This window comes from Moschus berezovskii, chromosome 25 (genome assembly GCF_049115385.1).
Source record: "Moschus berezovskii isolate FMDL1 chromosome 25, NW_MosBer_1.0, whole genome shotgun sequence".
Lineage (NCBI taxonomy): Eukaryota > Metazoa > Chordata > Mammalia > Artiodactyla > Moschidae > Moschus > Moschus berezovskii.
The window spans coordinates 26,741,987-27,030,344 of record NC_142484.1 but is presented as its reverse complement, the minus strand read 5'-3'; the positions used below and the strand labels follow the sequence as shown (position 1 = coordinate 27,030,344).

At 38.6% G+C, this 288,358-nt stretch overlaps 4 protein-coding genes and 1 pseudogene across 6 annotated transcripts in view; 3 read left to right on the top strand and 2 right to left on the bottom strand.

Annotated features, from left to right (window-relative positions):
• The first annotated feature begins 83,656 nt into the window (after positions 1–83,656).
• On the top strand, positions 83,657–92,179 carry CCDC179 (coiled-coil domain containing 179). The gene is made up of 4 exons (XM_088832434.1): positions 83,657–83,701; positions 84,303–84,347; positions 88,041–88,145; positions 92,078–92,179. The coding sequence occupies exons 1-4, from the start codon at positions 83,657–83,659 to the stop codon at positions 92,177–92,179; spliced, it is 297 nt and encodes a 98-aa protein (XP_088688560.1).
• An 11,983-nt stretch (positions 92,180–104,162) lies between these two features.
• Positions 104,163–111,152, top strand: SVIP (small VCP interacting protein). Its single transcript, XM_055416049.2, has 4 exons — positions 104,163–104,338; positions 106,383–106,433; positions 107,106–107,219; positions 111,028–111,152. Exons 1-4 carry the CDS (start codon positions 104,285–104,287, stop codon positions 111,040–111,042), a joined length of 234 nt encoding a protein of 77 aa, XP_055272024.1. The 5' UTR covers positions 104,163–104,284; the 3' UTR covers positions 111,043–111,152.
• Positions 111,153–116,529: 5,377 nt separating this feature from the next.
• Positions 116,530–254,634, bottom strand: GAS2 (growth arrest specific 2). Of its 3 annotated transcripts, none has more exons than XM_055416046.2 (8): positions 254,517–254,634; positions 245,914–246,078; positions 234,660–234,781; positions 211,101–211,242; positions 197,955–198,018; positions 182,889–183,030; positions 174,610–174,717; positions 116,530–117,667 (listed from the first exon to the last, which is right to left on the bottom strand). In XM_055416046.2, the coding sequence occupies exons 2-8, from the start codon at positions 246,056–246,058 to the stop codon at positions 117,449–117,451; spliced, it is 942 nt and encodes a 313-aa protein (XP_055272021.1). In that variant the 5' UTR covers positions 246,059–246,078; positions 254,517–254,634; the 3' UTR covers positions 116,530–117,448. The 3 variants fall into 3 exon arrangements, with proteins under 3 accessions (XP_055272021.1, XP_055272022.1, XP_088688204.1); XM_055416047.2 differs by lacking the exon at positions 254,517–254,634 and adding an exon at positions 254,222–254,386; XM_088832078.1 differs by lacking the exon at positions 116,530–117,667 and having other exon boundaries at positions 174,438–174,717.
• Positions 185,647–186,693, bottom strand: LOC148773885 (protein lifeguard 4 pseudogene; annotated as a pseudogene).
• Positions 254,635–283,545: 28,911 nt separating the features above from the next.
• FANCF (FA complementation group F) overlaps positions 283,546–288,358 on the top strand; it is a 5,501-nt gene continuing 688 nt past the window's right edge. Inside the window, exon 1 of the mRNA XM_055415070.2 lies at positions 283,546–288,358. This exon is cut by the window's right edge and continues 688 nt beyond it. Within this exon, the coding sequence (XP_055271045.2) occupies positions 284,233–285,312 (1,080 nt within the window). The 5' untranslated portion in view covers positions 283,546–284,232 and the 3' untranslated portion in view covers positions 285,313–288,358.

The following is a 288,358-nucleotide window of genomic DNA, read 5'->3' as shown; positions in this document are numbered from 1 at the left end:
CAGTGTCAGACTTTTTTTGGGAGGGGGGCTCCAAAATCACTGCAGATACTGATTGCAGCCATGAAATTAAAAGACGCTTACTCCTTGGAAGGAAAGTTATGACCAGCCTAGATAGCATATTAAAATGCAGAGACATTACTTTGCCAACCAAGGTCCGTCTAGTCAAGGCTATGGTTTTTCCCGTGGTCATGTATGGATGTGAGAGTTGGACTGTGAAGAAAGTTGAGCACCAAAGTATTGATGCTTTTGAACTGTGGTGCTGGAGAAGACTCTTGAGAGCCCCTTGGACTGCAAGGAGATCCAACCAGTCCATTCTAAAGGAGATCAATCCTGGGTGTTCATTGGAAGGACTTATGCTAAAGCTGAAATTCCAATATTTTGGCCACATCATGTAATGAGTTGACTCACTGGAAAAGACTCTGATGCTGGGAGGGATTGAGGGTAGGAGGAGATGGGGACGACAGAGAATGAGATGACTGGATGGCATTACCGACTCGATGGACATGAGTTTGAGTGAACTCCGGGAGTTGGTGATGGACAGGGAGGCCTGGCGTGCTGTGGTTCATGGGGTCACAAAGAGTCGGACACGACTAAGCGACTGAACTGAATTGAACTGAGAGATTAACACTTTCACAATTTTCAAGGTTTTATTGAGTTTTTTAATGAAACCTCCATACTGTTCTCCATAGTAGCTGTACCAATTTATATTCCCACCTACCAAGTGGAGGGAGGGTTCCCTTTTCTCCACACCCTATCCAGCATTTATTGTTTGTAGATTTTTTTATCATGGCCATTCTAACCATGTGAGGTGAAACCTGATTTTATTTTTGATGTGTTTCTTTACTAATTAGCAACGAAGAACATCTTTTCATCTGCCTCTTGGCCATCTCTATGTCTTTAGAGCAATGTCTATTTAGATCTTCCACCCATTTTTTTAATATTGAGCTGCATGAGCTTTTTGTGTATATTTAGGCTTAATCCATTATCAGTTCCTTCATTTGCAAATATTTTCTCCCATTCTGTGGTGGTTTAGTTGCTAATTCATGCTCAACTCTTACGACCTTATGGACTGTCTGACTCTTATGACCCCATGGACTGAGGTCCAACAGGCTCCTCTGTCCATGGGATTTCACAGGCAAGACTACTGGAGTGGGTTGGTGTTTCTTCTCCAAGGGAACTTCCCATCCCAGGAATCGAACCCAGGTCTCCTACACTGCAGGCGGATTCTTTACTGACTGAGCTATGAAGAAAACCCACTCTGAGGATTGTCTTTTTATTTTGTTTATGGCTTTATTTGCTGTGCAAAAGATTTTAAGTTTATTTAGATACCCTTTATTTATTTTTTTTTTTTTATTACTCTAGGAAAAACAGTGGAAACAGTGTCAGACTTTATTTTTTTGGGCTCCAAAATCACTGCAGATGCTGATTGCAGCCATGAAATTAAAAGACATTTACTCCTTGGAAGGAAAGTTATGACCAACCTTGATAATATATTAAAAAGCAGAGACATTACTTTGCCAACAAAGGTCCGTCTAGTCAAGGCTATGGTTTTTCCCGTGGTCATGTATGGATGTGAGAGTTGGACTGTGAAGAAAGCTGATCGCCGAAGAATTGATGCTTTTGAACTGTGGTGTTGGAGAAGACTCTTGAGAGTCCCTTGAACCGCAAGGAGATCCAACCAGTCCATTCTAAGGGAGATCGATCCTGGGTGTTCATTGGAAGGACTGATGCTAATGCTGAAACTGCAGTACTTTGGCCACCTCATGCGACGAGTTGACTCACTGGAAAAGACTCTGATGCTGGGAAAGGTTGGGGGCGGGAGGAGAAGGGGACGACGGAGAATGAGATGGCTGGATGGCATCACCGACTCTGTGGACATGAGTTTGAGTGAACTCCGGGAGTTGGTGATGGACAGGGAGGCCTGGCGTGCTGTGATTCATGGGGTCGCGGAGAGTCAGACACGAGTGAGCGACTGAACTGATTGAGGAGGTAGATCAAAAAAGATCTTGCTGCAAGTTGTTGCAAAGTGTTATGGCTATATTTTCCTCTAAGACTTTGATAGTATCCGGACTTACATTTAGGTCTTAATATTGATTCTTACAATCCAAGAACATGGTATATCTCTCCATCTGTTTGTGTCATCTTTTATTTCTTTCATCAGTATTTTATAGTTTTCTGAGTACAGGTCTTTTGCCTCCTCTAGGTAGGTTTATTTCTATGTATTTTATTCTTTCTGATGGATGGTAAGTGAGATCTGATATTAATCTTAATAATAAAACATTCTCTAGTTAGATATTACTAAAAGTGGCCTTGTTTTCTAGATTTTTTAAAACAGTAATATGCATTTTTTTTGTACTTCTTATCTTAAAGAGTGGAAAATCATCTGATTTAGGTGTCTGCCAATGTTATCTATAAACCAGATTCACTGGAATCACCTGGAGTGATTTTTAATGATCTTAACCTTGGATCCTATTCGTATGTATTCAGATTCATTAGACTGTAATTGCTGGCAAGTGGTCTGTACTCTTAAATGTTCACTGAGAATTTCTGATGTGCATCTTTTAGCCCAACCTCCCCTCCTATTCATCACTGTCTTGGAGAGGTCATTTGCTTTATTTGCTTGATTTTTATGACAGGAGACTCACTGCTTTTCAAACTAATGTATTTTTTAATTGAAATAATTATTTTACTAGTTCAGATTTTATGCATGCTGATAGAAAGCAAAAATATCTGAGTGCTAAATTATTCCAAACATAATATAAAATATTACAATGTCTGAAGCCTCACCTTCAGAAGAATCAAGGAGAATATAGACCCAATCAGGCAACAAGAATTTCTGTCCATTTTTTTGAGCACTCGTATCCAACACAGGACTGGAATCTTTACATTCATTCTCTTATTGAATTTTGCAGAACCAAAGGAAGACCACACAAATGAGAACAAATGGCTGATTTATGCAGAGTTTACTATTTACCAAGCTACTGCTGCTTGCATCTGCAGAGACCCAGAGGTAGGCAGAATAATGGAACACTTTATAGTGAAAAAAATAATAATAATAAAAAGGAATTTTCTGGTTTCCAGTATCTTCCAATTAGAAGTCATTGGCCAGAGAGGAGGGCTGGGGGAACTGAAGTGGGATAGCCAGAAGCAATGACTGCTTTAGGGAGCATATTTGGCTTTGTATGATTAAGCTTGCATTGGAAATAAAGGCAAAAGGTAGGGAAACTGTAAGTTACGGACCAAGTTGGTCATCCTGGGTTGATTGCTATAGAAGTTGTGGTTTGGCATCCAGGACTGATTGTTACTGAGGTTGTTGGTCCGAGTCCTGTTATCATATATGGTCTGTTCAGTGTTTATTTGTATATATAGTCTCTCAGTCTTTACAATTACCTGTGAGGTCGGTTTTATTATCACCACTTTAAGTTGCAAAGAAACAGAGGTATAAATACATTAAATAACCTCCCCAAGATCTTAAGCTTAGGAAATGGAGGAACTGTGATTTGAAATGTTAGGTAGTTAGAATAGGAAAAAGGAGTCCAAAATAGTGGTGGCTAAAAGAGGAGGAAGGGAAAAGCCGGTGAAAATAGAACAAAGGAAGGTCCGAGGACCAGAATGAGGACCTCAGGTAGAACAAACAGCACTCCTGGCTAGCCCAATTTACATAGGGCAGGCCCAGGGGGAGGAAAAAACATAAAAAGAGAGCCAAAGGGCCAGGGGTCTCTCTCTCTGCGGGCGTGCGCTGTCTCTCTCTCTTCTCCTGGCATCTTTTGGGTTGGCATACGCCCACGCCTTGAGGATGTAGTTCCCTTTATTTTCTAAATAAAACTGAGGGAGCTATAACACTGTCCCAGAGCTGTGACTCGCTGAGGGCTTTAAGTCCGTCGCTTCAAATTTTTGTTGAGACGAGACAGAACCAAGTAGATTACGCTTGCCTGACAGAAAAAAGGTCCATCTGATTGAAAGTTCTTGCTCTTAACCACTACTTTGCTTGTTTTACAATAAGAAATGATAATATTTTAAAATAATGATAATACATTATATCTATATCTCTATGTCTTTAAGTTTTTTACTTTTGTGTTTTTCTTTCAGATGTCTACATTCATTCCAAAGTGTTTTATGGCTCATGTAAGACCAAAAGGTCTCAAGTACAGAAAATAATTCAAGACATGAAAAATTACACATACATTTAAAAGTCTCTGAATTCAAAAAGGAAGATTTTTGTTTTTTAGATTTTTTTATGTATTTTTCAGAATTAAAGGTTTATTTTTAATTTTCTTAATTAACTTGCATTTTTGTGTGGGCAGTATGTCCAATTACAGAAAAGTCTGTCACATTTTGTATAGAGAGGCAGTTTTCTCTTTGGAAGATTATCAGGCACTTGAGAAAAGTAGCCTGCTGGAAGAATTCTGGAGTCAAGGAAGAAAAAGATACCTTTTCTATTTGTCATTGCTTGGTCACGTCCAACTCTGTTGGGACCCTATGGACTGAAGCCAGCCAGGCTCCTCTGTGCATGGGATTTCCCAGGTAAGAAAACTGGAGTAGGTTGTGATTTCCTTCTCCAGGGAATCTTCCCAACACGAGGATCAAATCCATATCACCTGCATTGGCAGGCAGATTCTTTACCACTGAGCCACCTGGGAAACTCACCTTCTCTATACTGCTATATATTTTCATCATGGCCTTCTCTTCATTTTTCCTTCTTCCATAAAGTAAAATGTTTTCTACTTTTCTATAAAAGTTTTCATTTCTTCATATCATTTAATTGGCAGTTTCTGAAAGTAATCAAAGACATTTTTTAGAACTATCTGAATTCATTCTATAATATTTTTCAGCATGAGTTCTTATAGGCAAAATAGAAATAAAAAGAAAACATTCAGGCTCAATTCATAAGTTTTATTGAAACTGACAACTCAAAAATATTAGTTTGATGTTTGAAAATGTTCAGTGATTTTAAAATTTTTATCTTTTTAATACTGTTACAAGAAAAGAGATTTCAAGTGAATAGTATATTTAGTAAATGAATATAGTTTTGAATCAGATGTGTGCAACTGAGTTTCTTTCACTTAGATGAGTATCCTTTTATTAGCTTATGAGGTAAAATTGACTATAGTACTTAAATAGTGTGATATAAAAAGGAATTTCAAGGATGTTATTTTCACTCCATATATTTCTTTGCTTGTGAATATATGCCTTAAAGAAATAATATTTTTAAAAGGACATTACTTGTAAAAAGTTTTGTCAGTTCAGAGTAATTTTAGATGTTGTCTTAGTATTCAAGAAAAAATTAATTTTCCTCATCTGATCCTCAAATTAATTCCATTACCTGCCAAAAAGGTTATTTAAATAAGGGGAACTTTCATCAACTCTTTCAGTAGCAAAGGAACCTTTAACTTTGAAGTATATAATAGGGGTGATTATACATCTAGGCTTTCTAATTTCAACCTCCTTCTTTTCAAAAAAGAAAGGACAAAGATCCATAATTTTAAAATGAATTTAAACAAATTACTTGAAAGAGAGGTATGTCCTATTTAATTAGATTTTCATAGTCAGGATTTTGAATATACCATAAAATTTTTTGACACTTAAAAATAAGTCATATATGTGCTCAGACACTCAGTTGGGTCTGACTCTTTGAGACCCCATGGACTGTAGCCTGCCTGGTTCCTCTGTCCATGGGATTTCCCCAGCAAGAATATTAAAATGGGTTGCCATTTCCTGCTCCAGGGGATCTTCCCAACTCAGGGGTCAAACCCATGTCTTTGGTGTCTCCTGCATTGGCAGGCACATTCTTTACCACTAGTGCCACCTGGGAAGCCCAAAAATTAGTCATGATAATTCATATAATTAATGTGTTAGCAATGTCAATCCTTTACAATAATATTATAATGATAGTAAACTTATCATCAAAATTGACGGTGAATTATATGTCCTTGTTTTGAAATAATGCTTGAAACTTGGGTCTATATGAGTGCTATACAAGATCTGTTTCCTTTCTCATTGAAGAATGAATCTCCCCAAAATCTAATTTACTTCAAAGAATAGCATATAACATTAGGACCAAGTCAGATCTTATTAGTTTTAACATAAATTGAAGTAAATTTAAAGATTATTTGATGAGGGTATTATTTGTATATGAAATTAAGTTTTCAACTGGGTATTCATTTATTTACTTCGAATTTGGGAAGAAAAAAAGAAAAGATGAGAATCACATAGCAGGAATATGCATTTTCAAAATATAATTCCAGATCATTAATGTATTAAGTTCAAGAACATAATTTTTCACTGGGATGGGGGAAGGATTGATATGAGAGGAATTGTTGGAAAGGGTCAAGAGTGCCCTGCTATTGTTGATATTGTCACAAAATCATTATAGGTTGAATAAGGTTTATGCCTTCTGGAGAGAGAGGTTGAAACCACCTTTGGAACCAAGAGAAAAACCATTTGGTATGAAAATTCTGACTGCTAACAGAAAAGATTTCTAAAGTTACCCTGATAATACAATTTTCTTTTTATTGATTTGTTTTTAAAAATGTGGATTTATTGTGAATTTAGCACACAAAGGACACTGTGAAATATGTAGTGGAAATAGACTATGTTTATATCATTTTATGCAAATCATTAGCTTTAATGCAAAGTGGATTAAATAAAGGTTTTGAGAACAAGCAATGAGAATTAATTAGATTCAGTGGGTCATGATCCCATTAGAAGAAAGCGTGAACTTCTTCCTGGGTTTAAATTTCTGCTTTATTATTTACTACCTTGAATAACACTTGTAGCATTTTTGACTCCCAGTGTTTGATAAAAGCATATCTGGGGCTATATCATCCACTTCAGTGTTCTGCCATGAAAGCCCATGGCCCTTCTTCTCACACAAGTGACTATACCTTGCCCAATATCAACAAAATGTTTTATTTTGAGAGTGTTTTTTCAACATTCAGAAAACTAAGAGCATGGCATCCGGTCCCATCATTTCATGGCAAATAGATGGGGAAACAATGGAAACAGTGAGAAATTTTATTTTTGGGGTCTCCAAAATCACTACAGATGGTGACTGCAGCCTTGAAATTAAAAGATGCTTGCTCCTTGGAAGAAAAGCTGTGACCAACTTAGACAGCATATTAAAAAGCAGAGACACTACTTTATCAACAAAGGTCCATCTAGTCAAAGCTATGGTTTTTCCAGTAGTCATGTATGGATGTGGCAGTTGGACTATAAAGAAAACTGAGTGTCAAAGAATTGATGCTTTTGAACTGTGGTTTTGGAGAAGACTCTTGAGAGTCCCTTGGACTGCAAGGAGATCCAAACTAAAGGAAGTCAGTCCTGAATATTCATTGGAAGGATTGATGCTGAAGATGAAGCCCCAGTACTTTGGCCATCTGATATGAAGAACTGACTCATTGGAAAGGACCCTGATGCTGGGAAAGATTGAGGGCAGGAGGAGAAGGGGATGACAGAGGATTAGATGGTTGGATGGCATCACCAACTTGATGGACCTGAGTTTGAGCAAGTTCTGGGAGTTGGTAATGGACAGGGAAACCTGGTGTGCTGCAGTCCATGGGGTCACAAAGAGTTGGACGTGACTGAACTGACTGATTTCTTCATGGAAATTGGATATTGTGGTGGGCCTTCCTTAGTGGATATAATTTTGAAAGGAGCAAAACTGGCAGAGAAAGAAAAATTGGTTTATTGACCCACTCTAAGTTTACAATCTGAGTTTAATTAATAGACAATTTAGTGTCTACTTCTTCTGGCTGATATTTAATCATCTAAGAAAAACCTGTTCAAAGGTTGGTAAGGTCGGATGAATTATCTTTCTCTTATAGATTTTCTGTCACCATCACCTGTCTCTGGACTAGGATACTGACTTTGTAGGTAACACAAGTTCAAGTGAATTTCAGAAAGTGTACTAGTCCTAGAACTATTATTCAGTACAGCAGGAAAATAAAAGTTCTTGAAGTTAAATATGTATGCTTTTGTTGATCAGATACAAATTCTGATCATTTTAATGTTGGGAGCTTAATTTAATTTAATCTAGCCCTTATTCCTGGAGAAGAACATGGCAACCCACTCCAGTATTCCTGCCTGGAGAATCCCATAGACAGAGGAGCCTGCTGGGCTACAGTCCATGGGGTCGCAAACAACTGGACTCAACTGAAGCAACTTATCAGGCATGCAGTCCTTATTCCAGTTTAATTTTAAAATGATTTTGTCAGGAGTTTTAAAATGTCCATTTTATTCTTCTTAATATTTACTTTGCATTTTAAACATTCAGGGAAAAAAACAAAACTATATTCCTTCGAGATATTACTTCTGATAGTTTTGAAAATTCTTAGTGTTAGTTGCTAAGTCATGTCAAATTCTTTGCCACACAATGGACTGTAGCCTGCCAGACTCTTCTGTCCATGAGAGTCTCCAGGCAAGAATACTAGAGTGGATTGCCACCCCTTCCCCAGGGAATCTTCCCAACCCAAGGATTGAATCCAGGTCTCCCAAATTGCAGGTAGACTCTTTACCATCTGAACTACCAGGAAAGCCTTTGAAAATTCATAAATTTTATGTAATTTATTGAAATGCAGATACCAGCCTTTGTGCAAAGGACAAATTCAATGTTGGATATGGAAGAAGAAGGACTAAGCAAGGTGAAAAGACAGCCTTCAGAATGGGAGAAAATAATAGCAAATGAAGCAACTGATAAAGGATTAATCTCCAAATTATACAAGCAGCTCCTGCAGCTTAATTCCAGAAAACTAAGTGACCCAATCAAAAAATGGGCCAAAGAACTAAACAGACATTTCTCCAAAGAAGACATAAAGATGGCTAACAAACACATGAAAAAATGCTCAACATCCCTCATCATCAGAGAAATGCAAATCAAAACCACAATGAGATACCATTTCACACCAGTCAGAATGGCTGCTATCCAAAAGTCTACATGCAATAAATGCTGGAGAAGGTGTGGAGAGAAGGGAACCCTCCTACACTGTTGGTGGGAATGCAAACTAGTACAGCCACTATGGAGAACAGTGTGGAGATTCCTCAAAAAACTGGAAATAGAACTGCCATATGATCCAGCAATCGCACTCCTGGGCATACACACCGAGGAAACCAGAATTGAAAGAGACACATGTACTCCAATGTTCATTGCAGCACTGTTTATAATCGCCAGGACATGGAAGCAACCTAGATGTCCATCTGCAGATGAATGGATAAGAAAGCTTTGGTACATATACACAATGGAGTATTTCTCAGCCATCAAAAAGAATGCATTTGAATCAGTTTTAATGAGGTGGATGAAATTGGAGCCAATTATACAGAGTGAAGTAAGCCAGAAAGAAGAACATCAATACTGTATATTAACGCATATATATGGAATTTAGAAAAATGGTAACCTGAACCCTGCATAAGAGACTGCAAAAGAGACATAGGCATTTAGAACAGTCTTTGGGACTCTGTGGGAGAGGGTGAAGGTGGAATGATTGGGGAGAATGGAATTGTAGCATGTATATTATCATAAGTGACCAGTCCAGGTTCGACGCATAAATTTTCCTCTGTTCATTTCTTTGCATTTGTGCTTTTTTAATAAAAATACTTTTAACTGTAAAAAAAAAAAAAAAGGAAGAAGAAGGAAAAACTATTTTGACAAAATTGCCTTTAAAGCAACTCATGCAATAATTGCTTAATTCTATAGGCAATTTTGTAAAATAAATGTCAAAAACACTGAACTGTTATCATTTGGCCCAGCCTGAGAAAATTGGCCACCTGATACAAAGAACTGACTCATTGGTAAAGACCCTGATGCTGGGAAAGACTGAAGGCAGGAGGAGAAGGGGACGACAGAGGATGAGATGGTCGGATGGTATCACCAACTCGATGGACATGATTTTGAGCAAGCTCCTGGAGTTGGTGATGGAAAGGGAATACTGGTGTGCTGTAGTCCACAGGGTTGCAAAGAACTGGACACGACTGAGCAACTGAACTGAACTGAAGATGATTAGCTATGTTAGAAAGAATGAAAGTTTAGTAACAAACAGGAATTTGTAAATCAGCCATAAAGTCACTAATAGCAATGATAAAGATGGTCATGCTAATAGCGAACAAGAGTTTAGAAATTACAAAGTATAAGCTTACAATGCACCTAGTATGTCCTGTGTATTTGCATGTATTACTTCAAATTAAATTATTTTAAGTTCTCTTTTGAGCTACAGCGTCTCTAGCAACTTCCTCCTTCATTGACAGGTTTGTGCAACTCTGAGCTTTTTTTTTTTTTGTCCTTCATTCAATTTTTATTCTGGTGGTATTCATGTTTAGAGAATTCTGCACATTGTAGAAGATAGAGGAGAGTTGGAAAAATGGTGAGGCAAATGGGACATTCATCTGGCAGTAAAAATTCAGTCAAGACAAGTACTCTTTTAATGTACTATTTCTAAAAAATAGAAATGAATGCAAAAGCTCCATGATGAACAAAACTTTAAAAGCTAAAAAAGGCATGATAAATAAAGGCCATACTGGAGTCTGAGACAAAAGAACAAATCAGAAATGCCAATATTTATCCTGAAGCTTTCCATTCATTTTTATTTTTAAAGGTGGCATATTAAAATATTATCTAAATTACCAAGTTTTTTGTCTTCCCCTAAATCTCATGCCTAAGGCAGTGTCTCACTGCCTAACCCCAATGCCATTTCTGTCAGAGGTATTTTCATATAAGATTTTTATCACAATTGGAGTGACCCAAATATTTCTCAAATGAAGTCTTTTGGGATAGAAGTGAAAAATAACTAATTTCTTGCATGATACTATCAGGATAACCCATAACCCTGTTACAAAACTATATATTATCTCTCCAGTATGTTCTGTTTCTCCTAGGTATTAGCAGGAGAAGTTATGTGTAAAATGGAATCTAAATCTTGATTCAATGTATGCGAGTTATGTAAGCATTGTACAAAACAACTGAAGGATCCCAATAAACTTACTATGTTTTTCTAAGTATTATTATATTTTATATCTAATTAATATCTAATAATTGTATCTAAATAAAATTTGTGTATTTTTTTGTGTTATTGAGAATTAGGGAAAAGCTGAGTGAAATTGAAAAATAACCAAAATCAATTGCAGCCAAGAATGGGAGCAGGTAAAGAATAAAATTTTGACCCTCTGCATAGCCAGAACATCAGTTTCAAGTAGAAACTGATCAGAGACCAGACAAGAAATTCAGTCAACGCTTTATTAGGGCCCCTGCTGCAGCAGAAGTGAATGAGAACAAAGGACAAGTTCCTTTGCATGCCTGCTCCCAGGGGAGACTAGCTGATTCATTACACGGGGGATAGGGAGGAGGGCGGGGTGTGGTGGAGTGTAGGAGCGTGTCTAAGGGCCAGGTCAGAGAAGTGGCTTAGACTTGCCCACCCCTTTGGTGTATGCAAGGGTCATGCCCAGTACCCTGTTTTTTGCTTCTGGCTCTTCAGTGCTGGTTGGGTGTTTTTGGTCTTTTTGTCTCTTTTGTCCGGAATTTGCTCCAGCTGCACATGCATGTCGTTATTTTAGTCCCTTATGATTTCTTTGTATTTTGTAGCTCAAAGAGATGTTTGTCCAGGTGCGAGCGTTGGAGCGCCACAGCAAAGGGTTTCAAGTCCCAGGTCTGTCTCATACAGAAAGCCTGAACCAAAGACAAAAAAGTAAAAATAGAGAGCTATCTGCAAGCTGCATGGCAATTGATAGCCTAAGGAACATGTCTTGTCAGTTTTATCTTGAAGCCGTGGAATTGATGCTGCTAAATATTATATTTTATATTAATAAAATCTTAAATCTATGTCATGCACCTCAAAAAATATTTTGAGTGGGTGAAAAGATCTACCTAAGTTATATTTTATAAAATTTCACAGGATGAGAGATAGGTTTAACTTATCAAGAATGATTCCCAGAAGGTTGTGTGTCTGTGTGCTTAGTTGTGTCCAAACTCTGCAATCCCATGGACTATAGCCCACAAGGCTCTTCTTTGCATGGAATTTTCCAGGTGAGAATACTGGAGTGGATTGCCATTTCCTACTCCAAGGGATCTTCCCAACCCAGGGATTGAACTCACGTCTCCTGTGTCTCTTGCATTGGCAGGTAGATTCTTTACCACTGCACCACCTGGGAAGCCAACACTGAAGGCTGGTCTCCAACAAACAGAAATTACCTCCTGCAGAGCTCCATGGAAATCTGTGTTTAAAGTAGTCATGATTCTATAAGACTTTACTCTCAGCCTCCCTGCTGGAGGAGGCCAACGGAGGGGCTGGTGCTAAGAGCCAAGAATGAATGGGAGCTGGTAAGGTAGAGGTGGCCTTGATGGCCCACCAATAATATTACTGCTTAATTATGGCTCTGATTCCACCAGGAAAGGGTCCAGACTTTGCCTAATCATGTGGCTTGGAAGCCTCAGAGATCAGAGTCTGTTTCTCGTCTTCTCCTTAACCCCACTCTGCTAATGTCATCATTTCTTTTCCTGCTGACTTTGTATGTTTCAGATACACCTCCTTGGCTTATAAGCAAGGAAATTGTGCTACTTTGTTGTTTTTGTATTTATCTTGGTATTTACAGATTTCTCTGGTCTGAAATAATAGCAATTAAAATGAAATGAAGGGCTTCCCTGGTGGCTCAGCGGTAAAGAACCCACCTGCAATGCAGGATATGTGGCGGGAGCTGCGGGTTTGATCCCTGGGTCAGGAAGAGTCCCTGGAGAAGGAAATGGCAACCCACTTCAGTATTCTTGCCTGGGAAATCCAATGGACAGAAGGGACTGGTGGACTACAGTCTATAGGGTCGCGAAAGAGTTGGACATAACTTAGCCACTCAGTGACAACAACAAATGAGTTTTCTCATTCATTCTTTCTAAAGAAATAATACTATGTGTGGATAACTTGGACATTTACTCATCCCTATTTGTGTAAACTTTTCTGATTTCATTTTTCATACAAGAGCCTTTAGGAATTTCGTTTAATTTCTTATGGAACTTTCTAGACAGAGACAGCCGCTGATGAAAAATGTTGTCTTTTTTAAATCAGTCCTAGAGATTAGCATAAACTCCTGCTTTGTAAATCAATAAATCCCTACTTACACTAAACAAATAATTTGTTAGCTTTAAGTACCAAAATAAATATTGCTAGGATAGCAGTTACATTTGCAGTGCTTTAATAAATAATTTAAAGGCAACACAAGAAAGCAAAAATAGAGTATAAATATTTATTACTTGTTTCTAAATAATGTGTTAGAAGATATCTCTCCATTACAAAAGAAAATCAGTAATGTTGGTTTCTATTGGCACTTTTACATTAGGAAATCATCCTTTAATTATTCTGGACAATACAGAAGAGTTGAAAATCTCTGATTCAGTCTTGCATTTGTTCCATATCAAGAAAAAAATCTCATTAGCACCTTGATACTTGGAAGCAATCTAATGATTTTCACTGTAAGACAAATGTTTACCCAGATTTGAGCTATATAAATGAATAAATTGGAAGCAGATTGAATAACACTTAAATCTAATCCAAAATTCTCTTTAACACAATATCAGTTACTCCTTTTTATTCTCTGTAATCGAAAAACATAAAAGACCTTGTAATTATCCTCGAAGGGCATACCTAGCATGGAGAACCCCTGATATAAGTCTATCAACATTTAAATATTAATCAATGATAAATGCAATCAACATTATAGAAGAAAGAATTTTTCTATGAGTGAAGAATAAAATGATGGTAGAGATAATAACTGTGACCTCAGAGGGAGAAATCCTCACAAGAAATACTGAACTCTCAGGCTAAGAAAATTGCTTATCGGATCAAATGTCTTTCTCTTTCTTGGATTCCTCCTTAACAGCTTTATTAATACAATTAATATACAAAATATAATGAATATAATTGATATACAAAAATTTGCTTATATTGAATGCATGCAATTTGATGATTTTGAACATATGCAAGCACCTGTGATAGCATCACCACAATTCAGGTAACAGACATATTAATCACCTTCAAAAGTTTCCTTGTAGCCATTCCTTTTTCATCTTGTTTTTGTTACAAGAACATGTAACTTGAGGTCTACAATTTTAACAAAAATTTTAGATGCACAATATAGTATTGTTGAATATAGGCCTTATTGTTGTTGTTCAGTTGCTCAGTCATGTCCGACTCTTTGCGACCCCATGGACTGCAGCACGCCAGGCTTCCCTGTCCTTCATCATCTCCCAGAACTTGCTCAAACTCACGTGATGCCATCCAATCATCTTGTCTTCTGTCATCCCCTTCTCCTGCCTTCAATCTTTCCCAGCATCAGGGTCTTTTCTAATAAGTCAGTTCTCCACATCAGGTGGCCAAAGTACTGAAGCTCCAGCTTCAGTATCAGTCTTTCCAGTGAATATTCAGGATTGATTTCCTTTAGGATTGACTGGTTGGATCTCCTTGCAGTCCAAGGGACTCCCAAGAATTTTCTCCAACACCACAGTTCAAAACATGAATTCTTTGGAGCTCAGCCATCTTTATGGTACAACTCTGACATCTGTACATGACTATTGGAAAAACCATAGCTTTGACTAGACAGGCATCTGTAGGCAAAGTAATGTCTTTGCTTTTTAATACAGTTATCTAGGTTGGTCATAGCTTTTCTTCCAAGGAGCCAAGCATCTTTTAATTTCATGGCTACAGTCACCATCTGCATTGATTTTGGAGCCCAAGAAAATAAAGTATTTCACTCCTTCAATTGTTTCCCCATCTATTTCCCCCATCTATTGTTGTCCCATCTAAGTGATGGGACAGGATGCCATGACCTTCATTTTCTGAATGTCGAGTTTTAAAGCCAGTTTTTTCATTCTCCTTTCACCTTCATCAAGAGGCTCTTTAGTTCCTCTTTGCTTTCTGCCATAAGGGTTGTGTCATCTGCATATCTGAGTTTATCAATATTTCTCCCAGCAATCTTGATTCCAGCTTGTGCTTCATCCAGCCTGGCATTTCGCATGATGTACTCTGCATACAAGTTAAATAAGCAGGGTGACAATATACAGCCTTCATATACTCCTTTCCCAATTTGGAAACAGTCCATTATTCCACATCCAGTTCTAACTTGCTTCTTGACCTGCATACAGCTTTCTCAGGAGACAGGTAAGGTGGTCTTGTATTCCCATCTCTTGAAGAATTTTCCAGTTTGTTGTGATCCACACAGTCAAAGGGTTTAGCAAGGAAACAGAAGTAGATGCTTTTCTGGAATTCTCCTGCTTTTTCTATGATCCAATTGATGTTGACCTCTAGTTTGATCTCTAGTTCCTCTACCTTTTATAAATCCAGCTTGTACATCTTGAAGTTCTTCGCTGATGTACTGTTGAAGCCTTGCTTGAAGGATTTTGAGCATTACTTTTCTAGCATGTGAAATGAATGCAAGTGTGTGATAGTTTGAGCATTCTTTGGCATTGCTCTTCTTAGGGATTAGAATGAAAACTGACCTTAGGCCTTATAGATTTATAGACAAATACTTTGGCATTGCCATTCTTAGAGATTAGAAAAAAAAAAACTGACTATAGGCCTTATATTATACAGCAGAGCTATAGAACAAATTTATTTTGCATAACTACAACTTTACACAACTTATCAACTCCCTGTCTTCCCTTCCCCTCAACCCCTAGTGACTACTGTTCTATTTTCTGGTTCTATGGCTTTAACTATTCTAAGTACCTCATGTTAAGTGGAATCAGGCAATATTTTTCCTTCTGTGACTTGCTTATTTCACTTACCACAGTTCTCTAGATTCATCCATGATGCTGCAAATGGCAGAATTTCCTTATTTTTTTAAGGTGGAATAAAATCCTGCTGTATGTCTATTCCACATTTTCTTTATCAATACATATGTTATTGGACACTGGTGTTGTTTCCATAATTTGGCTACGGTGAATTGTGCTGCAATAAACATGGTAGCACAGATATCTCTTTGAGATCCTGATTTCAAATCTTCTAAGTATATTACCAGAAGGGGTTTGATGAACCATATGGTAGGTCTATATTTTAAGTTTTTGACTGTTTTCTGTAGTGGTTGCACCACTTTACCTTCTTATCAACAGAGTAGAAGGGTTCAAATTTCTCGATGGCCTTGTTAACATTTGCCAATTTTTTTCTTCTGTTTTTGTCGCTGTTATTGTTTCTGCTCTGTGAAAGGTGATGTCAAGAGAATGAACATATAAACCACAGACTGAAATAAAATATTTTAAAAAAATCTGATAAAGAACTATTGTTCAAAATATATAAAGAACTCTTAAAACTCAACAATAAGAAAACAAATAATCCAATTTTAAAAGGGCCAAAGATCTTAACAGACACCTCATCAAAGATGACAAGTAAGCACATGAAAAGACGATCCACATCATTTGTCATCAGAATAGTGCAAATTAAAACAACAATGAGATACTACTGCACACCTATTAGAATGGCTAAATTTCAGAACAGTACCACCAAGTTTTGATATGGATGTAGAGCAACAGCAATGCTCATTTGTTGCCAAGGGAATGGAAAATGGTACAGGCATTATGGAATACAGTTCTGTGATTTCTTACAATACTAAACATGCTTCTACCACATGATCCACCAATCCAGCTCATTAGTACTTACACAAAGGAATTGAAAATTATGTCACCACAAAAACCTTCACACAGATGTTTATGGCAGCTTCACTCATAATTGCCAAAACTTGGAACCAACCAAGATATCCTTAGAAGGTTAATGGATAAATAAACTGTGGTACATGCAAGTAACTGAATATTATCAGCACTAAAAAGAAATGTGCTATCAAGCCATGAAAAAGATATGGAGGAATATTGAATGCATGCTGCCAAATGAAAGAAACCAATCTGAATAGGCTATACACTGTGTGATTCAGGCTTCAGTACATAGAAAAGACAAAATGGCAGAAAGAGTAAAAGAATCAGTGGTTACCAGGGAATGTGGAGGAGGGCAGGAGTCAATAGGTAGAACACAGATTTAGGGCAGTGAATAATAATAATGAATGCATTGCCAGTGTGTTTGTCCAAATTCATAAGACGTATCACTCCAAGAGCGAACCCTAACACAAACTATGGACTTTAGGAGATTATCAAGCATCAATAGATAGGTTCATCAATTCTGATGAGGCATGTTGATAATGGAGAAAGCTATCCATGTGTGGTGATGGGGAGTATATGAGAAAGCCCTGTACTTTCTCATGCAGTTTTTCTGTGAAATTTAAGCTGCTCTAAAAAATAAAGTCTTAATTTAAAAAAATGCTATTTTGGCTTTTTTATGAGAACGTGGTATGGATATAAGAGAAGGGGAAGCACAAAAATATATGTAGATTTTAGGTACCAATACATAACATATGAACATTAACATAATTAGATTGAAATCTGAATTCTGAAGGATTGCTTCCTGCTTTTTTACTTTACATTTTAATGACTTCATTTCCATTCAGAATTAGCTTTGTTAATAAATCTGTGACTAGTCTTAAATTTATAGTGGGTGAAACATTTGAATTCTTTTGCTACTGAATAAACAAGAATTTACTTCAACTGCCACGTTTATTATATTTTTCTTTTAGCATCCTTATTTAGCAATTTTGCCTACTGTCCCTGAAAAAAAATAACAGTTTACACAGTTGAAACTGGATTTATCAAAGTAATAATTGACTTTAGTTTTATACTCCTATATCAGTGAAAGAGGTCCTAAAATATTGGAACATTTGAAAGAGAAAAAAAAAGGATAATTCATCTGATTGCATCTCCTTCTACCTCTGAAATAGTGACTAATAATTTCCAGAGTATAGATAGCTTCCTTTTTTAAGCAAAACACATATGCAGACTTCAAGTCAAGGTCAGTAAGGCAGAGATGTGAGTTTGTTTGTTCTTTTTTTTAATTGGAGCATAATCACTTTACAATACTGCGTTGGTTTCTGCCATACATCAACATGAATCTGCCATACATCAACATATGTCCCTTCCTTCTTGAATCTTCCTCCTACTTTCCACCCCATCCCACACCTCTAGATTATCACTGACCACTGGATTTGAACTCCCTATGTCACACAGCAAATTCCCACTGGCTATCTATTGTACATGTGTTAATGTTTATGTTTCCCTGCTACTCTCACAATTCATCTCACCCTCTCCTTCCCCTACAGTGTCCACAAGTCTGTTTTCTATGTCTGTGTCTGCAGAGCTGCCCTGCATATAGGTTCACCATCTTTGTAGACTCCATATAAATATGTGTTAATATATATATGTTTTTCTCTTTCTGACTTATTTCACTCTGTATAATAGTTAAAAGAGACACATGTACCCAATGTTTGCTGCAGCACTATTTAAAAAAGTTAGAACATGGAAGCAACCTAGATGTCCATCAACAGATGAATGGATAAACAAGCTGAGGTACATTTATACAATGGGATATCATTCAGCCATAAAAGGAACATATTTGAGTTAGTGCTAATGAGGGTGAACCCAAAGCCTGCCTTTTTTCAAGGATGTACGGATGCTTGTACGTTGGAGAAGAAGAATATTAGGATCCCTAGATAGAGAGACAAAAGAGAGAGGAGGCAAAGATCCTGGTAGAAGCTAAGGATGAAACTGGTGTAGGGAATCGCAATATGGAATGAAGAAAGCCATTTGAGAGCATGTATGTCCCATATCCAATTTTATGTTCTTATGCTGTAGAGATACAGTATAGGCTTAAAGCTTAACTCCTTGAAACAGGTCATAAGATATCCCAGTTGTCTTTCTCATTACACAGAGACACTGGAAACCATATGTTCCAGACAGTGTTGCTTCAAGAAAGAGGAGCTACCTAAACCACCATGATATTTAAGGCTTACTTATATTAAAACAGTGTGATTACAGGGTATATTTGTTAATGCAGCAGACCCTGCCCCATTTGATTAATGCTGTAAATACATTGGAGAATGGTGGGATTAAAGTGATATCTAGTGATGACAATTGAAGCAGAAAAGCCAAAGGACCCTTGAGATGGCAAAATAATCCATAAACTGAATACAATCAGGAGAATTGGTACTTTGGTGACAAGGAGAAATTTAAATTTCTCTGGAGTGATTTAGGGAATGATGCTACCTTCATTGCATTATTTGGGGTGGCGTTTAACACACAAGCACCTCAGTGCTTACTGGGTTTCAAGAATAGTAGCCTAATTATACCGAAGTTTTTTGACATGTTAGTTACTGTGTTAAGCACAGAATATTTGTCATTCAGCCTTCAACTTAAGGCTGACAAAACAGTCCAGGACAGATGTCATTAGTATTACTTAAAGGTTAGAAAAGTGAGGCTTAAAAAGGTCAAATAATTTGCTCCAAAAGGAGTAGATCAGAACACCGGTCTTTTCACTTGAAAGCAGCAACTCCTAATCACAGTACATACTACCTCTCTAGCCCATAGAAGTACTCTAGGTAAATTAACCTAGGATCATCTAATCCACAGTCAGACATAGTTTGCATTGCACCACTGCTCTTGGATACTAATGTACAGATGCTCTTGGTAACTATCTCTTCACATTCCATTAATATGTTATAAAGTGTAAAAGTGAAAGTGTTAATCACTCAGCCGTGACTTACTGTTTATTCCTTTAAATCATATCCGAATAATGAACAGTAAAGAGTGCTGATGACTACTTGATTTTTAAGTCTCACAACTAGGCAATTAAAATAACAGTGTCTATTTTCTCAAAATCATCACCCATACACACCGCCTTACAATTTTCTAATACCTTGCCATTGATTTGTGAGTAAAATCCAGACTCCCTCACCATGGTATTTAAGAATCTGAGTAATCTATTGCCTGGCTATATTCAGCATTATCTCCTTCCCATTCTCTCATCACTTACTACACTCTAATGATACTACCCCATTTTTCTGAACATTGAATCCTCTAAACTCAGTCCCCACTCTGGTCCTTCACATTTGCCATTCCCTGTGCCTGAAAAATATCATTTTCCTGGCTTTTCAAATGGCTAGTTCCTTCTCAATATTTAGATAAGAGAAATATTTTTACTGGTCTACTATTTAGTTGGCTCAGATATTTTCTTTTTCTTTGAATCTCTTTTGAGTCATTATCAGTTCAGTTCTGTTCAGTCACTCAGTCGTGTCTGACTCTTTGCAACCCCATGAATCACAGCACGCCAGGGCTCCCTGTCCATTGAGTCATTATAGTATCCAACTAGTTCCTTCGTTGACTGATGAGTTGAAGAAAACATTTGACAAATTTTCATTTTCTTTTTGTATTAGATTTATAATTTTACAATTAAAATATCTTTTAAAACTTTTTTTCATTATGTGTTCGGCCCTATTTTAAGCGCTTTACATCTACTAACAAGTTTAATCATTTTCATAATACAATGTGGTAGTTAATATTATTCCCATTTTATAGATGAGGAAAATAAGACATGGAGATGTGAAATAATTTGTCAAAGTTCACATGGGCTTTAAGTGACAGAACTGGGATTTCAATCCAGGCAATCCAGCTCCATAGTTTTATTTTTTACTTCCATATCTAATTATTTTAGAGATGACAAATAGCCAGGTTTTAAGGCCATAAGAATTAATGAGAGTGCTTTGCTAGAGACGATATGCCAGCAAATTTGGAAAACTCAGCAGTGGCCACAGGACTGGAAAAGGTCAGTTTTTATTCCAATCCCAAAAAAGGCAATGCCAAAGAATGCTCAGACTACCACACAATTGCACTCATCTCACATGCTAGTAAAGTCATGCTCAAAATTCTCCAAGCCAGGCTTCAGCAATACATGAACCATGAAATTCCAGATGTTCAAGCTGGTTTTAAAAAAGGCAGAGGAACCAGAGATCAAATTCCCAACATCTCCTGGATCATTGAAAAAGCAAGAGCGTTCCAGAAAAATATCTATTTCTGTTTTATTGACTATGCCAAAGCCTTTGATTGTGTGGATCAAAATAAACTGTGGAAAATTCTGAAAGAAATGGGAATACCAGACCACCTGACCTCTTGAGAAGCCTATAGGTAGGTCAGGAAGCAACAGTTAGAACTGGACATGGAAAAACAGACTGGTTCCAAATAGGAAAAGGAGTACATTAAGGCTGTATATTGTCACCCTGCTTATTTAACTTATATGCAGAGTACATCAAGAGGAACGCTGGGCTGGAAGAAGCACAAGTTGGAATCAAGATTGCTGGGAGAAATATCAATAACCTCAGATATGCAGATGACACCACTCTTACGGCAGAAAGTGAAGAGGAAATAAAAAGCTTCTTGTTGAAAGTGAAAGAGAAGCATGAAAAAGTTGGCTTAAAGCTCAACATTCAGAAAACTAAGATCATGGCATCCGGTTCCATCACTTCATGGCAAAAGGGGAAAAAGTGGAAATAGTGGCTGCCTTTATTTTTTTGAGCTCCAAAATCACTGCAGATGGTGATTGCAGCCATGAAATTAAAAGACATTTACTCCTTGGAAGGAAAGTTATGACCAACCTAGACAACATATTAAAAAGCAGAGACATTACTTTGTTAACAAAGGTCCATCTAGTCAAGGCTATGGTTTTTCCAGTGGTCATGTATGGATGTGAGAGTTGGACTATGAAGAAAGTTGAGTGCCGAAGAATTGATGCTTTTGAACTGTGGTGATGGAGAAGACTCTTGAGAGTCCCTATGACTGCAAAGAGATCCAACCAGTCCATCCTAAAGGAGATCAGTCCTGGGTGTTCATTGGAAGGACTGATGCTAAAGCTGAAACTCCAATACTTCTGCCATCTCATGCGAAGTGTTGACTCTTTGGAAAATATCCTGATGCTGGGAAGGATTGGGGGCAGGAGGAGAAGGGGACGACAGAGAATGAGATGCCTGGATGGCATCACCCACTCGATGGACATGAGTTTGAGTAAACTCCGGGAGTTGGTGATGGACAGGGAGGCCTCGCGTGCTGAGATTCATGTGGTCGAAAAGAGTTGGACACGACTGAGGGACTGAAATGAACTGAACTGCTAGAGACTATGGATAGAGATGTGATTTCCCAGTGGCTCAACAGTAAAGAGTCTGCCTGCTATGAAAGCATTGCAAGAGGCACAGGTTCAATCCCTTAGTTGGGATGATCTCCTGGAGGAGGGAATGGCAACCCGTTCCATTATTCTTGGCTGGAAAAACCCATGGACAGAGGAACCTGATGGGCTATAGTCCATAGGGTTGCAAAGAGTTGGACATGACAGAAACAACTTAGCACGCATCCATGCATGGATAGAGAAGAAAAGAGAGCTGAGGACCAGTTCTACCAGTGAAACCATGAGTGGACAGTGTGTCAATAAGGAAGGGATGGTCAACTCTGAGGTCTAGATAGATGGAGACAGGAAAGGAATCTCTGAATTTTGACAGCACAGTTGTAGATTATTTGACAGTGAAAAGATTTTTTTAATGGCATGTAGAGATGTTATGATGAACTGGATTGAAGAGACAATGAAAAACACAGGTGAAGGGGAGTATATATAGGCAAGTCTTTAGAAAAGATACTTCTCTTTCTGTAAAGAGGAGTGGATAAATTGATGGAGTGTTTTAGGGAAATGTGGTGTGAGTGTGCCGTATATAAGTTTCGCTAATTCAGTTCAGTTCACTCGCTCAGTTGTATCCGACTCTGCAACACCATGGACTGAAGCACACCAGGCTTCCCTCTCCATCCCCAACCACCGAGTTTACTCAGACTCATATCCATTAAGTCGGTGATGCCATCCAACCATCTCATCCTCTGCCATCCCCTTCTCCTCCTGCCTTTAATCTTTCCCAGCATCAGGGTCTTTTCCAAGGAGTCAGTCCTTCGCATCAGGTGACCATTCAGCTTCAGCATCAGTCCTTCCAATGAACACCCAGGACTAATCTCCTTTAGGATGAACTGGTTGGATCTCCTTGCAGCCCAAGGGACTCTTAAGAGTCTTCTCCAGCACCACAGTTCAAAAGCATCAATTCTTCAGTGTTAAGTCTTCTTTATAGTCCAACTCTCATGTTCATACATGACTACTGGAAAAACCATAGCTTTGACTAAACAGACCTTTGTTGGCAAAGTAATTGTCTCTGTTTTTTTAATATGCTATCTAGGTTGGTCATAACTTTACTTCCAATGAGCAAGCATCTTTTATTTTCATGACTGCAGTCACCATCTGCAGTAATTTTGGAGTCCCCAAAAATAAAGTTTCTCACTGTTTCCATTGTTTCCCCATCTATTTGCCATAAAATGATGGGACCAAATGCCATGATCTTAGTTTTCTGAATGTTGAGTTTTAAGCCAACTTTCTCACATTCCTCTTTCACTTTCATCAAGAGGCTCTTTAGTTCTTCGCTTTCTGCCGTTAAGTGTGGTGGCATCTGCATACCTGAGGTTATTGATATTTCTCCCTGAAATCTTGATCCCAGCTTGTGCTTCATCCAGCCAGCATTTCTCATGATGTACTCTGCATATAAGTTAAATAAGCAGGGTGACAATATACAGCCTTGATGTACTCCTTTCCCGATTTGGAACCAGTCTGTTGTTCCAGGTCCAGTTCTAACTATTGCTTCCTGACCTGCATACAGATTTCTCAGGAGGCAGGTCAGGTGGTCTAGTATTCCCATCTCTTTAAGATTTGTTAATTAGGTTGTTCAATTAACAATGTTCAATCTATAACCATTCTTTAATGGGAGAGGTAATACATATCTGATGTGAGTTTCTAATTTTCTTATTGTAATTCTGTCAATATTACTTTATAGACTTCTAAGGTGATGGACAGGGAGGCCTGGCGTGCTGTGATTCATGGGGTCACAAAGAGTCAGACACGACTGAGCGACTGACCTAACTAACTAACTAACTAAGAACGTTGGGAGGTATCAGATGGTGAATTTTATGACATCTCATGAAATGGGTGTAGAAGTAGGCGCCACTGAACTATAAAGGTATAAAAGAAGTATAAAAGCCAAGGATCAGCTTGAGGAGGCATGTGGTACCCATATTTTTCATCTTTCCTTTGAGAGGGACGTGAGGGTCAGTGCTGCTAGACACATGAAGGAGATGTTCTCTACATGAAGAATCTTGCCTCTCCACTACCCTAGCATTGTACAGGGTAGGTAAAAACAGACTTGGATGTGAGATATAAACAATCAGGAATAAGGTTCCAGGCTGCATGAGTGTGGAAGACAACAAAGGGAACTGAATGTGGAGACCAGTAACAGGAGCTTGCAACTTTGAAGGAAAATGGGCTTAGGCTCCTGGGGCAAAGTGGTTACTAGGCTGCTTGAGAAGTTAAGTTCAGTACTGTACCTCCCTTTGAGGAAGAAGATATTCTTGATTTTGGGAGAGGCATTCTAAACAGGACCAGCTACAAAATGTTCAGGGCCCAATGTTAAATGCATATGAGAAGCCCTTAGTTTAAAAAGTACAAGAATTTCGAAACGGTGACAGCAGAGCACTAAATCAAACTGCAGCTCTTCTGAATGTGGGGTCTTGGGCAAGTGCACAGATCATAAATCCATAAAGCTGGCCCTGATCCTGAGTTTCCAGTTCTGCTTGTCCCTCACCCACAAGACTTTGTATATGCTTATAAACGCAGTTTCAAATTAATATTTTTCCATTTATCATTATGCAGCATTCCTCTTTATCCCTAATTATGCTTTTTGCCTTGTTTTGTCTGATCAAAATACAAATACAAAGCATTTTGTTTTATTTCTGACTGCTTATGAGATTTGTGTTCTCAAAAAATCTTTTATTATTGTTATTGTTGTAGCTAATTTTATGTCTAATTTACATATTAATAAAGATACTCACTGTTTTATTCATCTTCAGGCATAGATGTCTATTTTACACAACCCAAAAACTTTTTTATTCCCATTCAAAAGGATAATTTTTCTACTTTATTTCTGCAATTAACTCGGCATTCTGAGGAATTAACTAATATGAAAATATAATTTATTTTTATAGCTGAGACTACAAACTATCTGAAGGGTTTTGCAAAGAAAAGATGGCCTTATACATTCAGCTTACTTTCCTAGATCTCCAGTTTGCTGACCTCTCCTACAGATTTTGACAATGATTAAGAAACAAAATAAGGGTGAGAGAATAGACAGATCTGTGCATAAATATTCCAAATAATTCATTAGGTTATCCACCCTCAAAAAGATAGAACATAAGTTACCACTCTACAATATACCTGGCCAGTACTCCTCATTATAATCAAGATCATTAAAAACAAAGAAAGTTTGAGAGACTGTCCCAGTCAAGAGGAGCCTAAGAAGAAATAAAAACTAAATGTAACGTGGTGTCCCAGATTGTATCCTGACACATAAAGGAAACATCAGTAAAACACTAAAGAAATATAACACATAGACTTTAGTTAATAGTAATGCATCAATATTGGTTTGTTAATTTTGACAAAGTACTATATTATGATATATGTGTGTATGCTCATTCATGTCTGACTTTTTGAGATGCCATGGACTGCAGCCCACCAGGCTCCACTGTCCAAGGGATTTTCCAGGCAAGATTACTAGAGTGGGTTGCCATTCCCTTCTCCAGAGGATCTTCTCAACCTAGGAATCAAACTCGCATCTCTTGCTTCTCCTGCATTTGCAGGCAGATTCTTTATCCTTAGTGCCACCTGGGGTGCCCATTATGGTATATGGTATGTTTCATATTATTACTCATAGTCTGTACTCTATATAAAGTCTTAATAATAAGAGAGACTAGGTATGGTACATGTACTGTCTGTACTGTCTTTGTAATTTTTCTGTAAATACAAAAAATGTCTAAAATATTTACTTTTTTTAAAAAAGGAGATATTTGATTCCACATTTTCAAACAAAAACAAGAATCTCATAGGTAATTTTTATTTCTTAGTGTTACAATTTCTAAGGAAACTTATTTTTTTCAGTGGCTTTCTTCATTCATTTATTTTAAGGCCAGCAGTGCAGGAGACCCAGCTGGGTTGAATCCCTGGGTTGGGAAAATTCCCTGGAGTAGGGCATGGCAACCCACTCCAGTACTCTTGCCTGGAAAATTCCATTGACAGAGTAGCCTGATCAGCTACAGTCCATAGGGTCACAAAGAGTCAGACACGACTGAGCAATTAACACACACTAGACAGCATATTAATTTGATGTATTTACATATTGCGAATTGATAACTACCATAGCATTAGCTTCCCAGCTGTGCTTCCCAGGTGGTGCTGGTGGTAAAGAACCCACTTGCCAATTCAGGAGACCATAAGAGATGAGAGTTCAATCCCTGGGTCAGGAATGTCCCCTGGATGGGGCATGGCAACCTGCTCCATTATTCCTGCCTGAAAATTCCATGGACAGGGGAGCCTGACTAGCTACGATCCATAGGATCACAGAGTTGGATACGACTGAAGTGACTTAGCAGGACATCCCATTACCTAATACTTCTGTCACTTCACATAATTACCATTTCTTTTGTGTGGTGAGAATATTTAAAATCTGCCCTTCTAACAACTTTCAAGTGTATAACAGTAAATACAGTTACATATATATATAGATAGATAGATATAGATAGTGTGCATATACATATATATAATAGTATTGCTAACTGTGGTCACCATACTGTGCATTAGATTCTCAAAACTTATTCATCTTATAACTGAAAGTTTGCACTCTTTCACCAACATCTCCCCATTTGCCCTACTCCTTAGTCCCTGATAACCACCATTCCTACTCTATCAGAAGTTCTTGTTTAAAGCAGCTATGTGCCAATTTTTATTTAGAATATTCCAAATTTTTCTCTAGATCTTATCAATTACCAACTGAGCTGTGTATTGCTTCATGTCAAGCTAAAATAGAACCAAAGCTTGATATTTCCTGAGAGCTTAAATTTTACAGTAATTGGCTATTTTCGGGTAATAATTTTGCAATTATTGCAACTGGAAAAATCCATTAGCTCATTCACTGGATGTGGGGGAAATTCCCTACATTTCTTTCAGGAAGATTGTAACATTCTGACACAGTGTTATAGGCAAATTGGTTGAAAAAATATCAAGTCAATATCAAGACTGACTCAGAAAACATTACTGTTCAATTTTTTCAGTCTAAGTGTCTTAAAAGTATTTCTTGGAGGTCTGCCTACAATTGGTCAGCTCTGAATAAACTATTTTGTAAAGTATTTTTTAATTGTTTAAATATAAACTAATTTAACACTAACAGATATGAGTCCAATTTTTACAGAATTGAATTTAGGTTCACTTCTTCCCAAAAGCTTACTGATGTATATTGTGATAACTAGGTTTTCTCTAAATTGTTAAAATCTGAAATCTTATAAGAAATGGTTAGACATTATAAGTTGTATTAAACTTTAGATCTTACACAAATGTTGTGGTAAAATGACTACCAGAGGCTGATTGTTTTCCAGTGACTCTTTGGCTAGGTTAAAAGACTCAGAATTAATAGATGAATTGATGCTTTCTATTTTTGGTTTTTATTGTCCTAATACGGTTCTACTAATTAAGGAAAAACACCATAGTAGGTAAGAGGTTCAAATGAAATTATACCTGACTACGATTGTACTCCTTTCCTAATACAGAGAGGAAGTTCCGTGTCTACCTGTGAGAGGCAATGAATGTGTGTCCAAAATTCTTCAGCAGATTTATCCCCTTTTTCAGCAACGAGGTTACAGCTGTAGGTCAATCCAAGAGACAAATTAGAAGTACTTTATCTATTGAATACATGCCAGAAAGATCAAGGCACCCTGTCCCTTAGAAAAAATACAGTTCAATGAAATTGAACATATTTAGCCAACATTTTGTGTAGTTGGAGCATCCATTGGTGCATACAGAATTGGTAATTGTACATATAAGTAGCTTTTTGTTCCGTGAACATCTGTTTGCAATCTTAATGTGCTTGGTTAATGGAAAGGGAGAAAGCAGAGAAATGGTAGCATCTGTCTTTTGAAGATTTACCTTTATATTTAACACACAGTACACAAACTTCCACTGCCATCTAAGCATAATTTGTATGCCCTAAAAACATTCTCTCTTTTAAAAAGTGAGAAAGGATAATCATATGTATTCATGAGGAGCTAGCTACTATATTCTCATTCTTCAAAAATTATCTATGAATCATTTAAAAATATGAGACACAACCCCTGTCCTTGACAGCTTTGTATTTAGAAAGAGAAAACTAAATAGCTAACTTAAAAAATGAACAGCTCAAATATTGTTTTTTGCAAAGGGTAACTAACTGAGGGAAGAGTGTATACAATTTTGAGTTGGAAGAGCTGGAATATCCAATATGGCAGAAATGGCAAAATGAACTTGAGCTAACTAACCTCTCTGAGTAGTGTTTCCTCTTTGATACAAAAGAGATAGTTACTACTGCATATTTCATTGGATTCTATCTTGAAATACACATTGAGCATTGATGTATCGGGAACAAGACATGGAAAGTTTATATCATCCACTCTTGTAATCTTCAGATACACAAATCTATTTGTATCAACAGGCCTTCAATTTTATTCCCTGAGTAAGTGTTGTTAGAGATGAGAGTACTGCAGGCAGAGAGTCATACCTGGTGGGTGAGCATCACTACCTTTAACCGCCAAAGGGCAGATAGTTTGTCTGTTTTCTTCCATGATAAATCCAAAGAATCTGACAATAGAAGATCATTAATAAACATTTTTTAAAGAATAAAGTGTTTGTCACCAGAGGTTCAGTTACCTAGTTACCTTCTAGTAACCATCTCAGATATCTCAGAACTGCCTCAGGGACCACAGCATAACTCTATTCACTGAGAGTGTCATGTAAGTGTCACATTTGTCTTTAAGTTTTGTAGATTGATTCCATAAAAACAAAACAAAAGTGAAGTCCTGTTCTATTTAGGTGGACAGCAAGAAAAATGGTAGAAGCTAAAACAAAGGCCAATGGAAATTATCAAGGGAGAGAGTAGTAGGTGGAGACAGACAAGAGGGAAGGATTTAACACTATTAAATGTTGAGTTGCTTTGTACAAACTGCAAGCCTTTTTAGGATTTACTGAAAAGGAAGGAACGCTTGGAAAGGAAAAGTGAAAACCTAAACTCTGTTCTAGGACATTATCAGTTCAGTTCAGTTCAGTCACTCAGACGTGTCCGACTCTTTGCGACCCCAGGGACTGCAGCATGCCAGGCCTCCCTGTCCATCACCAACTCCCGGAGCTTGCTCAAACTCATGTCCATTGAGTCAGTGATGCCATCCAACCATCTCATCCTCTGTCGTCCCCTTCTCCTCCTGCCCTCAATCTTTCCCATGATCAGGGTCTTTTCCAATGAGTCAGCTCTTCACATCAGGTGGCCAAAGTATTGGAGTTTCAGCTTCAACATCAGTCCTTCCAATGAATATCAGCAAAGGACATTATCAGTAGAGGTCTAAAAGGGTGACAAGAGTGGTCATAGAAGAAATGAACAAAATCCCGATGGAAAACAAAGAGACAACTCTATTTACCTGCAATAAGTAGCTTTAAAAGAGCAGAAATAGATTCTCGTCTCATAGATTTCTCCTTGTTCCTAATAGTTTTTGTTTATTTGTGTTGTTCAACAGATACTTCAAGATCTCAAACGGTCCTTCATAGGACTGCAGAACCATAGGGCCCGCGCTGAATGGAGGTTAAAACCAGCAGTGCAGGAAGGAAGAGAATAATACATCCCACAGAGCAACTGGAAATAACATCAGTCAAGTACTAAATAGTCAAAATTGTTTGGAAAGCAGTATGATTTGAAGAAAAGCTAAGGACCTAGGAAACCACTGAAGATTATGAGTTAGAGAAGGAGAATAAGAAATATAAATCTTCAGGAAAGCGAATACTTGAGAAAGAAGAGGCTAAAAGCATAAAGGTAGGAAGGAAGGCCAATCCAAATAAAGGAAAAGTATTCATGAATAGAGCAAAGAAGAAGAAAAATAAAGTAGTTATGAAGGGATACATTTTAAAGGAAGTATAAATATACTTTACATTTACAAAATTACAGAATGAAATTAAAGATGATGCTATGATATTGCTTCTGAAACATGCATATATTTTAAATGAATGTGAAAGAATATTTTTCATATTTTTAGAGATTTTCTATTCACTGGACTGCAACAGATGTTTAGCTTTTACATTGTAAATGCCATGTGGACTCAAATTATTTGCCTTTTCTTAGCTATTAAATACTCTTGCAAAAAAAAGTGCTCTTCTTCAATACAATCAGTTTTAACTCTTCACTGAGCAGTAGGTAGAGGGGAGGAAGAATTGTAAGAAATTATAATTAAAATATAGAATGGTTGGTTTAATTTGTGTATTTAAATATAAAATATCTGAAATTACTAAAAGAGATTGTTCATTAATTTTAAGATTACAAATTTCTTTTTAACTAGGGTTATCAGATTCAGCAAATAAAGTTAACAATAAATAATCTTTAGTATAAGTATATCCCAAGTGTTTCAAATATTTGTCATTAAAAACAAACAAAATTATTAAGCATCTTTTGTGTCTGTGTGTGCTATTCCTCATACAGATTTGTACATACATAATATAAAGTTTAGTTTCAATGTTTTTTTTTTTCCCTGATATCATCAAGACGATGGCTTTATCCATTTAGGTAAAATTAAAAACAAGATCAGAATAAAAACAGCTTTGGGGGTACATGTTATTACAAATGAAAGCAGTGATTTTTTTTTTTTTTTTGATAAGGAAATGTCAAATGTTGATTCCATTCTAGGCTGAAACATACAACACAAAACTGAAGATTTGGGAGCTATTATAAGCCTCAAGATGCCAAAAAATTAAAATTTTTAAAGTATATGTTCAAATAGTTTATGAATCTTTGAAAGAGTAAATTTTCATATATTATAGAATTTAAAGTCAATTTAACCCTTGGTATGAGAAATAGATCTATCTCAGCTTTACACACCTTTTTAATGTGCTGTGGATGTGATTTTTGGCATATGGAATTTTGAAAAAGCTGGAGCTGAGTTTGAAATATACTGACATTTTCTATTTTGAAAACAATGAAGTAATAATCTACAGAAAAATAATTGCCAACAAGACTGTGAAGTTCAGAAGAGTTAGACATTTAAATGCTTAAAGACATAAATATATATAGTTATATAACTTAAAATAATCTTACTAATGTCTTACAAGGCTGAAGGTTTGAATCATTTAAACACATCAGCATACACTGCAAATCTAAATAATTTATTTTCAGAGCTGGGTTTTCAAAAAAAATAGCCTTTAAAAGATTGCATAGTATTTCTAACTCCATGTAATCAATTGTAAATGATATTTTAATCTAAACATATACATAATACAAGAATAGGTATTTTCAAGACTACATATGACTTTATGAATTGTCATATACATTAGCCTGGTATAAAGATATGTTGGAAACTTCAGAAAGACAGGTTGCCAATGTCCATCATCTAAAATTAAAATTACATCTGCCATCATCTGCCATTTCTGAACACCAAATGCATGTCAAAGTCTGTCATATTCTTTGTTTTTAAGAAAAATAAATACATGGCGGAGACAAGAAAATGATCAGTTCTCAAGCTTCCATAAAACAACTTTCTGAGGAAAATATTCTCATGTACGTTTTAAACACATTTGGCTCCTTTTCTGGAAAGATGAAATTAATGACTTAGCATATTTGTCCTACTGGGTGGAAGACTGCTTTGAAGAGAAACTATGTGGGCTCCTGTATTTCACTAGTGCCCTTTACCAGCCTATTGCATTTCACATAAAGCAACACATCTGGTATATTCTTAGCATACTGGACATACAGCAAGTGTCTACAGACTAATTGAATGGGTTAGTTCCCAGTGTTAAGAATAAAATAGGCTTTACAATAATTAAGATTGTTGTTGATGAAAAATCATATAAACCTTAAAAAGAGAAATTTCATTGTTTAAACTTTTAAGCAAAACTAGACAAAAACTTGCTTGCAATAGTATTGCTTATCAATAGAAAGGCAACATGTACATGTTAATACATAGTGGAAATCTGAAAATTTAGTTTTAATACTTCAATACATATTTCTGGAGCTATGCTCTCATTAATTTTAATAGGCTTTATTTTTTAGAGAAGTTTTAGTTTCACAACAAAATTGAGTAAAAGGTAAAAATTTCCCATATAACCCTTGCTCCAACTCATGTATAACCTCATCCACTGTTAACATCTCCGACCAGCGTAGTACATTTTTTACAATTGTGAGCATACATTAACACACTATCATCATGCAAAATCCATAGTTTACACTAGGGTTCAATCAGTGTTACACAGGCTATGAGTTTGAAAAAATGTATGATGATATGTGTCCAACACTCTCGTATTTTACAGAGTAGCTTCACTGCCCTAAAAATTCTTCATGTTCAACCTCTTCACACCTCCCTCCCCTCTAATCTCTAGCGATCATTTATCTTTTTACTCTGTACATAGCTTTACCTTTTCCAGAATATCATAGAGTTGAAACCATACATTACAAAATCTTTTCCAGAGTGTCTTCCACTTAGTAATAAAATACATTTGTCTTCTTCACATCTTTTCATGATTTGATAGCTCATTTCTTTTTACTGCTAAATAATACTCTACTGTCTGTAAGTACCACAGTTTATTTATCCATTCACCTGCTGAAAGACATCTTGGTTGCTTCCAGATTTTGCCAATTATGAGTAAGACTAGCATAAAGAACTGTTTAAATGGTTTTAAGTTTTCATTTCTTTGAGTAAATACCAAGGGCTACAATTCCTGGATTATATGGTAAGAGTATGTTTAGTTTTATAAGAAACTGTCAATCTGTCTTCCAAACTAGTTGTACTACTTTGCATTCCTAGCATCAATAAATAAGAGTTCCTGCCACTCCACATCATCACCAGCATTTGATGTTTTCACTGTTCCAGTTTATGGCCATTCTAATAGATGAATAGTGGTATCTCTTTGCTGGTTTAATTTGCATTTTCCTGATGGCATATAATATGGAGCATCTTTTCATGCACTTATTTACCATCTATATATCTTCTTTGGTGGGATAGCTACTAAAGTCTTTGGCTGTTTGCTTTCTTCTTGTTGATTATTAAGACTTGTTTGTATATTTTGGACATGTGTGTGTGTGCTCAGTCGCTCAGTCATGTCCAATTCTTTGAGACCCCATGGACTGCAGCCTGCCAGGCTCCTCTGTCTATGGCATTTTTCAGGCAAGAATATTGGAGTGGGTTGCCTTTTCCTACTTCAGGGAATTGTCCCAACCTAGGGACTGAACCCACACCTCTTGTGTCTCCTGCATTGGTAGGTGGATTCTTTACTATTAGCGCCACCTGGGAAGCCCATATTTTGGATAGTAGTCCTTTATCAGATGCAATACTTTGGCCACCTCATGCGACGGGTTGACTCACTGGAAAAGACTCTGATGCTGGGAAAGGTTGTGGGCGGGAGGAGAAGGGGACGACCGAGAATGAGATGGCTGGATGGCATCACCGACTCTGTGGACATGAGTTTGAGTGTACTCCGGGAGTTGGTGATGGACAGGGAGGCCTGGCGTGCTGTGATTCATGGGGTCGCGGAGAGTCGGACACGACTGAGCGACTGAACTGAACTGAACTGAACTGATCAGATGCACCTTTTGCAGATGTTTTCTTCCAGTCTGTGGCTTGTTTTCTCATTCCCTCACATCGTCTTTCAGAGAGCAGTTTTTATTTTATTGAAATCTAGTTTATCTATTCTTTCTTTCTTTTATTTATCATGCCAATTTTTTGTATCTAAAAATTACTATATCCATAGTCATATTGGTATTCTCTTATGTTAACTTCTAAGATGTCTACAGTTTTACTTTTTATATTTAGTTTTGTGATCCATTTAGAATTAATTTTTATGAAGGATGTAAGGTCTGTGTCTAGATTCATTTTTTGCAGGTGGATATCCAGTTGTTCCATTCTCATAACCTTTTTGCATTCTTTAATACTTTGCTACTCTTACTGTTACCAGGTACTGGACATTAAATAAGTACTTTGTCATCATCATTTTACTTAATCATTGCAACAATTCTATACATAGACACTATTATTACAAATGAGGAAGCTGTTCATTTTACAAATGAAGAAGCTGTTTATTTTATTTTTTAAACAAATACACAGTGCCTTTTATTGCTAAAAGTTACATTAAACATCTTAGAAATATTAACTTGCTTGACCTTCATATCAGTCCTCTGAGATAGATGCTATGATTACTGATAATTTTCAGATGAGAAAACTGAGAAGCAGGGAGGTTAACTATTTCACACAAGGTCACACTCTGAGTTACTGGTGAAGCAAGAATTGTTCAGTTAGTTGTCTAAGAATGCACAGCTAAAAATTGATGAACAAGATCTAAACCAAAGTCTAACTGCAGTATCACCATTTAAACTCAAGTAAGAGTGGTCCCTGTCCCAGGTTGCTTTCTTTACAGGGCCCCTCTCTAGCTCTCCTCTCACGAACCCCCATTCCATGCCCCTGGATCATATCCCTGCTTTCAGAACCATACCACTAGCATGTATCACCTGCAACTGCTCTCTCCAGCCATCATACTTGATCTTGTTTCTGCTGCTTAGGTGTCTCTTAAGATCTTAGTGCATCATTAATGTGACACCCCAGGTGCAAGAGGAATCCGGGCAGAATTTGGACATGCAAGCACAGGATTCTCACACATGTATGTGTCCAAGAGTTACCTTGTGACTCAGGACACATCAGGAATGAGAAGAAAAGGGTGCGGGGCATGGCTCAGAGGACAGCAGTCTCCTCTCTCCAGGATGCTGTGTTTCAGTGCAAAACTTCAAAGAATTTGAGCATTCTGAATTTGAATATAGCCTTCCAGGTAATTATGAATTCTATTTAGGAAGGTTAGAAGATAGAACATATTTTATTAAGTTTTTTTTTTAATTTTGTAACATTCATCCATTTAGCTCTATGGCCTCCATTTGAACTCTTGCTGGGTCCCACAGATGTTAGGAGTGGACTTATTCATTTAATTCCAATAAACACTCACATGTAATTCTTAGCTATTTGACTTCTTCCACAATTTTATACAATATATAACTTGTGAAATTTGGCAACCTAAAAGCCTTTAATACAAATTTCTGTGACTCTGTGTTTCTATAGATGGTCTCAGAATTTTTCCTAGGTATTCCATTATGTTAGCAATCCATCTTATTTAAAACATTTTGAGTAATAGTAAAGAAACTGTACACCATTTAATCTGAAAAATGTTCGCAACAAAATATAACTCCAGAGAAAAAAATCAATATTAAATTAGCTCAGTGTTTATCAAGAATATATGGAGTCAAAGATACTAAGACTAGCCACAAAGAATTCAGAAGAAAAGACAATCACAAAAGGCCAAACTTTCTTATTAGAGATAGAATTCTGAATTAAAAATAATATTTTCATGAAAGTTAACATACCCCCATTTTGAAAAATGGGTTATGAAAAGCCTAGTCACACTTGAGTGAAAATGATGTTCATAACCAATCCAGTATATTAAAGCCAAACACGTTAGGAAAGGAGAGAACGATTATCAAAAAAGTTAAAAAGCTTTTAGTATTCCATTAAAAAGTTTTCTAACTGATCATTATTAACAGCTTTTCAATTGAAAGATTTTTATTTTATGAAAGTGAAATGGAAGGCTGGTCATATCTAGTTCTGTAAAACTGCTCCAAATTATATAGGGAGAGGTCAACTAGAGAGAATGTTAAACCTTTCAGTTCTTTCTCTCCTTATAGTCTACTTTTCTGGCATGCTGCTATTTCATGGTCCAATTCAGCTGCCTGGTTAGAGACAATTGCATTGACACCTGTCTATCTAAGTCTCGGTCTTTGCAACTAAGGGTCATGGCTGATTTCTATTCTATTGGGAAAGTTCCAGTTGTTTAGTTTGAGAGTGATCCCTGGACCTGGGCCCACTGATTTCAATTTTGCTTTTATACTCACATTTATTAAAGTTAACAGCTTTATTGTGGTATCCAATATTAGCACTCCATTGATTCCAAAACATCTTGGACTAAGCTTGATACAAAGATCACAGAAGTAGAAAGTAGGTTATATTCTCACCTCCATACCCTGCCACCCACCAGCATCCTCAATTTTAATTCCCCAATTATTATATCTAAATTTGGGTGCTGCGGTGTTTTTAATGTCCCAAATCACTAACTTAACTACCAACAGTAATAGCTACATACGCATGCTAAGTCACTTCAGTTGTAGCCAACTCTTTGCCAACCCATGGACTATAACCCACCAGGTTCCTCTGTCCATGCGATTCTCCAGGCAAGGATACCAGAGTGGGTTACCACACCCTTCTCCAGGGGCTTCCCAACCCAGGGATCGAACCCAAGTCTCCTGTGGCTCCTGCATTGGTGGCAGATTCTTTACCTCTGAGCCACCCGGGAAGCCCCTAGTAATAGCTCATTTACTACAAATTGTGTGTGTGTGTGTGTGTGTGTGTGTGTGTGTGTGTGTGTTGCATAGCAGATGGCATTCCAGGCAAAGGAAGCAGTATGTATAGCAATGATTTTGATCATTTGCAAGCAAAATTTGGAGCTGTGGCAAAATATAATTTTGATGAGAAACTTTTCATCATAAAGCTGGTGGAAGGTGGGGAGTAAGGGGAGGGTGCAGGGAGTAGGGACTTGGAGATTACTGAGATACTGGCAAAGCCCAGCTTACTCCCCAGCAGTCATATTTCAAAGATGTTATTTTTGCCTGTACATATCTAGCTAATCACAAATTTCACTGTAAAATAAAAATACATTTTACAATAACTTTTAACAATAAAAAGTAAGAGTATTGTTTTAGTGAATATACATCCTGGAAATACAAAAGGACAGATAGTGAGGGATTTAGAAATAGATCCTAGAGAAAGATAGGAAGCTTTGCAATTATTTCTGAATTGAGAATGCATAAAGTTCATCCAATGTACTCATTTTGGAGGTTCTTATATATAAAAGCTCTCTTTTCTAAAATACAAACTTCTCAGGATGCAGTTGACTCTAGTTTGAATATGTGTGTGTTCAGTGGCTTAATTGTGACTGACTCTTTGTGAGCCCATGGACAGTAGCCTGCCAGGCTCCTCTGCTGCTACTGCTAAGTCACTTCAGTCGTGTCCGACTCTGTGTGACCCCATAGACGGCAGCCCACCAGGCTCCCCCGTCCCTGGGATTCTCCAGGCAAGAACACTGGAGTGGGTTTCCATTTCCTTCTCCAATGTGTGAAAGTGAAAAGTGAAAGTGAAGTCACTCAGTTGTGTCCGACCCTTAGTGACCCCACAGACTGCAGCCTACCAGGTTCCTCCATCCATGGGATTTTCTAGGCAATAGTACTGGAGTGGCTTGCCATTGCCTTCTCCGAGGCTCCTCTACCCATGGAATTTTTCAAGCAAAAATACTAGGTTTCTATTTCATACTCTAGTTTGAATAAATGGTTTCTTTTTCTGTCTCTTGTTACCAACAGCGTATATAGATACGCCTCATTCTTATACAGATAAATCAGATTATTTTGTATTTGCATTAGTGTAGTAGTGTTAGTCACTCAGTCGTGTCTGACAATTTGCGACAACATGGACTGTAGCCCACCAAGTTTCTCTGTGCATGGGATTCTCCAAGCAAGAATATTGGAGTGGGTAAATGGCAACCCACTCCAGTGTTCTTGCCTGGAGAATCCTAGGGACAGGGGAGCCTGGTGGGCTGCCGTCTATGGGATCGCACAGAGTCGGACAAGACTGAAGCGACTTAGTAGCAGCAGTAGCAGTCATTTCCTTCTCCAGGGGATCTTTCTGACCCAGGGATCAAACCCGAGTCCCCCGCATTGCAGACAGATTCTTTACCATCTGAGCCACCAGGAACTTACTTCATTTATTAACAAGTATTGGATCACATGGAATAAGGACTAGCCATATTATAGCACAGGGTTCAGGATCGATCAGAGAGACCTTATTCCACTCATTCAGAGACTCCAGGCTAATCTCAATACAGTAGCTCTCTTCATAAGCCACCCACTCATACACACAAAACACTTGGTAACCCTCTCTCGTGCTTGCTTTCTCAAGACTGAGGTCAGGTCAGTCTGACATTTGTTCTCCATGACTCTGACTGTAAAGAAAACATTGTAAAGTACTCCAAGAGGAAATTTTAATCAAACTTGGGTCAGAAAACAGCTGACCCATCTTTGGGTACTCTCACCCGTAACCATGAACACACTAGTCATACAACCACAGCTCTCCAGAGAAGAAGTTCATAGCAAATAACCTCTGCCCTTTTGACCTTTTTAAAATATTAAAAGTGAGTTCTATTAGAAAGGGTTCTATGTTGCAAAGCAGTTTGTCTCTATTGCTTCTGTTAATGGACATGAACTTGGGCAAACTTCAGGAGATGGTGAGGGCCTCCCTCCCTGGGGTCACAAGGAATTGGACATGACTGGGTGACTGAACAACAACAATTATTTAAATATCAGCACTGGGTTCTAGACCACTTTTTTATCCCCAGTAGGATGGAAAAGATATCAAAAATTATCATTTGAAATCAACTGAGAAATTTATAGAGAGCACATTTACAGGAAGGTCATAGATCAGGAAGAGGACTAGAAATCTATTTTTTCCTCTTATTATAATTTTGTTAAGATTGTCTTGTAGTAGTTTTTAGTGAAGAGTAGTCCATGTTATTTAAAGTAATCATAAGTCAGCTAACAGTGATACTGAGATAGTTAAGCCATAAAACTATAGCTACTAAGACATTTAAAATTCTATTGCTCCTAAACAAGAAGTATAATCCAATTTGAAAAATGGAGGTTCTTGCTTTTATAGATTCATAATCCCTTGTCTGAAATCCTTGAGGGCAGATTGTTTTGGAGTTCAGAACTTTTATGATTTTTAGAAAAGGAGTAAGTGCATAATCTGGGTATTATGCTATACCCCAGAGGGCTCTGTATCCTCTAATGTAACATATTAATATTACCACAATGAAATGAGACTATTCACAGTAAGTGGGAGAAATAAAGGCCATTAATAGATTCAGATCAGTTCATTTTAGGTTTTGCCACAAAATGAGTTATGAAATCTTTTAATATTCTGACACTTTAAGATTTCAAAATTGTGGATACAGGTTCATGAAGGCATACCACCTTGAGCCAGAAAATTGGCTGACCATAAAACACAGAACATTTAAGTTACAGAGATATAGGAAATCTCCAGGGCCCTGTAAATAGAAAATAAAGTCATTCTCCTGTGAGAAATAGCTATTTAAAGTTTGGAAGAAACTTAAACTCCCTTGTCCAAAGAAAACAGAAAAATATTCTCGTCTTAAATGGACTCATAGCAAGTGCACGTAATAGTCTAGGATCAACATAGTAAGCAAAATTTACCATCTAAAAATGTCTCTTGGGCATGTATATTATTTTGAGCTGAAAATTATCAAGGCCCAAAAGACTCAGGAAGAAACATTGACCTTCCGCCTAACTGCCTAAAAGAATTCAGATAGAGGATCTGTCCCAGGAATGAGCTAGGCGTGTGGACAAGGAGGAACCTGGCAAAGTCTATTTGTTAAAATTTCTCTCTGTGTTCCATTGTCACCTCATGTCCCCACAAAGATTTATCTACCAAACATTTGCTTTTCCACACCCATAGGAATTGCCTCCCATTCTTTCGATGTCCTAAACCACCACCACCAACATCCTCATTTGTCTTTAGCTGAATATAGTATTTAGGATTTCTGCCATTTTGGGGGCATTACTCAGTTTTCCTGGGTCCTTCCCATGTATATACATTATTAACCTTTCGTTTGTCTTTCTCCTGTTTGTCTATCTCATGTCAATTTAATTCTTAGATCAGGCAGAAGAACCTAAAGGATAGAGGAAAATTTCATCCTCCCCAACAATAGCAAAGGATGCCCACAAGACAGTTAGCAAAATCTAGAAAACTGAAGGAAAATAATTTTCTTAACTATTTTGGTGAATGAATTTCATCAATTTTTCAGAGGAGAAAAATAATTGAAAATTAAAATAACTAACTTATTCTATATGTTATAGTTTTGAATGCATGAATATTTCTAAGTTAACTCTCTAGTAACTAATATAATAGCCTCAATCTATAGTGAAAGTTGAGTGACACTGCAGTAAAGCCTAAGTTGAATCTTTGTATTTATTTCACTCATGCAAAACCTTTCTTGATTCTGCAGCTAAACTTCTAATACCAGTGTAGGCAGATGTGAAGAGTGTAGTTCTGTAATGGGTGCCACCTATTGTCCTGGCAGATTCCCTGTACATGTGCGCTCCCTATTTTATAAGCATAAGATGTGAAATAACACATATAGTTAGAAAATTACTTAACAACACAATAATTTTTATCCTGCTCAACTCCAAAAGAGATTGACACACATAATAAAAGCAGTCATGTTGGACCTAAAAATCACATGTAAAAAGTATAAAATGGGAGTGGGAAGACTGGAGAAAAGCAATATTAGTTTCTTTCCTCTGAGAAAAGTAATTGAGTGCAAAAATTTAACCATGACCTTTCAATTAATCAAGATAAAAATTATAGGTATAACTATCTTTCAGTGAAATAAGGTAAGATTCATTGACAGAGTTTGGAAATTTTCCTTGTTTTATAATTAATATTAGAAATTGCCTATATATAAAATTGTTTTGGGCATAAACATTTAGCCTCTATCATTTGAAATATCTAAGAACACTACATACAGAAATAATAAGCTAGGAAATGTCCATGTATATTTTGAGGATTTCTATTCTCTTTTTCATTTTGCAAAAACACTTTGCCAAAGTCAACTTTTTAAATATATATAGCTGAGATACAAACAGTTAAGATCACTAGTCAAGAAGAAAGTGAAAAAGAAAGTGAAAATGTTAGTTGCTCAGTCATGTCCAACCCTGTACGAAAAACCCGCCAGGTTCCTTGGTCCATGGAATTTTCTAGGCAAGAATACTGGAATGGGTAGCCATTCCCTTCTCCAGGATATCTTTCTGACCCAGGGATCGAATCAGGTTCTCCAGCATTGCAGGTAGATTCTTTACCTTCTGAGACACCAGGGAAGTCCAATCCAGATGGAAAGCAAAGCTGATTAGTAAAATTGTACTATAATGAAAAAAAAATTCTATAAGGCAAATCCATTTCCATCTTCCTTTGGTAAAAGTATTTATTGTTTAGTAAAATTTTGCGTGTGTGTGTGTGTGTGTGTGTGTGTGTGTGTTTAGTCACTCAGTCGTGTCCAACTCTTTGCAACCCCATGGACCATAGCCCACCAGGATCCTCTGTTCATGGGATTCTCCAGGCAAGAATACTGGAGTGGGTTGCCATTTCCTTCTCCAAAATTTTTGCATAATGTAATAAAAAAAATAAAAGCACTGAAAAACATACTTCCTGTGTTTCTTTACATCAAAAAATTATGATAAAATGTTTTAGTATATTCAATGAAGAAAGGAATGATAATTTCATGTTCACATATATCATTGAATACCATTTATTTCCATGTTCCACGGCCTGAGTTTCTCAAGCTAATGCATGAATACCTCACAAGATATAATACATGAAGCAACAAGATAACCATGAAATATATCTGGACTATAAACTTCCCTGGAAGACTTTACAGCAGCTAATCTTGTATTAAAATGAGATAAATTTTAGTATAGAATTTTAAAATCTGCATTATTTTTTAAAGTAAAATTCTAAAACTCAAGGTATGGGGCAGCTCAGAAAGTGACAGTCTTGAGAATGACCCTTGAGGACTGAGATCTTTCCATATAGCATAATATCCTTTCCCCATACCCAAGTCAGAGGAAATAAAATAAATAATGTTCCTATTTACAAAAAATTATAGATTAAGAATAAAAGAAAACCTCTACCTTTCTTGTCTTTAGCATACAACTGAAGTAGAAACTAGAAATATCTTCTATCCTTTTTCCCAAATGGATTATTTCCCCAAGTCCCATGTTATATATAGACATTCTGGAGAGCTCTCTGCTCATATAATTCCTGGAGTCACACATTTACTTTTCTCTACAGAAAAAAAAAAAAAATTGAAGAATTTTAGATGGAAAACACTAGACCATATGATCTTCAAGGGCAAGGACTCTATCTGATTTCTCTGTATTCACAGGGCAACTTGGTATCCTAGCTCAATGAATGTTTATTATAGTAAATTTTCTTCACTTCTCTCTACCTAAATATTCCAACCCCAAATATATAAGTCCACTTCCAAAATTTCACTAAAGAAAAGCTCATACAGAGATCTGGATTCAAATTATTTTCTTTTTTCCTGGGTTGTTCGAATCATAACGCTCCAGATAATTTGCTACTCTAAGATGCAGCTACTTCTGCTGCTGCTGCTAAGTCACTTCAGTCGTATCCGACTCCGTGTGACCCCAGAGACAGCAGCCCACCAGGCTCCCCCGTCCCTGGGATTCTCCAGGCAAGAACACTGGAGTGGGTTGCCATTTCCTTCTCCAGTGCATGAAAGGGAAAAGTGAAAGTGAAGTCGCTCAGTCACGTCTGACTCTTAGTGACCCCATGGACTGTAGCCCACCAGGCTCCTCTGTCCATGGGATAAGAGTACTGGAGTGGGGTGCCATTGCCTTCTTCAATATTTGGGGTCTATTGGTCACCCCAGAATTTCCTTATCAGAGCACTCTGGGAGTGGCAATCTGGTTAGACATAAGAGGTAGAGAACTAGCAGAAAAGATTTGAAGTTGCATTATTATACCAGGTGCCTTGTTTTGTTCTGTTTCTTTGGGAGGTCTGACTACAAAGAAAAACTAGTACTGTGATATATGGTGCTCAAACAGGAAAGAATTTGCCTAAGATGCAAGAGACCCGGGTTCAGTCCCTGGGTCAAGAAGATCTCCTGGAGAAGGGAATGGCTACTTACTCCAGTATTCTTGCGTAGAGAATTCCCTGGACAGAGGAGCCTGGTGGGCTATAATCCATAGCATCACAAAGAGTCAGACACAACTGAGTGACTAATATATATATTCTACAAGGTTCCCTTCTTAATAATGATCTTTTTCTAAATTACTGGCTTTTCAAGTAAATTCTTATAAAAGTTTGAAAAACTAGTAATTTAGAAAAAAATCATGGTGAAGGAAATCTATGAATAGGTTTAGGATAAAAATTTATTTTTCTAAAATATTCAAACTAACTATTGAAATTGAAATTACACCAATCATGATTAACAACCAAAATTCTAAACAAAAATTATCTGAGTATAGGTAAAATTTTAAGGTCCATCTAGTCAAGCCTATGGTTTTTCCCGTGGTCATGTATGGATGTGAGAGTTGGACTATGAAGAAAGCTGATCGCCGAAGAATTGATGCTTTTGAACTGTGGTGCTGGAGAAGACTCTTGAGAGTCCTTTGGACTGCAAGGAGATCCAACCAGTCCATTCTAAAGGACATCAATCCTGGGTGTTCATTGGAAGGACTGATGCTAAAGCTGAAACTGCAATACTTTGGCCACCTCATGCGATGAGTTGACTCACTGGAAAAGACTCTGATGCTGGGAAAGGTTGGGGGCGGGAGGAGAAGGGGACGACCGACAATGAGATGGCTGGATGGCATCACCGACTCTGTGGACATGAGTTTGAGTGAACTCCGGGAGTTGGTGATGGACAGGGAGGCCTGGCGTGCTGTGATTCATGGGGTCGCGGAGAGTCAGACACAACTGAGCGACTAAACTGAACTGAACTGAACTGAACTGAAAGCCTTATTAGTTTTAAAATGTATTAATTATAAATAATTATAATTATATTAATAAGGCTTACTTTAATAAGTCCTATTAAAATTGTTTTTTAAATAAAATTATTCACACTTTTAGCATTCATTGTCTGTCTTGTTGCCGATGTAAAGAATATATGTAATTCTTTATTTTGATTTCTAGCCATGCTAATTTAAGTGTGGTATGAATTATATTATAAAATATTCCTTAGTTTCCATGTACTATGGTTGTAAACATTGTATTCTATTGTATTTATAAACTGTAAAAGAAAGAGAAGCTTAAAAAAAAAGGGCACAATACTACTATATAAAAATGTGCTAATAAGTCAAAGAATCATTTGCATTCATCCTATCTTGAGAAATAATTTGGCAGAACAATTAATGTGTCATTTCTCTTAAGAAAGCATTTCTGCCTCTCAAATCATCCTTGTCCTCTAAAACAATGTGCTCTTAAAATGAGCAGTGGCACAAGCTGTGTGTCTTCATAGTGTGAGTGCTATTATCTTATTCCAAAGACACAAGGCAAATGATATAGAAAAATACTTCCCTCGGGCTCAGATGGGCTTCCTGGGTGGCACAGTGGTGCCACCACTGTGAATCCATCTGCCAATGCAGGAAATGTGGGTTTGATCCCTGGGTTGGGAAGATTAACCTGGAGAAGGACATGGCAATCCACTTTAGTATTCTTGCCTGGAAAATTTCCACGGATAAAGGATCCTGGCGGTCTACAGTCCATGGGATCACAAAGAGTTGGACATGACTGAAGACACAGCATGTAGGGCCCAGACAGAGTTATCTCCCAGTGTCTGGCACCTAAGCACCTCTGGTTCCAATTTAAGAGTGTCTGCAAATTTTCTTTAACCAAATATTAAAGTTCTGCTGAGCATAAGAATGTTCTTTCTTGTCTGGGTCTGTCCTTCACATTGTAGACCTTCTAGAATTCCTAGACACTACTAACCCAAGGCCAGGGGCACCATTAGTCACTTGAGTATCTTATAGAATCCCACAGATTTCCTAAATACACTGACTCGGTTTTATAATCTATATCAGAAAGTACTGTCCTAGAGTGAGCTAAAAACTTAAAATTAAGAAACTAATGTTAATATGGCTTTGACTAAAATTAAACTGCTAAGAAATAGCATTTGAGTTACAGCTTTAAGAATGGCAGAGCTAGTTATCAACACTTTTGAAAAAGAAAAGAGCTATTGGTGATCAGTGCTGCCTTCTTCAGAACTCTGTCTTCATGCTGAAGCTGAAGCTCCAATTCTTTGGCCACCTGATGTGACGATCTGACTCATTGAAAATACCCTGATGCTGGAAAAGATTGAGGACAGGAGGGAAGGGGGTGACTGAAGATGAGATGGCTGGATGGCATCATCAACTCAGTGCACATGAATCTGAGCAAACTCTGGCAGATAGTGAAGGACAGGAGAGCCTGGTGTGCTGCAGCCCATGGGGTCACAAAGAATGGACATGACTGAGCGACTGAACACACAAAAGTTACTGATGTATATTTTAAATTTTCTTTTCTTTTAATCTAGCATGAACTCACAGATTTCTTTTTGTGGCAGTAAGAGTAAGAATCCTAAGTATGCCACCTCCTATTCCCCATACCTATGAAAACTCTTTTATGTGACTAAAGCGTCTCTGTAGGTATGATTACAGTTATAATCTGGAGATGGGAAGAGAAGCTTGTATTATCCAGGTGAGCCCCATTTCATCACACAGCCCCTTAAAAGCAGAAAGCCTTTTAGAATGAGGTTTGGAAAGATGCAGCATGGAAGAACTCTACCCGCCATTGCTGGATTTGAAGATGGTGGGAAGAGGCTACAAGCCAAGGCTTTCTTTAAAAGCTGAGAACAGCCTTCAGATGACAGCAAAGAAATAGGGATGTCACTCATGTAACCTTCAATAACTGAATTCTTCCAACAACCTGAATAAGAAAAAGCACAAATTCTCCCCTAGAACAACCTCTAGAAAAGAGTGTAGCCCTGCTAATAGTATGGTTTCAACTCAGTGAGACTGTGTTGGACTTCTGACTTACAGAAACTGTAAGATAATAAAATTTTGTTGTTTTTTTTAAAAAAGGAGAACTCTGTCTTCAATGGGATTACAAAATACAAATGATTCATTTACAATTCATTATTATTATTACTACTACTGGCTTTTAAAGTAGTCATGTATGGATGTGAGAGTTGGACCATAAAGAAGGCTGAACACCAAAGAATTGATGTTTTCGAACTGGATTGCTGGAGAAGGTTTTTGAAAGTCCTTCGGACCGCAGGAGATCAAATCAGTCAACTCTAATGGAAATCAACCCTGAATATCCATTGGAAGGACTGATGCTGAGGCTGAAGCTCCAATACTTTGGGCACCTCATACAAAGAACCAACTCGTTGGAAAAGACCCTGATGCTGGGAAAGATTGAAAGCAGGAGAAGGGGATGAGGATTAGATGGTTGGATGACATCACCAACTCAGAGGAAGAGTTTGAGCAAATTCCAGGAGATAGTGAAGGATAGGGAAGTCTGGTGCGCTGCAGCTCATGGGATTGCAGAGTTGGATATGAATCAGCAACTGAACAAGAACTATGAGAAATAAATTTCTGTCATTTTTAAACCACCCAGTCTATAGTCTATGGCATTTTGTTAAAGAATCTGAATGGACTAAAGCATATTGGGAAAAAATAATAAAAGCATTAAAAAAGAATATTTAATTAAGTAATTACTGCTAAGAGTATAGGCTGTAGAAAAGTAAAAAGAGGAAGGAAAGAAGGGAGGGAGGAAAGAAGAAATGAGAAAGAAAATAGATAGCCAGTTAAACATTGAATGAAAAGGGAAGGTTGATATGCTAAATCAACGGAGTGCAATACAACAAAATCATTCAAAATTATGAAGTGTTTTACGACACAGGAGAAAGTATAACTTTACATGCAGAAATGCTAGGACATAATGACTGTAACTATTTAAAATGCACATGCATACGGATTGGAAACCAACCAACTTTCATTTGTGAGACTGTCATTAGGAAAGCAAAATTATGGGAGCTATTTTCTTCCTTTGAAAATATTCTTTAATTTGCTACACTTGCATGTTTAGTGATTAAAGCAATGCTTCAATTTAGGGTACATATAGTGAACTAATTTACAAATTTACACAAGCAAAGTTATTCTTTATCATGAAAACTACGATCATTAAAATAGTTTAAGATAAAACTTTCAAAAAGAAATGTCACAGTAGGAGACAAGGAAGCAAAACAGAGTCATTTCTAGTATAGAGAAAATAAGTTTACATAATGCAATTTATACAAAATAGACTCAGTTTAAAGAAATATCTGAGTCAATAGTGTTTACAGTCAATAGTGTAACTGACAACAAATAAAGTAGGCAATGGAATGCTAGTAGCCTAAAAAAATGAGTGAATGAATAAAAACTGATTTTAGCTGCATTTATCCAAGTTCTTATCTGGAGATATTTTAAACTGAGATTAAAGATTATCCTTTCCCACAGCTTTGGGAAGAGACTCTTATACCTATACAAGTAGAAAATGACATATGAAGATTTGCCAAGTTTTCTGAAATAAGAAAGATTAAAATACAGAGAAGACTGCAATTAAATATATCTGTGCATTCATGAAGAAAGAACATGAGGACTCAATGAAAATTTCAGAAGCCCCTTTCTAAAGTCCAATTAGATTCATTGTCTTTCCCTCTCTCCCTCTCTCTCTTTCTTTAGCTATTACTGCTGCAGCTGCTGACATAGGATATCACCATGACTTTCACTTTAATCACTTATATTCCCAGAAGCTGTATTAGTCATGCAAACCAAGAAGTGGGAAAGCTTTAGAAGAAACTTTAGGTCTAGAAGAGAAGTAGTCCCACAGTCTCAGGCCTGATCATATATTACCTGGTGAATCTGAGCATGGGATCACTTTAGGTCACCTAAAATATGTCCTCCTATCGTTGAGGAAACTGAAACCAGAGGTTAAGTATTTTGTTAGCCTTCATCTCCTTAAGAGAAAGGACATGACTTAACTATCGAATGCCCATTGTGAGTTTTCCATCTTGCACACATGATATCAACGCTCCTAAACAATCCCTCTCTCTGAAGTAAGTATTGCAGTCTTCATTTCTCAGAGGAGGATATTGAAGCTCAGTTTCTGATGATTCCCAAGTTTATTTACTCATCAAGGAATAAAACTGCTTCTCTGCCTCCTGAATAACTCATTTTCCTTTTCCTCTTTCTATTTCTTTTTTTTTTTTTTTTTAGTTCTCCTGCTTTACATTAAAACACTGAAGATGTGAACAATTGTGTGAACATCTTTAAACATTTAATTTCCATTAGTCTTTTGTTACCAGAATACCAATAAATACCAGAAGGCTGTACCTGAGTTTCTACTGGTCAAAACCAAAAAGTCACCCTTTCAGTACAGGTTTGGTGGAAAATGGCAGGGGAGACGGGGACGACAGAGAATGAGATGGCTGGATGGCATCACCGACTCGATGGACATGAGTTTGAGTGAACTCCAGGATTTGGTGATGGACAGGGAGGCCTGGCATGCTGTGATTCATGGGGTCGCAAAGAGTCGGACACGACTGAGTGACTGAACTGAACTGAACTGAAAGACTGCATAAGCCATGGCATGTAGGTTTCAACATACTCGTTCTGGAGAAAAAGCACATTTCCCTGTGAACATATTCATGTTTGGAGAAAGAAGAAAGGCATAAATTATATTAAAAGAGAATCATTCTCCCCATTCCCTGTTAATCTCAGCAGTATCTGGGCTACACAGAATTAAGACATCCTTGACAGATATGTTATTCCTTGTTTGTTAATTAATAAACAAAAATGTAAACAAAGGTTAGAGAAATAATTTGAAATACACAAATGATCGAAATGGGCTTCCAAGGTGGCACCAGTGGTAAAGAACCTGTCTGTCAATGCAGGGGATGTTAGAGATGCAGGTTTGATCCCTGGGTCAGGAAGATCCCCTAGAGGAGGGCATGGCAACCCACTACAGGATTCTTGCCTGGAGAAACCCATGGACAAAGAAGCCTGGCAGGCTACAGCCCATGGGGTTGCACAGAATCAGACATGACCGAAGCAATTTAGCATGCCACATGCACAATGATTGAAATAGTCTAATCACATTTTAAATCAAATGCACTCCAACATAAAATAAAAAATTTAAAAGGAAAAGTTCAATCATTCATTTTATTACTAATTTATTAGCTGGGAAATGGTGCTTTTGTTATTAGCACAGGTCAGTGAAATGGAATAATTAATTTAATTATGCACTTTTACATATGATTAATTAAAATTATGTTACTCAAATACAGACCAACCGGAGTAAGTCCCTCACTGTGTTATGTAGACAACGGTCAAGTGCATGATACAAGGGTATGCATGGGTATATCTTTAAATCCATGGTTAATATCAAATTATGTTTAGATTTTTTCTCTCCATTCCCAGAAACCTAGGATTATGCCTTTACTCACTTCCTCGTCACTAATCTAACTGGTTTCCTGGATATTTCTAAGTTGTTTCAGTACATTCCAGTTATCGTTATTACTACCTCATTAATTCAAAACAGTGCACATATCAATGAAATTTCCAAAACGTGCCTGGGCAAGGATCTTGTGATAGTCATGTTTTATCACCTGGGAGACGCTGAAATAGCCTTCAACATGTGTGAACAGACATATGCAACCTTTAGTAGGGATTGTCAATTTTTTTCATATTTATCAATGAAATGTTTCTTACAGTTTGTAGAAGAATATCTCTTACATTTGGGGTGCATGACCATCCTTTTGTGAATTTTAAAATCACATCATCACTTGAAGAATGATCTTGCTCTCTTAAGAGATTGAGGCAAAGTTAAGCATTTACTTAGCTCTAAACAGATGAAACCCCAACGAATAATGACTTAATAGATGCTTGATCTCAGACTTCTAGTCTCCAGAACTGAGAGAAATAAAATTGTGTTGTTTCTAAGCTATCCAGTCTGTGTTATATTGTTATGCCAGCCTGAATGGATTAAGAAAATTGATCTTGGAAAGCTGGGGTGCTATTCTAACAAATAGCAGTTTCCTCCCTTTTGAACTTTCCTATCATGCCCCCTAGGGTCAAACAGTTCTTTCCCTGTCTCTTATTGTGCTCTTGATTTTAACAAAAAATGGTTATGTCCTTCAGGAACTAGAGTCAGAAGAGATGCTCGTTATTACCTGAGAGCTGAGATCTGTGCTAGGCGGCAATCCTGAAAGTCCTTATTCTCAGTGTATTCTCCCCCTAAGAGGCACCCAGGGCATGGTTTCAGGGAAGTTGACAACATACATTACAGTCACTTCAAACAAACAAGTCAGCAAGCTGCCCCTGGCAGCGTAAAACACAGGGGCCGTCAATTATTTTACTTCTTTCACAGTCCACTTGCTATACATCTATTAATGAGCATTTTCAAAACTTGAAAATGTTAAAAACCTTCAGGGATGAAATAAAATTCACTGTAATTATATGACTTCTGAAACTTAAGTCCCTTTAGCAGAATCCTGGAAAACTTAACCAATGCAAATGTATATACAACCTGCAGTTATATACATATACATATAAAGCATCCACAAAGGAACCCATTTTTCCCAGCCTTAGGGATTATGTGCTTGAATTCCTTGGAAGGGAATTTAAATTAACTAGACCGCTCCTCATGATAAGAATTCAATAATTCACTATACAGCTAGACCCACTGTAGATCGTTAAAGTCAATATGTAGAAGAGAAATGTAGTGTCAGGCTCTGCCAAAGGTATGTTTTGCTCTGAAAAGCATCTATGCTGAAAGACTAGAGAGCTATTATATTTCTGATCATTTCCTCCAGTCTCTTGGTCCCAGTGAATGCCAGCCCTAATAATGTCATTACAAAAACTGTCTCCTGGGAGACGACTGGGATTTTTGTTCTGCAAACTCATCTGGTACAATTATTTGCAAACTTCTAGCAGTAAATTAGCTTACCTATCAATTTTTCTACCTGACTGATTTAGTTATAACTAATTGCAATGAGCATAAAATTTTAATAAAGGAAACTTCACCTAGACTAAATTCACTAGTAATTAAAAAATTCCTTTAGTGCAACTGAGGAGTCAATTTTGCACTAAAGGCTGATAGAGAGTGGTTTTTCATCAATTTGTGTGTGTGTGTGTGTGCAGTCACACCCACACTAGGCAGCCACTGTTTCTTCATTTCTTCACCCAGCTCCTTCTTGACCTCTGCCTTCAGAAGCTGACTTGTTCTACTGCATCAAAGCTTTTTCTTGGCTTCTACTTGGATTTACCCAATGGGTAGCCCCAGCAGTTGCTCAAAAGGAACAAGAACATAAGATCATGGTATTGATTCCACTAGCTGTCTGTTTTCAAGCAATCTGTGTCTCTTGGTCAAAGATGTTTGCTCTTATCAAGACAGGGATCTTATTTGACTTTGTCCTTGTATTAATTTTATTGGGTCCTTTCCCAGAGTTTTAAGAGTATCCTCTGTAGTTGGAGAAGCTGTGAAGCTCATGCCGTTGATCATTTCCAAAATCCATTGATAAAATGACAAAAAGGGGAGAGACAACAACTTGGGAATACACTCATTCATAGAAAGAAAAACAAGGGCTTCCTTGCACCATAAATGTCATATTGAAGACTCCAAGATATGGAATTATGTGGACTTGGTACTGTGTAATAATGCTATATTATTTAATGTCTCCAGTCCTCAACCATTATCTTCTATAAACTGGCAATCAGAATAAGCCAGTACCTTTCTCATAAGATTTTTTGATAATTAAATGCATTAGCATATAAGAACAGAAGTAACTTACTGTATAATTTAGTATGAATTTCCTGAAACACAACCTTTGCATTCATACATTCTCAGCTTATCAAAGAGTCCAGTGTCTGTTACTTGCTAACACCTTCCCCCAATATGATCAAAAATCCAAGTGCTTACTCTTCTCCAAAGTTTATGTTTTCTCTCCTTATCTCTGGAACTAGAGCTTTTGAACTGTGGTGTTGGAGAAGACTCTTGAGTCCCTTGGACTGCAAGGAGATCCAACCAGTCCATTCTAAAGGAGGTCAGTCCTGGGTGTTCATTGGAAGGACTGATGCTAAAGCTGAAACTCCAATACTTTGGCCACCTCATGAGAAGAGCTGACTCACTGGAAAAGACTCTAATGCTGGGAAGAATTGGGGGCAGGAGGAGAAGGGGATGACAGAGAATGAGATGGCTGGATGGCATCACCGACTCGATGGACATGAGTTTTAGTGAACTGCGGGAGTTGGTGATGGATAGGGAGTCCTGGCGTGCTCCGATTCACGGGGTCACAAAGAGTCGGACATGACTGAGCAACTGAACTGAACTGAGAGCTTCCATGGTAGCTCAGATGGTAAAGATCTGCCTGCAATGCAGGACAGCTGGGTTCAGTCCCCAGGTTGGAACGATCCCCTGGAGAAGGAAATGGCAACTCATTCCAGTATTCTTGCCTGGAAAATCCCATGGACAGAGGAGCATGGCAGGTTACACAGTCCATGGGGTTGCAAAGAGACGGACACCACTGAGCAACTAACTCTTTCACTTTTCAGAGCTCAGATATGCCCGTGAAGGCTGGGGGGATTGTAAAACTGCTTCTGCCATGTGAAGATGGTTCCTCTAAAACAAAACACTATACTATGTGAACTGCACAGCTAGTGTCAAAGCCAAAGGCTGATTAACACAAATGATATAAGACAAGAATTCCAAAGGGATCCTCTGCTTGCTTCTGCAGTCACGTCTGAAGTGTTTTGCTAGATCTGAATTCCCTGCTCCAGACCTTGCCACAAGGACTAATGCAAGTGCTTGCCCCAAGCCACAGTGGATTTCTCTGGAGCTGGAAAGAACTTCCTCTACCCCCAGGGCTGTGCTTAGCAGAAAATAGTACTGCCTTGAAGTCCAGTTTGGAGTGGATGCAGCATAATGCGGAGAGAGGATAATATTCCCACACCCCCATTCAGGAATGCCACTGCTGCTTTAGCATCCTTTCATTTTCTGGGCCCTGTCCTAAGGAGATAGTAAAAACTACTCACTTAATTCAATATATATCACCCTCAGTTCCATTCGGTTTGCCTTCCTCTGGAGGCATGTTGGAAAGATCCTGAGTGATCTGGGGGAGTGGGACGCAGATTGACTACATTAACAACTCTAGTGGTTATAATGCATCAATGAAATTAGGACTTGTGCCCAATTTGTTGTTTGCTATATCTACATGTTATACAAAAGCATAAAAATAATATCATAAATGGGTTGCCTGTGATCCCAGATAACAATAAACAAATTATGATTCTGTCACTATCTTTGTAAGCTATTGACCTCTCTGAAATGTTTGCTACATCTGATAGTGAATCCATTACATCTTCCTCATATATGTCTCCTATCACAAAGTATTGTTGACGTTCAGTCACTAAGTCAGGTCCAACTCTTTATGACCCCATGGACTGCAGCACACTAGGCTTCCCTGTCCTTCACTATCTCCAGGAGTTTGTTCAAATTCATGTCCATTGAGTTGGTGATGCCATTCAACCATCTCATCCTCCATTGACCCCTTCTTCTCCTGCCCTCTGTCTCTGCCAGCATTAAGATCTTTTCCAATGAGCTTCAGCATCAGTCTTTCCAATGAATATTCAGGGTTGATTTCCTTTAGGATTGACAAAATATCAGATCAGATCAGATCAGATCAGTCGCTCAGTCGTGTCCGACTCTCCGCGACCCCATGAATCACAGCACACCAGGCCTCCCTGTCCATCACCAACTTCCAGAGTACACTCAAACTCATGTCCACAGAGTCGGTGATGCCATCCAGCCATCTCATTCTCCGTCGTCCCCTTCTCCTCCCGCCCCCAACCTTTCCCAGCATCAGAGTCTTTTCCAGTGAGTCAACTCGTCGCATGAGGTGGCCAAAGTATTGCAGTTTCAGCTTTAGCATCAGTCCCTCCAATGAACATCCAGGACTGATCTCCTTTACAATGGACTGGTTGGATCTCCTTGCAGTATAAGGGACTCTCAAGAGTCTTCTCCAACACCACAGTTCAAAAGCATCAATTCTTCGGCGATCAGCCTTCTTCACAGTCCAACTCTCACATCCATACATGACCACGGGAAAAACCATTGCCTTGACTAGACGGACCTTGGTTGGCAAAGTAATGTCTCTGCTTTTTAATACACTATCAAGGTTGGTCATAACTTTCCTTCCAAGGAGCAAGCGTCTTTTAATTTCATGGCTGCAATCAGCATCTGCAGTGATTTTGGAGCCCAAAACAATAAAGTCTGACACTGTTTCCACTGTTTTTCCATCTATTTCCCATGAAGTGATGGGATCAGATGCCATGATCTTTGTTTTCTGAATGTTGAGCTTCAAGCCAACCTTCTCACTCTCCTCTTTCACTTTCATCAAGAGGCTTTTGAGTTCCTCTTCACTTTCTGCCATAAGGGTAGTGTCATCTGCATATCTGAGGTTACTGATATTTCTCCCAGCAATCTTGATTCCAGCCTGTGCTTCTTCCAGCCCAGCGTTCCTCATGATGTACTCTGCATTTAAGTTAAATAAGCAAGGTGACAATATACAACCTTGACGTACACCTTTTCCTATTTGGAACCAGTCTGTTTTTCCATGTCCAATTCTAACTGTTGCTTCCTGAGGTTTCTCAAGAGGCAGGTCAGGTGGTCTGGGATTCCCATCTCTTTCAGAATGTTCCACAGTTTATTGTGATCAACACAGTCAAAGGCTTTGGCATAGTCAATGAAGCAGAAATAGATGTTTTTCTGAAACTCTCTTGCTTTCTCCATGATCCAGCGGATGTTGGCAATTTGATCTCTGGTGCCTCTGCCTTTTCTAAAACCTGCTTGAACATCTGGGAGTTCACGTATAGCAGACTATAATCAAAGCAAAGAGTAGAAACTACAAAAAACAAACCAAATATGAAAAAAAGAAAATATCTTTAGTTTGAGCTGTTGGAGGAGTTCATCCAAAGAACATGACTGCTGGTTGACCCATAAGCTGGATCTGGGCAATAAGAAGCTCCTTGCCCCTGTCCTTTCCTTGAAATACACATTCTGCCCACTGTTCCCATAGTGAAGCCATTTCAAGGACACAGCCTTGAGAGAGTGATGTGACATCGAGACCATCTAGACTGAATACATGCCTGAACCCTACTGCTGCTGCTGTCGCTTCAGTCGTGTCTGACTCTGTGTGACCCCATAGACGGCAGCCCGTGAGACTCCCCTGTCCCTGGGATTCTCCAGGCAAGAACACTGGAGTGGGTTGCATTTCCCTCTCCAAAGCATGAAGTGAAAAGTGAAAGTGAAGTCATTCAGTCATGTCTGACTCAGCAATCCCATGGACTGCAGCCTACCAGGCTCCTCCATCCATGGGATTCTCCAGGCAAGAGTACTGGAGTGGGGTGCCATTGCCTTTTCCATGAATCCTACTAAGGCTTCTGTATATAAAGAATCTGTATGCCAGTGCAGGAGACACAAGAGATGTGGGTTTGATCCCTGGGTTGGGAAGATCCCCTGAAGCAGGAAAGGGGAACTTGCCCCAGTATTCTTGCCTGGAAAATTCCATGGAGAGGGGAGCCTGGCAGGCTACAGTCCATGCAGTTGCAAAGAGCCAGACAGGACTGAGCATGCATGCACAAAAACTTTCAAGTTTCTAGTTGGGTGGATGCTGAGATCTACTCATCTTGTGGCCATCCAAGCCAAGTCTCATATGTAAGTTCCCTTGATTATTAAACCTGCCACCTGCCAATCAGGAGAGTTCTGCCTCTCTCTTCGACATTTGCGTCCCCTCTCTGTACAGAAGAGAGGTCAGTTGCAAATTTTACCCAGACTTTGAGCCAAATCCCCAAGGTTGCAAACCATCAACTGCCTGATTATTTGTCATTCATTTGGCCACATGTATTTGCAACCCTTTTTTTTATTAAGGACAATATTTCTCAACAAAGACACTACTGATAATTCTCTGTTGTCATGACCTGTCCTGTGCACTGTGGGGATGTTTAGCAGCATCTCTGGCGTCTATCCACTGGATGCCAGAAGTAACCTCACAGTCCAGCCAAAGCATAACAGTAAAAAAATTGTCTACAGACATGACCAAATGCTTCCTTAAACATTCATTTAAGAAATCCCTACCTGGACTTCCCTGATGATCCAGTGGTTGAGAATCTGCCTGCCAATGCAGGGGACACAAGTTTGATCCCTGGTTCAGGAAGATTCCATATGCCTCAGGGCAGCTAAGTCCATGAGCTACAACTACTGAAGCCTGAGTGCCCAAGAGCCCATGTTCTGCAACAAGAGAAGCCACTACAATGAGAAGCCTGCACAACAACTTTCACTTTTCACTTTCATGCATTGGGGAAGGACATGGTAACCCACACCAGTGTTCTTGCCTGGAGAATCCCAGGGACGGCGGAGCCTGGTGGGCTGACATCTTTAGGGTCGCACAGAGTCAGACACGACTGAAGCGACTTAGCAGCAGCAGCACAACTAGGAGTAGCTTTCACTCACCACAGCTAGAGAAAGCTTGCATGCAGCAACAAAGACTCAGGGCAGTCAAAAAAGAAAAAGAGAGAGAGAGAGATTCCTACCTAATGAGGCAAATATAATTTCCTACTAAGTGAAAGTCGCTCAGTCATGTCCAACTCTCTGTGACCCCATGAACTATAGTCCATGGATGGAATTCTCCAGGCCAGAACACTGGAATGGGTAGCCTTTCCCTTCTCCAGGGTATCTTCCCAACCCAGGGATTGAACCCAGTTTCCCAAATTGCAGAAAGATTCTTTACCAGCTGAGCCACAAGGGAAGCCCAAGAATACTAGAGTCGGTAACCTATCCTTTCTGCAGCAGATCTTCCTGACCCAGGAATTGAAACAGGGTCTCCTGAACTGCAGGTGGATTCTTTTCCAACTGAGCTATCAGTTCAGTTCAGTTCAGTCACTCAGTCATGTCCGACTCTTTGCAACCCCATGAACCGCAGCATTCCAGGCCTCCCTGTCCATCACCAACTCCCAGAGTTCACTCAAACCCATGTCCATTGAGTCAATGATGCCATCCAACCATCTCATCCTCTGTTGTCCCCTTCTCCTCCTGCCCTCAATCTTTCCCAGCATCAGGGTTTTTTCTAATGAGTCAGCTCTTTGCATCAGGTGGCCAAAATATTGGAGTTTCAGTTTCAACATCAGTCCTTCCAATAAACACCCAGGACTGATCTCCTTTAGGATGGACTGGTTGGATCTCCTTGCAGTCCAAGGGACTCTCAAGAGTCCTCTCCAACACCACTGTTTAAAAGCATCAATTCTTCGGTGCTCAGCTTTCTTTATAGTCCAACTCTCACATCCATACATAACTACTGAAAAAACCATAGCCTTGACTAGACAGACCTTTGTTGACAAAGTAGTATCTCTGCTTTTTAATATACTGTGTGGATGCTGATTGCAGCCATGAAATTAAAAGACGCTTACTCCTTGGAAGGAAAGTTATGACCAACCTAGATAGCATATTGAAAAGCAGAGACATTACTTTGCCGACAAAGGTCTGTCTAGTGAAGGCTATGGTTTTTCCAGTGGTCATGTATGGATGTGAGAGTTGGACTGTGAAGAAAGCTGATCGCCGAAGAATTGATCCTTTTGAACTGTGGTGCTGGAGAAGACTCTTGAGAGTCCCTTGGACTGCAAGGAGATCCAACCAGCCCACTCTAAAGGAGATCAATCCTGGGTGTTCACTGGAAGGACTGATGCTGGGGCTGAAACTCCAATACTTTGGCCACCTCATGCGAAGAGCTGACTCACTGGAAAAGACTGTGATGCTGGGAAGGATTGGGGGGCGGGAGGAGAAGGGGACGACAGAGAATGAGATGGCTGGATGGCATCAGCAACTCTATGGACATGAGTTTGGATGAACTCTGAGAGTTGGTGATGGACAGGGAGGCCTGGCGTGCTGCGATTCATGGGGTCGCAAAGAGTCAGACATGACTGAGCGACTGAACTGAACTGAGGTTGGTCATAACTTTCCTTCCAAGGAGTATGCGTCTTTTAATTTCATGGCTGCAATCACCATCTGCAGTGATTTTGGAGCCCAAAAAAATAAAGTCAGCCACTATTTCCATTGTTTCCCCATCTATTTGCCATGAGCTCTCAGGGAATTCCAAATTCTCATTTTCCTGTCTTTCTTTGCAGTTGAGGTTCAGGGATGTAATCCAGTCTCCTCAATTACATGCACCCATGCTAGTCTTTGAATCATATGCTAGTAATGGAAAAACCAGTGACTGCATAAGATCCATTCTACAGAGGGTGGTAGCAGTGATAAGCTATACCATGTATCCAAAGATAGTGCCATGGACCAGTGTTGATGGTTTCTGCATAGTATACTGTGGTTCCCATGACCAAGAGAGTACAATGATGTCTATACCAGACACATTCTTCAGGGTCATTTGGAGCAATGTTCTTGGATAACAGTTTCTAACCCTTTAAAGAGACTCTGAGGGTTCTCTCAACAAATTTTATGCTCAAATTACTGTTATTATACTGTTCTTGCACTTAGTGATCCTGACTGATACAGTCACTATTGCATAGATTCAAATGTTTCAGAAAACTCTGACAATGGCTATGAAATATCTATGATCTGTTTCCAAGTAGATGTTCTTATACTTTCCTTTAGAGAGGCTGGTAAACCCCTTACCGATGTTTGCATATTGGAAGAGAAACATCATAGATAGATATTTCATGTTGTATTAGAGAAACATATTCTTCTGATTCTGATAGATGAAGATGACTTTTTAAGGGAAAAGCTAGTTTGAAAGAAGAAGTGCACCCTTTGCTGTATTTTTGAATTGGATTTTATGGGTTTCTGTACAATTTAACACCGTTATTCCTAAAAGATGATAACTGGTCCAGTGCCAAGCACTAAAAGGCTCTCTCTCAGAAAAGGCTTTATTAACCTGACTATAGGAAGCACTGTATATGAAAATTTCCTAATCATATTTTTACCACTTTCTGAACAGAATGTTGCTTTCGCTGGTGATTTTAGAATAGGAACTATTCTGTAGAAAATCACATAGCAGAACTTTGTATTCAGAGGCCTATAAATCCACTTCTTAACACAAGATACCTTCTGTGGTTCAGAGCTCAGGGAAAGGGGAATTGAAAAGATGCTGGGATATTAGAAAAAGGACTCATTTATCTCTCTGAAGTTGTGCTTTTAAGCCAGGATCACACACTCCTTAGGGGGTAGGAAGGCATCCAATAACCACCAGCCTTGGGCACCCTATCCTTTTTATGGAAATACACTTAATTCTCTCACTTGACCCATCCATACTCTTGCTTCTGCTCTCCCATCAGGAACTTATGATCTTTCATGTTTTATCTTTCATTCTAGCCTCAGGTGTACTTGAATGTTATGGTTTTTCCTTGTCTTTGAATCCCTAAGCTTCCTGGAAATTAACTTGCACTCATGCAGAGAATTTTTTCTCCTCTGGGTGATTCAGATGCCCACTTCTCCTTAATCCAGCTCTAGTCTGCTACATTCTGGCATAAATCCATCAAAATAATGTTACAGCCCATCCCCCAAATCAGAAAGAGTATCAAACAAAAAATTTATCAGTGAGAAGTCCTGCTCCTGAAAAAACAAAGATTTCAATAATCACTCTGCTATGTACCTGAAACTAATACAACTTTCTAATGGACGAAACTTCAATATAAAATTTAAAAGTTTTTAAAAAATAAAACCGCATGACCAATGTGATGGTATTAGGAGGTTGGGCCTTTGATAGGTGCTTAGATCTTGTGGGTGGAGCCCTCCTGAATATATTAGTATTCAGAGACCCCAGAAGGACTTCCCATTCCCTTCCACTATGTAAAGATACAGTGAGAAGCCAGCAACCCAAAAGAGGGTGCTCATCTGATGACACTGGCACTCTGATCTCAGACTTTCAGGCTCCAGAATTATGAGAAATAAATTTCTCTTGTGTTTTTTTAAAATAAATAATATAAGTGAACTAAACAACACAGACATTTACCATCTCCTCAGATTGGAAGACTGGAGGTAGGAGGGGCCAGCATAGAAGTGGTTGTTCAGCAGTGACACCTAAAATGCCCCCCAACATCTCTGCACCCATTGCTGCACTGGCAATTACTCTCAACTTGACTGCGAGGTTGCTGCTCGGGCACCATAGCATTCTGACCAGGAAAAAAAAAAACAGCAAAATGGGGGGGTTTCTACTTGCGTGGTTATCCTGAAGGGAGATTATTCTCAGGATACCCCTCTCAAACTTCCCTCATTGCCCTCCAACTCCCAGACAATGGATATCATGCTGCTGGGCATCTTATCACTCAAACCCATTTGGAATCCTGTTAGCAAAAAAGGAAGAGATGCCTTTAGGTGTTCTATCAAAAACGTCTGCCAGCCTCGCATTCAGCAGTAGAGAAAGGCATGGCAGGGGATGTGCTATCCTTGTTCTTCATATATTTTTCTCAAAAAAAAAAAAAAAACAAACCAGAAGAGAGTCAGAAGTTTGGAAACAGAATTTGAGTTTTCTTCCAAACGGAATATTCAGTATTAGCACCTGTGTAAATTGTAGTACGCAGTCCCAAACTGGAATCTCCCAGGGACTTCCTTGGCAGTCCGATTATGAAGGCTCCATGCTTCCAGCACAGAGGACTTCGATGCAGATGGGTTCATTCCCTGGTCAGAGAACTAGGACACCACTGGCTGTGTGGCTTGGCCAGAAATTTTTTAAAAAGGTGGGGGAGAATGGAGATGGTGCTTTCATCTTGGGGAAAAAAAAAAAAGGAATCTCCTGCTTGTAAGAAGATCCTTCTGGATAAAGTCCCACAAGAGATCCTCTTACTAAGACCAACATCTCTGCTCTTTTCCTTTCATCATAGTTGCGCTGCAATAAAAGGCAGGAGAGGCAACAGCTGTGGCAGAGCTGGGCTGTCCACAGGAAGGAGATGAATCAGGCCAGTGCTTTTTTTCCTGCAGGGCCCTGGAGCACAACCCAAGATGGGGTGAGCCCTGCGGTGGAGAGGAATGAGTCAAAGGCTGATGGAAACCTTGTTCCTGTGAGCCATGCAACCCCGAGGAGCCGGGGTGATACATGTCGAAGAAGAAAGAAGAATTCAGCTGAAACCGTTCTGACTGTAGGAAACACTGCTGACATTCTGGGATATTTGCTAAAATAAAAGGCTTTAGGATAGACATCTAAAGTAGGATTTATCACAGAGCACAAAGTCCTCAGTCAATATCTGTGGTCCTATAACATACTTTGCAACTGCCGGTGTGAATGGACTGGGTGAGTTGAAATAATCCCCACACCAGAGAAACTTCTTTGTGAAGTTTCACTTTCTTGGTTTCACCTGCTGGAGACAACAATTTTGAACCTGAGTCATCAGGCTTATTTCATCTGAAATAAGTTGATTTCATTAATCTTAACGTTAAAAGAAGAGTACAACATTGTTAGTAGTGATTGATTTTAAAATAGATAAGGATGGCAATTGTAATAATGTAAAAATGTACAGGAAACACTATCATTATTGTTTTATTCATCAGACTGAATAAAATAGATGATAATAGTATTGATCATTTGTTTCTTGGACAGTATTCTCTGATGTGCTAAACATGTTACTTCTGTGCTTTATCTCTGTGTGCATGCTCAGTTGCTTCAACCTTGTCCGACTCTTTACAACCCTCCGGACCATAGCCACCAGGCTCCTCTGTCCATGAGATTCTCTAGGCAAGACTACCGGAGTGGGTTGTCATTCCCTTCATCAGGGGCTCGAACCTGCTTCTCTTCTGTCTCCTGCATTGGCAGCCAGGTCCTTAACCACTAGGGCTACCTCTAGTGGTTTTAAAACTCCTATCTTGGAAATAACTAATCTGAGGCTCCAAGTGATTTTCCCATGACTATGCAACAGGACTAAACTACCATGTGCAACAGTTAAGAGATGGAGCTGGTCTTCAAATGCAAGCTTGTCTGACTTGGAAGCCCTTATATTCGATATTTCCTAATATACTCTTTCCCATAAAACCACTTAGACTTCAGGCCCATCTAAAGAAAGTGACTGAACAACAGCAATAAGTATTGTATCTTGTGTAACAAAAATATTCCTTTTAAATTTCATGCCATTTCTCTCCAACACAAATTCTTTATTTAAAATAAGATGATCTCTTTACTATTCCCAGAAATGCCCTTGTTTCATCATTACATGCATGGTCCCTCTGTCTACTCAAGTTTGCTGAGAGAAATCATGGCATATAGGTAAGAGCAAAGAGTTGCAATATTTCTGCCAAATCCACTAGCCCAGGAAAGTAACAACAGCCCTATGGGAAATGGTGACGTCCAACATGGCAGGACGAAAACACAGTGAGATGGAGCTGTGAACAATCCCTTGGGCCTAAAGAAAATTCTAGGTAAAAAGAGACTGTAGAAGGCTAGAGTTTCTGCTGGAGCTGCTAAGAGCAAGATCAAGGACGATTTGGAAGTCTGTGTTCATTTATTCTGATCCCTATGTGGATTTCATTACTATGCTTCTCACAACAGGGCTCTGAATTTTGACAGTGTACACTGGAAATGAATATCATCTTAGACTCTGTTTGGCTATGATTCATTTCCTCCTCTTTATTCTTATGAAGAAAGTGAACAATAGATTGCATTATTCTGTGTCCTTCTTGGACTTTCTTTTTAAAGATAAATGCATGTGGGAAGAATTTGACCCACAATAAAGTGTATCAAAAGGGAGATTCCAATTTTCGTGTTTGCAGCTGTTCCAATATGCACAGAGAAGACTGCTGCTCCGGATTGGATAAAGACTTTCTGATATCTTTTGATGGATTCACATCGTTTTTAAAAAATGGGAACACTATTTATTCACAAAGAGTGAACACACATTTGCGCAAAAGAATGAAATCCAAGATTTAAAAAGCCAAGTATCTGAAAATATAACAAATTTTTACCATAAGTGGAGAAATGTCTGTAACTTTGACATATCATAAGCTAGTAGTCAATTTGATGAGGGGCAGAAAAGGGAATTTAAGGACCATTTGAACACAAATGTTCATACTATTTGCTAATCAATAATATTTCTTGGCAATATATCATGGATATATTTCCATCTCAGTGTATATTACACTACTTTATTCTTTTAAAAGCCTGTACTGTGGCCCATTTTATATATGTAGTGTATTTAACCTACATCCTATTAATCAACTTAGAGATTATTTCCTTATTTTGGTTCAAGAAAATGTTATTATTATACCTCAGTATACTTGGAATTAAATTGCTGTGAGGAAAACTCTTCAAATGCGGGTTTTGTTTTCAATCTACCAAAAACAGTTAAGAACTGTTTCATGTATATAGTATCATGAGGCCTGAGGGTAAATTAATATTTTTGTTTGTAGTTTAATATAAAATCTGGGTTGAGGCATAAAAGTTAGGAGCTTGTATATTAAGTGTAAACATCTTTTTTTTTAAAGGTTTGCGTGTTTATTTATAATTACAAGTTTACATTACTCCAACAGAGCAACCCCATTGCTATGCTCTAATTCTTAGCCATGAAGTCCTACAAAAATAAACCTAAGCTTTTATAGTAACGTAATACAGAACTAAAACCTTTATACCTACTTAAAGGGATTTAGTTACCAAGGTGCTTATGTTCACCACAATGACCTGTCAGAGGGAACATGATTCTACTAAAGGTCTCATGCAACGAACTTATATTCCCACCCTCCCCTCCACCTACCAGTAAAACAAAAACATGGAACTATTTACAACTGAGAAGAAATATGCTCTCGGTCAATCGACCTTGCAAAAAAAAAAGACTGGCTCATTTCCAAGTGGATGAGACACCGAACAGTGTTCAGCCTGAGTCCAACACTGGCCCAGGTCAGGGACTGGCGAGGACAGGCACGCCACAGAGAGGGGCTTGTCCTGGGTGTTCACCCCCACCCTGATTCCTATGGAAGCCACGCTCCAAGTGACAGCTCACTACCAGGAGCCCCCCCACCCCGACCCCACCAGCCCCTACCTTGACATTGCCCCTTGGGATGTCAGGGTCATCTGCTTTACTTATACAACATGATCTGTGGGACACCGCACTTTCCCTGCCCTAGGCCCACCTGCCCCCACATGCCCCCGTGCTGGCCATGCCCGGCTCTCAAGTGTAAACATCTTGATGACTTTTCTACAGCTGACTGAAATTAGGTTCATGAAACAACTCATTCACCACTTTCATTTATGGTTGAATTTGAGAAGATATATGAAATGCAGAATTTAGATCACCCCTCAAAAACTAACTTTAAAATTTTTATTGTTCTCAAAACCAAATGTATTCTCAAAAATTTATCAGTAAATGTTATCAGTGATCCAGTAAATGTTAAACAGAAAAATGTAATCTGAAATAGATAATTTCAGTTATCAGGGAAAATAATACATCTGAAACAATTCTAGTTACATTTTGTTTCAGGTGTATCCCAAGAGGAGGATGACAGTGTAAATTTAAGCTGAAATTAGTGGTACATGTTAGGAAGTTACATATTCTTTCAAGTCCTAAACACAAGGAAACTTATTCCCCAAAACTCTAAGGAGGAAGTCATACTCCATTCAACATTGGTCTCAGGATGCAATCAGCATGGCAAAGAGAGAAATGATCTTTTGAACAAATTATACCTTCATAGCATCTCAAAGCTCAAAGCGACTTCAAAGGCCATTTAATTGCCCTGCTGGTCCTTGACTTCACTTTTCTGCCCTTCACCAAATTGACTACTAGCTTATGATCAAGTATGTGTTAGCTATAGGCATGTCTCCACCTATTGTAAAAATTTGTCCTATTTTCAGATATTCAGTTTTATAAACCTTGGATTTCATTTTTTCTGTAAGTTTTTGGTCTTAGATCACCACTTTGGGTCCACAAAGAATAAGCTTCACCCTTCTTTCACCTGACAGCCTTGCAGATGTCTGAAGACAGCTCTCATCTGCACCCTAAGGTTTCTCTTAAGGGTCACCATCTTGCCAGCGGAAGATTTTTCGGAACCCATAAAATCAATTACACTTTCCAGAGTCCTCTGATATTTTCCTTTGGGCATTCATTCTATCAATAAACTAATATTTACTGAGAGCCTCCCATATGTCTAGTATGACTTTCTCACTCACTAGAGTTCCCTTCTCCATTCGAACAGTAGCATAGCTGAAGCCAGAGGGTGAAGGAGATGGGGTTACTGGGAAGTAACAGACGCATGTGAAAGATATTTAGTAGGCAAATGGTGAGAATTCCAAAAAGAACCAACACCAATTTTCAGAATAAAAGTTTTGTATTTATATATAAGTTTAAACGTTATGAAGCAGTTAAATTTTATTTTCTATCATTTTAAAGTGATTAGAGACTTGAACATTGACAACAGAATGTACAAAAAAGTTAAGCAGTATTTCAGAAAAGGGTTCTCAAAAAACAATAGATGAAATGTTTAAAAACATTTTTTCCCCCCAATTTGGGTATGTCATAAAATATATCTGCTAATCTAGATCTTCTAATTCAGTGCTTCATCTTGCTGAGGGAGTCTTAGAGGAAGAAGGGAAGAAAAGGAGCAAGGAATTTAGAAATGGATGATAAGTCCTTATATTTAAAAATATATATATATAATTTTGAAACATATGAAATTAGAGAAACAGTCAAATTTTTAAAATTTACATAAAATCTCTTTTCTTTGTAATAACTGTGAGTTATAAAAGTAGAGTAGAGTAGAAAAGTATTTCTTCCTTTCATGAGCTGGTGAGGATTCCTTTACTGAAAAAATAATAAATTTGAAGTTTAAAATAATTTCAAACAGTATTGTTAACCACGCCCTGATTCAAATCCTGGAGTTCACTAAAACGGAAGTTGCCGATTTCAAATGCAGATCTTAGTTTTTAAAGATTGGTCACCTAGCACCATCTTCTGGCTATATAATAATTTTTGCTTTCTCCCTCACTACAAAATTGTCATTGTGTAACATGTATGATTGTGGCGCCACCTGCTGGACTTTCTTTTTCTAAACATGAACACATTCTGAAGAGTGCACTCTTCAGAAATTTGATGCTTATACTATCCCGGTATGACTTCTAGCCACTCTAGAAAAAAATAATAATATTTGCAAAGTAGCCAAACTTTCTGATACTAAAAATTATTCTGAGTTATTCAGTATACTATTTTAATATTATAAAGAAAATTATGATGTATTCTAATGATTGATTGTAATGGAAAAAGAAGCTTTATGTCCCTTTGGTAAGCCATTCTCTATTTCCTCTTTTGCTGTCCCTGTGCAAATTTCAGCCACATAAGAAATTATCCCCAAATAGTTTGAAAAATAAGTAAAATAATACTTTAGCATGCTTTATACTGTTTCTTAAATCTTACAACTCTAAGAAATAAATAATTAGCCCCATCTGATGGACTGGAGAAGAGTGAGGTGGTTTTTTCATTGCTACTTAGTGGGATTTTAATAAATGTGGACTATATTATATAAATATGATTTTTAATATCTTGTAAAAAGTTTTCTCAGAGATGGCAATGGCAACCCACTCAAGTACTCTTGCCTGGAAAATCCCATGGGCAGAGAAGCCTGGTAGGCTGCAGTCCATGGGGTCATGAAGAGTTGGACACGACTAAGCAACTTCACTTTCACTTTTCACTTTCATGCATTGGAGAAGGAAATGGCAACCCACTCCAGTGTTCTTGCCAGGAGAATCCCAGGGACGGGGGAGCCTGGTGGGCTGCCATCTATGGGGTCGCACAGAGTCGAACACGACAGAAGTGACTTAGCAGCAGCAGCAGAAAGTTTTCTAATCTCCATAAATATGTTTCTTTGTCAGAACTTTATAGTTCTTAGTAGAGCTTACTTTACTTCATTTGTTTATAACCCACAGACTGAATGCCACACTTCCTGTTTGTCACCCTGTGCTTCTTTCTATGTGGGAATCTCTAAAACCAACCATGACCTTCACATTTCACTCATTATACTTGGACACAAAAGTCAAAAGGAAAGGAATAATTAGTCACCACTGTTCTAAAGTGTTGATTAGATTTGACCTAAAAACAAGAATGCTAAAACTTCTGAGTTAAAGAACAGATGCTCCATTAATTTATTCATACTAATCATATTTAATGTGTTTTAAGATAATCACGATGGTGTGATCACTCACCTAGAGCCAGACATGCTGGAATGTGAAGTCAGGTAGGCCTTAGAAAGCATCACTACAAACAAAGCTAGTGGACGTGATGGAATTCCAGTTGAGCTATTTCAAATCTTGAAAGATGATGCTGTGAAACTGCTGCACTCAATATGCCAGCAAATTTGGAAAACTCAGCAGTGGCCACAGGACTGGAAAAGGTCAGTCTTCATTCCAATCCCAAAGAAAGGCAATGCCAAAGAATGCTCAAACTACTGCACAATTGCACTCATCTCACACACAAGTAAAGTCATGCTCAAAATTCTTCAAGCCAGGCTTCAGCAATACATGAACCGTGAACTCCCAGATGTTCAAGCTGGTTTTAGAAAAGGCAGAGGAACCAGAGATCAAATAGCCAACATCCGCTGGATCATGGAAAAAGCAAGAGTTCCAGAAAAACATTTATTTCTGCTTTACTGACTATGCCAAAGCCTTTGACTGTGTGGATCACAATAAACTGTGGAAAATTCTAAAAGAGATGGGAATACCAGGTCACCTGACCCACCTCTTGAGAAACCTGTATGCAGGTCAGGAAGCAACAGTGAGAACTGGACAGGGAACAACAGACTGGTTCCAAATAGGAAAAGGAGTACGTCAAGGTTGTATATTTTCACCCTACTTATTTGACTTCTATGCAGAGTACATCATGAGGAACGCTGGGCTGGAAGAAGCACAAGCTGGAATCAAGATTGCCGGGAGAAATATCAATAACCTCAGATATGCAGAAGACACCACCCTTATGGCAGAAAGTGAAGTGGAACTAAAAAACCTTTTGATGAAAGTAAAGAGGAAAGTGAAAAAGTTGGCTTGAAGCTCAACATTCAGAAAACTAAGATCATGGCATCTGGTCCCATCACTTCATGGGAAATAGACGGAAAAACAGTGGAAACAGTGTCAGACTTTATTTTGGGGGGCTCCAAAATCACTGCAGATGCTGACTGCAGCCAGGAAATTAAAAGACACTTACTCCTTGGAAGGAAAGTTATGACCAACCTAGATAGCATATTAAAAAGCAGAGACATTACTTTGCCAACCAAGGTCCATCTAGTCAAGGCTATGGTGTTTCCAGTGGTCATGTATGGATGTGAGAGTTGGACTGTGAAGAAAGATGAGAGCCAAAGAATTGATACTTTTGAACTGTGGTGTTGGAGAAGACTCTTGAGAGTTCCTTGGACTGCAAGGAGATCCAACCAGTCCATTCTAAAGGAGATCAGTCCTGGGTGTTCATTGGAAGGACTGATGCTAAAGCTGAAACTCCAATACTTAGGCCACCTCATGTGACGCGTTGACTCACTGGGAAAGAATCTGATGCTGGGAGGGATTGGGGGCAAGAGGAAAAGGGGACGACAGAGAATGAGATGGCTGGATGGCATCACCGACTCGATGGACACGAGTTTCAGTGAACTCCGGGAATTGGTGATGGACAGGGAGGCCTGGCGTGCTGTGATTCATGGGCTAGCAAAGATTCGGACACGACTGAGCAACTGAACTGAAATAAACTGAACTGAACCAAACTGAACTGAACCTTAACCTGTGAGTTGTTTAATGGTGAATTTTAAATGTTCTTTTAACTGGACCTATATGTAAACTAGTTAGAATCCTCCCCAAAGGCTGGAAGTGAGGACTCTCTCTTAGATAGTGGGACAAATCATAGTAAGATCCAGTTAGAAGAAGGGATTCCCATTATTCACAGCAAGACAAAATAAGGGCAACCCACAGAGGGAAACAAAGCTATTGGAAGTGAATCTTTATGATTTGATTGAACCAAATTTCCTTCTGTGTATTTCAGTCATGTAAACCAAAATAATAAAACCTTTCAGCTTTTTTACTTTCATCAGTACATCTGTTTTTGCAACTAAAGGAATACTACTACAGTACTCAAAAAATACACACTGAATTAATGAATGTTAAATCACCTGGGTTAGTTCTCTTAAGTTCTCAGAGCTTCACCTCTTTTAAAAATTTAATTTTAAAATAAAGGAAATTATATGCATTTTTCTTTCCCCCCAGGCTCATGAAGTTCATATGACATGAGCGCCATAAGAAATAAATGACTTATAAATGAAAGATTTAGAAATTTATATAAAGGTGCTATGTAAATGTCAAAATCATGGTATCCAAATATGCCACACCGTTGAACAAATCAATAGATGTGATCAGCATAAGTTAGTAAGAGTTAATCTCTCAGGCATGTCCGACTCTGAGAGGCTATGGACTGTCGCCCACCAGGCTCCTTTGTCCATGGAATTCTCCAGGCAAGAATACTGGAGTGGGTTGCCATTTCCTTCCCCAGGGGATCTTTGCAACCTAGGGATCGAACCCCGGTCTCCTGCATGGCAGGCAAGTGCTTTACCACTTGAGCCACCAGGCAGAGTGGCCTTAAAAACGACATCAGTTCAGTAAAGCTTTCTCTGTTTCATTGTGTCATTTTCCAGCATAGACAGGAATGGGGAGGCTTCCAAGGGTTTTAGTATTCAACGAGCACTGTGACTTAAGGTAATGACAAAGTAAGCTGATTGAGTTAAAGTGTGAATACAGAGATTACAGATTATATTTATCATATAATAGAAGTTTGAAAGATGATGCTTTATGAAAAACACTGCATTTAACTTACTTTGCCTTTTGTAAAAAACATGAGGTCATCCTCTCTCTCAGGATAAAGTGGAATCATTTCCCACAGTTCCTGGTATCTGGAAAATGCCTTCTCTGAAACACTGATTCAACTCTTAATATTCCTGTGATTGCACAAAAATTCAGAAGAACAATATGTATTTCTTTCTGTGATGTTAGACACACAATGCAGTCTTGGCAGGCTAATTAAATAAGAATTTAAGACAAGATGGAATCAGACCTCTTAAAATAACTATTTTTCTTACCTAACAAATAGATCTGTGTTCTATTTGGATAAATTCTCAATCTCCAGTTCTATACTATGTATTTTTATTTGTGCTCTCCAAATATCAATTTGGGGCAGAAAACTTTATAATAGTGAAGTAGAAGTGAAGTAGCTCAGTTGTGTTTGAGTCTTTGCAGTCCCGTGGACTGTAGACTACCAGGCTCTTCTGTTCATGGGATTCTCCAGGCAAGAATATTGGAGTGTGTTGTCATTTCCTTCTCCAAATAGTTTCAACTTAAAAAACTATGCAATGTGAGAGTTTTAAGTTTTATTGGGTGATAACTGAGGAGGGCAGCCCAGGAGACAGCACCTCAGATAGCTCTGAGAAACTGTTCCAAAGAGGCAAGTGAAAAGCTTGGTATGGGTGTGACTTTTGTAAATGGTTTGTGCAGGGAGGGTAGAGGCAATCTAGCACTTTTTTTTCTTTTTTTTTTTGCAGAAGGTTTCTGCTAGTCACAAGAGACAGTCATCCTCAGGAAGGATTTTAGTGTTTTTCTAGATATAAGGAAATGGCAACCCACTCCAGTGTTATTGCCTGGAGAATCCCAGGGATGGGGGAGCCTGGTGGGCTGCCATCTATGGGGTCGCACAGAGTCAGACACGACTGAAGTGACTTAGCAGCAGCAGCAGATATAAGGAGCCATAATAATTGGGCTCATAAAACCAGCTCCTGAAAGCATCTATCTAAAGACCAGTCCTGCCAATTTTCTCCTGAACACAGAGCGCCTCATTTCTGCTCTCCACCCCGAACTCCTTTCAGGGGGTGCTGAAGGTCAGCACCTATAGCAACATATGATTTAACCCTTGTGAAGTAGATGGCAAGTGCCAGTTTGTGCTTGACAATAGTCAGAACTAGAGAACACATGAAGAAAAAGATTTGTAATCCTCATGAATATGAATACAATAGTTCTAAACACAGGATGACAGTGTTAGCTTCGTTATCTTTCTCATCCCATCTTCCTTAGGATTTAAGATATTAAGCCTTTCAAGTAGTTAAGCAGAGCTCTTTCCATCTGTAAAACTTAACTGTTAGTTTTGTTCTAAAATTAAATTATTTGTGCTTTTTTTCCCCAATAATAAGTCAACTGAAGATTAACCACACAACATAGGAGCTGAAAATCGAGTTTTCTTCAGGGTCTCATTGAGGGCTGTAGCCTGGGAGACAGCAATACAAGTTTTTCTGTCAGTCTGTGACAAACACCCCTGATGGGGAGAAAATCATTTAAGTTGTGCTGTGAAAGCTGATCAGGCTTCCCAGGTGGCTCAGTGGTAAAGAACCCACCCGCCAATGCAGGAGATACAGTTTCAATCTCCAGGAGGAGAAAATGGCAACCCACTCCCACATTCTTGCCTGGGAAATCCCATGGACAGAGCCGGTGGGCTGTAGTCCATGCGGTTGCAAAGAGTCAGACACAACTGAGAGACTAACGCTACAGTTCAGAGGTTACGATGAGTCAGACAGGGTTGAGCAACTGAGTATGCATAGACGTGAAAGCTGAGCACATCAGCGTGGCAAGTCTTTTTCTGTGTGTTGTGTGTTGCTTGCCGGGAGCCAGCGAGGGAAATCCTACCCGTGGCAAAGGTCAATTGGGGAAGAGGCCTGATGGGCAAAGGCTAATCAGGACTCGAGGAACCCCCTGGACTTACCTGAGCATCTACCCCAAAGAAAACCGGAGTCTGACTGCCTTACTATCTTACGCCTCTTATCAAGTCCTCTAATACTTACGGGGGCTTCCCCTCCAACCACCTTTCTCTGAAAACATTAATTCAGAGCTGTAGTTAAAAAGTTCTCCTCAGCTTAATAGGAGTGTTCCAATCCAAGCCCCTCTGATAGCTTTCTAACTTTCATGACGAGTTTGTCCGGGCTCTTACAACTATGAATGTGACTGTTTATAGCCTCCCAGCCATGCAAGGACAGAAAGCCTAATATTCTAAAATACAGAAATCTGTTGAAGAAGTTAAAATCAATAGAATAGACTAAAAAAGATTTCATTGTTGAATCAATGCTTGCTGCAAAGTTTCCTCTATCTATTGTATCCTTGGAAATATATTAATCACATATAGAGAATATAAGTAGTAGCCTTTGATTTAACCACATCAGATCTTAAGTTAATAAATTCCTTTCTTGTAGCTCACTACACCTGTGCCTTATAGGAATGTAACCTTGTCATGTGTCTAGCACCTGACTTTAGGAAAATCATCTTAAAAGAATATAAGCCTTTTTCCAGCTAACTAACCTTTGTTAGGAGAGAGGGCCATAAACTGTTAGCAGGCCACCCGGCCAGAAGATGATGTAAGCCACCCAAAACTTTTGTATATCACGAGACATACAAAAATGAGCCCTGATCCTGATAAGGGTCAAGACTGCTGACCCTGTGTGATTTTGGCGTGACTCTATACCTCTCTTTCTCTATTTTTTATGTGCACAACTTAGGGTATAAAAGCAGCACTGGAAAATAAAGTTTTGGGCCTTGCTCACTGAAGCTTGGTCTCCCCATGTCGTTCTTTCTCTTTTTCCATCCTTTTCTCTATTCTCCTTTTTCTGGTTGAGATCCTTGGAGCGCTGGGCCCTCTGAGTTTACTTATCTGCCTGGGCTTCTAAGACCCACTCGAGGGGGTGCCCTGGTGGGGTACCTCCAGTGATTCGAGAGGGCGCCTGAGGCCTACGTAAACAGAGCAAACCCTGTGCTGGGGTTTTATTGGTTTCCTGCGTAAACCAAGGAATCATCAGCCCCGTCTCTCTCTCTCTCTCTCCTTTTCTCTCTCTCCTTTTCTCTCTCTCTCGCTGACGCCGACGCCGTTCATCCTGAGGATACCCTGGGCCATATCGAGGCTGGTCCCCAATAGTTGCTGATGCTCTAAATATCCAGAATACTCTTATGCGCAAAGATGCGCTTTTTAGGATGAAGCCAAAAGAAAGGGTCATATAACCTAGACTTCCATAAATCAGAAAACAAATGAGAAATCGAGAAGAGGAGGTCCCTACATGTTTCTCTAGGCTGGCTGTATGTAATGAAAGGCAGATTTTTGAGAGATGAGAAAATGTTAATCAAACAAGGAGGCATAGCTGGATGAGGGTCTAATGCCATTGAAGCCCATGTAAGCAACCCAAAATCTAAGCTTGTAAATACCGCAGAGTTACAAAATCAAGAGGCTAAGAACAATCACTCTCAAACAGCCAACTAGGCTTTTAACTGTAGACAATCAAATAATCTTTGTTTGCGTCTGCACTTTCTCTCTATAAGCCTAGACCCTTAGCTACTATCAACCAGGGCTCCTTAAACACTTCTGGTTTGGCATTGCCCCATTAAAATCAATTACTGCTTTAATAAACTCATAAAAATTTCAATATGCCTCAGTTTATCATTTAAAAGCATGATCCTTTGAAGTGTGTGTGTGTGCGAGCACATGTGCATGTTCCTGGTGATTTAATAATAAAAACTGGATTATTTCTGGTAAGAAATTATGTTTGCAGTTCTTGCCAAACATTTTGCATTGTAATATACAATTAACAAAAGGTTAAACATTTCCATTAAGAAAGAAAGAGGGACACCCCCAGAGGTCCAGTGGTTAAGATTCCAGATATCCAATGCAGAGGACAGAAGCTCGATTCCCACTCTGGGAACTAAGATCCACATGCCACATGGCATGGCCAAAAAACGAAAGGAAAGAAAGAGACCATTTAGGAGGGCAAATATCCCCATCAGCTTTTTTTTAAATCAACCATGTTTAAATTCGGCTGTCATAGCCAAACGTCTACTTGTAGTAGCGGTGGTGTTTAGTCGCTCAGTCATGTCCGATTTTTGTGACCCCCATGGACTATAGCCTGCCAAGCTCCTCTTGCTTAACATTAATTTTCTTATACATCCATGTTTAAAACCACACTACATAAAAAAAGTATCAGTGAGAAATACTGCTAATTTCCATACCCACATTTTATTAAACAGTTTTATTCAACTTCTTCACATGCATTTTCAGCATCACTGTCTTAACTGTCACAAGAGCCTGTTTTTGAGCAATTTTCAATAACTTTCATTTTTTCTTTCATCTCAGTGCCTCAAAATACAGCAATTTTAAAAACCTAGTTTGATGCTATTACAAGTTACTGCAAATTTACCTAAAGCCTAGATACTTTTTCATATAACACTACAATAGTCTTTTTTTTCTTTTCATTTGTTCTTCTTATGTGTGTTAAAAATCTCCAAAATATAGCCATTTATTTTGTTAGTTTTTAAAGTGATTTTTTTAAAAAGCTTTGTTAACAAGACTTTCAGAACTTCAAAATTTGAAGTTGTACTTCAAGACTTCAAGAGATCATCACTAAATCTCTGTGCTGTTACTGATTTGGCTACATGACCTCAGTAAGTATCTAAAGCTGGAATTCATTAAGGCCAATTTCTCCCTAAAGCATTTTCCTAAAAAATTTTGTTTTTCAAAATAAAGTTAGTGAGAAGGAGCTCTGAAATAGACTTCATAAGCATTCTGACATAAGATAACTCATTCTTTCTGACCTTACATTGGGGCAGGTGTGAGAGGTGGAGAAGAACCAGCAAAGGTATGGAGACTGAACTGCAGATCGAGTGCTTAATTTACCCTGGTGGCTCAGAGGTTAAAGCGTCTGCCCTCAGTGCGGGAGACCTGGGTAAAATCCCTGGGTCAGGAAGATCCCCTGGAGAAGGAAATGGCAACCCACTCTAGTATTCTTGCCTGGAGACTCCCATGGAGGAGGAGCCTGGTAGGCTACAGTCCATGGTGTCGCAAAGAGTCAGACATGACTGAGCGACTTCACTTTCACTTTCATGACTAGATGGAAGCAGGGCACAGGCACAGCTTCTCCTGAAAGCTCTAGAACCTGGAGGGTTCAGTGGAGAAAGGAGGAGAGAGACAAACTGTGACAAAAGGAGCAGTCATCACTGGTTCAGGGTCTGCCAGTTGATTTACTTCCCCCTTTCCGACTCAAGGTGCAATTCCATCTCTCTTCATTTAGTGAAAAAGTGAAAGTTGCTCAGTCATGTCCAACCCTTTGCGACCCCATGGACTGTATGTCCATGGAATTCTCCAGGCCAGAATACTAGTGTGGGTAGCCTTTCCCTTCTCCAGGGGATCGTCCCAATTCAGGGATCAAATTGGGTTCTCCTGCATGGTAGGCAGGTTCTTTATCAACTGAGCCACAAAGGAAGCCCTTCATTTAACCTCACTTTTAAAATCACCAGATTCTGCCCATAGCTTTCTTATCGCCCAAGCTAATGTAAAGGTGACTCCTTATAAGGTCCCTCCCCGCCTTTAGTGAGTATCTTGTAGATTCTGACTTCTCTCTTCTTAATCCTCTGTTCACTCATTCAGTTCAGTTCAGTCGCCCAGTCGTGTCCGACTCTCCGCGACCCCATGAATCACAGCACGCCAGGCCTCCCTGTCCATCACCAACTCCCGGAGTTCACTCAAACTCATGTCCACAGAGTTGGTGATGCCATCCAGCCATCTCATTCTCTGTCGTCCCCGTCTCCTCCTGCCCCCAACCTTTCCTAGCATCAGAGTCTTTTCCAGTGAGTCAACTCGTCGCATGAGGTGGCCAAAGTATTGCAGTTTCAGCTTTAGCATCAGTCCTTCCAATGAACACCCAGGATTGATCTCCTTTAGAATGGACTGGTTGGATCTCCTTGCAGTCCAAGGAACTCTCAAGAGTCTTCTCCAACACCACAGTTCAAAAGCATCAATTCTTCGGCGATCAGCTTTCTTCACAGTCCAACTCTCACATCCATACATGACCACGGGAAAAACCATAGCCTTGACTAGACGGACCTTGGTTGGCAAAGTAATGTCTCTGCTTTTTAATATATTATCAAGGTTGGTCATAACTTTCCTTCCAAGGAGTAAGCGTCTTTTAATTTCATGGCTGCAATCAGCATCTGCAGTGATTTTGGAGCCCAAAACAATAAAGTCTGACACTGTTTCCACTGTTTCCCCATCTATTTCCCATGAAGTGATGGGACCAGATGCCATGATCTTTGTTTTCTGAATGTTGAGCTTCAAGCCAACCTTTTCACTCTCCTCTTTCACTTTCATCAAGAGGCCTTTTAGTTCCTCTTCACTTTCTGCCATAAGGGTAGTGTCATCTGCATATCTGAGGTGATTGATATTTCTCCCGGCAATCTTGATTCCAGCTTGTGCTTCACTCATTACCTACACATTAATACAAAAGTAAATAAGGAGAAGGTGCCTGCCAGCCTGATTTCTGATGCCTTGTGAAATTTCTCTAGTCCAGCCTCTTACCTCCTCTCCTGCAGGTGCTTGTTCTGCCTTGTTTTTCTTTGTTTTTTTTTTTTTTCTGGTAGCCGTCTCTGCCAGGCCCAAGATTCATTCAGCACCATCACCAGTTAGCAGCTCACTAACTCTGCCAGTGCATCCGTGTGTCCAGGCTCAGTCAGAGAGACCTGTCTTATCTTTTGGTCCAGAAGGAATTCAGAGACCAGAAATAGTGACATATGATCGATGTCATACCAAATGGGGTATGTGAGTAAGAGTGCCATAAAGAAATAGCCAAAGACAGTTTCTCACAGCTATTAGGGACAAAAAGTGTCACTTGTTCCTTCCAGCGTTCTCACTGCAGTAACTGATTAATTGCTTTGCTTGCAATGGCCCAGTGACCTGGAGACTCACTAGGTGTGACCCTAGCTCTGCACCACAGAGGTGAGGAGCCCCAGCTCTAGATGGTGGAAAGGGCAAGCAAGTCCTCGTGAGACAAAGGAGGAGCAAGTAAAATCAACCCTTACCCAGGGCCAGGTTAACATATATGGTAGCCCTAGGGATGAAGATATATGATGCCCGTCCTATATGTAATTTGAAATCAAAAGGCAAAACTCTATCTGTGGTAGGCTAAAAATTGTTCTCAAAGATACGCTCATGGACTAATCCTTGGAAACTTCCCGGGAACTTTAGAATCCTTGGAAAGTGAAGTGAAAGTGTTAGTTGCTCAATTGTGTCTGACTCTTTGCAATCTCATAGACTGTAGCCCTCCAGGCTCCTCTGTTCATGGGATTTCCCACACACGAATACTGGAGTGGGTTGCTATTCCCTTCTCCAGGGGATCTTCCCCACCCAGGGATTGAACCTGGGTCTCCTGCACTGCAGGCAGATCCCTTACCATCTGAATTCACCAAGGAAGCCCAAGAATACTGGAGTGGGTAGCCATTCCCTTCTTGGGGGTATCTTCATGACCCAGGGATTGAACCTGAGTCTTCTGCACTGCAGGCAGATTCTTTACCTTCTGAGCCACCCGGGCGGGGGGCTGGGGGAGGCGGGGGTGGTGGTTGGAACCTAATGAACAATGCTTTATTTGGAAAAGGGGTCTTTGCAGATGTGATTAAATTAAGAATCGTGAGATGAGATTCTCCTGGGTTGTCTAGGTGGGCTCCAGAGACCATCACAAGCATCCTCTAAGAGGCAAAGATTAGACAAACGCAGAAGACAAGCATGAGTGAAGTTGAGGACAAAGACTGGGAGGATGCGCCTTCAAGCCAATGCATGCGGGCGGCCACTGGGAGCCGGAGAAGCCAAGGAGCAGAGTCTGCCCTTGAACCCCTTGAGAGAGTAAAGCCCTACTGACACCCTGATTTCCGACTTGCGACCTCTAGAATAAACTACTGTTGCTCTAAGCTACCAAGTCTGTGGCAGTTTTTACAGCAGCCATAGAAAATTAATGCAATAAACTATGAAATAAATAAAAAACGGTCCAACAAAAATGCTGGGTTTTTCTTCTCCCTAGCTTAACACCTTTTATTGATCTGCTTATGCAATAATAACTCTATAATTTGATCTAAGTCAGTTTCCAAATTGGGGAGAAGTTTACTGAACAAACTTCAATATGGACTCGTAGCATAAAGCACCTTCAGATTCCAATAATATATGTAAAAATAAATTCATGATATTGATGCTGAAAAGAAGAATATAATCAGAACCAGCTAGTATCTGAGTGAATATATAACTGAATAAATTCTACCAAAAGGCACTGGTGAATACTTACTGATAAAATTCCAATGCAGCTTTCTGGGCTAAGATGCACAGCATCCTTCTCAGCCATGCAAGGTTTTTATTAAAATTTGAATGATGGTATAACATGGTGACCAAGTGAGCAGATGACACGGAGGAGCTGTACTGCAGAGAACAAAAGCGCTCTGGACAGGATGAAATGATAGGCTGAATTTAAAAATACGTAACAATATAGACATATTTAAAGTCTCTCATTTCACTACACAGATACAGAGAAGGAAAAATCTACTATAAACGTCACTCATAAAATAATAATAAAAATGATATAAAACGCTACTATGCCCCAGATATTTGATGATAGATAGATGATTGATAGATATTTCTCCCACTTTGTAGAGTATGCTCAAGGCAACCTACACAATTTGCAGGTCCTAGGGCTGCCATCTATGGGGTCACACAGAATCGGACACCACTGAAGCGACTTAGCAGCAGCAGCAGCAGCAGCAACAGGGCTTCCCTGGTGGCTCAGTGGGAAAGAATCCACCTGCAATAAAGGAGAAGTAGTTTTGATCCCTGGATCGGGAAGATCCCCTGGAGAAGCAAATGGCAACCCACTCCAGTATTCTAGCCTGAGAAATCCTATGAACAGAGGAGCCTATAGTCCTTGGGGTCGCAAAAGAGTCAAACACGACTAAGTGACTAAACAACAAAGTGCCAAATGAAAATGCAGAGCCACTTGCTTAAAAACTAAGAATTTTAAGACAGCAAGAACAGAACATCGATCTTTCTAACCATTGAGTCCCAGTGTGTGACTACACAGATTGTACACCATGGAGTCACCCCTACACTAGTAACATGGGACTCATTCATACAGAAATCTAGCTTGTTCGGTACTAAAACTCCATCATGAAGCGTAGACACTGGAACAGAAGAATCATTCAGTGGATATAAATATATGTAGAATGGAAGAAGGGTCAAAAAGAAAGAGCGATGAATCTGTCAACATCTGATTTACTTTAGCATTTTATCCCAGAATGGTAACAGATTTTAAATGTAAGAAAAATTTCCAGGGTTTAAAGAATCTTAGGACCTAAAAATGTTTTGTTTCCTTAAAGTTATTTTAAAAACTAAAGTCATAGGGAAATTTTAATGAATTAGTCAAAATCCTCCTATGTACTTTGGGAAATAGTCTCAAATTGAAAATAGTTATATTGAAATCAAAGTAAATAATAAAGTTTCTTAATGCCCCCAAATAGATTCCATGGTCTCTTGGAATCCCAGAAAACTAACAAAACAGAAAATCTTTGAATAACAGTACAAGATAGTCCAATGTGGAAAATCCATTTGTATTTCTGCAAAAGCTGTTTCATTTATGTGGAAAAGCTTGTGGGTTAATATTTTTAAGAATTTGTACTGTATTTGTATAAACTTACAAAGCAAAATCTAATTATGGAAACATCAAACATGATCAGTTCAGTTCAGTTCAGTCGCTCAGTCGTGACCGACTCTTTGCAACCCCATGAATCACAGCACGCCAGGCCTCCCTGTCCATCACCAACTCCCGGAGTTCACTCAAACTCATGTCCATTGAGTCGGTGATGCCATCCAGCCATCTCATTCTCTGTCGTCCCCGTCTCCTCCCACCCCCAATCCCTCCTAGCATCAGACTCTTTTCCAGTGAGTCAACTCATCGCATGAGGTGGCCAAAGTTTTCTAAAAATGTGAATGAAACATTTAAATGCTTCCATAAATTCAGTTTCTAACTAACAAGTTTGGAAATACTTGGGATGATAGCAAAAAAAGCTGAAGAGACACAAACCTGAAATGATTTCATTTGCAAGACATGAAAGAAAATACTTAATATTTAAGCATGTAGGCATTCTATTTTATAAATATTATCCTGTTTTACATGATATATATGTAGCATTGATTAGTGCCATATTACTTTAACTGATTCATCAGTATATATTTATCAAATATCCAGAAAAAGGTAATTAAAAATACCAACTGCAGTGCATAAATACTCTCACAAGCTAATCTCACTTACATTATGAAACAGCCATTTAAGATATAAAACAAAGATCAGCAGATTTTGCTTAGAAAATGAGACAAATAATTACATGGGGGAAAAATCTTAAATATTGATATTAAGAGTTAATGACATAATTTATGACATTGCAAGGTCATGCTTCAGTTCAGTTCAGTCACTCAGTCGTGTCTGACTCTGTGTGACCCCATGGACTGCAGCGCGCCAGGCTTCCCTGTCCATCACCAACACCCTGAGCTTGCCCAAACTCATGTCCATCAAGACAGTGATGCCATCCAACCAACTCATCCTCTGTCAACCCCTTCTCTTCCTACCCTCAATCTTTCCCAGCATCAGGGGCTTTTCCAAGGAGTTGGTTCTTTGCATCAGGTGGCCAAAGTATTGGAGTTTTAGCTTCAGCATCAGTCTTTCCAATGAATATTCAGGACTGATCTCCTTTAGGATGGACTAGTTTGATCTCCTTGCAGTCCAAGGGACTCTCAAGAGGCTTCTCCAACACCACAGTTCAAAAGCATCAATTCTTCAGCACTTAGCTTTCTTTACAGTTCAACTCTCGCATCCGTGCATAACTACTGGAAAAATCATAGCTTTGACAAGATGGATCTTTGTTAGTAAAGTAATGTCTCTGCTTTTTATTATGCTGTCGAGGTTTGTCATAGCTTTTCTTTCAAGGAGCAAGCATCTTTTAATTTCATGACTGCAGTCACCATCTGCAGTGATTTTGGAGCCCCCCAAAAATAAAGTCTCTCACTGTTTCCATTGTTTCCCCACCTATTTGCCGTGAGTTGATGGGACCAGATGCCATAATCTTCATTTTATGAATTTGGTTTTAAGCCAGCTTTTTCAGTCTCCTCTTTTACTTACCATCAAGACTCTTTAGTTCTTCGCTTTCTGCCATAGGGTGGTTTCACCTGGGGATCTGAAGTTATTGATATTTCTCCTGGCAATCTTGATTCCAGCTTGTGCTTCACCCAGTCTGGCATTTTGCATGATGTACTCCGCATATAAGTTAAATAAGCAGGATGACAACATACAGCTTTGATACACTAAAGTATGTCATGCTTAAAGCAATATAAAATAACATTAAGTTATTCAGCAATAACTACTGTATTTAATGTAGAATCCTCCCCACATAAGTGAGGAAGATTTTATATGCATATACATGGCACAATATATATATGTAGGTGGCACAAAGGGATACCACAAGAAATAAATCAGACAAACACTGTATAATATACTGGGGCTTCCCAGGTGGCACTAGTGGTAAAGAACCTGTAATTCATAATTACTAGCATATTAGATGTTTTAAAGTAGTCCAACAATAAAGATACTTATTTATCTTTTTTTTTTTTTAACCATTTGACTCTTACATTTACCATTATGTCCAAAACATACTTGAACTCAGCACTTATTTTTAGGTAGAAAGGAACTGTGGTTTATTTACTTGTTTTGTTTTTTCATGTAAAATTACAAATATTTTGGGATGGTGGTACTTTCCGCAGTTTACTTTGAGAATTGCAGCTCACTCAAATATGAGCATGTAGGAAGTCTGCTGACATTTAGTATTCAGGTGTGTTCATAATTTATTTTACAGTTAAATTGCATAGATTTTTGGCAAAGGCAATTTTTTATGCAAATGTACTGTCCAGATTCAGAAAGTTAATACTCTTTGCTCCTTTGCTGTTGGTCCTATCACTGACTTAATGGACATGAGTTTGAGAAAGCTCCAGAAGATGGTGAAGGACAGGGAAGCGTGGCATGCTGCAGTCCAAGGGATGGCAAAGAGTCGGACATGACTGAGCGACTGAACAACAATATCACATTTTGAGGTCTGAGTGAGGTGCAGAGCATTGGCTGTCTGTAGTGTGATACAGATTATGAATGTGAACAGTGGGGAGTTGAAGGACTGCAAAGTGATTTAGGGCATGATAGCTGTTGTGCCCGGAGAAGGCAATGGCAAGCCACTCCAGTACTATTGCCTAGAAAATCCCATGGATGGAGGAGCCTGGTAGGCTGCAGTCCGTGGGGTCACTAAGGGTCGGACACGACTGAGCGACTTCACTTTCACTTTTCACTTTCACACATTGGAGAAGGAAATGGCAAACCACTCCAGTGTTCTTGCCTGGAGAATCCCAGGGATGGGGGAGCCTGGTGGGCTTCCGTCTATGGGGTCACACAGAGTCGGATACGACTGAAGTGACTTAGCAGCAGCAGCAGCAGCAGCTGTTGTGCCACTTACTGGTCCATTGTCTTTCAGCTCTGAACCCACTCTTCCATATTCTACTTTGTAAAACCAAAGTTGGGACTTCTCTTATTTATTTTTCCCTTTAGAAATAAAAGAGCCGAGGGATGATTGGGAAGAGGGGAGGGAGGCTCAAGGTGGAGAGGATATATGTATAATGACGGCTGATTTGCGCTGTTGCACAGCAGAAACTAACACGACATTGTCAAGCAATTTCCCCCAATTACAAAATTTTAAATAAAGAAAGAAAAGAGCTGGAAATTTATTCAGCTGGATCCTTGTAGGTTCAGCTAAAAGTGGGTACTGGACAGAGACTGGGAAGCAGGTGGAGGGCAGAAGGATGGGACTCAGACCTGTCCTCTCAGTCTCGTGTCAATCTAGCAGTGACACTTCATCTGGCAGTGACAGCTGACCCATCAGCAGTCATCCCCAGTTTCCAAGTAATCTCTGTGTGTCCAGAATTGATTTTATTGTGCAGTCTAATCTTTTAAAAGTAGCTGATGGCCTAGCACAGTATTTAGAACATAGGCTCTGGAGGCTGATCGTGGATATAAATTCCAGCTCCCTCTCCAATTATATAAGCTTGGCCAAGTTAAAGTTATACATTGAGGAGCGCATGGCAACCCACTCCAGTAGTCTTGCCTGGAGAATCCCTTGGACAGAGGAGCCTGGCGGGCTATAGTCCATAGGATCACACAGAGTTGGACATGACTGAAGCTGCTAATTACGTGAGCAAGTTATTTAACATACTAGAGTCTTGTTTCCAAGAGGATAATCAGCATAGATCCCCTTGTTGGGTTGCTATAAAAAGTTAGTGAGTTATATATGCATAAGTTCACCTAACAGCACTGAACATAACCTCTACAGAAGTGTTAGCTATCATCAGGGTGCGAAGCAAGACCTGTTCTGCTTCTTCTAAAAGTGACCTGGAGATGGTGGGTTCTGGAGGACAAACAGTTTGAAGGAAATGCTGCAGAGCCCCCTAAAGAAGTGGTGCAACATAAAAGAACTGGTAAGCAGCGGTGAGGACCCAGTTAAAGTCAGAGACAGTGAATGTGCATCACAGCTATCTTCAAGATTTCTCCCTTCGGCTGGTTACTGGCCAGGAGAAGACAAGAACTTGGATGTATACAACGGGAAGCTGTGACAGAAGAATCACAAGGTGATGGAACTGAGAAACCCTGAGGCTGAAGCGAGGGACCAGTAAGCTAGATGTGTTAAGAAGGGAAGGGAACTCCCTGGAGGCAAGAGTAGAGCGACGAGGTCTGGAAAAGATGGAAAACCGGTGGGTGTTACGTGATGTCAGAGCAAGGGAACCAGAAGGCTAGCCCATCTCGGTGGGCTCCAGACTTCAGCTACCTTGCACTGCGATTGGATGACTGCTAAGGGAAAGGGCGGGCCCCCCACGGGCAGGATAAAGAGAATTGTGATGGAACAGGGCGGGGCTCCCGGGGGCCACAGGGGGCGCCCCTCTGAGGACGGGGAGGGGGGCCGGCGGTGGGCGCCGCGGCGCTGCAATGCTCTGCAGCATGTGCCTGTGCTGTAGGGAGGACGACGCTGTCCAAGTTAACCCCGTGAGTCCGCCCAGGCCCTCAGCGCCGCCTCTGCAGCCCCGGGCCCTGCGCCTGCCCTCCCCCTCCTCGGAGGCTGCCTGGGCCTCTCGCGCTGCTTGCCCTTGCAAGACGACTGGTGGTTTGGGGTTGGGAAATCCAGCCGGGAGTTGGGAGGGGTGGATAGTGGGAGGAGGCCGACTGGATCCAGGGCTGCAGGACCGACAGGGAGGTGGAAAAGCCCCGCTTCCTGCCTGCCGGGGCCAAGCACGTGCTGCCTTCTGTTGGTTGAATGACTTACTGACCCAGCGTGGCAATGCTCAGTACCAACTGAAACACGCTTGGTTTTTCTTGCACACCCTCTCCTTCCAGAATAAATCTCAGCAGCCCGGGTAGTGTAGTTCATAGATTTTTTTTTTTTCTTTCTTTTTCTCATAATACAATCTCATCTTCCAGGCCAGTGTTCACTTTGCTATTCTTACTTTGATCCTGCCTCTTGCAGTTGAGATAGTAGGCATCTATTACGTAAACAGAAAATAGTAGCACAGGCTTCCTATTATAATAATTGAATTTTTCGTTTGTTCATGCCTTTTTTTTTTTTTTTTAAATCTTACATGTGACCTAGGAAAGCTCGAGCTGGCGGCATCCTGCAGATGTCACTGAAAGGCAGGTAATGTTTAAATAAATAATCCTGGTTATTTCAAAAGTGTGACTTTATCGCGTTCCTTTATGTGTGCTAATAGGTCAGAAATTTTACTAGCTAGACCCTTCTGTGTTATCTTTGTTGAGACTCTGGGATCTTGTGACTAGTGTCAGAATGAGTCGTAGTACTCTTGCCTGGAAAATCCCATGGGAGGAGCCTGGTGGGCTGCGGTCCATGGGGTCGCTTAGAGTCGGACACGACTGAGAGGCTTCACTTTCACTTTTCACTTTGATGCATTGGAGAAGGAAATGGCAACCCACTCCAGTGTTCTTGCCTGGAGAATCCCAGAGACGGGGGAGCCTGGTGGGCTGCAGTCTATGGGGTCTCACAGAGTCAGACACGACTGAAGCCACTTAGCAGCAGCAGGATAACCTAAATGGTTTATTTTTCTCCTTTTTTTAAATGTAACATTTTGTGTGTGGACAGGATTTATATATATATTTATATAGCATATGAAATTATAAAATATACCTCCAATTTAAGAAAACATACGGGTATCCTTTGGAGAAGGCAATGGCAAGTCACTCCAGTACTCTTGCCTAGAAAATCCCATGGATGGAGGAGCCTGGTAGGCTGCAGTCCGTGGGGTCGCTAAGGGTCAGACAGGACTGAGCGACTTCACTTTCACTTTTCACTTTCACACATTGGAGAAGGAAATGGCAACCCACTCCAGTGTTCTTGCCTGGAGAATCCCAGGGACGGGGGAGCCTGGTAGGCTTCCGTCTATGGGGTCACACAGAGTCGGACATGACTGAAGTGACTTAGCAGCAGCAGCAGCATGGGTATCCTTGAACTCATCTAGAGGCTGCTTCTGTGCTCAACCTGAGCCCTGCATCTCTCCCAGAGGTAATCACTACCTTGACTTTTATTTTTATTAACCTAATCTTTTCCTTTAATGTTTCTAAAAGTATCTTGTCTTCTTGGTTTTGAACTTCATAAGCATAGGATCACACAAAATTCATTGTATGATTTATCCTTTCTTCTTAACATTGTTTTCTAAGATTTGTCCATAGTGTGGTATGTAGTTATAATTCCTTTGTTTTCACTGCTATTAATATTTCATTGTGGCACATATCACAGTTCATTAATCCTTTCTCCTGTTGATGAATATTGGCTTGTTTCCAAATTTTCCTATGATGACCAGTGCTACTGTGAACTTTAGAGTACATACCTCCCCCCCATAATCAAGGGTTTCACTTGATTATTTGGGCAAGAATAAAAGGATTGGACCCTACCATTGTTATGAAAAATAATGCCATATTGTTTTCAAAGCAATTGTACCAATTTCACATTGGCAATGGAAAAGTTCCTATTATTCCTGTCTTTTCCACCCTAATAATCTGTTACTTTATCTTCCAAGCATTCTAGTTTCATCTCCTAGGTCTCCGCTACTTATAGATGCCAGCCATGCAATGGGGACATAAACCTCTGTGTGACATTCATTGTTTAAGAGAACTAAAGAATGTGCATGCATTTTGTATTCTTACTTCTATAAAGAAAAGCCCTTTGGGATTTTAAAATGAACATTACCTTTAAAATAAAAGTAAACATATATATCCATGAGTCTTAGATCTGTCTCAGTTCAGTTCAATTCAGTGTCTCAGTTGGGTCCAACTCTGCAACCCCATGGACTGCAGCACACCAGGGTTCCCTGTCCATCACCAATGCCCGGAGCTTACTCAAACTCATGTCCATCAAGTCAGTGATGCCACCCAACCATTTCATCCTCTGTCAGCCCCTTTTCCTCTGCCTTCAGTCTTTTCCAGCATCGGGGTCTTTTCTAGTGAGTCAGTTCTTAGCATCAGGTGGCCAAAGTATTGGAGTTTCAGCTTCAGCATCAGTCCTTCCAATGAATATTCAGGACTGACTTCCTTTAGGATGGACTGGTTTGATCTCCTTGCAGTCCAAAGGACTCTCAATAGTCTTCCCCCACACCACAGTTCAAAAGCATCAATTCTTCAGTGCTCAGCTTGTTTTATAGTCCAACTCTCACATCCATACATGACTACTGGAAAAAACCATCGCTTTGACTAGATAGAACTTTGTTGGCAAAGTAATGTCTCTGTTTTTAATATGCTCTCTAGGTTGATCATAGCTTTCCTTCCAAGAAGCAAGCTTCTTTTAATTTCATGGCTGCAGTCACCATTTGCAGTGATTTTGGAGCCCCCCAAAATAAAGTATTGCATTATTTCCATTGTTTCCCCGTCTATTTGCCATGAAGTGATTGGAACAGATGCCATGATCTTTGTTTTCTGAATATTGAGTTTTAAGCCAACTTTTTCACTCTACTCTTTCACTTTCATCAAGAGGCTTTTTAGTTCTTCGATTTCTGCAATAAGGGTGGTGTCATCTGCATATCTGAGGTTATAAATATTTCTCCCAGCAATCTTGATTCCAGCTTATGCTTCATCCAGCCCAGCGTTTCTCATGATGTACTCTGTATATGAGTTAAATAAGCAGGGTGACAACATGCAGCCTTGACGTACTCCTTTCCTAATTTGGAACCAGTGTGTTGTTCCATGTACAGTTTTAACTGTTGCTTCTTGACCTGCATACAGATTTCTTCAGAGGCAGGTCAGGTAGTCTGGTTTTCCAATCTCTTTCAGAATTTTCTACAGTTTGTTGTGATCCACACAGTCAAAGGCTTTGGCATAGTCAATAAAGCAGAAAATGTTTTCTGGAACTCTCTTGCTTTTTCAATGATCCAATGGATGTTGGCAATTTGATCTCTGGTTCTTCTGCCTTTTCTAAAACCAGCTTGAACATCTGGAAGTTCACGGTTCAGGTACTGTTGAAGCCTGACTTGGAGAATTTTGAGCATTACTTTGCTAGGGTGTGAGATGAGTGCAATTGTGTGGTAGTTTTAACATTCTTTGGCATTGCCTTTTTTGGGGATTGGAATGAAAACTGACCTTTTCCAGTCCTGTGACCACTGCTGAGTTTTCCAAATTTGCTGGCATATTGAGTACAGATCTTTCACAGCATCATCTTTTAGGATTTGAAATAGCTCAACTGGATTTCCATCACCTCCACTAGCTTTGTTCATAGTGATGCCTCCTAAGGCCCACTTGACATCTCATTCCAGCATGTCTGGCTCTAGGTGAGTGATGACACCATTGTGGTTATCTGGGTCATGAAGATTTTCTTTGTATAGTTCTTCTGTGTATGCTTGCCACCTCTTCTTAATATCTTCTGCTTCTCTTAGGTCCATACCATTTCTGTCCTTTATCGAGCCCATCTTTGCATGAAATGTTCCCTTGGTATCTCTAATTTTCTTGAAGAGATCTCTAGTCTTTCCCATTCTATTATTTTCCTCTATTTCTTTGCATTGATTGCTGAGGAAGGCTTTCTGTCTCTCCTTGCTATTCTGTGAAGCGCTGCATTCAAATGGGTATATCTTTCCTTCTGTCTAATAGTGCCTGATTAGTGAAGTGGAAATCAAAGTAAAGAGTTTCATTTGAAAACTCTACTGAAGCTCTGAAGTGTTTTCTTCATCTATAAACCACACATTTGCAAAACTTTTCCCCCTATTTCTATGTAGCTGTATAAGCATATCCACTGATTGTTTTTATCTTTTTTTGTGGACACAAAACAAAAATGTCGGCATGCTGTGTTGTTAATACTGTAAGAGTTTTCTTTGCTTTTAATTTTTTCCTAAAGTCCACAGCTAAACGTATTGAGCATATGAGAAACCTATGGAAACAGAAGAGGAAATTTAATAAACGGTTTGCAAGGCCTGCGCCTGTTCCAGAACCAGGACTCCTGGTAAGTGCTCCACTGAAATTAACAGATCCTTAAATGCAAAACACATCATCATGTTTTTTCATTTCTATAACACTCTAAATTCTGTTTTTCCCCTTTACTTTGAGAAATCAGTAACTACAGTCTGGAAAGTTACCTTAAAACTCCTCTAATCAAATTCTCATCTGCTATTTAAGTCTTTTTTGTAGTTGTCTCTTGAAGATAAATGTGGTCTAATGGAAAGAGTGTGATCTTTGAAACCTTGATGTTCTGAATTCCTTTGCATGGATTATTAACTGCACAAAGTTATCCACTTAAATCTTCTCGATTATATTATTTGCAGAATAAGTCACAAAATCTCCTGACGAATAGTTTTTCAGTCTAGGCTTGAGCAGTTGTCACATGAGAAAACTCTACACCAACCACAGCTTATTTTATCTTTTTGCATACCTTTGACATACATTTGAAAGTTCTTCCAGCGACTTACCTGTTGGTCCAGTGGTTAAGACATAGCCTTCCAACACACGGGCTGCAGGTTCAATCCCTGGTCAGGGAGCTGAGATCCCACACGTCTCATGGCCAAAAAGCCAGAACATAAACAGTAGAAGCAATATTGTAACAAGTTCAAGAAAGACTTTTAAGATGGTCCACATTTTAAAAAATCTTTTAAAACATGAAAGATCTTCCATGTAACATGTTATATTGCCTCCATGAGCTTTTTACATGTAGTACCAATTGTATGCCTAATAACCAGTCATAAATTCAATGACTTTCCTTCCACTGGAAAGTCCTTTAGATATGTGAAGAAAACTATTACCTCCCGTCTTAGGCAGATATTTTAGGGTGAAACCCCCCAAATTTCCTCATCCATTCCTCTTTTGCCTTAGTTGTGAGCCCTGACCTTATTCAGGCAATCTCTAGGATCAGATTTCATTGTAGAAATATTTGAGATAGGTTATATTTCTGATCATTAAGCTTTTTTTTTCTGTTTTCTTTTTCAAAGAAAATAAACCTCACTAATGAATAGCATTGTTAGGGAGAAATTTGTAACTCCAGCTCCTTCTAAAAGAAACTCAACTGCCATGGTTTAAACAAATAGTACTTTTTCCTCCAAAGGAGAACTCCTGATCTAGGCAGTCTAGGATTGATATGGTGATTTTTAAAACCACCAAAGTAGTTTCAGGCTCCTTCCGTCTTTTTGATCGTTCACATTTTCACATGACTTTTACTCTAATGGTCTCAAAAAGCTTCTACAATAGGTAAAGATTGCATACACATTCCCAAAGAAGAGGATACTGGACAAGAAGAAAAAGTATACACCTGTTGAATCAGTTCTTGTTGATCAGGAGAGTAACCTCTGTATATGTATATATATATTATATATACATCTTGTATATATAATATATATATATATATTATCTTGTTGAAGTGATGGTTTTGTGGGTGTATGCATGTCAAAATGTTTTATACACTTCAAATAAATATGTGTGGTTTATTGCATGTCAATTATACTTCAGAAAAGCTGATAGACACCCTACACATGCAAACACACACACACACACACACACGCGTCTTTTATTCACCATGTCACTATCATAAAGGAGATTTTCACTGCCCTAAAAATCTCCTGTGCACTGTACATTCATCCTTTCCCTCTTCCCTCACCCATCTCAAGCCCCTGGCAATCACTGATCTTTTTGCTATCTCTATGGTTTCGCCTTTTTTCCAGAATGTCATATGGCTGGAATCATAGAGTATGTAATCTTTCATACTGGTTTCTTTTACTTAGTGATAGACACTTAAGTTTCCTTCATATCTTTTCATGACTTGATAAGTCATTTCTTTTTACCCATTGCATGGATCCATCCACCTACTGAAAAACATCGTGGTCAATGGCAGTTTTAGCAATCATCAATAAAGTTGCTCTAAACATTCATGGCAAATTTTTTTTTTACACATAAGCTTTCAGTTCACTTGGGAAAATACCTAGAAGCACAATTGCTGGACCATATGGTAAAACTGTGCTTAGCTTTGAGAAAAAAAAAACTGGCAAAACTGTCTTCCGAAGTAGCTGTATTATTTTGCACTCCCACTAGCAATGAATGACAGTTCTCTGTTGCTCCTTACCATTGCCAACATCTGATGTTATCAGTGTTTGCGGATTTTAGCCATGTAGATAGTTGTGTAGTGATATTTCATTATTTTAATTTGCAATTCTTGGTGGCTCAGAATCCACCTGCAATGTGGGAGACCTGGATTCAACCCCTGAGTTGGGAAGATCCCTTGGAGGAGGGCATGGCAAACCACTCCAGTATCCTTGCCTGGAGAATCCCCATGGACAGAGGAGCCTGGTGGGCTACAGTCCATGGGGTCAAAAAGAGTCAGACATGACTCAGAGACTACACATATTGACAATCATTTTATATGTTTATCTGCCAACTGTATAACTTCTTTGATAAGGTATTTATTCAGGTATTTTGCCCACTTTTTAATTGTTTATTTTTTTATAGTTGAGTTTTGAGCCATTTGTGTATTTTGGAACCAGCTTTTCATATGAATTTTGCAAATGTTTTCTCCCAATCTGTCCTTTGTGTTTTCATCTTTTCATTTTTTCTAATAGTATTTTCCCAGAGCCAAAGTTTTTAATTTTAATGAAGCTTAAATTATCAGTTATTTCTTTCATGGATCATGCTTTTAGTGTATTTAAAAACTCATTGTGAAATCCAAGGTCTTACAGCGTTTCTCCTGTGTTATTTTCTCGAATTTTTAAAATTTTATACTTTACGTTAGGTCTATGATACATTTTGAGTTCCTTTCAATGAAAGGTATCAGCTAAGTGTCTAGACTTTTTTTTTTTTTTTGCATGTGGCTGTTGTTCTGACTTTCACAGCACCATTTCCTGATCAAGCTATCCTATCTATATTGAATTAACTTTGCTCCTTTGTCAAAGTTCTGTTGACTATTTGTATCTGTGTGAGTCTGTTTCTGGGCTATCTATTCTGTTCCATTAAATAGAGTATTTATCTGTTCTTTTGCCAATTCCACACTGTCTTGATTACTATAGCTTTATAGTAAATCCTGGAGTTAGATTAGTAATATCAGTAACATAAGTGTCAACCTACTAACTTTGTTCTTCTCCTTCAGTGTTGTGTCAGTAATCCTTAGTCTTTTTGTTTATTCATATAAAACTTAGAATTAGTTTATCAAAATACACAAAGTAACTTGCTGTAATTTTGATTGTATTGTGCTAGATCTGTAGATTGCTTTGGAAAGAACTGACATCTTAATAATATTGAGTCTGTTTATAAATGAGCATTGTTTATCAGATTTATTTAGGTCCTCTGATAATTTTTTTTTATCAGAGCTCCTGATCTTAGCTGGAAAGCATCTAGTTCAGTTCAGTTCAGTTCAGTCGCTCAGTCGTGTCCGACTCTCTGCAATCCCATGAATCACAGCACACCAGGCCTCCCTGTCCATCACCAACTCCTGGAGTTCACTCAAACTCATGTCCACAGAGTCGGTGATGCCATCCAGCCATCTCATTCTCGGTCGTCCCCTTCTCCTCCCGCCCCCAACCTTTCCCAGCATCAGAGTCTTTTCCAGTGAGTCAACTCGTCACATGAGGTGGCCAAAGTATTGCAGTTTCAGCTTTAGCATCAGTCCTTCCAGTGAACACCCAGGATTGATCTCCTTTAGAATTTACTCATCATTAAATATGAGGTTAGCTGTAGGTGTTTTATAAATGTTCTTTCTTGAGACAATCCCTCTCTATTCCTACTTTGCTGGGTGTTTTGGTTTTTTTTATCTTAAAGGGGTGTTGGATTTTGTCAAATGCTCATTCTTCATCTAGTGATATGATCACATAATGGAAAATCAGGGAAAAATCTTTTTGCTTCCAGAGTGGGAGGGGGTAACTACCATTCTGAAATACTTAGGGCTCTTTGTTCTCCTAACAGGGTATACTCAAGGGAACTGGTTTATCAGGATCTAGCCAATTTACCATTTATCAAACTCTAGTTGACCTGGGGAAATGCCCAAATCCAGCCCCTTCTACATAAGGTATGGAAAATACCCAACTAAAGTTCTGATTTTCACTCAATGAAATATGAAGGCTTCCCTAAGACTCCCCACCAACCGGAGTTTTTAACTTTTAAGCTCATCCATACTGAGCCGCAGCAACTTGTCTGTTAAAATTTAAGTGTTCCTTCCAATATGGTTCCAGTAGCATTGTTTGTCTTTTCATCTGTCAGCAGGGCAGTTCACCCTGGGACCTCAGTTCTCTGATGGATCTAAGAAAAGTTGTTGATTTTCAGTGTGCTCAGCATTTTTCTGGTTGTGAGAATGTGAGTGACAATTTCCAAGCTCTGTACATGTCAGACTGGAAACTTCCACTTATTTGTCTTTGATCAAAGCTGGCCACCCTTAGCTGCAAGAAAGTCTAAAGTGGTAAAAAAATAAATAAAAATGAAGTTGCTTCCTTGCAGCTCTAGAGAATTGAGGTTCTATTAGTGGGAAAAGGACTTCTCAGGTGGCTTAGTGGTAAGCAATCTGCCTGCCAATGAAGGAGATGCAGGTTCCATCCCTGGGACGGGAAGATCCCCTGGAGAAGGAAATGACAACCCACTCCAGTATTCTTGCCTGGGAAATCCATAGACAGAGAAGCCTGGCTTGGCTACAGTCCACAAGGTCGCAGAGTCAGAAGAACTGAGCACAATTAGTGTGAAAGAAAATACCTTCCTTTCCTTTTCAGGCTGATCCTCCTGAAACTCATCCTCTTCCCAGTTTCTCGAGTAAATGCATATTATGAATATAAATTCAGACCCTTAGCTTTGCTTTCCTTTGTATTTCCATAGTCATGGGAGTTTATGTATTGCCACACAGGATCCCAGGATATGCAACTTAATATTATCCCACTGTCTTAAATATCTACATAGCTCCTCTCTTGCTGATACACTTGTGTTTGTAATCCTACACCCCTGGTCATGATCTCTCTGATATGCATTAAAATATGCTTGCACAACATACCTTTGCTGTTACTCAGACACTCAGTCGTGTCTCTTTGAGACCCCAAGGACTGCACTATGCCAGGCTTCCCTGTCGTTCACTGTCTCCGGAGTTTCCTCAGATTCATGTCCATTGAGTCAGTGATGGCTATCTAACCATCGCATCCCCTGCCTCCCTCTTCTCCTTTGCCATCAGTCTTTTGTAGCATCAAGGTCTTTTCCAAGGAGTCACCTCTTCACATCTGCACAGTTATTCCATAGCAAAGTTTAATGATGTGGGATGTGGGGGAGAAGGGAGTAATGGTTCCTGAGACCACCTTGCTACCGGGTGTGACTTCTGAGCCCTTTGACTCTTTCTTCATTGTCACACAGTTTGGTTGACGTTTCCACCCCTTTTCCAGTGCAGATGTCTCGTGCCGCTGGTTTCCTCTTTTTGTGACTTGTCCTCAATTCCAAACCATTAAGGCTTTCCGTTTAAAAACTCCCTTTTCTTTCTTGAGCTGCCAGATGTGTCTTACAGAAGTAGAATGTTCTTTATCAATTATCCTACCAGCCATTTGAGCTTCCAGAGACAACTGATAAGTCTCACAAATACAAACAGAAAAAATAAAATGCACGATCCATGAAAAGCCTGAGTTCAATCTGGCACTTAGTATTCATTGTCCTTAATACAAAATTTCTGAAATTATGTTCAGAACATCCAGTTATTTTCTTTTGGCGGCAGTAGGCCATTATGAAAGTTTCCTTTTCCACAAAAAGAACATGAGGGGGCTGAATGTTCCAAAGTATACACTAAAATTTTGTTTGGTTTAATTTCCAAACAAATTAAACAGTTTCACTGTGGACTGATCACTTTGTAACATACAATCAAAATGCTGTAGCAGTGTCAAATTTTTATACATGAACATAAATGCTTATTCTCAATTTCTCTGCTCATCTTGTTGCAATGAATGTAATGGCTTGTAATGAATGTAAAACTAGCACCAAAACCAGACTGCACAGAATAATACTGCTTTGAAAAGTGAAAGTCACTCAGTCATGTCCAACTCTTTGCAACCCCATGGACAATCCATGGAATTCTCCAGGCCAGAACACTGGACTGGGTAGCCTTTCCCTTCTCTAGGGCATCTTCCCAACCCAGGGATCAAACCCAGGTCTCCTGCATTCCAGGTGGATTCTTTACCAGCTGAGCCACAGGGAGGCCCAAGAATACTAGAGTGGGTAGCCTATCCCTTCTCCAGCAGATCTTCCCAACCCAGGAATCAAATCAGGGTCTCCTGCATTGTAGGTAGATTCTTTACCAACTGAGCATATCATTTTTCACTTTTTCTTTTCCTTTATCTTTTGCAAATTGTTGTATTATAAGCAGTACCCCTAATACCATCTTCTCTTTTTCTTTCTACTTAATCTTTGGCCTCAGAAAAAAGTATATAAACAGTATTTGTACAACTTAAATGATTTGAGATGAAAATAAAGGCCTGAGTCCATACACATAAGTGCTTTACTTAAACATGGATTGTGCCAGTAGAACAGAAGATGCATGATAACACTGGAGCATCCAATTGGGAAACGTTTGAAAAATTTTTTTGTCTGTTTATCTCTGTAACAAAACTTTTCTCCTAATTATGTCGTTAATTATCATATTCATACTTATTAAAATTATCCTGAAGTATTAAGATTAAATTCCTGCTGATAATGATAAGTTGCTCAGTCGTGTCCGACTCTTTGCGACCCCATGGACTGTAGCCTACAAGGCTTCTCTGTCCATGGGATTCTCCAGGCAAGAATACTGGAGTGGGTTACCATTTCCTTCTCCAGGGGACCTTCCCAACCCAGGTATCAAACCTTGGTCTCCCACATTGGAGACAGACGCTTTAACCTCTGAGCCACCAGGGAAGCCCAATGATATACATAAGCTTTCCATTTTCACTTATTTGTTATTCTTATTCACTTCATTTTGGGACATTTCAAGACTTAAAACACTCAACAGGTAAATTAATATACTTTTTCAGTCAATCACAGACCATAAAACTTGGAAAGAAAACTCCTTGTTTAACATCTCTGTCACATCCATTATATTCAGAAATTCCTCTACCCTCTCTCTAAATTTTTATTTTTGGTTTCTACAGTTTTTTTCTACATTTGTTGCTTGACTCATAGAAGAAACATGTTTATATCATATTTATCCAGATATGATTTATTTGGGGCTTCCCAGGTGTCACTAGTGATAAAGAACCTGCCTGCCAATGCAGGAGATGTAAGAGATGCAGGTTCGATCCCTGGGTCAGAAAGATCCCCTGGAGGAGGGCATGGCAACCCACTCCAGTGTTCTTGCCTAGAGAATCCCAGGGACAGAGGAGTCTGGTGGCTACAGTCCATGGGGTCGTAAAGAGTCAGACACGACTGACACGACCCAGCACAGCACACATAGCATGGGATTTATATGATAATAGTTTTCTATTATCATAGCTCATATCTGGCTTCTGTTTTAATTTAGAATATCATTTCTAATTCTTTATACAATTATTTTTCTGTAAGAAAGTCTTCTGAGACTTTTACAAGAGAATTTATAGTTTGTATAAATCTTTGCTTTATACGTTTTGATTGAATTTATTTTTCTCTGTGTATTTTAATCTCTTCTAGTGGACATAAAGTTGAAGTCTGTGTGGAAGAAATCATGCCAGACCACAGATTTCTAACATCAAGTGGCAATTTGTGATTTGATGTCATTCGAAAAAGTAAAGACAGTGCTCTTCCAGTTCAGCAAAATAAACACAGTGCAACCATTTAACACCTAAGCTACAGGGTCTAGAATTTTATTAAATACAATATCTTACTACCACTTTCTCTGGTAATTTGAGATTGCTTCTTTTCAACAAATAATAGTATGCATATGCCTTTGTAAGTGATGTATTCATGCTTATGTTTTTGCAACTGGATTTACAACTTATTTAGAGATTTGGAATTTTGCTTTAATAATAGGGGAAAATACATTTCCTCTGCTATATATTTATAATGACTTGTGTTTAAACAAGATGTTTAAAGTCTTTCAGTTCAGTTCAGTTCAGTCGCTCAGTCGTGTCCGACTCTTTGAGACCCCATGAATCACAGCACGCCAGGCCTCCCTTTCCATCACCAACTCCCGGAGTTCACTCAAACTCATGTCCATCGAGTCGGTGATGCCATCCAGCCATCTCATTCTCGGTCGTCCCCATCTCCTCCTGCCCCCAATCCCTCCTAGCATCAGACTCTTTTCCAGTGAGTCAACTCGTCGCATCAGGTGGCCAAAGTATTGCAGTTTCAACTTTAGCATCAGTCCTTCCAATGAACACCCAGGATTGATCTTCTCTAGAATGGACTGGTTGGATCTCCTTGCAGTACAAGGGACTCTCAAGAGTCTTCTCCAGCACCACAGTTCAAAAGCATCAATTCTTCGGCGATCAGCTTTCTTCACAGTCCGACTCTCACATCCATACATGACCACGGGAAAAACCATAGCCTTGACTAGACGGACCTTGGTTGGCAAAGTAATGTCTCTGCTTTTTAATATGCTATCTAGGTTGGTCATAACTTTCCTTCCAAGGAGTAAGCGTCTTTTAATTTCCTGGCTGCAATCAGCATATGCAGTGATTTTGGAGCCCCCAAAAATAAAGTCTGACACTGTTTCCACTGTTTCCCCATCTATTTCCCATGAAGTGATGGGACCAGATGCCATGATCTTAGTTTTCTGAATGTTGAGCTTCAAGCCAAACTTTTCACTCTCCTCTTTCACTTTCATCAAGAGGCTTTTAGTTCCTCTACACTTTCTGCCATAAGGGTGGTGCCATCTGCATATCTGAGGTTATTGGTATTTCTCCCGGCAATCTTGATTCCAGCCTGTGCTTCTTCCAGCCCAGCGTTCCTCATGATGTACTCTGCATATAAGTTAAATAAGCAGGGTGACAGTATACAACCTTGACGTACTCCTTTTCCTATTTGGAACCAGTCTGTTGTTTAGACAAGTCCTAGTCAAGAGTTTTGGTTTGGTTTGTTTTTTATTGAAATATGACGTATTGAAGTATAGTTGACTAACAATATTAGATTCAGGCGCACAACGTAGTGATTTGATATTTTTGAAGATTATACTTCATTTAAAGCTGCTGCTGCTGCTGCTGCTGCTAAGTCACTTCAGTCGTGTCCGACTCTGTGTGACCCCATAGACAGAAGCCCACCAGGCTCCCCCGTCCCTGGGATTCTCCAGGCAAGAACACCGGAGTGGGCTGCCACCTCCCTCTCCAATGTGTGAAAGTGAAAAGTGAAAGTGAAGTCACTCAGTCGTGTCCGACCCTTAGTGACCCCACGGACTGCAGCCTACCAGGCTCCTCCATCCATGGGATTTTCTAGGCAAGAGTACTGGAGTGGCTTGCCATTGCCTTCTCCGCATTTAAAGCTACTATAAAATATTGGCTGTTTTCCATGCACTGTACATTATAACCCTGTATCTTATTTATTTTATACTTCATAGATTGTACCTAGGAAAGAGTTTTAATATAACTAATGTCTGTACCATATGTTGATATTGCAAATACGCTATAGTGTAATTAAAATTTTCATTGCTGGATGGCATCACCGACTCTGTCGACATGAGTTTGAGTGAGCTCCGGGAGTTGGTGATGGACAGGGAGGCCTGGCGTGCTGTGATTCATGGGGTCGCGGAGAGTCAGACACGACTGAGCGACTGAACTGAACTGAACTGAAAATTTGAATACTGAATTTTTACTTTTATGCAAGAAATCATTACCATATCTGTCTGTAAAATGCTTACTTATATAAGTAATTTCTAACATGAAAAAGGATTTATCACAATTATTTTCTGATAAAAGAATAACCAATTATGGAATGAACAAGAATATTATATTCGGTGACTCATGTGTGGTTTCTTAAAATTTAAAGTGAAATACAGGCAATTCTGCTTCTGGGCATAATGGAAGTACCAGAATTATGTTTCCATCATAAACAACGAAAAAATAAGACAAAATTCTAAAAACAATATTTTCAGAAAATAGACAAAAGTCAAAAACGGGTCGTGATCCCTAAGAGAAGAGAATCAAATGAACTCCATTTACTGCCTGAGGAGCATTCCAGAGCAGTCCTTTATGCAAGGAAGAGGATCATAAGCAGAACACAGGAGTTCTCCTGACTGAGAAACAGAGAAGGATTCAGGCAATCTGGAGTAACTGGAATCTGTAGGGCAGAAATCCAGGAAGTGAGAAACTGCTGAAAGTAATTGGCAGATCTGTATTATGACTTCCACTTAGTCTGTGTTAAATGCTAAGCTGCACGTGTATAGGGTGAACTCAGCAAGGTCAGGTCTGTTTTCTCTTTTTGTACCATCTATGTGCGATATCTAGTGTCCAGTCAAAATTACTAGGCATGCCACGGAGCAAAAAATTATAAAACATTAAAAAGGGGGGAATCAAGTTAATAGAGACACCAAAATGAAGAGAGGCTGGAATTAGAAGAATCAGTCTAATCATCTATTATAAATATGTTGACTATGTTCAGCAGTTTAAAGAAAAATGTGAACACAGCAAGGAGAGGAATGGAAGACTAAAAAGAATTAGATGGAACTTTTAACACTGAAAATATCTGAAATTTAAAAATTCACTGCAGGATATTAACAGTATATTAGATGTAAATAAAAGACATTGAAGGTCACTCCAGTATTCTTGCCTGGAGAAGCCAATGGACAAAGGAGCCTGGCAGGCTACAGTCCTAGGGTTGCAAAGAGTCAGACACTGCTGAGAGACTAAGTATGAAAGATATTGAAATTGAAGACAGCAGATAAAGCAATAGAAACAATTCAAACTAAAGCAAGGAGAAAAAGACTGGGACCAACCTGGGCAGCATATTAAATAATGATTAGCTGCTCACTGGTCTGTGAGACAATATCATGAGGTCTAAGACATGAATAACTAGAGATATGTGAGTGGGGAAGGATGGAAGCAAAAAAACATGCCCCAGATGTCTCCAAATTTGATGAAAACTAACCCTACAGATTCAAAAAGTGTAATAGACACCAAGGAAAATGAATTCCAAAACTTACCAAATTATCTCATAATCAAATTGCTGAAAAACATTGAGAAAAGAAAAGAACAGGGACATGGGGCACATTAAGTGCTGAGAAATAAGCATAAGAAAACCACAAAGATCATTATAAATCATGTAACCAAAATGACATCTTTAAAAAACTGATTTAAAACATTTTAAAAAATCCTATCAACCGCATGTCTTATTTGAAGCAAAAATAGCCTTCAAAATTAAAACAAAATGCAGGTTTGTTGTTTTTTTTTTTTTTTTCCAGAAAGGAAAGCCCCCAAAATATTACTAGCAGACTTGCAGGGTAAATTCTTTAAGTAGAAGAAAAACTGTCAGATTCTTGGACCTTCACAAAATGAATAGCTCTGGAAATGATACACATGAATGAATACCATTAAACTTCATTTTTTAAAAAATGATTGTTTTAAGGAAAAATCAAGGTATTGTGGCAATAATAACACGCAGGATTAAAATGTATGACAATAACAAAGTTCCTTCTAGGAGGAAGTTGAACTTTTCCTATACTTCTGACTTTCACATAGTCTACCTGGTCAGTTACTCTAATCATAGTCATCTTTTTAAAATGCAAATTTCAGGAAGGTAACTCTTACTGAAAGATAAAACAAAACAAGAAAAAATAATTTGGAACTTGACTTGTCAAGGACAAATACCAATCTTAAGGTTTGTAAGACACTTAAGTGTCTTTTCTATGAATATTAGTAAAAGGATTAGTCATCTAAACAGGTGACCTCGATTTGTTCCATCCACCAGAAATACAATTTGAATCCAAACTCTTATAACTGATGGGTTTTATATTATTGTAACTTACTCATGGCTGAAATTTTAGAGTGGAAACTATGAGGTGTTTGTTTGTGTCTGTGTGTGTGTATTGTAGAGGTGTGGTATTGCCACTATTAATTTGTAAAAGAGCTCTATTTAACTGGCTTAAAGGAAATTACGCACATAAATACTCATAAATACAAAGAAACTAATCCACATGAATTTCTGAATCACATGATCTAGAGTTAATAAATTAAATGAAATAGATTCCATTTTAATGAATGAAAAGTTTCAGTTTGTCAGTTTAATTAATACATCTCTTTAGGGTCAGCAACATTAAGTATGATACTTTTGTTGTACCTAGGTTTACTCAAAATCAAATAAGACCATATTATTCCTGCTACAAAATTTGTCAGCAAGAAAAATAACTTGATATGAAAGTTTTAAATTAAAAATTAAAGGTAAATGAGATAGTTTAAGTGAATTCTTTAGGAATAATTATGTTTTGAGTATATCTGTCTAAAATTGTTTCTCCAGATTTATTTGTTAAATAAATAAATTAACAAAAACTGCTTAGTTAAATTCAGTGATGGGAATTCATTGAATATCCAGATCATTTCCAAATAAGAAACTGTAACATTACTGAACAAAACCTTCCGTTTACAGAGAAACTAAAAATATTCAGGATTATTAATAAATATATTTGGTGCCACACTGAGATATTTTCTTTACGGAACACCTGTTAGAAATTACAATTAATATTCACAAGTTTGCCTATCTACAAATTGCTAATGTACATGTTCATAGTTGCTTACTCAGTTTTCATTAGAAACTAAGGTTTTTAAGGTTAAGAATTACAATTAAAGTATCTAATTAAAACTACTAAAAATCAATAAGGAGACCATCTTTGTATGCAAGGAAAAAGAAGGTATAAAGAATGGAAATGCATGGGAAAAGAAAGGATTTTTGTCCTAAAGCTTTTTATTTCTAAAAGGGAAAGAAAATAAGGGACAAATTAATATGGATATAGAAAGTTATCTTTAGACAACACCTTAGAAAGGCATTCTATGTGTTGGTCAGGGCTGATAAAGAGTAGAATAAACTTAACTGAGTAAATGAATTTTAAGTTGAAATGTACAAAAATGGTACAAAACCTGAATTTGGCTTTCTCTCTATTAAGGAGACAAAGTTTTTGGAAAATATTGATCTTCTCTTGATAACTAATAGTAAAGTTTCTTTATCTTTAACCAGTAATCTGTTATGACTTGCAACATTTGCTTCTTGAAATCCTTTATTGTCACTTTGGTTAAGTGAATAAGTATTGTTCCACAGTGACATATGACCCTATAATATTTGATCAAATGTTTTGAAACACTTTTGATATTTTCGACAAACTTTCCAAATTTCAAATTCTAATCAAAGTTCTTTTGACCTCTAGCTAACTTTGGGATGCTTCAGAGAGAACATCTGAAAAATCTGATGAAGAGAAATATTAAACAAATTAGGGTTACTTTGTACATGAAATTATATGTAAGCATTATCAAATGAGTCATGATAAAACTTAGTTTATGTTGTACGGGTAAATGTTATATAGATAGATATTCAGGAAATTATGGACCTCCTAAAAATCTGTCTAAGTAAAATATTAACAGCCATAATTCTAGTAATCATACTGAATTTTGTAACTCACAGTAGTAACCAAGTTTCTTTGTCAACTGCATTGTAATCAGCTCTTCAATCATGTCTTTCAAACTCTTTAGTCATTTATAGACGGTCACTGTTTTACTCTGATGCTCTTGCAATAAGCACTTCATATTCAAAAGGATTCATAGAAAGGATTTTTTGACAAGTGCAGTTTTCTGATAACTTTTAGACCATAGCAATTAACTTGGTAAAAAAATTAAATAATTTTAAAGAACCACTTGGTGACTTCATAAAGCTGTTAACAGAAGATTGACATCAAGAACCCAGTATGCTGGCATCAAGTTTCCAATGATATGTCCATATGGCTGTGATATTTTTGATAACTCACCTTAATTCATTTAAGTAGATGCTCAGGTGATTCTTATACCTATTAAATTTGAAAAGCATTCACTATAAATATTTCTTAATATTTCAAACATTACTGCTACTTTTGGATGGAAAAATGCATCCAGTTCAGTTCAGTTCAGTCACTCAGTCGTGTCCGACTCTCCGCGACCCCATGAATCACAGCACGCCAGGCCTCCCTGTCCATCACCAACTCCCGGAGTTCACTCAAACGCATGTCCACAGAGTCGGTGATGCCATCCAGCCATCTCATTCTCCGTCGTCCCCTTCTCCTCCCGCCCCCAACCTTTCCCAGCATCAGAGTCTTTTCCAGTGAGTCAACTCGTCACATGAGGTGGCCAAAGTATTGCAGTTTCAGGTTTAGCATCAGTCCTTCCAATGAACACGCAGGATTGATCTCCTTTACAATGGACTGGTTGGATCGCCTTGAAGTACAAGGGACTCTCAAGAGTCTTCTCCAACACCACAGTTCAAAAGCATCAATTCTTCGGCGATCAGCTTTCTTCACAGTCCAACTCTCACATCCATACATGACCACGGGAAAAACCATAGCCTTGACTAGATGGACCTTTGTTGGCAAAGTAATGTCTCTGCTTTTTAATATGCTATCTAGGTTGGTCATAACTTTCCTTCCAAGGAGTAAGCGTCTTTTAATTTCATGGCTGCAATCAGCATCTGCAGTGATTTTGGAGCCCCCAAAAATAAAGTCTGACACTGTTTCCACTGTTTTTCCATCTATTTCCCATGAAGTGATGGGACCAGATGCCATGATCTTCGTTTTCTGAATGTTGCGCTTCAAGCCAACCTTTTCACTCTCCTCTTTCACTTTCATCAAGAGGCTTTTGAGTTCCTCTTCACTTTCTGCCATAAGGGTGGTGTCATCTGCATATCTGAGGTTATTGATATTTCTCCCAGCAATCTTGATTCTAGCTTTTGCTTCTTCCAGCCCAGCGTTCCTCATGATGTACTCTGCATATAAGTTAAATAAGCAGGGTGACAATATACAGCCTTGACGTACTCCTTTTCCTATTTGGAACCAGTCTGTTGTTCCAAGTACAGTTCTGACTGTTGCTTCCTGACCTGCATACAGGTTTCTCAAGAGGCAGGTCAGGTGGTCTGGTATTCCCATCTCTTTCAGAATTTTCCACAGTTTATTGTGATCCACATAGTCAAAGGCTTTGGCATAGTCAATGAAGCAGAAATAGATATTTTTCTGAAACTCTCTTGCTTTCTCCATGATCCAGCGGATGCTGGCAATTTGATCTCTGGTGCCGCTGCCTTTTCTAAAACCTGCTTGAACATCTGGGAGTTCACGGTTCACATATTGCTGAAGCCTGGTTTGGAGAATTTTGAGCATGACTTTACTAGCCTGTGAGATGAGTGCAATTGTGCGGTAGTTTGAGCATTCTTTGGCATTGCCTTTCTTTGGGATTGGAATGAAGACTGACCTTTTCCATTCCTGTGGCCACTGCTGAGTTTTCCAAATTTGCTGGCATATTGAGTACAGCACTTTCCAGAAAATAATGGACATCTCAACTAATGCTTCATTCATTGGGCTCAATTCTAAAACACAGTGATAAATTTCATGTTCTGCCCTCTCAACTGGAGTAGTACTGAAAGGCACTTAAAGAAACGCGTGCTGACATCAACTTGAAATCTCGGCTTTAATTTCTTGGAAGTCAGAGTCCCTTCTCACAAAAGAGAGAAACTATACCGAGTCATGTCACTCATTTTTACAGGGTCAGCCAACTGGGAGCTACAAAGAGTTTTTGCAGGCTATAGCCGAACTTTTCCATCCCTCTACCGCGTGCGGCCCTCATCAGGTGTTTCCTGAGTCCAAGGCCTGATCCTACCGGAGCCTCTGGAAGTATGGGTGGGGAGTTGCCTCAGAGGGGCGGGGGCTAGCTGCAGGGGCGGGGGCTAGCTGCAGGGGCCGGAGTGGAGCCCGGCAACAGTGGGGCGGAGCCGAACCCGTGAAGAATGGCGGGGCGTGGGCGGAGCCGAGGGGGGCGGAGCCGCGGGTGTGGGCGGAGTCGCGGGGCGGGGAGTGTGAGTGGGCGGAGTCGCAGGGCGGGGTGGGGCGTTGCGGCAGAGGGGCGGGGCAGAGCGGAGCGGCGGGGCGGAGCGACCCGGTCACCAAGCCGCCCGGCGGGGGCGGAGCGAGCGCCGCAGACCCGGGAGCCGCGTTTGATCGCGCAGTTCTCACGGCCTGGTTTGGGCGGGCCGCGGAGCAGACCCCCGGCCGCGATCCCCATGGGGCTGTGTTTTCCCTGCCCCACCGAGGCCGCGCCTCCCTCGCCGGACCTGGTGAGTAAGGCTGCCTGCCCGCCTCCCCGCGTCAGCCCGCCGGCGCCGCGCGCACCTGTTCCCGGAGCTGCGCGCCAGGAGGCCCGAGCTGCGGCCGCGGGGCTGGCAGTTGGGCGCGGCGGCGCGGGCCGGGGAGCCGCCGGTGGGGACGCAGCTGGCCGAGACGGGTGGCTGCGCCCCGAGGGACCCCGACGTCCTGCCTGCGGGATTTGGGGGCTGCCTCCGCGTCCGTCTCTCTGCCTCTGAAGGCGGCTCCGGCGTCTCTTTACCTTTCGCCACCGGCAAAATCGGGAATTCGTAGGACGCAGGCGCGCGCAGACGGCGCGCTGTGGGGACCACTCCTGGAGATGCGGTAGATGAAGTTAATATTTGAAAAGACATCCCTCTTTCTCCGTGAACTGAGGAGTTTCATCTTGTAGGAGATGTGCATTTTTATGTGTCTGTACCAGCTGTTTAAAGAAGGTGCTCAATAAAGTCTTGTATATTTCTGCGTTTTATTAGATATTGTATTAATGAATTTCTTAGTATTTATCTAAGTTGTATTTTAAAAACCATTTTATGTAGTACAGAGTATACAATTTGTAAGATTGCCACGTTTAGCGAATAAAAATACAAGGCGCCCTGAAATTTGAATTTTCAGTTTAATGAGAAATGCATCTTAAGAACATGTCGATTTGTCTCCATGTAATATTGGGGACATACTTGTACTTGAAAGTATTCGTTATTTATCTGGATAATTGCAGGTGTATCTAGGTGGTTTGTGGTATAGTACCTTTATACTTTTTGTAGCTTTCTATTTTTAACAGCCTTTTTACCTTAATAATCCTTACAGGAAATTGGTAACAGAAAACCTAAATTCCTCTCCTTTATTAATATTTGGCTAAAAATTCTTTGAAGGAAATGAGTTGTTTACAGAAGCACATTAACTCCAGCTATTTGATCTTAAGTGCTAAAAAAGACCTGGAAGTTGATATGAGAAAATTCACCTTGTCTTTCTTGCTACTGTTGCTTTTAAATGTTCTTACTCTTCTTTATCTTTCTGTTGATAAAAAACTAACGTGCCAGCAGTTGTTAAGCCCTTCCCTCCACCCCCAGAGATAACCACATGGCAGAATACTTGAATGTCACTTTATCTTTGAGACTTTTCTTCACCACTCTAAATAAAATAGATCCTCCACTCTACCATCAACCCATCCTTCCATTTTGACCATACTCTTCTTTGTATTTCCCAGAAGCACTTCCTTCAGTCTAACAAATGTATATTTATGTAATTATATATGACTATTTGTCCTCATTGGAATGTAAATTCCGTGTGGGTGGAAATATTTCTCTGTATTATTTCACTGCTGTATTCTCAGCACCAGGAACAGTTCCTCGGTATGATCGTTGCTCATTAAGTATCCAAAGAATGTATAAGTGAATGAATGTTTTGTGGAAAATGAAATTATTAACACAGCTCCCAAGAGAATGCTGTTTACTGTCTTATATACTTAGTTAACTTATAACTTGTGATTAATCCAGGTAGAAAAATAATATTCATGGTGTCTCAGCATGGAACAGTACATATCAGTCCTTCTTGTCCTACACAATGAGATTCATTCTCTTCATTCATGAACTTTTTCTGAAAATACATGGCTGCCTCAAACTCCTTTTTAATTGTCAGTATCAACCATGTATTTCCCTACTTGTATTGTTCAATGTCATTTGTTTTATTATTGCCCTAATTTGTTAGCGCTTAAAAAAAAAAAGCAAATAGATTATTTCACAGGCCAATCTGTGTATGTATGCATGAGATATAAAATGTGTATATATAGGTATAGCTATATGTCTCACCTTGTGCTTACTTGAAGGTACACTGATTGGGAAAATGAAATTCAGAAAGTTGAGTATTTTATAAATGTTATAAGTAATGGCATTCCTAGTGGGACAGTTGAGGCCAGTACTATTTTTATAAACTATTATATTACTGGTAAGATAAAGTATAAAATATCAAGGATCATGTTTGGTTTTGTTTAAAACCATATTTCTTACACATTTTCTCTAGGAAGAAAAAAGAGCAAAGCTTGCAGAGGCTGCGGAGAGAAGACAGAAGGAGGTGAGAGTAAAATAAAATTCGACCTTAGGTGATGAAATTTGTGCTTTGTTCTCTGTAAATGTCTCTTACTAGTAGTATTCTCTAATGAAAATGATATCTGATATCTTACAGATTTAAAGATAAATATTTTTCAGAATAATTTCTGTGTTTCAGTAAATTCATTTAATGCACTTACGTCATTTGTGTGTGTGCTCAGTCATGTCCACTTCTTTGTGACCCCATGGACTGTAGCCAGTCAGTCTCCTCTGTCCATGAGATTGTCTCCACTAGAATCCTAGAGTGGGTTGCCATGGCCTCCTCCAGGCATTTGTTATTTAACGTATGGCAATTACCATACGCTTGTCTTCAGTTATGTGAGATGCCCCTTTAATAACATTGTTCCTTGGGATGAAATGACTGTGTCTTGTAAAGCACTGACAGTTGTGAAGTAATTTTATGGGCGAAATGTGTTTGGTTGCAAAATACCCAATGAAGAAATTGTATGTTTTATGTAAAACTGTTTTAGAAATAGTCTAAAACTTTGTTGCCAAAAAAAGAGACCAGCCCCCTCCCCTGCCCCCATATCAAAAGAAAAACCTGAAAGGCAAAAAAGCAAAAGACACCTCTGGACACAGAAAACTAATTTTTGTTGTTTTTCTACAATTTTGTTGTTTATCAACAATTTTCCTGAAGGCTGCATCTCGGGGTATTCTGAATGTTCAGTCTGTGGAAGAAAAGAGAAAGAAAAAGGAAAAAATAGAAAAAGAAATGGCTACCTCTGGACCCCCACCAGAAGGTGGACTTAGAGTAAGTATTAAAATTTATTGAAGATTTTATTTACCTGGAATTTTTGAAAACTCAAGTAGCAATCCATTCAGTAATTTCCTCCAGAAAATGATTATCAGAGAAATGTGAATTTAAAAGCATGAACTATATAGATTGGAAGAAGTGTCAGTTTATTTGAACATTTCAACATTCATTGGAATAGATTTGTTTTCTTTTTCCCAAAATGAAAATAGATTTGTCTTGTTTATCTTAACTCTATATCTTAATACTTCATACTTATGTGTGTGTATATATATATGTGCTCAATCACGTCCAACTCTTTGCAACCCCACAGACTGTAGCCCACCAGGCTCCTCTGTCAATGGAATATTCCAGGCAAGAACACTGGAGTGGGTTGCCATTTCCTCCTCCAGGGGATCTTCCCAACCCAGGGACTGAACTTGCATCTCCTGCATTGGCGGGTGGGTTCTTTACCACTGGTGCCACCTGGAAAGCCCCCTATACTTACATAATTAATGACAATCTTAACTGTGTAGAAAAACTTAAGCAATATGGAAGGGTAAAAAGAAGAAAGTAAAAATCACCTAAATTCAGTATCATTTTGACATCATTTCTAATCTCATTTTATATGTCAATTTTATAAAATTGGGTTGTACTATAACCTGCTTCAAACTCTCTTAGTTTTTTTCACTAAATGAAATACAAGTTTCTGAATGACTTGAAGTCACATATAATATTACAAAAAAGGATATTTTTTGTATAGTCAGAAGGTACTTATTTTACATGTTCTAACCTAGCAAAGGGCTTCCCTGATAGCTTGGTTAGTAAAGAATCTGCCTGCAGTGCAGGAGACAATTCGATTCCTGGGTCAGGAAGATCCCCTGGAGAAGGGATAGGGTACCCACTCTGGTATTTTTGGGCTTCCCTTGTGGCTCAGCTGGTAAAGAATCCACCTGCAATGTGGGAGACCTGGGTTTGATCCCTAGGTTGGGAAGATACCCTGAAGAAGGGAAAGGCTACCCACTCCAATATTCTGGCCTGGAGAATTCCATGGGCTGTATTGTCCCTGGGGTTGCAAAGAGTTGGACACAACTGAGTAACTTTCACTTTCAACCTAACAAATTTTACATCAGCTTTTGAACTCTTAAGAGACAAAGGGGCTTCTGTAATTAAAGCTAAAGTTTCCATGCAATGAAGCATATACATTAAAAATAAGTTAGATCTTAGATTTTTTCTGGTCCCTTCAGAAGTGCCCAAAATGAGAGACATTATCAGCGTTAAATTCAGTACCTTTTTTTCTTTGACCACCTGCATTGCTCATCAAGAGCATACAGTGAAGTTCAACATTTTTGGCAGCTCAGGGCTTCCCTGGTGGCTCAGCTGTTAAAGAATCTGCCTGCAATGTGGGAGACCTGGGTTCGATCCCTGGGTTGGGAAGATCCCCTGGAGAAGGGGAACGCTACCCACTGCACTATTCTGGCCTAGAGAATTCCATGAACGGTATAGTCCGTGGGGTCGCAAAGAGTTGGACAGCACTGAGCAACTTTCACTTTCAGGGATAACAGAAGGGAAAATAAAAGATAGTAACTTTAATCCTCAAACCCTTTGGCCTGGGGTCATTTAGGGGCTGCTCTCAGGCCTTGAGTCCTGTCGTATAGCTAGATTCTTCCCAACCTGACTCCATAGTATGAGGAAAGCAGGACCCTCTCTGTCTTCACATGCTCCACATATTCATCTGCTGACTAACTGCCTCTTAACAAGGACAGTTGGCATTGGCAGTGCTTACTGTATTCTGGAAAGGGAGCCTTTTACGAAGGCAATGTGATGATGGCCTCAGGACACAAACTAGCAGCAGTTCAGGATATACCAGCAGAGGAGTTCTGGCAGATGTCATTGGTTCATGGGAAATTTCCACAAAAGGCTGGACCTTGGATCTGACCTTGTACCAATCAGGATCTCTGAGAGTGGGGCTTGGCCATCAGAACTTTTAGGCTCCCCAAGGAGTCTGATGTCAAACCAGATTGAGAATCACTGCTCTAGTGTTTGTAATACTAGTCCTAAGGGATATTTTGTTGAAAATAGAGTACTATGGTAAAAAATGTTCAAAAATAATGAAGTGAAAGTGAAAATCACTCAGTCGTGTTCGACTCTTTGTGACTCTTTACAGACTTTTTGGCCTGTATAGTTCATAGACTTTACAGCCTTTCCCTTCTCCAGGGGATCTTGCCAACCCAGGGATCGAACCCAGGTCTCCTACATTGCAGCCAGATTCTTTACCAGCTGAGCCACGAGGGAAGCCCCAATACACTGAATATTATGTTATATATTGAATACCTTCCTTGGAGATTGAAAAAAGCACAATATTTAAATCTGTAAGAAGTCCTAAAATAAATGAAAGCTCAACATTCAGAAAACAAAGATCATGGCATCTGGTCCCATCACTTCATGGGAAATAGATGGAAAAACAGTGGAAACAGTGTCAGACTTTGTTTTTTTGGGCTCCAAAATCACTGCAGATGCTGATTGCAGCCATGAAATTAAAAGACGCTTGCTCCTTGGAAGGAAAGTTATGACCAACCTTGATAGTATATTAAAAAGCAGAGACATTACTTTGCCAACCAAGGTCCGTCTAGTCAAGGCAATGGTTTTTCCCGTGGTCATGTATGGATGTGAGAGTTGGACTGTGAAGAAGGCTGATCGCCGAAGAATCGATGCTTTTGAACTGTGGTGTTGGAGAAGACTCTTGAGAGTCCCTTATACTGCAAGGAGATCCAACCAGTCCATTCTAAAGGAGATCAATCCTGGATGTTCATTGGAGGGACTGATGCTAAAGCTGAAACTGCAATACTTTGGCCACCTCATGCGACGAGTTGACTCACTGGAAAAGACTCTGATGCTGGGAAAGGTTGGGGGCGGGAGGAGAAGGGGACGACGGAGAATGAGATGGCTGGATGGCATCACCGACTCTGTGGACATGAGTTTGAGTGTACTCCGGGAGTTGGTGATGGACAGGGAGGCCTGGCGTGCTGTGATTCATGGGGTCGCGGAGAGTCGGACACGACTGAGCGACTGAACTGAACTGAACTGAACTGAAGTTTACTTGAATTCATCCTTAATTTTTAAACTTTAAATAAAAATTTTTTAAAAGTATGTTACACCCAATAATGTTTCTTGATATACTTGGAACACTACTCTAGAGGCAGGTAAATACGTCTGGTATTATCCCAGTGGCTTTTTCAGAACTTACTATTGCAAAATTTAATAAACTGGATTAAGCAGAATACCACATGGAATAGTTTCTCAAGTTGAGACAGTCAAAGACTTTGTGTGTGTGTTAGTCGCTCAGTTGTGTCCGACTCTGCAACCCCATGGACTTCTCTGTCCAGAGGATTCTCAAGGCAATACTAGAGTACAGGTTGCCATTTCCTTCTCCAGGCAAAGACTTTGCCAGACCGTTATTTAATAATTTCTATCACTTCTTCACTCCCCTGCCTCAAACAAGAATCCCAGTTCCTTTATTTTTACTTTGTAGTTTCATTGTTTTTATTTTGTCTTGTGATGTTTTATTTTACTGATTATCAGGTATTTGGGACCTAGCTACCCCTCGTTAACCTGTTCAGATATTTTCTTTTTTTCTCGTGTACACCATCGTGTATTTTATTTCAGGCTTTTGACTATAATGTAAAATTTTACTAGTCACTGGTCCTCACAAAGATCACTTTACATTTGTATAGCCCAAATTCCTCTTTTTACCTGTTTGTTCACTAGAATATTGTAACATAACTTTTTATACAAAATTTACTTTCCTCTATATTTTTATCTTTTCTAGTGGACAGTTTCATAAAGCATAGCATGAATGGAAGAGTCTACTGCCAGTAACCAATATCTCCAATCAAGTGGACATCCTCAATGTAATTTCTTCTCTTTGAATAAATGAAGATTCAGACTTTGTAATTTCAGTGCTCTCAAGTGCAGTGCTCTTTCAAAATTGAATATTGAAAATGCTTTTGATTGTTAGAGTTAGAAAATGGCCAGACCTTTCACTAAATTCTTATTTTCCCTACCTTTGCTCTTCTGCAGATGGTGGGTGATTTGCCACTTTTTAGTAGTTAAAACATGGACCTAAATAGTGAATATATATTTGTATATTGCATGGAAAAATTCTGCATATGTCTCAGATATTTAAAGTTGCACTTGTATTTTCCCTCCTTTATGAAATGATCTAGCTCTTTATAATTTGCTGCTTAACCTTATATCTCATTATTTCATTATATGTGAAGACCTTTGCTTAAACTTGTGGACTTAGTGCCTTTTAAACTGATCATCAGGGAAAATCTTGAAAAATCATTTGAAGGGCTTATATGAAGGAACACTGTAAATTTTTATAACTTACTAAGAAATTCATATTTATTTCTAGAGAACATAAAATATCTCCTAATTTCTATTTCTGTAGCTTATAAACATACTCTCTTTTACATTATAATAAAGTTTTTTTTTGCTTGCTGAATTTAAAATTATATGTTAGTAATGCCATCAGAGGGCAGCAATGTACAATATACAGTATTGGATTCAACTCCATAAAGATCTTTGTAGTAATTTAATGAGTTAAACTAAGAATGGATGGGTTATACTTGGTGCGAATGTGTTTGTCCAAATTTTATAGGTGTTTTTATTTTTTATTTATTAAAGAATGCTTATAAGATTTTTACAGATGTGAAATTGCCAAGGCCAGTATGAATGTATGAAAGAACTATGTAAGTATTGTATTTAAAAAGGTCTACTTTAAACATAAAAATACTGCAGGGTAATTCTGTGTGATGCATTGCCATAAACTTTTTAGATGTTTGTTCATTGGTAACACTTACTGTAGCAATTTTGGTCTTTTGAGTTTCTTTATATATAATAAGCTAAAACAGAAGAATTACTGTATCTTTTAATTTGGTTGCTCTTTTGGATGACAAGGCCACAGTCTGAGCCCTAAAATTAGAATTTTCAGATATTAAATGAAATAAGGATTGTAAATTAAAGAGACCAACTCACCTAATCTACAGAAAGGAAACTGAACTACTCTCTCACTCATCCCTCCCACAAATCTTGTGTTATATGATGTATTTGAATTTTAAATACTTCAAACTATAATATAACTTTCTTGACTCCTCAATTGGAAAAATCACTTTCTTTGATTATGGAATGAAATATTCTGTGACTATCCAGGCAAGATATGTAGTTATAGACAGGTTCAGTTTTCTTCATCCTTTAGAGAATTGGTGGTATGTTTTTCCAGAAAGGATGGTGAAGTCGTTGGATTGTATTTTAGAAATAAAATTCTTGACTTTATGAACATGATTAATTTTTTTCAAGGCAGAAAGGAGAAAAGAACATTAATAGATAAATGGGTATGGAACCAGAGTATACCATTCCTAGAATGTGTCCATCCTTCCTTCTGTTTTAATATAGAAAAGACAGTTTTATCAGTGTTACAGCTTATAGTTTGGGTTAGTGTAGACAAAAGGCTTACATCTTGGGGATAATGCCCTATTTCTAATAGCAGTTTATATCCAAATACCATGCTTATTTACTGTTGAACCAAGCATGGTGTGCTGGTGAATTGCCTTCTAGTAACAGTGGATATGCCCTTCCAGTCAACCATGGCCTGACTCCTTGGGTGTAATCGACTGTCCCCAAAACCACATGGGTTTCATGGTTTAAGGGGTGATACTCAGATGTTAGGAATAGTGTTAGGAAGGGGAAGGAAAAAGGGGAGACTGGATGCCTGATAGAAAACCAGTAAGTGACCTCTTAAAAAAAATGTACACACACATTCTCAAGGAATCTTCCTCAGAGTTATAAATCAGTTTCTGATGAAACCTTAGCTTAGAGCCAGTTTCCCATAATTGATAATTTAAATAGAAAAGCATTAATCCTCAATATGTCACCCAAACTCCCCAACCAAATTACTAAAATAAAACTAAACAGTAAAATGCTTATATGTATTGATAACTATCACATTAAGTGCTTAAACCACTGCTTGTTGATTCTAATCATCAAACTATTACTATGGCTGATAACAAAAAGTTGTGTATTACCACACAGCCCCTGTGTTGACATGCTGCATGTTTTTTAAAACATCTGTATGTGATATTTTTGTTTCACTGATTGTATTTTGAATGTAATTAATACTTTTCCCACACATGGATTTGTTATGAATGCCGTATTGGCTTACAGGGTACAAATATACATTTTCCTATACAAAAAACTGGCTTTGGCCGTTTCTGTTGAACAAATTTTTTTTATTTTTACTACATCTTAAATCATTTATAGGATGGCATGTTTCTTTTCCTATATTCTAAAAAAAGAAATGCTATTGTCTCATGTTTTTTAGAGAAATACTATAATAAACTTCATAGTGAGTCTGTGTATATACATATATGAAGTATAATCCCGACTTTGCACAAAGTGAAGCCACACACCTGCAGCAGCTAAGAGGTGTCATGGGTAAGATTTTTGTTCATCGTTTTTTAATGCTACTGTCAGGCCATTTCTGCAAGCTATGGATCTATTATCCCTCCTAAGCCAGGACAAACAGACTTTAAATTGCAGAGGAAGTGATGCTTGGCAACAGTATGGGCCCAACATGTTTGTAATGTGAATTCCAATATTTGTTTAGTATTTCCAATAGTATTCTGCTAGCAATATGCAAAGTCTTGTGGCATTTGGATAAGGAGAAAAAAGAGTTCCTGTTACATGAATAACTTTAGCTTTTATAGAGGATGATGACCAAAAACAATTCAATCCACCTTAAATGATATCTTATTTCTACATGGAAAGTAGTTATAGAAACTTCATAGAGTTCTATGAGAATAAAATATACTTACTATTTATAAAAGAGAGAAAAATGAGAAAAAAAGTTTTAAAAAAAAGCTTTCCTAGGCTTTTATTCTTGAACTTTACTCTGGCACGCAGAGTTTAATGGTTTCTTGGATTATTATTTTGCAATTTTTTTATTTTGCGTTAAGATAGAAGATATATATGACTGACACATATGTATAAACTTAGCAGCATTTTTAATAATAAAATATAAATATTTTCTAAAAAAACATAAATGTTGTAGCTATCATCTTTGGTACTTCAAAAGAACTGGCCATAAGCTATGAATTTTCCTTTTCTGCTCAACAATTCAAGTTATTTTCACTGATAAGAATTGTGCTGTGCCCTTAGAAGAAAAGGTAACTCTTGTTGGTTTTAGATTTAAATAATACCTGCATAAACAGATCAGTAAGAGGTAAGTAGACATGCATACCTATCTGAGTTGATATTTAAGTTGATTCCTTGGACATCTCCAAGCAAGCACCTCAAATTCCCATGATAAGTGTATTTGCTTTAAGTTGATTGCGTTGTGGTACAGTTTTCTCTGATTTTCTCAAAAGCCAATGACACAATCAGTTTGCATTTATAGCAGACTTTGAAACTAATGTGTTTAGTGGGGTAGCAAAATGCAAATCATTCTGTGCTGTGCTGTGCTAAATCGCTTCAGTGTGTCTGACTTTGCAACCCCGTGGACGGTAGCCCGCCGGTCTCCTCTGTCCATGGGGATTCTCCAGGCAGGAATACCGGAATGGGTTGCCATGCCCTCCTCCAGGGGATCTTCCAAACCCAGGGATCAAACCCAGGTCTCCTGGGTTGCAGGCAGATTCTTTACTGTCTGAACCACCCACCAGGGAAGCCCAAGAATACTGGAGTGGGTAGCCTGTCCCTTTTCCAGGGGATCTTCCTGACCCAGAAATCAAACCAGGGTCTCCTACATTGCAGGCAGATTCTTTACCAGCTAAGCTACCAGGAAAGTCCAAATCATTGTATAGAAAAAGTCAATTCTGTCTTTATAATACAAGTAATGAATAATCTTGAGGCTTCCCAGGTGGCGCTAGTGGTAAAGAACTCGCTGCAATACAGGAAACATAATGAGACCAGGTTTGATCCCTGGGTAGGGAAGATTCCCCTGGAGGAAGGGCTGGCAACCCACTCCAGTATTCTTGCCTAGAGAATCCCATGGACAGAGGAGCCTAGCAGGCTACGGTCCATAGGGTCGTAAAGAGTCAGACACGACTGAAGCAACTTAGCACACAAGAACAATGAACAATCTGAATCTTAAAACATTGTAAATCATACAATATCATCACATAGGATAAAAATACGTAGGAAAAAGAAAATGAAAAGATATGAATTAGAAAACTACAAACTGCTGAGAATTTAAATGAATGGTGAGAGCATTGCATCTTCATGGATTGAATGACAGTTCTGTCAAGATGGCATTCTCAAATTGATCAATAAATGAAACACCCCAGCAAGTTCTCTCAGAGAAATTAATGAATTGATCTAAAACTCATATGGAAAATGTAAGATTTATGATAGTCAAAACAATTTTGATAAAAGGATCTAGTGATTTTCACTAAGAAGTCAATGAGTAAGAGCCATCTACACTTAGTCATTTCCTTCTGAATATAGTCTTATTTCTCCAGATTCTTTTTCAGTACCATTCAGCTAGCAACTGGACCCCAATGTCAGTTGGGACTGTGTTCTTAGTTCCACTTAAAAAGACCATTGTAGATGTGTAAACAGAATAATGCCACTTCCCCAGAAGATGGGACCCATCCTAATTCCTGGAATCTGGGACTGTGTTATCCCAGCAAAAGGTATTTTGTAGATGGTATTCAGTTAACAACATTAAATGGGGAGATTATATTGGATTATTCGGGTGGTCCCAATCTAACCATGTCTGTGTGCTCAGTTGTGTCCAACTCTCTGTGACCCCATGGACTGTAGCCCACCAGGCTCCTGTGTCTATGGGGTTCTCCAGGCAAGAATACTGGAGTGGGTAGCTGGTCCCTTCTCCAGGGGGTCTTCCCAATCCAGGGATCAAACCCAGGTCTCCTGCATTGCAAGCAGATTCTTTACAGTCTGTTGTTTTAAAAAGGTTGTGTCTGCTTTGATTAAATCATTCATGTGACAGAGATACTTCTTCCCTGGCTTTCTGAAGCAAGAATGATGGATTCTGTTATTGAAAAATGAAAAAATGACAAATTAACTGCCTATTCAGGGCAGCACTTAAAGGACTGTTTATAAAATCTATACTTTCTGCTAAGAAAACAAACACGACCACCACTCAGCTGCCCAAAGTGAAGAAGTACTAGGTAACTGTAATTAAACTCTTCCTGTAATTCCCAGGGGAAGTTGATATTTGCAGATCTTTATTTCAGAATGAAGCATTGATAATAGAGACAGGGGAAATTTTTCAACATTTATCTTTTTAATTCTTGAATCAGTGAGGACAATATCTTGCTGTTTATGGGTACAAAACAGCCCTGTCCTAGGTATACAAGGGTATACATAAGTCTGTAACATCATTAGCTACAGTAAAATTACTAGACAGCACAGCAAAGTAGGGTTAACTAAAGATACATTTTAATAAGAAAATGCTTTGAAATAACATGAAGTCAATGGACATTTGACTGTACAGTTTATTCTGTCAAAATATAAATGTATGTCAGCTTATGTGTGTGAATTGCAGTCAGTTTCAACACAGCCACGTGCGTAGGATTGTGTGAAACAACTCATAAGCCATTCTCTAAGGGGTGTTGTGAAAACTTCCAAAAGTACCCCTGATATTTGGTCAGAGCTAAGGGATAAACTTTAAGGCAATCTTGCAAGTGAATGTAAACTTTTCTAAAGTGGCCTTTCCAGTAAAGGATTACTGTCATGAATACTCTGTACTTTATAGTGCTGTTGGATATTTTTAGTAGCACATCATCACACTAATTGTCACTTTTTAAAAATCGGCTTTAAAATCCTGCAATTATAATTTTTAAAAAAATGTCTGGGGTGCTTTTATTCTGTAGACTTCGGGCAGGCACTTTCTGTTGATTTTACTGTAAATCCTATTTTCTTCTAAAAATTTTTATCTTTAGCTAGAATTGTATTGCTAAGATTGTGTTCTAAATACTGTGTTCATATATTGAGAAATAATAATCTGCCTACAATTCATCTAATTTAAATCTAAGTTGAAAATTTCTTGTTAGAGGTCATTTTCTACAGAAGCATTCAAAATAAATAGTGCTACTCTTTGAGCATGTTTCAGCATGATGACATTTTTCTGTCTTTTTCCACAGTAATTTGTAGAGCATGTGAACTAAACTGACTACTGGAGATGTAGATACAGGCCATTATGAGAGTCCCCTTGTAGTGACCACCTAGTTTCACTTAATTTCCTTCTTAGCCTTATAATTGGCAGAGACCACCAGGTAATTGTCTGGATTCATGTCCTTAAGGGTTGGCGATTTGCTCTGGACGGGGGATGTCTTGCCATCCACACGGGATATCTGCAGCATCCGGCAGGGGTCGTGTTTCAGCAAATACCCTGCAAAGGTTTCCCATCCTCCTCCCACGCGGACCATAACGTGCTTGTTGTGCAGCATCTGGGGAATGAAAAGAGAATGCATGAGTGAGATTCTGAGAGTTCCTGCAGCGTCTCAAATCAGCTTCCAGCTCTAGCGTTGTTCCTGTCTTCTGCTTTGTTTTCAAGCCCCCATTGTTCTTCCACTTATTGTGCTGTGTCTGAGTCAGCATAGAGTTTATGAGAGAAGCTTTGTCTTTTCTATGCGAGTGGATCATGCACAGTTTGCATCCCTGGGTTGCAGCTTTGCCCTGCTGTGGGGATCAGTAGGTACAATCCCCTGTTGGTTCAGTGAGTCTAGAGGCTCCTCGCTGACACCTGAGGCCGCATCACAGCTTCCTCATTGTCCCATTTCCTGCTTGCTGCCTCAGAGAGCTCCTTTCTCTCCACTTGGTTATGCCCCTCTGAACCAGGACTTAAAAGATCATGGAAATGCCTGCTGTGAAATATATAGAATATAGAATTGGAATAAAGAATACAGATATATACATGTGTGTGTGTTAGTCGTTCAGTCGTGTCTGACTCTTTGCAACCCCATGGACTGTAGCTCGCCAGGCTGTGCTGTCCATGGGATTGTCCAGGCAAGAATTCTGGAGTGGGTTGCCATTGCCTTCTCCAAGATCTATACATATACGTATATACTTATATATGTAAATGTATGTGTGTAAATTTACAAATATATATGGGTTCCCGGGTAGCTCAGTGGTAAAGAATTCACCTGCCAGTGGAGGAGATGTAGGAGACACGGGTTCGATCCCTGGGTCAGGAAGATTCCTTGGAGGAGGAAGTGGCTACCCACTCCAGTATTCTTGCCTGGAAAATTCCATGGACAGAGGAGCCTGGCAGGCTACAGTCCATAGGGTCACAAAGAATCACACAACTGAGTGACTGAGCACACACATATGCACAAATATATATACACATATATATACATACATTTCATAGTTATTTGATTATACATATATATGTACATACCTGTATTTTTTCCAGTTCTATTCCATTACAGTTTAAGATACTGAACATAGTTCTCTATGCTGTATAGTCAATCCTTGTTATCTGTTTTTGGAATATAATGTTAATGATCCCACAAATACTCAATGGAAAATGGAACTGAAGATGCACTCAGAAAAACTGAAATCTTCCCCAGTCACCCACTGTCTGAGGCTTTTGAGGAAAGATATTGTGGAGTGGCCAAATAGTTATGTCTTTTTCTCATTCTTCCTAATTACCATAGAATACCTCTTCAAAACAAAACCAAACAAAAACCTTAATTCAGGTGCATGAACCATTTAGAGCTCCAGGTTAACAAGACTACAGATTGAAAAGGTGAAACTATATGTGGTTATTTCTATCTAGTAAAAACATGTCTGAGTTGTGGAGGATTGGCACAGTGAGCCAAAGATTTGATCTTGGTAAGAATAAGGGGGAGTACCACATGTTCACCAAAGACCCTGTTGACTTGTCTCCTGCCCAAGATATCATGAACAAACAATGGCAATATAATCTTGGAAAGGGGATATACGTTTGGGAGGGGATTTGGGAAGCAGTTTTCCAGGTCAGGCTTCCCTGGTGGCTCAGACAGTAAAGAATCCTCCTGCAATGCGGGAGATCTGGGTTTGATCCTGGGTTGGGAAGATTCCCTGGAGAATGGAAAGGCTACCCACTCCGGTATTCTTGTCTGGATAATTCCATGGACAAAGGAGCCTGGCAGGCTACAGTCCACGGGGTCCCAAAGAGTCGGACATGCCTGAGTGACTGTCACTTCCCTTGCTGTGCCTCCCCAGGTCCCGCCAGTGGTACCATGTCCCTGTTGTGTAGGAGGAAGATAGTGAGACCCAGATCTTTGAATATGACTTCCTGACTCCCAGTCTAGTGCTCTTCCCACAAGGGTTCCTCCTTATAAAATTCATCAAGGCGTTTGTAATTTTACTGGCCTATTTTCATTTCACAAGTTCCTGGGTATGTCTCCCCTTCCTGTTTTTAAAACTTGGAGTTACTGAGAGAAAAATTGAAACGGCCAGTTTCAAAATAACACTTTGACCCCAGTTGTTCCAACAGAGCTGCTTTTGCTTATTGTTGAAGTCCTGGCACCTCCTACCCTTGCAAACTACCTCTAAATATCATTGGCATGAGTGCCCCTGGCAGAATGCCCAAGTTCACTTGACTGTCAGCAGTCTGTTTCACCAGAAAGAAAAAAGCAGATTTTTCAGCTATCAGTGAATTCTGGAAAATAGTGACAGAAATGCTTTTCAGCCTGGAGTGTAAGATCTTTGCTACAAACTGCTTGCAGATTCTTTCATGAATCCATAGGACCATAGAAAGTAGATCCAACATGAGACAGAGTCATTCTGAATATGAATATCACAGGAATTAAATTTCTGCCCACCTCGTCTTCCATACTCTTCCTATAGCTAATCAGCAACCTACGTTTTGCTAAAGAAAGCCAGTGGTCAAACTGGGTAAGTTTTAAGCATGGGATGAAGATAACAGAGCTCTAGGTGTTTATAGCCTGATTACAGAGATTTCTTATAACATGGTCAGTCTCAAGAAAAGAAAAAAAAAAAATGAATGCCCACCTGATGTCCATAAACAAATTCATTATTGTTTAACCTAAAAGCAAACAGTGATGATGTATATTTCCCGTGTTTGGACTCTCACAGGCGTGAGCTCAGAGCAGTGTCAACACTGTAATCATATACTTTTCATGTGTCCTTCCATACTGCTTCCCTTGTCTAACATAAGATAACAGTATTACTGCCACTTTACAGTTAGTAAAACTGATGCTCTTAGAAGAACTGATACTCTTATGCAAGATCACAAATCATTGACATCACTGGAACAAGAACCCTTTTATCTGTTATACCATATCCACTATCCACTTACTGGGTAAAGCTTCTAGATTTGGATTTTCAATCTGCTTGGTGACTTCCAAGTCACTAATTTAGCACAAGCAAGGAATTTTCAATGCCAGAAATAGTTTTAAGTGGCTTAAGTGGATTAAATGCTCACATAATATGATTTATAGTTTTGCTCTAATAAACTAAACATTGCATTTAATTTCAGAAAATTAGCCTTTAGTGGGCCTAAGAAATAAATGTGTCAAGTACAGGTAATAGGAAATATACTTATAGATATGTATCTGTTGGCATAAGAAGAACTGGGCTTTGATTCTCTGTTCAATGTACACATTACAGCTCCTTTATTTCTGATGCTTCATAATGTTGAACGGTTTTGCATTCTCCATGCCAAAAGATAACTCCTTTTGATTAACAGTGCCAATGCACGTATGGATTGAATATTCAGTCTAGTTGTCTGTTATTGCATTTCTCTTCCGTAAAGAAAAATAGAGCTACAAATATGCCACAAATATCCTCCAACACTGCATGTTGCAAAGCAGTTGTTTTTGCACACTAGGCCTGTTCTAACATTGTTTTCTACCATCAGCCTCATTCCTCACTGTGCTCTTGATTCTAACAAAGGTAAGATGATTCATTACCAACTTAGCAACATCTCTCAGTGCTGAAGGGAAAAAGAACAAAACAACAAAAATCTTGTCTCCACATTTTCCCAAAGGCCTTAATAAAGTTTTATAAGCAGAGCTGGGTTATCGTAAAACATTTTAGTTTTTGATGTCTATGAGTGACATACATACCTTGCCCAGGGAAAATCATCAGTAGGCCTCAAGGCTATGTTTTTGTTTTTTAAATAATTTCTTCCAGTAATGAGAAAAAGATCTCCTGTTCTTATCAAGGACATCTTGCTTTATGCCTTTGTCCTCTTACGATGTTTAATTATGTATCATTTTCTTAGGAGGCCTCTTGCCATGTGCCAGCGAAAGGGAAACTTTTTCTTAGATGACACAGAGTCACAGTATTTCAGCATCTGCTCTGTGCCAGGTAATCTAGAAATATACCTTCTTGAAATAAGGAGGATAAAAGACATTGAGGTCATTGGCAATGGTCTCATTTCACAGATGCACCAACTGGCAGAGTGAGGATCACACAGGTGGTTCCTGAGAGCCAGGCTGGAAATCACATCTCCTTTACTCCCAATTTATTCTTCCAACAATTAATATTCTAAAAATGAATCCAATCTTTAAAGGTGGGAGAATCACTTAATATATTGACCCAGCAGTGGTTTCTAACACTCTCAGATAAGTCTTTTGATTTACTGGATTCAGTGCACATTTTGTTAGACTATAATATGTTAATCTACAGCCCACTTTCTAGTCTCACCTCTCAATCTTATTTTCCTAACACAGTCAGGTAAAAAATTATCACATAAACAACAACTTCTGTAGCTCATCCAGATACTTAAAGAGAAAATAAAAACTGGGTTGAAAGGAAGTAATTCTCCTATATCAACTTACAACATAATGGAAAATTCAAACATTGTAGAAATGATTAATCAAAAGCTTCCTACAAATTTTGAGTTCATGGCAGGGGGTCTAGTGGTCTGGTTCTTACGATGTGTGATAACAGGACTTCAGAAAATTATTTTTTCTTTCTAATTATTGGAGCAACAGACTGGAATTATGTGTAGTTAAACTACACATGTACTACATGTATACTAAACATATGTATTAAGAACTTAAAGCAAGAAAAAGTACGTATATTTTTGGGGGACATTAATTAGTCATCAAAAACAATTATATCAACTCACTTTTTGTTGACAAGGCGCAGTTGATATTTATGTATGGATCACAGAAAATCATATGTTTTACTAAATGAAAAAAAAATGGCCCCATAAAACAGTCAGAAAATATTGTGGATTTATTGGTAATGTATTTGTGTTTAAGGTGACCAGGCTACATAGAGCTGTTATATTACACAAACACAAAACAAGAAAAACACCATCAACAAAAAGAACTAACAGAAAATGTCTTTTAGATAAGCAGAGTTCAAAGTTAAATGCTTTATGTCCTGTGTGATAGCTTTATTTCATAAATTCCCCAGCACAGATCTGCTTGTGTGTTCACCTCTGTCCTAAATCACCATTCCTGCAAAACACTTCAGGTGTTAACACCTCATGGGGGAAATGCCAACATATCTCTTTCATTCTGATTTGAGTCTTGTGTCCGTGACCTTGAAGACCCAGGGAAGTAGGAGTGTCTGTGTCTGAATATCAATGTCCTTAGACCTGGAGGATGTGAAAGCGTTCCAGCGCAATGCCCTCACCATCACACACACTTCACCAATCCACCCTCCAGTCCAGGGCCACAGTGAGCTTTGTAAGAGGAAAATCTGGCCAAGCTCCTGCCCTGCCAAAGACCCGTGGGTGGTTCTGCACCATCTCCAGTGTTTCTCAGCGATGTTCACTTCCAGTCCCCCTGAGGAATATGACTCATTCTCATCATTGCAAAAGGCTGTGGGAACACTTCTGGAAAAGCAAGGGTGTGAGTGTACAAGCAGGCCTGGGCGAGTGTGTTTGTGTGTGTAGGGCCGGAACAGAATCTTGCATATCTAGGATGGTCAGAACTACACATAATTTGAAGAGACAATTTGTGAATGAGTCTGGTACCTGCCTCCCTTACCTCTGTCCCTCTCCTGCCCCCATGAGAACAACCGGCCTGAGTCACCAAACACTTTACAGTCCCGCTATTACTTTTTTTCCCGCCTTCTTTCTCACTGTGCCTGCACAATCACACACCATTGTGCAGGCTGCACAACGCTGCAGCTATACTATGGCCCTATTTTTCTGTGCCCATAACCACCCTCCAAGTTATTTACCCAGCAAATATTCTGAACTCCTTAGAATACCCTGAAAGATTCATGCTTTTCTACACGTAGAGGGTTTTCCAGATTCACCAGGAGAATCAAAGTAGGTCTCTTCAGTTGACCAGTCAACAAATATTTGTTGAGTGCCAGACAAGTTTATTCCTTGCTAAATGTTATACCCTGAGGACCCAGGACAGTGGAAAGTACACAAAGGACACTCAATAAATGCTTGTTAGGTGGATGAATGAACAATTTTAACACCTGCTAATGCTCCACCCAGGTGTCACTGCCTTTTTGGAATATTTTTGCATTTTCTGGCCTTTAGAGTACCTTCTTTGGATCTTGAGATTTTCCTGCACAGACCTCAAGCAAAGTACCTAGAATACTTTATTGTCTTATTTCTTGACCTTCTTTCTGACCACCCTAAAGGGTCACGTCCTATTTAGCTTTGTGCTCAGTCGCTCAGGCGTGTCCGACTCTTTGCGACCCCATGGACTGTAGCCCGCCAGGCTCCTCTGTTTGTGGAATTCTCCAAGCACGAATACTGGAGTGGGTTGCCATTTCCTTCTCCAGGGGATTTCCCTGACCCAGGGATTGAACTGGGGTCTCCTGCATTGCAGGCAGATTCTTTACAGTCTGAGCTACCAGGGAAGCCCTCAGCTTTGTATATATAGCAACTATTAACATATGTAATATGTAAAATACATGAGTTATTCATGGAAAGATAAGAAAAAAGAAAAGACAAAATGCTTTGTCTTTTAACAGAAAGAGTTAAAAAAAAAACAGGTTGTGAATGATAATCCACATCAAATATTGCTTAGAGAATTCCTTTGAGAGAGACAGATTTGGGGTAAGAGTATGAAGCTTTAACAGAGATAATATTTCTTTTTTTTACATAGTCATTAACCTTTTTATTTTTCCCAAATTCTTAGTTGCTATTATTATTTAAACTTTTTATTTTATACTGGAATATAGAGATGGTTGGGCTTCCTAGGTAGTGTTAGTGATAAAGAACCTACCTGCCAACGCAGGAGACATAAGAGACATGGGTTTGATCCCTGGGTCAGGAAGAACCCTGGAGATCTGGAGAACCCACTCCAGTATTCTTGCCTGGAGAATCCCATGGACAGAGGATCCTGGTGGGCTACTGTCCACTGGGTTGCAAAGAGTTGGACACGACAGAAGCAACTTTAGCATGCACACACAGAGATGGTTGGTGGCATCGCTGACTCTGGGCATGAATTTGAGGAAACTCCGCAGACAGCAAAGAACAGGGAAGCTTGGCATGCTGCAGTCCATGGGGTCGCAAAGAGCTGGACACAACTGAGTGACATGTTGTGATAGTTTTGGACAGCAAAGTGACTCAGCCATACATATTCACGTGTCCATTCTCCCCTAAACTTCCCTCCCATCCAGGCTACCACATAACATTAAGGAGAGCTCCTTGTGCGATCCAGTAGGTCCTGGCTGGTTAACAGGGACCATATTTTAAAAGCGGATACTGTGTTGAGAGTCAATAGCGCAATGAACAGGAGAGAAAGCAGAAAGGGAAAGATGGAGTGAAGAGGGAAGTGTCCTGAATGAATCCAGAAGTATGTGACTCTCTTCTTCATCCCCCTTCACAAGTTCTCATAACACTGGGAATGCATATTTTTAAAAATAATTTTCACTACAGTAATAAACTGCTTGCTACAATTTTCACCCCTTCGTCTTTCTCTTTCAAAGCTTAATGTGTTTGGGGTCACTCTTATTAAGCCATTCCCTAATCAGCTGACCAGAGAGGCGTGCATTTCTGCCCAGTCTGTGCACTGCTCTCCATCTGAGCCATCCTTTTAAGAGGCAACCGTCTCTGATGCTGACTGAGAAGAGGAGACAGTCCTCCTGAATTTAGATCAGTGTTGCTTCCTGGGACATTATATGCTTCCTAAACGTCCTTGTCAGCCCTGTTCATGGTGTGTTTTTATAAGCCATCATAGCTTGAGTGAAAATATTGTTTTTAGAATGCAGTCATTTGCTCTCCAGAGAAAGAGTGTTAAATTAATTTATAGGACAACAGACTCTGTCTTCATCTAATGTTCTGAAGTGGCATATGCTGAAAATTGGGCAACTGGGAATTCGGTTCTCTGCCTAAGGTACCCTGACACCTGGAGGAGTGAAATGGCAGGTGTGCCCTCCCTAGTGTGTCATGTTGAAAGGTCGAAACCTCCATCCTCAAGATAAGTGATGATGTTACCTATGAATAGGGCAACAGAGGTTTCCTTAACCACAGGTGACATGTGAAGGCTCCTTTATGTCAAAGGTTGGGGGTTCATCTCAACCTCTCTGGCTGTGAAATGGTTAAGTACTACCCAAGCAACAAGCTTCTGGAATTAACTCTGTATTGCTTACAAAGCATTTTTCATGTTTATCATCTCATTTTTATCTACCTAATTGTCCTTTGGTTTATTATGCCATTTTCTTAGATAACACTTGAGATCTGAACAACAGCCACCAGAGCAGAAGCTCTGTTTCGTCTTTACCAGACTGCCTAGGTATGGACACCACTAATTAGCTGTACAACCCGAAGATGTTATTTAATCTCTCTGTGCTTCAGTTTCTCATCTGTGAAATGATTATAATTTAGAGTGTTTTGGATAAAGATATTAATATATGTAAGCATGTAGCCACATTGCCTGGGGCGTGACACTCAATGGCAACCTTCTATTATTATTATCAAAAGAATAATACTGTTACAGTGATGAAGATGATGATAAACTTCTTATGGATTTTATTTCAGTTAGTTCTTGAAGCTACTCTAAGCATCTTGGATTATTATTGATATTTACAAATGAGAAAATGATAGCTCAGAAAAGTCAAGTGAATTGCTCAGAGTCAATTAGCTAGAAAGTGACAAAGTTTAGATTTGAACTTGGGTTTCTCTGCTTCAAAGGCAATACTCATTACCACTAAACTATACCCCGCTAAAGGTGCTTCACCAGGAGTCACGGTTGTCTGGGTTCTTACCTAGACTCTTCCCTTAGACAATACCTCTTTTCTTTAGGAATAGCTGTTGGCATTTTATAATGTTTCCATTCATGATCATATCAAGACCCAGAACAGAATAAGGAACTTAATACATGCTTGGAAGAATTTACTTAAAGTTGAACCTGATTGTTTAACCCATACAAAAATACTGAAACTTAGGTACACTGTACACTTCGGGCTCTGTTCTGGGCCCCATACTCTGAAAGGAACTGTAGAGCAGAAACTTCTGACAGCTTGCAAAATACTTTCACTTAAATCACTTTGTGTTGTTATCACACCTGCCCAGTGGCTTGAGAGGTTAATATTACTGTTTCCATTGTACAAATGGAGAAAACTTCTCCCCTGGTAGCTCAGATGGTAAAAAATCTCCCTGCAGTGCAAGAGACCCAGGTTTGATCCCTGAGTCAGGAAGATCCCCTGGAGATGGGAATGGCAACCCACTCCAGTATTCTCGCCTAGTGAATTCTGTAGACAGACTACGGGGTCACAAAGAGTTGGACACAACTGAGAGATTAACACTTTCAGTTTCAGAGAGGTTAGGTGGGTAGCTCATGGGTACACAGCAAGAACACAGATCTAGTCTTCTGATTCCCAGTTTTGTGATTTTTTTGTCTTCAGTAATAACATGTATCAGGGGGAATATAATCTTCAAACCCTTATTTGAACTGTTGCATTATCCTAAACGGTAAGAACCAATCATCCAGCATGAACAGGACCTTGAATCCAAAACCCTCTGGCTCTTAAGGCTGACCAGAAAAAAACTCTTTGGCATACTTCTGTAGTTTCCTTCTGGAGGGGTAAAAAGTTTAATCCTCAGACTCAATACAGACAAATGACTCAGTAACTTCTTTCTAGAAGCAAACGTGAGAAGAGCAACTAGCAGATGCATGTAATGATCAACTGGCAAAAAGTTCCCTCTGCGTCTGTCTGGAAATATGTGTAGGAGCACCGACTGCCAATGAGGTCTCATTTCCTCGTCATATAAGGTCTCCATTTTCCCACTTCTGCACCGAATGAAATTGAGAATCCTTAGCCGCAATCTAATTACCAGTCTGTGGCACCATTTCAGACATGGAAGGCAAAGTTATGATAAATATTTAATAGAACATTCAGCACAGTGAAAGCAACGAGCTGGAAAATGCTGGCGCTGGAAATGCACAGTTGTCGAGAGGGAGGATTTGTAGCTGGGATGTCTCCAACTGAAACTAGACTTCATCCACCCAAAGGATGCAACAGCTATTCAGGAAGAGGACGTGGGCTCCAAGAGGCAATGAAAACCCCTTCCATTAATCAAACGGGGTCATGTTTGACTCAGTCTGAACTCCCATTCTCTCTTCTAAACACCTTTACCAAAAGCCAACAGACTAGAACCGGTGCTGGGAGAGCCAAAGGTTAACATTTGCTGACAATGATGTACGCCACTGGTTTCCAGCCTGGTGGGGTCCTGAAAAGGAACAACAGTGTCTGGAATCTAGATGCTGGAAAAATTACTACTGGTTTTAATGTATCTTTAGTATTTCAGTAGATCCATTAAAACAGAAAACAAAGTATTACTAAATACATTGAGATCTTTTATGTTGACAAAATACTTGAAAACACAAGTCTCCTTTCTCTAAAAGCCCCATTGAAATGAAAGGCAAGGCATAAAAATGTTTTGAAGCCACCAGGGCAAAGGACATTGAGAGGATGTAAGAGAAGACAAGAAAGGTCAAAGACAGTTTTAGAAGATGGAAAAAAGGTAAGTGAGTCATAACTGACTAAAGGTGAAGACAGCTGAAACTAAAAACCTGAAATGACAGCTGAAAAAAGAAGCAAGTCAGATCATGCCTTGAAACTATAGGAAACTCAGGGTTTAAAATCATCAGGTACTTCTATCAGGTGAGGAAAGAAACGTAGCTAAAGGAAAGGGGAGAATTGGCTGAAAATCAGTATAAGGATCAGTTAAGAATTGATGCCTTTGAACTGTGGTGTTGGAGAAGACTCTTGAGAGTCCCTTGGACTGCAAGGAGATCCAACCAGTCCATCCTAAATGAAATCAGTCCTTGAATATTCATTGGAAGGACTGATGCTGAAGCTGAAACTCCAATACTTTGGCCACCTGATACAAAGAACTGACTCACTGGAAAAGACTCTGATGCTGGGGAAGATTGAAGGCAGGAGGAGAAGGGGATGACTGAGAATGAGATGGTTGGATGGCATCACTGACTCGATGGACATGAGTTTGAATGAACTCTGGGAGTTGGTGATGGACAGGGAGGCCTGGCATGCTGCCGTTCATGGGGTCACAAAGAGCCAGACATGACTGACCGACTGAACTGAACTGATCCCAGATTTACTGCATCCCACGACAGATGTGCTATGCTATGACTATTCCCCTGGTACCAATAACCACATCATCACAGCAGGAGACTGAAGGTTCATCTTCATAGGAACTGAATCAGAAAGGACTAGGGGATGACTCAGGCACAGGATAGACAGAGGGACAGACAGATGATAAAGTTAATCCAGCAAAGTGTTCACTGTAGAACCAGATGGTAGTTCGATGGGTACAGACTTCTCAGTATTGCTTCAAAATTTTTTCACAATAAAATGTGAGAGGAAAAATCCTTCCCGAATCTGAATCCAATCTGTTCTCAGCATTGCCGCTGCCACCTCCCTCATCCCAAGTTTCCTTCATCTCACCTGGATCTCTGCAATAACCTTCCAACTGCTCTTCCTGCTCCTGTTCCGCCCTTCGGTACATTCTCAGCAGAGAAACTAGAGGGATCTTATTCAAACAGAAGTCAGCTCAGGCCACACCTCCACTCAGAACCCTGTGTGGCTCCCCATTTTACTGGGAACACACTAGAGAGTCCTTCCAAAGGCCTCCCAGTTCCTACGTGACCCAGACTCCTGTTACTGCTCCGACTTCATGTGCTACCACTGGGCCCTTCACAGACTATGAGGCTGCCACTCGGGCCTCCTTGCTATTTCTCAGACACTCCAGGCCTCTCCAGGCACGCTCTTGACTTAATGTTCCTCCTGTCTAACAGACACTCTCACTAGATGACTGGAGGGCTAGCTCTGCACCTCTATGACCTTGCGAATCTCTCATCTGCTCAATGAGCCTACCCTAATACTCAGTGAAAAGCAATGAAAGTGCAAGTGTTAGTTGCTCAGTTGTGTCCAGCTCTTTGCGATCCCACAGACTACCTCACCAGGTTCCTCTGTCCATGGGATTTCTCAGGCAAGAATCCTGGAGTGGTTGCCATTTCCTTCTCCAGGGGATGTTCCCAAACTGGGGATTGAACCTGGGTCTCCTGTATTGCAGGCAGATTCCTTACCATCTGAGCCACCAGGGAAGCCAATTACTCTTAAGGGGAAGGGATAATTAGGGAGTTTTGGACGGACATGAACACACTGCTGTATTTAAAATGGATAACCAATGAGGTCCTACTGCCTAGCACAGGGAACTCTGCTCAATGTTATGTGGTAGCCTGGATGGGAGGGGAGTTTGGGGGAGAATGGGTACATGGATACATATGGCTGAGTCCCTTCACTATTCACCTGAACTATCACAATATTGTTGGCTATACCTCAATACAAAATGTTTTAGGTACTAAAGACTGTGTTTTCACTCCAGAGGGATGCAGGTTGGAAACCTGGTCAGGGGACAAAGATTCCACATGGCACAAGGCCAAAGTAAAAAATAAATAAATAAATTGGGCCAAGATACTAAACAATCAAAAAAGTCTAAATAAAAATAAAAACTCCTGCAGTCTCTACTCTCAGCACTCCCAGCTTGCCTTACCTTGCCCTAGTTTTCCTTTCCTGCCCCAGCAGGACATTTGTCACTTCAAAGCAAGCTCTAGAATTTACATATTTATTGTGTTTATTGGACCCATCTCAACTAGGATTGCTAGAATATAAAAATACCGGACACCCAGTTAAGTCTGAATTTCAAATGAGCAATCTCTCAATCTAAGTATGTCCCCTGCAATGTTTAGCACATATTCATACTAAAAGGTACTGTTGTTTATCTGAAATTCAAATGAAACTGAGCATCCTATAATTGATCTGGTGACCCTACACACACACACACACACACACACGCACACTCACAGGAATATGAGGTCCTCAAGGAAGCCAGGGATCCTCTACTTTGTTCTCTGATATAGCCTCAAGTCCCAGAACACTGCAGGTTTCAGAGTATATGTTGATTAAATATACTCTGGATGGATGAATGATTACATTTTTCTCAGGATGTGTGCTAAGAAAACAAGAGAGTAATCCTCAGAAGATGTGTGATGCAGGAAACCCAACACCAAAACAAGTTTTTAAAATGTCTCAGATGACGCTGTGAGGCTGACCTGCAGTGGGAGGATGTACATGGAGGGACCAGAAATGAAACCAATAGATGAACTGGTGTGTCTGCCTGTGACATTATCATGGTAAAGGGCTTTCCAATTCTCTCAAGGGATCTGATAGGGGTTTTTAATTATACTTAGGCCAAAAAATAAGACATTATCAACTTCAAACAAAATAAAAATGGTTACAAAAAGGAAAAGTAATTGTGACACACTACAGTATTTATGTGACAGTTATAAAGCAAATACCAAATACAGTACTGATTTGACCAGCAGTGTGGTATCATCTCAGCAAATAGGAGGAAAGGAAGATGTGTGTAGTGGGGTTAAGGGGAGCATAGAATTGTTAAATTGCCATCTTCCCACTCTTGCTACCTCAGTGTTTACGGGTAGACCACAGAAAATGTCTAACATTCAAAAACTAAGAAAGAACAGCTTAATTACATAGTTTAGAAATTTGGAGACAAATGAAAAGAAGAAACAGCTTCCAGAGGTGAAGCTAGTTGCCCATAGGGAGAACTCAGGGGAAGAAGAGAGTGGCAAGGCTGAAGAGGGATGGGGCAGTTTTGCTGTTTTCTGTCATAACTCTTTCAGCACCATTTTATTAACTATATATATGTGCGTGTGTGTGTTTCGTCACAAAAATTAAAATTTCATTTAAAACTCTCAGTTCTGCTACTTAGGAAACAAAAAGGGAAACATAGAATTTCTAGAACACCAACATAGGAAAAATATCCACACATTATTTTAATGCTATGAAACCTTTATACCTTTGCAAACTCACTGACAGACTCATATACTTCACTATAAACAGACGCAGTTTCACCTGAAATCACTACACATTTAATTGTGATTTTTTTTCCCTTTGACATACTTCAGGAGTACTGGGTAATGGAAGGCGATTCAGAATTGAGGTCCAACCTGGCTATCTAGTTGCAAATGTTTATTAACATTTCATTAGGACTTTTTCACTTGCAAAATCCTTTGCACCACCATTTCATTTGATTCTCCAATGTTCCTTTAAAAATTATTTTCATATTATTCATATTTGGATTTCTTCCAACATTAAAAAACAGCATCATAAAATCCTCAGATAAGATGGTGACATGAACTCAGGAAGGAAAAGCTCTGGCATTTGCATTGTTTCCCTATAGTTTGTTATATTCTCTCCTGTTCCTGCTGACTCTTGAACTATTATAAGTCTACATTTATAAGCCTTAGCATTTCTCTTCCAGAAGCTTTCTCTCCAAGGTCGTGATCCCTGATCCTTCCTTCTTCTCCCTCCGCTCTGATAAGATGCCAATCACTGCCTTGCCTGTGGGCTTCCCTGATAGCTCAGTTGGTAAAGAATCTGCCTACAACAAAGGAGACCCTGGTTAAACTCCTGGGTAAGGAAGATCTCCTGGAGAAGGAATAGGCAACCCACTCCAGTATTCTTGGGTTTCCCTGGTGGCTCAGCTGGTAAAGAATCTGCTTGCAATGTGGGAGACCTAAGTTCGATCCCTAGGTTGGGAAGATCCCCTGGAGAAGGGAAAGGCTACCCACTCCAGTATTCTGGCCTGGAGAATTCCATGGACTGTACAGTCCATGGGGTGGCAAAAGAGTCGGACACAACTGAGCAACTTTCACTTTTTCTTGCCTGTGACCCTCACTATCTCCAAAATCTTCTCTGAGGCACAGAAACACAGAGGCATTGCTCTTCCTTTCAGCTTTTCATGCTATTTAAACTATTCAAGAGCAGAGAAGAAAAATACACACCACTCTCACCAATATATAGGGGCTTCCTGGGTGACTCAGTGGTAAAGAACCCGCCTTGCAATACAGAAGCTGAAGAGACCTGGGTTCGATCCCTGAATTGGGAAGATCCCCTGGAGAAGGAAATGGCACCCCACTCCAGTACTCTTGCCTGGAGTTCCCAAGGACAGAGGAGCCTGGTGGGCTCATTTTTACCTTTTCTTTTCATTTTTATTGGAATGCAATTGCTTTACAATGCTGTGTTAGTATCTGCTATACAACATCATGAATCAGCCATAGGGATATAGTCAAGGCTATGGTTTTTCCAGTGGTCATGTATGGATGTGAGAGTTGGACTGTGAAGAAAGCTGATCGCTGAAGAATTGATGCTTTTGAACTGTGGTGTTGGAGAAGACTCTTGAGAGTCCCTTGGACTGCAAGGAGATCCAACCAGTCCATTCTAAAGGAGATCAATCCTGGGTGTTCACTGGAAGGACTGATGCTAAAGCTGAAACTCCAATACTTTGGCCACCTCACGCGAAGTGTTGACTCACTGGAAAAGACTCTGATGCTGGGAGGGATTGGGGGCAGGAGGAGAAAGGGAAGACAGAGGATGAGATGGGTGAACTCCGGGAGTTGGTGATGGACAGGGAGGCCTGGCGTGCTGTGATTCATGGGGTCGCAAAGAGTTGGACACGACTGAGCGACTGAACTGAACTATCTCCTCCCTCTTGAGTCTCCCATGCACCCCACTATCCCACCCCTCTAGGTGATCACAAAGCACCAAGCTGAACTCCTTGTGAATATGGCATTTTAAAAACCCTTCGTCTTTCCCTTCCACACAGTTACACTCCTTGCTGTGTGTTTTAAGTAGACTGTGTTATTCTGAAATCAAAAATCTCTCTTTACTGAATATTCTATTTTCAGCCTTCATTTTGCAATAGGAGGAGATGAAGTTTAGAGCTCACTTCCAAACTATTCAGTCTTCCTAAAGACTAAGTACAGAACAATTAACCAATCCATCACTGACTGGGTCTGTCCATCCTTGCTTCAGGGACTGGTCACATGTTAACTTATAAATGAGCCTACTGTTCCCTAGGGCCACCCCAAGATCCCCATAGGGAGAATGATGCAAACTCTCTTGATAAAAGTCACACATAACTAATACCCTAGGAAAAGATTACCTGACACTGCTCAAATTCATTGCTTCCAGACAAGAACTTCCAAAGCTTGCATATTTTCTTTGCCCTCAAATTCATTTGCCTTCGAGAATTCAGGTATCTCTTTTTCTCTCACAGTTTACATGAAAATTTTCACCAGTTCATCTTTCTTTGCACATTTCCATAATTTTATCTCTCTTCTCTCAGTTCTGTAATTTTCTCATGATTTTTAAGTCTTTCATACATGCATGTATGTGTATGAGAGATGTGGGTACAGGTGTGTTACAGCAATAAACAGCAAATCAATGATTTTAACACATTTATCCCATCTGATAGGAATATATATACATCCAGTACCACATCTTTTTTTTCTTCAACTATTGTTAGAGAGACATTGTTTGTCTAACCAGGGCCTGGCTGACACAATGGAATACTTACTGTCTAGTTTAGTCCATCGCTCTTAAATAATGTGTTTTCTCATCACAAAACCCACAGAACAATTCCTCAGCCATGTGGGTTCCTTGGCTATTTGCTTCTCTCTCCTCAACAACCCACTGCCATGTGATGACACGTTCCTGTTGTATTGAGTTGACGAAAATATTCATTTGGGTTTCTCTGTATCATCTTATGGAGAAAACTGAAGCAAACTTTTTTGGTCAACCCAATACAAGTATCTTCCCATACTTCAAGAACTTACCTGCACAGCTTTACCTCTCTCTGTATGTCAATGAGAAACCAAGGTTTTTCTGATTAAACCCTTTCCTGTGTCCTTTTATTCCAAGTTAAATTATGATGTTGAAGGAACAGTTATACCTGTTTCTCAGTGACTAGTCTATCCTTCCCAATGCTTTGTTTCAAATTCACCCTCGCCCCCAGTAATGTTGTTCAGTTGCTCTATCTTGTCTGACTCTTTTGCAACTCCACGAATTGTAGCCCACCAAGCTCCTCTGTCCATGGGACTTTCCAGGCAAGAATACTGGAGTGGGTTGTCATTTCCTTCTCCAGTAATGTATGTGTTAACATAAGAGCCTCAGATACAGACTCTGTCCTTAACTTGTTAACAAAAATATCACCACTGTAGATAGCTTGAAGCCATTCCCTTATCTGCAGTCTAGGTCTAAGGGAGGCAAAGCTAGCAATGATATAATTCACTCTGGTTCTGCTCTATCTTCTGTCTTAAATGCCCTCGTTGGTTTGTTCTAACATCTTTTAAGGCCACTCTGAGTTCTTTTCTGTCATTTTGTGATCTATGCCTCCCTAGCATCTAACCAGCTTCTTCTATAGCAAGATCAAAAGCAAGAATTTTGTAACTAATGTTAAAGGCATGTCAGTGGCCTTCAGAAATGGATGCTTCATATTTTGCCCACTAATTAGTTATTAAAAGCATGACTGTCTGAGGGCCTCAGCCCTGAGACCTACAAGTTGAGATGGACTTTCTTTGGCAGTGGTCTTTGAAGTGTGACATCTTCACCTAATGCCCTTGTCTACCCTCTTTGCAAACTCTCCATTTAGAGAACTCTCCGTGCCCGCTATACCTTTACAAGCTCTTTGTACAATTTCACAAAACTCCATTAACCAGCCTCAGCACCTTCACCATCTATTAACTCTTAACTCTCAAACCTACTTCCCTTTCTTCCCTGTCTCTCCCATATCCTAAGAGGTGTTCAGGAAGGGAAATTAATCTTGCCTGACCTATCTTTCTTTTCTTTTCATGTTGAGTCCATTTGCTCTTTTTAACTTACTTTTAATCATCTCCCACATCCCTTTGTCAGGCTTGCTCTGACAAAGATTTGCAGAGGATGTTATGAAAGCATATTGGAGATACACACCTTCAGCCTAGTCTTGAAGGGCAAGAGTTCTTGCAAATATTTATTGCAGGAAATGATCTGAGCCTTGAAGAAACGCAGAATTTTGCTGGATAAAGAAGGGACAGAAGAGCATCGCAGGCTAAGGGAAAAGCATGTGCAAATGGACAGACACAAAGCAGCACAGTCTGAACAGGACACTGAGCAGTTCACTGTTGTTAGTCGACAAGTTGTGTCTGACTCTTTGCAGCACCATGGACTGTAGCCCACCAGGTTCCTGTCCATTGGATTTCCCGGGCAAGAATACTGGAGCAGGTTGCCATTTCCTCCTCCAAGGGATCTTACCGAACCAGGGGTCAAATCACATCTCTAGCATTCGTATGCCCGACTCTTTGTGATCCCATGGACTATACAGTCCATGGAATTCTCCAGGCCAGAATACTAGAGTGGGTAGCCTTTTCCTTCTCCAGGGGATCTTCCCAACCCAGGGATTGAACCCAGGTCTCCCATACTGCAGGCAGATTCTTTACCAGCTGAGCCACAAGGGAAGCCCACTCAGCATTGGCAGATGGGTTCTTTACCACTGAGCCACCAGGGAAGCCAGGCCACTGTTACCATGGCTAAAATGTGAGAGGGATGAAGGGGAGACTGTTAGGAGATGCAGCTAGTGAGGTAAAGAGTGACCGAGTGTAAGATGACCTTGCATTATATGCACATGGGGCAAAGTGGATCACTGATGGGTTGAAAGCAAGCTACTGGCATGACGAGATTTCTCACCTGAAGACCCCCAGCAGATCCACAGAAAAGTCAAGGCCTGAAGTAAAAGAGATTGGGTAAGAGATTTTTACGGTATTTAGGAAAGAGCTGGAATGACTGAGGCTTGGACAGAGCCGAAGAGAAGGAGAGAATTTTTACAAACTCGAGTGGGGGGTGGGATAATACATTTGCATTTTTCACAAGCTCACTCTAGCTGCCCTGTGACAACTACATTGAAAGGAGGACAGAGCAGAGGACGTAGGACGGTTTGGAAGCTGTTGCAGTGATGTAAGCCAGGCGAAATGGGGATGCTATACAGTCCCCATTGACAGAGGAGAAAAGTGAGACACGGGAGGCAACCTGCCTTGCCAAGTATTTCACTCCTTTAGAGCAACTTCCGGGACAGGTTCTGTGGTCCATGCTTTTATATCATGCCGAGTTAGAAAAACACTTTGTCATAATTGATGTGTTATAATCAACCTTCAGTTTAGAGTAGAAGAAAATTAAACCTAGAGATGTTAAGTTATTTATCACAAAATTTAGAAAGTAGCAGAACTGGGATTCAAATTCAGACCACTTATTAAATATGATACTGCCTCTCTTGAACATATGAGTAAATGAAAAAAATCAATGAATAGATGGATTGAATTTGCTAACAATTCACCAGGCATCATATTCTGTCTCCAACTAGTGCAAACACTAGATTTAATGAAACTGGGCCATTTGTAGAGATATGGATGGACCTGGAGTTTGTCAGAGTGAAGTCAGAAAGCGCCAATACTGTACATTAATGCATACATGTCAAATCTAGAAAAACGGTACAGATGAACCTATTTCCAAGACGTGAGTAAAGACACAGACGTAGAGAATGGACATGTGTGTGGGGCGGTGGGGGGTGGGGGGAGTGACAAATTGGGAGATTAGGATTGACATATATATGTTATCATAAAATAGATAGCTAGTGGGAACCCACTTTAAAGCACAGGAAGCTCAGTTCGGTGCTCTGTGATGACCTTGACAGGTGGGATGGAGGGGGGTAGAAAAGAAGTCCAAGAAGGAGGGGATAATGTGTGTGTGTGTGTGATTCACTTTATTGTATAACAGAAACTAGCATAGCATTGTAAAGCAGTTGTATTCCAGTTTAAAAAATATTTTAAAAACTAAGAAGCATAAAAATCACCTATTTGTATGTAATTACCATAACATGGTTTCACATTTGTGTTTCTTAACCCAGGGACATTGGGTAATTTCTGGAGACATTTTTGGTTTTCTCCACTAGGAGGGGGAGTTGCACTGGCATCTAGGAGGCAGAGGCCATGGATGCTTCTAAACTTCCTCCTACAGATGTGACTTGGCAGCGGCCGCAGCACAACCCATAGGACAGCCCCCCACAATAAGGAATTGTCTATGTCTATGTCAATTGCATCAAATTTGAGAAACCTTGCTCTCTATCATATGGCTCTTCATATGAAGCCAAATCATACTGAAACCACTCCTGTTTAAGAAAAAAGAAATTCTCATCAGATCATACAACATGCAAAACTCACCAAATAACACTTTCCTATAGAAATAACTGGGTATGAATTTGAGCAAACCCTGGGAGACGTGTGCTGAGGAGCCTGGTGTGCTACAGTCCATGGCGTCGCAAGGAGTTGGACACAACTTAGGGCCTGAACAACAACATAGAAACAATAAGAGTGGTAACAGAGGACAAGTGGTGACAACATTCCTTCTTCTTGTAGATCAGCAATGCTTTGCTAAAATGCAAAGCTGAGGAGGAAATAGACACCATTTCACATTGTAGATATGCCCTGACATCTTTAAAGACAGACAAGTCACCAGACCAGCAAGGAGCCAGTAACACATTCTGCTTGAGTCGGCAGGTATTCACTATTACATACTTGAAAAGGGAAGGGAAACAAATTCCTGCAGATACACTTCAATGTTACTTAACATCTTTTTCAAAATGATCAACAAAGGTACCAAGCTGGTTTCCAACCCTGAATACCAGGCAATGAAAGGAAGGCATAGCAAGACTGCAGTTGCTAGATCTAGACTCTAGGTGGCAGCAGCACATAAGCGCGTGGTTTCACCCCGAAGAAATACTTAGTGCTGCATTGTTTAAATTCTCTTGGAACAAAAGAAGTAAACACAATCTCCCCCAACAACTCTCACCAATGCCTTGTATTTCTTTTACTGGACTTAAAATTGTTAAGCTGCCTTTGTTGTCTGAACAGTGTAGCCTGCCAGTCTCCTCTGTCCATGGAATTCTCCAGGCAAGAAGACTGGAGTGGGTTACCATTTCCTTCTCTGGGGATATTTCTAACCCAGGGATCAAACCTGGGTCTCCTGCATTGCAGGCAGATTCCTTACATCTGAGCCACAGGGAAGCCCCCTGTTTTCTGAATAAATCTTTTGTATTCTTGAATAGTTGTTTCTCTATGTAACAAATATTTAGTGTACACATGAGTATGCATACATATATATATGAACATAAATTGCATATATTACATGTAATTATATAAATTATACATCTGCCATTTATAATAATGATGTTGAATATAATCCAATAATATTTGTCACTCTTTGTTGAGCATTTTCTCACTTAATACTTTTAATCATCTTATGAGGAATGTATTAGCTTTTTCCTTTTGCAGTTTAATTTCCAAGGATGAAAAAGATCAAACAGCCTGGCCAGGGTCAGACAGCATAATGAGCACCAGAAGTGAAATTCATATTATACATTTCAGAGAGCCCAAAGTCTGTGAGCTTTTTGAGGTTAGGGATTTTATCTTAATTTCTATTCTTCCTCACCAAACATAGATAAGTGCTACAAATGTATTGCATCAGTTGCAAAAACAGTTTGTGCCCATTTCCTGGTGTTAGGGAAAAATAACTCATATGGGAAAATGACAGCAAATACTAGGATGCATGTTAAAAAGATTACCAGACTCCACCCCAGACTAATTAAATCAAGCATTTCTAATGAAGGGGAGTTTTCTTAAAGGTCTCCAGGTTATTCTAATATGCAGCAAGTGTTGAGAATCCATAGGGTAGTGACTATGAGAGTCAAATTTTCAGTAGTTTGATATGCCTTTTCTCACTTTTTGATAAGTCCTCAAAGACAGAACTGAAAATGCCAAATAACTGTGGGGAAAGTTACAAAGGTGATGTTTGCCACTGAAGGAGACACAAGTTTGCAGCCCACCAAAGCCATTAACATCACATCCAATCTGTGGTCTATTCCTTTTGTGATTTTGTGACTTCAGTGACAAAGGCAGCAACCTCTTTTTGTCTATTTCCATAAACAGCATTTCCATGCAAGGGTGACATTCATAGAAGTTTGGTGCTGTGGTAAGGTATCTGCCTGCCAATACAGGAGACACAAGATACATGGGTTCAAATAAATGCTGGCAAGGGTGTGGAGAAAAGGGAACCTTCTTACACTGTTGGTGGGATTGCAAACTAGAACAGCCACTATGGAGAACAGTATGGAGATTCCTTAAGAAAATGGAAATAGAACTGCCATACAACCTAGCAATCACACTCCTGGGCATACACACCGAGAAACCAGAATTGAAAGAGACACGTGTAGCCCAATTTTCATCACAGCACTGTTTATAATAGCCAGGACATGGAAGCAACCTAGATGTCCATCAGCAGACGAATGGAGAAGAAAGCCGTGGTACATATACACAATGGAATATTATTCAGCTATAAAAAAAGAATGCATTTGAGTTGGTTCTAATGAAGTGGATGAAACTGGAGCCTATTATATAGAGTGAAGTAAGCCAGAGAGAAAAACACCTATACAGTACACTAACACGTATACATGGAACTTAGAAAGACGGTAATGATGATCCTGTATGCGGGACAGTAAAAGAGACACAGATGTAAAGAACAGACTTTTGGACTCTGTGGGAGAAGGCAAGGGTGGGATGATTTGAGAATAGTTTTGAAACATGTATATTACCATATGTGAAATAGATCACCAGTCCAAGTCTGATGCATGAAACAGGGCACTCAAAGCTGGTGCACTGGGACAACCCAGAGGGACGGGATGGGGAGTGAAGTGGGAGAGGGGTTCAGGATGGGGGACACATGTACACCCATGGCTGATTCATGTCAATAAATGGCAGAAACCACCACAACACTGTAAATTAATTAGCCTTCAATTAAAGTTAATTAATTTAAACATATAAAAAGATATACGGGTTCAATCCCTTGGTCAGGAAGATCCCTTGGAGTAGGAAATGACAGTTCAGTCCAGTATTCTTGCCTAGAAAATTCCATGGACAGAGGAGCCTCACTGGCTACAGTTCTGTGCTGTGCTCAGTTGCTCAGTCGTGTTTGACTCTTTGCAACCCCATGGACTGTAGCCCGCCAGGCTCCTCTGTCCATGGGATTCTCCAGGCAAAAATACTGGAGTGGGTTGCCTTGCCCTCCTCCAGAGGATCTTCCCAACCCAGTGACGGAACCCAGGTCTCCTGCATTGCAGGTGGATTCTTTGCCAGCTGAGCCACCAGGAAAGCCAGGGGCCGCAAAGAGTTGGACATAACTGAGCTCACACACATGAGCAGAGTGGTAGATACTGTTAGGATCATTTCTGTCCTACATCACTGATTATATTCTAGGACCCCAGCAACAAGTCCAAGGTACGTCTTGAGATATGATTAATTATGAATACTAACCCCAAATTACTATTATTGAACACAGATCCTCACAAATAATGAATAAGCAATAACCTTTTGCAGAATGAGTAAGCGGATAAATGGACTTTGACTTACTGAGTGAAGAAATCCACGCCTGGTCTTTTAGTTCATCTTCAAAAACCTACCTCAAGACTATTTAGCTATCTCTACCAGTATTTTTATCTAACCAGTTGTTTAAAAAATAAAGATTGATTTGACAGCTCAGATAAAGTTCTCCTTTCCCTGTTTTTTTTTTTTAAACGCCACTGATGTATATGTAGAACTGAACTCAGAAACGAAGGTCTGAGAAGTTTTGTGATTGTTTTAACATGACTATGAGATATAATGCAGAACATTTCAAGCTATTATGAGGTGGCGCAACAAAGATGAGAGAATGGGGTCTTTTCATTCATTCGTTTGCTTTGGTTTGCCTTGGGCAAACTAAGAAAAACTATATCATTGTGCAGGACTTATTCAAGAAGACTGACTCCTATGTATGGCACTCGTTATGTTCAGAATCTATTCTGAACTACATATAACTAACTCATAGTCAATGTCAGCAGGACAGCAATTTCTGGACATGTTAACATGTTGACATCTTCCAGAATTATAATGCCAATTCCCACATAAAAGTAAAACCATCCATGTTAATTGTTTCTTTGTTTTGTCATTTATATTCCCGTAGACTCCTCATCCTGAATAGTGGCACTCAGGAAGCTAACAGTTCTTCCAGTGAAGGTGGCACGACATCCAGTACTTTGAATGACAGAGAGCTCAGAGCAAAAACTGCAAGACTCACCCTAGAGTAACGAAACTAAAGGTGGAGACACCCTTAGCAGAGTCCCCAAAGGACCTGGTAATCCGTACAAAGCATCAAGGCACAGCTGTGGAGGTGACGGGGGCATTCCCTGATTCCCAAGACATCAGCAAAGTCCTTTAATCAGCACGCATATTAGTCTGTCCTGTATGTAACATTGTTCTTAAATATTAAGCAGGTGGTGATTCACTACCTTCTGGCAGGCCCTGTTATGAATAGCTCTGATACAGCAGGAATGTGTCGGGAGTAAGGAAAAGCAGTTTCCAATGAGGATACTATGTCACAGTGAATCAGAAGGACTCAGTGTGTGAGAGGGGACGGAGCACCCTCCCGCCCAGGAGGTGGAAAAAGAAGGGTGAGAGGGCATTCTCATCCTTGTGCCACTGATCGTCTTTACCCACGCAGCCTGCAAGGATGCATTTTCTGAGTGTGTGGGTTGTTTGACTTCGGCTTTTTTCTGTCAGCAGCAAAGATATTGTGAAGTGTGAGTCTGTGATATACAGGGTAGGTTGGACAGAGACGACAAAACAGCCACAACTCACGCAGGCCAAACAAGCTGTCCTTGGCATTCAGAATCCTGAAGATGAAGCGTTTACAGCGTAACAGGAGGATTTGGGGGTTTTAAATATCCCCGCACCTTTTCGTTCCCCAAAAGTAAGGCTGTTCTGGCAATTTAACGCCAGGCTTTTGCTTGTCTCGGGTTTACTGGAGCCTTCTGTGACCAGGCCAGGAGAAGAAATATGGTCTGCAAATGACTCTAAGCTGTGATTTCAGAGGCAACAACTAATTTAGAAAGAGTGTCAAGAGAGATGTCTCAGTAATGAAGGTTGCACGCCCTTAACGGAGAGTGAAGGCGGAAGAGAGACAGAGGAACTAGACCCATCGTGAGAACACAGTGTGCAGCACTGGGCTGGATCCCCAGGCCCAGCGGAGGAAGCACAGCGCCAGCTTCCAGAGCACCCGGAGGGTGTGGCCAGAATGGTGAAGAACCCAGCAAACTGTGGCTGTGAGGAGGGTGGAGTGGACTCCATAGAGCAATCAGCTGCCTCTTATAGTTTGTGTGTGTGTTAGTCGCTCAGTCGCGTCCAACTCTTTGCGACTCCATAGACTGTAGCCCGCCAGGCTCCTCTGTCCATAGGATTCTCAAGGCAAGGATCCTGGAGTGGGTTGCCATTTCCTTCTCCAGGGGATCTTCCCAAACCAGAGCTCGAACCTGCATCTCCTACACTGCAGATGGATTCTTTACCATCTGGGCCACCCGGGAAACCACTTACAGTTTAAGCAAGTGTTGCCATATGCCAGGCTCTTAAGATGCAACAGTCCAGAAGGCAGATATGTCTATATCCATTTTGTAGATAAGGCAACTTAGGCTCACTGAAGAGCAGGAACTTGCAAGACAGCACTCTCTGTGTAAGGCAGAGAGCTGGGAAGCAGAAGTCTTGATTGGTTGGTGAGGAAAGTAAACTACCTAAGCTACAAAGTACCTTACAGGTCAGTATCCAATGCTTTCTTTTACATAGATGCTGACAAGATGGGCTTAACAATACCATGACTTGCTCAAGATGGTTTTGCCCAGATCACTTGAGTCTCATCTTTGTTCGGTCTTCAAACAGTACTACCCAATTGATTTTCAAATAAGGAACTGTTTTAGTTTTTCTTTTAAACCCCCATGTTTTGGTGGAATAAGACAACTTTGATGATGGTGGTGGTGATGATAACCATTCTTTATTAAGTGACTATTAGTGCCCGCTACTAGGCTAACAGTCCTCTCTCTACCTCTCACAATGAGCCTGTCATAAATATCATTAATCCCCTGTGTACAGATGAGAAAATTCATTCTCACAATAGTTGCATGACTTACTCAAAGTGACATAACAGGACCAGGGCTCCATCTTATATTTTATCCTAAAATCTGCATACTCTTTCCATATCATGCTAAAAGAATCTATCTGCAAAACTGATTCATTAAGAAATAACTTAGTCCCCATTTTAACTAAGCAGAAACAAACAAAGGTCCTATTTAGAATATCCATTGACTAGTATAAAGAAACCTAAACTATAAAGAAAGGCAATGCCAAAGAATATTCAAACTACTGCACAAGTGCACGCATCTCACACGCTAGCCAAGTAATGCTCAAAATCCTCTAAGCCAGGCCTCAACAGAACGTGAACCAAGAACTTCCAGATGTTTAAGCTGGATTTAGAAAACGCAGAGGATCCAGAGATCAAACTGCTAACATCCGTTGGATCACTGAAAATGCAAGAGAATTCCAGAAAAACATCTACTTCTGATTTATTGACTATGCCAAAGCCTTTGACTGTGTGGATCACAATAAACTAGAAAATTCTTAAGGAGATGTGAATACCAGACCACCTGACCTGCCTCCTGAGAAATCTGTATGCAGGTCAAGAAGCAACAGTTTGAGTAGGACGTGGAACAACAGACTGGTTCCAAATTGGGAAAGGATTGTGTCAAGACTGTACATTGTCACCCTGTTTATTTAACTTATATGCTGAGTACATCATGTAAAATGCTGGGCTGGATGAAGCACAAGTTGGTATCAAGATTGCCTGGAGAAATATCAATAATAACCTCAGATATGCAGAGGACACCATGCTTATGGCAGAAAGCTAAGAGGAATTGCTGAGTCTCTTGATGAAAGTGAAAGAGGAGAGTGAAAAAGTTGGCTTAAAACTCAACATTCAAAAAACTAAGATCATGGCATCCAGTCCCATCACTTCATGGCAAATAGATGGGGAAACAATGGAAGCAGTGACAGACTTTATTTCTGTGGGGTTCCAAAATCACTGCAGATGGTGACTGCAGCCATGAAATTAAAAGATGCTTGCACCTTGGAAGAAAAACTATGAAAAACCTAGACAGCATATTAAAAATCAGAGATACTACTTTGCCTACCAAGTTCCATCTAGTCAAGGCTATGGTTTTTCCAGTGGTCATGTAAGGATATGAGAGTCAGACCTTAAAGAAAGCTGAACACCGAAGAATTGATGCTTTTGAACTGTGGTGTTGGAGAAGACTCTTGAGAGTCCCTTGGACAGCAAGGAGATCCAACCAGTCAATCCTAAGGGAAATCAATCCTGAATATTCATTGGAAGGACTGATGTTGAAGCTGAAGCTCCAATACTTTGGCCACCTCACCCAAAGAATCGACTCACTAGAAAAGACCCTGATGCTGGGAAAGATTGAATTCAGGAGGAGAAGAGGAAGACAGAGGATGAGGTGGTTTGATAGCATCACTGATTCAATGTACATGAGTTTGAGTAAGCCCCGGGAGTTGGTGATGGACAGGGAAGCCTGGCGTCCTGCAAGTCCATGGGGTCACATAGTCAGACATGACTGAGCGACTCAGCTGAACTAAACTGAAATTACAGTTAATTTAGGTCAAATTATCATTATTTGTATAATCATTTTTATTTATATATTTTATGCAAATAATATTATTTATATAATAATTAAATTATTATAATAATTTGACCTAAAGTCCATGGTTTGGTGAGCTCATGTACCCTTGACATTGGTGAAAGTACAAGTTCCATCTGCTTTTTGAGATACTGAATTTAGCGTATGAACTCCCATTTCTGAAAGCATAAGACATGAGGAATCATGATAACTCAAGATGAGAACAACTTCGTTACATATTATTGAAAATAATTCCTGCTGATTTTATATTTCAGACTTTATATCACACTGAATTAAATTATAAACCTCAAGGAGTTTATCCACACATTTTTAGCTGAAAGCACAGAACAACATTTGTGATTTGCTTTCCATTAAGGTTCCCAATAAAAATCTCTGAGATGCCGAAGGCTTACAAATATTCTTTCTATAGAAACAAAGGCTCTATAAATCCACAAGAGCTTTAGTCTCTTAGAGAAAAAAAAAAATTACAAGAGAGAAATGATAGATGAGCCTTGCTAGAAATTTTAATTAAACCTCTGTGACTGACAAATTCTGAATCAGGCCAGTGGCAGCTGCACTCAGACATGACCTGCTACCACAGCAGAGTCAGGGACACGTGTCAGGAAATAGACATCCTGTGAGAACAATCACAGTACCCTTGAATTTCATTTCACCTGGCTCTCCATAAGGTCCAGCTTTGAAGGGCCTTGTGGGAGACCTCCCTAGCTCAGGGAACAAGTCAGAATATAAAGAAATTGGCTCTTGGTTGCTTAGTGACGTGAGCTTATGGACCACAGCATGTCTTTAGTGTGTGTGTGCTGTCCCTTGTTTGTCAGAAGACAGGATGCCCTGTCACTGCACTGCTTGCTGCAGTGATTAAGTAATCAAAAGCCCTGACTATGGAAGTTTCCATATGAAACTTCTCAAAGAATTAGGATTAAAGAATACAGGCTATCCACATAAATATAATAAATGCTCCTCTTCTATTGCAGGCTTTACCAGCAAGGCATTTAGGAGATGCATGCTTTCTTATCCATACTTCCACATGTTCACTCCCAGGTTTTGACATGGTCTGGGGGACAGGAGGAAAAACTTGAACTTGATATGACATGAACATGATTCCATCTTGACTCCATCACTTATTAGTTGTCTGACTCTAGTCTGTTAATCTCTTCATCTAGCTAGCCTTGGTGATGGTCTGTGATAAGGTCAAATTGCCCTTAATTTAAAGTGCTTGGTAAATAGCCAAGCATTAAATAAAGTTCTGTAAGTAATTTTTCCTTTATTTCTAAACCACACTTTCTCTCATTTACCATATGTACTGAAAGTTAAAGACTTATGTGGTTGGTAGAATTTAATCTGGCTCTAAATTAGAATTAAAGTGCTTGCAAGTCAATATATTTCATGAAAAAGCATTGCTATTCTTTATTGCAGCCATCCTTGCTGTGAGAGTCTCCTATATGGATCCCACTAAAATAGCATAACAAAAACCACACTCAAAAGAACAGATCATTTTAGTATCAATATGAAGTAACTCTTGTGTCTTTAATTTTCACGACAAATTATAGAATCAAAGCCTTAATTTCAAGGCCACAGTCAATGCTTGATGACCTGCTAAATGGTCATTCAGATATGCCCAATCTCTGTGTTGTGAACCCCAATTTCCTGGGAAAGACATGGTGGATCCCTAGACACTCTTATCTTCCTCTGTGTTTAAGTCACGCAGTCTTGTCCAACTCTTTGCAAACCCATGGACTGTAGCCCACCAGGCTCCTCTGTCCATGGAATTCTCCAGGCAAGAATACTGGAGTGGGTTGCCATGCCCTTCTCCTACTTTACTCTAAGGCAGTAGATATCTAAATTGGACACACCGCTGCCTGGAATAAAGACTAATTTCTTAGTTTCTTACAATGAGATGTAAACAGAAGAGTCAAGTGAGTCAGGGACTTTCTATAACTGTCCTTTCTTCATCCTTCCCTCCATGGTTCTGCTGGAAACACAGAGCTACCTAGGACCATATACCTGAGACCAGCAGTAGGGACAGCAGCGTTGAGCTGGAGAAACTGAGTCCCTGAGAACTTTGAGGAGCAGAGTCATCAAATTAGGGCTGGATTTTTATGATGGAGAAATAAACTATCTTTAAGTCATTGATGTTTTGCTTGTTTCTATTACAGCTAATGTACAAAATTACTTTTCCACAGCTTCGTTTTCAGAGTCCCTCAACTTTCATAAAGTCTGCATTATGCCTTAATGATATGTTTATTTTAGTGCAATACATTCGATAACTATCAATTAGGCAACTTTGATATGCAAGAACAAGTAGAGAAGAGTATGTTGTATTGAGGAACCAGTGAGGAACTCCAACACATGTCACACCTAAGATGTTTAATGGTGAAAGAAGGGGAAGTCCCAGGGTGCTTAACAGGAAAACTTAATCAGGGCTCAGTGTGGGGAGGAAGGAAGGTTGGGGGATGAAACAGCATTAACAACTGAAAAATGAGATGTTAAGCGATGGACAAAGAGAGGAGGTGCATTTCAGAAAGTGGAAGCATATTTCCAAAGGCCTTTGAGCAGGAAACAGCAGAGAGAGTTGAAAAAAGAGAAATCAGTTTAGTTAGAACAGAACAAAGGCGACACTGGTGAAAAGAGAGTCCAGGTCTAAAACTTCTCATTCTATTTCTCATTGTCTCTCCATCACCTTCTAAGCTACAAGGATGGGTCCCCAAAATGAGAAAAATGACTAGACTTCATAAAGGAGAAAATTCTAGGTCCTGTTTTTCACAGTTTTCTTGTGGGCGAGGAGATAGAATTTAAACCCACACCATAGAATCAAAGTATTCCCTGATTCTAGTTTTTCGGTTTTTTTGCTCTTTCACCAAAAAAGAATAAGCACTGAAGTAAGAAAAGATAACACTTAATGGGATCATTGTTTTGCCCTGGTTTATATAAGAATGAACAGACCCAACTAAAATATGCAAGTCATCCCTCTCAACAGAACTCTGCTTGTTCCCCTCCGCTTCCAGTCCTTCTCATTTACAAAGATAAATAAATAAATGAAACTCTCTTCTTTGACAGAATCTGGTTTCTCAGAATTTTTGGTTTCCTACTTCAGAAAATATTAATGCATTTCACTGAGCCAGTGTGGGCCGACATACATTTACCATCTTTCACGGTACTGAGAAGAGAGAAAGCTTATTAAAAGGATTAAATAATCCACAGAGGACACTAGAGGGCGGGAGTCTCATTTGAATTTGCTGTGATGTCCGCCCGTAGACTAACAGCCAACCAGGACCACAGTAGGTAGGCACATCCAGGGTGTTCCCATTTCCCAGAACTGTGCAAATATAAGGTTAAAAAAAAAAAAAATTGCTATCCTGCTTCTCAAATAAACCAAGCTTTGTATTTGCTTTTCCTTTCACCTCTAAACAGCTTTCCCTGTTATTTCTCAAGTCTGGCTCCTCAATGTTTAAGTCTCACTCCCAGGATCATCTCTTAGGAGAAGTCATCCCTTAGAACTTTTCCTAAAATAACCTCTCCTGAATCCCACTGCTTTATGTTACATCAAGTATTTCCTTCTACATTCACCAAACCCCAAATTACCTTGTTATATATGCTTACTTGGGCTTCCCAGGTGGTGCTAGTGGCAAGGAATCTACCTACAATGCAGGAGACCCAGGTTCAACCCCTGGGTCAGGAAGATCCCTTGGAGTAGGAAATGGCAACTCACTCCAGTATACTAGCCTGGAAAATTCCATGGGCAGAAGAGCCTGGTGGGCTACAGCCCATGGGGCCACAAATAGCTGGACATGACTAAGCATACAATTGATTGTTGATCAGGGGATTTTTGTAGAAACTAATACTTGTGGCTGGCAATTTTTATTTTGGCTGGCCCAAAATTGATTCTATTTCACTAACACTTCTCAGGTTATTACATTCGATAGTTACACCTGACACACCTATAAAGTCCTCTAATTTTCATGAAATGAGGTTTTCAGTCCACTCTTCTGTATAAGCAAAAGCTGGAGCATTCTTCAGCACAAGGAGTTTAATTTTCACTTTTCATATCAGAATCAATCACTAAGATTTTTCATGTCTTTTTGTTGGTCTAATATTCACACTGTCTGAATCAAACTATATTCTGAAGAAGTATCATCTTCTGAGAAACTAGTATATATGTTGCTCAGATAATCAGAGAAAACCCCTGCATAATATTCACAGAAAAATTACTCTTCACTTAAAATTTTGCAACGTGTCATTTTTGAAAATTTCATGTTTACAATATAATCAAGTACAATACAATATAAATAAAACCTAGTGGAGCAAAATGTGAATGAAACAATCATAAGTTGTATAATGAACCCCTGATCAATTCTAAGCTCTAACAACTTAACATGGTGATGTTAATTGTGTTGTGTTGTATTGTTGTGTGTGTGTTCAGTTCTGTTTGACTCTTTGCCACCCTATGAGCTGTAGCCTGCCAGGTTCCTCTCTCCATGGAATTTTCCAGGCAAGAATACAGGAGTGGGTTGCCATTTCCTACTCTAGGGGAATCTTCTCGACCCAGGGATCAAATCTGCCTCTCTTGCATCTCCTGCATTGGCAAGCAAATTAGGAAGATTCTTTACCACAAGCATTACCTGGTTTAAAAATGTATTGATACGTCTCTGGTCAATAATGTAAAATGTATCTGTCTCTTCTAGAAAGTATACTCCTTAAAGGCAGTGACCTTGTCTTACTACTCAAGTCTCAGGAGCTAAAAAAGAATTTGTGGAGTATCTGGTGAATGAACTGGTCAGTTCTTTAAAATAGGTATTATAATAATTTACATTACAGATGACTCAGAGATTTTAAATAACTTGATCAAGTTTTTATAGCCAGTTGATGGAAGAATTACTTGACCTCAGAAATTCTTTTAAGCTATATACGTTTCTTCTCTTAATTTTTTTGGGGGGCGGGGGGGAACAAAGATCATGGAATCTGGTCCCATCACTTCATGGGAAATAGATGGGGAAACAGTGGAAACAGTGTCAGACTTTATTTTTGGGGGCTCCAAAATCACTGCGGATGCTGATTGAAGCCATGAAATTAAAAGACGCTTACTCCTTGGAAGGAAAGTTATGACTAACCTAGATAGCATATTGAAAAGCAGAGACATTACTTTGCCAACCAAGGTCCGTCTAGTCAAGGCTATGGTTTTTCCAGTGGTCGTGTATGGCTGTGAGAGTTGGACTGTGAAGAAAGCTGATCGCTGAAGAATTGATGCTTTGGAACTGTGGTGTTGGAGAAGACTCTTGAGAGTCCCTTGGACTGCAAGGAGATCCAACCAGTCCATCCTAAAGGAGATCAACCCTGGGTGTTCATTGGAAAGACTGATGCTAAAGCTGAAACTGCAATACTTTGGCCACCTCATGCGATGAGTTGACTCACTGGAAAAGACTCTGATGCTGGGAGGGATTGGGGGCGGGAGGAGAAGGGGACGACAGAGAGTGAGATGGCTGGATGGCATCACCGACTCGATGGACATGAGTTTGAGTGAACTCCGGGAGTTGGTGATGGACAGGGAGGCCCGGCGTGCTGTGATTCATGGGGTCACAGAGAGTCGGTCACGACTGATCGACTGAACTGAACTGAACTGAATGTATATGAAGAAAATAATCATTTTCAAAATTCTAGTTTTTTCTTTGACTCTTCCCTCTGTTCTATCAATATCCAATCAAGTCCACTCTTAAAGTATTATTTATACTGTCCAACCTATTTCTTTCTATTCTCTCTGCCACCATTTTTATTAATGGTCACATTCTGGGAACTATTGGAATAGCCTCCTACTTTTAGTTTCATTCATTCCACTCCAATCTCTTAACTCTACATATGTCTCTCGCAGATTAACTTCCTTAAACTTTGACTTTATCATGCTATTGATTCACATCTCCACCTGTGATCTGTTGCTATTAGCTTAAAATGTACAATTTTTGGCTTTTACATTCAAGGCCCTCCATAGCTGTCCCCAGTCTTTCTCACGTTATTCTCTCCTTAAACTCTCTGCATGATCTCCTGTCAGACAGCCCCACTCACTATTCAAATATCTCTAGCATTCTTCCTATTCTTCAACCATTCTTACCCTATTATTCTTCAAAAACATGCCTTTCCACATTCAGATTGCATTCATTTATCAAATCACTGGAGAATTTCCACCTTCTTTTAGAACGTTTTCCAGATAACTCCAGTGTAAATGGGTCCACCTGTCTCCAAGTTCATTAGCGCCTAGAACAGTGCCAAGCTCATTGTAGGTGCTTAGAAAATTTTTGTCCAGTGAATTACTGAACACGTAGCTAAAATCATGCTCTGTCTTATGGTAGCTTTTATTTTGTCTTATTTTATCTATGCTATTAACTCTTGGGTCCCTTTCCAACTGGATCTTTGAGGTCTGAGATCATAGACTCTGATTCTGCTCCTCACACACAGGTAGCAATGCCTCTTGTCTGACAGATTACCCCTCATGCTTTAACCAAGTGAGCCTAATGTCACACTGTATTATTGATAAACTGACACTCTCTGATTAGTTTATGGCTCAGGAACAGAACATACATAACAACTGACCCTACAGAGAGGAGACACTGGAGATTCAAAGTATATCCCTCCTTTTTCTTCAGTTAATATTTCACCATCATTAATATACTGTGAAAGCAAATTACCAATCTGAACTATTTCTTGTTCAAATTCTAGCTGCAATTTTTTCTAACTTTTCTGATCCTCATGAAATAATCCCCTAATAGTTACGGTGTGCCAACAATGTAAGGACAACAAGTTAGGCATAGAAACTAGTATATAGCAGGGTCCATACACTTCAGGGCAGCACATACAAAAGCCATACCAACCAATGTCACTTCTTCTCAATACTATGTGAGTACTGTCAGCTAACAAATGTCATGGAAACTCAGAGGAAGTATAAATTAATGAAGGCTGGGGCATTACAGGAAGATACCTGAAACTCTCTTCAACAACAGTGTAATAACTATTGAGTCTATGCACATGTAAATCTGGTCTATATGGTCCCTACCTGCTATAAATATGTAATGTGCAATTTAACTTTAATAGCTTTACGTATGCTTTTAAGAGAAAGATAAGTAGATGATATTGACAATTTTCTTTTTAATCACTTGGACATTGATTTAACCCAATCACAAAGAGGCCTTCCCAACTACTGTCACCAAAACGCAACACACAGTACCACTCTTCCACATTATAGTGTTCTGTCTCATTTCTTACTAGTCTATGAGAATAGCTAAATTTATTTATTGACCTATGTCAAGAGTCACCAAATATAGCCCATACAACAAATATGAACCTCATTCTACTTTTATACATAAAGTTTTATTGGAACACCATCATGTTCACTCATGACATATTGGTTAAGGCTGCTTTTGTGCTAACACAACAGAGTTGAGTGGCTGTGACAGAAACCGCATGGCCCCCAAAGCCTAAAATATTTATATCTGGCTTTTTATGATCTTACCCTTGGCTTATGAGTTTCTTGTCCACTTCCTCACTCTCAGAACATGAAAAGAGAGTCTTTGTTTACTGCTTTAACTGTGACATTTGTACCTGGGACATAATAGGTGGTTCATTGCTGTTGCTGACCATTCTTGGGGACTTAACAGGAGGAGGGTAAATAGTGTTAACATGGATCCATGTGAATTCAGCTGTGCATCTGGAATCACTGCTTTCTGGGTATGCATGTAATAAACTCATATAAAGAAATGTGTAAATGGCCAAAGAGTACTCTAGGGAGGATTCTTGGCTCAAGGAACAGTTTTCATAGAAAATACCTTGGTCTCACTGCTGGGCTTACTGGGGGCAGGGCACTATATTTTTTATAGCACTGCTATGCTAAGTGAAACATGCACTAAATCACCGGGCAGGCCTGGAACTGAGAATCTGGGTAACACCTGGAGAGTAAGAGTTTAGGGTAACAAATTCCTAAACAAACTTGTTGATAAGAACACCAGCCTGTGCCTTTTTATTAATTTATTGTATTCTTGTCAATTGATATTACCCAGAGGTTTTAAAGAAAAAAAAAACACAACAGTTATGAAAACACCAATTTCCCAAGAGTCTCTTTTAGTTTCTAGATATAGCTTAGAATTTTATTCTACATAAACTTCTCACCAAAGAAACTTTATTAACAAGTGGGGATTCTGACCTACTGAAATGCAGCTATTTCCTCTACGCTAGGCAGATGTGTCAGAATAAGCCAATGTCAACATGTCAATTTTCCAATATTCTGTTTAAGGTACAAAGATGAACTTAATAGTGCCTCAGTGTTAAATAACTACATACCTAGATAGAGAGCTTTGTCTGGTAGGTCATAATATGTATTATATCTGGAAGTTTTATCAGACAGGTCTCCAGGTTGAGCTGACACTGTCATGACCCATACACTCCCCAAGCCAATATGGTTGGATGTATTCCACTAATTTTATATCATTTCAGTTCATTCTCTACACTATAGCCTGAGCGATTTAAAATACAATTACTCCTGTCTCTTCCTTTCTAAACATTCCCCAGAATCTCTACATTTCCTTCAGGGGAAAGCCAAAGCTTTCATAATACATGTAGTCTGAGATGGCTCTGTATGTCTGCTCACATGTCTCGCCTTGCCTCAAGCCTCTGATCTCTCCCTCCTCCCCTTGTCCTCTGCTCTGAAGGCTGTATTTCTAAGAATTTTGGTAATGCCTTACTCTCTCTAACACCCCCATTATCACTTTCTATTTTCTCCCTATCTCTTTTCTCTGGTGCTTCTGAGCCTCTGTGCATGCTGTTTCCTTTCTGATTGAAACACTTTCCCTTCCCTTTTTTGGCTAACCTTTGCTTATTATTTGAGTCTCATCTCAGACTTTTCTCTCTCCTGATAGCTTTTCTGGATTTCTGAAGTCCAGATGAAATAGAAAAACCCTGTGGTAAATAACATACTATTGGGAACACCACCCCCATATCTAACTCCCTAAAATGTATCACATGAAAGATTCATGAAAGGCAGAGCTCAAACTTAACTGTAATGTCTTCTCCAATGTGATCTAAATTCTTCAAATCAATAGTTTAAGTACAGCTTTAAGTATTCTCCCAACTCTCCCAAGCAATTATTTGTCTCTTAGATAAATCTATAATTGTGTCACTATCAAAAAAATACAGGAATTGTTCTTTTAAAATATGGCAAAAGTGCTCTGTTTAAAATGACACATTATAGAGACTTCCCTGGCAGTCCAGTGCTTAAAACTGTACCTTCCAATGCAGGGACTGTGGCTTTGATCCCTGGTCAAGGAGCGAAGAACCCACATAGCCAAAACCAAAACATAAAACAGAAACGATATTGCAACAAATTCATTGAAAAAAACTTTAAAAATGATCAACATAAAAAAAATTTTTTTAAACAAAGAAAATGGCACACCAAATGTATCTTAACTAAAGACATAAGATTTGTTTTGAAAGCCCTTCACTTTAAGGAAATCAAAGAGGATGAAGGCAAGCCACTTGTAATAAATAGTTCCAATGCCTAGGAATATGAGAAAACACCTGTTTTTCTGGAGACATACTTGTGATAGAGTAAATAGAATTGGAGATAACAATATGAAGTTGCATTAAAATAAAAATGGAGCATTCGTGTTTTTTAACTAGAAATGTCTGTGCAGCAAACACTGGGTGGAGGCGTGTTAAGCACATCAGCGCCTCCCTCACTAGCTCTTGTTATCCAGATGTTGCTAAGATTTAAGTGCCATAACCTAAAATGATGCTTGCCACATTTTTTTGTAATCTGCTATGGGTAGAGGGTCAAAAATGTGGTATCTTGGGAGTAAAGAAAATCAATCTAAGAAGTGCCAATAATAGGAGGTAGGAAAGGTGATTTTGCTTCAGAGAGAACAGTAATTTACACCAAACAAGTCCCAAAATGAGTGCCTAATGCCAGGCCTGTACAGACCCAGCAAGATCTGAAGGTGGTGTAGATATCTGAGACTGATCAAGGTATGGCATTAGGTATAAAGAGCAAAGATGACTAGAGCGTAAGTCCCACCTGTGGAAAGGGGTCAGAATGAGGCAAAGAGAACTGAAAACTGGGAAAGGAATCAGATGATGAGACTTGGAAATGAAAACAGCTTGGCAAGCCTCCCTAGCAAGAGTCAGAAGGGCCACAGGGCTGAGAATCTGCAGGGAATAGTGTGAGAGCAAAATGGGACCTCAAGCAGAGACTGCAGCACCCAGGAGGAGGAACTAGGGTCTTGGCATCTGTTGGCCTCCTGGTATTTCAGCCCTGGAGTCCAAGCTTTCTAAACTGTGCTTGTCACAGCCTAGCAAGCTCTTCCTGTTCTCTCAGAACCATCTGTGTTCAAGGGTGAAAGGACAGATGACTCCCAAGAGGGTCTGTACCCACCAAATGTAAAGCTCAGCTCCAAACGTTTGCTTTGGGCACTAGAGGGTCTCTGAGCAATGACTCCAGGAAGCGTCTTGATCTTGATTATAGTTCATTTCACTTTGATTAAGACAATGTCAGTGTTGTTATCCTATGTTTGTGTTTAGATTGAAAGAAAAATGAGAGACCAAGATGAGGACCTACTTCCAAAACTTGACAAAGTCTGCTTTCTTCTCCTACTCCTTTCCCAGGGGAAAATGGGAAGTTAAAGAAAAGGAAAGAGGAGAATTCTGTACTGCTCTAACACTCCCAAAAGAGATGTAAACTGTCTCCCAAAGAACTAACCTGTGAGCTCCTTTACAAACCTCCTATAAAATCTACACTGCCTACTGAAATCATACCAACTGGAAATATTTTCTATAGAGAGGCACCCTAAAATAGGAAGCACCATGATGAGGGTTATTGGTTTTGTTTTTTTAAGAGAGAAGCAGAGAGAGGTGTGGCAATTTAAGTCATGAAAAAAACAAAGAACACAGAGAAAACTTGTCAGGCAACATCTTCCTCAAGACATCTAAGGAATGAAAAGGGAAACTTCACATCCAGCAAGCAAGAGTGATTCAATTGATTATGGTGATCGATGGCAGTCAAGGCTATCATAGGCAGGTCAGAGCAGCAGATTTAGGTTTCATATTTAGTACTAACTTGCTTCACAAGTCATTACGCAATGACTTTCAACAGGTCCAAGGAAAGTTATGGCTGCTGTTTTTCTACCACCCAACATGATCATGCACCCTAATATTCTAGAATATTTTCGGGTTCATTGAAGAGATTTTAGAAGTGACTCTAAGGAAATTCATTTCCTTCTCCTTCTTGCCAATTATTAATGTGGATAATCAATTAAGTTATATGTCATTGATAGAATTATCACTAATGTGTGACCAATTATTTATATAGTTAAGCAGGATCTTTACAAAGAAACACAGCTTTCGAACAATATTCTTGAGATTTCTAAAGGTTCTTTGCATATGCCACATACTCATGTATTTGATGAATGAGTGCAGAAATAAATTACAAATCAATAGATGCATTTAACAATACATTTTTGAGATCTAATATAGTTCTCATAACGTCGTTTCAAGATATACCCATCTTGTTTAAAGAAAAATTGACAAAATGGGACTTTTCTAACAGTTCAGTTCAGTTCAGTCGCTCAGTCGTGTCCAACTCTCCGCGACCCCATGAATTACAGCACGCCAGGCCTCCCTGTCCATCACCAACTCCCGGAGTTCACTCAAACTCATGTCCACAGAGTCGGTGATGCCATCCAGCCATCTCATTCTCAGTCGTCCCCTTCTCCTCCCGCCCCCAACTTTTCCCAGGATCAGAGTCTTTTCCAGTGAGTCACCTTGTCGCATGAGGTGGCCAATTTATATGAAATTGACAAGACTTACTCAAGCTATTATTTGTGGATCATAATTATTAATATTTAAAAACTAAAAATGAGCCAATATTTATATCAAATTCAAGACTTACTTCAAATTCAAGACTTCAAATTCAAGACTTACTCCATCTCTATCTCTTTCACTTTTCTTATAATAAACCAATAAATCACATGTATTAGTTAAAACCCTGCTGATACATCTGGAGGTTGGATATGGTGTCAGGAGCCAACATTTGGCAAAGATACATGAGGGTCACGTGTTAAATCACAAAAGGCAATTTGTATCGTGGGACTAGAATGGAAATATTCTGAAATCACATGGCATTTCATTTTTATTCCACAAGTATATTATTTTAAATATTGTCAGGCAAAGGCTAAAATGACATTGCATCCAGAAACTAAACCCAGGTTTATACTTTCAAATAATTTTGATAACAAGCTCAGTAAAGGAACACACTGGAGCAAGGAAACTGCACTAAGAAAAGACAAAAATTACTAGGTTACTGCCTGCCACCTACCCACCATAAGCCCTAGGTCGCCATTTTTATAAACTGTTATGGGAACACCAAAGGAGAAGCAGCATTTTAAAACTATCACTGAAAAAGAACAAAAACAACAGGTACAAAATTCACTTTTGGATGCTCAACTTCCCTCACTTGATGGGAGGACAAGAGTCCACAGTGAAAGCAATGTGGAGAAGTTTTCCCCTAAGTTTTTAAATTACTAAATCATTACTTAAACTATCTAAGTGATTACCTTCAACGTCTGCTTTGCTTTGGCTATGGAGACATATTCACAACCACGAAGACCCTACTGAAACAAGAAGATACGGAGTTCATAAAATGCTCTCTGTCTCAACAGCAGAAAGGCAATGAATGTTACCTGAAAATGCAAACTGATCTTTTTTGACAAGTTTAAAGAAAATCTTTACTTTCAAGTTATAATGACTATTCTTACATTTCTTCATACCCTAGAGTCAAGGGAAGTTTTAATGCCTAATAATCCATATTAAGTGATAACTAAGGCATACACAGTCTGAGAATTGGTAGGCATTTTAAAACATAAATGTTTAGAACTATCTGTTTTTTTGGGTCCTTCGGTCTCCTGTTTCTTGCTGAATTCTTACTATAACAAGAGATACACGTAAGGAAATAACTTTTCCCCAAAACAGACAAGTCTGTGTCTCAATTCCATAACTGAAATATACCAGGCTCTAGAGAAGGCTTCATGAAACTGTAGAGAAAATTGTTATGTAAATGCAGTCTTTATTTTCTCTATGAAACTTCCTGTTTAAGGTGAATATCCTGCCATCTTGTTCTGACTTCCCTACTTACTTGACCTCTTGCATTTATTCAAGGTTTCACCATTATATTTCCACTCAGAAAACTGTGTGACATTTAAGTATACTAATACTTCCTTCTGTTGAAATTTAAAATGTACATGGGTAGTGTATTTATGTAGATTAGAAATTTCACAATGGTCACATATTCACCAGGAGATACCCAGTTTATCTGAAAGGTGATTGGTTGAAAGTCCTTCAGTTATAATTGAAGGACATGTCCCAGATTCCCTGCTTAAGCATGAGGGTTTCAAAGTAAACTTATCCTTGGGAAACATTCATTTCCCCTCCCATGATTAGATATTATTATAGCTGTAACTTACTATTCAAGATTATCTTCCATTTTATCCTTAGAATATTTCATCTCTACCATATATATATTTGTGTGTGCGTGTTATCCATCAGATCTATGGATGTTGTACATGAAGAAAGATCCCACTCATTCCTTGCTGCCAGTATGTCAATTAAAAATTCAGGCTTCTTTGGAATTCTTCCAGTGCTCATTGTGGGATTTCTTTTTGTTATAAGATGTTGAATAAATACAGGAGATAGACGAGCTACCCCAGATTGGATAAGAGCTCATTCCTCTCTTGGCTTCTGAGAACACTTTCAGCTCCTTGTCATGTTGGTTGTAGGTTGATAGGGAAATAAGAAGAAGGTAGAAAGATACTTTGTAAACATCACCATGGGAGCAGGATTTTGTGACATATACATTGTGGTCCAAAGTGCCTCTGTGCAAGGCTGAAGCCTGCTTTAGCAGTTAAGTGGACAGGCCAATAACACTCCTAAAACTCTGTGTGCCATATGTTTTCATGATTTCTCTATTAATAGAGGACTTCAAATGACCACGATTATCCAAAGAAGAGGACCAAATGGGTAACATTATCATGGCTAACACATCCACCAATGATGACAAATTACTGTGTTACTATCTCGGTGTTGCAGGTTAGAATGGAGTCCTTGGGGACCTTAAGCTTAACGCCAAAGTTAGAAGAGAATTTGAAATCCCAGGTCTGCCCTTTACCTTCCTTCAAATGAGGCCTCGGAGGTACTATCCAATTATCTCTGCCCCACATATTCTATGAGGCTGGGTTTCAAGAAAAATATGAACAAATGACCATGTTTAGAGTGAAAGTTAGAGAATGTTAACTAAGGTGTCAGTTTCTGTGAAAGTGAAAAAAAAATTGTAGAGCTAGTTAAAAAAGAGAAAGCATGAGAAAGTCCTTTACATGGTGATATTTCAAATAATTATAATTTTTCCATGGAGTATATAGCCCCCTAAAATGTGATATCTGTAATATAAGCTAGATTATAAAACCTCTGGGCGAGAGAGAAGACATTTCTCGGTAACAGCCAAGAGTGCTGGAAGGAAAGGTGTGAGTACAGTGCAGGAGGATTAGAAGTTGGCAAGAGAAGCCAGTATGAAAAAGGAAATGAAAGTAAGAGAAAGCTACAGCTAGGAGAAAAGTCATATAATGTAGTGATTTCTTGCTGGTGTTCTTTTAGGGAAATGGGGTAAATATCTCTAAATAACTCACTGTGATTTATTTATTTATTTTTTTTGGTAACATTAGGACTTTCATTAGAGTAAAACAAATTGAGTACATATCCTAATGTTAATATTAAACCCCAATTTTTATATCTTGTTCCTCCCCAAATCTACATAAGGAATCTCCTCAAGGTCTCTTATGCCTCTAACAAGATGGCAGGAAATAACAGAATATATCCTAAACAACATGCAACCAAGCTTCAAATAAAAATGTTACTACTACTATAAGTGGAACACACCATTCTAGTGAATAAAAATTTGAAATGAATCAGTAAGATTTCTTCAGTAAAAGTCTTGACAGTTAGATGATGAAGGTACCTTCTGGGTCCAGAACCAAGCAAGATTCCATGATTTACTGAGGGACTGAAATGCAAAATGTCAACTATTAGAAGAGAAAGACAAGGCAAGGTCTACCATGATTGAGTCTGCAGAAACTTAACTCACTAACTTTATGAAAAAGATACCAGAAAAATAAATGAGTCCTGATTTATTATAGTCAATGTTGTAATGGTAAAATTGCTACCATGCTATGTTCAGTGAAAACTCAACATAGCTACAGTTATAAAGTATGCTTCTTAATGAATCTGGCTGCAATCTTGTTTATGCAACTTGGCCCTTGGAAGGATGATACACAATTTGTAATGACAGACATTTCACAGGTTTGTTCTTTGGCTGCTAGAAGACTCATCAATAATTTTAAGAACATGACACCCTTTCTGTAAAACTGTTTCATATACTTTCACTTTGCAAAACTCATTTTAAAAATTATTCATATTTATATCAACATAGAACATGTAAACCAACCAAGAAATGTTCTTGTTGGAAAGACTAAAATAGGAAGAAAGAACAATCTTATAAACTTTATAATTTTACATTATTATGTAATGGAAGGGAAATGATTCTTAAATCAAAAACAGAAGAAAAAACAAAGGGTTTCATTTATTCCAAAACTTTTAAAAATACTTCAAAGGGAATTTTACTGTGTGATATTTTAAGTTGAGTTAAATTCAGTCACTCACTTGTGTTCAATTATTTGCGACCCCATGGACTGCAGTATGTCAGGCTTCCCTGTCCATTACTCACTCCCAGAGCTTACTCAAACTCATGTCCATTGATTTGGTGATGCCATCCAACCATCTCATCCTCTGTCAGGCCCTTCTCCTCCCACCTTCAATCTTTACCAGCATCAGGGTCTTTTCCAATGAATCGGTTCTTCTCATCAGGTGGACAAAGTATTGGAGTTTCAGCTTCAGCATTAGTCCTTCCAATGAATATTCAGGATTGATTTCCTGTAGGATGGACTGGTTTGATCTCCTTGAAGTCCAAGGGACTCTCAAGAGTCTTCTCCAACACCACGTTCAAAAGCATCAATTCTTCAGCACTCTGCTGTCTTTATAGTCCAACTCTCACATCCATACATGACCACTGGAAAAACCATAGCTTTGGCTAGACACTACCATTTTGTTGGTAAAGTAATGTCTCTGCTTTATAATATACTGTCTAGGCTGGTCATAGATTTTCTTCCAAGGAGCAAAAATCTTAGTTTCATGGCTTGCAGTCATCATCAGCAGTGATTTTGGAGTCCCGGCCAAAAAAAAAAAAATAAAGTCTCTCACTGTTTCCATTGTTTCCCAATCTATTTGCCATAAAGTGACCAGACAAGATGCCATGATTGGTTTTCTGAATGGTGAGTTTTAAGCCAATTTTTTACTTTCCTCTTTCACTTTCATCAAGAGGCTCTTTAGTTCTTCTTCACTTTCTGCCATAAGGGTGGTGTCGTCTGCATATCTTAGGTTATTGATATTTCTCCCAGCAACATTGATACCAGCTTGTACTTCATCCAACCCAGCATTTCACGTGATGTACTCTGCATATGAGTTAAATAAGCAGGGTGACAACATACAGCCTTGACATACTCCTTTCCCAATTTGGAATCAGTCTGTTGTTCCATATCCAGTTCTAACTGTTGCTTCCTGACCTGAATACAGATTTCTCAGGAGGCAGGTTAGGTTGTCTGGTATTCCCATCTCTTTAAGAACTGTCCACAGTTTGTTGTGATCTGCACAGTCAAAGGCTTTGGCATAGTGAATAAAGCAGAAGTAGATGTTTTTCTGGAACTCTCTTGCTTTTTGGAAGATCCAACAGATGTTGGCAATTTGATGTCTGGTTCCTCTGCCTTTTCTAAAACCAGCTTGAACATCTGGAATTTCTTGGTTCACGTACTGTTGAAGCCTGGCTTAAAGAATTTTCAGCTTTATTTTGCTAGTGTGTGAGATGAGTGCAATTATGTGGTAGTTTGAACACTCTTTGGCATTGCCTTTCTTTGGGACTGGAATGAAAGCTGACATTTTCCAGTCCTGTGGCCACTGCTGAGTTTTCCAAATGTGCTGGCATATTAGGTGCAGCTCTTTCACAGCATCATCTTTTAGGATTTGAAATAGCTCAACTGGAATTCCATCACCTCCACTAGATTTGTTCGTAGTGATGCTTCCTAAGGCCCATTTGACTTTGCATTCCAGGATTTCTGGTTCTAGGTGAGTGATCACACTATCGTGGTTATCTGGGTCATGAAGATCTTTTTTGTATAGTTCTCCTGTGTATTCTTGCCACCTCTTCTTAATATCTTCTGCTTCTTCTAGGTTCAAACCATTTCTGTCCTTTACTATGCTCATCTTTGGATGAAAAGTTCCCTTGGAATCTTTAACTTTCTTGAAGAGATGTCTATTCCCATTCTATTGTTTTCCTCTATTTCTTTGCACTGATCACTGATGAAGGCTTTATTATCTCTCCTTGCTATTCTTTGGAACTATGAATCAATTGGGTATATCTTTCCTTTTCTCAGCAATTTTTAAGGTCTCATCAGACAACCATTTTGCCTTTTTGCATTTCTTTTTCTTGAGGATGGTCTTGATCACTGCCTCCTGTACAATGTCACAAACCTCTGTCCATAGTTCTTCAGAGACTCTATCAGATCTAATCCCTTGAATCTATTTGTCACTTCCACTGTATAATCATAAGGGGTTTGATTTAGGTCATACCTGAATGATCTGGTGATTTTCCCTACTTTCTTCAGTCTGAATTTGGCAATAAAGCATTCATGATCTGAGCCACAGTCAGTTCCTGGTCTTGTTTTTGCTGACTGTATACAGCTTCTCCATCTTTGGCTGCAAAGAATACAATCAATCTGATTCTGGTATTGACCGTCTGGTGATGTCCATGCGTAGAGTCTTCTATTGTGTTGTTGGAAGAGGATGTTTGCTATGACCAGTTTGTCCTCTTGGCAAAACTCTGTTAGCCTTTGACCTGCTTAATTTTGCATTCCAAGGCCAAATTTGCTTGTTACTCCATGTATCTCTTGACTTCCTACTTTTGCATTCCAGTCCCCTCTAATGAAGAGGACATCTTTTTTGGGTGTTAGTTCTAAAAGGTCTTGTAGGTCTTCATAGAACTGTTCAACTTCAGCTTCTTCAGCATTACTGGTTGGGGCACAGACTTCTATTACTGTGATATTGAATGGTTTGCCTTGGAAACGAACAGAGGTCATTCTGTCATGTTTGAGATTTTGAGATTTGTTTGTTGGCGGAGCCTTCTGACAAAACGTGGTCCACTGGAGAAGGGAATGGCAAACCACTTCAGTATTCTTGCCTTGAGAATCCCATGAACAGTATGAAAAGGCAAAGAGGTATGACACTGAAAGATGAACTCCCCAGGTCTGGAGGTGCTCAATATGGTACTGGAGAAGAGAAGAGAAATAGCTCCAGAAAGAATGAGGAGATGGAGCCAAAGCAAAAACAACACCCAGTTGTGGATGTGACTGGTGATGGAAATAAAGTCCGATGCTGTGAAGAGCAATATTGCATAGGAACCTGGAATGTTAGGTCCATGAATCAAGGCAAATTGGAAGTACTCACACAGGAGATGGCAAGAGTGAACATCGACATTTTAGGAAGCGGTGAACTAAAACGGACTGGGATGGGTGAATTTAACTCAGATGACCATTATATCTACTACTTTGCACAAAAATCCCTTAGAAGAAATGGAATAGCCATCATAGTCAGCAAAACAGTCCAAAATGCAGTGATGTTTTAAATATATGGAATTTAATATATAAAGAAATATAATATTTAATCCTGGATCAGCCACTTACTAGCTGGATTACCTTGGGAAAATTGTTAAATATCTATTATCTGCAGCTTCATCATCACACTGATTTTTTCAAAAAGTAGTAATGAAAAATACGTGTGCTATGTTGCTTCAGTTGTGTGTCTGACTCTTTGGACCCCATGGACTGTAGCCTGCCAGGCTCCTCCATCCATTGGCTTCTCTAGGCAAGAATACTGGAATGGATTTCCATGCCTTCCTCCAGGGGATCTTTGCAAGTCAGGGACTGAACCTGGGTCTCCTGCATTGCAGGCAGATTCTTTACCATTCTTTGAGCCAGCAGAGAAGCCCCAGTGAAAATATGACATAATGTATAAGTAAGTGCAATTTGGCTTTCCAAGTGGTGCTAGTGGTAAAGAACCCACATGCCAATGCAGGAGACATAGGAGACAGGGGTTTGATCCCTGGGTTGGGAAGATCCCCTGGAGGAAGGCACAGCAATCCACTCCAGTATTCCTGCCTGGAGAATACCATGGACAGAGGAGCCTGGTGTGCTACGGTCCACAGGGTCACAAAGAGTCAGACACAACTGAAGTGACTTAGCATAGTACACACAGTACAAGTATACTTTACAAACCATACAAAAGAAATACTCTACCCTCCATCAAGTAACACAATTGGGAAAAAATATTATAAAAAATTATTCAAAACTTATGTTTAGGGAAAATGATTTCACAAGGATTAACTCCTATGCCAAAAGTTTTCAGACAGTACTTAGTCACAGTCTAATTTAAACCCTTTATTAAAAATACTAAAATGTACAAAAGGCAATTTCATCTCTCCAACCTACCATATCATGGTCAGAAAATCCTTTCATATATAACAAAGTTAATGGGATTTAATATTGATAACATAAAAGCAAACTGGAAATGGAAATATATAATTATAGTAAATTGAGAATATCCCTTTGTTCACTCACCAAATAAATCATTTTTTGGGAAAGATCTTTCAATATATTGGGGGAAAAAAACAATAACTATATTGAACAATGTGAAAACCATCCTGGTTTTTCTGAATGTTTTGTGTATGTGTGTGTGTGTGTGGTGTTATTGTTTTCTAAGATTGTTTCTTGGGTAATCTCTTCTAACAGACATTAGCTATTAAACCCCATGCTTTACCAAACCACAGCAGCAAAGGAATAAGCAAATTAGGAACTACACATTAAATACAGGTCAATTATCAGTGGATGTTGAAAGCTGAGCAGCAGTACTCACAATATGACATGGCAAAGACTAGATACTCTGAAACAGAATGAATAGCATATAGTTAGAAACATAGGCTCTGAAATCAGATATGTTGAATTCAAAGAAAGATTTTAACTCCTACAACTGTGTGACATTTGGGGAGTAATTATCTTCCTAATACTTGGTTTCCTTATTGTCTATATATAAAAGAATCCACGATAAATTTGGTACAATGAATTTATCTCAATGGCAAGAAGGTACAGCAATGCAGAAAGTGGGGATAAAAATCATAGGTCCTATCTATTTCCTCAACTGAAGCTGTTTACTTTTCCAATGTTTTTGTAAGTTTAAATAATTTTATTTGTGGCTAGTAAAAAATATTATCCATTTATTCTAGATGTAGTGGAATGGCAAAAGAAAATTATTCAAGTTGAAATAGAGTCACAAATGTATTGCACAACTTAAAGGCATGGTAAACTTTGCTGATCCAGTTGGAGATAAGTAAAAATGCTTATCAGTTCAGTTAAAAGGTACACACAACATTAAAAAAAAAAAACCTACTCACTGCTAAGCGGCAAATATTGGCAAATTTTCAAGGAAAGGAGTTTTTGGTTTTGAGCTCTTATCTATTTATTGTTCTTCACACTTGATATACTTCTCTAACTTAAATAGAAATACAGAGAATGGCCCAGATATATTACTCTTTCAATTCTTTAGAGATATCAAGTTTTTTTTTTCTTGCTTTCCAATTTAGTGTCAAATGTAGTGTTGGGTTAAATCATGGACAAAGTCTAACTCACATTTTTCTGTGCTTAAAGGTTTTCATTCTAAAGGAATAAATCTCAGAAAGGTTAACATCCATTCAGCTGATATTTTTATAGCAGTGGTCAATCACTATTTGTTTACTTTGCATTCATCCAAGATACATACTTTTCTCTGAAAGAAGAGGTTAAGAAGATATTAACATTTGCAAAGTCCTTTGAGAGATATGTTACCCAAGTGTAAATTATATCCTATTGGGCCAGCCTCATTGAACATGAATAGAAATGAGAGTGTCTTTAATGGAGCAAAGATATTATTAAGAAGAAATCTTAAAGTGTTTGAATATATTTTAAGTGTTCTTGCTTGCTTTACCTGAATTAGAGTTCAGTTTTGAGGCAGTTGGGCAAAGAAAGGTATTCAGTCTGGAAATATTCATGCCCTGATCGCAGTCATATTTCTGTCATCATGGATTAGAACATTATAAATGCTTTGAGATTTTATATGTGTATCAGAGGCAAACATGACCATTTTTTCCCTAAAAGTAATATAACCCATTAGACAGTTTTGAAATCATAATCGCTGCTCCCATAAATTGCTAAATTATATAAAATATTTATGTATGTCCTTGCTATTCAAGAAAATGAATTTTCAACATTCAACTACCGACGAAGGGCTGTTTGTGCAGTGTTTCCACTAAGATAAATGAAAGTTCTACTCCTTGCTACTTTTTAAAAAGTCCTTTTCATTTTTACACAAGAGCCCATTTTTCATTACCAGGAAAGGTATGCAATTTGAACCATGTTACTTTTTATTCACAGTAAATCAATATATGTCATAAGAGCAGAAAAGAAAGCCACATTACTCCCTATCATTGGACCTTCCCTTAGAGCAAGTCCCAGAAGACATTGCCAGGTTGAGTTGCTATAGCAACAGAGCTCTGGTACCTCTTTTGCTTAGCTTGTTATAGTGTTGTTTTCTACACAGAGGTATAACTCTAAAGATTTTTTATAGTAAAGAAGAAATTACAAAGAATCAATAATAATGTGTGTGGCTTTTCCATTGATTTGTGATGACTTAATTCAAAACTAGCATAATGAAGGTGACTGCATAACATTTCAAATCCCTTTGCTGAGTTCCAATTAAATTATTCATTGCCTTTTCTTTAGGCTTCCTAAGTAGTCAGATTTCTTATAATATGAAGAAAAAAATATTCAGACTCTTCAGAGTGTTAGAATGAAAACTGATATGGTTTACCCAATTATAAAAATCTGCTATTAAAATGTCTTAAAATAATATTAATCCACTTAAAGATATCAATAATTAGTAAAAAGACAAGAAAATTATATTAGCAATGTAAAAAATTATCTTTTGACTTCCCCTAAAAAGATATAAGATATAATGATGTTTTCTTCCAAATATCAACATGAATCAGCCATAGGTATGAACATGGGAAGCCATAGGTCCCTTCCCTGTTGAACCTCCCTCCCATCAAAAATTCTGTATATACTTCAATTTAAAAAAGAAATAAATAAGATATAATGGTGGAAAGTAAGATATCTTATTGTCTTATACAGGCCATATAAACCATTTTGAATAGTGCCTGACATACAGGTAAACACCTAATAATTATTAAAATTTTTATCACTACCACAATACATTCAGGAAAACAAATTAAACCCTTTGCCTTACACTGCATAGTACTATTGATTATGCAATTGTAATACCTTTTGTATCTGAATATTTGTAAAGTAAAAATGATATAAGGAATACACTGCTATATAGCTGAATCTTAAACTTATTGGAAAAAGGTGCAAGTCCTTTTTATAGGACTAACCTTGTGAATAAAAATCTTCATCTAATGGACATACCATAGGCAGGCAGCTTAGAATGGAGTGTGTTAAGGATTTGGGAGTCAAAACCTAGATTTTGTGCATCATACTATTTACTTAAGACCCTAACCTTAATTAAGTCTTTGTCTTTTCATCTATAACAAAAGGATAAAAACATTTTCCCAGCTCAGTGGTAGAGAAGTCAGTGAGACAATGTACATAAAGCACCTGTTATAATGCCTGGTGCAAATGATGTTTATTAAATTTTAGCTGCCTTTCCTTTAACATTTTCCAGGCATTTCCTTGAATCATAATTTCCAAATGGAAATTACATATAAAACAATATAAATTCAACATTTCTTAGAAATACTTTGATATGTGTATGCATGTGTACTCAGTCTTGTCCAACTTTTTGCAACTCCATGGGCTGTATAGCCCGCCAGGCTCCTCTGTCCATGGGACATTTCCAGGCAAGAATACTGGAGTGAGCTGTCATTTCCTCCTCCAGGGGATCTTCCCAACCCAAGGATCAAACTCATGTCCCCTACTTCTGCATTGGCAGACAGATTCTTTACCACAAAGCCACACTTTGATATAAATGGATTTTAACTCTGGCAAACTGTAGAAAGCTTTCACATAATTTTATGTTACAAATTATTTTTTAATTGATTTGATTGATAATGTCTTTCCCAAAGTATGTTTTCATGACCTCCTAGCCCAGGATAATGCTCTGGGGAAAAAAAGGTGGCATAGGGACCATTTCCATGGTCAGATACATTTAGAAAATGCTACATAATATATCTCATTCTCATGATTAATATGTCACATTAATATATTCAGCCCTCCAGGAAATCTCAGATAATCCCAGATAAATAAATCAGTATTATTTAGTGCTAACGAGTATAAATTCAGGAGTTGGACCTTTGAATCCTACTTTCATCATTTCAGTTTAGCTGGTCAATCATGTCCAACTCTTTGTGACCCCATGGACTGGAGCACACCAGGCTTCCCTGTCCATCACCAACTCCCAGAGTTTACTCAAACTCATGTCCATTGAGTCGGTGATGCCATCCAACTATCTCCTACTCTGTCGTCCCCTTCTCCTCCCGCCTTCAATCTTTCCCAACACCAGGGCCTTTTCAAATGAGTCAGTTCTTCACATCAGGTGGCCAAAGCACTGGCATTTCAGCTTCAACATCAGTCCTTCCAAGGAATATTCAGGACTGATTTCCTTTAGGATGGACTGGTTGGATCTTGTTGAAGTCCAAGGGACTCTCAAGAGTCTTCTCCAACACCACAATTCAAAAGAATCAATTCTTCGGCACTCGGCTTTGCTTATAAGCTTTGCTTATAGTCCAACTCCTACATGACTACTGGTTTGATTAGATGGAACTTTGTTGGTAAAGTAATGTCTCTGCTTTTTAATATACTGTCTAGGTTGGTCATAACTTTTCTTCCAAGGAGCAAGTGTCTTTTAATTTCATGGCTGCAGTCACTATCTGCAGTGATTTTGTAGCCCAAGAAAATAAAGTCTCTCACTGTTTCCACTGTTTCCCCATCTATTTGCCATGAAGTGATGGGACCAGATGCCATGATTGGTTTTCTGAATGTTGAGTTTTAAGCCAACTTTTTCACTCTCCTCTTTCACTTTCATCAAGAGGCTCTTTAGTTCTTCACTTTCTGCCCATAAGAGTGGTGTCATCTGCATGTCTGAGGTTATTGATATTTCTCCCAGCAATCTTGATTCCAGCTTGTGCTTCATCCAGTCCAGCGTTTCTCATGATGTACTCTGCATATAAGTTAGATAAGCAGGGTGACAATATACAGCCTTGATGTACTCCTTTCCCAATTTGGAACCAGTCTGTTGTTCCATGGCCAGTTCTAACTGTTGCTTCTTGACCTGCATACAGATTTCTCAGGAGATGGGTCAGGTGGTCTGGTATTCCCATCTCTTTCAGAATTGTCCATAGTTTGTTGTGATCCACACCATCAAAGGCTTTGGCATAGTCAATAAAGCAGAAGTAGATGTTTTTCTGGAACTCTCTTGCTTTTTCGAAGATCCAACAGATGTTGGCAATTTGTTCTCTGGTTCAAAATTTTCTAAATCCAGCTTGAATATCTGAAAGCTCACAGTTCACATACTGTTAAAGCCTGGCTTGGAGAATTTTGAGCATTACTTTGCTAGCATGTGAGATGAGTGCAATTGTGTGGTACTTTGAATATTCTTTGGCATTGCCTCTCTTTGGGACTGGAATGAAGACTGACTGACCTTTTCCAGTCCTGTGGCCACTGCTGAGTTTTCCAAATGTGCTGGCATATTGAGTGCAGCTCTTTCACAGCATCATCTTTTAGGCTTTGAAATAGCTCAACTGGAATTCCATCACCTCCACTAGCTTTGTTCACAGTGATGCTTCCTAAGGTCTGCTTGACTTTGCATTCCAGCATGTCTAGTTCTAGTTGAGTGATCACACCATTGTGTTTATCTGGGTTATGAAGATTTTTTCATATAGTTCTGTGTATTCTTGCTATCTCTTAATATCTTCTGCTTCTGTTCCGTTCCGTTCAGTCGCTCAGTCATGTCCGACTCTTTGAAACCCCGTGGACTGTAGCCTACCAGGCTTATCCATCCATGGGATTCTCCAGGCAAGAATACTGGAGTGAGTTACCATTTCCTTCTCCAGGGGATCTTCCCGACCCAGGGATCGAACCCAAGTCTCCTGCATTGGAGGCAGACGCTTTAACCTCTGAGCCAGGGAAGGTCCATACAATTTCTGTCCTTTATTGTGCCCATCTTTTCATGAAATGTTCCCTTGGTATCTCTTAATTTTCTTGAAGATATCTCAGTCTTTCCCATTCTATTATTTTCCTCTATTTCTTTGCATTGATCACTGAGGAAGGCTTTCTTATCTCTCCTTGCTATTCTTTGGAACTCTGTAATCAAATGGGTTATCTTTCCTTTTTTTCTTTGCCTTTTGCTTCTCTTCTTTTCACAGCTATTTGTAAGGCCTCGTCAGACAACCATTTTGCCTTTTGCATTTCTTTTTCTTGGGGATGGTCTTGATCATTGCCTCCTGTACAACGTCACGAACCTCTGTCCATAGTTCTTCAGGCACCCCATCTATCAGATCTAATCCCTTGAATCTATTTGTCACTCCCACTGTATAATTGTAAGGGATTTGATTTAGGTCATACCTGAATAATCTCGTGGTTTTCCCTACTTTTATCACTTATGGGGCTGCAAAGAGTCACACACGACTGAGTGATTGAAGTGAACTGAGCTTCATCACTTATTTGCTTATAATCTGGGAAGTTACTCAACCTCGGTGTTTCTCAGCTGTACAATGAGAATGGCAACATTGCACTGAGAAGTTAAAGTGAGGTATATCACAGGTGCTAAGATAGAGGCTAGTAGAGTCAATTATCAGTAATAAGAGTTATTAAAAAATCTGTTTAAACCCATGGCCCTACCCTTCTTCTTTATGGATACTATTTTTTAATATCTTCTAGAAGTATAAATCCTTGAAACAAATTTTGAACAACACTAAATTTAGGATAGTGGTAAATTGTAATTAAGCAAAAAATTATTCATTGTATTAGTGCCTAAAGCACAAAAAAAGTCAGCTACTTCACCACCTGTGAGCCCACTGGCTTGCTCTCATGCTCCACTATCTGAACACAAGAGCAACTGTGTTAAGTGTAAAGATCTTACCCCCATGGACGTTCTATTCACTGGAGTCATTTACACTTAATTCATGCATTAGCACAGGTCAGTTTATTGTATTCGATTATTTGCATGTCATTAAAAACTGAGCCTTGAAGGAAAGGGATATCAAATGATAAAACCCTTAATGACTATAAATTTTTTAGTTATTAAAACTTTAGGAGAGAGATATCTGAACATATGGCTCACTGATGGGGTCCGAAAAGAAAGGGACATTTATATTACTATGTTTATACATTTCCTAGTGCTTAGGAAATGGCAACCCACTCCTATGTTCTTGCCTGGAGAATCCCAGGGATGGGGGAGCCTGGTGGGCTTCCGTCTATGGGGTCACACAGAGTCGGACACGACTGAAGTGACTTAGCAGCAGCAGCAGCAGCAGTGCTTAACTGAAAACAATGTGTGTGAGTTTTCACAATGGAAAAATAAAATAGTAAAGAACAATAAGGAGAGATGAGAGCTTCATCCAAGGAAAAATATGCTACAAGTTCACAACAAAATGCAAAGCCCTCCATGGTCTAAACAATACCATGGCACCAATAAACGTCTCTGCGCTTGTCCAGAAGATAAAAAGCTTAGGCAAGAGACCAGAGAGATGAGCAGCGAGCTAATTAATCTGATACATTTTAGAAGTTCATTTATTTATTCTCACAGTTGCAAAGGTATCAGGTTGCTGACTTCTCTTCAAGAATCCTTCTTTTTTAATATCATCAGAAATAAAAGTAGAACAGGAAAAAAATTATTCACTCATAATTTAATGCCTTCTGAAAAATTAAAAAAAAATTTCAATTATTCCTATTCCCTTTAAGTCTTAATCATATTTGATTTATACACAGATATTTTTATATGTAAATACAATTTCAAAGTCTGTTTTCCCACTTAACATTGTATCTTCAGTTTTTTCTCACGATACAGCAAAGTCTTTAAAATAATCATTCCTAGTACCTCAGTGGTTATATTGTTCCATGATCAGATAAGCAAGTGATTTCTAATTGTACTGTTAAAAACCAGGTCTCTTCATTCATACAGTTAGTTCTTTCTTTTAGATTAGTGGTTTCAAACTTTAGGACGCATCAGAATCATCTAGAAGGCTTGTTAAAGCACAGGTGTCTGGGCCCCACCCTCAATAGGTCAAGAATTTGCATTTCTAACCATTTCCCAGATGATATTGCTGCATATATGAGGACCAGTTTTTTAAATTATTGTTAGATTATTTACATGGAATAATATTGTTACAATATTTACATGGGTTGACAAATCAAATAGTATAGACATTTTCATGGCATCTAAGACATATTTCTGAAAACTTTCCTACAAGCTTATTCAGCTTTATATTGCCAAGTGATTTTTCAGTACTTGAAGCCTGGGTAGTTACCAACTAATTAATGAACAAAAGAACAAAGGAAAATTCTTACCTCTCTCCTCCACAAGATCATGACATTAGGCTGAAAGCCATCTATTTACATTTCAAAGATACACAGCATGGCTAAATAGAAATACCTAAATCTCTGTTACTACAGAAGATTACTTGTTACTCCTCAACAAGGAGGTTTCATCATCACTCCAAAGACAGTGAAAAGTAATTGATATATTTAAACCTTGGAAGAGAGCAAATTTGTATCTGTACCATAGACAGAAATTGAATGCATTTAGCTTCGTTGGTCTATTAGGTCGTTCAAAAACAGTGCTGCTCATTGGAAGGTATAATGCAAAATCTGGAGCTTTGAGAAACTGGTTTTGATAAACTAGAAACAAGAGAATTCCCACTGTAGCAGGGGATTATTAGCATATTTGCCTAAATGTGACAATTAAAAACCTTGGAGATATCCCTTTGTACTACAGGATTCTTTATATTGGGTAGAGATTTCTCCCTTACCTTTAGAGACTTGTGCATATAAATCAACATATCTGTAAGCATATAGATGTATTTATATAAGTAAATATTAGATAGCCATGTATGCAAAGTATCCAAATCATACATTGGTTTCTACAAACCCGCAGATAAAGCATACGCTTAGCAAAGATATCATCTGCAGAAACGTCTTCTGGGCTCTTTCTCAGTAATCCATACACATTCTTAATTTTTCATTCTTATTGGTTGTTATTGTATTGACTAAAATGCGTAATGAGAAAATGTGTTCACAACAACAAAAATGCATAATAATTATAAACCATACATAAGTCAAGTCATTGGGTGTTGTCAACAAACTTTGGAATTTGGTTAGACGTGAAATTGTTAACTCTAGCTTATGCTGAGAACAGTAAATCAGCAGTAAATGTGTTGGATACAGAATTATTAAAAGAACTGTGTAATTATGACTTTCTAAGGAATAGTGCTTTCTATGTCAGTGTTTTTTAGGGATTGTTCTCTCTTGGTCTTAGGAAAAGAAACAAACATTTTGAGAGATTAAATTCTCTTGATAATTAACAAAGCAGATCACAGCCTGAAATGTTACTTTATTAAGTCAATAATTACAATCAAAAACTGTTCATGACATCGCCTCAGATTTTTCATCAGGATGACTGAAAAATGGCCAGAGGCCACCAAATCATTCATTGGTCCAGGCCCCCTATTTCTTTACTCTAACCCAGAAAACTAGTAAAATAATGGCAGTCATCATTTAATCATGCTATTGTAATGAGTTTTGACTTTCCTCACCCTGGTTCATAACCCAAACTTTTTCAAAAGTCATATTCAAATAATTTGAAAGTTATCAGGACCTATGGGTTGATCCTTTCCCAAACTTAAGATATGGAAAACCAGGGCAGAATAGTGTTTTTTATTACCCATAGAAGCAGATTTAGTTCCTTTGAAACTAAATGCCTAGACCAAAAAGGAATTTGTTTTCTCTTCTTTTCCTCATTCAATTTGATTCTATGATCTGTTTGGTGTACATGTAAAAAGATAAAGTTGTATTTATTTAGCCCTCAGCAGTATTTATGTATGATAATAAAAATTTCCATACCTCATGTCTTCAAACCCAATTGTAAGCACTACCTGGGAAGTTCCTGCTTAGTTACTGGTCATATTTTCCCTGTAACCTCCAACTCAAGTTCTGCATATGCTCAGAAGAATAAGCTGTCAAGTGAAAAGTGAAAATTTACCCTAATAAAAAGGATCTTCTCTCCCACACGGTATCTTCCTTGAGAGAGCCTCTCCACGCAGAACTTGCTTGGGCATTTGCAAGGAGGATCTTCAGAAATCCGCTTCACCTGAAATAGAAGAGCTGGCAAGTTCATTCTCCTTAATCAGATTCCATTTAGATTAATTTGTTTCACAGGTTCAAAGGCCCCTAAACCATTAATGCGTTTAAATGTGTTCTCTATCAGACTATGGACATGATGTGAGCACAGAAATATCATATTAAAGCTTAACTATGTAAAGGTCAGACCCTGAAGGCACTTTGTGAAGGCCAGGAACTGCACTAAAGCCTAAGCAGGCTGATGGGCAATGATAATGCTGGAGGATAATCGGGAGCAAATCAACTGGCGGTATAGAGATGATGTGCTGTGTTCTCGTGTTTAGTGAATTAAGAAGATTGTGTACATTGTGTTGCCAAGAAAGTCTGCTGCTGCTGCTAAGTCACTTCAGTCATGTCCGACTCTGTGCGACCCCATAGATGGCAGCCCACCAGGCTCCCCCGCCCCTGGGATTCTCCAGGCAAGAACACTGGAGTGGGGTGCCATTTCCTTCTCCAATGCATGAAAGTGAAAGTGAAGTCGCTCACTTTTGTCTGACTCTTAGCGACCCCACGGACTGCAGCCTACCAGGCTCCTCCGCCCATGGGATTTTCCAGGCAAGAGTCCTGGAGTGGGGTGCCATTGCCTTCTCCAGCCAAGAAAGTCTACTGATGGATAGAACAGCATCTATATCAACATAGTACATATGCTTCCCTATCATAATTTTAACATTAATTTTACCCATTTTCAAAATAAATGAGAGTTTAAATTTTATTATTATTTTAAAATGAGACTACTGCTTCACCTTATTTTTGAACTCTTTTTGTCATCTTTAATCCATCCAGACTAATCTGGCAATTCACTCCTCAGTAATTCCCATTTTCCAAAATGTATTCTCATAGCAGTATCTTAGAATTTATATGTATTTTATAGAATCCATATCTGACTATCAAATTTTCTCTGTTTTATCTCCATGTGCACGCATGCTAAGTCACTTCAGTCATGTCTGATTCTTTGTGACCCTATAGATTGTAGGGCTTCTCTGTCCATGGGGTTCTCCCTATTTTTTAAAAAATATATATACTAAATGATAAATGCAAAATGTTTATACATAGTTGTGACTACTAAAGACAATATATAGTCCATGATCTTAGGAATAAGGTTTATTTATGTTTTCCTTTGTTGGGAACCTGCCATGTTGTGTCTTATACCTGTCCTCTCTTAAAGTAACCAACCAACCAGACAACAGAGGCTTCCCTGATGGCTCAGTTGGTAAAGAATCCACTTGCAATGCAGGAGACACCCAGTTTGATTCCTAGGTCAGGAAAATCTGCTGGAAAAGGGATAGGCTACCCACTCCAGTATTCTTGGGCTACTCTGGTGGCTCAGCTGGTAAAGAATCCGTCCACAATGTGGGAGACCTGGGTTTAATCTGTGGGTTGGGAAGATCCCCTGGAGAAGGGAAAGGCTACCCATGCCAGTATTCTGGCCTGGAGAATTCCATGGACTGTATCGCCCATGGGGTGGCAAAGAGTTGGACATGACTGAGCGACTTTCACTTTCACAACCAGACAACGCAAAATAATACCTTGTATATTGAGTCAAAGTTTCCATAAATGGCAGATGTAAATCATGCTCAACCTACATTTGAGAAGCTGCATAGACTAAATTTAGATTCTGAAGGAATTGGCTTGGATACCCCTAATCCAAATCCTTACTTCCACAAAGACATGATTCCTAGAATTTTGTCATCAAAGAAACTCAATCATTTCTTCAAATAGTTTGATGCCTGACTTCAATCAGCACTCCAGTAAGCAAAAACTGTGGGAAAGGTAACACAGGAACTCACTTGCATGCTGGAATAAAGATCTTACACCACTTGCTTTCCCAATAATAAGTGAGGCTCCAGAAAGCATGAAAGCATAAGACATTAGAGGGGAAAGCTAGAAAAAGTGGGGGAATTCTGAAGCAAAATTTATCTTAAGAGCTATACAATTATGGGGTCTTTGCTGGTGGTCCAGTGGCTAAAAACTGAGCACTCCCAAGGTAAGGAATGAGGGTTTGATCCCTGGTCAGAGAGCTAAGATCCCACATGCCAAAAAAACCAAAACACAAAACAGAAGCAATACTGTAACAAATTTAGTAAAGACTTTAAAAATGGTCCACACAAAAAAGAAAATCTTTAAAAAAAGAAAACTATACAATTATGTCTCACAGATGCCTAGAAAGGAGACTACTGCTAGAAAAAGAGAACAGTCTCAGGATATATATTTTCATCAGCTCCCTCTAGAACTCCTAATTCTGTCAACATAGAAACCTACAATTCTTGTTACTTATTTGTGTTACAGCACATTGTATCTCAGGGGCTGGTTCACCTTCATGTCTCTTTGCCACATTGTGAGTTTCTTGAGGATTGAGATAGTGCTTCATTATAGTTTTGAATCCTTGAAATAAAACACAATGCCTTAATGGCATATAATATATATTCAATAAGTACACATTGAATAAATAAGCACAAGAACTTAGACAGGACACAAGAGCTAATTAATGTGACAGATCGACTGGATTCAAAGAATTTTAGAGATGGCCTTCATTGAAAAACTGAAATACCTAATTATGTTAGTGATTAGGCCCATGTCTTTGAGTTCTGAGTTTTTTCCTACCAATGTTATACCCTGAGTCCGGTCCCCCCACACTGGTAGAATAAGACACTCGCAGCAATGCAAAAGCAAGAATGGGGTTTATTTCTAGCTCAAGCTAGGGCTCATGCCTCCTCCAGCGCAGTGGAGTGCAAACAAGAGCCCCGAGCCCAGGTCACAGCGGTTTTTATAGTCTCAGATTACATAAGCACCTATTTTTGTTCAAAAGATCAAGCTGGCAGAAGCTCATTGGCCAGTTCATGCGCGCGCAGAAGCTCATTGGCCAGTTTATGCGCACGCAGGGTTTTTCTGGGGGATTTCCCTTTTTCCTCTGATTGGCCTGATTTTTGGCACCGGCGGGACTTTTCCAGGGAGGAGTTTCTTAATTTTGGTGCCGGCGGGATCTTCTTAGGGAGGAGTTTCTGTGAACTTAGCCTCCACCCTGTCTCCAGGAAATCGAAACTTAGGCTTAAGCAAGGTCTCAGGCCTATCCCGGCTACTCAGATGTCAGGGCTCCTAACATCTCCCCGCTTTTCTGTTGTTCAAATGGAGGAATCTTCCCCCGTGGATAGAGTTTGATCCAGGGATCTTTATACAGCCTTACTCAAAAACAATTTTAGGAATCTTTACTTAAAAACAACCTTATCTAAAATGCAGTAACTTTGGTTTTACAAGCAGCAAGCAAAGTACAGAAGCAAAAATGCATTACAGGAGAATTAAGTTCTACATTAGGTTCTACACCATATGCTACTTGGACTATAGATACATCTACCCACTCCCCCAGTATTGATAGAATTCTATCCCTAGGAATTTGTTAAGAGATATTCTTGAACAAGATGGTGATAATAGAACAAGAAGTACGACATTCCCTTCTATGATGCAGAACCATAGTCTGGTGAGGTTACAGGACCAATGAATGTGTACTGTTTCAAACATTTTAAGTATTCCAATATGTGTATCTCTTTTTATATGTATTTATAAACATGTTTTAAAACTATAAATAAATATGTAAATAAATTATGTGTATTGAATACAATTGCTAAAGTAGTACAGTTTTTCTTAGCACCACAATAATTCCATGAGAAAAGAAAGAAAGAAGGAAAGGAGGGAGAGGAGAAGGGATGGGGGAAAGGAGACGGACTTCGGCCATGTCCCCCCAGAAATATCCAACCATCAGCATCATAAAGCACATGGCCCTAACTTTAAGAGACTCATGCTTGGCATAGCTTTTCTGCAGCTTAGTAATTGAGCAGACATTAAATTGCTATTCAAGTGGTTCCTCTGCTAAGAAATGACAGTCACAAGTATGTATGGAAAGCATTTCCATCTTGAAGCGTTTTTAGACAAAATACAGAAACTGTTGGTATCAAACGAAATGAAATACAAGAAACATTTTCTCAAGTGGTTCTCTAATGCCTTCCTAAGCTTTGAAAATATACTTGCTTTTTTTTTAAAATCAAGGGCTTTTGTGTAGTTGTGTGAGAGCTGGAGGCAGAAATGCAAGAGACAAGGCCAGACTGTGGGTAATGGAAATATATTGTTAAGTAAACAGTGACTGATGACACCGGTGCTTCTCACATTACCTCGGGATACGTCAGTCTGGCAGGTGTTCTGTTTTTGGCCAGGAACCCAGCCGGTATTCTGCTGAAATGGGATTTCAAGAGGAGCCTGATTACTCAGAATTATACTATCTCTCATCCCCAGACTGAGGAAGTTGATGGAGGAGAGGAAGAAAGTAAGACTGGCTTCTTAGAACTGTATTCAGCTCCTTGTGTGAGAACAGGCTCAACGCAAGGGAACTAAACCTGACCCCACCATTTTATCACAGCCGAGTCACTCTATCAGGACATCCGGGGAGTAAATTAATCTGAATGACTCCCCTGTGTTCTGTTCCTCTTAGGATGTCTTGCTTGATTAAAGAAGGTGGGATGTATTACCCACATTAAGGGTCACCTCTTTTTTCCCCCAATTTTCCACAAATCTCCTAAGTAGCAAACAAGAAAATGTGAAGACGCATTGAAAGTTTCTAAACTGGCAGTTATTGTTGGAACTATTCACTGGAATGTGACATTTTAACACAGGTCTGTGTCTCTTTTTTTTCCTCCTTTTTCTTTACTCTTTTCTCCATTTTTTTCTTTTTCTTCTTCACTATTCTTCTTTATTCTTTTTTTCCTCTTTTGATGTAAATAATATCTCTAGAGTATAAATATTCAATACTATTAAATAAACACAGGAACTTTGCAAGCAATATTTTATACACCCATTCTAAAGCACATGTTGGAGTATGTGAATTGCAACTCCCCAATGGCTATCTATGCCTCATATGCAGGGAAGCAGTTACCATATGAACTATTTCCTTTTCATTTTTGACATATGAAGCTCTGATTTAAACCATTAGTGAGGCCCAAATGGTTTTTCTCTCAGTTCTACTGTCCCTGAGATAAAACACTTTGGTGAAAAACTCTCACTTAAACAGAATGCAAATATTTCAGTGCAGTTTCCCCAGTGTAGCATGAAGAAGACTTTAAGAGACTTCTGTGGCCAAAGAAGCATGGAAAATTCCAGGTTAAACAAGATCTTATTATAGAACTCATTAGTGCCTTTCATATGCCAGAATGCATTGCCAAACTCTAGGTAGGGACTACAGTAAGATGTATTTCTTAAACTAACCTATCCATGGAATTATTCATGCCATGGGCCATCTAGTGGTGTGAGTGTTTGATTAAACATTCTTTGAGAAATGCTGAAGACTGCACACACAGCATTCTAGCTGGCAACAATACATAAGAATCCACTTAGCACATTTCCTACATTCGATGAAAACCCCCTAACTATACAGACGGTCATGTTCCCAAACCCTGGAAAACTTTAAAAGGGAGTTTAAAGCTTCTCAAAAGCCCCTTCCTTGTTTCCAGCTGCGAGAACAGAACTTGGCATAGCAAGAGCAACCACAGAATGAGTCTTGCCATTTTGAAGACAGTCCCTAACTCACGTACGTGCTCTGAACTGGATTATTGGTAAAATTTTTCCAAAATCCCTTTCATAGTTGTTTCACCACCTTCTTCCCCTGTCCTTCTCCCCTTCTCAAGGAGGAGGGGTGGCCACGTGGGAGACATGCTGGTGAAGAAAAGGAACCATTCCAGCTGCTTTGCCCAGGCTCAGGTAAACAGCCCAAGGGGCAACACCTCCTCCTCCTTCTGCCAAGTTACAGCAGAGCTGAGAAATGCACATTACCACAGGGCCATTCCAGATAAACAGAAAAAGGGAGAATCTTTTTTAAGCTTTGATTACTCATATTAACAATGTATCCAATTAGCATGGCACTAGATATACCTGAATAAATATGGTCCTCCTCTTTGAGAACAAAGACGGCACCTAAAGAAGAATAGGTATTTATACCCAATATGATAAACACTTCACTAAATGTATAAAAACACTTGAGGAACCAAGGACACATTTGTCAGTTTTACCGGGAATGAGAGATGCCAAGAAAACTTTCTATAGAAGACCGCACAACCTGAATTTTAGAAGATGAAAGGGTGTCTAAAAGTAGAAACCAAAAATGAGCAGGGTGAGGAAAGCAAATGAGGAAAACACAGGGTATAAAATAATCCTTGGGCATTTGGGCTTAGAGGACAGGTTTACAATAGATACATTACTATGTAAAAATGAACCCAGAGTGTAATAAAGGCTGGGAAAGACAAAATGGGCCGCAACATGGAGGCCTTATGTGACACGTACATGAGTTTGGGCTTTACCCTGGATATTATAGAGCTCCTATAAAACTTTAATCAATTCTGAATTCCCTTTAGGTTGATCTTTCTGGTAGCAATAATGCTTGTGGAGAATTACGAGAACAGAGTGGTCAACAGTGTCAGATACACCGGAAAGTGGTCTCGTAACTCGAGGACTAAAATATTCATTTGATTCACTAATTCATTCATAAGGAGGTTAAGAGTGATGCTGGCCAGACCACTGACTATAATGCAAAGAAAGTGAATGAAGGTAACAGCTTAGAGGAAAAGGACTAATCAAACAGAGTAGCCCCAGAAAAACACTTTTATAAGAGAAAGACTAAAAGGAAGATCTTACTCTAAATGAAGTCTAATCAAAAAGTATAATTGAGAAAAAAGAAAAATTGTTCTTATCAATATATAATGTGCTATTACATACTATTAACACAAAGTTACTCAACTACCTTACAAAATAAAAATGAAATAGTAGGATACAAAGCATGTGACTGATCTTTAAAAGCATTCCTGTGATTTTAACTTCCTTTTTGGTGCATTATATTCAAATGCCCTGCCTATCCTTTCATTTCTGGGTGGACTGAACACAGGAAAACTAAATTAAACTGGTACTGCATAAGATGGCTTGATGGGCGAAGTGTATAATGTGCTGCCCTTAGCAGAAATGGGAATTCTCAATCTGTCAGACAAATTGTTATGTTTCTGTTCATCTAAATCTGCAATATAGATTATAGTGACACATGAACGAGAATAAAAGGTGGGGGAAATCTTTCTATATCCAACAGCACCAGTCATTTCCCCCGATCTTTTCAGTTCAGGCCCAAGGGAAAGAAACTCTCAGCTAAGAGCCAGCTGTCCTTTTCAGTTCAGCCTCTTCTTCATAACGGGCATTATGGTTGGTGCTAGCTTCTAAGAACTCTTCCCGTGTATGTGAGACATACTGTACATATTGTACCAAGGGATCTTGTCCATGTATGTGAGATATACTTCAGTTTAACATCCTCAAGGTTTCCATTTTTCATAAAACCCAGAGGCAGTTTTGAAATTTACACTCAAAACATATGTGCTGAGAAGTAAATGCATCTGTACAATCAGACACACCACTAATGACCAAGAATGACTTAAGAGACAACAGAAGTAGCCCGAGAATGTTACTTCATCCTGTTTATTATTCCACCCAGAATCCGTTTTCTGTATGAGGAGGGAATGAAAATATTTCCTAATCTGCCAAAGACGGTGACTCAAGGACTCTGTTAAGTAGCGGGAGGGTGACCTCAAAGAGTTAGACAAAATTGGGTTGCAATCTAAGCTCCTCTCTTCCTCTCAGCAGGGAATTCAACTTCAAGTCTCAGGTTCCTCAATAAGAAACCTGCCTAACAAGATCACTTGAAGAACAATGGCAGGTCACCTCCCACCCTAGTGCAGAGTCAGTAAAGGACAGTTGTCTTCTCCATTGCATTTTGCCTTTCCTTCTTCAACAGTCCTTCAGATCCCATGCCTTCAGACTTCTTATCAATGAATAAGGGAGCAAGAACCAATCGTATCAAGGCTTAAGTGTTCTCGAAGACAATTTTCAGGAGCTGGACTTATTATCCTAAAATTTAAGGTACTACTCAGCAGAATTAAGTGATGCTGTACTTTAAATAAGATAAGTGGCTCAGTTTTGAGTCTTGAATTGCAGGACTATAAACTTTCTCATAGGGCTCTAAAAGAAATTTCAGTAACATTGGAATAGGAGAGGGGAGACCGAATAGAATGAGTTTTGAAGTTCAAAAAGGAGCAAGTACTGGTAAGAAACCCGATGAATTTTACTTACTGCATCATCCAGTAAGTTTCCTGTACTCTTTTTTCCAGAAGACTTTGAAGAAGGAGGAGGTGAAGGAGAAGGGGCAGAGAGTGTTTCTTCTTGTTCTATCTCTTTTTCCAATTTTATCAAACCAGGAGGCTCCACACCATACCTTTTTAAAGACACCAGACAAATAAACATGCATAACTTATAATAATGAAGCGCTTGACATATGCTGTATTAAATTATGAACACCATAGGACCAAATTGCTAACTTTTCAAAATAATACTAATTTCTTTTCTGGCATTCTGGTAGGTACTTAAATTGGCACCCTTTTATGCAGGGAAAAAAAAATTTATATATATACATACTTACATACACATACATAAATACACATGCATATATACATATAAAGATTTTATATATATAAATACATACGTGTATACACACACATGTGTTTACATGTTTACCGTTACACGTGCTCAGTGTCCTCAGTTGCTTAGTTGTGTCTCTTTTGTGACCCCCTGGACTGTAGCCTGCCAGGCTCCTCTGTCTGTGGAATTTTCCAGGCAAGAATACTGGAGTGGGTAGCCATTTCCTCCTCTAGGGGATCTTCCCAACCCAAGGATCGAACCCACATCTCTTGTGGTTCCTGCACTGGCAGGCAGATTCTTGGAAGCCCTCCTGGTTCATAGACTGTGTCTTTTCGCTGTCACCTCATGTGGCAGCAAGGGTAAGGGGTCTCTGTGGGGTCGCTTTTATAAGAGCACTAATCCCATTCACAAGAACTCCATCCTCATCCCCAAAGCCCTGTTTACTCCTATCATCATAGCAGGCATTAGGTTTCAACAAACTACTGGGGGACACAAACATTAAGCCCAGTGTGAACCGTGAACTTCCAGATGTTCAAGCAGGTTTTAGAAAAGGCAGAGGAACCAGAGATCAAATTGCCAACATCCTCTGGATCATGGAGAAAGCAAGAGAGTTCCAGAAAAACATCTATTTCTGCTTCATTGACTATGCCAAAGCCTTTGACTGTGTGGATCACAATAAACTGTGGAACATTCTGAAAGACCACTGACCTGCCTCTTGAGAAACCTGTATGCAGGTCAGGAAGCAAAAGTTAGAACTGGACATGGAACAACAGACTGGTTCCAAATAGGAAAAGGAGTATGTCAAGGTTGTATATTGTCACCCTGCTTATTTAACTTCTATGCAGAGTACACCATGAGGAATGCTGGGTTGGAAGAAGCACAAGCTGGAATCAAGATTGCCGGGAGAAATATCAATAACCTCAGATATGCAGATGACACCACCCTTATGGCAGAAAGTAAAGAGGAACTCAAAGGCCTCTTGATGAAAGTGAAAGAGGAGAGTGAAAAGGTTGGCTTGAAGCTCAACATTCAGAAAACGAAGATCATGGCATCTGGTCCCATCACTTCATGGGAAATAGATGGGGAAACAGTGGAAACAGTGTCAGACTTTATTTTTGGGGGCTCCAAAATCACTGCAGATGGTGATTGCAGCCAGGAAATTAAAAGACACTTACTCCTTGGAAGGAAAATTATGATCAACCTAGATAGCATATTAAAAAGCAGAGACATTACTTTGCCAACCAAGGTCCGTCTAGTCAAGGCTATGGTTTTTCCCGTGGTCATGTATGGATGTGAGAGTTGGACTGTGAAGAAAGCTGATCGCCGAAGAATTGATGCTTTTGAAGTGTGGTGTTGGAGAAGACTCTTGAGAGTCCCTTGGACTGCAAGGAGATCCAACCAGTCCATTCTAAAGGAGATCAATCCTGGGTGTTCATTGGAAGGACTGATGCTGAAGCTGAAACTCCAATACTTTGGCCACCTCATGCGACGAGTTGACTCACTGGAAAAGACTCTGATGCTGGGAGGGTTTGGGGGCGGGAGGAGATGGGGATGACAGAGAATGAGATGGCTGGATGGCATCACTGACTCAATGGACATGAGTTTGAGTGAACTCCAGGAGTTGGTGATGGACAGGGAGGCCTGGCGTGCTGTGGTTCATGGGGTCTCAAAGAGTCGGACACGACTGAGCGACTGAACTGAACTGAACTGAAAGTCCTAACTTCTAGTACCTCAGAATGTATTTGGAAATGGAATCTTTACAAGGAGGTAATTAACATAAAATGAGGTCAGTATGGTGGGGCCTAATCCAATATGTCTGGTATCTTTATAAGAAGAGGAAATTTGGACACAGAGAAATGCAGAGAGATGTCCATATGAAGATACAGGGACATGACCATCTACCAGCCAAAAGAGACACCTCAGAAGAAACCAACCCTGTTGACACCTTGACCTCAGAACTGTAAGAAAAGAAATTTCTGTTTAAGCCGCACAATCTGTGGCATTTTGTTAAGGCACCCTAGCAAATTACTGCAGTCAAGAATTTGCCAAAGTTTCATTAGTCACTGGCATACTGCTATAATTTTTAGAGGAAACCTATACTCTAGAAAACCAACAATGTTAAATTTTAAGTCAAAATATCTGTTGAGCAGATTTTTAATTTTCAATACCTCATTTTACAATGAAATGTCATAAACCTTTTAACATAATTTTATTGCAACACTGAATAATTCTCTGGAATTTATCTTCTATACTTTTTTTTTCTAAATGAGGTTAAAATCTGTTAATAGTAAAAGGAGATTTATACTTTATAATATAGTACACAGCATAAAAATAAAATCTTAAAAGTATTTAATAGATAATTATATCTCAAAATTTACTACTTAATGAATCAGTTTCTATATACTGCTTTCAATCACTTTCTATTAATTGCTTCCAAAACTTGCAAAGGTGTAAAAGAGGTTGAGGATATCCAAGTAGAGGCTGATAGCAGCTAATACATACTCTTCAGGTGACAGCCTATACATCAGCGTGTGTGTGTTATAGATGATGAATCTGCAGAAAAGAAGGGCTCCTACAGCAGCCAAGTGGCTTCCCAGGTGGCACAAGGGTAAAGAATCTGCCTGCCAATGCAGGAGATGCAGGAGACACAGGCTTCAATCCCTGGGTTAGGAAGGTCCCCTGGAGAAGGAAATGGCAAACCACTCCAGTGTTCTTGCCTGGAATATCCCATGGACAGAGGAGCCTGGCGGGCTACAGTCCCCGGGGTTGCAAAGGGTTGGATACAACTGAGCAACTGAACACACAAACACAGAAGCCACGACCAACTCCATTGTTTCACTGAAACAAAACATCTTCAAGATTCCTGGCAGGAACAAAATCCACAAATCAGAAAATAGGCCTGCTCCAAATTTGCTGCAATCTCTCTTAGATTGCAGAGTACACATGGTTGAATCAGGAAATACTGCATGGGTCAGTATAAAATCTTTCAGGACAATATATACATCATAGAAAGTAACAGTGAAGGCCACAGTCAGAACTTCCAACAGTATAAATACAAAAAGCAGGTATGGGTTAAGGGGATGCTTATGTCTGTTTAAGTCATGGCTAAAATCAGACCCGGGAGAAGGCAATGGCAAGCCACTCCAGTACTATTGCCTGGAAAATCCCATGGATGGAGGAGCCTGGTTGGCTGTAGTCCATGGGGTCGCTAAGGGTCGGACACGACTGAGCGACTTCACTTTCACTTTTCTCTTTCACACATTGGAGAAGGAAATGGCAACCCACTCCAGTGTTCTTGCCTGGAGAATCCCAGGGACGGGGGAGCCTGGTGGGCTTCCGTCTATGGGGTCACACAGAGTCGGACACGACTGAAGTGACTTAGCAGCAGCAGCAGCAGCAAAATCAGACCCAAAGATCCAAGAGAAAAAATCAAAATTAAAGCCAGACTTTCATGCACAAAGGTCCATTTGGTATTAAGAAAAATGCAAATGTCATTGTAGGTAAGTTAGTTACAGCTGTATATGAAAATATACATGAACAGACTCATAAGAACCTACAAAAATAAATTAAAAGACTCCATGTAATACATTGATGAGTCAATAACATGAATTACCATGTTAATTTTGTCTTCAAATTTCAGATTTACTAGCTTTAATGATATTAGTGCTGTAACTGAACTCCTATTTTGAATATACATTTTTTAAAGATGGAAATAAAGTCAGAGTCAAGTTGAAAACAGCAAACTTTCCAAATAAAAGTTCTTAAATGAATTTATAGAGAAGAAATTCACTGTTAATTGTAAAACTTTATGGACTCAGAATAATTCAGAATGGGTTACACAGCATCATTGATTATGCTCTTAGGAACAACCTAATGAAATATTCATAGTGTTAGTGAGAAAGAAAATGAATACAGAGAAACAAAACTAATTTAAAATAATAACGTTAAAATTATATGCTGTAAATTACAAATGTCACAGCAGTTTAAAGACAGAGATATAGTTGTTAATAGCATTCATCTCTCTCCTAATCATATTTTCCTTAGAGTAAATTTGAAATTGATTTGATTTTCTAAATGCATATCAATTGTATATCATAATGCCTAGATGAAGGAGACCAAAGATAATTCAAGAGGATCTTTGAGTTCATGTAGTTATATGCTTTCAGTTTTATAGAATACATAAAACAGACCCAGAGAAAATACAGAACTTGCTAGGAGCAGGACAAAGACACAATACAGGTTTTCTGACTTCAGGTTTTCTCTGATATTTTAATCAGGTGATCACACGTTAAAAAGAAGAGGAAAAAGTCACCTGGCAATTAAAATAAAAATAGGCTATGGATTGCCAACAAAGTAAATAATCTATGTAGAGAGAATAAATATGTTAGCAATATGTCCAGGACCTTAGAGTGAGTGAATAGTATATTCAAAACATTGTTAAATGTAAAAGTTTAGATTATCACTCTACTGTTCTAATGGTTTGATCATTTAACTAACACCACACACACGTCAAGTACTCTTTGAGAGCTTGAAAACATACCAGAATTTGGTACAAAACAGTTTAAACTGGCACAACTCAAATAATAATTGCTGTTTGGATAACTGCTTCTAGTGAATAGAGTAATTTTAGGTTACATAAATCATTAGCTACAAGACTTTAGGCACTATTTATCACATTTCAAACCTTTTAAACAGATTAGCCAGTTAATAGGACATCTGTAGAAACATGCAATTGACTACAGATTCTCTAACAGTAGAGACCACTGTCTGATTCACAGCCGCCTCAGCAGGTAGTGCAAATCCTGGCACACAATAGATCCTTAATAGCTACTGTTTGAATGGAAAAAAAACTCTGGATTCTCCTATAACATTGTGTTCAGGTTCCAGAAATGAATCAGAGTTCATTGTTTTGGATCTTTAAATGTGTTATCACTTTAATAAAACATATCAACATCAAATATAAATAGGTGTCTTACCCTAAAAAGTGTTCTTCTAGAAGACTTTAAACCTTATTCAAAACTAAAATACATTTTTAACTTTCTAGAGCTCACTAATTACACTTTACTCAACCCACTGTCTCATACTGTTGACAAGTACCAACAAAATTCACTTGGAGATCTGGGTATCATTCTTCCCTGAGGCGGACTTGAGCTAACTGTGCCACTAACCTACTCTTTAAAATTAGCAAATCATCTAACCTCAAAGAGTCTGTTTTCTCTCAGGAAAACAGAGATGAAAGTGACCTATCCTAGAGGTCTGATGTAGCAGAAGAGGGGGAGACGGGGGAGGCAGGAAGGAGGGAGGAAGAAGAAAGTTAAAAGAATAACTGTAAACTGAACGTCTTCTATGTTTCTGGACCATTGGGGCATCTTGATATACATAATTTCTGAGTCTCAGTGTTATTTCACTAAAATATGAAAATTCTAATTCCTGTGTTTCAATACAGTTAGAGGGAATGAAAACAGTATCCACTACATACCTAGTACAGTGTCTGATATAGGGCACCACCTCTGAAATGGCTATTGACAACTGATGTATCAAAGCTTGCACAACCAGGAAACTGCAACATTGAGGTCCTTTTGCTGAAGTTTTCATTTTTTTTTTTAAATATATTATGTCATCCAATGATATAATGAAACAGTCTCATAATTAAGATGTAGTTTTATTTATTATGATAAATGGGATACTCCTGCTGTATCAGTAAACATGGATGTCACAATCATCAGCAATTCCAGTCCTTTAATATGAGCTTCTGAGCCCTAAGGGCACTCAGGAAGGAAAGGATTACCTGTGAGCCAACAGTCATTAGACTGCAACCCCAAGGAAGCGCAGGATGTGAAAAACAGGATCCTGGCCCCAGATAGCTGAGATGCATGTGAAAGGAATGATTTCAGTGAGCCCAGTCTTTTGCATCTTTCCATAAAAAAGAAAAACACTAAATTCCTTAACCCAAGATACCTGGCTTCCTTTAATTAAAAATAATCTTTTGACGTTCAGACTGTGCATGTGTGCTAAGTTGCTTCAGTCATGTCAGATTCTTTGAGACCATATGGGCAGTAACTCATCAGACTCTTCTCTCCATGGGATTCTCAAGACAAGAATCCTGGAGTAGGTTGCCATGCCCTCCTTCTGAAACAGGGATTGAACCCGGGTCTGCTGCACTGGCAGACTGGATCTTTACCATGGGTCACTGGTAAGCCTATGATGTTCAGACTACTTGCCCTTTGGGGTAAACCTTCTATATAACCTGGCTCCTCCCCACGCCTCCTTGGAGCAGTTCTCTCAGTGTCACCTGAGATGTCTCCCAGCCATGAAATCCTAAAATTCCCACCACATAAAACGTAACTCTCAGCTTTTAGGTTGTGAATATTTTTTAAGTTTACAATATTGTTATGTTACTATTGTACCCTTTACCAAAAACTCACATCCGTTCAGCTCAGTTCAGTCGCTCAGTCATATCCAACTCTTTGTGACCCCATGAGCCATAGCACGCCAGGCCTCCCTGTCCATCACCAACTCCCGGAGTCCACCCAAACCCATGTCCATCGAGTCGGTGATGCCATCTAACCATCTCATCCTCTGTCGTCCCCTTCTCCTGCCCTCAACCTTCCCCAGCATCAGGGTCTTTTCAAATGAGTCAGCTCTTCACATCAGGTGGCGAAAATACCGGAGTTTGAGTTTCAATATCAGTCCTTCCAATGAACACCCATGACTGATTTCCTTTAGGATGAACTGGTTGGATCTCCTTGCAGTCCAAGGGACTCTCAAGAGTCTTCTCCAATACCACAGTTCAAAAACTCACATAGGCTTCCTTTAAATTAATTTTCTCAGAATTGTGGGACAGCAGGAATATCTCAGTGCTGAAGCATAGCAGAAGTTATAAATTAATTTTTGCTACTAACTCACTGGATGAACTTCAACAGGCAATCCTTTTTAATCTCTCTAGACTTATTTAAATTCTTAGTTCCAACAAGGTATAACATTTTGTTATATTTAATGATCCTAAGAGAATAATGTAAACTTGGCAGTGATGCTAGAGGAATTTAACACACTAGAATTCACAGCCAATTAAAAGTCAATCATAAGTGAAAACATCATATTGGAAAATATAAATTAACGCAATTGGAAAATACGATTTCATTTGTAATTGTAGGTGGATTCATGCTACCTTTTAGAAACAGGTTGGTTGGGTTGAACAATTTTTTTTTCCTTTTAATGTTTTAATAAAATGAAATAATATGAAAAATGTTATTAAAGCACCAACAGGTTCCACTTCATGTCCGAAACAAAACAAAGTTTGAATGAAGTAGAAAACAACACCATACATGGAAAACTGTACCCTGGAGACTTTTCTTTATCTGGGAATGCTGAAAATTAGCTATGCCACTGAACATAGAAAATCAACACTAAGCCCCAAATCTCTGCTTATACTGGCTTTTGAATACTTCAAGCTGCATAAGGTACAGTCAGCCAATCCTGAAATACACACTTAAGTACGACTCATTGGCTTCCTGTCTGTCTGGAGATGTCAACAGGCTGTAAATCATGAAATTCCCCTTGGGTTGGGGCCCTGCACCTGAAACCAACTTAGTCACTAAAAGGTCTTTTTTTTGCTCTCGAAAAAGCTGCTTCATTCTGGTTTCCATGATTAACCCTATCCCATGCTACATTTTGATTCTGTCTAAACAGTTTTCAAAAATGTATACTGTTGTCTAGTCTCATTCAAATACAAGATCTCAAAGCTTTGTAGGAGAAGGAGCAACTGTTGCTTTCAAAATGAATAAGGGTCAACTACTATTATCTACTGTTGTCTAGGGCTTCCCTTGTGGCTCAGCTGGTAAAGGATCTGCCTGCAATGAGGGAGACCTGGGTTCGATCCCTGATTTAGGAAGATCCCATAAAGAAGGGAAAGGTTACCCACTCCAGTATTCTGGCCTCGAGAATTCCATGGACTGTATAGTCCTTGGGGTCGCAGAGAGTCAGACAAAACTGTCTTTCACTTTTACTTTCACTGTTGTCTATTCTCGCCCAACTACAAGATTTCAAAACTTTGTAGGAGAAGGAGCAACTATTGCTTTCAAACTGAATATGGGTCAACAAAAGACAGCAAGAAGGTTGGATCTGCTAAAACCAAGTCTTTGTATCTGTATACCCCAGTGATATGAAAGTAGGGAGAATACTGAAAGGGCAGTGTCATATTATCATTTTTGGTCTCACTCAAAAAGTGCTAGGGAAAGGGTCTTGTGGTTAATAACTTTATGATGAGATCTTAGAAATAGACTTTACATTTTTCTGACATAGGATATAACTTTTAAGATTGGTCTAGATGAAATAATTGAGCCCCAAACTAAGCCCTGAACTAGAAAATTTACTCAAACTATTTACTAGATGATAATTTTCAAAGAAAAGACATCTGGGGTCTACTTTATTAGACCTGGTTGCTGCTGCTGCTGCTAAGTCGCTTCAGTCGTGTCTGACTCTGTGCGACCCCATGGACAGCAGCCCACCAGGCTCCTCCGTCCCTAGGATTCTCCAGGCAAAAATACTGGAGTGTGTTGCCATTTCTTTCTCCAGCGCATGCATGCATACTAAGTCACTTCAGTCATGTCCGACTCTATGTGACTCCATGGACAGCAACCCACCAGGCTCCTCTGTCCACAGGATTCTCCAGGCAAGAATACTGGAGTGGGTTGCCATTTCCTTCTCCGATTAGACGTGGAGGGATAAAGTATAGACATTCCCCTTTCTTAAGGCATATAACAGATCACTTAAAGATTCTTGCAAGATAGTTTTTGCCCCATTTTTATTCTGCTTTAAAGTCTGGATGGAAGTTTCACTCAAATAAAAATAAATTTTATTCTTAGCAGTAAGAGTCAAGTTCTTTAAATAGGATGAGTTAACTAATAAGCCTAGTGTAAGAATATTTTCTATTAAGTAACATTTCATTATGTTATGAATTAAAATAGGAGGAAATATTCACAAAGTATATTTCTTTTGAACGGTCATAAATTTTGTTCAAAATGAAGCACTCAAAAATAAAAATAAAAAGCTTCCCTCTGATGTTGACTATTCATCATAGCCCCAAACAAAATTAACAACAGTTCTTTTTACTTTTATCATAAAGCTTATCTTAATTTTTCAGTCTTTAAAAAAGGCTGAATTCATAGTAACTTTTTTAAAATAATGAATATCAAAATACTCTCATTAAACATATTTTTGAGGTTTTACTGACCTGTTTTTGCTGAGTGTTTTACTTTGCAGAAGGCAAACATGCATATTTTACACGAAGAAACTGACACGGTTTCTGAAATATTAACAGAGGGATTTCACAGGGATGATACCTCTTTGTAGTTGAAAATAAAGGGAAGTTTTACCCAGGAGGGCAAAAATAAGTGGTCTCTTTCTCCCATTTCAGAACTCAGAGAAGCCCACAGCTCTCAAGAGAGCTTCACAGAGGGTTCCCAGGCAAGGAATATGGCAGAGAATTAGAAACTTTCAGTTAATCATTTCTGAAGTGACGTTGATGCTTTTAAAATGACATTTACGTAATCTTCAGAAATAAATATTTAGGATCAAATATAAAAAAACATTATCTATCAGTAGAAAAAACACAAAATTCGCAACATTGTGTTAGGATTTTGTCATGGTCAAACTGCATCTGTTGTGTGTACAAATTAATGCTGTGATTCTTGAGAGCTCTCCAAACATCATTTCTAGTTTTGGTTAATGCTGTCTTAATTCAAATGCTGTCCTAATTCAACATCATGGAAAAGTAAAAAAGGGAAGGAAGCACACATAACAATAATCAAGATAAAGGTTTACTATGTCAAAACAAAGATTTTGGCATAAAATAAGATGAGAATGATGAATTTCCCTTTTTTTTCCCTTCACTATTATGCTTCAACACAGGACTAAGGTAGTGTTGTTTGGGCGTACTGGGTTACTATTTTTAAAGTACAATTGAACTTCCACTAAAATTTTAATAAAATCTTCAAATGTGTCCAAAAAGAAACTTACAGATATTTAAACTTAAATGTTCATTCTATCCATTTGGGTATTCAGCTGTTTAACTTTATGCTGCATACAAAATAACAACCTGAATAATCTCTCAGCCTATTTTCTCTTTTTCATGGTAAGTGTACAAAATTTCACAGCACTCAAGTAGGTAAGGAAGATAAAAAACAAAATTTACAAATAGAACACTGTACTGTGTTGTCTTAATCCTTCTATCGCTGCTTTGTGAAATTAGTAAAATTTTTATAATAGGAATAATCTCTGCTTTTACTAGTAGACACAGTCATAAGTGTGGTTAGAAATGTAGCCACCCATATTTGTCCATAACAATGATAATGAAAATAATGATAATAAAGGCAGAGGAAACTTATGGAGGTGATAGCTATGTTTATGGCATAGATTGTGATGATAGTTTCATAGATGTATCAGTTCAGTTCAGTTCAGTTCAGTCGCTCAGTCGTGTCCGACTCTTTGCAACCCCATGAATCACAGCACGCCAGGCCTCCCTGTCCATCACCAACTCCCGGAGTTCACTCAAACTCATGTCCATCGAGTCGGTGATGCCATCCAGCCATCTCATTCTCTGTCGTTCCCGTCTCCTTCCACCCCCAATCCCTTCTAGCATCAGAGTCTTTTCCAGTGAGTCAACTCATCTCATGAGGTGGCCAAAGTATTGGAGTTTCAGCTTTAGCATCAGTCCTTCCAATGAACACCCAGGATTGATCTCCTTTAGAATGGACTGGTTGGATCTCCTTGCAGTCCAAGGGACTCTCAAGAGTCTTCTCCAGCACCACAGTTCAAAAGCATCAATTCTTCGGCGATCAGCTTTCTTCACAGTCCATCTCTCACATCCATACATGACCACGGGAAAAACCATAGCCTTGACTAGACGGACCTTGGTTGGCAAAGTAATGTCTCTGCTTTTTAATATGCTATCTAGGTTGGTCATAACTTTCCTTCCAAGGAGTAAGCGTCTTTTAATTTCATGGCTACAATCAGCATCTGCAGTGATTTTGGAGCCCAAAAAAATTAAGTCTGACACTGTTTCCACTGTTTCCCCATCTATTTCCCATGAAGTGATGGGACCAGATGCCATAATCTTTGTTTTCTGAATGCTGAGCTTCAAGCCAACCTTTTCACTCTCCTCTTTCACTTTCATCAAGAGGACTTTGAGTTCCTCTTCACATTCTGCCATAAGGGTGGTATCACCTGCATATCTGAGGTTATTGATATTTCTCCTGGCAATCTTGATTCCAGCCTGTGCTTCATCCAGTCCAGCATTTTGCGTCATGTATTCTGTATATAAGTTAAATAAGCAGGGTGACAATATACAGCCTTGATGTATATGACAATATACTCCTTTCCCAATTTGGAACCAGTCTGTTGTTCCAAATCTGGTTCTAACTGCTGCTTCTTGACTTGCATACAGATTTCTCAGGAGGCAGGTAAGGTGGTCTGGTATTCTCATCTCTTGAAGAATTTTCCACAGTTTGCTGTGATCTGCACAGTCAAAGCATTTGGTATAGTCAATAAAGCAGAAGTAAATGTTTTTCTGGAACTCTCTTGCTTTTTCAGTGATCCAACAGATGTTGGCAATTTGATTTCTGGTTCCTCTGCCTTTTCTAAATCCAGCTTGAACATCTGGAAGTTCACAGGTCACGTACTGTTGAAGCCTGGCTTGGAGAATTTTGGGCATTACTTTGCTAGCGTGTGAGATGAGTGCAATTGTGCGGTACTTTGAACATTCTTTGGCATTACCCTTCTTTGGGAGTGGAATGAAAACTGACCTTTTCCAGCCCTGTGTCCACTGCTGAGTTTTCCAAATGTGCTGGCACATTGAGTGCAGCTCTTTCACAGCATCATCTTTTAGTATTTGAAATAGCTCAACTAGAATTCTATCACCTCCACTAGCTTAGTTCGGAATGATGCTTCCTAAGACTCACTTGACTTCATACTGCAGGATGTCTGGCTCTAAGTGAGTGACCACACCATCATGGTTATCTGGGTCATGAATATCTTTTCTGTATAGTTCTTCTGTGTATTCTTGCCACCTCTTCTTAATATCTTCTGCTTCTGTTAGGTCCATACCATTTCTCCCCTTCATTGTGCCCATCTTTGCGTGAAATGTTCGCTTGGTATTTCTAATTTTCTTGAAGAGATCTCTAGTCTTTCCCATTCTATTATTTTCCTCTATTTCTGTGCATTGATCACTGAGGAAAGCTTTCTTACCTCTCCTTGTTATTCTTTGGAACTCTGCATTCAAATGGGTATATCTTTCCTGTTCTCCTTTGCCTTTAGCCTCTCTTCTTTTCTTAGCTATTTGTAAGCTATTTCTCAGTCATTTGTTTTACCTCTATAACACCTTTCAGAGTCATGCCCATTTGACCCACATATTTAGGTTATCAAAGTAACAAAATGCAATATGCCATTTCAGAATATTCTAATGATATAATTAAAATAAACAAGTACACAAAAAAGTTTTCTGCTTAACCTAATACACAGGAACTCTAGACCACCTCTCTTTCACTCTAGCATTTCAGGGGTAGCCGCTCATGTACTGAGATTCTACTTTGTGTGATCCCTCCTTCTTATATTTTTTGAACTTGTTATTGGAGTATAGTCGATTTACAATGTTGCATTAGTTTCAGGAGTGCAGAAAAGTGAATCAGTTTCATATATATACAGATAGATTTTTCCCCCCGTATAGGCCATTACAGAGTATTGAGTAGAGCTCCCTGTGCTATACATTAGGTTCTTATTAGTTGCTGCTGCTGTTGCTAAGTCACGTCAGTCGTGTCTGACTCTGTGCGACCCCTTAGACGGCAGCCCACCAGGCTCCCCCGTCCCTGGGATTCTCCAGGCAAGAACACTGGAGTGGGTTGCCATTTCCTTCTCTAATGCCTGAAAGTGAAAAGTGAAAGTGAAGTCACTTTGTCATGTCAGAGACTTAGTGACCCCATGGACTGCAGCCTACCAGGCTCTTCCATCCATGGGATTTTCCAGGCAAGAGTACTAGAGTGGGTTGCCAGTGCCTTCTCCATCTTATTAGATAACTATTTTACATATAGTAGAGTACATATGTCAGTACCAATCTCCCAATTTATCCCTCCCACATTATTCCCTGGTAACCATAAGTTTTTCTACATCTGTGACTCTACTTCTATTTTGTAAGATCACCTTTCTCAGGGATATCTGCTGAACCCAAAGACTCAAGGCTGAGCCCTCTGACTCAAAGCTGTTTGTCCTGCAGGCCAGCAGGATTAAGCGTGGTGGAGGAGTGGTTTAGCAGAGTCTTAGAAGCAACAGGTACCTTTGTCTTGCTCCCTCTCAGAACCCAAGATAGTGACAGAAGGAGAGTGGGGTCCCAAGGACTGTCAGACACTATGAACTAAGCCTGAGTAGTAGAGGCTTGAGCGGATAGAAGACTAGAGGACCCTCTCCAGAGGCTGTCACACAACAAAGCTGGGAAACTTATAGCAGGGAACAGGGGCATCCCTAAGTATCTCAAATTGATTTTTTCACTTCTGGTTGAGTGGAGCCTCATTTCTACTTAATTAGAATTGCTTTTAAATAAAAATAATCTTTCTCTCATCCAATTACTATAGCAAAGTAAAATCCATACCTTATGAACAATTTGTTAAGATTATGTTGACTATGATGTTTTAAAGAACATGGGATTACTTCTGATTACAGTTTATCTGTTGGATCAAAAAAAAAGGGCTATTCATTGACAGCAAGTTTTCTGCCCATTGCTGTAATTTCCTGATGTACACACCTTGTATTTTATTTTCCGTGATTTTCTTTATAGTTTTCCCTTTGAGAATTAACACACAGAGCAAGCTCTTACTTTATCTTATTAATTCATCTTATCTCAACACTACAAGTATACCCTGGACTGGATAAGAAAACATCACCTAATTAATTCTGAAGTTTTATCTTGCATCAAGATTTATTCAAATATTTATATCTTCTTTTATAATCCTTTGGGCTCTGTAAAACTGTCAGAAGCCTTATTTGATGAAAAGAAAGCAAATCAAGTCAGCTGGGCTAATAAAGTCCCTTCCCCTGATTATTTAGCTATGGTTATGATTTCTATAAGTACTTTTATCTTTTCTGGAAGAAAAATATTCCAAAGATGTCTCTACATATGCAGGATTATATTCTATGCCTTTTTCCAATCAAAATATGAAAAGTAACTGTTAACCTATTCATCCACTCAGGAGTAGAAACTAAAAAGAACTGAGGGATTAGCTGCTAGATGGGGAAAGTGAGGAAAAAGGAACAAAAGAGGAGTCTGACAATTATTAAAGACTAAACAGGAAGAGACCGGTGAAGGAGTTGGGAGACAGAGAGAGAAAATGGGAATCGACTTTCCACTAAGGGAAGCGTAATTGTCACAAATGACTTCACGTACAATATCCTCTCCAATCTCTCAAGAAAGCATTGCAGGCAAAATATATTCATTGAAAAGATATTTAGAAAATGCTTAGACATAGTGAGTTGGACAATAAGGTCACGATGTGAAGAATACTGGTAGTCCATTTTTAGTTTGAATAGTTGTTCTCGAGATGTTCATACCGATCATCTTTGAAGAAGTTGCTCCTCAACACCTAGGTTAAATATCAGCAATGAAAAACCAGCAAGCTTCTGAGTTGCTTGGATACTGAGATGGTCCACATCTTACATAGCAGCAGTAGTATGACCTACCTGGCTGCAATCCGGCCAAGCTCTAGCAAACAAAGACACACTTCTCTGGGTTGCTTGTGGAGGACTGAAAAACAAGATGAAGGTGGACACTTTTACAATAGAAGGGATTGGACAGCAGCTCAGTGGGAAACATGCTTGACCCCCCTCATCCCTCAGGGTCCCAGTTAGTGAGCTAGTCTTCGTTCTGATATTCACAGAAACCATCCTATCCCACAATACACTTAGATCTACTGAAGTCCTAAAGCAGTTTTCAAAGCTCTTTGCCCAGCTTCCCTACCAAAAATCATGAGCCTCAGGAATCTCACTCTGAAAATATTTTCTTCAATTAGTCAATATTTATATGTGAATATTGAAAACATATGTACTTATAATTCTGATATAAATACTTAATGAATACTTAAAAACAGCAAACAGAAAAGTATGAAGCAAAAATTGTTTAAAACTCCTAACTCTATCTTCACCAGTGATTTTAGCAGAGATAATGCAATGAAGAAGGATTAAAAATTACATATCACAGCCCTTTGTTATGCTCCAAACAATAATGTAAGGTGAGCTCTCTGAATCTTGATGTCTTCTCCTAATTTGATTATATTTTAAAAGGAAACACTTTCAACTGACTGAATTTTGTAAATATGTACAAATATATACCGTCAGACAGTTTTGGCCATAAGATGAGCAAATCAGAAGATGATTCTTTGTAATAATATTTATTTTCTAATATAATCTGATTACTTAATAAATTTGCTTTACCAGTTTCTTTGGACACATTCAGTAATGTTGACAAGTCATACCTGCATTCGTTGAGGCTACCAGAGGAGTATGTGCTGCTCATACTTTTTATTTTCTTTTTAAACTAAGACTAGAAAAAATTTTTTAATGTTATTATATATAGTACCTAATAAAGACAACAGATATTAGGGGGAAAAGATTGTATTGAGAATGCTCTTTATATAGACACAATATCCTGATAAAAGAAAATACGAGTTATTGATAAACTTTAAGAAAAAGAGCAATATTGCTTCATCTTTTTAGTGAGTTGGGGGGAGCCTTCCCTGGTGGCTTGAATGGTAAAGAGTTTGTATGCAATGCAGGAGAACCAGGTTCAATCTCTGGGTCGGGAAGATCCCTTGGAGAAGAGAATGGCTACCCACTCCAGTATTCTTGCCTAGAGAATTCCACGGGCAAAAGAGCATGATAAGCTTCAATCCATTGGGTCCCAATATACTGATGAAAGGAAATAGTAGCTTATAAATAAACTTTAGTATAAATAGCAATATTATTTCAATTCTTTTATTTATTTATTTATGACAGTGCTGGATCTTCATTACCGGGCAGGCTTTTCTATTGTTGTAGCAAGTGGAGGCTCTTTTCATTTGCAGTGCATGGGCTTCTCATTGTAGTGGCTTCTCTTGTTGCAAACCATGGGCTTTAAGCAAGTGCACAGACTTCAGAAGTTGTGGCCTTTGGACCCAGCAGTTGTGGCTCCTGAGATCTAGAGCTCAGGTTCAATAATTTTGGCACACAGGCTTAGTTGCTTCACAGCATGTGGGATCTTCCCAGATCAAGGATCAAACCCATGTCTCCTGCATTGGCAGGTGGATTCTTCACCAATGAGCCACCAGGGAAGTCCTGCTTCAATTCTTAAATACAGAATTTTATAATAATTTAATTTCCCAGCATTATTTCTATCCCCCCCCCCCCACCAACTTAAATATCTAACTTCTCTTCACAGGCTATGGCAATGACAATATTTGCCACTGACACCAGAATGGAATTTGTTGGGGCTGTGTGGTGAATAGAAAAATACATTTACTTAGATTGTGAAAGTATATCATTTTACTTGGCTTTAAACAAACAAAAATTATTATCTTGCTATAAAATGTAATCTTTAAAGCTTTTAAAATAAGTTCTAATATCAGCAATACTCATTAAAAAGAACTGCTTATGGGAAATCTGAATTACAGAATAATTCCATTCTTGATAATATAAATTTGAGCTTCAGCTAACACTTGGTGAATTGTCATAAAACCTAGGTTGGGGAAGTCTAATATTACTTCTAATTAAAGGGGCTTTTAAAAAAGATATTTAGTACCTCTAATTTCAAGTGCACCATTAGATGACTCTGGCTAAATGACACAACTTTTGATATATTAAATCAACTTCAGTGCAATGAAACATATGGACTATAATACCACATGGAGATCAATTTCAAACAGAGAACAATAACAAATATCACAAAACAAAAGCAAATAAATGAAAATCAATCTTCCTGTCTAGTTCATCAGTTTCCTCTGATTTGGACTTTTTATCCTGTCAGTGGGCTTCCCTTGTAGCTCAGTTGGTAAAGAATCTGCCTGCAATGCAGGAGACTTGGGTTCGATTCCTGGGTCAGGAAGATTCCCTGGAGAAGAAAATGGCAATCCACTCCAGTGTTCTTGCCTGGAGAATCCCATGAACAGAGGACCCTGTCAGGCTACAGTCCATGGGGTTGCAAGAGTCGTACATGGCTTAGTGACTAAACCACCGCCACCACCAACCTATCAGTGGTACAAAATAACAAATAGGAAAAGGGGGTACATGAAAGTTGAGGAGAGGAAGATGTCTCAGGTCCTGCTAACACGCTCATCTGCAGTGAGAACTGTGTGAAGCAAGTAGTCACAGCTTCAGGAGACTTGGATATAATCTCGTGCTTTTTGTGATGGAAACAGTGACAAAATATGAAAATTATTAGTGAATGGACCAAACTGTGCCCATGAGCAGTCAATACCAATCACATAAAGCAACACCTGACCCAACTATCATGATTCTTTAGCCAAACTACTGTGCTTATTTGGATGACTCTATAAGCACTGGAAATAAACAGATATATTCTATGGAAAATAAAATTAATTCTGAAGAAAAAAATCATGTGGGTAATATGACAACGTGGTATGTAGCATGCATCGCTATTGCATATCCAGCTATCAATTTAAAACAGCTTTTGCATGCCAGCACTCAAATATCAGTTCTACCATGGACTCATTAGAAAACCATTTTGGAAAACTGAAAAGTAACTGCATGATTCTCCTTTTTATATCCTTAATATAACCAGCTTATAAAACTTAGAACAAATGTCTCACTCAGCACCATATCTTAGGAAAATGATAATAGAGAGATCATGTTTTACTTCCCAGTTTTCTTGGAAATGTTATCTTTAATAAAGCAGTTGCTTCAAAACATACCCATAATATTGTCTTATCATGCCTGCTTCATAATGGGCACAAATATTAATATCAAATATTTGATATTAAATATTTGATAAACAGTAAGCAATGAATGAGTTAAATCTGCAGAGGGGATAACCGAGCACAATAACAGGAACAGAGTAGTTAGTTACTCAGTAACCACTATGTCCCAAAATATCAAGGATGATAACCATCATGGATCATGACCATATCATGTGGTTATGATAGTGGTTGTGACAGTTAAGCTGAATAAAACCTAAAATCTTACCTAGCATCTTTAGAAAATGCAAGAATTTACATTATGTTAATGTTTATTCAATTGTAAAAGCAAACACTCTTACCTATTCTGTAAAATTAAATTCAAGAGTCTTTAAGTATTATCTGTGCAATGTGCTGTGCTAAGGCACTTCAGTCATGTCAGATTCTTTGCAACCCTATGGAGTGTAGCCTGCCAGGTTCCTCTGTCCATGGGATTCTCCAGGCAAGAATACTGGAGTGGGTTGCTATTCCCTTCTCCAGGGGATCTTGCCAACCCAGGGATCGAACCCAGGTCTCCTGTTCTACATTATACCAAAGAAGTGATTGTGTTTGGTTTTTGCACTCTAAACTAAAATTAACAGATGGAAAGAGTATAGCAGCCATGGGATTCAAGCCACAGAAATCTGGTTCTGCGTGTGAGCTCTAAAATTTACTAGTTCCTAACTTGGGGAGACCATAAAATGTCAATTTTCTGAGGGAAAATAACGGTGTGTATCTTGCAATATTTTTGTGTGAGTTAAACAAAATATTATTCATTGTTATTCTTAGCCAGTGCTTGGCAGATAGGAAAGACTTCCCAAAGTTAGTTTTCTTTCTTCATTATTATTACTTTTTGTTGTATATTATTAGCTTAAAGATTATCTTTATTTGGCTTAGTTAATATTGTTAATAACTAATAACATTTTTTCCTATAAGCATTTTTTCTGTGCACCTATCATGTGAAAGAAAGCCAGCTTAGTAAGCAGTAGAAGAAACCTCAGAATTTAAAACAAAAAAAACCTACTTTTGATAATTTAAGCTGTATAATTTAAAAGTCATTACAATGAGTATATTTTGAATATTTTGTCATGATGTATCATAAATAGCTAATTCTAAGTTTAATCAAATCTAAGGTTAAGTAGGTCAACTTGGCTGGTATATATAGACAGACATAAAGCATATATCCTCTTATTATTATGGATTTTTGCTAGGTAAAACTTAAGTAACAATTATATTAGAACATGTCATTTTATGAAACACTAAACATCTTACCATCAATTTTCCTCCATTTCTGGGAATAAAACAATTTAGATAAGCCCATTTTCAATAAATTACCTAAGTTGATTATATATATATATGGATGCATGTCTTTATCTGGATGATTAGAAAGAAAACTTTTAGTATACTGCATTTGAACTAAAGACGTCATGTTGTCTCATGTATTACTCATTTTTGATACTTTATTGATTTGTCTTTTCAAAAATACAAGCAAATTTCTAGTTATACTGAGGCTTATGGTAAAAAACTTTTTTCATTCTATTGCCACATCAATATAGCCTTTTGCTTTGAGCTCTGAAAAGAAGGGGTCTTCCCTGGTGGCTCAGCAGTAAAGAATCTGCCTGCAATGCAGGAGCCACAGGAGACATGAGTTCGATCCCTGGGTTGGGAAAATTCCCCTGGAAACCAACTCCAGAAGGAACCCACTCCAGTATTCTTGACTGGAGAATCCCATGGATAGAGAAGCCTGATGGGCTACAGTCCATGAGGTCGCAAAGAGCTGGACATGACTGAAGCAATTTAGCACCCCCGATCCCAGGGAAGGGGGAGCCCGGTGGGCTTCCGTCTATGGGGTCACACAGAGTCGGACACGACTGAAGTGACTTAGCACCAGCAGCAGCAGCATGCATTCATGAGGAGAAGAGAGGATCACTATTGCCTTCTCTCTTCTGAACAAATTCTCTTTAAAACAAACAAAAGCTGTCTTAGTCACTGGTGATTTTTATGCAAAAGGTTTTAACACTGGAGGCTTCTTTTAAAATAATCAAAACAATATTGAAAAAATGTATAAGGCAGAACCCCTCTGGGAAAAGTAACATAAATCTCTATTCAAAAATATGTGGCAAGAGACTCAATCTTATAACCTAGATTCTATAAAAATCTCATGGGCATCAAATGTCAAATGGAATGCTGCTAGCTCCAGGAATAGAAAATGAGACCTTCCGCTAAAGTAAGGGGTAGAGTTTCAATGTCACAGAATCTGCAAGGATAAAATGCATTAAACCATGAATGTATAGTTTAGCTATATAGATATTTAGTTTTAACAGATGGACAAAATTGAAAACATGAAAATATCATTATCTATTTGGTTTAATATATATTAGAAGCAATAATATTCACGCTGGTTTTGAAGGAAATCTATATTTCAGATTTATGTTTAAGATGAAATTTGAAAAGATTATATTTTTGAGTGAATATTAAATTGTGAAAATATCATAAATTAATGGCTTCCTCTTGAGAGTCCCTTGGACTGCAAGGAGATCCAACCAGTCCATTCTAAAGGAGATCAATCCTGGGGGTTCATTGGAAGGACTGATGCTAAAGCTGAAACTCCAATACTTTGGCCACCTCATGCGAAGAGTTGACTCACTGGAAAAGACTCTAATGCTGGGAAGGACTAGGGGTGGGAGGAGAAGGGGACGACAGAGAATGAGATGGCTGGATGGCATCACCAACTCGATGGACATGAGTTTGAGGGAACTCCAGGAGTTGGTGATGGACAGGGAGGCCTGGGGTGCTGTGATTCATGGGGTCACAAAGAGTCGGACACGACTGAGCGACTGAACTGTAACTGTAACTGTCCTAAAGAGAACAGGTTCTCATACTTAGAAAGAGTGACATAGTAGAAGACACATTAAACTAGGCATCAGAAGAATTGGGTTCTAATCCAGGCTACATAATCTTATCTCTAAAACTTGCCTTCTACTTACTCTTTCTTATGAGGTAATTTTATGGGTAAGCACATTTGGTATATGGCAAGCACTCAACAAATTTTACACCTTTGTAGTTAAGTGATGATCTGCAGACCAGTAGCATTGGCATCAGCTGGGAGCTTGATAAAAATGCAAATTATTGGGTCCCATCCCTGACTTATTGAGCAAAATTTAAACAGGCTCCCAGGTGATGAATATGCACATTAAAGTTTGAGAATCATTACACTAATCAATGTTATGATTATTACCACATATGTCAGTTATAATTCTATATCTATTCTGGTTAAAAATATTCAAATGTGATTTGATACATGGAACATGCTCTAGAAATGTTTAGGATAACGGTGATGACAGGGATGATGATGATGAATGGAGGAAAAAATAATCCGTGCACTGGATTAGCCCTTAATGGGTATTATGGCATTTATTGTCTGCCAGATCTATAAGGTAGAAAAGATGCCTACCAAGAAAGTAAAGGGCTGGCTCTCTTAAGTCAGGTCCCTCCCTGTAACTCACACACAGAGATTTTTGCATTTAAATGTAGGAAGCAGTTAGCAGCATAGGTGCCTTAAAAACTGAGCTGAGAGGCTAAAGAGAAGAAAAGGCAACAAAGCATAAACCCCACAAACTCATGAATGCTGAGTGTGTATGTATCCAGATTTCTCAGAATCACTGAAAACAGGATACAGCATCCATATAATTCACATAAAAGGGAGGATTCATTCATGATCTCATCAGGAATGGAAGATGCATAGAATAAAATGTAGTTAATTGCCTTTGCCACCAAGTCAAAAAAATGTCCCAGAGCAAGGAGTGCCCTTTCTGTCTCAACACCCAGACTTGATGTCAAATTAACGGGTTACGTCACTGTTACTCAGAGCAGCAAGGAAGAGTCTCTTCTAATTTTGCTTTCATTTACACTTTATTTTTCCTTTTACTTTAAATCAGCATATGAACTTCTAAAATTATCTCACACAAAACACAGCTTTCTGTAATACAGGAGGGACATGACCTTCAGAGGAAAATGAAGCTGAATTGAAATCCTAGCTGTGTCACTGAGAAGCAGTATAATACTGGGCAAGTTATTTAATTCTCTTGGTCCTAAGCTAGCATTTCCATTTATAAAATTAGTGGTTGTTGGGAGATTAGAGACAGTAGCACATATGCACAGCTTGATTAATAATAGCTACACTCAACATATAGCTATTATTATTGAATATTGCACAGTGAAAATTGGATTCTGGAAAAGCTAGAAGGCTGTCACTTTCCTGATTCAACCCTCATTCCATCAAATCCTGATATACCTATTACCCCTGGGAGATATTTAGCTTTCTCACTCAGATACCATACATTTGTGCTAACATAGGGGCAAATGGCTAAATTTGGAAAAAGTTTCTGAGCTCAAATTCAGAACTGAGATGCTGATAAAGTACTTTATAAGGAGAGGTGTTACAAAACCCAAAGTCTAAAATAAATTGTTCCTGGGAAGAAACAATGTGAATATAAATAACCCAGAGTTGATCTGGTATCCTGAAATTGTTATCCTACATTAATATTAATAAAAGTAGGTTTCTTTCTACAGAAATATTCTTCCAGTCCTCAATACAGACAACATCAACAACAATCACACGGGATAATTTATCAAATACTGGCAGGCAGGCATAGATTCTTTTTCTGATGCAGTAGGTAACAAAATGGAAAATGTTAATGTTTAAAAACTTGCGCACAATCCTTTTTACTTTTGTATAGTGGGATCAAACCCAATACTGTAGGTGTGTCAGTGCTTGACCAATGTTCAATAGAACAAAGAATTGTATAAAACTATTCTTCAGAGTCATGCATCGAAAAAAGACAGTGCCACACAGCAAACACCAATACAGAAGATAAAAATGAAAAACAAATCACACACATTTGCATGCTAGCACAGCAGATAGCAAACCCTTTTCTTGCTGAGTAGATTCTTTCTCAGAGAAATAGATGAAGCATAGTCATTGGCCTCCAAATCCTATAATTATCCAATAACATAGTGATATTGACACAATTACAGTGAGCAGAATTTGCACATTTTTTAAATATTCCCTCCCCCATCCTTTTATTTTTCTCAACTTTCCAGCTCAATCAGAATGTTCATAAGTAAAGAGAAAAAAACAACTCTGGGGGGAAAATTAAGCTAACTTAGCAATTTCTAATCAGTGGGCTAAAGTAAATTACAAATAACAAATCCTCCAAGCAAGAATATCACTAATTTAAAAACATAGTTTCTACTTAAAATATGTTAGAAAAAAAATCATACAAGAGCATCAATTTTAGGACCCATAACAAATTTTTTTTTAATTAAGAATAAGTCATATATTTCTGGTCCTAATGTACAACAGCCCTTATAATACACTGATGTAGAAAATTCACTGATGTCAATAAATAATTCTCTATGCAATCTGATTGCAATTAAGATTGCAATTATCTTAATACGAGTAAAATTGTTTATGTTTCAGACTATATGCCATACCTGTTTACTGCCTAAAGTGTGTTAATAGAGAATTGAAGAAGAAAATATTACTTACAATTCAATTACTATGTGTCTTACTTTGAAATTCTGAATATAGCATTTTACTGTTATTTACTAGATGTAAATGCTCTTGCCTAGATAATACCATGGATGGAGGAGCCTGGTAGGCTGCAGTCCGTGGGGTCGCTAAGGGTCGGACACGACTGAGCGACTTCACTTCCACTTTTCACTTTCACACATGGGAGAAGGAAATGGCAACCCACTCCAGTGTTCTTGCCTGAAGAATCCCAGGGACAGGGGAGCCTGGTGGGCTTCTGTCTATGGGGTCACACAGAGTCGGACACGACTGACGTGACTTAGCAGCAGCAGAAGCAGCATGTTCATATTATATCATAATTTTCCCATATTATTGGTCTCCAAATATTATGAATATTATTTTCCTTGGTATCTATGAATGACTACAGTTTGTTTAAGCTACCACCAAATAACTTCAGTTCTTTCATTTTTTTTAACTCATAAAAAAATGTTTCAATAGACATTGTATTACTTATCTCCACTTCCCTCAAATAAACTTTTAGAAGTAGAACAACTTGATAAAAGAACATGAGCACTTCTGAAGTCTTTAATACATAATGTCAAATTGTCCAAGAAGACAAAAAAAGGCAAAAAATTTCCAATTATTTTTCAGCAATATATAGAAGATCCCACTTTCCTCTATGTTTGATACCTTAGAAATAAGTCAAATGCAAATTCAATCTATAAAAATCAGTGAGGATTAAGAATTGAATATTTAGTGTTGATTTTCCTCTATACTTCCAATTATTTTTCAGCAATATATAGAAGATCCCACTTTCCTCTATGTTTGATACCTTAGAAATAAGTCAAATGCAAATTCAATCTATAAAAATCAGTGAGGATTAAGAATTGAATATTTAGTGTTGACTTTCCTCTATACTCAACATTAAATATACAATTCTTAATTGTCACTAATTTTTCATAGTTTTTATTTGCATTTGACTTATCACTAAGGTATCAAACATTTTTATCTCTTTTGGGCTTTTATAAGTCTTTTATGAAAAAGCTTTTTTATGACATGTATCCACTTTGCTATTGACTCATTTCTGAAATACTATCCTGGGATATTAGTTAACTCATAATCTAAGAAGTGACATTTGATAGAGGAGAAGTTCTCTCTCAAGAATGTCTTAGAAGATAAACGGCAGGTTATGCTCTGTATGTGACTGCATCATGTGGCATATAGAGAGTTATCTGCCAAGAATCAAAACAACAAGCATGAGAGAAGCATATGGAATCAGATGCTGTCTATACTCCCCAGTTGATCCCTGGCATCTTTCCCCACCCACTGAGATTTCTTGTCATTACCTGTCATGGAAAGAGAACAGACAGTGAGTCATGAATTAAGATCTTCTCACAAATAATCGTACCAAGAGAAAAGCACTGTCACAGAGGGTAACGTATCGGTTGCCACAAAGATAAGAATGCTTTATGCAGGCAAAGTCCTTTGAACAGCTAGACAGAAACCTCTTGGTACGCACTCAGGACAGTGATCTACTTTATCATTCATTCAAACAGATTTTTTCCCCTTAATCAGGGCATCTTTTCATTTTATTTGCTGTTCAAAACACTAGGACACAAAGCCTGCTCTTCATCTTGTGTGCTACTGAAATGAAATCTTGAGGTAGGGAAAAAAGAAGAAACCCTTGTCCTAAATTCCCTTTCAAAAGTGAAGTGTGGAAAGACATCAAGCAGAGTACACAGTGTTACTGTTGCAAGAAAGTCAGTTCTGCAAGTGCAGCGTCCAAGGCCATCAGCCTTGGCTCAATCACTTCCTCACCCACAGTGAATAATAAGAAAAATCCAAGGAGAATGGGTTCTGCTTGGGGAAATGGAATTTCTCATTGTCCTTCCTCGTGATTATCATGAACATCTATGAACACAGCTGTTTCCTTTCTCTGAATAATCCTAAAGTCAATGCTATCGTATTGGCTCCTCTCTTCCATCTCCACAGGACCTATTATACATCACCTCATGTCCTATTCTAAGCTGCAGAAATTTCAAATTTACCTTTTCGTTAAAGAACAAACTAGAAAGCCAAATTATCTGATCTAGTTTGGTACTGAGAGGATTCAAAATTATTTGAAAGATTTTATAGCCTTGAAAAGCTGGTTTTATTAAACTTTCTTAGCTATATAAATACATTTTAATTGCAAGGTATAAGAAAAGCTATACTATAGAAGGTAAGCAAAATCAGAGATATTTTAACAAAATACTTAACAGTTATTGTATGTCGATTACCATGGGTTTTCTTTTTTATAAAGTAAAATAGGGTGAAGAAGCCAACCATTTAAAAACTCTTCTTGACATAATTTTATATGCTACACAATGTGTATTTATGTACGAGGACCATTATCATATAAACTGAATTATGCTTTATTGTTTCAAGATAAAATGTACTATTTATTACCCAAATCGGGTTTTAAAAAGTGATCCAAGCTTCTTGGAGTCCAGTTGAAAGTTTTACTAGTTCAAATAACAAAAAAAACTTATGGATAGTAAGAAAATTGAGACAAGACCATATTTATATTCATAGTTTCTAGTAGTCTACTTGGCCTACAGAAGTCACTGAAAAATTCTTTCTTGAATGGAAACCTGTGCAATGAACAAAGTAACAACAATAAATCAGCTTCCCCAAGTGGCCATGTAGGAGGACTCCAGGATTTTAAATCATGATGTTATTTGTCCAAACCCGAAAAGTGTACTTCTTGTGACTAATAGTACACTTAGTATTTTTTTAAAATACTAAATGTATTTTAAACACACAAAATAAATTGATTTTTTAAAAATTTTATGTGCATATGTGTGCATGTATACCCACAGACAATTAATAGCTCTTTCATGGGTTTTTCCCACAAATAATTTTGCTTCATTCTCTTCCTATAATCCTCCATTCACATAAACCTATAAACCTGAAAGTTAAAATCTATTTGTAAAATTACCAAAGCCCTGAAAAAGAATTACATCCATATATATCTTCCACCAATTTTTTTGGTTTTTTTTCTTTTACTTTGATGTGAGGAAATTGTAAGAACATTCAAAGTCCATTCATACAATGGGCACTCACTTAGCACACTGTTGCACAGAGTACGCTGCTGTGCAATTATTCTGGTTTATTTTTTCTTTCAGGTATAGAATGTTCCCCTAGTCTAAGTTCATGTTATTCTCTTCTCTGCTGAGAGACTTCTCAGAAATTTGATGACAATCTTTTCTGAACCACATTAACTCCTCTTTATACAAATTTCCTTAAGCACATAAAATGAGTAAGACTTTTCCTAGGTTCAGCAGGGGAAGGAATTCTGTTTTGTGAGGCTTCAAGGCAAAGAATAGTCTCAATGCTAGGAAGGTAATTTGTACACTTGTTCTCTCTGAAGGACGCTCAGCTTACTTTGATGTTAATATTTGGTATTACGTGGTTTTGTAAATTGATTTTTAAAGTCTCAGGCAAAAGAACCAAAGCATTTCCCCCACGCCCTAAATGTCTCCTTTCTTTCCACCTTACTAAAACTGGTCTTTAATTCCAATATTTTCTATTAGAGAGTACCACTGGGGTAGATCTTATATAAAAGATTTGAACATTTAAGGGTACCATGTAAGGTCAAAACACTAAATGGTCCAATGCATGTTTTCTCCCAGGGAAATACAAAACCAGGCTCTGTGGTCTGGAAGTGCATTTGCCAAAATTCAATCATAAAACAAAACAAAAACCCCAGAATTATCTGGGTAAGCCTAAGCACTAAGGTATGTGCTAAGACTCTTTGAGTCTGACTCTTTGAGACCCCACCTGTCTTTTTATTCCATCATTTTCAATTTGCCCTAATCTCTTGCTTGTTTGCCTAATTTTTAACTAGCAAAAAACAAATTTCACTAACTAAAAATAAGCTTAACTAAAATATGTTTCAACAAAGTGCTTATAAACGATAGTGTTTTCATAATTTTTAGAGGTGAAAAGACAAAAGTGCTCGTGATGGATGGCTGGAACACGTGTAGCTTTTCTTCTAGTCCAGGTAAGAGCCTGGTGGTAAAATTTAACCCTATGTTTTCCAAGAATCCCCCCATTTTGCATTGTATATGCTTATTTTTAGCCAGGAAAGAATTCTGCTACTTATGTTCCTGTTATTTTATGCACAAGGTGACCAAGAGTAAGAGGGTAAATTTTTCTACCTTCAAAAACTCAAGTTTACAAAAACCCTACAAGTTTACAACAAACTACATTTTTTTTAAAGTTAACAAACTATGAAATGAATCACACAAAAGTTAATTTTGAGAGTTATGCTAACGAACAATAATTTTAATATCATATCAACTAAAATTCTAAAAGAAATATACATACCCAAACCTTCCGATTCAAATAGACATGTTTCATCTACTCCTAAATCTCGGCACCAGGATAAGAAATTTGCTGTATTGTCTCTGGCGAAAAAGGAGCCTGAGGGTGCACTGGCTTTGCATGGAATCTTCTTCAAGGGTAGATTCTGAAAAACAAAAAAATCTCACTCTGGTGGAATATCTGGCAGTCATCACAGTGACACATTTATGTTTTCAATAAAATGCTTTGGTATGACCTCACAGCAGTAAATAGATTTTGAGAATAGCTATAGGAAAGGATATGAAACACAAATGAAACTTAGCTGGTAATCAAGAGAGTATGAAAACCTATGCCTGTAAACATAAACTTGCCTTTTTAATATCTAGAATTAAATATACATAAATCCTTTCCCTGGCTCAGACTGCCACTTTCTTTCTCCTCCACTGTTTTTTTTTATGGGAGAGAGGGTGCTTCTCTTTCATCTGTGTATTCTGTCAGAATTTCTCATAAAGTATGTATAAATGCATTTCTCATTTGTGAAAGAAGAATGAAATACAAATATGAATATGAACATAGATAAAATGTAACATACACACCTCCATTCTTATGTGCATACATAGACACACAATAAGAATTACACAAGAATTATAAAGTCAAAAGAGAGCAACAGAATTATCTAATATCCAGAAGACTATATCACAAATACCAAGAAAAGGAAATATTAAAAATCTATCTTTCAACAATAACATTCTACCTTCGTTCTTTCAGACTATTTCCTTTTAAATCACAGATCATTGTTCTATTGTGTAATACAAAAATAATTCTGGTTGGATTTCTGTTATCTGAACTTGAAATATATTTACATTCTGCATCATTTCTCTTCCAGGATAAGAAAATGCTTAAGATAAGGGAGCGTGTGAACATGGACAGATTTTTCTATTATTAACCTCAAAAATTTTAGCCCTAGAAAGCTCCCTCACCATACCAAATGCTATAAAGAATTGCGTGAGGTATTTTTTGTTCCTTTAATAGAATATAACCAGTTTTCTTGGCATTCCATGAAGTCAGAGTTCGATTCCACGTGATATGAAAGCCTGAGCCAAGTATTTGATGATTTGGGCTAGATAGAGCTTTGCCTCTGAAAGCAAAAAAGATCAAGGGAGAAGCATTTTATGATTTAAATTCATATATAGGATTACTCCTTCTATTCTCTGAGAAAATATAAACAAAATGTTGTTGACTGTTGAGACATTTACAAAGATGGCTATAAAAAGTGAAATGTGGTCTTTGTGTATTGGTGAAGCCAGGAAACATCAAACTATTACTAGGTTTTTCCTGTCCAATGATTTTATAGTTATATAACTAATACATTCAGTTACTAAGTCACTCAAAGAGTGTGTCTGTCTAATATCCAAGATCCATCTCTTTGTTGCTAAGTTTGTTTTAGACTTAGACATAATAAAATTTTTGCATGAATATACATATATTTATATAGACAAATCTAACAATGTGCATGCATGCTCAATTGCTCAGTTGTGTCTAACTCTTTGCAATCCCATGGACTGTAGCCTTCCAGGCTCCTCTGTCCATGGGATTTTCCAGGCAAGAATACTGGAGTCTTCTTCAGGAAATGACTTCTCAACCCAGGGATTGAACCCACCTCTCTTGCATCTCCTACATTGGCAGGCAGATTTCTTTACCACTAAGATACCTAGGAAGCGCACATATAATAATACCCCTTAACCAATTAGTTTAAGTAGATCGCCAAAGAATTGATGCTTTTGAACTGTGGTGCTGGAGAAGACTCTTGAGAGTCCCTTGGACTGCAAGGAGATCCAACCAGTCCATTCTAAAGGAGATCAACCCTGGGTGTTCATTGGAAGGACTGATGCTAAAGCTGAAACTCCAATACTTTGGCCACCTCATGCAACGAGTTGACTCACTGGAAAAGACTCTGATGCTGGGAAGGATTGGGGGCGGGAGGAGAAGGGGACGACAGAGAATGAGATGGCTGGATGGCATCACCGACTCGATGGACATGAGTTTGAGTAAACTCCGGGAGTTGGTGATGGACAGGGAGGCCTGGCATGCTGTGATTCATGGGGTCGCAAAGAGTTGGGCACGACTGAGCGACTGAACTGAACTGAGTGGCTTTCAAAGAAATATTTTCCTATATGAATTGTAAAAGCAATAAAAAATAGCATAGTATAATATCACCTTTACAAAATATTCATGAACATCAATTAGTCAATATTTATTAAAACTAAAATATATATATTCTTAAATCTACCAATTTACTCCTAAAACTATATCTTGCAAATATAATAGTATTTTATATTTATACTATATCTTGCAAATATAGTAGTGCTTTAAAATATATGAACAAGTATATTTGTTGCAATGCTGATTGAATAGAAAAAAATAGAAATAGAAAGCGATGGTTGAATAGTACATAATATACAAATACAATGGAACTCTGTGCAATAACTTTTAAAAAATAAGATAAATGTATATGTATTGAACCATAAGACGTTCAGTACATACTCTTAGGTAGATAATATACAAACACATATGTACACCACAATTTCATTTTATGATGTGTGTGTATATACACACATACACAGTATAGATGGGCATATATGTAGTTAAATTGCATATATATATATGTTGGATTATAAATATGAACATTGTATTTATTTATATAACATTAATTTACGGAAAATTCAAGTAGGGTATCCATCAAATTAATAGTTATTACCTTTGAGGAAGGTGATTGATACATGGAGGATCATTTACATCTTACATAATTCCAAAATATGTAGTAAGATTTTGAGTGACTTTTATGTTTTATCAATATTTTCTGATTAAATTCACTTCTAAAGTCTTTTAATTCAATCCATTACCTCGTAAGTGAATTACCTGCTAGGGATTGGGAGTCTAATTACCTGAGTTCAAACCCAAGTGTGTCACTTTCTTGCTACAATAGTTTTTGACAGATTACTTAATGTTTCTGTTCCTCAGTCTCCCCTTCTATTCAACATGTATCGGTGGGGGGGAAAGTGGATCTCATTGACTGTGTGTGAGTGCAAATTAAATAATACAATTCAAGTGAAGGAATAAATGTTCAATAAAGGTTATTATCACTGCTATCAATGCAAGGAAAAATATATTGAATTGCCTATGACTTCCTTCTTCCATATTTTCTTACAAACATTTGCTTTTTTTCTACTATAGGTATAAGAACTCAGGAAAAGATTGGCAAACAATTTATTTGTATCATTCCCCTAAACTTGAATTTCATCTTTTAAATAGTTTTCCAGTAGAACTTTCTGTGATCATTTTGGTAGAAATGTTCTATATCTGCGCTATCCGTTGTAATAATCACTAGTAATTACTAGTGGCATGTGGTCACTGAGCACTTAAGCGGTGGTGATTGTGATTGAGACTAATTTCTAAATTTTATTTCTTTTTAATCAATTTATATTTAAATAGCCACCTGTGGCTTCTGGCTATCATATTAGGGAATTCATAATAGGAAAAATAAAGCCATTATTTGGAAGTTTAGAAAGTCCAATATTTGACCACTTGACTACTTTCCCTCTAACTAACATTGTCCCTGTTTCTTTCAAGTCCCCTCAAATCCAATAGTTCCCCTGGATAGAGTTACTGAGATACACAACTTTGTTCATCATTTGGAAAGAGTTTACTTATGTGCTACAGAGTACAACATGTGCCTGCCCTAGTTACCATGCTGTGGGTGTTACAGCTTCAGAAGGGCAATGATGATTAATTATATTTAGAATACTTATAATTTACACCTACAGAACCAGGATATTTTTCATCATTTTACTGCCACAGTGCCAGATACAGTGCTTCACACATAAGCGGTCCTGACTTTTGTTTTCTGAAACACATGGCAGGTGGGGAAGGAACGAATTAGCATTGTGAGTGCCTCCATGCTCTAGGCACACAAAACCTACATGTTCATACAGATTATCCTTTTTAATTCTCAAAAAGTAATGCCATGAATTAGGTATATAATAGTATCTCCGTTTTCCAAGATGGAAAAACTGAGCTCATACATAGTTGAAATCAAATCATTCAGCCTCTTATACCCATACACTTCTAACTGTTCCATGAAAGCTCACTATTGCCTGGAATTTAATATATTTCAGCATTTGATTTATTTCCCAAGGTTTTAGCAAGGTAACATTAAAATAAAGAATTATGTATTTTCTTTCACCTATTAAACCTAGAAAAAATGGAGAGAATTGTATCTTTAGTTCTCCATAGGCAGTGAACTGAAAATTTAATACTAGTAGTTTATTTTTTTAACTTTACTGGTAGTTTAAATAATCCATTTTTCACAAAAGTTTGAGACAAAATATTCCCCTTGATTACATCAAGTAGACATTTTAGATATAAAACAGAAGAGATATATAAAAAAAGAAATGGAAATTGCCAAGAACTAATATCTTTCCTTTTCCAAAGGGTATATAGAATGTACTTTCAAATATGCAGGCAATAAAGTCACTCTTTCCATGATGGAATCAAAGTTTCCACTGTATCCCCTTGCTCCTTTTAGTTTTTCCATATATTTTATTGAAAAAAAAAGCTCTCAATAAAATTATTTCATTGAGCATTCACAGTACCGAGGCATATGAAGATAACTACCAAGTGGCTTTAGAAAGGATGAAGATATATTCTTCAAGACCAAATTACTGAAATTAAAAATGGGAAAATTATTTCTGGTACCATCAACCTCTTCTGGGGACTCCCCAATAGATTTCATGCCTCAGACAGAATGAGCAATGAGTTAGGACAATCGCAACTGAACTTACTGGCATTGAATTCAAAATCAATCTTCCCTATCCTTTCTCTCTCCAAGATACATTTCACCCTAGAGAATAGGTCCCACAGCAAAATTTGGTGTAAATTTCATGCTGTAACAATATAAGAATATTTACATAAATTTAAAAATATAATTAAATAAGGTTTCTCAGTAAAATTCTGGTGAAAGTAAAACTGTTAGTCACTCAATCATTTCTAGCTCTTTGCGACCCCATGGACTGTAGCCCATCAGGCTCCTCTGTCTGTGGGATTCTCCAGGCAAGAATACTGGAGTGGGTTGCCATTCCCTTCTCCAGGGGATCTTCCCAGACTAGAGGTTGAGCCCAGATCTCCTGCATTGCAAATGGATTTGTTACCATATGAGCCAGCTGGTACACCCTGTAAAATCATAAAGAAATTATTTAAATTAAAAGCTAGAAAAAGATGTTAAGTATTTTGAATTATTTGAAATTATTTCTGGTATAAAATAAAATGATACTGGAAATGAAGGTCTAGTGCTCAAAATTCAGTTTTAAAAGATGAGATGGACAATAAAATGTTAAGATGTTAATTAACTGAAAACATATGTCCACATTATAACCTGCACACATATATTTACAGCAGCTTTATTCATAATTGCCAAAACTTGGAAGCAATCAAATATCCTCAGTAGGTGGAGAAATAAACTGCTACATATGCAGAAAATGGAATAATATTCAGTGCTTAAAAAAAAAGATCTATGAAAAGACACAGTGGAAACTTAAATGTATATTACTAAGTAAAAAGAAGCCAATCAAAAAAGATTTCATAATGTGTAATTCCAACTATATGACATTCTGAAAAAGGTAAAACTATAGAGACAGTTTTATCATTGTTACCGTTGGGTTTCCCTGATAGCTCAGTTGGTAAAGAATCCTCCTGCAATGCAGGAGACCCCGGTTCAATTCCTGGGTTAGGAAGATCCGCTGGAGAAGGGATAGGTTACCCACTTCAGTATTCTGGCCTAGAGAATTCCATGGATTGTATAGTCCATGGGGTTGCAAAGAGTCAGACAAGATTGAGAGGCTTTCCTAGAGAATTCCATGGATTGTATAGTCCATGGGGTTGCAAAGAGTCAGACAAGATTGAGAGGCTTTCACTATAGAGACAGTGAAATAATTAGGGGTTTAAGAGGAGGGAGGTAGGAGCAGGTGATTCATCGTGAGATGCACCACACTGGGTTTTCACACTGGGTTTTTAGGGCAGTGAAACTATTATGAATGATACTATAATGGCATATATGTCATTATACATTTGTCAGACCCCACAGAATGTACAATACCAAGAGTGAACCCTAAATGTTACAATGGACTTTTGGTGACAATGACACGTCAATGTGGATTCATTGATTATAACAAATGTACCGTTCTTCTATACTTTTTGCTCAGTTTTGCTATGAACCTAAAACTGTTCCAAAAATTAAATACTATGAAAAATTTATTATGTAATTGACAGTTATTTAAGAAGCACCAGATGCTTTACAGTGGAGAAAATATAGGAAATTCAACAAGAAATGCATTCTTTCCATTTTTATTTTCATTGTGCCTAATTTTACATATACATCCACATGAGAATCATTATCTAAATGCTATGTTACTATAAAAAGCTTCTGTTCTCCCAACTAATGGTTTACATATGACTAGACAGAGATTAGCTTAAAAATTCCTGAAGTCTAGTCCTACACTTGAAAATTCAGTTAATTGGTGAGGCTTTCTAAAAATTTTAAATAGAAATTTAATCTGATTCAATTCAACCAATCATTATTAAATCACAACTCTACTCCAGTTCTAACATTAGGTACTGGAGGCAGACAAGGCCAAGGTTCATTTCTGGAGACTCTCAGTTTCTTTGAGAACAGATTTAAAATCACGGTATTCTATGGTAAGAAATACAACAGAAGCTTAAGTATTTGAACAGAAGTTTAAATTTGGTTCTTTGGAAAATTTTAGGATGTGTCTTTAACTTTGGGGAGAGGTTGATCAGACATCATTATAAAAAAGCCTCACAAAGGAGCAACATTTTACAAAATTGAAGGATTTAAGTTCTCACCAAACCTAAAAAATGAAGAGCAATGCATTCCATAAAGTGAAAATCGGGCAGAGACATGGGTGTTATGATGAGTATAGAACGCATGTGGAGGAGAAAATGAGACCAGAAAAGTCAATTAGCCCAGGATCACAAGGGTATTTTATGTCTAACAAGAATTGCTAATATTGTAATCTCAACTGTAAATTATAAACTCAAAGGCCCAGAAGAAGTCAGGCAGATTAAGTAACAATGAAATGGCTAGCTCTAAGGGACTGTAAGAAGTGGTGGAGACTGTGGAAAACTAAAGAACTCATGCTATGTCCAGGAGGGGCAGAAGTATTTATTTAGTTCTAACTCATTGCTTCCACAAAGAAACGCAGTCACAATTTCTTGTTAGATCTTCCAATTTTTTCAGAATAATTTGGAAATCTGGAAAGTTTAACATGAAAATACTCCGGATTTAAACAATCAGATCTACAGGCAAATATATATGGTTGCCAGTTTAAAATCTCCGTGTTCATAGTGGGGAATAATTTTAAAATAAATAAATAATATTTTAAACTAAGAAGTACTAAATCAATTATATGCACACTTTGGAAAATTAACTAGGTCTTTTGTCATCAAAGGTGGAAGGAAGGAATAAAAAAAGTTTTTTAAGACAATTCTACAGAAGTTTGAGCTTCCCTGATGGCTCAGACCATAACAGATCTGCCTGCAATGCAGGAGACTTGGGTTCTATCTCTGGGTCAGAAAGATCCCCCGGGGAAGGGAATGGAAACCCACTCTAGTATTTTTATCTGGAGAATTCTAAGGACAGAGGAGCCTGGTGGGCTATAGTCCATGGGGTCTCAAAGAGTCAGACACAACTGAGCGACTAACACTTTCACTTTTTTTTTCCACAGAAGTAAAAAACAGTGACTTTTCTTTTGCCACTTCCATCTTGGAACACCTCTAAACCACAGCTACAGTATTCAGACTGAAAGAGTGAGGTCTGAATGGAAGGAAGAGAAACATTCCATGAATATGAAAGATTTCTTAAAGAAAGGAGTGTTAGATTGTCAGGTGTGATAGTCCCTCAGAGTCTCAACAAAATTAACAGTAATTGTTAAGTATTACTTATAGAAACTCAAACAAATTGATGATGCTTCAAAAAATGTTTTTGAGAGTGTATGTCAGTTTTCTGTGTCCTTTTATAATCAAGAAATTACCTTAAGGAAATAGACAGGAAAATTCTTTTAAAATGTATCTGAAATTTTTCCTTTCCAACAACATTTTATACATTCTAAGGTATGATAATTTATGACTATTGGCAGCAGATTTCAAGTTCACAGGGTTCTAATATTTTGGTGAAAACTCCTTTGATATGATATGATCCATCCATATGATATCCAATAAAGAAAAGCATTTTCAAAAGTCCACAAAGATTGCCTTATGGATGGATTCCAGGAAATTCTTTATTTTAGTGCTGATTTCTAAACACTTTTTGAGCAGACATTTTAAAAATAATTTATGGGACTGCAGAGTTGGGGCATTGTAAATGCCCATACTGGTATCTCCATAGACGCTCAGTAAATTTAGAACATAGACATTTAAATTTTTAGTAATTCAAAGAGGAACGTTTTAAGACTGCAAATCACCAGCAATAAGATGGTGATCAAGAATGCCTGTTTAATCTATCTAACCTTTGGAACCTCAGGTTCATCATTTGTAACGTCTTATGAGAATTAAACAAGATATTTTGGAAAATGCCTAACACCAATCCTAGATCATAGGATTAACATTATTTTTTTCAAATACATGTCTACTTTCAGTCTATTTACACGAAATACCCTGATGAGAGTTGAAAAACAGTTACATCACCACATCTGTAATTAATAAAATAAGTCCACAAATACATAGGAAAAGTTTGAGATTTTACGTTCATGAAGAGAAGTGTTAGTTGCTTAGTCATTTTGGACTTTTTGTGATCCCATGGACTGTAGCCACAAGGCTCTCTCTGCATGGAATTCTCCAGGCAAGAATACTGGAATGGGTGGCCATTTCCTTCTCCAGGGAATCTTCCCAATCCAGGGATTGAACCCAGGTCTCCTGCATTGCAGGCAGATTCTTTACTGTCTGAGCCACCAAGGAAGCCCACTTATAAAGACAGAGAGCTGCTCATAATATGGCTTCCATGGTTTGTATTAGCCTGGCTTCTACCTACTGACCTTAGGACCACGGTCCTTCACCCTTCCATAGCCATACTATGGAAAAGTGGCTTCCATAGTGGCTTCTATAGCCTTCCTTAGGCTTCCGCTTCCAGAGTGGCTTCCATGGTCCAGAGTGGCTTTCGTGGTCCTTCACTCTTCCATAGCCACACTGGCTTCTGTTCCCACCTTCCCATCCTCCCCATTCTCCCTCCAACCACACAGCCCTTACACAGAACTGTTCTCTGCCCTTTCTACATCTCTGTCCAATTACCTCCCAATTCCAGATGAAGGATCACTTACTCCAAAACACCACCCCTCAACTCCACTTTATAATTACTTAAAATCCACAATGTTCAAGTGCTCTTGCTGCCATGTCTCCATATGAGATTAACTGATAAGCAACTGTCTCCCACCAGATGGTTTAGTCCAGGAGGAAGGGAACAGTGTACGATTTTGTTCACCATCTTATCCTCAGCATCTATCCAATAGTGCTTATGGAAAATTTGTTGGATAAATACGAGCCTGAGTGTAGCCAAAGCATTTGCCCAGCAAAAGGCAACAGAATGGAATGGTTACAAGCACAAACTTTGGAGCTAGGCTGCCTGGATTTGAATCTTAAATCTTGATTTACTACTTATGTAACTTCAGGTATGCAAACCAACTTCACTTTATGTGAAATGGCATTAATAATAGTGTCTACATCATAGGGTTGCTGTGACGAATGTATGAGTTTATACGAAAAGTTCTTGAAATGCCTGACATGTAGTAAGGTATAAGTATATGCTTGCTAGAAAACTGAAACAAAGGGAACCTTTTTAAAAAATGATATAAAATTAAGCCTGTGGCTTCAGTGAACTTTTGGGGGGTTTAATGATCACTAAAACACATAGACATTGTCTCAAAAATATTCCTCATTTCCACTTATATATCTTGCCATCCAGGATAACTATCAAATTATTATATTTCTCTCCCAAACAGAACTTCTTCTGTTAGTTTTGTCCCCACATCATTGTAGTTTCTTAAACCTCAAAAAGCATAGCTTTGTTTTGATTCATCCCTCATCCCTTCTTACTGTGGCCAATAAGTAATCAATCCAGCTCACTGCTGTTTTCTAATAAATATGTATTCAAATATCCTGCTCCATGCAATACAGTATTGACACTCTCACTCTAAATACTTTAATATTTTATGTATGAACAAAGGCAGAAACTTCACAAAATATCTTTCCTATCTTTAACCCCAATCCTTCTAACAAAATCTGAACATCATCATCATATCAACTTTTCTAAATTTAATGCTTTCAGTCTCCAGCTCACTGTCTGCAAATGATTCAAATGCTTCAGCCTTGTAACTTTGAGGTTCATCAGCTTAATCAGTTCAGTTCAGTTCAGTTCAGTCGCTCAGTCGTGTCCGACTCTCCGCGACCCCATGAATCACAGCACGCCAGGCCTCCCTGTCCATCACCAACTCCCGGAGTTCACTCAAACTCATGTCCACAGAGTCGGTGATGCCATCCAGCCATCTCAGTCTCCGTCGTCCCCTTCTCCTCCCGCCCCCAACCTTTCCCAGCATCAGAGTCTTTTCCAGTGAGTCAACTCGTCGCATGAGGTGGCCAAAGTATTGCAGTGTCAGCTTTAGCATCAGTCCCTCCAATGACCATGTGCCAAATCCTCTTCATGAACTTTTCACATCAATCAAGTGTTCACTACTCCTAGAATATGCTTAGATCTTTCCAACTTCAATATTTGGTTCATTAATCACAAAGTTACTTTGTATTTGCCTTTTCTCTCTGTCCATCTATTAGCACCAGGTCTGGGAGATTCAAATTTCACTGCTTCCACGGAAACTTCCTGAGCTCTCTGAAAAACTTACTTGTTACCTGAACCCCTGTAGAATCTCCTGTCTGTATCAGTAGATGTTGCTGTATAATGATGTGTTTCAATTTAAGAGTTAAGTCTACAGATGTTTGTGATTAAAAAAAAAAATCTACTGATGGAACAGTTTATAACTGAATTATCTTTTAAGGACTATGGCTGCTTCTGCTGCTAAGTCACTTCAGTCGTGTCCGACTCTGTGTGACCCCATAGACGGAAGTCCACCAGGCTCCCCTGTCCCTGGGATTCTCCAGGCAAGAACACTGGAGTGGGTTGCCATTTCCTTCTCCAATGTGTGAAAGTGAAAGTGAAGTCGCTCAGTCGTGTCCGACCCTTAGCGACCCCACGGACTGCAGCCTACCAGGCTCCTCCATCCATGGGATTTTCTAGGCAATAGTACTGGAGTGGCTTGCCATTGCCTTCTCCAAGGACTATGGCAATTAAGGCATATTCAAGGTTAATGCTAGAGTCCCCCTCTTACTCATTTGCTTATATTTTTCTTGAGCAGAAATGAAAGGATTGGTATGGCAGAGAGCCCACAGTTCCCCTTGGGTACCAACGGGGGCATATTGCACAGTACGTAGGAACCCATGATCTTCCCTCAACTCAACTCTTCCACAGCCTTTTCAATTCTAAAATAAAACACTGTCATCCATTCTTTATTTATGAAATCCTGAACCAGTCTCCCTTACCTATTCTAATTCATCACCAAATCCTGCCAAGCCCACCAAGAGTATAGCTTAAAACCATCTACTTCTTTCCATTATTTCTGCTACCATCATAGGCTAAATGGTCAATAGCTTTCTAAGTGGGTCCCCAGTCCCATTTTCACCTCTTCTAATCCATTCTTCACACTGCTAGTGTTATCTTTTTAAATACTTGATCATGTTCCTGCTTAAAACAGTGAAATGGTATAGTTTTGTTCTTAAAGTAGAGGACCACATCCAACAAAACTTAGGTCTGGTCTCATCTCTTGATGCTCTGCTATTCAGCTCTAGTATCCACACATTCATTCACCTTTAGTTCCTCAAAATCATTCTTTGACATTCAAAGGCTTATATATGTTCTATTTTCTATACTTGGAACATTCACTATTCCCTCTCTGCCTGACTAATGCCCATTCTTATTACAGAATAATAGAAAAATATTTCTACACGACTAAGTTAGGTCTTCTTACTTGCTCATGGACTTTCCCATACTTAGACGTAACAAAGCTATAATTTACTGCTGGCTTAATTATTAGCTTAAAGGTATTCTCCCTTCCCTGCCACTCCACAAGTTACCGTGTCCTGCATATTTTAGGGGTTCACTAAATGTTTATTGAGTAATTGATAAAGTTTCATCAATGCAATATATGTTATGGTGATACAAAATTTGAGAACCATTGATACATGCCATTTATTATTTACCGTTGATATTTGCATTTTTATACATTCATATTTTATTTTCATAACTAGACTGTAACCCTTTGAAAGGTGAGGGTAATGCTTTACTGTTTTCCTTTTTAGTTACGAACATCTGGAACACAGTTACCATTCAATACCTATTTGTTGAAAAATCTAGAAGTGCAACCTTAAAAGGTACTTTATATAGAGTGGTTAGGTGTCAGCCAAGAGAGGACATCTGAACAGAGATGTGAAGGGCGTGAGGAGCGAGTCACACACACGTGTGACGAAGGACGACCCTAAGAAGACAGAAAAGTAAGTGCAAAGGTCCTGTGGTGGATGGAGCCTGCTTGTTGGGTTCAGAGGACAACAAGGAAGCTCGCATGGCTGCAGCAAAGTTGGGTTAGGGGAAAGTCATAGGGAATTATATCAGAGAGGTAGCTGGGGAAGCGAGCACACAGTGCCTTACAGACTGTTAGAAATATTTTGGCTTTTATTCCACATATGTCAGTGTGCCATTGGAGAATTTTGAGCTATGAGTTGAAATGATGTAACTTAAGTTTTAAACTATCTGATGATTTAATCCATGTAAAAAGCTTATGTGGCCCAGAGTAAGAATTCAACAAATGCTCGCTTCATTATCCTATCACAGGGAATTCATTTAAGCTGAGGAAAAAAGTTCAGACATTTACTTTTCCGCCTTCAAACAATAAAGCAAATATGACACCATGGGACAAAATGTAGTATTATTCCTCTTTTATAATTTATAATATAGTTTATATGTATATAATTATACATATATAAATATATACACAAATTGCTACTTATTTCTTATATGGAGCAGTGGTGCTAGTAAGCTATTCATTGGGCAAGCAGCCTATGCTGGTGGGAAATTAGACATGACTAGCAAAGTAATATAAACATTAAATACATACTAGACAGCTTCATGCATGATATGTAATGTATTTTCAAACTACTAAGCGAAACAATAGAAGGTATTCATGTAGTCAGCCCCTAAAAGCTTAAGATACATTTGAAAAGCTCTATATACTGTAAACTCAGTTACCTCATCTAAAAAACATTATGCCATTAGCCTGTAATGTACCAGTACCACCTCTCTTGGACCACACACATGTCAATATGGTGAGGACTTATATTTTAAATCACCTAGCAATCTCCAGATGTGTTTAAATTAAAAAGAAACCATTTTCCCGTGATTTTCAGCCCCTTAAAAATGTTCTTATTATAAAATCTGGGAATGTTCTCCATTAATAAATGGCATGCATAATCATTATTGATTTGTTTAAATGACCTGAATTTCTCCAAAGCATTTAGTAACAGCTCATTTTAAATTAATTAATTTTCTACTTTCCATATGGTGAGAGTGACTTTTCTTGACACAGTATTCTATATCCACAGTGCTCTGAAACAGCAGTGACCACAATGAGTGCTATCAAATATCATGAAAATAGTTCCCCAATTACATTATTTTTTACAATTTTGTCTTGCCCATGTGCCTGAATGTGGTTAAAATGCAGGATGTGAGCATGTAAGTGGAAGAGATGATATCATCGTGGAAAAATTTGATCAGGTTTGCTTTTATGCTCAGAGGGCAACATTCTGTTGGTGCTCTGATGCAGATGAAAAAATGTGTATGTCTATGCTTGTGCGTGTGTGAGCTTCCTTCTTCTAATCCAGGATTTGTTTTAATTTTTTTTCACATTTTCCAGAATTTCAATTCAACATGCTTTATTTTTTGTCTTATGCTTCACATATCTTTAATGCAACCCTCATTCACACTACTAAATACTATCTTACACTTGGAACTTTTGAAAGAGTTTTCCAAAGAAATTTGAAGGAGAGGCCTTTATCAGCAGATCCACATAAACTTGTAACCTCTGAAACTTGGCAAATTTACCTGGCCTTTCTTCTTCTCCCCCTCATTTTGGATTGTGGGAATTCTGCTGAGTTTTACAATGGGACCAAAAACACCCTCTCTAACATCTCTTAGCACAAAAAGCTCATCAGACGTAAACGCCAATGTAAAAGGAACATTAGAACTTGGGAAAAAATGACTTGTTTTTGCTCATACACAAAGGTTAGCACCTACTGGTCTAGGTAAGTAAGAAAGAAGGTAAACATAACAATAATAAATTATATTTTACTTGATCTGAAAGTCTATCTACTACCACATACATATATTCCCCATACATATATTCGACCATGCATGCTAGGTCGTTTCAGCAGTGTCTGACTCTTTGCAGCCCCATGGACTGCAGCCTGCCGGGTTCCTTTGTCCATGGGATTTCCCAGGCAAGGATATAGGATTGGGCTGCCATACCCTCCTCCAGGGAATCTTCCAGACCCAGGGATCAAACCCGTCTCTTTATGTTTCCTGCATTGGCAGGCAGGTTCTTTATCACTAGTGTCACCTGGGAAGCCCTTTATATTCTCCCTAACAGAGAGTAAATTCCTTGAGTAGACTATATTCCTTGAGAGTAAATTCCTTGGGTCTATCTTTATGCCATACTCTTTCTCACTAACAACACATAAATATCCAAATGAATAATATCATCTCGTATTCCTAACATAAACTCACCAATTATCTATCAAATTTTAAAATGACATACATAAGTAGGACTCAATTATTATGAAATATTTATAATATTCTATATTATTAAAGGCTGATAATATGTGAACTTGCTACCCTTTATGACCATTTTTATCTTTCTTCTTATCTACTGATGAATAAAATAACACAATTTTGGAAACCCAATAGCAACATTTATTGCCTATTATTCCTGAGCACTGAAATTCTCTGATTCCCTCTTACAGTTTTACAGAAACTTTACTTTTACTTTGGTTGTTAAATAGTGTTTTGGTAGATAGATAATTAAGGGCTGAGACGAAACAGTAGTTCTTATAGTCCCATTTCACCCACCAACTGTTTTATTGGACTAGAGGGGCAGTTATTGAGAAAAAGGTGCAAAGAAAAATAAGAAACAAACATGGCAATTTCATCTTTATGGCTTCTTCCATGACTGAAAAACACAGTCCTTAATTGCTGTAACTATACTTCATTTCAGATCAAAAATATCTCTTGAGAACCTATTACATGAAAGGCCCTACAATTATTCTTCCTTCTAATTCTCAACAGTGAACAAACTCACAAAACCACTGGTTATCACTCATCTCATCTTTATTTTAGTTCTCAAGAACTATGGCAAACATTATAAACAGGCATTGAAATAAAATCCTCGAAGTGAATAAAACATTTGGATATTAGTATGTTCATTGTATCATCATTTTGAGGAGAAGGGGACGACAGAGAATGAGATGGCTGGATGGCATCACCGACTCTGTGGACATGAGTTTGAGTGAACTCTGGGAGTTGGTGATGGACAGGGAGGCCTGGCGTGCTGTGATTCATGGGGTCGCGGAGAGTCGGACACCACTGAGCGATTGAACTGAACTGAACTGAATGCTCTGAACTCAAATAATAAATGTGACATGTGAATATATAATAACACCTCAGTTCAGTTCAGTCACTCAGTCGTGTCCAGCTCTTAGCGACCCCATGAATCACAGCACGCCAGGCCTTCCTGTCCATCACCAACTCCCGGAGTTCACTCAAACTCATGTCCATCGAGTTGGTGATGCCATCCAGCCATCTCACTCTCTGTCGTCCCTGTCTCCTCCCACCCCCAATCCCTCCCAGCATCAGACTCTTTTCCAGTGAGTCAACACTTCGCATGAGGTGGCCAAAGTATTGGAGTTTCAGCTTTAGCATCAGTCCTTTCAATGAACACCCAGGATTGATCTCCTTTAGAATGAACTGGTTGGATCTCCTTGCAGTCCAAGGGACTCTCAAGAGTCTTCTCCAACACCACAGTTCAAAAGCATCAATTCTTCGGCGATCAGCTTTCTTCACAGTCCAACTCTCACATCCATCCATACATGACCATGGGAAAAACCATAGCCTTGACTAGATGGACCTTGGTTGGCAAAGTAATGTCTCTGCTTTTGAATATGCTATCTAGGTTGGTCATAACTTTCCTTCCAAGGAGTAAGTGTCTTTTAATTTCATGGCTGCAATCAGCATCCGCAGTGATTTTGGAGCCCCAAAAAATAAAGTCTGACACTGTTTCCAATGTTTCCCCATCTATTTCCCAGGAAGTGATGGGACCAGATGCCATGATTTTAATTTTCTGAATGCTGAGCTTCAAGCCAACTTTTTCACTCTCCTCTTTCACTTTCCTCAAGAGGCTCTTTAGTTCCTCTTCACTTTCTGCCATAAGGGTGGTGTCATCTGCATATCTGAGGTTATTGATATTTCTCCCAGCAATCTTTATTCCAGCTTAACTAAATAACCAACCTCCTCCAACATTCCCTTACTAACTAGCTTAGTCCTCCATGGTCTATTGCTTCAGGACATCTCTTGTCAGTACTTTTAATGTCCTTAGACCCTTGTTCTTCCACTGCACTACCCTAAATTCTCCAATCTCCTGCTTGTCCATTCCTTCAAAAGTCAATTCTTCTCCACATGATTTTGCATTAATAGGTCAAAGAATTTTGAGCCAAGCAAAACCAGCAGAGGAAGCAATTTCCAACTTGATAAGAATTGAAGTGTTAAGGATTAAAATATCATCTCATAATAACATCTGGATCTACAAGTAAATGTCTGCATTAGTCCATTGATCCACTCATTCACTTATTTATTCATCCAAAACATGGCAACTGAGCACCTTACGCCAATTATGATGGACCCATATATGAATAAAACTCAAACCATGTTTTCAAGGATCTTACAGTAGAATAAAGGAATAAAGAAAAAATAAGACAATAGCTAAATATCGTAATATGGTGCAGATGCTCTAACAGATAAGAGCCAATTTGTAGTCCCAGAGCCCAGTGAATGAAAGGAATGCTGATCTCAAGCCTTTACTGTAAAGCTTCCTTCTAATAATCAAAGTGACCTCAACTGTTTACTATGTTTAGGGAAATGGATATGCCTTGTGGGGATCAGGAAATAGACAGGTACCTGACCTAAGTCCATGTTACGCTATGACTATTGTGCCTTTGAACACATCAGTGGTTAATTTTATCTTTTTTCCCTGAATGTGTATTTGGTATGGTATTCTTAGCAGTTTTCAGAATTTTTATTCCCTGATACAGGATATTTGATGGGAGAACTCATGTGCACCTGGGGCGAATTCATGTCAATGTATGGCAAAACCAAGCAATATAATATTGTAAAATAATTTGCCTCCAATAGAAAATAAATAAATTAAAAAATTTTTTAAATAATAAAAATAATAATAATAAAATATCACAATTTTGAAAAAAATTCAGGGATTCATACTACTATCCAGATGTGGTCTTTTCACTGAAATACAAGAATAAATATTCTGGTACTTGACATGCATCTATTGGTATGGAAAATGTAATTTTCTTAATCCTGACAAATAGAAAACTCCAGAAGCAGTTTATATATACTTGACAAAAATAACAGAGCACTTACTGTCTTGCACATCAGCTTCAGCTCTGTGACATAACCTATAGGGACCATGAGAATTACAACATCCCACAAGATATCAAACTCTTCCACTATCATGATATTTTACTCATTTGATATTGAAGAGCAGGAATAGGAGGAAAACTAGATGACTTCATAAAATATATTCATTCTATCGGGTGTAAGATAAATTCCATGGGTATCCAGGAAGGGAGTTTTGCCAACGAAAATACATTTCTGAGTCCAGTAGTGTAGACAGTGTAGAAAACTTGCTTTGTTTGTAAAGGACATCATGCAAGAGTTCCTAGCTAGCTATGGTTGTCTGATGGAGGTGGAATCTTAGTTTTAGGATACTAATGCCAATGAAACTTGAATGGTTTATAATGAACTTGGTGCCAGATAATCAACTTAGCCATATTTTCAGTTGTGCCTAGCCATACTCTACCATGGAGTAAAAGTGTCACCTATGGGATTAGTTCAATAAGGCCTGAAGATCCAGGAAAATTCCATTAGCACATTATTCACTTCCTATCCTATCCACCTTTTCACGCTACTTTTTTTGCTCAGTCTGCATATATAAATCCACATCAAGTCCCCTATGCCTAGCTGACAATGGGTGAAAAAGCAGTCAGGAACGTTTTCATATCCCTCCATGTTATACACCAGCATTTATGCTATAGCATGTAAGCCTCATTCAGGTGTATCACTTTTTGCCTGGAAAACCCTATAGATAAGAGAAGGCTGGCAGGCTACAGTATATAGAGTCACAGAGAGTCAGACATGACTGAGCAACTAAGCATGTACGCACTGTAAGAGGTATAGAACAGAAACAAAACTCACAAAGATAAAAACTTTAAGCAAGACATTTCATTATCCCTAAGCTAGAGATGAAAATTTTGTCCAGTGTTCAGGGATCAGAGAAATAAGGACAAGAGAATTTAACTTTATAATAGAAAATGATTGACTTTATTTAAAATTTGAAGATATTTACATTTATTTCCTTTAGTTCCAAGGAATTTGACTTTATTACTAACTTTCCTATTTTTTTCTTCTCAAACCCAGGCAGCAAAATAGCCCATCAAAAATCATTTATTTCCATATCATTCTACCCAAATTTCCTCCTTCTTGTCATGATTTACTTCATTGGTTTAATACTGGCAATATATTGGCATTTCAAAATCATGGATTTTTTTAAGAAATATTCATTTATTTTAATTGCATAGCTAGATACAGATTCCTTAGAATAATCACAGCTGAGATTTTCTTTTCAAAACCTTTTATCACTTCTACCAAACTTTCCTGTTCTGTCAGAGATATCAGCCATACACACAAATTTCTCTGAATTCAATCTTGATCAGATATTCTCTCAACAAAATGTGCTATTGATTTTTGAGGGGAAAAACTCTAATATTTATGTCGTATTTAATTCCTGGATGATACAACATCCTGAGGTGCTGCGATCTCACAGCTCAGAGAACCAAGTACTCTTGATGGGCAAATGTACTCTGGATATTCTATCTGACTAGGATGTTCTTTCCCCTTTGCCGTAAACAAGGGCTGGACTCCACATTTAGACGCTAAATGCTCAGTTCCTTCCTTGGAGCATAATGCAGCATTTACCAAGTAACAGAACTTCTTTTTTTTCTTCTTCTTTTTCCCTTCATGTACTTCAAACCTGATCTAACCACCCAGGGCTCTTTGAAGTCAAAGGAAGCTCTGAACCTAGGGAAACTCTGATGTCTGGGGTAGAGTCTCTTAAGATAAATGAGACAAACAGAAAGGAATGTTAGAAGAAAAAGAGAGGTTGAATCTTTTGAGTATTTTTGCACCATGTCAACACCCCAGTGGTTCACAGAATTGTGTACACAAATCAGCAAGTTATGACTGGGAAGAAAAACAGTAAATATATAATAAGAAAGGGTTCCTGCAATTGAACTCTTTAGACCAGGACATGAAAGTTCATATACTGATGTAATGATTATTTTGTTTTGATTGGAGATGCCAAGTTGAGTCAGGCAACTAAGGGTCAAAAGGCATAAAACCTAACCATGGACTTATCACTTGTTTTGGTTTTCACATCTCAGTAGGATATTGGAAAGTTAATTCTGTTCAGAATTTTGTTGTTAAAGTTCCTCAGCTCTTGGATTATTAAAATTTATTTTTATAATGAATTGATCAGATTATGGTATATTTAAACTAATCAAAATCAAATTATATATTCACTTGCAGCCCACTGCACTCAAATGCTTCTACCCAACTATGGCCTAATTTTGTGAAATCTCTGCATTGCTCCCATGCAAAATGAGAAAACCCAAAGGCTAAGATTAACTACTTACAGCTAAAAACATAGAGTGGCTATTTTTTAAATTGATCCACTGATGCTTGGAAAGGATCATAGGATATAATTTATTTTCATTCAGGGTATTTTATTAAGTCAGAATTGGCTATGAGTCATGCATGTATAACTAAAATATTAAATATGTAAACTGTCTAACCTATTTATTCAATTTACTTGCAAATATTAATAGTGTTTAAATCACTCTTAACACAGACATGCTTCACACATACCAGACATAACTTACTCACTCTAATGTGTTTACACAGCTGTAAAATTCCCAAATTAACTATCAATCAGGAAAAGTAAAAATATTACTATAAGAATAAGAACATGAGAGTTAAGCTGCTGTAAAAAATTTACAAAGGACTTCCTACAATGTGATTTTAGATGGGATCAAATTTGTTGTTGATTTTTTTTTAAGTAATTCTGTTTTAACATCTTCTTAAACATAATAGTTTCACTAATTCAGCAAAGTAATTGGTCAGCTCATTGATCTTTTCCACAGTTGTTCTTAAATTTCAAAATGCAAAGGTGGAAAATAATTACTTACTCACGTAAGCAAACTTAATATTGTGACCTTAATATTGTAACCTTCAATTTGAAAGTCTCCTTTTTTTCCAAAGGGAAATAAATAGTCCATTTAAACTCAACTACCTGGGTTTTAGTAAGTCTATTCTCGTTTAAATTTAGATTTAATAATAACAAAATGTTGTAGAATCTCATATAACAACTATTTCTGTTTATAGACAAAGATGGATTGGAAAACCATGAATTGTGACAAAATTATATTTATGAACAATAATAGCTATGAAGATATTAGCCATTTGGCTTTTCATCTTTTGGAACATTTCTCGTAAAACTCAAAAAAAGAAAAACTAGCTGTCTTTGCATTTTTCATAAAATAAAGCACATGCTATTTTGATTTAAGCTGCTTTGGAAGTAAGTTGTGAAATATATGAATTTTGCCAAGCGCACAGAAGGCAATTCAGTCAAAAGTAATTGTGTCAACTTCTAACTCAGAGTAAATTTGACTTTCTAAGCATTGAAAGTTAGGTCATAATGGGTTTTTAAAAATCTACACTTGTTTAATTATGATGATTGAGCTTTTATGCTAAAATATGTTTATCATAATCAAAATACACTTGTGTTTTTTATTCACTTAAATAAATGACTTAGGGTCAAGAAAGTACTTTAAGTTGTTTAATAAAATCTTGTTGCAGTTTTACTCACTTTGAAAGGAAAATTTCCTTTGTTTCTTTTTATGTTTTATAGTTTTATTTTAAAAATAATATAATTTGAAATAAATGTTTCAAAGGAAATAGCTAGTAAATTCTTGACCTCTAGCTATCCTCAATATTACATATTTTTATGGCGATTTGGGGCAAATATACATATATTTAGATATAACAGCTACATGCTAACTCTAAACTTTCACAAAATGCTTTTTCTTCTGATTTCCTCTAGTTAATCTAAAATTCTCATCAGGATCTTTTAACCCTCAAATGGGGAAGAGAGGTAACGTTTATCACGAGTTTTTTTGGTGTCATACTCTCTGGGAGGCACAAATATATGCTTTTTAATCCTATTTTATAGATAATGAAGCCAAGGCTCAGACACACCCACTCAATAAATAATAAAACTAGAACCCAAGCAAAATCTGTTCAATATCAAAGCCTTTGTACAATAGAGTAATGCTTTGGGGGCTATCTTACACTTGACAGTCTCATAATTCTATTCAGGGATCTTAGTCTCTGTTTTAAAAAGCAGAAGTTTACAAAATATAACCAGAAAACTGTACCTTGTTTATTCTCTGTTAACTGGAAGAGTTCAAGATCTTAATAAGGAGACAATGAGCTTTCTTTTCTCAACAATAAATAATGCAAATAGAGGTTGCAGGATCTAGACAGTACTCAGGTTATGCTTTCAAACATGTCTAGGCACAATACTTTTTTTCCTCTGTTAATTATTTTAGAGTAAATTTTCTATACACATTGTTCTACTAGGCATCATGTATTCTCATTAGTGAACAGAAGTAGAGGCCAATTACATTACAATGGAAGCCACAGAGAAAAATAAGTGTCCTAACAGTTCTAACATTAAATTTGTATTTTCATAAGCAATTTCTTCCTGTCTAAGCTATGCACAGAGAACCAAAATGAAAGAGCACTTGACTTGGAAAGAGGACCTCTATGCCAAGTTCTTGCTCCACCATTCACTAGCTGGGTGATCTTTCACAAATCATCTAATCTGCATCTAAATGCAGAAAAATGAATTCCCAAACTTTGCTGCACATCAGAATCACCTGCAGAGTTGTTTAGATAACCCAACCCCCAGATCCCTCTCCATATGGATTAAATCTGAATGTTCAGGTAAAGGAGCCAGGCCCCATAGTTTTTAAAGATCTTCAGGTTATTCCTTGGCCCAGCAAGGTTTGGGAGCCACTGAACTAAGCAACACTTTGACAGAGCTGTTTTTAAGATGGAAAAAAAAAAAAATGGAGGGGCTTTGTATATTATGTAATACTTTACAGAGTGATATAAAAAACTAAAGAAAAATTTATCCCCAAACACTACAGTGCTATAAAAAGAAATATATTAATTCAGGGAGCTTGATCTTTTGTTTAAATTTTTAGTTCAGTAATCATAAAGAAACTTTACATAATCAGCTTTCCTTTTTCTTTTGCCAGAGTTGCAGAAAGTTTTTTTCTTTTTCTTTTAAGCTGTCTTAACATTATTTTAACCTCATTTTTTTTAACCTCTTTTCCTTCTCTGTGTAAAATTAAGAAAAGTTTCATCTACATTGTTCCCTTCAAAAATATCTAACACCACACTTTTATTGTGTGTTTATAATAGCTAGGGAAAGTATTAGAACAATGTGCAGAAAAGAAATCTGAACAGTCAGAAAGAAAATAACTTGTCCACAGTTACTTAGCTCAATCTAGTACTTACTTAGAACAAAAAATTACATACTCCAGATATTTTGTTCCAATATATAGCCATAATAATTCTATTTGGAAACAAAGACCTATTCAGTATGTCTTTCTTGGCCAGATTTTGTTCATTGCCTGACGACATATTATTTCTCTGCTACATTTTAAATCAATCTATCAGATTCAACAAACCAGGTTATATACAGTATTTGTTCCTTATTAATGCAATCAATTTCCATAATCTTCTATTTAATTAAACTTTACCAAAAGGATCATCTGTAATTAGAGTGAAAATAACATGTTACCTAATTAGAAAGCACCCTCCATGTTTTATTGTTAATAGAGGAATTAATGCATCCATTCACAACAAAATCCTCCAATTAAACTCAATTTGTAAGCTATTACAAATGCAGTCTGCCATCTGACAGTGAGTGATTTTGCCTTGGGATCTTTTACCTTGGTGGGCTTGGTAGCATCCATGCTCTCTTTGAATTTCTCCTGCACAGTTTCTGCAAGTTGACAGAGCAAGGCACCATTATCCAACTTCTCCATAAAAGTCTCTGCCGTAATTTCCTTCCCTGCAATAACAAAAAGAAGTCTTATAAAAGCACAATCTTTCCCAATCCAAATGTGACATTCATGCCAACATATTTGATGCAGTTTTAATCACCAAAATTCCATTTCCCACTGAGTTACATATCTGGGATAGAAGATCACTGAAAAAAAAAAAAGGCTTCTTTGGAATTTTATGTTTTCCTTTGGTCTCAATTTGATCTCTTTATGAGCCCAATTCTTTAATCTCCTCATATCTAGGAAAGGAAAGTGAAGTCGCTCAGTTGTGTCTGACTCGTTGAGACCCTGTGGACTATAGCCTACCAGGCTCCTCCATCCATGGGATTCTCCAGGCAAGAGTACTGGAGTGGGTTGCCATTTCCTTCTCCAGGGGATCTTCCCAACCCAGGGAATGAACCCATGTCTCCTGCATTACAGTCAGATTGTTTACCCTCTGAGCCACCAGAGAAACCCCCTCATATCTAGAACCACACTAAAATTCTTCACAGTGGCCACTGTTTCTCATGACTAGCAAAAAGTTTCATGAGACTAGCAGACACCTTCTGGAAAAATATGTACTTGATTGCATGTATTTCCCTTTCACCAAAATCACCTATGTACTGACCTTTCCTCCCTGCCTCTTTGGAGCAGTCTCTCAGAGCTATCTAAGGTGCTGTCTTCTCGGCCGCAGTCCTCATTTTGCCCCAAATAAAACTTAACTCACAACTCTCACTTTGTCCATTGTAAGTCAACACAATAATACAGGTAAGGTTAATGCAAGTAATAAACTCTCTATAGGAAAACACTATCCCTCTAACCATTCCTCCCCTTTCTGACCCAGTGCTTGAAGTATGGAATTATTAGGTTCATATCTCTGCTTTTTTGCCTCTCCTCACAAACATCCATAGCTTCAGTTACCACTCTTATGATTCACAGTTATCCATCCCTGACATTTCAACAGGTAAATGTTATTTTCCTTCTGTCTTACATGCTCCCAAAGTATGTTTTCTTTCTTCTGTTTTTCTTTCCCTTTGTAACAGCTTTATTGGGACATGATTCACGTATCTTACAATTCACACATTTAAAGTACATAATTCAATGAATTTTAATATATTCACAGAATTGTATAATATGATCACAGTCAATGTTAATACATTTTTGTCAACCCCCCCAATGAAACTGTATTCTTTATCTCTTCTGATTGCTTCATCCCCTCAGCTCTATAAAACCATTAATCTCTTTCTTAAATGTTCCTCAAAACTCCCTTCCCAAAGCACTTTCCTTTTCCTATTTTTTTAATTCTCAGAATATATGTTTCCTTCTGTTTCTAGAACTATAATATTAATAAAAAATTCATAATCTGATTCCTAAACTCTATCAACAAGAGCAATAACTAGTCTTCAAATTCTCAACTTCTGCCTCCAGAACATTTCACAATCACCACCAAAGTCAATATTGCTAAACACAATCCTCACTGAGTCAATCTTCATCTTCCTGGCATAGTCCCTAATCTTCTCTTCTACGTAAAAGATAAAACATATACCCTTTAATCCAGTATACTAAGTCTTCTCATATGTTGCTAGTCCGCCTTTCTATTTGAACTCCCTTACACCCTGCTCCTGGTCTGCACTCTGCCTTCCCAGGTCCATTAGCAGACCTTGCCATTTCCACTCTGATGCCTTTGTTCTAGGCATGGCCTCTGCCTGCAACACCCCCTTATCTTTTATCTGCCTAGCCAAATTCTACTTTTAATCAGAAATCCAGAGATTTTCCGAGCATACAATTGATCGCCTTTCTATATGTTCATACTCATGAGTATCACTCATCAAACTTCCTTTATGGCTGATATGTTTTGCATAAAGTTCCTGTCATCATCAGTACATTAAAAACCTTTTGAGGTATATATCATTTTGCATGTGTGTTCCTAGAGAGGTAAGTAGAATGTTACCTACATAGAATGCACCTAGTAAATTTGTTCAGTAGGCATGTAAATTAACAAATGAAGAAACAAACTCTTGTAAAACTCTGAGAAAATGTTGGGTATTATTTTTGTGAAAAGCAGTTAAGTTAAAGCAAAAAAATAAAAAGGAGGTATTTTAAAGTTTTACACAGAGAGTCATAGGATTACATTTTATCTTGAGAAAAATGTATGTAGTTCAATTCTGCAAACACTTAAGATAAATATAAACCAACTGGAACAAAAGATAAACTACTGGCTTAAAGTTAAACTCACAATATCTAATTTATTTGGTCTTTAAGAAACATCTGTTCTAAATGATTTTTTTTATAGTTTGGGGGGGAAGGGCAGGTGAAAGAGGAAAAGAATTACTTTTTTAATGTTCTTTTTTCCCTGCTGGATAGTTCACATTTTAGCCCTCAGTTAGGATAATGATTTCTGCAGGTGGCAAAACATCAGTAGCTCTAAGTACTCAACACAGAGATAGTCTATACAGAACTATTACTATTTCAAAATTGTATGCAGTTCAACTCAATTAAGGAATTAAAGCAGTAGTCTCAAGATAGAAAAAGCCAGCATAACAGAATTTTTATTATATATTCACCATATTGGACTGCATTTTCTAACAATAATAAGAAAGTTATTTTACAAACAAGCATAAAAAATAAATTTTGTTTTTTTAATATGTCAAGGTAAATAAGGTAAACTTTACCTAAACTGAAAGATTCTATTATAATGTTAAGTGACAAGGGTACAGTAAATTTAAAAGAACTTCTAAGTCATAAAAAGAAAAATTATATTCATTAAAAAGTCATTAGCAATTTACCAAAAGGTATGACTTTTACTTTTTCTGAATTATACCTGAAAAAATTTTTGTTATCCTGCTTTTCATGAATATTTGAGGAATTTTACATTGAACATCTGTACCTAATGAAAAATATATTAGGTGCCAGGTTTCAATTCTGTATATTTTATAGCTCCAAAAGGTGGGACTTTTTCTTTTGGCTAAACCAGACACTATTACATACTTTATAGCTGAAATGTATGACTCAAATGAAGGAAAAATGCAAGCAGAGAATTTTTTTAAACCTTCACATATAACATATTTTCCATCCAACAATTAAGAATCATAAAATATATGTTTTAAATATAGTGTATAATGTTAAGGAATCAACTATAATCCTTATATGGGATGATATATTATTATACTTTCTGCATTAATATTACCAAAAATATATTAAAAACAGATTATAAAGTTGGACGAATTTAATCACAACAAATCCAACAGAATAGACTATGAATTACTAATTACAATTTCTCAAGTGAAAGCTATACAAAGTTAAATCTCTGTTAGGCAGAACCAGATCTTTAATATAAATTGTATAGCTGCCTTGAGACATTAGATGGTACATGCTAGAAACAGTAGGATTCTAGTATCATAGACTTACTCTTCCCCAACCCTATCTTTCCTTTTTTTTTTTTCTGTATAATTAGGGAAAGAAGGGGTAATGAATAGACACAATTAAATCATGGTGGAGTACCAGCCCACACTGGGTTGTCTTTATTATTGGCTTGAAGGTTAACCCAAAATAGCCAAGTCTAGAAGAAATATCTTTACTTTCTGGGTTCATAATTCTGGACTTTGATCTTCACACCATCAGTTCAGTCATGACCAGTGCCAGTAAACAGAGATCAGGGAGGTTGGTTAAATATTGTGATCAGTCACTTCCTCTTAAAATATGAGGGCACAATGATATGAAATAATCATCTACCTGAAATATTTTGTCAGGTAACTAAAATCAGCACACATACTTGTACATACAAGTGTATTTCTCCCAGAAATGTGTGCTAGCCATCATTTCCATAAAGATTATCACTTTTATCTTTTATTTTGCTAGGAAAGAATGTTTTCCTCCCAGTAAGTTAGCAGCTTCCTAAAATATGACAGCATATAATAATGATATTTGACATTTGAGTTCTCACTATATGTCAAACACTTTACATGAATTCATGTTTTTAATCTTACAAAACTGCAGAGTGTTTATATTGTATCCATTTTACGGATGATAAAATTGATGTATTTAGATTAAATAACTTACTTAAGCTCACACAGCGAATCTGGCTCTTTAACCCAAGAAGTCTAGTTATAGAGTCTATGTTCTTAACCACCATGATTGGTTAGTTAAATAAATATTTGCAAAATATACAAGTGACTATTTCCTATAATAGTGCATTCTCTATAATGCAGTTGTCCTTTTCTTTGTAGAAAACTTCACAGAATCTTTCTCTCTAGAAACTCCCTCAGAAAAAAAAAAAAAAAACAGAGTGGGGTTGAAGATAGTGGTACCGAGAAATGAACAGCAGTCCACCTTTCAGATTGGTGAACGATGGAGAATACCATTTAGGCATGCTCTGATATGGAAGGGCTTTGTATGTGGTGCTGGTGGTAAAGAACCCACTGACCGGTGCAGGGGGACTTGAGAGATGCAGGTTCCATCCCGGGTTGGGTAGATCCCCTGGAGTAGGAAATAGCATCCCTGCAGTATTCTTGACTAGAGAATCCTATGGACAGAGAAGCCTGATAGGCTACAGTTCACAGGGTCACAAAGAGTCGGACATGACTGAAGCAACTTAACACAAACACATGCATGCCCTGATATGTAGCCTGATTCATTGCATAAGGAAACTGGTATATTTTATCTTAAGGGTGATCCAGATATGATCCAATTCGACTCCAATGTCCACTGCACCTCTCAATCATGGTCTACTTATCCAATTAGAGAACTCAAAGCAACTTGTCTGCTATCAATGCAAATTAGGATCTTGAGACTGAAATGTAAAGGTTGTAAGTTAGGAAATGATTGATTATACCCAGAAACCCTAGATCAGCACCTGCTCCACACAGATTCAGAGTCTACCCCTCATTTGTATCAAGAAAAGACAGAGTCGCTTCCACTGGAAAAGTTGGGTGAAAAGAATTACGGAGTAACTGCTCTGAAAGGTGTCAACTTGTGAACATAAACTTGATTCTTTAAACTTCTGAACTAGCATAAGACACAACCTTTCCTAAGGAATTTTTATTTACTACATCAAGAATATGAGCTCTCTGCAGGATAAGTCCTTAGTAAAATGGTTTTACGAAAAAAGAAAAGAGAGCTGTTCCTACCTTGTTAGACAGCAGCAACTCCACTAAATAGGTGCTTAACATTTTAATGCTACAAGTGGGATTTTCAGAAATAACTGGAAAAAATAAAAATATTAAAATAGGTTGGCCAAAAAGTTCATTCAGGTTTTTCTATAAGATGGTATAGTAAAACACAAACAAACTTGTTGGCCAACCCAATATATTGATCACAGGAAGCATATAATAACTGAATTTTCTTTTATGTGCTTGTAGGAAAGTCTAAGAAAGGGGAAATCACTATACATCAACTGTCATAATGCATTTATAATTATAAGTAAAATCAATTTAGCTTAGCTTGACTTGTAATATATCTTTTGATTTACTCAAAGTCCCTACACATATCCAAACATATACGTCTATATTCTAACAATTTTAAATCCTTAAGAACAATATCAATTTCTGTGATGTTTAACACCTACAATCTTTTCTCAAAAGTATACTCCCATGTGATTCATGTGGTGTTATTAAACAAATAATTGAAGATAAAGGTAGACCATCATTTCCAAATGATTAAAGAAATACAAATAAAATAAAACTTGAGAACTTTTGTGTTAGTATATGGAGAATGCAATGGCAACCCACTCCAGTACTCTTGCCTGGAAAATCCCATAGATGGATGAGCCTGGTGGGCTGCAGTCCATGGGGTCGTGAAGAGTCAGACACGACTGAGCTACTTCATTTTCACTTTCATGCACTGGAGAAGGAAATGGCAACCCACTCCAGTGTTCTTGCCTGGAGAATCTCAGGGACAGCAGGGCCTGGTGGGCTGCTATCTATGGGGTTGCACAGAGTCAGACACGACTGAAGCAACTTAGCAGCAGCAGCAGCAGCATGTTAGTATATTTATTTCAAAGTTAAGTCAACAACAGTCTTCAGTAGACCATCAACAATGATGTGTGCGTTCATGCTCAGTCACTTCAGTTATGTCCTACTCACAGCCCGCCAGGCTCCTCTGTCAATGGGATTTTCTGGCAGCAATACTGGAGTGGGTCGCTATGCCCTCCTCAAGGGTATCTTCCCCACCCAGTGGTCAAACACGTGCCTCCTGCGTCTCCTGCATTGCAGGCAGATTCTTTACCACCTAGTCACTAGGGAAGCCTAAGCCCCAAAATCATGAAATACATAGAATGTATCTCATCTATTTAAATAAGTAGTTGCTATAATCTGGGACTATTAATTTAATAGCATACTGCTTACTCAAAGTGACAAGTCTTTCCCCAAGGTTTATTTGTATAATCATTTGATATTCAAATATATCTGAAGGACACAGTTAATTAACAAATCATGAACAAAAATAACAAAAACAGAGAGACTAAAATAAAAATCAAATGTGTATATTTAATATACAGCAAGGGATAACAGCCAGATAAATGTTTAAGAGGCAAGATTCTTTTGCTTCAGGTTTCTTTTGCTGTCATTTCTAAATATTGGTCACAAAACTCTACAGTGCCAGCTATTAGAAACCATACTTGGACCACAAAGATATAGGAGTAGTCAGTAAATATCACCTGGTGATTTTCTCATGAGTCAGACTGGTATGCTACCCCGTAAACAAATCCTAACTATTATGACAATTTATTCACCTTCACGATTTATCAGAAGACAGGTTTATATCATAACATAAAATTTTTAGTCTGACATTGCCATATGTGCGTGCTTAGTTGTGTCTGACTCTTTGTCACCCCATGGACTGTAGTCCACTAGGCTCCTCTGTTCATGAAATTTTCCAGGCAAGAATACTAGAGTGGGTTGCCATTTCCTGCTCCAGGGGATCTTCCCAACCCAGGGATCAAACCTGTGTCTCCTGCATTGACAGGCAGATTCTTTTACCACTACACCACCATGGAAGTCCCAATTTTAGTCTAAAAATTAGCTACTGCAAATTTGCTATTGTTACTTTATGGCATAAATTTTAATATTGGTCTATGAATCAGTGAAACAACTTTCTTCTCTATCAAATAATTTTTATCCACCCAAAAATCTGAATGCAAAATGAGTGTTCTTTAAGAAACTCCATCTTTTAATGGACACTTGATATGTAGGAACAAAAAATATGAATTCAGAATATCATTAATATTTATTGAAATACATAGAAGAAAAAAAGTTATAGTTTAGTCAAGTATTACTAAAAAGAAATAAGAAATCTTTCCACAAGTGAGGTCCAAACTACAATGGTAAAATCTTGTTAAAAGCTTTAATTTAGTATGTGAATTTCTACCTCATCAAAAAATTCAAATGCTTTATTGGGAGATCAGATGAATTTTGAAACTACTTTCAACTTTCTGTCTCTACGCTTCAACCAACTATCCCTAACCTTCAAGAAGATAAAAATTAAAAATTGAAAGAAGGTTGTATAAAAAAATTTGCAAATATTTCTGAGGAGACAAAATAACTAGTAAAAATAATCTTAAAATTTGCTTTAATGGCTCCTTTCTAAAATATATGAATGTTAATTGTATCTATTATGTGTAATAAAAATATCTTGTATCATAGCCATATATTTTTCTCCCTTCCTTATTATCACCATTCTAGAATATAATGTATTTTATTACCTCTGACTGCTTTATCGTTTTAAATAATCTCAAGCTATTGGACTACTTTCCAAGTTACCATGAGGATATTTACTTAAAATCTATTATTTTCTACTTTTATAAATTCAAGTTAACAGAAGGTGGTACTTTGAGATTCTTTTAAGATTTTTTTTTTCTGAGAAAATTTCAGAAGCTATTGGTTGCATTTGTGTTACCAACAACTAATATTGAACACATTAGCCTTCTTATTCTTTAAAAGAATGATTATTCATTTATGTAAATTGGTTTCTCCTTGTTTATGCCTATTGATGATTTTAAACTGGGTCTTAAGAGATGGATTTCTTGGAAACTTAGACTTTTGGAACTGGAATGGACATTAGAGATCGTCTACTCCAATCCCTTCATTTTATGGTTGGGGACACTGAGCCCAGAAAAGATAGCTGAGTGACTTTGGGCAAGTTTCCTACCAAGTGCCAGAGCCAGAACCAGAAGCCAGGTCTCCTGACTCCCAGTTAGAAGCCAGGTCTCCTGACTTTTAGTCCAAGGATATTTCCATTACACGTACACTGACTCTCTATTCTTTGAGGCTGTCTTGGGCTGCTCACACTGATCAAGCTACTTTGTAAATGATCACATTCACCAAATAAAATGCTTCTGATGAAAAATCATGGGACTCTGAAACATACCTGTGTAATCAGGCTATACTCTAATTAATCATGATTTCTCCCTGCCTAGAACATTTCAGGGACTCCTCATTGATCATGCAATAAATTATATGCTCCTCAACCTGGTCTTCAAAGCAGTATATGCTCTTGCTCCAACAAATCTCATATATCTCCCGGCCCCTCTCCTTTAATCTATGCATTGACCCAAGCTTTCATTCTGTTCTACCAACGCACCAAACTCCTTCCTATCCCACACATACCATTCTCTCTATCCAGGCTCTTTCCCATGATTTCCACTTAGCTATTAATTATTCTTTAGATCTCAGTTTCCAATATGTGAAGTAAAAGTCACTCAGTCGTGTCTGACTCTTTGCAACTCCCTGGACTGTAGACTGCCAGGCTCCTCAGTCCATGGGGATTCTCCGGGCAAGAACACAGGAGTGGGTAGCCATTCCCTTCTCCAGGGGATCTTCCCAACCCAGGGATCGAACTCAGGTCTCTGGCATTGCAGGCAGATTCTTTACTGTTTGAGCCAACAGGCCAGCCCCTTAAAAAGGATTTCCCCAAGCCCTTATTTGTTTATTTGCCTCACTCCCACCTCCTTGTTTTTATACTCTTATTACAACCTATATCTTATACAGTTTATAGCAAATCCAATTAAATACTCATTGTCACTTATTTAATATTAATTTCATATTCAGTCTACTCCAAGCTCTTTAAGAACAGGCAATCTGCCTATTCCTAATCACCACTCTACCATCTACTACTCAGAAGACTGTGCTGCAATACAATAAACACAAAAGCTAATATTTACCATGGTTAGCTGATTACTATATGCCAGACCTTGCTCTAAAACCGATGATCTCAGTTGACTCTACAACAATCCTCCTGAGGTTGGTACTAGTATTACACTTATTTAACAGATGACAAAACCCAAGCACTTTCAGATACTTATGTGGTATCACAAAGCTAGTAAGTGATGGAAATGAGATTTGAATTCAAGAATTCTGATTCCAGAGTCCATTTTATTCAAGTAATACATTATGCTGATGCATACTCAAGTATCTGTTGAATAAATGAATGAACTTACTCACCAAATCAAATTAATTGTATCACCAGACTGAATCAATGGAACAACACCACCACACACAGAGTTTATGTCAGGCACTATTCTAAGCAGTGTACATATTTTAATTATTTAATCTCACTTCAACCCTACTCTCATTACCACTTCATAAATGAGGAAACTGAAGCACAGAGATTAAATAACTTGCCCAAGATTGTACTGCTAGTAATTGACAGATCTGGGGTTCAAACACAGGCAGTTTATGCCAAGTCTGTGCCTTACTTTATATACCGCCATGCTTGTGAGAGTCCATATCTGAAAACAGCTTGAAGTCAATAAAATGCTAATATAACAATAATCAGTGAACACACAAAAGAGGGAGGAAACCTATCTGTTTAAGTTAAATTGAGATCCTCTCTATAATGGAGATAAATGCTTTCCCCTTGAATAAGTGAAAGATGGCCCTTTCTTCTGGTGGATACAGCTCCATAGCACAGTGAAGGATATTTCTGGGGCGTGATGGATGTTAAGGATGCCTTCTACATTTCTCCTCTCACCCCTTAATTAGGCTTTCTCACAAAAGATACCACCTGCATTTCTATATGTGGTAGCTCTGGTTAGATGACATAAAACCGTTGAAAACATGAGGAAAAAGGAAATATCCAACTCTAGGATAAAGGCTTAAAAAATGAAAAGCAACATAAAAATCCAGAGCCATGGTGAGCAAAAACAAAAAACTTGCTAAAGTGTGCTCAAACCTCGACAAACCTTGTTAAAATTTCAGATCTGCAGGGTGCTCTTCTCTTAAACTCTTTCATTTCAGTGGCTCGAAAGTGAGAATAACAACACTTACCTTGAAGGAATCCTTTCAATAATAAGATCATGTTGGTGAAATCCTTTCTGTAAATGATAAAGCACCATGCAAACCCTATGTATATTCAATATTCAAATCTTATATTTTATGAACTCTATAAGGATCCTTTTCTCAGGGCTTAAATCAATTTTGTCCTCTGTGAAAAATTACTAGTGAAATAGTATTGTTTTATATGATGGTCCTTTAACTGTATGATTCTACTTTGCACATGGTTGAAATTGTATTCTATGACTATGCCAGCACAGTAGAAACAAAACAAACAAAAAAAAAAGAGGCAGACTTAGCAGGAGGCAGTATTTTTCTCAAAGACAGTCCTTTTGGAAAAGTATTTAAAAATAAAAGTGCAATGAAAAGAAAAATTTCAGTTCAAGGTTGGATGACTTCAGTCAGCTCATTTGGACAAAGGAGAGGAGTCATTGTTCCAGAGTCTGGGTTTTCAGCAGTTTTAGAGAGTTGGACAAGACTTAGCGACTAAACAACAGAAGAATGTATTATAAAACGAGAGCAAAGAAACCAAGTTTTAGAAGCCAGATTTCATAGACTGTGGCTCGTGTACAGTGTCGAAAGAATAGGCCAAACTGGCCAGTTGCATGAAAGAAAAGTAAAATTAGATCAGCAAGCGTGTCAATAAAATAAACAATCTGACCACATAGTTCCACATTTCAATGCATTATATTGGAATAACTAAGCACAGTCCATGTAAGAGACACTGGGAAATTCATTTAAATTTTCCATGTGCTTCAGATATCCCAGATGCAAAAAGAAACTGATGAAAGTTTTTCTTTCTAAGGTGCTGTCACATGCTTAGGAGAAGGATATTACAGGAGCAGGGGGAATGAACTTGTTATCTTTGCTGACAAAACGAGGTCTTATAACCTTACCTAACAGATTGGTTAACCACAAGGCCAGATCTTCTTTCATCGGCAGCAAATTAGCTTCATGTCTGCTGGCCAGCCACTGGCTATACTGATGCATATCAGAAAGGCCAGGTCCACTGCGTACCTTTGGGCTCAGAGCAGTGCACATTATTTATCCACTTGTAATACCTGTTTTGGAAACAAAAGAGCAATTGCTTTTTATACAGTCTTCTCGTGTTAAAACCTTGCTAAAAATGGCAGAGTAAGGAACAGGACCTGCAGACGTTTGGATGACGAGTCAGGTTATTAATTATTAACCCCCCAGGAAATACCATTTGCTCTATTAGTACTGGCCCTTGTCAGTTTTGACAAACTACTTGGTCAGAAACAGCAGCAATCAAAGGTCAAATAGAAAAAGGTCAAATAGTAAGCTCTATGCTTGTGTAAAACATCATATCTGGAAACCAAAGTCAGTTTTGAAAGCAAGAAATTACATTAAAATTTTGGTATCCAAATTGTAAACCTCCATTGTTTGGGTTAATTTTTGAAGCCATAAATTTCCACAGAATTTTAGGACTGAATACTAGCAATGACAGTATTTAGAAAATGTCTTATCAACATATGATCACTATTCTTCAAACTATTACCTATGAGATTAAGCATAGTATTTGGTTCTTTACAAATGCCCAAGCAATCATGTACTTACACTTTAAAAGAGTTGGGTGGGACACAGGGGAGCTTGCACTTTTAAAAAAAATTTTAATTGAAGAATAATTGCTTTACTATGTTGTGTTAGTTTCTGCTGCAAAATCATGAATCTGCTTTAAGTATGCATATACAGTTAATGGAAACAAAACCCAAAGAGGAATGGTGACTCAACCAAAATCATATGGTTAGATCATGGCAGAGTCAGGTTTGAACTTGGGTCTTCACACTCTAAGGCCATTACTGTTTTCAGAATGACACATTTTATAATAGTGTCATCAAGTACCCATATTATAATTCAGGAATTACACCTTAATTCTAATAAATATTATCACAGGTTTTCTTTTGTCTTACTTTGTACCTTCCCACTTCATAAGTTTTGCACACCAGGGTTTATTTATAATCATCTTTAGCATAAAAGTAATTACATATATCTACACAACAAGAAATAAATTCACTCACCTATGAGTAACACAGGCCTCAAAGTGGGTTGCAGGGGAAAAAAAGTATGAATATATAGTTGGCCTTGAATGTAACACTACATTCATTTTTTGCATTATTTATATGACCTAAGACTACAGATATAATAATGGGGCAGTAAAGTAATAAACTCGTAAGTTTAACTATGTGTTGAACTCCATTCTATATGCAAATAGTGCCTATAAAATAACCAAATGAATTATGACTGAATAAAAGGAAAATGTTTGCAACTGGCAAGAAATAAGGTTTATATGCTATAATGGGGTTTTCAGCTATATTTATTACTAATGGTACTTTAAGTTTACTGGTATAAGTTGTATAAAGCCTTGTTGGTTTTAAAATTTGAAACTTCACATGGTATTCTTTTCCAATTAATCTCAAACATTTCTCAGACTAGGTTAATTTTTGTCTTTTAAAGACAGCCTTAGAAAAGGCTCCTGGGAGCACGAGTAAATACCTAAAAAGTGTCATCAATATATAATTTTAAAGCACAATTTCATTTCCAAACAAACTATACTTTGAATATTTTTTTTTTGCAAAAAAAGAATTACTGCAAATTTTCTTTGAAAATATCTTCTATAAATCTCTAAAGTGGTAACTAGTGAAAATGTGCAATATTCTAACACACCTTGCCCTATTCTATTAAATTGTCATTACAGGTGCCAGGATATTGCAATTGTCTATTTTCTTTTGCAGTTTATCATGGCATTATTCATATAAAGTCCTAAAAGTTTTCTGCAAATCCTGTGATTAAACCAGAAGCCTAAAATATTTTTGCCCTAGTTCTCCAAAAAATAGGTCCAATCCCAGGAAAACAAAACACCTCCCAGTAGGTGTTTAAGATTCCTACAAGCTAAGCTAGCCTCAGAAACAAACACTTTAATAATACATTTAAGCACATGATTCATACATTTAAATAACTAATTGAAATCTTAAAAGGGTTACCTCTAAAATGCCTTTCTTCTCAAGACACAATCTCTCCCACTACTTTCCTGAAAGTGAGAAGTGGGAGTTCAGTAACTTTACCTACATCCTATTATGGGCTCTGCAACTTCCATTGAAGCATCAGAGTCCTATTCTGCTTTGTAAAAGCAAGAAGACACCTCAAATTCTTAAGCTCATTGTCCAGCAGAGAATTCATCAAGGGATAGTTTACAGTAAGCCTAATGGCATGTAACAGTTTCAATGAGCCAGAGGGACACAATCTGTCCCCTCAATACTTCTAAACAGGGAAGTTTTTATTTTCCTTGACAGTGGCACATTTATTTCTCATGTAGTCTGTCCTGTATTTTGCCAGAAATGTAATTCAAACTATCTTCTAATATTTACAGATGATTATTAAGTCAAAACAATAATTCAGCAATGTTTGTTATAATGTTTGTGTATAATCAAAATTGTATAAAAAAATTAAAAAAAAACAGGATTATATTTTCCCAGGTGATAAAGGTGGAGAAAAGTTTAGTGGGTAATTGGCATCTGATAGAAGTTAAACGATTAAACTTATGCCAAATATGTAGACATCTAAAGTCACTCATAGATAGGGACTCTTGTTTAAGGAACTCTTCTTGTTTAAGTCCCTTTTGAAAAAAACTTAGGATTTTCATCCAAATTCTTCTGATCCTTTTTTCACGTTTTAAAACACCATCAAACTTGGCTTGACTCTATGGTTTAGCTGAGAGTCACTACATGGTGGTCTTGGATTTAAATAAGGCTGAGATATGAATAGGAAAGATGGGCATGGACCCAAATAGCAGGACCAAAATTTGGACTGTGAAATAATTACCCATGGTGAAGCAGTTTCCAAATGAAAGGATTAAATTGGGGTGAGCAAAGGTCAAATAAATTTAAATTATCCAGATAAAAAGATCACTACAGGATTAGAAATGTTTTATAATTTTCAACAAATGTTTAATCCATCTGAATGAGCTGAATTAGCTCACAAAGAACAGATTACAAGGAAAAGGTCATTTCTGATCTTTTGAATATATTTAAAAGTATGTGAAAACCACTAGAGATGCCAAGGGGTAGCTTTTAAAGATAGGAAATGAAATGATGAATGATACACTGACTTGAAAAAAAAAATAGGTTTTGAAGAAAGAAAAAACTTTCTTCTAGAACATATCTAAATACTGGAAGATGTTACTATTAAAATTTCTGTAATCTAAATATTTTAAAACTTGATAAGTAACTTTGGTAATACAGAGCAAAATCTATGCTTTGAAAAAAAGGAGTAAGGATTCAAAAGCTTTTTCTAAGTCTTCTCCAAACTTTATGGGTCTATCAAAAAAATGGATAAATCAACCCTCAGGATTTGGAATTCAGAAAAATAAAACTTAAAGGGAAAAACATGCAGAAATTTAATACAAAATTCTTCAAAGAATGTGTGTGTGTGTATTTTTTTTTCTTTCTTTCCATAGAAGTGATTCTGGAATAACCATTATGAATATGATGAGACTTGAACTAGCCCAGGGGGAAGAAGAAAAAATTAATGACTCCGTAAGTAAAATATCACATGTTTAAAGACTCGGGTTAGTCTGTTGTTTCAGAATCCCAGCTGAAGACATCAGTTTTGACTCTGAAGAAAAGTCACCTAGAACTTTTTGTCACCTAGAGGTGTTCTTTGATTATAATCAAGATGGTTTCTGATCTATCTCTAGCTTTGTTGATATTATTTAAAAAATCACAATGTTGCATGGAAAATAAATTGGAAAGAAAGAAAAATAAGAACAAAGTGATAAACATACCCCTACTGTCTGATATTTAATTCTGTTAAGAAGCCTTATTAATAGAATATTAGAGCTGGAATCAGAAGTTCTAGGTCAAATACTAGCTGTGCCACCGTGCTATTTAGTGGTTGTTCTATTCTAGCCCTGTGACTTTTTCTCTTTGTACTTGAGTTCTCCGGTATGTATAATGGAGGCTAAAACCTCACATATACTTGTGAATATGAAGTATTTTTGTCAGTATTTGGCATATATTTTATATTCAACAAATACTTGCTAAATTGAAATCATCACCATAGGAAAGATGCCGAAATAAAGCTTCCATTGACATTTTAAAAAGAAAAGAAATTTTGTAACAAAATAGGGATACTTTGTAGAACTCTAAATCACTAAGAAAAGACAAAGGGTAAGTGGGAGAAATGAAAACTGATAAAGTATTGATGAGGAATTCCTGGCAGTCCCAGTGGTTAGCACTCTGCATTTTCACTACTGAGGATGCAGGTTCAATCCCTGGTCAGGGAACTAAGATTTTGCAAGAGGAATGCTACAGCCAAAAAAAAAAAAAGATAAAGTATTGGTGAAATAAAACCATAAATAATTGAAAATCCCAACTTTTCTTAATATTGAGAGGTATGAAGACCCCGAGATAATGAATGAAATGTTGAGCTCCAAGATGGGTAATTTACATGTGTTTTTGACAGCAAATTTTGGTAACATATTACACTTCATTTTAGCATCAAAGACTTATAAGCCATTAAGATAGGCGAATGCCATATCTTTTAAACATGACAGGATGTCACCCCCCTGCCCCCCGCAACACACACACACATACAGATGCCTAATTGTGGCCATTTAAAACAGAGTGCTAATGAACCCACAGTAAAGAGTCCTATCACTAAAGGCCACCTTTGTTCTAATTTACAGCATTGACCTCACTTCTATCTAGTCAGTTTTGTGTGTTACAGGAGTAAAGCATGAAGAAAACAAACTTGACAGGCCAATAACAAACACTCTTTTAAAATGAAAAATAAATAAATACACCTTAAGCCAAACACCTTCAAAATTCCCAACGTAGAAAATGCTATCATTCAAGTTAGACTCAAAAAAATAACAACCAAGGGTGGCTCTAGATGGCTCTTTCATCATTCTGAGTTCTTTACATCTATGTGATTCATTTTGGCTGACCAATAATAGCTCTACAAAGCTATATATTCTCAACCAATGTCAGGAATGTAAAATTTTACAGAGAATAAATGTCCAAAATTCCACCAGAAAGGTAATTTTAGATCTTGTAAATGGACCTTTCCTCTGGCTAAGGGGAGTGAGCAACTTGTCTGAAATTGAAAAGTGCCAAGCATTAAGGCAAAATGACACTTGTTACTACTTTTTCTAATTATGTAATGAAATCTTTAAACTCAAATGGATCTTAGACTCACCAGCCAAATTCCTGGTAATTAAAAAGGGACTGTAGGCTTAAGATGTTTTGGCCAAAGTAACAAGTCTATTTAGTCACAGTCATTAAATGTATCCTATCCAAGCCCTCCTGCTAGGATATGCTAACACTCAAAGAATGCTAACTCTCTTTCAGGAGTCTCTTTCTTACCATTCAGCCCCATGATGATTTGCCTTGAACCAAATGATGGTACACCTGCAATAATAATTCCTTCTCAAATCATGACCAAAATATTAAGACAGAGTGGGAATTAATTTCTTATATTTTCTTGGCATAAAAGATATTTAAAATTGCTGTTTTTTTTAAATTCTACTAAACCATTCTTTCAAACATTTTAGCTCGTTCTTGGACTCCTACCAGATAAATTTCAGACTTTATTTGAATAGAAAGCCATCTGAAAGTCATTAATCAATTAGGATATTTAAGGACTTACATCCAAATTCATCCAAGTTGAACTTTAATTCATAAAAAGATGTTGTGTGTGTGTGTCTGTGCGTTGTTTGCAATAAAAAAGATTTCTGTTTTCCATAAGTATAATGTAGTTAAGAGTTAGCAGAGTTCTACATTCTGTTGAATATGTACTCTCATGTAAGGGTAGAGCATAAGTAAAAACCCAACTGACTTGACTCTGAAAAGATTTAGGATAGAAACTTTACACAAGCATCTTACTCTTTTTGCCAAGAGATATTTTCTACCTTTCTCCAGTTCTTTTCTCTAGTCAGAAAACACTGAGTGGAAAATCTTGATAGCTGTCTAGCAGAAATTAAAGGAAACAGCAGGATCTCTGTACTACCATATCAAAACCACAAAGAAACCAAAATAACCTTACCATAGGATCCCGTTTTAACTCCCCCTGCAAACAAATTTGTTAGAGTCTCATTGTTCGGCTTCAGCCAAGGTAACTCTGGCCTTTCTAAAATTATGCATAGCATACTTATTAAATATAAGACCTGACACTGTGCCATAACTGCAAGTTTAACTAAGATTTCCTACCAAGATACTAGGAAACTCAGTGGCAATCACACAACCTTTTGCACCAGATGAAAATGTGTCTTGTAAATTTATTTCCCAGCAAAGTACAGCCCACATCACAAAAGTATGGTGGTTAGGGCTAAAATGAAGAACTAAACCCCAAGTTTAGCAGCACACAAGCAGAAATGCAAGTTTTCAGAGTCCACTCAGGGAACATATGCAAAGCCTGCAATGTGCATTGCAAAGGCTGCCTGTCCCATGCCTCAGATATCTGTCCCTTACCTTGTCTTAGGCACTGAGAACCAGGATGCCCATGTTGGAGAGGACCACCACAGTCACCACCTCCTCCTCCTCCACAGTTAGGGGGGAGCATTCCTTGAGAAGGAACTCATTGATCAATTTCAAAGACAGGCTGGGCAAACCAGATTCCAGCTGGAGTTAATCAGTGTCCACACTGCTAAGAGGCTGGGAGAGAAAGGCAGTGAGCAGATGGGATGGTTCTCAGCCTGGCCTCTGTGAATCTCAGGGGATAGGTGGGGAGGGAAGGTAGACTTCCTCTGCCTGGCTGGCACCTCCGACCTGTCTGAGCCTTTATTTAACACTAGGAGGCCTAATGGGTGTTCCTGTGCACATGCAGATCTTATTTCCTGGGCAAAGGTCTCCCAGAGTTGATCTGGCTTTGCTGGAGAGGGATCTTGGGGAGAGGAAAGAGATGACAAGAGAGATGGTAAAGTTTTGCAAACGCTTGACTGTAAGAGGATTAAGATGCAGGGGCTGAGAGGATGACGATGAAAAGGGTGGTAGGGAGCAAAGGCTTTGATTTACAAAAAGTTTAACGGGAGAAAAATGGACAACCACTCCCCCTCCCTAGCCCCATTATACCATGAGATAGAAAACAGAATCTGTTAACCTCTGCTTTTGTTTTTTCTATATTCAAGACAGTAGAAATATCTGGCTGTCTGGGCTAGGCTGTGTGTGTGTGTGTGTGTGTGTGTGTTTAGTCGTACAGTCGCGGCGGACTCGTGTATGTGTGTGTGTGTGTGTGTTAGTCATTCAGTCGCGTCGTACTCTTGGCGACCCCATGGACTGTAGCCCTCCAGGCTCCTCTGTCTGAGGATTCTCCAGTCAAGAATACTGGAGTGTGTTGCCCTGCCCTCCCGCAGGGGATCTTCCCAACCCAGGAATCGAACCCGGGTCTCCCGCATTGCAGGCGCATGCCTTACCATCTGAGCCCCCAGGGAAGTCCCTGGGCTAGGCTAATGGCAGTTTATTCAGCTTATAGAATTTAATCTTGCCAGGATAGTTAATGCCTCCAAAGCCAAGCTGGCTGCTCGGCTCCCCAAACAATTCCAGATTCCAAAACCTTGCTCTTTGGATGCAAAAATCTCCCCCAAAGGAGGTTGATTCATAGGCTAACCTAGCGTTTTTTTTATCCCTGTAATAAATGCTCAACTCTGTCAAACTCATCAATGGGACACAGCATCACCCCATATCGCGCGTGTCGCAAGTAAAACACTGGACTCAAGTAAAACACTCAGGATCAACCCACTAAGACCATCCCCCCTCCGCCCTCCTCTCCTCCACGAGAGACAACGCTGAGCAGGCAGACAGGGACCCTTCTGCACGACTGCCTAAGTGTGCATTTACGATCGTGCTAATTATAAGTCCCTACTTCAGTCGCTGGTTGGCTGAGCCGCCCCCAGCGGGGGCTTCTCTAGGCGGCGGTGGCTGGGACTCCTCCACAATAGGGATGAGGAACGCAAGGTTGCTTCCGGGGAGTCAGAGGGTCCCCCACCGCTGTGATCACCCACCCAGCGCCAGAGCCCGTCCCGCAGTCCGCAGCTCGCCACCCTTCCCAGCCGCGTCCCCGAGGTTATTTGCCAGGACGCCCCCACCGCCCCCGCCGTCCCCCGGGCTGGGCTGCAGAGCGCGCGCACCGCGGCGGCAAGCGGGTGGCGGCGGCGGCTGCGCTGGCAGCGAGGCCCGCCCGCCTGCTCACCCCGCGTCCGGAGCTGGGCTGCTGGCGGCGCTCAGCGGCGCCGGGGCTGCGGGCTGGGCTCGCGCGGCGTCTCGGGGCCGGCCCCCTCCCTGCGCGCGCGCTGCTGCAGCGGCTCTCCGCACCCAGGCAGCCCGGCGGCGGCGGCAGCTCCAGCCGCACGTCCGCTCTTCATACTTCTCTGATGGCTCCTCTCGGTGCTGTTTGGGAAAACGATTTTTACCCCCGCCCCGCTGCCAGAAACAGATTTCCTACATTTCATCAGTCCACGCAGACCGAGCGGAAGTCAAATGCTTACTTTTTCTGGTGGACAGCAAACGCAGTTGACACTGATTTACCCTTCAAACGGGGAGAGATTGTATTACAAGCCCTTGGCAGCAATTCCGAGGTTGGGGCCAAGCTCCAGCCCCCTCCAGGTCCCCTAAACACTAACCTAAGAGAGAAGGGGGCGGGAGAGGCGGGCGGCGGCGGAGGCGGGGGAGGCGGTGGAGATCATATTTAACTCGGGGTATTTCAGAGTCAATGGCTTTAGCACAATATTAAAATTGGGTGTTGGAAAAGTTTTGCTTTCCTGGCCAGTGATTTTTGCAGACTCGGAGACATGAGCTTTCCAGTAACTTCGGCCACTCTTCGTTCCAAATTGAACAGTTTGATTTCTTACAATTCCCTTTAAATATCAGATTGTATAAGAGGCTGTTATTCACAGCGGCTGTTTTCGCTTTACACAAGGAAATAACAATTCCACCCTTCCTTCTCTCAGCCTAGGCTCAGGATTACGTTGAATGTCATAGACAATTTTCTCCAACTGTTGTTTATTAGGGCACTATTCTGAGATGAAAAGTCTTCCTATGAAGCAGACAGACGTGCAAGTGTCTATCTCCTTCACCTCTAGTAGGCATGTGACCTCTTGAACTCAGGGTCCTAATTCCTTCCAGTTACTCCTTTCCATGGAATGTTGTTGAAAAGGATCACACTTTTTGTCGTTGTTGTTCATATGTTCGGTTCATCAGTTTCACAAGCATCTCCATCCAAGGATGGTATGGCCCAGGTATACTAATCTTGTCTTGGATACCATGTTTAAAATGGTGAAGCTCAGCTGGTAACAAATCCACCTGCAAATGCAGGAGACTCCTGTTTGATTCCTGGGTGGAGAAGATCTGGAGAAGGGATAGGTTATCCACTTCAGTGTTCTTGGGCTTCCCTGGTAGCTCAGACGGTAAAGAATCCGCCTGTAATGCAGGAAACCTGGGTTCCATGCCTGGATTGGGAAGATCTCCCGGAGGAGGGCATGGCAACCCAATCCAGTATTCTTGCCCGGAGAACACCTATGGATTCTACAGTCCATGGCTTCGCAAAGAGTCCAACACAACTGAGAGAGGAGCACAATGTACCACCAGCCCACCCAAACCTCCCCCACACCTCCCACACACAAAATGGAAGCTACCTGTGCATGGACAACAGCCAAGTGATGTGGATAATTTTAGATATAATTGGAAAAATGCATTTTGCACTTATTGTTGCTTTCATCTGGAAATGGTTATTTGCTCTAAAACATCTAAAAACTTCATCAGTTCTTTGGTTGTAGTAGCAGGGCAAATCATGAAGAAGGGGAGAAAACAGATGGAAAAGTTTGGTGAAACTGAACTCCAAGCTTTTTATTTTAGTTCAATTGGGTATTGCATTTAGCTCCATATTTCTCCTTGGGCTTCCCCATAAAAGGGGGCGGGGAAGCCATTCCTCATTTTAACTAGAAACAGCATCATAAAAAGGCCTACCTTACTGCTTACATATGCCTCAACAAGAACAAAACACACAGAATCGATTACTGATGAATTTTAGTAATCACTGTCAAAATAACATTTTTTCAAAATTTAACCAGATAGATATGAATGTTCCTAGAGCCCCAACAAAGAACTGTTAGTTTCTAAACCTATAAAATTTAAGTAAAATCAAACATCCTTGACAATTTTTCATGATCAAAATATCACCAGCCAATAAATTATTTCCAAGGTATATAATAAGAGTTTAAAAAGTTTAACACCTAGATTTTCAAAAGCTCAGATTCTCTTCTACTATCTATATAAATTTTCTTGTCACATCATTCAATATTGATATTTTAAAAAGTGAAGTGCAAAGACAAAAATTTGTTGATTAAGGGAATTTGTTAAACCCAACTTGGGACAATCAGGAGGCTTCCAGAAGCACTGGGAGAGGATCATCATTCATATTACTCCCTTTTATGCCTCTTTCTTCCAGGTATTTTACATTTTAAATTCTGCATTATATCAGACCCTCTGACCTTTGAGCAAAGGCCAAAAGAAAAATACTAAGAGAAATATGTAGTTTCTCTCTTGATATCTAAGAGTTGATACTGAATACTGAATATTCTTTTGGTGACAAAAGAGAAGTAACACAAAAGATTTCTGAAGAGGCAGCAAAGTGGATTTTCATTTGATTTTTTCCACTTGATCTTTATCTTGTGTTTTTGAAAATCAAATTTCTACTTATGTAAATCCAATCAGTCACTTATAAAAATTTGTCAGAAAACCTTTTTGTCCAAGAATTGTCTTGCCTTTATCTCAACCTAAACACATTTGTCTTAGGAAAGACTAGTGACTCGATGATAACTTCCTTCATGTGAAGGTCAAGGAAGCTAATGTCTCACCTAATGGAGTGAAAAGTGTCTAAATACATTCTTGAAACATAATGGCGTAAGTGGGGATGTAAAATGATACAACCATTATGGAAAACAGTATGGAGTTTTTTTAAAAAATACTAGGAATACATCTACCATATGAACCTGTAATCCCACTACTGGGCATACACGCTGAGAAAACCATAATTCTAAAAGACACATGTACCCCAATGTTCATCACAGCAATATTTATAACAGCTAGCACATGGGAGCATCCTAGATGTCCATAGACAGATGAATGGATAAAGAAGTTGTGGTACATTTATCCAATGGAATGTTACTCAGCCATAAAAAGGAACAAATTTCAGTCAATTGTAATGAAGGAGGATGAACCTAGAGCCTCTTATACAGAGTGAAGTAAGTCAGAAAAACAAGTATCATATATTAACATCTATCTATGGAATCTAGAAAAATGTGACTGATGAACCTAGTAGAGAATGGACTTTGGACACAGTGTGGGAACGGGAGGGTGGGATGAACTGAGAAAGTAGCATTGACATGTATACATTATCATGTTTAAAACAGACTGTTAGTAGGAAGCTGCTAAATAACACCGGGAACACCTGGCACTCTGTGATGACCTAGGGGGGTTGGGATGAGGGGAGGGAAGGGAGGCTCAGGAGGGAAGATATATACATATATACATTATATATATATATAGCTATACAGATACATATCTATACACACAGACACACACATAATTACATATATATATATGTATATACACATATATAATTATGGCAAGGAAATGGCAACCCACTCCAGCGTTCTTGCTTGGAGAATCCCAGGGATGGGGGAGCCTGGTGGGCTGACATTTATGGGGTCGCACAGGGTCGGACACAACTGAAGCAACTTAGCAGTAGCAGCAGCAGCACTGCTGTACAGCAGAAACCAACAAAAAATTGTAAAGAAATTTTCCACAAATTAAAACAAAAGTGTTCAGTGAGTGTAAATTATTGTCTAGACAATAAAGACAATCTAGTTAATAATAATAATTTAAAAAAGTCAAACCAAATTTAAAGAAAACAAACTTTTGCTTTCCTTTTTAAGTTGTCACAGTTTTGGAGACTCTAATATTGAGAATTCCTGGGTTACTATGTGTTTCAGGTGTTGAACTTTCAATGTTGTCTTGAACAGGAACCATGCCTTTTCTCTAAATCTAAGCATATATACATATGAGTGTATATATACATATATGTTTAAAGTGAGCAATACAATTATTTTTTTTCCCTTATTTATAGGTTAACTTCCCCTCACTCCTCAACCCCAACTCCCCATTCGTGGAAATAATTACACTCACTTATTCTAAAAAGTGGGACAGGCCTTCCATACATGATGGAGATTACCGAGAATTTTGAAATGTTAAATAATGTGGGAAGAGACACTGGATTAAAGTAAAATAAATTTCCAAAGGTGACCAAGACATTCTTACATCCCTGAATAGCTTCAAAAGGGCACTTAAAGATGACAAGCGAGAGCTTTAGATGTAAGAAAAATGATACAGAAAGCAGCATAAAGACATGCAATGGTGCTGAAGAAATGGAATAAGTGGATGAATTCACTAACTTAAAGCAATGTAATAAGTGAAAACATTTATTTATGTTTTATTGAAATAATTTATTAGGGATGTAAAATATATTTTCCTACCTAGCTAGTGTCTTGGCCTATGATATAGGCTTTCAATTGCTTTACTTTGAAATCAAATTCTTCAAATGTCATAAGACAAACAAAGTGGATTTTATAAGTCCTATTATTGGGGAAGGAAATGGCAACCCACTCCAGTGTTCTTGCCTGGAGAATCCCAGGGACGGGGGAGCCTGGTGGGCTTCCGTCTGTGGGGTCACACAGAGTCGGACACGACTGAAGTGACTTAGCAGCAGCAGCAGCAGCAGTATGAAAATTACAAATACTGTTAGGGATCAAAAGTCAATGCTATTATTTTTCATCATTGTTCATATATAAAACTACAAAGGATAAATTAAATGGGAGAAATTTATCAGGAAAAGTTTAAGATTTACTGTCAGTTTGATATGCAACTTACTCTCAATGGAGAACTTTAAACTTTATAAGTATAACACAACAGTAGCACAGATATCCATTCCCTACTGGGCAAAACCCATATTTTTGCAAAATGTGTGTTATATATGAGCATATGTCTTCTAATTTTTTACACAGGGGATAGATTGAAATCATTTCATGAACTATATCATTTATCTTGTCTAGTTTAAAAATACCTTATGCATTATATACGGTTATGTGATTTTTCTTGTGTAGGTCAGAGTTGTGTTTTTTACTTTTCCAAATATTTGTGTGGTTTGTTTCTAAATCTTTTATTAAAATATCATGCTATCCTAATTGAAAGAAGTTTGAATTTAATATGTCTAAATGAAATATTTTTATCACTTTGTCTTTTTTTACACTGCTCTTATCTCCAGCATCTTAAATACCATTAAGTCTTAGAGTAGGCTCTCAATAAATAATTGTTGAATGGTTAGATGACCATTATAGAAGAAGCCAATCTGTTAGGAGGCTTACTACTTAATTGGTTAGATTTTTATATATTGTTTTGAATTTAGTAGTTTGGAACTGGAATAGAAAAAAATATGTTAAAATAACATTATAAATGATGGTTTCATTTCCAAGTTCGAATCATTTCATGTGGTTAAATGCAACTAGATTTCAGTAAAACAGATGCATGCCTCTGTGCCAGGCTTATAAATGAGGTCAGTCTGTGTTACTTGTCACTTCATTAAAAACCAAGGTTGATTTGGACTCAAGGTTTAATCATAACCAATACTATGAGTGAGTGAAAAGTAATAGAAAATATTACTACTTCAGGGGCTTTCAAACTTTTTTTTTTTAACACCATGACCCACAATAAGAAATACATTATGGAACAGACATATGAAACCACGCTCAGAACAACCAAAACATGCTTTACAAAACAGTACTTACCTTCCCCAATTGACGCACTCTGATATTTTTCAGTTTGATTTTAATCTTTTCTATGCCATTCAGTTGAAAAGAAATGCTGTTGTGGAACTACTAAATTTATTTCACAACCCACAATTTGAAAAAAAAAAATCTGACTTAAAAACTAAGCTGAGGAGAAAATCAATCAAAATTGAGGTAGGACATGAATGAACAGATGGTTTCATTATAAAGAACAGAACAGCTGTGCATACATATATTCTCAGCAGTAGACGACATGACGTAATGTCCATCACAATATCCCCAACACTGTACACCTCACACCTCCATGCCTTTGCTCATGCTGACTCGAATGATCTTTACTTTTACTTTTTCCCTTTGAAGAAATCAGATTTCTTCTTCCATGAAGATCAGCTTAATCATCACCCTCTTTGTGGTTCTCTTGATCTCCCTGGCAGAACGCTGCTGTGCCTCTGGGTCCAGGGCCCTGGGATATTTTCTGTTTCTTTTATACCTCATTGAGGATGTAGTATCATGATTGTTTTCTTATGCATCTATCTCCTGTACTAAATTGTAAGTCCCTAGAGAGCAGGAACTCCCTAAGGTTGATGAGGTTCGAGCAGGTTGATGAGATGGATAAAGGAAGGGGGAACTGTGCCCATCAAAAGGGAACTAAATGGAAATCCGTCTGGAAAGATGGCAACAGCTATTAATTTTGCATCATTGTGGATGGACACATTTACATTGTAAGTGAAATTTTACTGTCACATTTCTTTGGACTCTACTCCAAGTAGACACTGGTAGAGTTATCCATTTGTTTTTAACCCTGATAATTATAAATTTAGGATGACAAGTTTTCCTCCCCTTATAATGGGGTTACTTGTGTCATTTAAGCTGAAAATATTGTAAGTTAATTTAATATACCTAACCTACCAAATGTCATAGTTTAGCCTAACCTATATTAAACATGCTCAGAACACTTAAACACTAGCTTACAGTTGGACAAAATCTTCTAACACAAAGCCTATTTTATAAGACAGTATTGAAAACCTCATGAAATTTATGGATGACTGTGCTAAAAGTGGAAAAGAGAATGGTCGCATGGGTACAGGACGGTTGTGAGTGTATCAGTTGTTTACACAGATGGTCACATGACTGACGAGGAGCTGTGGCTGCCCCACATCATGCAAGAGTAACAGTGTCACCAGCATGGGAAAAGATAAAAATTCAAAATTTGAAGCCTGCTTTCTACTGAAGGCATTTTGCTTTGGCACCATCTTAAAACCAAAAAATCATAAATTGAACCAACCAAAGCTGAGGACCATCTGTATTTTGTTGAAAGATGAGAAAACTTGCTGAAACTTCCATTACTGAAACTGTAGCTTACACAAACATGGAATCTTTGCTACTGCTGATTTATAAGAAACATTTAGAGAAATGAATCATAAACTTATCAAAGGGCAGAGTGAGCAACAAGCCAAGAAAGATAGTACACCTAAATTGAAGTGAACAAACTGCGCAGGAAAGGGTCAGGGTCACTGGGGCTTCTCTTGACGTTAGGAACTGGTGTCCTCCCACTGTTATGACCATAGCCACATGGTCTCTAGAGCCATTTGCAAAGAGATTTCAGTGACCATTATTCTCACTGAAGCTGCCGAGGAACAGACATACTAATTGTGCTAATAATTGTAACTGCAGTTAAAATAACAACTGAGTCCAGATTTGGAGATAGAGAAAAGCAGGTCAGGTTCTAACTTCTTCACTTACTTGCTGAAAACCATAGCAAATTACTTAACCTTTCTATCAATTTGTACATCTGTGAAGTGGAGTTAACAAATAGTATTGGTTGAACATTATATAAAATAATAATAATATTACATGCAAAATAGTTTGGTGGTGGTGGTTTAGTCACTAAGTCATGTCTGACTCCTGTGACCCCATGGACTGCAGCTCTTCTGTCCATGGGATTTCCCAGACAAGAATATTGGAATGGGTTGCCATTTCCTCCTCCAGGAGACCTCAAACCTGGGTCTCTGCATTGCAGCTGTATTCTTTACTGACTGAGCCACCAGGGAAGCCAAAAATATTTAGCTTACCGTCTGACATATTGGAAGTGTGAAATTAAGGTTGTATATTCAGTCATGTCTGACTCTGTGACCCTATGGACTGTAGCCTGTCAGGTCCAGGTTCCTCTGTCCATGGGATTCTTCAGGCAAGAATATTGGAGTATTGGTTGGAGTATTGGTTGCCATTTTCTCCTTCAGGGTATCTTCCCAACCCAGGAACTGAACCTGTGTCTCCTGAATATCCTGCATTGGCAGGTGGATTCTTTACCACTGAGTCACCTGCGAAGCTCAGAAAAAAAGGTTAGGCATTTTATTATTAACCAAGGAACTAAATCATCTTATTGACTCATTATAAAGAATACTCAGGGATAAGGAAGTTATCATCATTAAAAACAGAGATCAGAGAATTTTATGTATCCTTTCTCTTAATATGACATCCTATTATATACCCTTTAGAAATCCACATTTTGACATTCATTATTTAATCATTCATTCTTCTATTTCCTCTGTGTAATTTTTCTATATAGATGAAGTTGCAGGATTAGATCATAGGTTAATAGGAAAAATGAGCCTTAAACCTCACAGGTAGGAGTCAGATTCATGTCCGAGTTTGACTGGTTTGAAGGTCTGTGTTAATTTTCCCTCCTTCCTCCCTTCCTTTTTTCATTTCTTTCTTTCTTCCTTCCATCCTTGATTTCTTTTTTCATTCTTTATAAGGAGAGAGAAGAGTCTACACATTAAATGAATTTATGTTCAAATGTTTGAAAGTAATAATAAAATACTCTGAGAAAAAAAAAAGTTGAATCGTTTTTTAAAAGAGGATACTATGTATGGCAAAACCAACCAATATAATATTGTAAAATAATTTGCCTCCAATAAAAAATAAATTAATTACCAAAGGAAAAAAAAAATAAAGCTGAAACTACAATACTTTGGCCACCTCAAAAAAAAAAAAAAAAAAAAGAGGATACTGTTTCTGTTGGGCGTCCCTGGTGTCTCAGTTGGTAAAGAATTTGCCTGCATTTCAGGAGACCCGGGTTCGATCCCAGGGTCAGGAAGATCCCCCAGTGAAGGGAATGGCTACCCACTCCAGTATTCTTGCCTGGAGAATTCCATGGACAGAGGAACCTGGCGGGCTCTCTCATGATCTCCTGCGATCATGGGATCACAAAGAGTCAGACACGACTGAACAAGTAATTCACATTGTTTCTGTCAGGTATCCTAACTCAGCTAAAGGTTCCACATCACATAGAATTAAGTCAAATCCCTTATAGCAGTATGAGAAAGAACTCACACAAAGAACACAGCAGAAGACACTGAGAAAAGGCTTCTGAGTAGGAAAAGTTAAGAGAAGGTTTCAAACTTTGCACAAAATCATCTCTTCTTCTGGATTTAGCTGTAGGAGAGGACAGATGGGAGTCTAGGCAGGCAGCTATTTAATTGGCTACTGCAGCCTAAACAGACTAAATAGCCTAGAGACTGAAAGAGATGTATTAAACAGAATTGGCTCATCTGATTATGGATGCTGACATCCCAAGATCTGCAGGGTGAGCTGGCAAACCTGGAGTCCCAGGAAAGCTAATAATGCAGTTACATTTAAGACCAGCAGTTTCTTCAAGAGCCAGGAAAAGCAAGGTCTCAATTTGAATCTGAAGGCAGGAAAAGGGTAATGTTCCAGTGCAAAGTCCAGTCAGGTAGGAGAAATTCTCACTTACTTTGAGGAGATTCAGGCTTTTTGATTCTATTCATGCCTTCAACTGATTGGATAAAGCCCACCCACATCAGGGAGGACAATCTGCTTTACTCAGTCTACCAATTGAAATGTTAATCTCATTCAAAGAGCCACCAGAATAATGTCTGACTAAATATCTGGGCCGGAGAAGGCAATGGCAAGCCACTCCAGTACTCTTGCCTAGAAAATCCCATGGACGGAGGAGCCTGATGGGCTGCAGTCCATGAAGTCGCTACAAGTCAGACATGACTGAGCGACTTCACTTTCACTTTCACACATAGGAGAAGGAAATGGCAACCCACTCCAGTGTTCTTGCCTGGAGAATCCCAGGGACGGGGGGCCTGGTGGACTGCCGTCTGTGGGGTCACACAGAGTCGGACACGACTGAAGTGACTTAGCAGCAGCAGCAGCAGCAGCAGCAGCAGCAGCAAATATCTGGGCACCCTGTGACCCAGTCAGAATGACACATAAAATTAACCATCACAGGGAAAATAGATGGAAAGAAGCATTGGTGTTGATTTAAATATTCTAATCCTTGATTTTCAGCAATCTAAATTTCATCATGTTCCATGCAAATTAAGATAATAGGTTGAAAATAATCATGTATTAGCTTGAAAATAAAAAGAAAAAAATGAAAGTAGTATTTCACTGTGGTGGTTTACTCACTAAGTTGTGTCCAACTCTTGTGACCCCATCGACTATAGCTTGCCAGCTCCTCTGCCCATGGATTCTCCAGGCAAGAATACTGGAGTAGGTTGCTATTTCCTTCTCCAGGGGATCTTCTTGACCCAGGAATTGAACTTGGATCTCCTGCATTGCAGGTAGATTCTTTATTGACTGAACTATGAGGGAAGCCAGTATTTCACTATATTGTAGTTGAAATGAAGTATAATGACTTGAATTATGACATATACTTTCAGTACATGTTTAAGCATCAAAAGATGTTAATGAATACAAAATAAATGTAAATGTTCAATTAATCTTGCAATATAACAAATGTGCATGCATGAGGATATGCTCAGCAGTGTGCAACTCTTTACAACCTCATGAACTGTAGGCCCCCAAACTCCTCTGTCCATGGAATTTTCCAGAGAAGTATACTGGAGTAGGTTGCATTTCCTTCTCCAACATAACAAATGTAGTCACTGCTTATTTACATATATTAACTAGGATTTTTATCTCTTTACATACATTGAATAGAAAATCAATATTATATCTTGTATCTCTCTACATATGTTGAATAGAAAATCAAGAAGAATCTTTTTTCTGAAACATCTTTCCCTTTAAAGTACCATTTATTCTGCTAGCAACAAATTAATGAGGCATGCCTTGTTTTTTTCTGAGGCAAAGTCCCTAACTGCATAGAACTTATATTTTACCAAAGTAAGACAGAAATTAAACAAATAATCCAATAAAATTAATATAGAACATATCAAGTGACAATAGATGGGCTCTGCAGAAAAATAAAGTATGGGGTAAAGGTGATGGAAATTGCTGGGAGATGGCAGATGTTATAGGTGGTCGTGGAAGGCCTCACTGATAAAGTGATCTGAGCCGAAACCCAAAGGAAGTAAGTGCACTATGCAGAATCCCTAAGGACCACTGCAGACAGAGGAACAGCCAGTGCAAAGTCACTGAGGCAGGGGAATGCTGCAAATCAAATGTTCCAGAAAATCAGAAAGGCTCCTATGGCGGAGATGAGGAAAGGGTGAGAAGAAGAAAAAGTCAGGAGATTAGAGGGAGGACAGTGGTCCAGATGCCACCGGGCCTTGTAAAGAACTTGCCTTTCTCTCAGAGTTTGAGCAGAGGAGTGACGTGATCAGATTTACAGTTTAAAGCCATCACTCACTCCTGGGTGGAGAACTGCAGGAAGACTTTGATAAGTTCAGGGAAATGGTTTAATATCTATTGTAATGATCCAGTTGAGAGGTAATGGTGACTTGGATGAGCAGGTCAGCAGTGGACTTAGAGTTAGGAATCGAATCCTGGATATCTTTTGAATGGTTATTCTTTTTTCTTTGCTTCACACTCTTTTCTCCCAGTTTAAACATTTTGTAATGAAGAAGATGAATTATGTGAGCATCAAATCCTAGTCTATAATACATCATGCATGACATATTCCACTATGAATTTTATTTTAAATTATGATTTAAGTTATATCAGTGATGGATGATGAGGCAGTGTGCTAAACAGACAATTAGGACCCCAAATTTTTTTCTGTAAGGAATGCTGCAGTTTACTGAAATGGAAAAGACTTTGGAAGAAGTCATCCTGTTTTGCCTTATCTTGTTTTGAGTTGGGTGGAAATTAGGTTTCTAGTTTTGCATAAATTTGATATTGCTATTTGATAGTCAAAGGAAGCTCTTGTGTGGTCAGAGGAGCCCAGTAACAGTGTGAATCAAAAACAACGGAGTCTTTTAAAGGTAAATGTTATGTGTACACACAAGTATTCAGTTTCCATTCCTCCTCCTCACAAATACATCAGATTATATAAAGGCTATCACCTATAATACTGGGGAATTGCTGAACAAAAGTAGAAATATTCACATTTCTAATTGTTTAGTTACCAATTGCTTTAGAACTCTTGGGGAGACCTAGTTCATTCCTACATTGTGATTTTAAATCTTCATAAAATGTTTTAGGAATAATGGGTGATTATGGACCAAAGTATAATGCTCACATAATTGGCTGCTGCATTTGACAACCAACGCCTTGGGGAAGAAACAGTGTGAAGAAACAGTAGTCATGACAGAAAGGTTAAGAAAGAAAATAAGCTCATAAAGAATTTGTGATTCAGGAGATAACCTGCTTTTTCCTTCCCTAGGGCTTTCTCTGTTCTTCTTTCCCTTATTTATATTTAGAGATTTTCCTGCTCTCTTTTCGTGTGCATGTGTGTGTATGTGTACGTGACACAAGAGCCTGGCAGGCTACAGTCCATGGGGTCACAAAGAGTCAGACATGATTGGGTGACTGAGCACACATACTCACATGGATATGCTCATTTCCCTTTCTGGTCCAAGAAAATATACTATAGTGGCAATTGACTGTTTTTATGCTGTCTTGACCCAGTTTCCAGGCTCTGGGTTGAGTCTGGTCAGTTCCCCTCTGAGCAGCCAATTATGTCTGCACCCTGACCACTTCCCTTATTGGGCTCACATACTCAACCACAGTGGACTTGCCCTTATCATGGGGCCAGGAATCAGAACTCGGGAGATCCCCTCGCCTATACCCTGGGGGTCCACAAAAGAGCTCAAATGAGCCAGATCACAGGGAGCAAAAACTAACTCAGCCCAGCAGTTTGCCATACAGAGGCTGCCCCCTACAGCTCCAACTTGTTGGTACCCTGTGCCAGGATAAAACTGCTTCTGTGGCTCTGCCAGGCAGCCTTCTCTCGCTTGGAGCTGCAACAAAGGATTCTGACTTTCATCTATCCAAGGGTCAAGGTGTTTTGATGTGTCCTGCCATGAAAAGAATCCTTAAGCTTTATAAAAACAAGAAAAAAGGGATGGAGAACTCTGTTTTTATCCTCACTTCTTGCCTTTCTTCACATCTACACTCCTAGAACGCCTCTCCTCTTAAATAATTTATAGACTTTTCCTACTTCCTTGTCCTTTCTCTTAAAATATTCCTTCCTTCTCACTATCTCCTATCACTATTTCCTCACTATAGAAATACAACAATCATAAGCCCCTGTGCTCACGAATTTCTGTTATTTCAGAATGCATTGTAAAAGTTAAAACTAAAAAAAAACAAAGACACGGGTAAAGATTACTAAAACCTTAATAGGGTAAAAATAAAAAAGATGTCGGGCATTAAAGCTTGCAAGTGCTATAACACACATGCACACATGCACACACATACAATAGTGACAGACATCATTAGTGGGAGAGTAATAAGCAATACCTTTGCATGATATCCATTGTAACTCGAACTACCTTGGACGATTTTCACCAACAGCAATTTTCTCTAGCTCATAACATCTTATGGCTTATAAATAAAGCATGGAGATGGTTTTCATTTGTTAATACTGCTTTACCCTTTGTTGTGGATTTGTCAAAGCATAAAATTTACGTCTAGATGCTTTTTAAGTTTTTTTTGGTAATTCCAGTAATTCTTTATAGCTTACCTGGATTATACATTTCTTTTTTTCCTCCAATATATGAATACCCTTTTTACTTTCAATTTTTCCTTCACACAATTCTGTTTGATTTTTTCTTCCTTTTTTTTTTTTCACATCAATCCTATTTGCATCATCAGATAATACTTTCAATGTTCTATGCCTAAGGCAGATCTTCTTAATTGGTGCTAGCATCTGTCACGTACTGAAAAGAACAATAGCAAAGGCGGTTACACAACTCTCTTCATTAATGACATGTGTTGCTGCAACTCACAAGATGATGGAAAACTTGAAGTTTCAGAAAATACAGCCAAGTTTCAGTTCAGTTCAGTTCAGTCGCTCAGTCATGTCCGACTCTCTGTGACCCCATGAATCACAGCACTCCAGGCCTCCCTGTCCATCACCAACTCCCGGAGTTCTCTCAGACTCAGGTCCACAGAGTCGGTGATGCCATCACAGCCAAGTTTAAAACCCCAAAAATCGAAACCCAGAATCAGAAGAGACATCAGCAGCTAGTGTATGCTATGGTCTTATAGTCTGTAGAAAGTATAGATGGCAATTGAAATTAAAAAAATTTCTAATTTGTTTTCAAACACTTTTAGTTTCTTGTTCATGAACAAATTTGATCCGCGGTTTTATTCCGATAGTAGGACACTGAAACAGAAGGTAGATGATCAACTCCCCCACTCCCCACCACGCCGGAGTAAAGCAATTGGAGGCTCATGCCCTGTGGATCGAAACTCCATGACAAGACCGGCGGGACGATTAAGGGAGAAGGCTGGGCCCTGCCTGGACCACATATTTCCTGTTCTCAGAGTCAGGAGGCTGCCGAGACCACACATGCGCAGAAAGGCTCCTCGGAGACCGAAGGGGAGCGATGTCAAAGATACTCTCTGCCGTGTGTCTTTTGGGTAAAATCCGTCTTGGCTAAAGAGATGCACACACACGTGGGAGGACCCCGAGGTGTGCCAATATGGACTGGGAAACTGGAAAATCAAAATGATCGGCCAAAGGAAATCCAGAAGACATGCCCCATAAAAGCAACTCAAACCACTAGGAGGATGCAACTCAATGACCTTCTCTCTCTCCCTGAGTCCACCGTGGCTATCCATTAATAAATACTTAACCTGCTTCACTACTTTCCCTCTTTGTGGGAATTCTTTCCTGCAAAGCCTAAGGGCTAGGGCCCTTGTCACTGACCACTGGTCTAGTGGCTACCATCCGGTGCTTTCACCGCCACGACCCAGCCCAGTCTCTGCTGGGAACCCAAGCCTACTCCAAGCCACTGCGGGCCAAGGCCACCCAAGATCAATACCTCGTAAAGATTTTTTTACTGTCTAGTAAATAAAAATATTTCTATGAAACGAAAAGAAAGTATGATCCAAGGAGCATAGGAAGTACAAAGATACACTAGAGACATGATGTTTATATAATACTCTTCTTCAGAATTATTAAATAATTTATAAAATCTCATATACTCAGTCTTAAGTATTGCACTAATTTGGCTAATTTCAGTAGTTAGTCTTAAATATATGTGCCAGAGACATGGAAGGTAAGGAAATACAGTTAGGCTCTGTACCAAGAAAGTATATGATTTACATCTTATGGTTTGGTTTCTTTGCTGAACCAGCAGAGAAGGCATTCATGAGACCTTCCAGAAAGTACATTAATTTTTTCAATGAAGCGGAGTTTATAAGTGGGACCAAATTATGTATGAGAATTATACAGATGTCTCCATAAATAGACACACTCATTTTTTCTAAAACACATGCCAATTTCCACAATTTGGGGAGTTTATGATTTCAACAGAATAGAGTAATTTTTGTTTTTATTCTTGCTTTCAATTTTGGAATTAAAGAATGGGTGGAGACTCTAGTAATGGTTTTGGAATGCTTCTTGCCATATCATAAACATATCTCAGAAGGTTTCCTATATACTTTTTTAACTATTTTACGAAAATCTTTATTAAGTACCTTTATTAAGTTGGATACTATGGGATTACAAAGATGAATCAGACAAACTATTTCCCTTGAAGAATTTTCAGTTGGGTGAAAGAAACAGACAAATGAAGAATTAGGTTAAGGCAGATTCTAGAGAAGAGCAAACAGAAGCAAGATCAGCATTGTCTCTGGAATCAGGGTAGGTGTAGCTGTGATACGGGTGACCCTAGAGGATAAGATAGAGGAATTGAATCTAGGCATGGAGGTGTGAAAGTATACAGTCTTCAGGGAATAAGAGGCAGTCTGGGGAGGCTGGAGATTCAGATGATAGAGGGTAGTAATGAGGATGAGGCTCTGATTGATTTTTTTTTTTTTTTGATGTGGACCATTTTTAAAGGTTTTGTATTGACTTTGTTACAATATTGTTTCTGTTTTGTTTTTTTTGGGGGGGGGCACAAGGCATGTGGTATCTTAGCTCCCCAACCAGGGATCAAAGCCACACCTTCTGCATTGAAAGGTATAGTCTTAACCACTGGACCACCAAGGAAGTCCCAGATTTTAGATGGTCTTGAATACCATACTAAGTTTAGACTCTTAATAGTGTAACTAAAGTTTCAATTCAATTAATTTTCTAACAGATTTGGTTATTAATTCAGGGGTAAACATCATACAACTACATTTTTTCCCTCTGATGAAAATTTCCATTTTCCAACCACTAGAAAGAGTTATAAAACTCTCCATTGACCATAACTCTTTATGGTCTGTTCTTTTGTTTCTAATACAAAGATTGAGGAATGCACTTCACATTGAGAAGGAATCTGCTTTAGCAGGAAAAAAAAATAAGTAAAAATTATATTAACTGCTTCTCATCACTTTGACCTACACATTCTTACAGGTTATTTTACGCTTACTTAGAAAGAAAACCACTTAAATAATTTCAAGTAGAGGGGTTTAAAATATTATTGGACCATTAAGTGATAATGACGTTGTCATGGTCCAGGCATGGGTTGGAAAAGAATTTCCAGACATGAGACAGAATGAGAGGGAAATAAAGTTTATTAGAATAGGAGAGGCTGTTCGAACAGCGGGCCAGCTCAAGGGAGGACTGACATTGAACAGAGGCCCTTAGTCCACTTTTATACCCAGGGTACAAGGAGTGGGACAGGGGTCTTGCGGGTCATTTGCTGATTGGGTGAGCCATGTATGCTGGATGGGGGAAGAACAGGGCAAATACCTTCTCCCTAAGGGGTAGGAGGGGAGATAGGTTATACTGTTCCATTAATAGTTACAACATGGGGGCGGGAAAGAAGATAGGGTCTGGTTTTTCTGTTCCTGCATTCCGAGACCCTCCTTGGTTTTATCTGCTTTTCCTCCTTGGGTCACCACAGACCTCATATAGTGTTCAGGCAGGTTTTGACTTAAGCACCTTCAGCTGGGTATCATCTAAGGCTCTAGTTACAACTGTTACATAACAAACCACTCCACATTTAGTGATGCAAAATAACCACCATGTAATTTTGCTAATGAATTCTATGGAAAATATTAGACAGAGCGATGCCTGGATGGCTCATCTCTGTCCCACAGAGATTAGAGAGAAAGAGGCGATGAAGAACATCAAAAAGCAGAACAGAGAGGGAGAGGCAGTGGGGAAGGAAAGTGAAAGTGTCTTCAGTTTTGCAAAACATCACCAAGGGAATGACCAGCCTTTGGAAGGGGTGTGTTCATCTCCTCTATTCACAGGTGGGCAAAGACAAACTATCTCTCTAGGAGCTGGACAAAAGCACTTTAGCTTACAGTCAAGCAGAGGGGCAGTGTCCTCTAGGCAAGCTATTACTTAAAAACAGAAGCAAAGAAAAGCAAGTCAAAGGAACAGTTTCCAACATGGAGTCAGAACAGGCTTTCTCCTGGCAACAGCTGAAGGAGGAAATGGCCACCCACTCTGGTACTCTAGGCTGGAGAATTCCATGGACAGAGCCAGGCTACAGTCCATGGGGTCACAAAGAGTCAGACATGACTGAGCGACTAACAATGCAACAGTAGGAAAACTCAAACAGTTAAGGACTGGAACAATCTGCAGGCTTTGGCACTCTCATATCTGGTGCCTGGGGTTAAATGAATGAAGGATTCTCCTTGCAAACTGGCCTTCTATACAGCCTGATGGTCAGATTCCCAGAGGGAGTGCCATTAGAGGAATGTCCTGAGAGCAGGCAGTCAAAAAGAACCAGGTGGAAGATGCATGGCCTTTCAGGAGGCAGACCACCAAATATTTCCAGTTCATGTTTAAAACTGCCATACCTAGTATCTTAATCCTAACTCAGTGAGTGACAGTCCCTCTGTCGTGTTCCACTCTTTGAGACCCCATTGACCATAGCCTGCCAGGCTCCTCTGTCCATGGAATTCTCCAGGCAAGAGTACTGGAGTGGGTTGGCATATTGATTATTTGAAATTTCCTTCTCTCTTAGACTGGATCTTGCTGATGCAGGTTCTATTTTGACTGGGTTGTTTGTTTTGATTATACTAAGTCTCTTGAGCTGTTGGTAAATTTTGGTTACATAATCCCTTGATGGTCACATCATTAACAGATTCTATTATATTCATTATTTTAACCCTAGGGCATAATTTGGCACATAGCACAGGTTCAAAAAAATATTAGTTGAAAAGAATAAATAAACTATTTCCCAAAAGGATTTTGCTTGCCTCTTTTTTTGTGTTTTGCCAGTCCTGATGGGTAGAATATCCTTTTCATTCCTGTCTACTAATTCATATATATGAATATATATGGGGCTTTCCTGGTGACTGAGATGGTAAAGAATATGCTTGCAATTCAGGAGACCCGGATTTGATCTGTGGGTTGGGAAGATTCCCCTGGAGAAGGGAATGGCAACCCATTCCAGCATTCTTCCCTGGAGAATCCCATGGACAGAGGAGCCTGGTGGGCTACAGTCCATGGGGTCACAAAGATATAGTATTTCAAAGAGAGAGAAATAATATCAATAGCAGTATCAATTGTATTTAATAGCTATTCTAGGTGCCCTGCAAACATGATTGTATTGAGTCATAACAACTTTATGACAAATATTATGATCTCCTGTTTGTGAATGAATGGACTCAAAAGTTTAAGTATCTTGCCTGAGGTAAATGTAAAAGCAAAAAAAGTATTAATCCCAGGTGTTAATCCCTGATTCCAACTTTGTTGAACTTGACACTTACTGAACACCATGTATCAGCAGTTATGTTAGGAACCAAAGGTATAAAACTTAGCCCCTACTTTATAGGAGCTCAAAGTCTAATGAAAAGAAGTCTAACCATCATCATAGAAAGTACATATTTTTCCCACCCCATCACGTTGCATTCCTCTGTCCTGTAAGGTACTACAGAAAGTACTGTGGACATTAAAAATACCAGTAAAGACACTTATCTCATTCAAAAAGTTTAAGCTGGAGCAGAGACGCACAAATCCACTTGAAAATGTAATTGGCCTATGTATTCTTGTTCTTTTTGTGGAAGAGGGACCTGCACAGTGAATGACTACTGAATTCAAACCGGGTGGTAGCAATATGACCAGCATGGAGATGGATCCAGTTGGTTCATGTCGTTAAACATTTGGATCATAAAACAAACCTAACTTCTACTGAAAGACAGTAAATGGTAAATGACAAATCAACAATCCAACCACAAATGTTAAAAGAATCTGGAAGTGAAACAGATTACTTTCAGCTGGAACTACCTGGAAAGGCTCATAAAAGGGAGGATTTGGTTTGGGTTTTGGAGCAAAGAAGAAAGTGTTTCATGTGAAGCAGAAGACAATGATTCCAGGCACAAGAAACATTAGCTACAGTAGTTGAGAAAGGAAAGAACAAGACTGTGCTGGATTAGAAATAAGGCTGGGGATTCCCAGGTGGTGCTAGTGGTAAAGAGCCCACCTGCCAATGCAGGAGACATAAGAGCCATGGGTTCAATCCCTGGGTCGGGAAGATCCCCTGGAGGAGGGCATGGCAACCCACTCCAGTATTCTTCCCTAAAGAATTCCCATGGGCAGAGAAGCCTGACGGGCTATAGTCCACAGGGTCAGACACGACTGACAGGACTGAGCACACACGCACAGAAACAGGCTGCCTGCCAAGTCACTTCGGTCGTGTCCGACTCTGTGTGACCCCATAGACGGAAGCCCACCAGGCTCCCCCGTCCCTGGGATTCTCCAGGCAAGTTTAGTAAAATTAGAGGTAAGGTGTATTTTTAAAGGAAACATTATAAAATAAAGCCTGCATATGTTTCTATTTGTGAGCTCATGTGCTATGTTATGCTGTCAGTCATGTCTGACTCTTTGTGACCCCATGGACTGGAGCCTACCAGGAGCCTCTGTCCATGGGATTCTCCAGGCGAGAAGGCTGGAGTCTGTTGCCGTTTCCTACTCCATGGGATCTTTCCAACTCATGGATCTAACCCGTCTCTTGCATCTCCTGCACTGTCAGGCAGATTCTTTACCACAGCACACCACTTAGGAAAACCTTTTGAACTCCTATACTACACAAAATATTAGCTCCCTTTCACTGAGAGCTTTGTATTAAACAAAGCTGGTGAGTCTTATTCTAACCATCTATGGAAACAAATGAGAGAGCAGAAATGGAAAAAAAAAAAAAAGAAAGAAGACAAAAAGAAGGAAGGAAATTTTTGCATAAGAAAGCAAACTTGGCAGTATACAAATACTACTTAACTAAGCCACTTACCAAGGGTAGAGCATAAAGCAGGTTTGTTGATTTCAGGATTATTGTCTAAAAGAGATGCCATAGAAAAACAATTTAGCATAGTCAAATGTCTTATAACTCTGTTTCCAAATACTCTACTTTTCTCAAAATAGAATTTTCTTTTGGCAGTTCAATTGCCTATTTCTTTTAACGCTATGCTGGCAGTTCTTCCAGTGTTTTATCATCTGGGTATCAGATTAGTATTCATAGTTTATGTTCCTCAACCATATACCTAATGAGATTATAAAAGGCAGGAATGCATAGATTTAAAGTTGAAAATACTTGGACTGTTAGAAGTTTAGTGCTAGATTTAGTGTCCTTTGGGCTCTAAAATATAGAGAAGAATAAGGGGAAATTTGGCAGCCATCACAGGCAATAAAAGGTAAATGGATCTTAAAGCACACTGTTAGAGGTATTCAGTCATCCTGTTAAATTAAGCTCCCCCTCCCTTTTCATTAAAATCTGTAAACAAACTAAGTAAAATCATCACATCAGAGAGTCAGAGAAGAACATAATGTTCACATTAATCATTGCTTGTTATACAGAATTGCAGATATTAACTGATACTCTGGTTGCCTGGAGGATAAGAACACCAAACTGTTCTTCTCCTCACTAAGAATGTTATGTTTTAAAAATTATAGTATTTACTAACATCTTTTTTTTATTATAAGTTTGGCATTCTTTGTTTAAATTATATTGTTGCTTGCCATTCCTAACTTTATCATATTTTAATTATTATTTAGGAAAATGTATCTCTGAAAATTTTTCTCAATACTTCCTATTACACAGTCAAGTTTAATCTACTACATATATATATTTATGTGTGTGTGTATATATATATTTTAATCTTGTCTGTATTACTATTACTACCTTCCACTTTCTGCCTTAGAATCCTCTGTAAATTTTGTCTTGTTCTGAACTTCTGGCATGTTCTAACATGCTGAATTAGCCATGGAATACTGAACCGTCTTCAAAAGGATCCAACTTTTACCAACATCCTGGTAACAGATGATGTTCGGTTGTATACATTCCCTCCTCTAATCCAGTATCAATAAAACACATGAATACAAGAATTACTAAAAGTAGGGGAAAAGTGAAGATACACCAGATTCTAAGATAACCAAAAATAGGGAGTTTTACCCAATGGATCTGTTTAAATAGGGATAGGCAAACTGCTAGAAAACACCATTCGTTAATCCACTCAAAAGAAAAAAAGAAAAAGAAATATTAACTATGGCACCTTTGCTTTAAACATTCTTTTTGCCCTTTAAGTGGAGTGCTTCATCAAATCAAGGGGAATATTCCCTTTAAAGCCTTTCTTTATGCTTAAAATCTGGTAACTAAATGATAAAAGCATTACCAGAAAGAATTTTTCATACCCATAAAATGTCTCTGTGACATTGTGAATTTTGTTTTAATCACTTATTTGTCTTATTTCAGCCGGTTTGTTTGGAAATGCTAGGAACCTGTGGGTAAAATACTCCTTGACATTAATGATATTAGCAGACTAGCTCAATCTAAGAACTTAGATTAAGTCTGGAAGTTATTAAAAAGTTTCTTGATTACTTTTCCACCATATTTGCTACCCAGTGAGAGAATATTAATTATGAAGATCAATTCATTTACTACCTTTTTAAAGAAAGTATAAAATGAGTTGTGTATTTGCATGTACTAAAATGCCTGTTTTTCTTAGCTTTCCTTTTTTATATATTAATTCTCTTAGGACATTTCTGGTTATATGTCTGGAAACTTCAGCCATCCAGAAAAAAAGAAGGCTGGGAAATAATGAAAAAAATGTGCTGAAAGAATTCACATAAAAGTTTTGGAGACTTGAAAATGGGAACAGCAGACACAAAAAGTTATTGAACCAGGAAAAAAAAAAAAGGCCTTCCTGGCAGGTACTTATATAGCAATACACTGATAACTGTGGGATAAAAATAAAGGCACCTCGACATTATTACAGTTCTCCTCCATGAAATTAAAATTCTAACTCAAAGGTAAAGAGAGAATCTGATCCATATTTTATCTTTCTGGTTTAAACATTAGGAAAAAAAATTACCAGTTGTAAAAGAAAAATGAAATCTTAAAAATAAATTTAGTTCAAGTATCTTCTTAGGAATTACATCTTATTTACTTCTATGTAAATACACACATAAACACACACACAGAGGAGGGTACACAACCTGTGTACTGACATGCAAGTTAAAACTATAAAGAATCAGTTTATGTTAATATGAATCTCACCATTGGCCCTTAGATACCGATATTTTCCAATAGGTGTCCAAGCAGTGGAAAAAATATAATAACGATAAATCAGATGAGTTTCTTCCAGTGGGATTATTTACTTTCTTTCTGACTATTAGCAATCCAAGAGATATTAAGTTAAATGTTAAGATTCTAGGAATTGGATGAGAGATTATTTAAGGAAGGGAAGGAATTCTTATTTAAATTCTGCCTTTTGAATAATTCAATCCATATTTTTCATTACTTTCATGCAACCAAGATTTCCTCTGGAGTTATCATAGTATTCACTAATCACTAATAAAATACTGTTACCTAATTTGCTAACCCAGGGGATCCTGAAGGTGTGAGGAAAGACAGTAATCTGAGATTAAAAAACAAATTCATAAGTTTCCACTGAGCCGTGATTCTTTTTTCCCCTTCTTTTCCACTTATAGGCTTTAGTTGAAATCAGTACCAATTCACATCCCATTCCAAAGGTAAAGGGATTTCACGCAATCACTTGACTATGCAGAGTAATTTTGATTCTTCCCTCCATTAAGATCTAATGTTTCTTCTTCAGAAGGAATTTTCAAGTCTAAGCACCACTCACTCCCCACACCTTCTTAAATGTTTCCTCTGCTCCTAACTTAGTGGAACTGTCATTTTGTACACCTGAACTACTGCGATACTTCTCTAGTGGACCTCCATTTATAGCCATTTGTCTCAGCTGGCTACAACCAGTTCTCCAAGTTGCTTTGTAGAAGATGATTATGTCATTCTTGTGCTCTAAAACTTGTCAACAGAATCTGAATACCAATTGAACACAGACCCTATTCCTTACCGTAGTATTCCAAGGTCTTCACAATCTGGGTCCATCTGCAAACCCTCCATTTTCCTCACATCAGACAGGAGACTTTCAGAATTACAGATTTCACAGGCTTATAACCTATCTATCTTTTATCTAGCTATAGATATATGTATGTATGCTAAGTTGCTTCAATCATATCTGACTCTTTGAGATCCAAGACTGTAGACTGCCAGGCTCCTCTGTCCATGGGATTCTCCAGGCAAGAATACTGGAGTGGGTTGCCATGCAATCCTCCAGATCTTCATGACCCAGGGATCAAACCTGTATCTTCTGCAGCTTCTGCATTGCAGGCAGCTTCTTTACTACTGAGCCACCAGGGAAGCCCATTCAGTTCAGTTCAGTTCAGTCGCTCAGTCGTGTCCGACTCTCCGCGACCCCATGAATTACAGCACGCCAGGCCTCCCTGTCCATCACCAACTCCCAGAGTACACTCAAACTCATGTCCACAGAGTCGGTGATGCCATCCAGCCATCTCATTCTCAGTCGTCCCCTTCTCCTCCCGCCCCCAACCTTTCCCAGCATCAGAGTCTTTTCCAGTGAGTCAACTCGTCGCATGAGGTGGCCAAAGTATTGCAGTTTCAGCTTTAGCATCAGTCCCTCCAATGAACACCCAGGATTGATCTCCTTTAGAATGGACTGGTTGGATCTCCTTGCAGTATAAGGGACTCTCTCAAAAAAAAAAATTTAAAGTTTGCTGTTATTTTCGTAAACATCTACTTTAGAAAATTTATTTATCTATAAACACATATAAATTTTCTAAAGTAGATGTTTACGAAAATAACTGCAAACTTTAAATTTTTTTTCAAATAAAGAAAACACAAAATTGCCTTAAAACATCAACTTTATTAAGAAATACTTTTTCCCTTCACTTAAATTTAGCCACTTATGAAAACACTTCACCTTGTTCTGTCATCTATTTTTCATATATCACTATAATAATGATGACTTTGTCATAGATTGGCAGGAGTGTCTGGCAAGGACAGGTATTTGGGAATCACTGCAGTAGACTAGTCATCATTCCCTAAACACACACTGATTAATAATATTATGACTCACGGACTTATATTAATTATGAGAATGGTTGAAAACACAGATGACTGTATCAGTCAAGACCTTGGCAGGAAACCAGCACAGTCAGCAGGGATTCTGAAGGTAATTTAACAGAGTAGAAGCAAGGTCAGGTTAAGGAAATCAACAAGGTATGTTAGGGCATCCAGGGATTAGCAACAGCAGGAAGTCCCTGGGGCTGCGCGGAATACTGCTGCTGCTGCTGCTAAGTCGCTTCAGTCATGTCCGACTCTGAGCGACCCCATAGATGGCAGCCCACCAGGCTCCCCCATCACTGGGATTCTCCAGGAATACTAGAAGGTATCAGAAGCTCAGGGAGGCCTCAAGGAATTTGTAAATGAAAGAACCAGAATCCAGAGCCCTTAGCAGAGAGCAAAGAAAGAAAAAAGCTGCATCCCTCGACTTTTTCTGATGGTCAGTGTCTCTCATTGGTCAATTCGGCAGCAAGCCAGAGGGCCTGGGGGACAAGGCTGACAGTGTCAGTAAGGATCAGGCCAGTTCTCTGCACAGAACAGGGAAAAGAAAAGAGAAAATGGCTAGGGAAATATGGGAAGGGCAAAAGGAGAATATCTAATCAACCAATTTTCTTCCTGGCCTATTTGTAGAAAATTTAAGGCAAGCTAATTTGAATTGCAGTGGTCTTTATTTTGCCCCCTTTCCTTAGCTAATTGTGTTAGAAAGCCTACGTTGGAGCAGTGCTATCCAATCTTCGCGTGTTATGGCACATATCAGTCAACCAACGACAATTTCGTATGCATACACACAGTCCTCAGTTTACAAGGGTTTCACTTAAGAGTTCTCAACTTTACAATGGTGCAAAAGTGATAATGCATTCAGTAGACTCATACTTTGAATTTTGATCTTTCTGCGGGCTACAGCTATGTGGTCTGATTCCCTTTCCTGATGCTGGGCAGCTGCGGTGAGTGAGAGCTCCCAGTCAGCCATGCGATCACGAGGGTCAACCATCAATACTCTGACAGTCACTCTGTACCCATAAGACCATTATGTTTTCTTTTTTTTTTTTTAATATAGTGCTCAATAAATGTCATGAGATACCTGACATTTTATTACAAAACAGGCTTTGTGTTACATGATTTTGTTCAACTGTAGGCTATTGTAAGTGTTCTGAGCACATTTAAGGTAGGTGAGGTTAAGCTACAGTGTTTGGCAGGTTAGGAGTATTAAAAGCAGTTTTCCAAATTCACTGACATATTGAGTGCAGCACTTTCACAGCATCATCATTTAGGATTTGAAATAGCTCAACTGGAATTCCATCACCTCCACTAGCTTTGTTTGGAGTGATGCTTCCTAAGTCCCACTTGACTTCCCACTCCAGGATGTCTGGCTCTAGGTGAGTGACCACACCATTACAGTTATCTGGGTCATTAAGATCTTTTTTGTACAGTTCTTCTGTGTATTCTTGCCACCTATTCTTAGTATATTCTGCTTCTGTTAGGTCCATACCATTTCTGTCCTTTATTGTGCTTATCTTTGCATGAAATGTTCCCTTGGTATCTCTAATTTAATTGATATGATCTCTAGAGTTTCCCATTCTATTGTTTTCCTCTGTTTCTTTGCACTGATCACTGAGGAAGGCTTTCTTATCTCTCCTTGCTATTCTTTGGAACTCTGCATTCAGATGGGTATACCTTTCCTTTTCTCCTTTGCCTTTGCTTCTCTTTTTTCTCAGTTATTTAAAATTCTTTTTGCATTCTCTTTATATGATATTTCAAAGAGAGATGATTCTACACACTAAATTTATACGCAACTTCCTAAACATATTTAAGACTAAAATTTTCACATAGGAAAATTAATCATGCTATTTTTCATATTTTTTAGTCTTTGCTTGAAAGGGTCAGTCACAATTCCTGAGCAAGACCTTAACAAAGTTCTCTTCTTATTCTTAAGACACCTGACTAGAAATGTTGTTGATAAAATAGGTAAAACCATTTTTATAGCCTTTTAAAATTTATATGGAATGTGGTTGTATTTAAAGAAAAGATCTTTTTTCCTTTCCTTATAAAGGCAATAAATGTTGTGAATATAATGTTAAACATTACTATAATGATGGAAGTGAATTTCAAGTCCAAAAAAAACTTCAAGTCAGGTGTCCCAAAGTTTTAATCAAGTTCTAAATTTCAGAATAAATATGCATTGTCAGGGCAGACCTTATGCTGCTAGCTTGAGGCCACTTAAAGTCACATCCACTGCAAGTGTCTCAAATTTGTGAAAACAGAGATTTAGGGCCACCATCTAGATCCATACCCACAGATCTCACCCTCTAATCCTTCCTCCAACACCTTCCTCTGAACTGACAAGTGTTTGCCCTGTTTCTCTGGACATTTGAGAACTCCACGGTTAACTTCTTGATGGGCTGCAATGTGCACTCTCTCTAGTCGTTGAGTAGATGCCCAGGTGGCAGACCACATCCAAAGAACTGAAGAGTGGATTATCGGATCTCTCATGATCTAAGCAATGACTACAGTCTCCCAGACCCCACTCAGACTCCCCAAGGCCAAAGGAGATCAATGTTTCTGACATACAATTGTAAACTTTCCCACCGTACACTGATTGAAATGTTTAAGATCCAGAAAAACATTTGCTTAGTTATAGTCAGTTACCTTTCTGAAAACAATTCCAAAGAGTAAAAATATCAACATTGTTTTTTTTTTGTATAAGATATATAAATGTAATATTTTTGAGATTTGGTACGATGTTCTACAATGATCAGAGACTAGGTATAGGAACATAGGATGCAAGATAAAGCCATTGGTTCCTGGACTTCATTGTCAAATTAATTACCATAGGAATTTGACATAGGATGCAAGATAAAGCCACTGGTTCCTGAACTTCACTGTCAAATTAACCTGTACACATCTAATGTCCTCTGTCCATTAAAATTCATTTGATGACTTTCCCCCTTTGTAAGGGAAGCAAGCAAAAGAAAGAAATTTTTGATTTCATATAAATAACTCCCACTAAGACATGAGTTTTAGTGAACTCCGGGAGTTGGTGATGGACAGGGAGGCCTGGCGTGCTATGATTCATGGGGTTGCAAAGAGTCAGACACGACTGAGCGACTGAACTGAACTGAAATGAAGACATATAATCATCTCTGAGAAAGAGAGTTTCCATTGTCACAAAAAGTGGCAAGTATGTTTGTAAAGTTTCCATAAGAAATCTGTCTTCAAAAGTTGTGTCAGCTTGTTCTTTATTGATGCTACTAGAGAATAGAGAGAGACCTACTCAAAACTCAGTCTTGAATCTAGTAACTGAGTCAGCATCAGGTGTAACCATTGCCCATAGTATTTGCCCTCAGAGTGATTGCAAAATGCCAAAGCACTTTCCTTCCATGAAACTGATTCTAGAATGAGAGGAAAAAACCCTCTAAGTCTGCCCTGCATAAAGATATAGAGTCCAGGTCTGCTTGTTTCTATTAAAAAAAAATATTATTTTCACAAGCAGAGGACTGAAATAAGTGTCAATATGTGAATATAATAATATTGTTCAGAGTAATACAAAGGGGCATCAGAATACTATGTTTTCATTGGTCTCCCAGTTCCATAGTGTCCTGTAATTTCTGACATAATGCATATCTTAAAATAACTAAAGATATGAAACCTAACCTAGAGCATGGCACAACCTGATTTTTCAAGTCTTAATAGTCCATAGGAAATGAATGCGTCAGAAATCTCTCAGGACCAACAGTAAATATGGCAACATCAAGCTGTGTGTTTCTTTGCTAAAATTTTCTCCACCTTTGACCATAGTGTGTTGGTGGTTACTCTTTTATATTACTAAGGAGGAACAGAATTTGAAGAAGACATGAGAAGATATTCACTTCAGAGGCTTATATAACATTAACAATAATAGCAGTGTTCAGAGACTGTTTCTATGCCCCATGCAACGGTGTTCTGAAGAGCTGGTATTACTTCGGTATACTTAGTTGAAAGCAACAGAAAATAAAACTGGCAAAAGAAACGGGAATATATAGTGTTATAATCTTAAACAGGGTTAATTTGAGAGTTGTCTTAATCCAATGTATTCCTTGTGATTCTGAAATTCTATTGGTTCAGGGAAAGAGATGGATCTGGTAGCTTTGGGCTTCATATAAATAGTCAACAGCATCAAGAGGAAGAAGCAATTTCTTCAGCATGCTTGATACCCAGCTTGTATACAGCTGCATTGTCCAACACAGCAAACTCTTCATATTGGTCAATGTTCATGATCTACCAACTCTGAAGAGTAAGAAAGGTAATCATATAGGCCTCACTGATTAGAATTGATTCAACTGGCCATTTCCGGACAAATTTCTGCCCTTAGGAAATACTACAGGTTGGTCCGCTTAAGACTGGGTTTCCTAAATTAATTACTAAATTAAGAGAGGGTTGGATTAATACAATTAGCTCAAAGCGCCCCACCCCTCCACCATGAACTGCAATCAGTATCAAAACTGCATCTTTATTATGCAAAGAGAGTAAGGGTAATGATAGAATGGATGCTAAAAGACAGCTAAAATACTAAAGATGGCATTTCACATTTATCATTTTATTTAATCCTCACCAAGATCATATGAGGTAGGCTTTTTGTGAAAACCTCTTTCTGATGCTTGTTTACAAATGCTTAACTCCCACAGTTAAATGCCACTTAGTTCAATTAGCTGGGTGAAATAAGAGTCAATTTAGCTATTCTGCCTTGGAAATTACAAAAACGAAAAACAACAGTGAAACTTTGAAATAAAATTTTAAATTCCTTTAACATTTTAAGAAAGCGTTAATCTTGAAGTTTCACTTAACCTAGAATTCAAGTTCTAATAATGAAAGGATAAGGTCAAGGGCCAGGCTTTAGCATAGTGTCTGGCATTAATTACTTGGGTCAGTACCTTTTTACTCAACTGAAATGAACTAAAATTTTCATTTAATAACATTTTCTTATATGTAACAGCATGTCTCTGGCTTTCCCCAATTATGATAAACCTTAACACAGATTTACTCACGCAAAACTCAGGAAATTTCTACTAGAGATTTTTTTCTAAAGCGAAAGGAAGCACGGAGACCTCCGTAAATAGCAGCAGCAGCATCTCCCACGTGGATCCGGCAATTCTCCAGTCCTAGCCTTTTATTCAATCTTCCTTGCTTAAAAATCCCCTCAACATCCATGGTGAAATACAGTCCTTTGCTACTGCTGCTAAGTCACTTCAGTCGTGTCCGACTCTGTGTGACCCCATAGACAGAAGCCCACCAGGCTCCCCCATCCCTGGGATTCTCCAGGCAAGAACACTGGAGTGGGTTGCCATTTCCTTCTCCAATGTGTGAAAGTGAAAAGTGAAAGTGAAGTCGCTCAGCCGTGTCCGACCCTTAGCGACCCCACGGACTGCAGCCTACCAGGCTCCTCCATCCATGGGATTTTCTAGGCAAGAGTACTGGAGTGGCTTGCCATTGCCTTCAGTCCTTCGCTCAGGCTTAAATTTCCCGGAGTCCAGGTACCCGGATTAAGGCCTTTATGAGATTGACAGGCACTTTACCCAATAGCATTGCAGAGAGGCGTATCATTTGACCGACGCACCAATCAGCACGCAAAGAGTCTCCGTCGCCACGGTGAAGGCGGAAGTAAGGCCCTGCGGCGCCCCATGGACTCACTCCTGGAGCATTTGGAGCGTTTCTCTGAGGTTCTGGCTGTCTCCCGCACAACCCACGTCAGCACTTGGGACCCCGCAGCTGTTCGCAGGGCTTTACAGTGGGCTGGCTACCTGCGCCACATCCACAGGCGCTTTGGCCGCCATGCCCGTATTCGCAAAGCTGTGGAGCAGCGACTGCAAAACCAGTGGAAGCGGGAGGGTGACTCTGGGCCCGCTCCCGCCCCGGGCTTGGCGAACTTCCAGGCCTTGGGGCACTGTGACCAGCTGCTGTCTCTGCGACTGCTGGCGAACCCAGCCCTCGGGGATGCCGCCTTTCACTGCCTGCTGCAGCAGCTCTTTCCCGGCCCCGGCGTTCCGGACGCCGGGGAGGAGGCGCTCCAGGGCAGCCTGGCCCGCTTCGCCCGCTGCCGGGCCGCTGCCCACATGCTGCGCTTCCACGCCTACAGAGAGAACCCGGTCCTTCAGAAGGACTCGGTGATGAAGACGCAGGCGGAGCTGCTGCTGAGGCGTCTGCAGGAGGTGGGGGAAGCCGAAGCTGAGGGTCCTGGCAGGCTTCTCAGCCGCCTATGGGAGCGCCTGCCCCGGAACAACTTCCTGAAGGTGATGGCGGCCGCGCTGTTGCTGCCGCCGGCGTCGCCCCGGCTCCAAGAAGAGGAATTGGGAGTAGGCAGCCCCAGAACACCGGGAGACGGGCGTCAGGAGCTGCTTCGTTGGCTTCTGGGGAAATCAGATGTCGTGGTTGCCTTCTGCCGCAACCTCCCAGCCGAACTTTTAACTTCCGTGGCGGGGCGCCATCCGGAGCTGGCCCCTGTCTATCTGGGTCTGCTCACAACCTGGGGTCGCCAACTGCACTATGACCTTCCAAAAGGCCTTTGGATTGGAACTGAGCCCCAGGATGTGCCCTGGGAGGAGTTGTTCAGCAGGTTTCAAAGCCTCTGTCAGGCGCCTCCGCCTCTGAAAAATGAAGTTCTAACTGCCCTGAAGTCCTATAAGGCTCAAGATGGAGATTTCGAAGTCCCTGGTGTTAGCATCTGGACAGACCTGTTGTTAGCTCTTGGGAGTCATGTGTGATTTTGCCTTGGGGAAGAGACAAGTTTTCAGCCCAGGCCCCAGTCCTCTGTGGGCAACATTGTATTACTGATGACTCGAATGTATGGTTTACAAAATTAAAATCCCTGTGTTCTCACCACATCTCCTGTACTTTCGTGTGTCCAAAATATTATTTTAGGTCCTATAAAGTAATTGTAACTTAATTACAAATATGTAAAGTAACTGCCTTGTAGTGCCATGGATTTTCTGCATAGAGGAGGTAACATTGCAAATATCCTACCTAAAGCCATAGAATTAACAATAGTTGTGCTTTAGAAGGTGCATTTCTAATAATCCTGAAAATATATGTGCTTGTCCCAGAAAAAGTAGTTTTCCAGTTACCAACAAGACACCATTTTTATGTTATTAATGCCTTACTTTTGCAGTTTTTTTTCTTTTTAAGTCCTCAGAAGTGAAGAGATTTCTTTAACCAACAACATGTGTTGTCAGAAATGGTTTGGAAAGCCAGCTGGCCTACTTGGACTTTAAACCCTGGATATTGGCCTTGTTAACCTGACATTCTAATAAGTTTACCAGCCTTGTGTGCCTGCGTGCTCAGTTGCCTCTGTCTCTTTGGGACCCCATGGACTGTAGCCTTCCAGGCTTCTCTGTCCATGGAATTTTCCAGGCAAGAACACTGGAGTAGGTTACCAGTTCCTACCAGAGGGGAATCTTCCCGACCCAGGGATCAAACCTACATTTCCTGCATTGGCAGTTGGAACATGTGTTATTCAGAAATTTTGTTTTTCATTTCTGCAAATTGAAAGACCAATAATTTAAAGCATTGCCTTAAAGACAAAAAAGTTTTTAAAACATAGTAAATACAAATCTATGCCTCTGGATATTAATTTAGCATTTGATGGCAAAAGAATCAAAACAGACTTCTAAATTAGTACTGCTTCTGCTATTGAGGTTAATACATCACAACCTTGGTGTTAGCGTTGCCTTATGTTAAATCAAGTGATGAGTATAAAAATAAAGTTCTCCCACTTTTCCCTTGGTGATTGCCCTATGGGGGCAGTTTAGAATATTTGTTTAGTATGTGTAGAAACCTAATTTTGTGAGTTTACCCAGATTCTCCACACCTGGCAGAGTGATTCCCAATCACCAAACTTAAGAATAATGTATTCATTTTTATTAGGCAGAATACTACTTCCTGTACAAGATGTTTTCTTCCATATCTAGGTTAGTTGGTTGCAAGATTCTTCAGGAAATGTAAAAATCAGAAAGTTGATTTGAGCAAAAAAATCTGTATAATGTAGAATTTTTTCATTCTGTAGTGAAATCTGGAATAAAGTACTGTCCCACTAGCAAGTACACTTTCCCAGATAGATAATCCTGTGTTAACACTAACAAGTTTGTATTTCCTGTGATTTGATTCCCTTTTCTAGCTCTAATCCATGTAGGCCATATTTTAGATTTAATTTGCCATGAATACAAGAATAAAGACAATTCCTTCTGTTCATTACCTGAAGGTCTTTTTTCAGGAAGCATAACTCAGTAAAGAGTTCTATTCACACAACTTGTAATATTGACCCATAACCATAAAATTTAGTTTTAAAGAGTGAGAGTTTGTAAACTTATTTCCCTATTTCTGCTGCTACGTTGCACTTTTATTTAAGATAAAATGATAAAAATTGTTATAGACTTCAGTAAATAAAAATTTTAAATCTATTTTTATGCTTGCCATATTTTAGGCTACATGCTATGTTCATTACTTTGGTAGCCATATTTAGCCTTCACATCAAGATTGTATTGTTATAAATCTAGATATAAAATTAGAGTTAGGGTTGGTTAGGGTTAGATATAGGCTAAAGAAAATTAACTACAATGCCCAAGAGCACATGAAAATAAGCAACATGGGAGTAGAAGCTAATCTGTTATTTACCCCTACCCAGAGCCTAGAAGAGTGCCTGACTTGGCTTGTGGGATCTTAGTTCCCAGACCAGGGATCCTACTTCGCAGGGCAGTGCGAGCCCTGAGTCCTTATTACTGGGCATCCAGGGAATTCCCTTTAATTTCTATTTTTGATCTTATTTTAAACAAAGTTCAGTTGCTCAGTCCTGTACAACTCTGGGACCCCATGTAATGCATCATGCCAGGCTTCCCTGTCCATCACCAACTCCGGGAGCTTACTCAAACTCACGTCCATAGAGTCAGTGATGCCATCCAACCATCTCATCCTCTGTTGTCCCCTTCTCCTCCTGCCTTCAATCTTTCCCAGCACCAGGGTCTTTTTCAAGGAGTCAGGTCTTCGCATCAGATGGCCAAAGTATTGAAGTTTCAGCTTCAGCATCAGTCCTTACAATGAATATTCAGGATTGATTTTCTTTAGGATGGACTGGTTGGACCTCCTTGCAGTCCAAGGGACTCTCAAGAGTCTTCTCCAACACCACAGTTCAAAAGCATCAAATCTTTGGTGCTCAACTTTCTTTATAGTCCAACTCTCATATCCACATATGACTACTGGAAAAACCACAGCTTTGACTAGACGGACCTTGTCAGCAAAGTAATGTCTCTACTTTTTAGTATGCTGTCTAGGTTGGTCATAGCTTTTCTTCCAAGGAGCAAGCGTCTTTTAATTTCATGGCTGCAGTCACTATCTGCAGTGATTTTGGAGTCCAAAAAAATAAAGTCTATCACTGTTTCCATTGTTTCCCCATGTACTTGCCTTGTGATAGAACTGGATGCCATGATCTTAGTTTTCTGAATGTTGAACTAACAAAGTTGAACTTAAAGTTAAGGACTTAAAAAAAGTGATACTGATATAGGAATTTTATTATCACTCCAGCATCTATATATAGGAAGAAAGTGAAAGGAAGGAATGAGAGATTGAATAAATATATTCAGGATACTTATGAAACAGCAGATAAATGACTGCATATGTATGTTGTTTTTTGTTAATATTACGGAGGACAACTATCAATGCTCTGTTAGAACTTCCCTCAGGCTGGCTGTATATTTATTAAGTATATTAAAATGTTTTAAATCTAAATGCTGTTGTCTAAGAGCTGGCTACTTACTTAGG

What these genes read in the sequence shown, in the direction of transcription:
- CCDC179 (XM_088832434.1), top strand. Translation starts at nt 83,657, where the DNA reads ATGTGCCTGTGCTGTAGGGAGGACGACGCTGTCCAAGTTAACCCC. An exon ending in ACGCTGTCCAAGTTAACCCC is followed by an intron (nt 83,702 to 84,302) that starts GTGAGTCCGCCC and finishes CATGTGACCTAG; the next exon opens with GAAAGCTCGAGCTGGCGGCA. An exon ending in TTCCAGAACCAGGACTCCTG is followed by an intron (nt 88,146 to 92,077) that starts GTAAGTGCTCCA and finishes TTCTCCTAACAG; the next exon opens with GGTATACTCAAGGGAACTGG.
- SVIP (XM_055416049.2), top strand. Translation starts at nt 104,285, where the DNA reads ATGGGGCTGTGTTTTCCCTGCCCCACCGAGGCCGCGCCTCCCTCGCCG. An exon ending in CGCCTCCCTCGCCGGACCTG is followed by an intron (nt 104,339 to 106,382) that starts GTGAGTAAGGCT and finishes CATTTTCTCTAG; the next exon opens with GAAGAAAAAAGAGCAAAGCT. An exon ending in CGGAGAGAAGACAGAAGGAG is followed by an intron (nt 106,434 to 107,105) that starts GTGAGAGTAAAA and finishes ATTTTCCTGAAG; the next exon opens with GCTGCATCTCGGGGTATTCT.
- GAS2 (XM_055416046.2), bottom strand. Translation starts at nt 246,058, where the DNA reads ATGTGCACTGCTCTGAGCCCAAAGGTACGCAGTGGACCTGGCCTTTCT. An exon ending in ATGCTACCAAGCCCACCAAG is followed by an intron (nt 211,243 to 234,659) that starts GTAAAAGATCCC and finishes TTTGTTTTTCAG; the next exon opens with AATCTACCCTTGAAGAAGAT. An exon ending in CTTGGCCGGATTGCAGCCAG is followed by an intron (nt 183,031 to 197,954) that starts GTAGGTCATACT and finishes GTCTTTAAAAAG; the next exon opens with GTATGGTGTGGAGCCTCCTG.